Genomic DNA, 202,236 nt, shown 5'->3' on the forward strand with positions numbered 1-202,236 from the left:
TAGGTTGAGACTGTTATCATGGAGAGGTACCGTAATGTAATGAGATGACAAGCATGGCAATGGAAACTATTGATCGATTATTTGTCTGGTGATCATGGCCGTCTCTCTCTCTCACTCACACACACACACACACACACACGGATGGTGCCTGCGTTGGATACTCACACCGAGGCACACCTCGCCTAAGGGGTGGGTGATTTCTTTTGACAGGAAAGCAGCAAGCATAGCGTAGAAGACAGATGTGAGGCGCACACCGGTTTCATAGTTTTTCTTCTTTTGTTTCAAGTAACAACCTAGGCTGGGCATATCCACACTCACGCGGTGTTGTCATGAGTTTGCCTACCACGATCCCTAATCTCTCACTAGGTAGCTAGGATCGCTCATGGAGGTAGGCGTAAGTACACAGGCAAAAGAGTTGGGGAGGAGATGCGGTGATGGCTTTTTGCTTAGATCTGTGAATGGGTGGGGTTCAGCCTTGATGCATGTCAGTTACTGATCCCTTCTAACAGGGTGAGAGGATGTAGGCGGGTAGGTTGGCGATTGAGATTTCCAAGTTGATCTACTGCCAGGTTGACGCAACGGCAGCCAAGTGGAAAGCTTTCCAGGATGTGGGAGAGTTGAGAAACAATAACAGGGCGTTTGCCTGGAGGTAGTTGCTTGTTTTGGTATACTATGGGGGGACGGGGTAAAAGCATTTCTTTACTGCTTGGCTCTTTCGACAAAATGACATATCAGCCCTCCTACCTTGCTTTAGAGTGGAGGTAGATAGTTTGTGAGTTACAGGTAGGTACCTGTAGTATAGTAAAGAGCACGCGGGACATGGAGTCTGTCCACTGCCTACATGCCTCCGTGTACAAAGGGGGGTAGGCTAACCCCCTTCTTGCCCTCTTGAAGTGCTGATTTTGAAAACGGAAAGACGTTCCGAAAAAGATGCTGGCTGTTGCTACAGTATATATGTATCACACTTATCTTGCTTTGACTAGGAATGGAGGGGCTAAGTATCTTCTTAAACTTTGTGTGAACAAAAGTCCATTCCATTTCAAGCCATCACTAGTTGCTTTGTTGTTTATATCACTTATTCGCTGTGATTCATGGCGAAGAGGATTCAAAATACTTCGGCTTAGGCCCTTTGCCAACATACTCACCGACTCAAAAACAAAAAGTTGAGACTGCCGGTGGGAAATCAAGGCTTTTGGGAAATAGTTCAATGGGGGCTTTGGGAATGGTTGACAGAGAGCACTGTTGACATAAATCAATATACGGCCAGAAATAGTTCAATAGGCCTGCCTTTAAACACAGTTTACTACCTTCTTGCTATCATCACTGGGCCTGGCATCTTTTGATGGTTAAGGAACAAGGCAATGGTCTTGACGCTAACACTTACAGCAACTCGAGGCTGAGAAATCAGCATAGAAGTAGGGTAAGAAAAAAAGAACAAATCAAGCGAAAATCAGTAAGAAAGAATTGTCATTTCATTAGTCCATTTCATGCTTCGTTTCATGCCACCTTGCTGTGTGCTGTGCTGTGCTGTGCTATTCTAGAAAACTCTCTTGTTTGGTTGTCTAATGTTCGCAAAGCATGCCTGCCCATCATTCCTCTCCCCAGGTCTAGAATTGATCTGTTCATCTTGTTTTAGCAAACACAAGCCCTTCGTCACTTCGAAATCGAGGGAGAACATACCTAGCGTCATACTCATGCTGACATCCGTATTCTCCACCATCTTGGTAAACTCCTCAAAACTGATCTTCCCGTCCTTGTCCAGGTCGGCCTCCATGATGGTCTTGTCCACAATCTGCTGCAGCTGCTGGTCCTTGAGGTTGTTGCCCACCATCATCTTCAGGACGATGAACAGCTCGCCGTTGGAGATGTAGCCGTCACGGTCAATGTCGTAGACCTTGAAGGCGAACCGGAGCTTCTGCTCCTTGTTGCCCTTGGAGGAGAAGGCGGAAAGGCCAGAGACGAACTCTTGGAAGTCGACGTCGCCGCCGCCGTCTTCGTCGAAGATGGCAATCATTCTTTGGGATGGGTGTTAGTATTTGGGGGTTGGATGAGAGGAAGGGGGGGAGGTACCTACCTGGTGGCGAGTGGGTTGGAGGATATTTGAGGGAGTGAAAGGAACTCCTCGCGCTCGATAGTGCCGGAGTTATCCTGTTTGTGTTGAACAAGTCGTATTAGCCCCATATTCGTCATGTCTCTCCCATTCTCTCGGGACATTCCCATTCTCTTTCCTGTTCCTATTCCTCGTTGATCCTTGTTCTAACGAATATGAAATGAACATGCCTTATCCAACTTCATAAACCTCTTCCGCAGCCGGTCAACTTCATCCCTGTCGACTATTCATGGTGAAAAAACCACATGTCAATAACTTGTCCCCATCATTTCTCCTGAATGTCATGGTGAAAACCAACAGTTGGACCCCTGAACAATGTTGTCCAGCACGCTGCTGGTCTGGTTGCCCATTTTGACTGATAATTATCTTCCGCCGAGTATTATATTTCTGCCTGTATGCTCTCGTCTAGAGAATGTCTTCTTGAAGAAGAAGGGAAAAAAGTCGGTTGGAGCGGTTTGGTGCTGTCGCGAGTCGTCGATGGCGGTAAAGGTGCGGCGGAGGGTGTCGATCAAGTTAATGAAAGAATGCTGAGTGTTGAAAGGGTCAAGTTTGCGCAAGAAATCAAAATCAAACAGGAGCAGATATCAAAGAAGGTTGCTTAATAAAGCTGCCCGCTACTCTCTACTCGTGAGATATCGATATCGGCGCAGGCGGTCGGCGGTCGAGGCTGCAGGAGCAAGTAGTGTAATTCAGTACCCAAGTTCCAGGTTCGTCGTTCGTGATATTGCAGCGGAACAAGTCGATCCGTCCGTCTGGTAAGGCTGAGGTTCGTCTAGTTCAGGAGCTTTTCCCCAACTCCTATTTTCGATGAAGGTTTGCTTTGCGATCAACAACACACGGCTTCTGGACTCTCTCCTAAACCCAACTGGCGGCGGCGACTTGCGAAAAGCGGGGTGCGGCACAAGACAGAGGTTCCAAATCAGGCCCCCCAGCCCAGGGTCTGGCGGGGAGTGGGGGTGATCTCAAGCCACAAGCTGCCGCCACACACGGTCATCATGAATGACGCACGAGCCACGTTTATTCCAGGTTGCCTTGGCAAACGAAGCGAGGCAACAAACGGGCAGGGCCTCACCTTGATTTGTTCTCACCTCACCTTGCGCGTCACCCCCCCCCGACCGCGAAACAGCGTCGCGTTCAGGCGCCCATCCATGGCAAGCTGAGGAAGGCGAAAGAACGGAATGCACGTGCCAGACACACCACAAAGAGAGGAGAAGTTGTGTGAGAGATTGAATTGCAGTTCAATCACACTATAAAATATCGGTGGTTGATGATGATGATACTTTATGAGATTTCAAATAAAGTGGCTTTAAAATGTCGAATTTGAAGCTAAAAAAAGCCCATTCCCTTATTTGCAGTGAACTAACAATGAAAATAAAAAAAACTGACGTCAAGACATTGCGCGGCTGTGAATTGTTCCAAGCATCTCCTCTCCAAGATGAGGGATGCGCTCTTTCGCAGCAGCAGAGCCTGATTTTTAGGTGCAAAGAGGGGCAGATTGCTTGGTGTTTGTTGCTGCTGCTGCGCCCTTTGAACAATTTACTGGGCGTGCGCGCTCTCCCAATCGGCTAGGCAGGTAGGGAAGAGTGGGCACGTTCCCCCCCTTTCAAAGAGCCCAGCCAAAGTCAGCCAATCGCCAGAAGCGTCCTGGAACACGCCGCCAAAACAGCAAATTCTGCGCCAGAACTTCAACGACACTCCATCGCGATACGAGACTTTGGCCATCAAAATACCACCAACAACGCCATTTTTGCATCCAAAAAATCGATACACTCCTTTCGCAATTCCCGCTGAATGATTTAAAAAAATTTATTAGGGGTTTCCCCAGGCTTTTTGCCCCTCTCACCGCCCTTAGCAGCCATGGCGACCCGGAAGGTTAGGATCAAGAAGCTGGCTCCAAAAACGCCTCTATCCGTCCTCAGAGAAGACCAAATCGACCCTTCAGAATACGAACAACTCACCTCCGAAGCCCAAATCGCAACCGGTGTCGAACAGGCCGAGGAAAATGTATGTCAAAAACTCACCTTGATTGACGGCCACGTGTCACGTGCACCAGCACGTGCACGGACCATATCAAGTTGCTCTTACACCACAAGACTTACCCAACAGCACTTGATAGCATCTGATACTGACCTTGAAATGACAGGAGTACCATCTTCAGGCAGTCCTGCAGCATGCAGGTGTCGCTGCCGACAAGGAAATTCCCGTCCCACCACCACAGGAGAGCACACTCAACTATGACGAGCTCTACTCACAGCGGTGCTCCCAGCCATCAACATATATCCGCTTCTCTCAAACAGTAGAAGAATGCATAGGATGCATGTATGACATGACGGAGGAGGACGATGTTTTTCTCAAGGCATACAACTCAAAACGAGCCGCCTCTGCCCAGCTCTCAGAAGATGACTTTGAGAAGATCATGGAAGTGTATGAGGACACCGCCTTCATCAAAACCCCGTTTGCCTCAATAGACCAGACAATAGCCCCATATGAGGAGATGCTCCAAGGCCTTCAAAGCTTGGAGAGAGGAAAGGTCATGCCTCACGCCAAAGAGATCTATGAGTATTGGAAATCACGGCGGCAAGCTCTGAGCAACCGACCGTTACATCCCACTCTCAAGTTTGAGATCTCCCCTGACAGTGATGACATGGACCCCTATGTCTGTTTCCGTCGGCGAGAAGTACGTGCCACTCGCAAGACAAGAGCACGAGATGTGCTGTGCGCAGATAAGCTCAAGCGACTGCGGAGGGAGCTTGAGGATGCGCGCCAGTTGGCCATGGCTGCCCACCAAAGGGAGCTTTTCAAGGCCGAGATTCTCAAGACTGACCGCGCCATCTTTGAGACGCGCGGGACACTCAAAGAGCTCAAGGTCAGGTTGGGGATCAAGACCGACGACGAAGATCTCGTCAACCAAAAGGTCAGTCTATCATGCCCTCTCCTACTGCCACCCTCAACGGATACTGACCCGTCTCCAGCCCCAGAAACGAAAAGCGCCAGAGGCCCCTGCCGTCCAGCGACCCCCACCACCTGCCCAACTTCGTATGCCCGTACGACCAGATGGCCGTCCTGCCGAGGCAGATCTCTCGCAGCTGGCTGATCGCCTTGCTGAGAAGGAGAACGAGCTCCGGATTGATATCGAGAAGAAGGTGCTGACCCATAGCGAATGGAATCGCAACTATGTGGACTTGACTAGGGGTCCGTTGTCTCCGGTGCATGGGCCCCTTCAAGATCCCAATTTTAGGCCAGCCAAGACCCAATATCTGATGACACCACCAGCTTCGGCGTCGTCGGTATCCATGGAGGAACCCACCCCTATGGAGCTTGACAAGCCAGAAAAGCCACGAGACTTTGGCCCGCTCTTGAAATTTAGGGGAGTAGCTCCGGATGAGGAGTCGAGAGCAAACCCGCCATCGTACCGTCGGCGTATTGGTCGTCTCAATCGGCTGTGGATTGATCGTCGTGGCTTGGCTAGTCCTCCCCGTGAAGTCAGCGCAGAACAGTACGACCGCTGGAAGTATGACCAGTCGTCGGATGATGAGGACGAGCCCGAGGTGTACGAGGTTGATCCCTTTGATACCCGGGCACTGAAATTCCGCGCCTCTGTCCCGCCTCCAGTGTGGATGACACACCGAGTAGTTCCTAACTCAAGAACTATGATGCCAGCCGCGCAAACTGCGATGATGCAGCAACAACAGCATCAGCATCAACAGCAGCAACATCCAATACCACCAAACCAACCGGCGTCACTACCAGCACAACTACAGGCGACGAAATCGCCTGCACAAGTGAAGGGAGCAACATGAAGTTGTCCTTTGTGCTTTTGTGTATTTCGCCCTTATTTTTCCCCGTCGCCCGTTCGGGATGCGACGGGAACAGCAAGCCACAAAGGTGGTCTTGCTCTGTATATCCCCTCTCTCAACACTCCGATAGTGCATTAAGCGATGGGCTTGAAACAAGAGGAGCCCGTCGTGGCTGGCGAGGAGTTCGGTGCAGTTGGTTTTTGTGTAGCATATAATTGCGGAAGCGAGCGGGCGAGTGACGGATGATGTATAGACGACGGTGAAGACTATGCCATAGACATAGACGTCAGGGACAAGGGCCAAGGCGTGCCGGGCGGCTGAATAATAAAAAAAGAAAGCAGTGATATCTGCAAACACTAATTTGTCGTTCCAAACTTGCCGAAGTCGTGGTATTGGTGTGAGAATTTGCGCGCAGAATCGGAGGCGTTGTTTGGGTCCCAGTTATAGGTCCTGAGCGCCGATGGTAGCTCGACAAAGTTTATCCCACAACCAATTGTGGAACTCACTTCGCAACCGTTGAACATCGACATGGCCGAGGGCGGATGCAACGCATCAAGGCAGGTTGTGCCCAACGAGGCCGAGAGCATAACTCGAAGGGCTTTTCGCAGAATGCTGTGCAGAACGTTGGAAATCATCTTCCTGGCGAAAAGAAAGATGTCATCCCGCGAGGCAAATGGTAGCCGATGCGCCGGTGATTTTGCATCCCTGGGTGGAGTGATTGTTGGCGAGGGCTTTGTTCCACAGGAGAAGCACAAACCAGCAGCGGGCTCAGAAGCAATTCCCAGCTGACCACAGAAATGTGGGTCCACCTCTCATCCCAGCATGACGACCCTATCCGGGGGCGAACGGCAGGATGAAAAGGAGGAGCAATATGTGCAATACCGACGCCGGAATCGTCGCGAGCTCTGGACATCGGCGTGAACGGTTCCGCTGAAAACTCTTGCGTGCTCTGCTGCTGGCACCGGCCGAGACCAAGGCAGAGGCAGAGAGCCACATGCGCGGGAATTCCGGGTCTTGATATCTGTGCAAGACGGCCACCCCGTAGAGTAGAGGAGAGCGCAAGCTTGTCAGATGAAGGGAAAACCAAGCTGTGACAGATCTCGAACACCGTAGCGATCCTGAGCAGGAGCGAGGCCACGTAGGAGTGTGGTTCGCCGGGGACAGATCAATGGCGAGCAGGCAGCTCCCGTGAGGGAAACAAGGCGCCATTGGCAGCTCCCGCGGGCTGATGCCGGGTATTTTTGAAGCAGATAGATTTGGAAGACTGTGATAAGTTTCCTCGAGGACGACGGTGTTTTGTGCGCTGATCGTGCATCTCTGGGTAAAAGCAAAGTCAGTCTCGGAATCATAAGCGCCGGAAGAAAGCCTTCCGCCAGGATGGAGGACGCCGTGGCAGGCAAGCTTGAGGTTTCCGGAGAAGGAAAGCAGAAAATAGAACATACCTGAAGAATCGAGAGATCACGGAGGAGGAGATATACTCTTCGCCACCGGAGGTGCGGTCTTCAGGCTGGGAGGAGGGTGAAAGATCAGCATTGCTGGAGATAAGCACCAGAGCTCAGCTGGGACCCATGCGCTGGTCTTCAAGGGAGGAAATCGGGGTCAGAAAATGGAGGAGGGCAAAAGTTTTTGCAAGATGATGGTACAGACGAAGGAGGGAAGGCTCCCGGTGTGCCGGACATCATGGTAGGCAGTGTGTTGTGTGTGTGGAAGGATTGCTGATGTCGACAGCGATGGCTGCTAAAGAGAATTGGTACTTTCTCAGTGCAGTGGGGCCCACACTACCGAAGCCCCCAAAAGCCGTCGACTCCAGTCTTGCGGAGCCCTGCATCCTGATCCAATCGGGAAGTGCGCACGAGCCAAGATGGAAGCTTCGGTACGTACCCAGGCAGATCAACGTCCTGACCCCTCAGGGAAAACCTATGCCCCGCTGACGAAATATCCGTCCCGTCAAAAAGCTACCCCTCCTGCAGGCTATCGGCGGCCATCAAAGTTAATAACAACGTCTAAGAGACGAAGGCATTTTGTAGACTAACAGAGGCCTGATATTCACCTCGACTCTCTACGACCTATCAATTGAGTTTCTACACGTCAACCCGACTCCTCGTCCCAGCAAGCAACAACGCGCAACAACCCAGCGAAGTTCAGCCACCTCTCAACCCTCCACCACACCCCCACCATCCTCATCCCAACTCTGAATACTATCTAATCCGATCACGTCTCAACCTCACTCACCACCACCACCAGCACAACCACAACCCCGCAACATGACAGACCTCCTCAAAAACCCCCGCCGAATAGCCCTCGGCTGTGAGGGCTCAGCCAACAAACTGGGCATTGGCATCATCCTCCACGAAAACGACACCTCTACCGTCCTCTCCAACATCCGCCACACCTTCGTCTCCCCCCCCGGCACCGGCTTCCTCCCCAAAGACACCGCCGCCCACCACCGCTCCTTCTTCGTCCGCCTCGCCCTCCAAGCCCTCCGTGTCGCCAACATCACCATCCCAGATATAGACTGCATCTGCTACACCCGCGGCCCCGGCATGGGCGCCCCCCTCACCTCGGTCGCCATCGCCGCCCGAACCCTTTCTCTCTTGTGGAACAAACCCCTCGTCGGCGTCAACCACTGCATAGGCCACATCGAAATGGGCCGCGCCATCACCGGCGCCTCCCACCCCGTAGTATTGTACGTTTCCGGAGGCAACACCCAAGTCATAGCCTACGCCGAGCAACGCTACCGCATCTTTGGCGAAGCCCTCGACATAGCGGTAGGAAACTGCCTAGACAGATTCGCCCGAACACTAGAAATAAGCAACGACCCTGCCCCAGGGTATAATATCGAACAGCTCGCCAAACAAGGCGGGCGCATCCTCCTCGACCTCCCCTATGCAGTAAAAGGGATGGACTGCTCCTTCAGCGGGATCCTAACCCGGGCGGACGAGCTGGCGGCGCATATGAAGAGCGGGGGGAAAGGCCCAGACGGGGAAGCGTTTACACCCGCGGATCTGTGCTTTTCGCTTCAGGAAACGATTTTTGCCATGCTGGTCGAGATCACGGAACGGGCGATGGCGCACGTGGGGAGTTCCCAGGTTTTGATCGTGGGGGGTGTGGGCTGCAACGAAAGATTACAGGAAATGATGGGTGCCATGGCGGCGGAGAGGGGGGGGAGCGTCTATGCCACAGACGAGAGGTTCTGCATCGACAATGGAATCATGATTGCGCACGCTGGGCTGCTGGCATACGAGACTGGGTTCCAGACCCCCATTGAGGAAAGTACGTGTACCCAGCGGTTTAGGACGGATGAGGTGTTGGTGAAATGGAGAAAGTGATGAATAATACCAAAGAGAAGAAAAAACAAGGTTTCACACCGAACTAAACAAACAGTTTGGACCCCTTATGAAAAGGTAGTTGTATTTGTATCTGGTCGGGCTGGTGGCTGTTTGGATCAAACAGTCCATCACCCCACCCACTCGTCATTTCCCCCGTTTCCACAAAAGCTCCCATATACATGATATCGAGACACGCAATTCTCACATGAGCCCAAGTGATATCTCTTTCTCTTTCAGACCATCAAAAACGTAGCCCCCCCGGCATACACACACACCATCATCTTCTGATGGTGTTACCAAAGTCTGGCCACCAATTCATATTACTCCAAGAAACCCCGGCCTCTAAAAACACTGCCATGCATAAAAACAAAGCCCTGCCTCCCGCCACCACCAATCCATGATAGTAATAATTCTTGGAATTAGCGTTAAATCATGTAAGAAAAAGGAAATATCTAGATCCCTTCTGTCGTCGTGGGCTTGTACATGATCGTGGTCACATACTGGTTGGTACATGTCAGCTTACCATCAACAAAACTCTTATTACTACAAAATAAACATACCTTGCTCTTATATCTCGTCGTCGCTGAAACTGCCAAAATGTTATTCTTGATGCTGCTCGTCGCCAAGTGATTCAACACCGTATGGTTCGGCATGTTCAAGACGCTATTGTCGTCCTTGATCAGCGTCGCCGCGTTCAAAATCGGCTTGCCCAAGAAGCCGGGAAGTGCTGGTGGCATGGGGAGCTTCTCAATCGCCGAGCAGGCAGTATTGTACTGTGGCGCATCCTCCTGCAGATCAAAGTCGAGGAGATATCTTGGGATCTTGTGGGCAAACAGCTCGGCTGGCGGACAGTCCCTGAAGCTAGCTTTTGGCTGCTGCTGGTTCGACTCCTCTTCCGAGACGGGGTTCTGCGACCTCTCAGTCGTCTGCTGTCCGTCCTTGGCCGGAGCTCCAGCTGCCGCGGCACCACTACCACTTTCCGCGGCGGAGGGGAGGTCGTCTGGGTTGACTTCGATGTAGTTGACAAGGTTATTTCCAAAGTCGACAGTTGTTGGGAGGTCGGGGGATGTCTGCATTTGGCCATCTACCAAGAATCGAATGTGGTGGGTGCCGGGGAGAATGTTAATCGTGGTCGCAAATACACCTGGTCGTCCCTCGCTGTGTCGAGGAAAATCTTTGTTAGCCTCTTCTTCAGAACCGAAATTCTGCGCTGAACGGGGTCTTCAACAGCACTTACACCGGGTGTAACCTCGTCTTGCGATTCCACTGAAAGATGGTCCCTGTAACGTAGACCTTGTCACCTCCCCGCTTCCATTCTAACCTCGTGGGCACCGTCGGCCTATTCTTGTCCACCAAAAGTCCCTCTGGGTCATCGTCCTCCAACACCGAAGCATTGCTGACATTTGACGGGGGGCGCACTAGCCCTTGCGGATCCAACTCCTCGACATCCTCCAATGGCTGTCCAATATCGGCAGGCGAGATAATCGGCGACCCGGGCGTGTGGACCTCCTCCTCGATGGGGAGGGGCAGCCGCGGCGGGCGCGTCATATACGACATATCTTGCAAGCTACTATGCGGCATGACGACGGATTCGTATATGTCTTCGGACCTTGGTGAGCGGGGCGACCTCGGGGACGAAGGCGAGTTGTGAGAATAAGGGACAGCCACGGGCTTGGCGGGCTCATGCGAGGGGCCGGGTATGCCCTGCTTGACGTCGACGGGCTTCGCAACCGTCGTGGAGCGGTCAGCCGTCACCGAGGACAACGGGGTGGAATAACCCGGGGGGGATGCGGCGCGGGGTCGGTGCTGCAGTGATTTTGGCCGGTTGCTGCTGCTGGACGGTGGCTGGACGGCGGTGCCCTGGGCTTGGGTGAGGGAGGGTTCGGGCGGGGCGGCGACCCGGTGAGTCTGTACCGGAATCGGATGTTTGTTATCTCGCCTCACGGGCCGTGGAGACTCATTTTGGCTTCCTGGGGCGTTGGATTGGAAGGATGACGACTGGCTCGTGGGTTTTGATGTGGAGGGGCTGTTTCCCATTTTTAATCAACCTTTCTTCTCCGGGCGTGCCTGCTGTCCGATAGCAGCACACGCGAACCCGAAACAAAATCGGAGGGTGGGAGAGCAGTGAAGTTTGGGCTGGCGGGTACGGGGTGGTGCTGGGTGCTGGGTGCTAGGAGGTGCTGGGTCCTAGCGGAGTATTCGCTATGTAACAGAAAAACACAACAGATGGGAGTGCCGGAGAGCGATAACAAAGGGGAGACTGGCTCAACTTGACTCCGATACGGTTAAGAAAAGAAGCGGACGACAGAGAATTCAGCCAGTTTCAACCGCGGGTAAAGCCAATTCAGAAGGTAAATGGTTCAGCAGATGGAGGTGCTGAGGTCCACTGTCTGGGGGTTCAGTCGTTTTTGATGGATCGATGAAAGATCCCCCCCCAAGCAGGTTTCCCCTCGCTCCACCACCACAAGTCATATGTGGTCCGTGTCACCCATGTCACCCAGAGCCGGGGTCCCAGTCCCTGCCCAGCCAATTGCGCCCCCACTGGTGGACGTCTTCGTGCATCTTCACCAACTGGTTGCAACTCTCACTTACATACATCCTCTCACGCATCAAAGGCCTTACTTATTCAAAGCCCCCGCTCACTTCTACCACCCCCCACTTCACTTCACTTCACTTCACTTCACTTCACTTCACTCTTTCTCATCCCATCTCTCATCCCCTCTCATCCAAAATGTCTGAAAACTACGTCGCCCCCGGCCAACAGCGCTACCTTCGCGCCTGCATGGTCTGCAGCATAGTCATGACCCATCAGCGTTTCCGAGACGAAGGCTGCCCCAACTGCGAAGAGTTCCTCCACCTCCAAGGCTCCAGCGAGCAAATCGAGTCCTGCACCTCGTCCGTCTTCGAGGGCCTCATCGCCATCGCCGACCCGACCAAGTCCTGGATAGCCAAATACAACCGCCTCGACGGCTACGTCCGCGGCACCTACGCCAACAAGGTCCTCGGCCAGCTGCCAGACGAGATCCGCACCATGCTGGAGGAGGAGTATAGGATTCAGTATATCCCGTAAGTTTAGCGCGCTCTTTCGACTCATCACTACTATGTGCTAACTGTGCATGACAGGCGCGATGGTAGCGCTACAGAGGCGGACTGAGCAGAGTTATGGTGGCGTGAGGTGATGAGATGAAAAAATCTATCATAATTAATGTAGCTGTGTGCGATTGAAGCTTTTTTCTTGCATCAATAGCGGGTTGGGAATGGCGCAAAATTAATTAGGACTCGAAGACTTTTGAAATTTCAAGGACGTCTGTTTTGGGTACTTATGTTTTGGAAGCTGTTTCGAAGAGCCGCCAATATCTTGCACCTAAGGCAAGGTCACACTATCATCACGGTATAATCTGGATTCTTGGAGTCATCACCACTATCAACTCACACCAGTAATATATTTAGGTTACCACGCTTTCCCCCCTCCATGATGTTTTATTGTGCTGTTAACCGTCCGACGCCCCGCAGCCATCACAACCATCCATACGTGACAGAAAACGCCCACCCGAATCCCTCTTCTCCGCACTATAGAAACCAACCATCGCTAGCATGACACCATTAAGCAGGCTCCTGCCAAGCAACCACATCCATTACCTGTCCCGCCCCGGGGTGAGTATACCCAATCTTCAAGCGCAAGCGCAGAGGCTGTTCACAGGATTGTTAGCAAAGTACTTTTGTACCATGGAACGTACAATCACTTACCCCCTTGCAACCCGCTACCCTCATCATTTGTGTGGCCTCAGCACCATGCGCCACATCTGTCGATGAAATGCTGAGTAACTGCAACTTCTGTGATTTTGGCACAGCAGCCTGCAGCCCAACATTGGAGAGAGGGGCCCCAGACGTGTTCTTGAATCTGGCGATGGCCTGAACTGTGCCTTCCGCGTTTCTTTGTGTCTGGATAGTCACGTTCAGGCCGTTGTTGTCGTAACATGGGTATCCAACTGGGGCAGCAGGAGCAGCGGCCGCCTGTGGTGCTGGGACAGCATCCATGGAGAAGAGGGCAGCGCTGGGTGGAGGGGCGGCAGCAGCCGGGCCGGGAGGTGGCGTGGACGTTGGTCCTTGCGAAAAGAGATCCATGATCGAGGCCACATTGGACTGTGCCGGAGCTGGCGAAGAGCTGGTAGGAGCCGGGGCGCTGGCTCCTCCAAGAATATCCGCAAGCAAATCCGCGTTCTGAGTGCCATTGACTGGCGACGGGGCCGATGGTCCGCTATCGCCCATGAGGTCGAAAAGAAGATCCTCCTCTTTCGGCTTGAGAGACTTGGACTTCCTGTTGTCCGCCTTCTTCGTCTTCTTCGCCGCTTCGCCAAGTACTCGTGATGATTCCTTGATCTGAGGAGGCGGCATCTTCTCGAGCACACCACGGCGAATGTCGTCGTATGAAAACAGGTTGCTGAACTCAACCGCACGTTGTTGCACCTCGACGTCCAAACTTGTCTGGTGGTTTTGTAACAGGCGCCGTATCCGTTCGATCTGTGCTGGCTCGGAGAACCTGGTCGTGAGTTTGACCAAGGCTGTGATCACATACTCGGTGGTAACCTGAGTACCATAACTGCTGCTAAGAATGGTGGAGAACAGATCAACGATTTCGTGCTCCTTGACTTCCTTCACCAATTCCTCCTCCTCGTACTGACCACGGAGCAGAGCATCGCCATACTCACCAATACACCAAGCACCGGCTTGTGTCAAGCTCTCCTGTGTGATGTCCATTTTGAGATTCGCGTAAAGCTTTTGTACGGCATACGTCTGAAGCTCAGGGGTTGTGGCGATAAGACGAACGAAGGACGACAAGATCGGCTCCTTCACGTAATTGCCCGCCAAGCTCAGCACGCGCAACATGGTATCGAATTGCCACCTCTTGGTTGGTGCATAACGGTCCGCAGCGACGCCAATTTGGGTGGTCATGGTTGGCTTAAACTCGTTATCAGCCACCTCCAAGAATGCCAACAGTTCCCTAATGAGAACCCGAACATTGCTCTCGTTGATGAGGGTAAAGCTGAGGTCCAAGGCTCTTCTCCTGATGCTGATATCGGGATCCCTCAGACACTCCAAAATAGTGTTCCGATGTCTCTGTACGGCATTGGTATCGATGGCCACCACCTTGACCAAGGTGTTCAGCGCGACGTAGCGAATGTTGTTATCCTTGTTCGTCAAGAACTTGCCCAGAATATTCACACCCAGAACACGCAAGCCAGAGTCCGCCTCGATATCCAGAATCGTCCGTACCGCCTCGTAGAGAATCGAGTTTCCAACATTCTTGGAAGAGTCGGTGTTGGTCGCGACCTGCGCGAGAATATCGTTGATCTGTTCTGTTACCTGGGTATCATTGCGGGCCAAAACACGAAGCAACCGCAGAAGCTTGACCTGCAAGAAGGGGTCTGTAATTCCAGTGACGTCGTGCTCAGGGGCATATCCCGAGGATGCCAGCCCCTTCAGAATCCTCACGAGAGCAGGGACAAACTGCTTGAACTTGTCGACAATTCCCTCCTCACCGCCCTCGGCTTCGTCGGCCTCGCAAAGACTGTTGACCAAGGTCAGGCCGCAGAGCAGCACGCCGTGATTCCTATCGGACAGAAGCTGGCTCGCCTTTTCGATAAAGTGTTCTTGTAGGTCTGGTACTTTTCGACAAATCCGCATGGCGCAGAGGGCTGCTTTTCGTCGAATATAGGGGTTCGCGGTGGATATCAGGTTCTCGATCTGACTGAACAAATCTCTCGACATTTCGACCGAGGCGATGTTTCCGAGAGTACACAAGGCAAGACCGACCACGTATTGATTAGAATGTTGCAGGTCACTAGTACCATCGAGTCAGTTGGTTGTAGGATTCTCTGCCAGAGCAAATGGACGCACTTTTGGAGAGAGTTGGTGACCAAGGTGAGAACCTCCTGGTTCTCGTCCAGCAGCAAACTTGTTGCCAAATGCCCTAACCGCTTGTCGGCGAAACGAGGTGATGCGAGAAGCTTCAAGCACTCAATCTGGCCGAAATGAGTGCGCTCGCCAAGCGTGAAGAGGTAGAGTAGCTTGGCCACATTGTTCCGCCTGTACCGTTCCTACTATCAGCACACACACTGCCCAACCCAGACTGTCTGTCTCCAGGGGTCGATGATATATGTACCTGACACCGTGGTCTGCGCTCTCTTCCCTGAAGCTGGCACGGATGGATGCGCTTTCTTTCTGAATGACGGCTCTTTCGTCGGCGATGGTCTTCGCGGCGCGTACGTTGCGGATGAACTGCTTGACTGTGGGGTTGCAGGCACGTCAGTAACTCCCGATACGGCTGGCTGGCTGGCGATACATTGGCGCAGATGTAGGTAGGCAAAGGGAATGGCGGGCATTAAACTCACGGGAACTCATGTTGACTTTATTAGGGCCCTCGTAGGGGCCTAGGGGAGAATTCGGTCCAGAATTGAGAGCGGGAGGTTTGGAGGAGGTTGTTCGTGTGTTCGCTAGTTGCAGACCGTTGCCGCATTACCAGATGGTCTCTCACAGCGATGTGGCTCTGCGTGCTGTCCGCTGGAGGTTCAAGGTGGCAGCTGTCGACCCATGTCGCATTCGGTGCCTCAGGCAGCGTCCATTGCGATTGGCGTCTGTTCCAGACCCTGAGGGTTCAGAGTGGGTCACTTCCCCCTTTCAATAATCTCGACACTTGTCATTTGAAGAGGCCTGCAAAGCATAGGTGCAATGGAGGGTTTCAAGATGGAGAGATGAAATTCTGTAGAGAACCAAAAGTCCCCGTCAGAATTGCTGTCGTTGTGTGTGCTCGCTGAGGCTATCTCACCATGGCTTCAGGTCTCTCACTCTTCCAAGGAACCTGAAAAAGGGGTAAAATAGGGGCTCCAGGCAAGCACACCCTGACTGACCCTTTGTCAACTAATGGACTTTTTCGACTCTTGCAAGAGTCTAATTCATATCATACAGCTGATTGCGTAGACATCAAACTTTGAACGAGGTCTATGTAAGGTCAAGATAATCTTTTGGTCATTGTTTAGGCGCTCAGTTTTAGCCTTCGAGTCATGACCGAAAGAAGGGCTGAACCAGACAAACATTGAGTGTTGCTTTCAATTTCTCACGATACGTGGGTTGATATCTCAAACTCATTTCATAGGAAGAGCAACCGCTGCAACGTGCGGCTATCCAGAACAATAAACCATTACAACTGTTGCTCTCAATCGATTAATCCCTTCGCGGAACAATATCCAAGCGATTATGGAGTGCATACCAAATGCAAGGCCGTTGAATGTAGATAAACTCGACCCGACTGACCGTTTAACCTCTGACACAAGCCACGAACCAGCCAATATCAAACCCAAAATTCTCTTCACTTCATTTACATCTCTCGCCTCCCACAAATAAGAAAGCTCCTAGATATTCCCATCCCTCCGACCTCAATCTCACACCAACTCACCACATACATATTTCTCAACCATCCACCTCAACCTCCACCAAACCCACCCTAAAGCATCCTCTAGAGCCAACAACCAAAATGGAACCACCACAACCCCCCAAACCAATCCGATTGTAAGCCCATTTCCCCCCTCACCGTCCCCATGCTCCCCATCCATCTAACAACCTCTCAGCCCCCGCTCCAAAAGAATTCTCCTCCTCGCCTTCGCCGCAACAGCAGCCTTCCTCCCCCGACCCTCCTCCTTTGGCTCCGGCGGCGGCGGCGGCCCAACATGCGGCATGAACGCAGTCATGATCCCCACCGCCATCCGCCTCCGCGAGAGCATCAAAGAACGAGCTGGCGGGACTCGCAGCATCCCACGACCGCCCCTGTATCTCGCCCGATCGACAACAAAAGCTTAAGAAACCGATCATAAGCTTTCGACCAAAAGAGACTTTGCAACACTTGTTCAAAAGTCTCACCAACAAAAATGCCAGAGAGACACTGAACAAAAACAACGTGTTGCTTCCCTCTCGGAAAGGTCATCGAGTAAAAATCTGAAAAAGGAGGAATGGAGTTATTGCCTGGGCTTACACAACTAGCTGGTAATGGAGGAGGATGGGAAGAACTACACGTAAAGAAAGGAATCAATGGAAAAATCACACCTACTACAACACCCGACATAGAATAATTACACCCAACCCACCTCACCTCACCTCTCGCATCACATCGGGCATCATCTACACATCCTCCCCTTTGTTCCTCTAACTTAGCCAGCCCTATAGGGCTGAGCCTCGTTTTCGGCTTCCCTAGTACCTAGTATCGTCCAGCACTGCCACAATCATCATGCACGAGCGGGAGGAGGCGGATGCTTCCTTGGGGGACCAAGATTATTATATACTAGCGGCTGGCTCGGCAAAAATGACGTTAATGGTCAGCTTATTATTCCCCCCTCTCTTCATTGCTTGTGTCACTTGTCTTGTTCCTGTGTAACTTTGGGCAATTGGGTACACACACAAGTCTATTCCCTTCTAAAACAGGCTTCTCATTATCAACCCTACACTAAGAATATCCCGCTGGACAAAAAGAACATCGCGCTGAAGTCGAAAAGGCAAAGAGTCGTCAAGACAAACAACGAGGCGGTGGTCAGCTCCCGACCTTGAATAGCCAACAAAAACAGACTAACCCCCTCGACCCAGAAGGCAGGCTTAGAAGTCTTTTGTGTTTGCTGAATGATTCCCACCCCTTCAATCATCAATCACCACCTTCACTGTTTGATGCTTGGTGTTGGCGTACCCCACTGACCCCTGAAACCCCCCGGAAAAGGGGAGCATCCTTAGGGTGGAGATGGCGTCAAGCATGATGCCCAATAGAGAACAGGGGAATCCCTTGCGATTGATGTTTGATATCAAACCTCTGGCGATAAAACCCGACCCGACGCTGACCGGGGCAGACCCATCCAGAATGAAGTAGAAAGAAAAATCCGAAACATTAGACGCAGGTTTTCGTAAGACGTGACGTTAAATGCAAATTGGCTGCTTCGGAGTTTACTTCTGCATCATGAGCTGCACGAACTCGTTATCTGTAGATTGTCAGCATTTGCCGTGTATATATAATATGAAAAGGTGCTTACAGTCAATGCGACCATCACCGTCTTGATCAGCCTCCCTGATCATCTCATCAACCTCGTCGTCGGTGAGCTTCTCGCCAATGGAGGTCATGACGTGACGCAACTCGGCAGCCGAGATGAAGCCGTTATTATCGCGATCGAACACCTTCAAATCCTGATTAGAACCAATTGGAAGGTACCCTCTCTGAGAGTATACACACCTTGAAAGCTTCACGGATTTCCTCCTCGGAGTCTGTATCCTTCATCTTCCTAGCCATCATAGTAAGGAACTCTACACCTGGTCAGCCATGTGGTCGTGTATAGATGCGCATGCGCGCAATTGGCGGTGCCTACCTGGGAAATCGATGGTGCCGTTGTTGTCCGCATCGACCTCGTTGATCATATCCTGGAGCTCTGACTCGGAAGGGTTCTGTCCCAGCGAACGCATAACGGTGCCCAACTCCTTAGTAGTGATTTGTCCTGTTTACCGCTTTAGTGATTCGTCCATTGTATAAAAGGAAATAAGCCAGGCGGAAATCATCGTTATCGTCGTCGTATGAAACGTCGAACGTGCAAACGCGAGCCTCGTTGGGCGGGGTTGGAGAGATTTGGGAAACTCGGCTACAGGGGAATCACTAACCATCACCGTCCTTGTCCTGTTCAAGAGGTCAGCAAGTTTGCGCCAGGAGGAACCACTGATAGAAATAGAAAGGGGAACATACGAAGAGGGAGAAGGCCTCCTTGAACTCAGAAACCTGCTCCTCGGTTAGAGAGTCGGCCTGTAGCGAACAACGTCAGCTTGCGATGTTCTCCTGAATATGTGTTGCGAATGCCGCCTCATTGTCCCCTCAACCGCGGGGTTGCCAGGCAGTTGGTTCAAGGTCTCGGGCGCATCTGTTGACATGGAAGACTGACCATCTTGATGTGTTTGTAGTGAACGAAAGTTGGTTATGGATGCGTGGAAGCGATTCTGAAGGGATCTGATCTGGCAGCAGCGGTGTTTGCAGAAGGCCAAAGAACGAAGTGTAGTGTCTCGGCGAGCTGATGGAGTCGTCGTGAGGGTCAGATTAAATGAGACGCAAGCTTTCGAGAAGGGATGCGGGGCCCCCCCCTTCTGGAGAGGCGCCCGGGCCTCCAGCGGGCCTGCATTGCTGCCTTCTCCTGGGTGCGCGCAACTGCCAAGGCACCACGCCGCCTTCTGTTGGCGTTGGCAGCTCCACCGTCACTGTCAGCCATGTTCCATAAGACCCACAGGTGCTGGCAGCTGACGGCCGCCCTTCCCCCAAGGCTGTTCCAGCTCTCCAGCGCGCCAGCCAAGGGGTCCCAGCCGGACCTCTCACAGCGCCTCCTGCAATTGGCAATTGTGTCTGCTTCCAGTTGGCGTCATCATCCAGAGAGCGAGCGAGTAGCCGGAGCGCATTACGACGGTGATTTACGATGTAATGTCGCAACATCCACATTTGCGGCAACATACACCACAAGACGGCCCCTCACTCCTTTAGAACTTCCCATAGCGAATTGAAGGGACCACTTTACCCTTCCTGCGTCCGCCATGTGGCGAGACCGCACAAATCTGTAGGTGGCAGCTTACCAGTTCGTTCTGTTTGGAAAGACGTGAGCTAACGTGTTTGATCCAGCTACATTTCGTACCGGCAGTCCTACGCCCACCACCCGGCACAACGAAATCGATATGGGCCATCCACCGTGGGCGAGCGCTTCGGCGGAAGCAGCGGCGCAAGCACAGGAGTGCTCTTCTCGGCAGACGAGGACCGCAGGGGGCTGTTATCTGCTGGAGCGTACGATGTGGACGATGGCGATGCCGTGATCGAAATGGACTTGCTTCCCCCACGATGGGCCGACGTGTCAGACGAAGTCAGCGAGATCTTGGCCGATATTGCGCAAAAGAGCCAGAAGCTGGAACGGCTGCATCAGAAACATGTGCTGCCGGGGTTCAACGACGAGGACACCAAAAAGGCCGAGGAAAGAGAGATTGAGAAGTTGACGCAGGCCATCACGAAGGGATTTCACGACTGCCACGGATGCATACAACGGATAGAGCAGATGGTTCGTGAGGGCAAACAGACGGGCCAGATGAGCAAGGCCGACGAGACTATGGCCAAGAATATTCAGGTGAACTTGGCCACCAGGGTGCAGGAAGCGAGTTCGTTGTTTAGGAAGAAGCAGAGCAATTATCTGAAGAGTAAGAATGCACCCAAATTGTCAAGTATGGAGCTATGGCGGATGCTGACTTTCTTTGCAGAACTCAAGGGCATGTCTGGACTGATAAGCCCGATGGACCAAACGTCGACATCATTAACTGGGGGTGAACCATCTCTTATGGAATCTGATGCGGATAGAACTTATTCGCAAGCTACACTGCAGGCAGCTACACACCAGAAACTTCTCCACTCAAACGACGCTGCCATTGCGCAACGCGAGCGAGAGATTGAGGAGATCGCACAGGGCATTATCGACTTGGCGAATTTGTTCCGCGACTTACAAACGATGGTCATTGACCAGGGCACCATGCTGGACAGGATAGACTACAATGTCGAATCCATGTCGAGCGACGTGAAAGAAGCTGCCAAGGAGCTCAAAGTTGCTGAAGGATATCAGAAGAAGACGATCAAGCGGAAGATCATCTTACTTCTGTTGCTTCTAATCGCCGCGGTAATCATATTGCTGGTCATCAAGCCCAAGAACCACGGGGGCTCACCACCCAGCCCCCCACCAAGCGAGGACGATTAGAGGGATCACAATACACACTTGGCACGGCGCATATTTGGAGGGTTTGTTTGACTAGTGTAGAAGGGAGGCTTCCAAGGACTAGAAGAATGCTCCCAGACTGGAGCAAAGAGCGCAAATGCTTTTGTACCACCTAATTGAGATATGTATGGTATTTAATACCTATATGCCACTGCCTTTCTCCTTCTTAAAAAGTGGACCCGACAGGGTTGAAGCTTCACAAGCAAAAGGAGGAGCCCGGCTGGAGAAAACGACGTAGTCTCCTGTTGAAAATGACGCTAGCCATATAGAGCCAATATTGACTCAACATCAAAAAATGGTGAAAACGCACCAAAACACAGGGTGTTTTCGTGCAGGCCCATCCGACAAATATTTCAACGGCCTCCCACCACAACAGCGAGCACCTCACTGGCTTCGGCCCGCAATTGAATTATAAGACCGGTGTGGCCTTAGTTGGTTAAATTGGCCGGTTATTCAATTGGCTGGTCAACTGGGTGGTGGTGGTGAGTGGTGGTTTTAACTGGGTGCCGTCTAAGTTGCAACCGCACCAACGCGAGCCATTATTCAACACCTTCGATGGCCACGATGCATATCAAAACATCTGTGGCATTGAATTCCAGGTCAAAAGTCCACCAAAACGTGCCAAACCAGGTGCAGATTGGAGCTAAAGAGGCCTTGCAAATGTGTGTGGTTGTGCAGGCGGCCTGCTACTGGTATTTTTGTATGATTTTCAACATTGGTGCCAAATGTGGCTACGGCCGTTTTCAACAGGAGACTACGTCGTTTTCCCCAACCCGGGCTCGAAAAGGGGCTCGCAGCCAAACAATCTGCTTAGTAAACCCGGAGCACAGACCACACCTTCCCCGGTTGCAGCCCGCTTTGCTCCGTCATTCCGCTGCCCCAAGCTTTCGAACCTCTTGCTGACCACCCGAATCAATTGAACATCAGCTTTGTTTGTTGTCGCCGACGCCGAACCGCAAAAAAACACCAACCGCACTTTTATAAATCTCCGCTCACTTTTCTCACAATGGGGTAAGCAATTCCTCGGCTTAAGGGATAGGAGTTTGGAGGGGAGGGGAGGGGAGTGGAGGAAGCTTGCAATTCTCGCGCATGGGGGAAAATACCGACGACATTGGAGGGTCATACGATTGCGGTTGGAGAGGGGTTGAAAGCGACACCACAACAATCACGACGTGAACAGCGACGGGGAATAGAGTAGTGTGGTTGAGGGGAAAGAACCGAGGGAGAGGATATGGAGAGAAGGAACAGAAAAGGCTAATGGGTTGTCTGTAGTCTCGTCGACGCTCCCAACAAGGTCCCCCACCAGCAGCGGGTTTACCAGGCTGCCTACCGGGCTCACACTCGTATCTGGAGAATCGTGAGTGTTCCCCTTCCCCAGTCGCAAGGAAAACAGAGGTGGAGGGAATCTGTCCACTGGAAAGACTTGGCGGTCATTCAAAACCAGAATATGGACATGACAACACGAGGAATCAAACATGACGTACTAACCTACGATTCCCTCAAACAGAGCCCCCGCTCCGGCCTCATGCTCACCCCTTACTACGCCCTCATGTGGGGTACCTTCGGTGGTATGTATCACTCCTTGAGAGTACCAGCAAAGACAGTTAGTTTGGCTGACAGAATCAAAACAGCCTCCATGTACGCCATGGGCCGTCAGGTTTGCGGTTACAAGACCTGGTTCGGCAAGAACTAAGCCTACCGCATATCAGATGATGCAGTTTAGCCGTGGGAAGTGAGGGGAGATAGAACAAGGCGGGGATCGAACCTTGGACCACCGCTGGAAACTTGTACATGTGTGTAGCAAGAGGTTGCTGAGAAACAGCAATAGAACGGAGGTTGCCATTATTCACCATTGTGTTTCTTCCATGTGGTGTGTCCTAAGATGGCGCGGGATAACTAAGCTTATTCGGTATGTCCGCCGATTGCCGAGGCTGATATGTTTGATGAATTCTGGTTGGTCTTCTTTCACTCTAGCAGTTGTATTAAAGTCACTTTTTGTATGCTATATGTTCCTTTGGCAAAACAAAAAGCTGTGCTCCCCTTGATCTTTTGACGCCTTCACCCTTAAAACCCGAGAAGTCCTGTGCAGCAAATAAATAAAGCCCCATTTAAAAGTACATTAATGCGAACAGGCCATGGCTCCTCGTTGTAATTTATGATGGGTATCGTCACCACCCCTTTCAGCTCCCAACCTCCAACTCTCAACAGGTTTAATAACCCTCAGCACCGGGGGCCTTCTCGTCCTTGCGTAAGCTGACCAGCAACTCCCTGAATCGTTCCTTACCAGAGCCCGAAGCACCGCCCTTCGCGCCCTTGCCGCTCACATCGACGATCTTGGCGATGCGCTCCCAGCTGGTGCCGCCCGATGTGGTGTCCTCACGGCTGGCCAGGAACTGCTCAGCCTCCTTCCTTGACTGGGCAATGGTTTTCTCCTTCTTGTTGTTGTAGTTCTCGTAGAAGTCATCGATGTTCTGCTGGGCCTCCTTGACCGTCTCGGCGCGCTGCTGGGCGAACTGCTCTGCCCGCTTGGCGTTGCCGGCGTCCCGCTTCTCCCTCCACTCCTTAATCACTTGGGGCTCCTCCTCCTCTTGGGCGTAAGCGTTGTAGCCGGAGTTGTAGCTGACGGAGGGACCGGTGATGGTGGCGGTTCCGGCGGGGGGGGTGAGGCCCTGATAACTCGTCAACGTTGAAACTCTTTATACACAGACACAGCGGCATGTAATGTTGGGTGTTCTTCCATACCTCATTTGGGCTGGTGATGTCAGGGAATTGGCTATCAAACGCAGCACTGTTATTGCCGGTGGCAGAGATGCCGCCTCCTAGCAGGTCGTCGTCATCCTCGTCGAAGCCGGCGTCCTCGACTGTCGCGAACTGGTTGGCGTCGTCACCGAGAATGGCCTTCTCACGCTCTAGGAAGTTGCTGGTAGTGGGAACCTCGGAGGCATCCTGGACGCCGGTCTGGGCTGCATGCGAAAGTGTTAGAAGCGACCTGTTTCCATCCAAGGTACAGGGTATATAGGGGGCTGCAGTCGACTTACCGCCGGAGTCGAAGTCCTCCAACGATGGGAATCTGTCAGCCATGGTGATTGTGTCTGGTGGTGCCGAAGTTCAAGCGGGGTTATTCGAGGAATATGACAGAATGGAAGGTTTGGAGGATAGGTGGTGGTGTTTGTTCGAATAAATCCAGAAAGAGGTGCCTTTGATCGCGCCAGGTTGCTGCGCTTGCGCTGGGCTCCGGGGGCTCTGGCTGGCTGGCACCTAGAGCTTGCAGGAGTGATTGGCTGACAAGGGGGGGGCACCGGCATATGCTTCAATCGGGCACACTGCCACGACTATGCAATAATCAGGTACCGAAACAGTCTTTGATGCATTTGGAGCTGGGCAACAACTTCCCAGATCCATTTAAAGCTTCCACATCCCCATCTACTTTTCCCATTTCATCTCTGCAGCAAACAAACAAAAAACAAACTGCGCATTCACTCTGTCCCATCCTTCTTCTCTGCCTGGCCACTACGCCTGGACGTTTGGTAGGAAGTGTAGCTCCTGATAGTGCGATTACTCGTGGCAGAGCTCTTGCAAGCCAAAGCAAGCCGCGACGTCCGCTTTCTCAAAGTTCGGCCATCTGAACCGTGATTTGAGAGCAAGCTTCTGATTGGGGACCCATTCACAACCACCCCCATTATCATCAGATTTATTGCCCGTCTGCTTCAGTTTCGGCCATCTTGTGTTCAACCAACCCCCGCTGGCCATAGCAACACATCCACACATTTTATCTGTTTTTTCAGTCTGTATATTCAACAATGGCATATACCGATGATGCCGTGTTGTCGAAGCTCTCGGCTCTAAACGAGACGCACGAGAGCATCGCAACGACAGCTCAGTGGATCATGTTCCACAGGTACGTTTCGACCTCAATTTAAGCAGAGTCTCGATGAGACTTTTTCTCTGCTTTTTGTAGATGCTAACTGCGTCTGTAGGCGCCATGCAGCCCAGACAGTCAACCTGTGGCTTGGTAAACTGAAAGACCTACCACCGCCCAAGAGGCTCAACATGATTTATCTTGCCAATGGTGAGTGCCGTCCTCGACTAAGTCGCTGGCTTTGTTTTCACCTTGCTGACTGTTAATACAGAGGTGACTCAGCAGAGTAAGGCTCGCCACAAGGAGGATTTCATCATTGCCTTTGCCCCTATTATCGCCGAGGCCACGGCGTCGGCATATAAGGGTGCCAATTCCGAGGTTCAGAATAAGCTTCGCAGAGTTGTGGATGTCTGGAGGGATCGCAGCGTCTTTGACAGAGAGACTATCCAGGGCTTGTATGAGCGCATGGGAGGTTAGTAAAGTGATACGGCAAATTTGCGATTCCGTGGCTCCTTACTAACGAATTGTTGTTCTAGAACTTGACAAATCACGCCCTACTAACAATGGCGGTACCTTTGGCGGCTCTGGTTTCCACTCGTCAGGCCCACCTGTTCCCTCTGAGCTCATGCCGTTGGTTGCTCAACACCAGGCCGTCACTAAAAGTGCCACTCCCATGAAAGCCGCTCTCAGCAACGCCCAGACAGAGTACGAGAAGCTTTCCGACCCAGCCACCGCACAGGCGACGGTGCTGCCTCTTCAGGCGGCTCGTCTGAATGGGTTGCTCAAGAACCTGGCCAACGCCGAGGGTGCTGTTGCGGAGAGCCTGCGCACCCGAAAGGAGATGATTAGAAGCCTAGAGAAGCTTTTGGCCGAGAACCAGAACGCTCTCCAGCAGGAGGAGGCTCAGATGAAGCTGCTCAGCGGCCGTAGGACTGAGATTGAGCACAAGAAGAACCAGGTCGAGGCAACCATCCTTGGCGGCCAGGTCACCAAACAGGAGGATAGAACCTCTACCGAGCCCGAGCCTCCTCAGTTTGAGGCACTGACGCCACCTCCCCAGAGCGATGCCGACGATGAGCACGTTCGGAACGACCCTATCAAAACCGAGCAGAATGGCAACAATGGCGTGCCTCAGCAGACCCCCACATTTCCAGTAGTTGCCCCGGGGATTGAAATGCTGTCTAGCGTTGCTGCAAACTACCAAGCTGTACCTATCAACGGGTCCAATAAGAAGCGCAAGGTAGCGCCGTCGGATGACTTCCTGGATCTTGAAAACGATGGCATTGACGAGGATGTTAAGGAGATGTTGCGGAAGGATGGTCAGAGTGCCTGAGATTGCTGGGTTCCGACACTGGGTTAATCTAGGAAACACGTTTTCTGAAATCTGCATACTGGAGGTTTCATTGCATTTTGATTGTGTTTGTATATACTCCCCAGACCAGCCACCAACCTAAGAGTGTAGGTATAACGCTCTAAATCCTGTCTGTTCTGTTGTACAATAATATACTTTCGACTGAGCCAACCTCCCAGCCCATCCATTATGCAAAACCCCAACCAACCCAATTGGTATCCCAAAACGCCGTTATACCCAAACAAAGCAAATATTCATGTGTGTCGTGGTGGATGTGTGTGTGTTTCATCGAAGAGAGTGCCTCTTGATAGGGAGTTGTAGGTAGGTATGTTTTAAACACGACCATCAAGACCCGAAGCCGCAAGGTATGGCCACCCGAGGATCATGCCAATGGCAGGGAAGTAACTGTATCATCGCCGTCAAATGTTAGCCATCTCTTCTGTTGATTTGAATGGGGGGAGAGAAGAAAAAACATACACAGCACCCTGCTTTCCAACCCTCTTGATCTGTCTCCCCCAGTCGGCGGCGGCAGAGTTGGTCGAGACGGGCAGACGCTCAAAGGGGGCGTGCTCGAAGGAGCGGGCGAACTGCCGGAGGGACTTGTAGACGGAGAAGGTTCTCTGTTGCTGCTGAACACCGCGGAAGGCGACGTTGCGGGCGGCGAGGCGGGCAAGGATGGGAGACATTTTTGATGTTTTGTTGGTTGAAGTGGTGATGAATAGAGGTTTAGTTGAGATGTTGGTACTAAAAGTACACAGAGAGAGAGGAGATTGTTTGTTTTGTTGGTGTTGGTGATCTGAAAGATCGAGGAGCTGTGTTGATGAAGCTGTTGATGATGATGGTGATACAAAAAGGGAAAGATACAAACAGGATGATGGTCAAGAGTTATATATTACTATTTCCAGCAACAAAAGTCATTCCATCAAAGCCCAGAATGAACCACCTTGACCAACATCATCTCCCGAATCGATCCATCCGGCTGGTTGGTATCCAAGCTCGTGTACCGAAAGCCTAGAATGAACCTCCAGCTCCCAAGCTTCCGGCTCCTCTTCGTCGTTTACGCCGTCGCCAACACAAAATCAGGCGCTCCCACAGACAAAATCGCACCACCCTCACCCAGAAGCACCAGATCAGCCCTACGGCCGTCAGCAAAGTTGGGTAACAGCTCGGGCCACCGCAGTCTCGTTTCGCCTCACCATCTGGCCAGCTGGGTGTGGAAATCGTGCCATGGGCCCCTCGCCGTTGACGACGTTGGAGAGCTTGGCGCCGCCCGTGGTGTGATTGTCGGAGGTGGCCGGGGGTGGGCATTGGCAAGCTGGGCTGAATGGGGATGAATGGGAAGTTTGTGATTGGGCGGAGCTGGGGTTAGGAAGGTAAAGTGGATATGCCATCCCAAGTTTGGGCTCGGTTGGCATCTGACATCTGATTTTGGGGATTCTAGATTTTCCCCAGAAATCCCAAATGCGACCACTTTCGGTGTTGATGACTGCACAAACGTTAATCCGAGGTGAACTGAACAACGTGACGGTTTGATCTGGGCCAATCTCTCAGATCAGATCGGGTTATCAAGGGATGGGAAAATTGAACCTGGAATTCACAACGCGGTTTGCTCCGACATGGGAGTTTGGTTATGGGAAAGTTGGAGCGGGCAAAGCAAGTCGGCGGTTTGCGATCCTGATCTATCCGGTGCCTGGATCGAAATCTCATGATCCTGCCTAATTCTGGATAGGATCTGGAGCTGAGAGGTTTGGGTCTGGCACAACGGTTGATATTTGTCTTCCTGAACGACACTCTGAGAGCAAAAGCTCACAGTGATGGGAATCAGGCCGTCTCCGTCCATCATCCCCACGGTGACCATGATATCACATTTGTTGCTCCTGTATTGCCTATATGAGTATTCGTGTATGGCTGGGGCTTACCTCGTCCGTTCGTGTTGGTCTTTGCATCCGGTTTCTGCAATTGCTTTTTGTTTCGCGATGGCCCTCATCCAGCATACAGCTGATTGGAGCGAAGCTCCGTAAGGTTATGGGTGAAAAGCATGGCTGGGGTTTGCTTTACTTATTGTAACTGAAAGCTGATAAACGTAGGATTCTTGGCAACCAAGAGATTTCTGGATCCTTATTGACCCATTCTCATATCTGGAGCATTTCCTCCTTCGAGGAGACGACCGGGGAGGTTCGAGGCCCAATGTCGGCTTGCTCTGTAGACTTAGCCGCTTATCATGCGAAGTAGTCCCTGGCCATAATGAATGAGTGTTGAAAATGACACAACACCAGGGTGTCATGCCTACTGCCTGAGTGACAAGAGCGTGCTCAACCAAGTTTTGGTGACCACACGCTGGGTTTTCAATATACAGTAAATCGTCCACATATCCCACAAAAGTCACGAGTTAGTACAACCATTTTATTTTAGGTCGAACAAACCTCAGCTTCTTCCTGATCACCGTCCCACAAGTCCCACCAGCTTTGTCAGAATCCCGACGCCTTAAGAAACCACATGCCATCACTCATCGCCAATCCATCCGCTTCGGTAATCGTAGCGTCGTAGGGCAACCAAACTTTTGTGTACCCTCACAAACCTGGAATCCCTTGCTTTGTCATATTCTCGGACTCGGTATCCATCGACACCCGCCAGTCCCTCTTCCGCTCTTTTCCTCGTCCCCCCACCACCAGAAAGAACAGCTCTCTCTCAACACCACATCCAGCATCATCAGCTCTCCTCCTGCACATCCTATATCAAGCCACCCTGCCTTCCCTATTTCCACCGCTGATGCCCAACCCAGCCACCATTTCCCATGGTCTCCTATTTCGAGGAGTGTGTAACACACTCAATCGCCACCACATACGGGATAAAACCGCCCGTTCTGGCATCCCGGATGGCTCATCCCGACTCATTCTCATACGCACATTAACAGGATGCGCGGGTCCCAGAGACCACAAAAACGCCACGCCCTGCAGTCCCATCCCACCGGTCCCCCTTGGCCCCATTTCCTACACCCTCATGTTCCACATGCACTGAGAAACTCGGTGAGCAAGTACCACTCGAAAGTGAGGCGAGCCGGGAAGTTATCAAGAGATACCTTCCACAGTGCAAGTGAACTCCCCCCCCTTCCTCTCCCCCCTGTCCTTGAACCCTGGTGCTACCCTGTTGCATGTGCAGTGCAGCAAAGCAACCCGCCTTTCGAATAACGTCCCCCATTGACCACCGATGCTTTGCATGATGCCTCTTGTAGCGGCGTGTTGCTCAGATCCCATTCCTACCTATAGGAGCCCTCGTTTTCTCCTGTCGTTCTGACTGGCAGGCGAGATTTCCCAAGTAGGTCATTGACCGACCGAAAAAGCAAGTTCTCTCCCCTCCCATTGCTTCCCCCTACCCAAGTAAAAAGGCACAGAGCCCAGCCAGCAAGCATGTTCCCTGTCCGGTTCCTCAAGAACGCAGGATGTTGATTCTTGTTGCCTGTCTCAATGAGTGTCGTCCTGTGGTCCTCGAATCCTCAGTACCCTGATCCTGGTCCTGGTCTCTCCCTGCTGATATTGTTCGGATGCCTTGTCGTACCCTGCTATCTCCCACTCCTTCGCAAGCTTCACACAAGCTGAATACCTCCATCTCGTCGTATGCCGCTGGGTTGTTGCGTGTTTGGGTTATGTACCATGGAAGGGGCGGCTTCAATTGACCTACCAGACCAAGCATTCCCCCGCACCGAGACATGCAGGCTGTGTCCCCAGTTCTTGACTGGTCAGAATGTTGGTTGCGGTTCTAGACTTGTTGGCCACGCACTGAAACCTGCACCTCTGAGCACACTGGTAGAGAGGTAAGCATGCGTGTGCCTTGCTGTGAAAGTAGATCATGATGCTAGTTTTGAACCCAGCGTCATGGTGAAGAGCGGGGTTTACTAGAATGCGTGTCAGTAAAGATTACGATAGACCTGTATGTGTGTGTGCAACGCGCATAAGGGGCATGTATGCAGTCACACTCACATGGGCATAATGATAGCTCATATCTCACCGCCTAATGCGCGAGTAGAGACAGGCAAGAGAGACAACAACGTCTGCCGGATGAGCATGCCATAGGACATACATGACATGACATACCTGCTCCCGGCATGCCGTTCTGAGTTCTGGGGATCCTTCTCTTGTCCATCCCCATGATAGTGGCTTTCCAGAAATGGGACGATCTCGCTGCGGACACCTGCAAAGCCGAGATGGTCAGAAATGATAGATATTATCACATTTGAACGGTCTTGACTCCACCTTTACTGCCGGCTTCCGACCCTCCCCCCTACCCTAGGGTCAAGACTGCGAATCGGTGATTGTTGTCGAGATCTGGGGTCATTCTTTGTCTGCGACCGAGATTCAGTCGCCGATTTCTGAGCCGCTCGTTGTTGCTTTTTGGTGTTGGAGGAGCAAGCCACATTTGCTTGCCATCCAGTCCCCGTACGTTCCCGCCCTCCTGCCTCTCTCATCGAGACCCCTCAATCTGACCGGTGGGCAATAATCTCAGGTAGGCAGCCGACGAGTCTCTTGTGTTCTGTTTCGTTGCTCGGTAGATCAACAGGTATCGTCGATTTATCATGCTGCTGGAGATAACGGTCAAGGAATTTGAATTGTCGACATCCGTCACTCTGTCCAATACCGTTGCAGATGAGGGATGAATTGACCGAGCAACACCGAAAAGGTGTATCATGACCGCATCATAGACGCAATGCCAAAAAGCAATGGAAACGTAAGTCCCTGTGAAGATCCGGAGCAGCCTCTTCGCTTCACATGAAACGCCACGGTGCGCATCAATTGTTCCCTCCAGGGGCGGTAGTTTCGTTGATTCGACTGCAACACAGCCATTCAAAGGGAACCCGGTGGCCCAAATCCGCACATGAGCCCACATGACACCGTTCTAATGTTGAGCACCCAGGCTCGAACTGGATATATGATCGGGTCCTCCGTTCCGTAAAATATCTGAGGATAGCTAAACAGTCAGCAAGGTCGGTTTGAAGCCCTAGCTCTGTTACACAACCGCCCCAAGCAGCATGTTACCATGTGCAGAGCTAGGTAGGTCGTCAAGGATGTCTGCGGATAGGGCGTCGACGAAGATTTCCAATGCACAACATGGAAATAGAGGCTCCCCCCACCCCGGAAGCTGCCCTGGGAGGCCAAGGCGGAACGGAAGTGATCTCGGACGCAACAATGAGCCCGAGTCACTGACTGGCCATATCGGAACTTTTAAGCCGCTTCTTTGGTACCACCAGCTCCGGTACTCTTCGTAGAAATGAGCTGGAGGAATCTGGGACAGGCAGAAGAAAAAAAAGGGTGCCTGACCAGAACCCCGCCTCGACGACATGTCTCATTCGCTCGGAGTTCGTCACTGCAGGAATTATGTCTTTGTCTTTGAGGTGTCAAAATGCGCTTGCCGAGACATGCTCTCCAATGCAATGGCACGCTCCCAGGCCTTTGCATTAGAAACGGAAGCTCATATCCATAGGGAAAAGTAGCTCAACAGTCCGAACTCTGAAGTCACTTACTGTGTGACGACAATTGCTGACACTCGAGCATCAATGAAGCCTGATGCCACTAGTCGAGAAGTCATTTTGTAGGTCCTTCTAGCTTTGTAGCGCAGGACCGTATGCAGATAGCCGCACAAAGGGGTGTCTACCGGCCCATCGAAGGGTGTAGAGAACTTGACTCCGAAGAAGAAACGACGAATCATGGGCCTGGGGTCGCGGGTACTGGCAGGAGTTTCTTTGCATGATCTCGACTCTCGGTGAGGTGCCCGTTATCTTGATGCCTTGTCTACCACGACCAGCCCGATACAAGGCAACTCCAGGCTCCGGGAGATGTTTTTACGGAATTTCAAAAGGTGGTTCTCGTCGACATGGTTGATCCTTGGATACCCATTGACTACCCACGTCGGCGAGGCCAGTAACATGTCTCACTTGCTTGTCCCCGCGAAAGCCGCCGACCCTATTGATATGTAAACATGGTGCTATTTCCGCATTGTCACTCGAGCTCAGCGCTATTCTCGGCCGAGCTTTGTGATCAGCAGACCATCTTGAGAAGGTCATCCGGAGTTCAGCTTGCCATTGGTCTGTTGCAACATGATGATGCGATGTTGATGGCATCCGAAGCATTCCTAGCGGTGAGATGGTGTCCTCCAAGCAACATCATCACCTCGGGTGAACCGAAGTGGCGGGTCGTCGTTAGCATAAAAGCCGCAAACGTCCCCGTGTTCTGTATGCTTTGTTGTTTCCTAAGATATCCAGAGTCTTATCCTTCAAGCTGCTATCCCCCAAACCCCCACAAAGACACCACAAGAACCCAACAGCACCTTCTTAACAAGTCAATTAAAAAACACCATGAACTCATACAACAATCCTGAGTCCTGCGGATGCTGCGTGTGGTCTGATGGTCGTCTGTACCAACCGGCAACTTGCCACGTTTGCGGAGGCAATCTTCGATGGTAAGAGAAAAATTTGGGCTCGATGTCCGTTCTGTACACAGGCTAATTCAGTACAGGGGTTGTGGATCTTGCAAGAACACGGGACTGGAATGGGAACCATGCCCTCATTACCACCAGTCCAACGCGACGAGGCGTTCGGCTCAGCCAGCATATACTACCACTCAGCAGTAGCCTCTTAGCCATGTTGAGTGTTCTAAGTCATCATAACACATCGCCTTGGTTATGTCAGTGTGCGAGGAGTTCCCGAGTTGGCGGTCGGTTTTCCATTCGTTTACTTTGGCTTCCGCAGTTATGCCTTACTTGGTGTTACGGTATGGTCCCCAGGTAACAAGGGTCTTGGTGTTCTGGTATACTTTCTTCCGTATGGTTCGGGTCGCGCAGGAGTACGGCCTTTTGTAACGCTGGCTAGGATTCGAGGCGGTCGTTTGACTTTGATCAGGCTACAATGGGTTAGCATAGAGGAAACTTGAGCAAATAAGAACAGCACTTTCAGCTTACCCTGCCTCGCGTCATGGAGCCATGTCGTCGGTTGTCGACGACCCCTGAATGCGAAATCGTGCATGAACATCATCCCAACGCCACCAGAACGGCAACGTGCATCGGCGATAGCCACTTCAGAGCCGCTTGGGAACGACTATTCCACATTTGTAGCGCAAAGCAAGCTGTGTTTTCGTAATAGTGGAGTAGCCAGGCTTGGTTCTATCCAGGCAACGCGGAAGAACTTGGGGCTTGATTGGCGACGCCAGCCGTTATCCCGTTGTGGCCCCGGGACCGCTGATGCTTCTCGGGTATGGCTTTCTTTGTGATTCAGAGGCTCAGACAATCATTCATCTTGCAGCGATGGACTCGATCGATCCAGGTAGGCTCGGCTTCAATGTTTACTGCAGTGGCTTATTGTAGTCCGGTGAGCCGGATCCGGAAGGTTGGCCGCTGTTGCCTGTCTTGGATGCAGGAAATGCAGCAAGCATGGCCGTCCCGCACAGGCATCGGGTAGCTGAATGGAAGTAAGAGTCAAACGTCAACGTCTGTCCAACGTCGGAATGAACACTGTGTAGGCTAGCCACAAGCCCAGGGGCCCTAGCAAATGGTTTGTAATGAGGACCTGCTGCCCACAAGCTTGCCTCTCTTGGGACCCCAAAGATCCAAATTCATCATTCATGATACCATAGGTTGAGCGTGATTACTGACAAGGTCGAAGGGTAAATAATCTCGGTGGGTAAGGTATACATCAGGCGAGCCCGACGGATGTTGATATCTACGCTGCGCAGAAGGAGATGGGTTTTCGAGCTGCAGTTGAGCTGAGTTAGCAGGAATATTCTCATCTCTTGGACATGTGATGCAGGTTGTGTGGTGCTACTTCCTGTCGCCTCAACACGCTGCGTCTTCATGGGAAATGGCACGGCCCTCCCGATAAAAACCAACCCCAAGTCCGCCTGACCGCCTCTTTCCAAAGTTGAATGGAGCAGCAACCGACCTGGAGTTTGTGACACCACATCGTTTTGATCCGGACGCCCGTCACCAGCCACTTGGAGACGTTCAGGGGTAGAAAACCTGTCCATCCGGGCTGTGGAAGAGAATGCGGTTCCAAAGGAGCGTACAGACAGGGTAACACCGCTGGTCTATGTATCCAATCGTTGCTCAGACATCGAAAAGAGCCAAATGATCCCCTAGATCGTGGTGTGCCAATGTATAGGATACAGGTAGGTAGGGAGGGAGTGGTGAATCCGTAGTACGGGAAAAGCGGGTGGTGTATAATAAGGAGGCCAACTGAAGAAAACCATTTAGCATACCGTGCCCAATATAAATGTGGCTGGCCCTGAGAAAAGCCGCGTAAACTTTGTACGGAGCGTCAAAATAAAATTCTCGCTGTTGAAAACACAAGGAATGATTTTACTGCAATGAGAATGTTGATAAGATAGCATTCTGTGGATGTATTTCGAATTCTTTCGATTGGAAGAATATTGTCGTGCTCTTTTCTCAGCAAAATTCCACGTGATAAATGGTCTGGCTATTTCGTCTATACTGGAAGGCACGATTGCCCTGCCTTCCAAACACAGTGAAGTTATCCCCAACGTTGCTACTCTGGCAGATGTTACATAAGTGGAGACGACCGCAAACATGACCCCCACGATGGCGCAGCTGCCGATGGAATAGCCCCACTTTGCTGCCCTTCCAGCCCGATCAACTGTGGGGATATCGTCTCTACCCCCACAGTGACTTTAATTGGATACGCTCTTGCCTGCACGACGGCTTCTTTTTAAGCAGCTCAACGTCGTCAAGCCGAAGCTGTGCAGCTCACAGTTGCCGCAAAATCCTCCGCCTCTCCCGACTGTCCCATTCTATCATGGATTCATAGCAATAACGCGAACAAGATGTCCGTTATTCTATGCACCGGTGAGTTTTCCTCTCATGCTATGCGATGTTGCGACCCTTCTGAGAGATCCTATTTCGGTGCTGCTCGCTATTGACACGCCTGGCTGACATTGGGGTTCGATAATAGCGGGTTACGACCACACAATACGGTACGACAAGCCGGAATATCAAAATGCAGATTCTCTCGTATCAAGGGGCTAACACTCTTGCTCAGATTCTGGGAAGCTCTATCGGGCATCTGCTCCCGAACGATCCAACATCCTGATTCGCAGGTCAACCGACTCTGCATCTCACCAGACAAGCGCTACCTCGCTGCTGCCGGCCACCACACCGTAAAGCTTTTCGATATCCGATCGACCAACCCTGCGCCACTTCTCGTCTTCGAGGGCCACACGGGCAACATCACAGGTGTTGCATTCCACTGCGAGGGAAAATGGATGGTCACGAGCTCTGAGGATGGAACCGTCAAGATCTGGGAGACGAGGACTGGCACAATACAGCGCAGCTACAACCATGGATCCCCTGCGAATGACGTCGTAATTCATCCCAACCAGGGTGAAATCATCAGCTGTGACCGCGCTGGCAGCATCCGACTGTGGGATCTGGCCGAGAATACCTGCTCACACCAACTAATCCCAGAGGAAGATGTGTCTGTGACAAGTGTCACCGTGGCAACCGATGGGACCCTTCTCTGCGCCGCAAACACTGTTGTATGTGGATCTTTCATGATCTCTTTTGAAGCTCGTAATAATGAGATGTACTGACCTGCCGTTGAAGGGAAATGTCTTCGTCTGGCGACTCGAACAGCAATATGAGCGCACCACTCTTGTACCCCTAACCCAATTCTCAGCACACAGCAGTCACTACATCACCCGCATTCTCCTCTCGCCCGACGTCAAGAAATTGGCAACATGCAGCGCGGATCATACTGCAAAGATCTGGGAGGTCAAAGAGATGGAACCCCAGGGTCCAGATAGTGAACCACGACCGTTCCCTCTCGAAGCCACACTCACTGGCCACCAAAGATGGGTTTGGGACTGTGCTTTCAGCGCCGATAGTGCGTACCTCGTCACTGCATGCAGCGATCATTACGCTCGCCTTTGGGAGCTTCACAGTCAACAAATCATCAGACAGTACAACGGCCACCATCGTGGCGCCGTCTGCGTGGCCCTCAATGACTACTCGGAGGCCAGATAGGACGGGCCTTCGGAAGACTATTGCAAGGACGAATCACGCGGAGAACCCCGCAAAAGCAACTCGGGGTCAAGACAGCAAGACCAAGCTCAGAGGCGCCTCCAGCACCCCAAACAGAGACAACGGACAAAGTCTGGGACGAATTACAAGGCTGCGAGGAAAGCCAAGGATAAGTCGGGACCTTCATCAGCACCACCAACAGTACTAGCACCCGCGCCCGCTGGGCCACTGGTGACAGTAGAGGAAGCTACAGCTCGGGTTGGTGAGCTTGATGTCACTCCCCAGGAATCGTTGTCACTCCCCAGGAATCCGCTTCTCCCGACGATGCGAGCGACGTGACCCCCATCACCCCCATGGAGAGCAAGAGATCATCATTCGTTGAGGTTATCGAGGGGCAGGTGAAGCGATCAGTTGCAGGGGAGTTTTGGTGAACTGATAAGTTGGGGATACAACGACTATGGCTAGAAGTATCAGCATATGCAGTGATTTTTCTTTCTTCGCAATCCATCAGAACACGCTCTGTAGGAATATGTACCAACAATAGGGTTGATCAGTTGCGACTGCGTTTTGCAGAGAGGGAAAGGCTGGGGGCTGCATTTGATGATAGCGATTGCGAAGAGTTTGGTGCCTACGGGGCAACCGGCAAAATAATTATCTGATTTCTGCAACTAGCAAGTAGCGACCAGTCGAATACATTGTAATCCTGGGAACATTTTGCCAAAGATTTTGCGGCTTGCACCTCGCTTTCCCATTATTTGGTTTGTAAACTATCTACAGCACATTCAACAAGCCGCCCATCAATCGCAACTCCATTTCTCCTCGCATGCAAACCTAAAACACAACAAAAAAAAAAAAAACCCCTCCAAGTTTGCTTCCTATGCTTTTTCGATCGCCTCCACCAAACACCTGACCAAAACCGGTCTATATTATAAGTACCCGGTTTTTATATCGTCATACATAGGTCTCTCAAGCAGCGAAAATCACCACCCACCCCACCCATCGTCTCCATCATCATCCTTGGGCTTGGTATCAATTTTCTTCTTCACCACAACTGGCTTACTCTTCACCGGCACTGTCGTCTTCTTTGCTGTCGTCACAGTGGTAGTTTTACCCAACCCCTTCGGCAAAGCTTTACTCCCCCCCAACACTCCTCCCTTCTTCTTCTCCGCCTGCTGCGCCAACCACCCTGCGAAATCTGGCTCCGAGCCATCATCAAACGGTTTACTTGATGCCGTTGTCGTTACTGCAGATTTCTTCTTTGACGATGATGGCTCCGCAAACGGATTGTCGTTTGACTGATTGCTCGATATCGAGGCAGTCATCTTGTTCGAAGTGGATGGATCATCGTCGTCCATGTCGCCCATATCACCCCACGCGTCAAAGTCGGCACCATCATCGTTGTTGCCGTCCTCTGGGAAAAACAACTCGCCTGTTGTCGATGGGTTTCGGGTGAGGGGTGCTGATGGAGGAGGGGATTTGACTGCTTGCCGGTAGAGTGGCGAGGCCGAGGAGTTGGACGTGATGGGAGCTGCTGTTGATGGGCGCGAGGGAGGAGCAGACGAGGAAGCTGGGACAGAGGATGCCCCGTTGGAGGAAGTAATATCCCCTGCTGCAGCGGAGAGCTTGTTTGTAAAAGACGAAATGGCCCAGCCTGCCCAGCCGGCTGCTGCCTCTGCTTGGGGTGTGCCCATCCTGGGGTTCCCAGAGATCGCGCTTTCTGGTGGTAGAGCTGTCTCGGGCATGCTTTCGACTGCCTTCTTGATCCTTTGGACGTACACGTCCAGTGTCTTGACTGCTTGGTCTCGAATAAGCTTCTCCTTGTCGATGAGCGACGGGCAGATGGCTGGAAGAACGCGAGTCGCGCAGTCTTCGTCGGAGAAGTGCTCCGATGTGACAGACAGAGCCATCAGGGCAGCGTTTCGAGCGTGAATGAATGGATCGCGAAGTGAGCGACTAAAGGCCGCTATGAGAACCTTGGAACGGGAAGAAGTCCCCAGATACTTGGCAATTTTCCCAAGACAAATCGTAGTATTTGTGCGAATACCGGGCTGCTCGTCATTGGCTGTTTTGGCCAAGTACTTTAGCAATTCGCCGTTGATAGTTCTGTCGGAAAGTTTGGTGATGATTGTGAGGACAGACTTGAGTGTCTGTTCTCTGACAACTGGTGCTACATCTGTAAACCCCGTAACCTAGACTACGTCAACACCTGTTACCGCACCACTAGTTATGACTCTTAACTTACTATTTGTGGAAAGATCTTGTCATTGACTGTTTTTTGCGAGAGCCTGTCAATCATGAGGGGCAAATTGTCAAGTAAGCACACCCTGATAGCTCTGTCAGGGTTCCCAAACAGTCGAAGAAGCACGGGAAGGACCTTGGCGTCAAAATCCTCATTCGATAACTTCGTGGCGATTTTCATGACGAGTCCGAAGGCTTTGGGACCGCCGCCTCCAAATTCCACTGATTTCAATAGCTCTGGCAAGACTTTCATTTTGAAAAAGTCCTCCGGAAAATCATCGGTGAGCTGATCGAGATCACTGCATCGAGTCAGCAAACGCTCGTTTTATGACTTGAAAAATCAAACACTTACTCAAGAAACGCTTCTCTTTCCTCCTCCGTCTTCACCCCGAGATTTTCAACTCCCTCGGTTAGTTTGATTAGAGGCGTGTCGAAGAACGACCCATTTCGACGGCCTTGTTCAAGGAAGTGAGCCACTGTGAGTCGGGCCTTGGGATTTGGGTTGGCGAGACGCTTATAGCTTGGGTGAAGACTGGGCGGTATATTCTTCGTCTGCCCAGCCTGGTCACTGCTGAAACTGCCATTGAAAATCTCGAAGATCAGCGCACCGAAGTCGTACGCATCTACAGCAGAGTGAGGACTGCGCTTGATCGCATCCCATCCCGATTTTGCTAGCTCAGGCGGTGTATACCGTCCTGAGTCTGGGACAAGACTGCCATATGTCTACATTCATGTCAGTTAGTCGGTCGCTCATTGGAGAGGAATCTCCAACCTACATAGATCACAGCCTCGTCATCTTTAACATTACTCAAAACCTCAAAACCACCAAGCTTCCACTCGCCACTTTCTGTGGTGTAAACAGAAGCGACCTTCAAGTTGCCATGGACTGACGAGGCCTCATCATTGATGAATTTGACGGTTCGCTGGGTCATTATCAGCATTACAAAACCCTGCATAGAAACATCACGCAGTCGAATGAAACTAACCGCGATGCTGTAAAGACCCCATTTCGCCGTCTCAGGACTTAGACTCTTTCGTTTAACGTGCCATCGCAGAGGTACTAGGCGTTCCGTTGCGATGTATATATACGTCTCTGACTTTTTCAAACATTTCAGTATGAAGCAGTATCCGGGTTGTCGCGCAAGCTCGTACCTCCACCGTATCCAGCACCTTTATTACACCCGGGTGTCGTAGTGTTCGGAGCTTCTTCAGCGCATTTCTGGCGAGAAGGAGGGCGGATCGATTCGCGGCGATTTCGAATGAGAAGATACTGCAATCGGAACCATCTTCCTACTCCATAAATCTAGTCAGCTAAGGTGTGTTCTGCGGGTTTGTGCATACGGTAGAGAAAAGTTGGGTTGCGAAGCTTACCCGCCGAGTGCCATTGTACAGAGTCCATATAGAGGGGTCAAGGTCGACTTTATCGCCAAAATTATAGGGGAATGGCGGTCCCTTCGCTGCCATCGCCGAAGCGACGGCGGATTTGAGAAAGTCCATGCAGTTCTTCTGTATTCGGTGCAATGATTATTGCGATCGATTTCTTGGAGTATTGGAGGCTTGACAGAGATATTGCAGCTCGGGGATGGTGTAGTTGCTGAACAGCTGTCGGAAAAGGGGACTCCCTTCTGCATAATCGCAAACCGCAATCTGTTATCGCGGGCGCTCTGCTGCCTTGCCAATGTGCGCTAACCCTAATACAGCAGGCGGAGTCGAAGCTTGTTACAGTTCTGCCGGGACCCGTTGCGCACGGGCCCTCATAACTCCGTCTACTAGGCTGCTGACTGCTGTTTCTTCGACAATTCCAATTCAAACCTTCCCCACGTTTTCATTCCTCGATCCAAACTGGCCTCGCATCTGAGCTCATTTCAGCTCTGTCCTTCCCCGACTTTATTGGTTCAGCTTGCCATCCCTATTTTTCATGGCACATGGTGTCGCGACTTGGATTGCTGAGGGCTGTGGTCGCCGGTCGGACATAGAGGAACCACGAAGTCGCACTCAGACCTAAGCGGAGTGGGAGCAAGATACAGGTAGCCAAAAAGGAAGCGACAGGACGGGAGTGTCAGTCAACAAGCCTACCTATTTCCGCACTTGTCTCTCAGGTAAGCTTCACTTTCATTTCCACCTCTCTCTTCACCTCTTTTACGTGTCAATGATGAGCAATTGGTAAAAGGTTTGATAGCCGCGCGTGCTCTTCTGGTATTATGGTTCTGGGTGACCAGGCCTTGCGCCTTGGCGCGTCTGTTGCATGCTACTTCCTCCGCGCTACCTAGAAGATTGTTGGCAATGTGCGGTTCGCATGGTGGCAGGAACATCGATGCTGGAGACCATGGTTTTCGGCACCACCGCTACACGGAGTCTCGACTTCACTCATCTCTACGAACAAGGGGCCAAAGGCTGTGGTGGACATCTGGCGGATGAAGTTCTCCGAACCTTGTCTGCCCTGCCTCGTCGCCCAACATGGACCATAAAACCGCTGAGCTGGCTGTATGATGACCAAACATAAACTGAAAAGACCTGAGGCACATGTCTTGTTTGATTTTGGACCTCCCTGAAATCGTAGATAGTCTTTTTCTTGTATTGGCGCTAATCATCTCACATAGGTCATACTTAGGTCGACATCACAAACAAGCAGGACCCATGCCGCGGTGCAGGCGTTGCAAATTAGAAGCAACGCCCGACAAGGCTTTGTTTCGTTGTAGACTTTGCACTAGATGTTATCATTCTGCCTGTCATAGGCCACTACCGAAAGACCCAAGGTATGTTTTGCATCTTTATCTCCAAGCTTCCATCATTCCCTGGCATCTTTGGCAGCCTGCCACCTATTCGATACAACGCATAGCTAGCCGTCCTAGATGGTAACCAAACCCTCGCTCCTGGTTGGCTGTCCTCTCCAAGCCCCCCCCCCCCATGTTATATGGAGTAGTGCCCCACTGATAGCCTATTTTCCCGCGCCGCACAACTCACTCTATTGTTGTTTTACGTTCTTAATCTTTTGCCGTAGCCCATCCTATCTCTCAGCATGCTCACCTCACTCCTAACCTCCAACCCCATTGACTAACCACGCTCTCGGATAGTAATTGGGTCTGCAAAAACTGCAGTGGCCCGCCAGAGACCAAGAAACGCCAGTACTATGAGAAGTCGGCATTGTTACCCTCATCGTCTGCGCGGACCGTTTTGCGAGTCTCGGCCTCGACAGCCTCCCATGAAGAGGGCTCACGAGAGGCCACCGCCGCCATGTCTGATTCACAGTCGTCTGCGCCCCGTCGTCCTCTTGTAAGTGAACGCGATGGGCCGAGTGACGTGGACAGCTGCCCATGGCCAGAATGCAATGCTCAAATCAATGTGAAGGAAGAGCCCCTGTGCCCTGAGCACCTTCGACTTTTGAAAGGAAATAGCCGCCCTCGAGCGCCTGCCGGGCCCACGTCACTTCCCAGCGTGACCGCCAATTTGGCTCCGTCGTCAAAGCCAAACCCGAAAAAGACGCTGGAACGACCAGCTACTCTTATGCGTAAAACAGCCTCCTCCGGCTTTCCCCACTCCGACTCCAAGCACGGCACACCACCATTCCTCCCGCCAAAGACCAAAGGGAGCTCGTCATCTCTACCTCCAGAGCAAAGGCCAGTGATCAACACGATGGCTTCGACGACAGTGGCCTCTGCTCGGTCCCAACTTCCACCGGCGCCAGCCCGCGCCTATACCGCGCCCATAAGCCCTACTTTGTTGAAAGATATGGAGCCTCCAAAAAAGCGACAAAAGATTTCCCCAATCCTGTCGCAGTCAAATGAGTCTAGGCTCAACGGGGCAGGTGCGTCTGCAGACTCGCTCTCTGCTCCGGATTCCACAGAAAAGCGGCCAGAAAAGGAGCGGAGGACGGGTCTGAAGCAGAGTAAGCCAAGTGCGAAAGAACCTGTCAGAAAAATGGCGCCTATGAGGGCCCTTAAGTTCGCCGACGAGCTAGATAATGACCTTGCACGCCCATCTGTCAGTGGGACCACGGCAACGTCACCAATCAATGGCTCAGCGGAGGTTATTTCCCAGCGGAATCCTCCCTCTAGATCGGTCTCCTTGAATCTGGATCAAAGGGGTCACATTGACCAAAGGGAGATTGACTCTAGTCTCCCCCCTCATCCTAGCAAACCCACCTTGACATCTCGTCACGAGTCGCTGGAGATATTTGCCACTACGTCCAGTGTCGGGCCCAGTTCTCATCAACCGAGGACGGACTACTTTTTCCTGGAGAAGAGGCCCTCAACAAGTAAGCGTGACGATTCTTCAGAGTCCCCTCCAATACCTCCTACAGAGACAAACCACTCTACAGCAAACAGCGTAAGCACTCCACCGAGGGTGAAAAAAACCAAGAAACTCGTCATCACTACCAAGGCGCGACCGCCAGCCAAGGCGACTCGTCCGGTCACTCCAACAGATCTAGACTATTTCATATACTCTCAGCCAGGGGCATCCACCCCGCCTCCCGGCTTGGAGATTCCAGGCCTCAACAAACCCCCTCCGGCCTCGCCGTCTGCTGTCTCATCGACAGTCTCGCAGCAGCCACCAAAGGCAAAACCAGTAGAAGATGAGCCTCTCGCTCTGGACATCGATCCTAGAATACACTACCCGCGGGCTCATTCTCTAGCATGGCACGCGATGAAGGCCCAGGAGATCGAAGCTCGGGGGACGAGAAAGCAGCGGTTTGGCAAGGCAGCACAAAGTCTGAAAAAGCAGATGGAAGCGCAGGCTGAGTTGAATATACCTTGGGAGGAGACCTTACCTGATATTATTCAGGAAAACCTGGCTTGGGTGGGGGCGTTGAAGAGCCTGAGGGGCATAATGCCTACACCGGCAGTGGAAGCTGAGGGTGGAGGAGACCCGATGGATCTCTGCACGAATGAGGCGATTGCAAAATCTGCGAATGGGAGTGGGACGAGTGGTCCTGTGGTCAATGGAGTGGAGAGAAAGATACGAAAGATGAAGAGGACGGGGAGCGGACTGAGCGTTGTGAGTCGAGATGGGGTTTTGAGTTTTGGGGACCGGAACGGGCAAGGGAGCGGAAGTGTAAATGGGAGCTTTGAGCTGAGCGAGTATGGTATGAACTGACTGAGAGAAAACACGATTCGTGAATAAGGTTATTGGGCTAAGTTATCGGCGGGCTGCTGTACAAAGCTTGGTGTCGGGGAGGGAGGGATTCAGAGGGGACCAGTAAAGGAGTTGTAAGCATGTTTGGCATCACATTCACAGGCGAGAGGAGTGGCTGACGTGGTGTTTTCTCTACACAGTATACATTTTTTTTGTCGTCGAGGGAAGTCTAGCAAGACATGGGCTATTCTCATAGGAGTACGGGGGGGTAGTTTTCTATTTCTACGGTTTCGTCAAAGCATAGCTGCATCGGAGGGGCGTCTAGTTAATTGAGTTTATCTGGTTTTTATGTCGTTCTGTGGGTGATTTGGGTAGATAGCGTACATGGCTGAGAGGAGCATAGCGACTGCATTGTAGTGGAGCAGGTATAGGTGATAAGACACGAGATAGTCAAATCGATATGGGTGAGGGGAGAGGCTGAGGTGAGAGCTAGGTGCCTGTAATAGTCTTATCGCGACTACATGCGACTCTCTCCCAGCTCCATAGAAGAAGACTATGATTTCCCAGGCGTAAAAATAGCAATAGAATGGTCTCGCAGCGACCAACTAGCGCTCACCGAATTGAAATTTATCTAGCATAGCTCTCGAAGTTGCACAGTGTGGACGCGCAGAATGGAGCGAGCCATCGGTCTTGTAGGACACACGCACACTGTGCCGTAAGAAACACCTAGTCCCAATGACCTACATAGGTAAATTATGCTCGACAACGACCACCGACAGTACAATACAAAATATCATTTCTACTGCTTGTAGGTTAGGATATCCCCCGCCCCTCTCCCCAACGTCTATAACAAGGGCTGCAACAACGCACCTCATTTTCCGCCGGAAGTTCGTACCGCGACACCAACGACTAGAACTGACACCCGACTAAAAAAGCCCTCTACTTGCAGTGAGCTTTCCAAATGAGAGAGCATTGGAGCAACAGCCCGACAGTTAGTCAAACTTGTAAAACTCTAGATACATAGCTCTCAACACCCGACCAACCGTCACCAATCTAACCGGCTGTATATCGGTCACACAGAGAATAACTACCAAAAAAAAGGATGCGACCCAACACACAAGCAAACGCAAGCAAACCTTTCGATATGTACTTTCATTTCGATCTACAATGAGAACTTAGTATTATGTACAAAATAAAAATAAAACATCGAAAAACCCACAAACTTTATCAATCTCAAATTCCAGACCGTATATATCCATCCGCACACGCCTCCTCCAATTTGTGATGCCAACCAGCCAGAGAGCCCCCCTCACCAAACCGAATTTTTAGTTGACCCCCAGGTAGCCACCATGCAAAACAAACAAAAGGAAATGAATATCTCGTAAAGTCGCTCGCTTGCTTTCGTATAATGCACACCCACCCCCCTCTTAGACACCACCTCCCGTCTAAACAGAAGCACTCTTACTCAACAGATTCAACGCGCTCCCCGCCAAAATAAACCCAGCCTGGTCCTTGCTAACCTGGTGCTTGACAGGGACCAAAAACTCCTCACCGGTACCCTTCTTGGTAACCTTGAGCTGGACCTCGCCTTTTCCACCATTCTGGAGCATGTCATACAAGCCCACAGTAGCAACCTCGTCACCGGCAGCAATCTTATCATAATCCTGCTCGTTGGCTAGCGTCAGGGGGACAACACCCTGCTTCTTGAGGTTGGTTTCGTGAATGCGGGCGAATGACTTGCACACGATGATCCTGGCGCCGAGGTAGCGGGGCTGCAGAGCAGCATGCTCGCGGGCGGAACCCTCGCCGTAGTTGTGCTCGGCGACCACGAGCCAAGGCTGGTTGCGCTCCTTCCAGAGCTTGGCCAGCTCGGGGATGGTGTGCTTGGATCCGTCGAGATCGTAGGCGACGTTGACCTCACCCGTCTCAGCGTTGACGGCCGTGTTGAGGGTGTTGGCCGAGATGTTGGGGAGGTGGCCTTTGTACTTGAGCCAGGGCCCGGCGGCGGAGATGGTGTCGGTTGTGCACTTGCCCGATACCTTGACCAAGACCTTGAGACCGGAAAGGTCAGAGTTGGGGAAGGGCTCAAAGGGCTCCAGAAGGGCAAGACGCTCCGAGGTAGGAGAGATGGCGACCTTTTCGTTGGGGTTGGGGGGCTGGGAGGCGACCTTAAAGACATCCTTGCCAATGTCGAAGGGAGTCTTGGGTCCCTCGAGACCGTGGGGAGCAGGGAACTTGAACTCCTTGCCATCGGGGGTGGTAAGGGAGTCGGTTACGGGGTTGAAGGTGGTGGAACCGGCGTAGGCCATGGCGGTAACGATCTCGGGCGAGGCTAGGAAGTTCATGGTGTCTAGGTTACCGTCGTTACGGCCGCGGAAGTTGCGGTTGTAAGAGGTGAGAATGGCGTTGACTGTGCCCTTCTCGACACCATCCTGGCGCTTCCACTGACCAATGCAGGGACCGCAGGCGTTGGACAGCACAATGCCGCCGGCCTTTTCGAAGGTCTGAAGGGTGCCGTCTCTCTCGAGGGTGGCACGAATCTGCTCACTGCCAGGAGTGACGTAGAAATCAGCCTTAGGCTTCAGTCCAGCCTCCTCAGCAGCCCTCACAATGCTTTCGACACGGGTCATGTCCTCATACGAGCTGTTGGTGCAGCTACCAATGAGACCGGCCGAAAGCTTCTCGGGCCACTTCTGCTCCTGAACTGTGCTCTTGAATTGGGACAGGGGAGTGGAAAGATCGGGAGTATGGGGACCATTAATATGGGGCTCGAGCTTGGACAGGTCGATTTCGATGAGTTCGTCGTATTGCGCACCCTCGTCGGCCTTGAACCTGAAGTACGCATCCTCAGAGGCGCCCGCGCCTGGGAAGTTCTGAAAAGCGGCAGCATTCTTGACAGCCTGCTCTCTGCGAGTAGCCTCGAGGTATCTGGCTGAGGCCTCGGTGTAGGGGAAGATGGATGTGGTGGCACCAATCTCAGCGCCCATGTTGCAAATGGTAGCCATACCAGTGCAGCTCAGTGTCTCAACACCAGGACCCGAGTACTCGACAATGTAACCAGTACCGCCACGGACTGTCAAGAGGCCAGCCAGGTGCAGGATCAGATCCTTGGGAGAAGCCCAGTTGCTAAGCTTACCGGTGAGTCTGACACCAAGGACCTTGGGAGCCTTGAGTTCCCATGGAGCACCGACAAGAGCCTCGACGGCATCGGCACCACCAACACCAATGGTGATAGTAGACAAGCCACCGGCGTTGGGGCTGTGAGAATCGGTACCGAGCATCATCAAACCGGGGATGGCGTAGTTCTCCAAGACAGTCTGGTGAATGATACCAGCACCCGGAGCCCAGAAATCCAACCCGTACTTCTTGGCAGCCGACTCAAGGAAGTCAAAGACCTCGTGGTTGGTCTGAATACCAGCTTGCAAATCGTCATCGGCACCTTTGCTACCCACGATCAGGTGGTCGCAGTGAATACTCGCGGGAATGGCGGTCTGGGGGAGGTTGCACGACATGAACTGCAGGAGAGCCATCTGAGCCGAGGCGTCCTGCATGTTGACTCTGTCGGGCTTGAGCTTGAGGTTCGCCTTGCCTCTGATATCGCGGCCATTGTTGGTGTTGTTGAGGAGGGACTCCTCGGCATTGTCGAGATGGCTGTAGAGGATCTTCTCGGCCAGCGTAAGCCGCTGGGCGCCCAGCACTCTGCGGACCTCAGTGTACTTGCTGTGCAGCTTCTCATATGTTGGTGGGAGGGAGGTGATATTGGAGTATTGTCTCGAGCCCGCTGCTTGGCAAAGCTGCTGGGTTTGGAAGGCCCTCTGCGATTAGTCACATATGTTAGCGGCGAGTCTCTTTTCTCTCCCCCTGGAAGAGGAAACATACTCTCAGGGCAACGCCCGAGCGGCTGGCAAGGTCGATTGGCCTCATGATTTATGGTCTGGTTCGCCAAGTTCGTCCAGCTCGGCGGGGTGTGTCGAGGGGGAAGAAAAATATTTATGACTGTTCAAATCTTTGCCGGTTGCGCCATCCGCCACGGCAGTCTCTTGGTGGCCCGTTTCAGGGGTCTTCCGATAGCGGAACCGTGCTAAAATCCGGGGTAGTTTACAGGCTTGATTTGCAACTGTTGCCCTGGAATTCGATTCTGCCTGATGGGTATTCTCCTGTAACGCTGTTCCTATATACGCAAGATATGACGGCGTTTCTGAAAGATGTCTGTTGTTATACAATCTCTTGTCTAGAGAGGCATCGCACTTCATCTTTGAAGGTGCCCAAATCGACCCTAGTCCGTATCAGAGACCTACATCATGGCTCCACGCCAGGGTGATAGCAACAATTGACCAATCACATCGCAGAGAATGCTAATCTTCGAATTGACTGACACCAGGTGTGAAGGCTTCTGAAAGTTCACTTGTCGAGTGATAGTAAGCGAACTGTATAGATGGTAATATCCGTCTCCAGGTTCTTCAACCACTACCTCGCTTTGGCTAGTTACAATCGTAAAGCTCGAGCTTGTGTCCAGCTTAGGGGTTCTCCTCCTATTGTACCTTAAAAAAAGGTAGCACAGAGTCGATGGAGACATTGTGTGGTGGAGTCTGCAAAGGGAGAACTCTTTGACGGACAGTTTGGAAGTCGAAATTATTACCGTCACAGGCCTTATGCAAAACAAAGTGCAAGAATGAATGATTCCCTGGAAGGAAAAGGAAAAAGAAAAATAGATTGATGAGGGTGGGATTCGAACCCACGCCTCTTGCGAGACCAGGAGATTTGGACCCCCGAAAGGGTTCAAGCGGAATTCAGGTGAACCTGAACCTGGCGCCTTAGACCGCTCGGCCACCTCACCATCTGATGGTTTTGATATAAGACTGGGCTCAATTATGGGCTTTTGTACGGGGAAAGCCTCCTGCTAGTGGGTGCTCGTGAATAAGGCAGAGGCGGAAAAGCCAGTGGAGAATAAAATGTCGAGTAGATATGAAGTAAGACAACGAGGCGGTTACCAACGGGTCAGTTTTTTTTTTTGAAGTCACATCGCAGCTGAGAATGAAATTTGGGGCCCAAGAACAGCAAATCGATATTGCCATTGCTATAATCTGAGCCTCAATGCAACGCCCTAGATCGATACATGACATTGGACTTGGGTGTAGCTTGACAGAAAATACGAGGATATCAAAGATATGATAACAGCCAAGCATACCACTTGGAGAGTTCGGTGCAAGTTACACAGCAAGTCGGGCCGCAAGAAACCGTTCTGCCATGTCCGTGACGGAGCACTTTATATGTCTGATAAGGCCGGGATGCAGAAGCACATGCGAATGGACCTCCGATGAGATTAAGAAAATACCGCTCTGGCAGACGGGCACCACGTCGCCGGTCAGTCTAGCTGACGGGCCATTGTTCCGGCGGCATAACACAGGTCACAATGTCTGACGTTAGGTGTGGAGACTCCTACTTGGTATAAGGGCACTGAAGACAATGTGATAGGTCTTTTAAAGATAGCTGAGACCAATCTCCTCTGCAAAGAAACGAGCTCTGTACCGCGTAAAAGCCTCAGAAGCATCAAATCAGATCGTGATATCACAGAAACCTATATGCAGAGAAGATGCATAATAAGGCAGCCTCGAGCCGTGTTGAAGGTTGACGTGCTCATGAGCCATAGGATATTGAATGTGCCGAAGTATTGCTTTATGTTGGTACGGATATTGGCTTGTTTGTGACATCAAGAGGTGGTTTGGTTGTCTTGTGATGCGAGTACAAGGGTGACCGAGCTTCATCTTTGGCCGTCATTCTCGATGGGGACAATCGCGAATCGAGATGGCAGTTGTCAGTGGTCAGTGGTCAGTGTCAGGGAATATCAGCTCCTTGTGAGGTGATCAATGAGCTTCTGAAGCTCCACTATTTCGAGACGGAAAGACGGTCCCCAGCTGCTGACCTGTGTGCCAGTCAGAAGCATGAAAAAATTGGCAGCTTTGGCGGGCAGTCGCCTTGGCGCACGGACTGACATGGGGCAGTCAGCGACCAGGAGCCTGAGCCACCCTTTTCGACTTCCAGTTCCCAGATCCCCAATTCCAACTCCATCCCGTTCGAAGGAAGGAAAAAAAAAAGCGACGGCTCTCAGCTTCAGGCCTTCTTGTGCCTGCCCCCTTCCCCCTTCCCAAGTCCACCGGCCCTTTCCCACGCCACAGGGCTCCTGTCAAATCCACTCTGTCTGGTTGCTGTCTGCCAGAAGAGTGTCAGAGGAGTTAGCTCGCCTCTGTCTTGTCACCTGGCCGCTTTCGCTCCAGAGCAAAAGCAGCCTGCAACGAAACACCATACCAAATTTCACAGGAGCACGGTCACTTTTCTGGGTTTGCAAAGTTGAGACCTGGACAGCCCTGCTTGCTCAGGTTTAGACTTCCCCAGCCAGACCACGATCGACTTTGGGGATCCTGCCCTGCCGTTCCCTCTTGACAGGCCGCAGTTGCGCTTTGCTCCATCGCCCAACTGTGACGTACGGCCTTCGTCTCGGATCCAACTCGAGTTTGTTCCCATCGACTCTGCACCGCAGGACGGTTCCGGCTGCAGGTGTTCTGACTCTTTGCTCCCGACGACCCAACAACCCGGCATCACCAGCAAACAAACGCATGCCCTCGAAGCGGCCTGGGCGCTAATATCACGATCCCCTGCTCTCCCAGCTCCGGCTGTCGCCATCCTCCAAGATCTATCCCCGACCTCACACTCGGTCCCACACAATGGCTGCGGTAACCCGACGGAAAAAAACCATCGGTCAACGTCGTCGTATCGAGGATGACGGAGACGAAGAGGCCGGCCCTGGCCTTGACCTCGACGATGACTCCCTCACGGACCCATCGAGCGACGAGCACGACCCCGCCGACGATAGTGACACCAGCAACGTCGATGAAGTGTCGCCGAGGCTGTTGAGTGCTCGCAAGGCACTGGGTAACGGGTCCGCTAAACGTGTATATCGCCATAAACCAGATGTTGTTGTTAGCAAGGACAGCGCTACCAAGAAGCCTGAGCCCGTCATCGCCGGCGCGGATGTCATGCTGGAGGGCCTGACCTTGGGCGACAAGGAAAACAGAGCAGAGGAACTGGAGTTTGACGACATAAAGACAGATACGAAGCCTGCCACGGCCCCCTCTGTGAAGGATTCGGCGCCGGTCATAGTGAGCTCGACTTCGATTCCAGGTCAACAGCCGCGGACTTCGCTGCAAGAACAGAAGCGGCGGGAGCATGATGAATATAGGAAGAAAAGGGATGAGGATCCAACCTTTGTACCCAACAGGGGCAACTTCTTCTTGCACGACCATCGTCATGCCGGTCCAGCTGCCAATGGGTTCCGTCCATACTCCCGTCAGCAATTGCGTGGCCGGGGAGGAGGTCGTGCGGGGGCATTCGGTAGAGAGTTCATTCCTATGAAGTATGTTATATGGATTCGCACGATACCTTGACGCTCTACACGGATGCTAACAATGCTTTGCAGCCCTTTCCAAAACCCCTCTGATCCCACCACACGAGGACCTTGGCAGCATGATATGCATGAACAGGTTGCCGAGCACCCTCCGCCAGCGCCCTACCGGCCATCACGCTACCGTCCAGACCCTGAAGGGCCTGCCAATGGCAATGGTGTGATTCCATACGCGCCAGCGCCAGAGAGTCCTATCAACCGTAACATGTCATCAGAGAAAGTCTTGGGCACGGTAACTGTCCGGGTGTACCTCCCAAATGTTTTTGATGGGCCCAAGTTGTTTCCTGGTCTAGTGCTGAAGGCCTACACCAAGTTGCCCGACCACCGGCCCCCCCTTCGCCGAGACAAACCCGTTCGAATCTCGCTGCCGTACCATTCCGCGCCGGTTATGCCTCGCTATATATATCCAAACCCAGATCGATCCTTCATCTTCATCCCAAGGGCGCTGCGGCCTAACCAGCAGCGGACCCGGGGCAAAGGTCCTCGATCGATCATGGGATCTGGGCCATTTTCTCGGAGAACAAGTGTATGGGGAGGGAGCATATATGGAAGCATATACTCACCCAGCGTTGCGATGAGTCGTCGTTCTTCCATTGCGCATGATATGGGACGTGATTTCATGCTTTCGCCCACTGGATCTGCGATCTCGAGACCGCCTCTGCCTGCTGATGCCAACAAACCTGTTGTACGACTGCCACCCTTTGCTCAGGCTCAGGCCCCGGCCCCCATCATGCAAGCTCCAGCTCCAGCTCCAGCTCCAGCTCTAGCATCTCAGCCAGCACAACCGGATGGTGCTGAGAAGGTTGGTCCGTCTGCGGAGTCGTCTATCAACGCTCTGCCCCAGCCACAAACGCACCCTCTCCCCCAAAGGCCTGCTTTCCAAGAAAACAAGCCCAATTCGATCCCAATGCATCAGCCCCGTCCCCAGAAGGCAGTTTCTATCGACAACATCGAGTCTCCTGTTCGACAGAACGCCAATGCGCCTGCCCCGTATCAGCAAGCTTTCCTTCACCAGGTCCCGCCCCAGATACCTAATGGCTTTCCCCCGGACGTCCACGCCCGCCACCCTTCCTACCAGTCTCAGCTCTCGGCTACACCATTGTCACAAATCCCGGAGCGTGCGATTCATGCTGCTCCGTTCCAGCCAAACACGTTTGGCCAGCCCGGCTACTACGCTCAGCCATATCCTGGGATGCAGCCACAACAGGGTTACTACTACCCACAAGGCTATCCGCCCGCCAACATGGCGCCCAATGCCAACGCACCTAGTTTTGTGCCAGCAGGCCCACCAGCTCCGGCCCCCATGAACTACGCTGCATCGGCTCAGGGTGATGTTCCCAGTGCTCAGGCTCCTGGACAAGCACCGACCCCCAACCTGGTGACGCAGGAAGTCAATGGCACTGTTTATTACTTCAATGCCAACGACATTCCTTCTGTCCCCGGATATGCACCATTTCCTCCCGCTCAGCCGTTTGCTCCTGGCATGGTTCCTGGGCCTGACGCATATTATTACCAGCAGCCTACCCCCGGAATGGTCTACTATCCTCAGTAGGTAGGAGGAGGAGTGGCATTCACACCGGCTACCACAGGCCTTCTTGTTGGCACTGTCATAGTGCCCAACGCGATGGAGGCAACACAGCCACCACAGCAAATCGAAGTCCTGTAACAACCGGCAGGAGAGGCCAATGGCTGAAGGGAATAATTCTTTTCTGGACAGGAATAACAAGCCGACGCTTTACCAACTTCTTCTTTTTACCACGTCAGCTGTTTAACATGTTAGAAGTTGAACATCTTTTGCCGCCCTAATTACCTAGCAAATGTCGGCGGTCTATGCTATTCAGCTTTATCTTTTGAGTTTCTTTTTGTGTGGCGTTGTTGCCCTGCTTGTTTCGCCCAAGTGTTTGTTACCTTTTACCTTGGACGGGCTTGCATTTAGCTTTCTTGTTTGGCTTGTTGTAGCTTTGATCTGGAATTGCGGATTCTCCTATGGGGGCTTCTTGAGCTTTGCTTTTCTGGCGAGCTACACAATCTTCTACGCTGCTTGGGCGATTGTTTGTACAAGGCGGTGGTCTGACTTTTTTGGTGGATTTCTAGTGGACGAGCTGGAAAATCAACATGGAGGGAGGTATGGTAAGGCGGGATGGGATGGAAACTGAGTGGAGGAAGATGAGGGCTTATGACATGGAAGATATCACGGTGATGCGGGGTATAGGTTAGGATTTATCGACTTCGTGTGTGCGTATGGAAATGATATTAAATGAGGCGAGTGTTGGGAAACAAGGGGCCAAGATGGGTGGACAGATATAGGCTGGTAGTGGTTATTGAGGACAAAGAGGGAAAGGAGAAGGGAAAAGGTGCATTCGACGCATCAAAACATCCAACACATTTGCCCTTTTTTAACCACGGACATGTTAACCCGCTATCAGCTTAGTTGGAAGAAAGAACGGAACCCGTTGTTTGTTGGTGGTGTGTCGATCCTTGGTTATTCTGCGCTGCTATTCACTGTGCTTTTCCGAGTGTGTTTTGTGATTTGCTGTTGTTGCTTAAGGGACGCCGCGCGTTAGGGGCATTTTTGCAAGGCGTTTATAGGGAGTGAAGGGGGCAGTTATCTGTCTTTGCATAGCGCTTTGCCTTTCTCTGTGACTTGGTCATTATGCTATTGTGGTGCGGGAAAGATAAGAAAAAGAAGCAAATGTAGAACTCATTTCTTTGTAATCATTACATTGGGTGGCTGGCGGTTTTTCGACTTGGGATGGGAACAAAAGTTGAGACTGGGGTTTGGATTTTGGTTGAAGTCTCTCATGAGCTGAGAGAGAAGACGACCAGCACGCTCATTATTATTCTGATTATATATAAACATTTTCTGCACTTTTTTTCTCTTTACCTTTTGGCAGATGTATATAACACTTGTTCAAGTGATGTTGTTTGTGCCAAACAACAGTGTTTTTCCACACTGCGTTGAGCACAGCCTCAGGAGCTCATTTCGTGTAAGTGAAGCAGTGAGGTGATCCCTGTTGTGCTGTGTTATGTTGCGTGGCATTTCATTCCATCCGGTCGATGACTCTTTTCGCAAGCATATTTTTGGCAACTGCGGCCTTTTTGTGTGAAATTGCCACGGTTTCAAGAAGAAGAAAAAATACGAAGTTGACACGGTGGTTGATGATTTTTGAGCGAGGCGCAGTTGAGGTTGGTGAAGAAGCTGTGGTGGTGCTATAAAAGCTCGGTGTGTGGCCTGCCCTCTGCAATTTCAGGGGGGGAGCATTTCCGAGTCCACTTTTTGTGACGACACTTTGTCACTTTGTCACTTATACCACAACACACACTCCCTTTTTTTGGACTTGACGGTTCTTTGCACCTTGACAATTTACGCTCGGTTTTTTTTTTTTTTTGTTTTTTTTTTTAACCAAAGACAAATTCTGGTTCAAATGGCTTCTAAGGTGAGCTCGAATTTGCCGTCGCCTCCTGGGGAGACTGCCAATGGCGGCAACAGGAGGTTGGGGATCACGGTATTTTCGGGAGGTATGTTCAATTGTGGTTTTCAATATTATGAAGAAAATGTCTTTGAGGTTATAGTATCTTTTCAATGCCATCTCTGAGAGTAGCTGCCCCATAGGACTCGCTGTTTCCAAGCGGCGCGATGTATACGTCTTATACATTTAGCTCGAGGTTCACTTACACATTCCCTAAAAAGCATTGCATAGACAGTTATACATATCAATCACCACTTACCACTGAGTTCGCACAACACTCGCCCATCATTTACGCCACCTACCTTGTAGTATACTAACCCACCTCTCAGGCACAGCAGCCAACAATCTAGTCGACCTCTTCAACAGAATCGCCCGCCCATCATCCTCTTCCGGCACCCAGACCCCCACCTCCTCATCCGCCAGTAAAACTGGCTCCTCTAACGAAGTCAGCCGACAACGCCAGCTAAACTACATCATCCCCATCTCCGACAACGGCGGCTCATCCTCCGAACTCATCCGTTTTGTGGGGGGCCCCTCCGTAGGCGACATCCGCTCCCGCCTCGTCCGTCTCATTCCCACCACCCCCTCCAACCTCGCCTCCTCCTCCAAAGAAACCTCCTCCCTCCGCAACCTGTTTGAACACCGCCTCTCGCCCGACCCCATCGCCGCGAGGGGTCAGTGGGCCGATATCGTCGAGAGCCGCTCCCTACTATGGGCTTACATCCCAAACGAGAAAAAGGAGCTCATCCGTTCCGTGTTGAATATCCTGAATGCAGAAATCGTCAAGCGGGCAAGACCGCCAAATGTGTTCAACTTTGCCGGGGCGTCGGTGGGGAACATGTTCCTCACGGGAGCGAGGCTCTTGACGGGGAGTTTTGAGGCGGGGATTTACCTGCTGAGGATGATATGTGAGATTGGGGGGTGGGTGAGGGTGCTGCCGGCGGTGAACTCGAATCATACGCATCATATCAGTGCTGGGTGGGTTAACGGGGAGACGGGGGAGAGGGGGGTGTTGACCGGGCAGGTGGCTATTAGTCACCCTAGTGAGCCGACTAGCATTCCTGATGAGGGGTTGCCGCCGCATCATATGGAAGGAGGAGGGGGGATGGGGAGGTTGTTGGAGGTTGATGATGATGAGGGGAATATGCCGGGGAGTTTGCCTGTTTTGCGGAGGCAGAATTTGAAGTTTAGCAAGGAAGAGGAGGACGATTTACCGGGGGGACAGGGGACGAGGATCGAGAGGGTTTGGTATATTAATTTGTATGGGCATGAGATTATGCCAAAGGCTAACCCGGAGGTGGTGAGGGAGCTGAGGGAGGGGACCGAGGTGGTGGTGTATAGTGTGGGGAGTTTGTACACGAGCATTGTGCCGAGTTTGATATTGAGGGAGGTGGGGGAGGCGATTGAGAAGGTTGAAGGGATTAGGAAGAAGGTGTTGATTTTGAATAGCAAGTTGGACAGGGAGACGAGGGGGATGGATGCGAGTGGGTTTATCAAGGCGATTTGGAGGGCTTGTGTGGAGAGTCGGAGGCCGGAGGATGTGGAATTGTTGGAGTGGAGGAGGGTGGTAACGCATTTGGTGTTTATTGATCCGGAGATGGTGGAGGAGAGGGAGATGAGGAAGAATATGCCACAGGTTGGTGTGGAATTTTTGGAAAAGCTGGGGATTCACTGTGCTCCGGTTCAGGGGAGGGCAGTGGGAGAGGGTAAGGCGAGGATGATGAGGTATGATGAGGAGGAGTTGAGAGAGACGTTGGAGAGGATTATCAATATGTGAGCTGTGAAAGAGGTCTCACAATGGGCAAGTATTTTCTCAAGCGGTTATCTCTTTTGGAGGCACAACAGCCTGGAACGTGCACAGCGGTGCTTCTTTGTGGAATAGATTAGAGCGTTGATGTTGTACAAAGGTGGTCTGAGATAAATATATACATATAAATTACACAAACTACTCTGGCCAGGTCGTGTTGGTCTCGGAAAGTTACCTAACTGTGATCGCGGGAGATGTGCATGCAGAAACGCCCAGGCTTGTCCTCCGCCTTGCTTTTACGTGGTAGGGGAAGGCCTCGTGGCATATCGCCAGGCCTTGACCGAGTCGGCATCGAATCAAATCCAGATGACTAAAACGCCTGAGAGGGGCAACACAGCATCTGCGCCTCTGGCTAGCTGTTCATGTTGCGGCAACCCATATAAAACACGAATAAATAACAGGATCTGGAATTCAGGACACCGAGATCGGAACATTCTTCCCTGAATGATGTTCACTCGGTGGGAAATCAGTTTCGGCTGGTATATATCAGCCTCCTGTTTCTGCCTCTAACAGCACTTGAGAATGGGAAATCGAAATCTTTTCACAAACAAAACAGCCTCGGTCTACGAGAGGAGATACGAATAGCCAGACCGTCCGGTGGATGCCCCGCCGTCTGGAAGCGAGTTTCGGGTCAGATGATTGGTAACGGGAGCACAAGGCAGCTTGACTTTATATATACGACTCGGATGAGCTGTACACCGTCCTGCGCGGACCATGGGGCCTGTACCACTTACAGCCTGATCTCTTCATGCAGCCAGCATCCAGCCCGGTCTGGAATGCTTGAAATGTATGCGAGAAGTTAAGGGGCGTGACAGAGGGGGATCAGCCTCTCGGAGTAGGGATGCGAATTGGAGAAGGCATGGAAAAGGCAAAGACGTCGTCGGCCCTTTAAAACAGGTCGACGTAATCCTTGCCGCCGCTTACCATCACCCTTGCAAGACTTGCTTGAGCTGTCAGTGGCCAATAGAGGCTCGTGATCAGATGCAAAGTGCATTTCCAGTGCATCTCCAAAAGAGGTGCGTGGTAGGCTCCGAGTCGATCTGACAGGATGGGAAAGTGGGGAGCTTGACGTGCTGCATGGGACTGGGCGTTGTTCCGCTTGGCTGGGGGGCGGGTCCTGATTTGCCCCACCTAGGTCGCCCAGCACAGCAACCAACGCAACTCCACGTGAGGGGTCAGCTCCCAAGGTGCCGCCCAGATAGGCTTTCGAGGTTCCATTTTCCTTATCGCGCTCTAACAATGCTGCTGTATCGCGGGGATAACTCCCATGGGCCCATTCTGACCCCCATTTGACATGGACCGGACCGTGTTTGCCTGCTTTCCGAGTGCGTCAACAAAGTGTCGTCCTGTCCCCACAGAACTGCATGAGATATAAGAGCCATCATCCCGACACTCGCGTCCCGTCATCGTCGTCATCACCGCCATCCGCCAGCCAGCAGCCTCCACCCCTCAACCATCAACCAGCACATTCGACAGCCTTCTCAGATAGCTGACATATCGAATTGGAATTATTCAATCTAATCCAAGGCAAGTGGTGACAGCCTTGAGTGGCTCCCATACCCGCGCCCAGATCACTCCAAAAAGAGCCAACAGCCTGTCCCAGACAAAGAAGGGTGACGACACGACGGCCACCTGACAAACAATTAGTTTGACCAGACTACCATTGTGGGTTTGGTCTGCGCAGAACATAGGCAGCCCCAAAGGACGAGTCCCAGAGCCGTCAGATCACTCTGCTGTAAATACCGGCATGTTGTTAGCGGGCACGGTCTCTTGATGCACCCCAGTGTTTGGGCCAACCTTATCCATGAATAACACGGGAGAAGTATCGCTGACCGCCTCCTGTTAGTCGTCCCGTAGGTCTCACCCATTTGACCGCCCAAGCGCCAGCTGTTCGCCTCTTTACGACGGCCGTTTGCCTCCTGGAATTACGAGGCGCCCCATCTGCCTAGATAGCTAGCCTATCAACCACCAGGTACTCCGTACCTACCTTTGTTGGGCAACACCACCCCCTCTGTCCAATCCCCCCCAGCTTTCACTTGACTTCCTTACCTTACTGCCTGAGGCCCGTCTGTCTGTGGTCATTGCGTCGCTCCCCTCCAAAGCTTCCGACCGACCATCCCATTTTGTCCCCATCTCCCCCCCTTCCTTCCTTCCTTCCATCCATCCTCCTCGCAAGGGCATCCAGCTCTTTCAATCACCGGCCTCGACTTTCAACACCCAGTCCCCGCCGCTTACAATTGTACACCACAGCATACAAGTAATCCCCGATCTTCCGGACCGATACCTCCCAGTTGGACATCCAGTCCTGCCTCCCCAGACTTTGTCCGCTGCAATCAAGGGAGGGCAATCATTACGACACCTGTCTTGCTCACGAGCAGCATTTTAGGTCGTGAGTCGCTCCCGCTCTTTGGCTTTTGACACATGCAACCAAACACCCCCGCCTCACGTCCAGTCAGCATGTGGTCTGTGCCGCTGGGCCAGCCTCTCCGCTCTTTCTCTCACCTGCCCATCATCTCGACCATCAACACCGCCATTCACAACATTGCTGTTTCTTCAAAAGCATCAGTTTTCATCGCTTGCTAACTGATATCTGCCCCCAGGCAATCATGTCCGCCGCCACTATGGCCCCTAACATGGCGGCAGCTCCTCAGGTCACGCCAGCTACTCTTGTCACCCTCAAAGTCAACTATCATGGCTCAACCCGCCGATTCAAGCTCCCTCTGCGGGAAATGGTTCCTGCGTTTCTGGAAAACAGGGTGAGTTTGGCCGTTTCTCGACTTGACAACGATGATACTGATGGCTCTGGATAGATCCGAGGAGTTCTGAACATTCGCCCCGATGCCGATGTTGTGTTTGAAAGATACTCCGACTCTGCCACCTCTTACGTAGTGCTGGACAAGGCCAACACCTCAGTATACAAGCAGCTCTACCGTGCTGCTAAAGCTAAGCAGAAGCTCAGGCTTCGTGTGACAGTGAAGGAGACGCCAGCACAAGCATCCCTCGATTCGCTCATTCAAGCTGCCGAGCCCGCTGAAACCCCCGTGGAGAAGGTTGCCGAAGAGCCTGTCGAAAAGCCAACTCTGCCGATTCCGAAAGAGTTGATTGAGACCAGAATTACCGAAGCCAAGGCTGCCGTGGCCGCCAGGGAAGGACCTAAGCCTGCTTCGGTGGCCGATGAGGTTGAGGAAGAAGCACCTGCAGCAGTCTCGAGCCCTGCCGAAACTTCCGAGGAGATCGAGCAACCTACACCCGTCGAGCCAGTCCAACCTCTGAAGATCCCAGACGCCGTCCTCGCTGATTACGAAATGGCCATTTCGAAGTTGGAGCAACAGAGTCAGGCACGTTTCGCTGCCGAGATGAACCTCGTGCCCCCTGCTATCAGGTCAAACTATGCTGTTTGCTGTAACAGCTGCGACAAGAATGTTCCTGACATGCATTATCACTGCTCAAAGTGCGACGGCGGCGATTTCGATCTCTGCCCGGGGTGTGTGGATCAAGGTGTCGCTTGCTACGGCGCTGACCACTGGTTGATCAAGCGGTTCATCAAGAACGGCGTTATCATCAGCAGCACCACCGAGACGCTGCCTCCCAAGCAGGTCAAGCAAGCAGCTCCTCCCTCCCCTCCATCTCCCCCAAGCCCTGCGGCCGAGAAGCCATCCACCCCCTCAGCTTCAGAGCGCATCATTCCCATTTTTAACGGCCTCGCCTACTCCAGCATGCGCACTTGCAACTGCTGCGTCCGGGAGCTCCCCGAGGTGGACTTTGTCCACTGCTCGACCTGCGAGGATTATGACCTTTGCCGAAGTTGTTTCGCCAAGAACACCCATGGTCACCACCCCAAGCACACCTTCGTTGCCGCTGTTGAGGGTACACGCTTGGAGCCTGATGTGGTTCGCCGTCTCGGTGCTGGCCGTGGCCAAAAGCACAATGCCATTTGCGACGGTTGCGATACTAACATTCGCGGCATTCGTCACAAGTGCCTGAACTGTCCTGACTGGGATTATTGCAGCGAGTGCATGGCGAACGCCTCTTTTATTCACCCCGGTCATCGGTTCGTGCCCATCTACGAGCCACTCGAGTACGCCGGTATTTCCGACTTGTTCGCCCGCCCTACTCACCAGGGTATCTGCTGCGACGGTCCCCTCTGCTCAGCTAACCGCAACAACTACACCTACATCACGGGAGACCGTTACAAGTGCGCTGTTTGCAATGATACCGACTTTTGCGAGGCTTGCGAAGCCAGCCCTGCCAACACCCACAACAAAACTCATCCTCTCATCAAGTTCAAGACGCCCGTTAGACACGTCAGCGTCACCACCACAGGAGAAAATGAGAACGGCCGTGCCATCCCTACCATGGGAGATCGCCGTCCTCGTGTGACCACTTCTCGAGCTACCGAGACTGTCAACGCCCCTGTGCTGTCGTCTTCCAACGTGCAGACTGTCATTGACGTGAAGCCCGTGGAGCACGAGATCAACAAGGAGGTGGAGGAGAAGCCTGCTGAGAAGGTCGAGATCAAGACTGAGACGACCGAGGTGAGGCCTGTGGAGCAGGTTGCTCCTGCCACTCCAGCTGAGCTCGTCGCCGTGTTCATCAAGGACACCGTTGCTGATGGCACCGTCATGGAGCCCAACCACGTCTTTGAGCAGACCTGGATTCTTCGCAACGAGGGCAAGACAGCGTGGCCCGCTGGCTGCTCTGTCATGTTTGTTGGCGGCGACTATATGGGTCATGTTGACTCGACTCACCCGGCTGCTACCCAGGACCTCCGTGCGTCCAACGTCTCGACTGTCTGCTATTCCCCCATCCTCCCTGGAGAGGAATTCCCCTTCACTGTCTTGCTCAGAACTCCTCTACGCACCGGTAGAATTGTTTCCAACTGGCGTTTGACCACTCCCGATGGTCTCAAGTTCGGCCATCGCCTATGGTGCGACGTCAAGGTCGAGCAACCCAAGTCGGTCGCTCCTGTTGTTTCCGAGCCAGTGAAGGAGGAGCGCGAGGTCATCGCCAAGCCCGAGCCTGCGCTTGCACCCAAGGAAGAGGTTCAGCTTCACCAGAGCCAGATGATCTTCCCCAAGCTTGAGAAGGAATCGCCCGTCTCCAGCTTGCACGAGGATGACAAGTCTGAGTCGGCGGTTACGTACGAGCAGTACGAAGACTGCGAGGATGATGACTGGGATGCTGCCGAGTCGGAGGAGGGATTCATGACCGACGAAGAATACGACATCCTCGATGCTTCCGACGAGGAATACTCCGAGGCTCATTCTCGCAAATAAGTATTCAGCAACGGTATCTCGATGGATCATGACATGAACTCCTGTCTCCCGGCTGGACCCGCGAACACCACCCCGTGGTTTCTTAGGTAACCATAGCGGGATGTACACTAAATACTGTGTATCACGGGACAATGTGCGAACGCTGGTACACGGTGAGCAGCTAGGCACATGCCACTAGGCGCTGTATGGTGGAATAAGATGGCCGGTCTCTTTTGGGTTGATTTTGGTTTGCGGTTGGTTGGATGGCCATTCATTCTTTGCTGAGGAACTCAAAACAACCTTGATTAGGATTGCGGCTCGGTCAGGAGCACCAAAAACAAACCAGGCGGTCAACTCTTCTGGTTCGCACTGGCAGTTTTGAGGTGATCTCTTCTACCATTTTTCAAAGTGCGTGGGGCGAAACAGAATCTAGGAGCCCAACACGGGCAAAAAGGGGTGGTATCATTCAGGGCTTGTCTGCCTTGTTTTTTCCTTGTCTTTTTTCTACTTTTACTTTTGCTTTTACTGAAGATAACGTGGTCATGGGTTGAAATTAAGTCTTCTCTTTATTTTGCTTTGTCAAGTGCAACTTTTCGGGTCAGGCAACTCAATTTCAGATTGTTATTCTTAGTTTTCACGATAAGTCACTCCGCAGTTAGGGAAAGGTTAGCGAATAGGAACAAATGAACCAATCATGACGAAGTCTTCGTCCGCTTCTTGTGTTGACTGTGATTTTGAACACACAAATGGGTATACTATCTATTAGATATGAAAGTCTTTCCAATCCCAACCTGATCATTACATTCCTAGAAAGAAAGGTTGCATTCTACTCGAAAGTGGTCTTCTTGCCCGCCGGCGCAACAACCGCACCAGTAAGCCTAGCCACGTTGATATCCTGGTGGAACTTGGCCCCCTTGGCCTCCATCCTCCTCTCCTTCATCGGCACCCACACCTTCTTCTCCTTAACCTCTGCAACACCTTCACCACCAGCACCATTCTGCTCCCTCCTTTGGGCAGCGCCCTTCCCTCTGAACCTCTTTTGGTATCTCGTCTGGTCGTCCTCCGCCAGCTCAATCTTGAGCGTCCTGCCCAACAGCTGATTAACCCACCATTTCCTCGTCTTGACTCTGGGTTCCTCTTTTGGCACAGCCTTCTTTTTTGGCTTCTCCTCTTTCTCCTCATCATCATTGCCATCCTTTTCCTCCGCTTGCTTCTCCGTGCCGTCGTCGGCTTTGTCCTCCTCCTTCTCATCCACATCCATAAAATCCTCCACCGTGTCGATCGTCTCCTTGACCTTGACAAACCCCTTTACCGCCCACTGCGCCGCGTCCGCAGTCTCAAAATTCACCCACCCGTATCCCTTGCACTTGCCCGTATCCTCAAACGTAGCCACCTTCACCCATCTGATCGGCCCACACTTGTGGAAGTGTTCCCTCAGATCATCCTCCGTTACCTGGAAGGATAGATTCCCCACAAAGACCTTGGTTGATGTGCTCGCTGGAGTGGCGGTGGTAGCAGCGGTAGATGACTTAGCCCCATTGGTGAGGTCAACAGGCGCGGGCTCTTCCTTCTTTTCTGGACGGCCCTCGAAGGACTTGGCGTCTTTGATGAGGACTTTGCGGCGGTACCATTCCGTTTCTGAGAGGGCAATGGCCGCGACGTTGGCTTCAAAGGTGGCGAAATCGACGTAGGCAAAGCCACGGTTTTCGGTGGGGTTTTTCGGACCGGCGCCGGGGGCCGAGGTGGGTTTGGCGGTGGGGAGATGGACGCGGGTGATGTCGTCCAAAGTGATGGTGCCGCCCGAGTTGTCGACAAACCACTGTTTGAGTTCTGGCTTTGTGACTGTGAAGCGGAGGTTGCCGATCCAGATGCCGTAGGGGGAGCGTTCTTTCTTTTCCTTTTTGGTCTTATCGGTCTTGGGGGTGTCGGAGTCAGAGTTGGAGCCCCCGTCGTCAGATTTGGGCTTTGCCGGAAGGGATTTGCCTTTTTTGAGGAGACGTTTGGCCTTTTTGGAGGGGGGTTCGGGGAGGTTGACATCGACTTCGATTTCGGTGAGGTCGGTCTTGCGCTTTTTGGAGGAGATCTTGTCTTTCTTGACCTCGGGAGAGGATGGTGGAGAGGATGGATCGGATGCCATTGTTATTGTGGTGGCAGTGGGAGAAAACGAGTTGTCTGGGATGGTCGAGGTTAGGACCGGTGATGTTCTCCAGTGCGCAAGCAGGCAAGATGGGAATTTTGGGCAGTGTTGGAAATTTTACTTGAGCGATAAGCGATAAGGAAACAAGCATCCGTCGATTGCGCGGGGCTCGGCAGGTAGCCGCACTTCCACCGACTGCTCCACACCCCGCTAGATCGCAGTTCAGCTTCAATGGCGGCACCGGCCAGATACACACGAACGACGGTCGCTGAGCTAATTTGTCTCGTGTAACCAGTCGGTTTGGTTGTATGGTAAGCCCTCGAGGAAGCTACAGTATATCACTTGTATAGAATAGAGCACTAGGGGCTATAGAATCACGAGTTTGACACAGCAACACAACAAAGACTGGATCTTAATACATGCACATTTGCGTCGATGGAGTACACAACCATGGATGACCCTCAAACACCGAGGTTGTCCCGCGGCCACACGCATTGTCAGGTAACAAACATGTCGGGTAGGTACCTGAGGTGTGCGATAACAGGGATGTGGTATTCGTCATCAGGCGGTCATGGGGGAGGGTGTTTTGCGCCGCTCCCAAACATGCACCTCCTGAAGCTTCCGAAGAATGTAAGGGGCGGTTGCCAATCTTCTTCTTATGGCCTTCATGTAGAGCCCATGGATCTTGATCTGGAAACTGGTCTCGTGGGACTGAAGTCAGTTCTTCCAGCCGTCTGTGACGGGCAACAAGCAAGCTGGATCCAAAGCTGGTGGATCCATTGGTACCCGATCCGTTGCTAAGGTAAAGATCCCATTAAAACTCACGTGCTATTAATGGGGGTAGCTTGGCAGAGAACAAATGCAACAACAACAGGAACCTTTTCACGTTAGACCGCTTTTGTTCCTCTGGCTAAAGAAAGACGCAGATGCAACAAACACTGCGTGCGCTGTTCCATGAAAGACTGCATATGTGTGCAAGGCAGGAGACTGCCTCTTTGGGCTAGCACAGGCCCATCGCCAGCAAACCAGCAGCGGGCAAATTCCTCGTCGGCTCTCCACTCCGGCGCAGCCGTTGCTCCCCTAAACTTCCTTTGACCACCTCACACTTCACTTCCTGACTGGTCCGACCCAAGCCTGCGAGCCGGGGTCGCCTGGATGCTCTCTGGTCACTCTCCGCCGCACCTCCCTCAATTTTCCCATCCCACTCCACACAGACCGCCGCCTCTCATCTTCCTCCAATTCACCATCTGACATCTGGCAATCGGCGAGTCGTCCGCTCTGCTGCGCTGTCGCCCAAACCCAACCAGACAAACCCTCGCAGTCCACAAACCCGACGTCGCTAAGCTGCAGAGGGACCTGCTTTGCTGCACCCGCAACCGCACAATGAACGCTGTGTTGTCACCGCAACCACCGATTTTCCCTCATCAGCACGAAACCACCCGGATCTCGCCCTCTCGATCCAGTACGTTCGAGTCCTCCCCTCCCTGCTTTGAGCCTGCCGTCCATGATGATGCACACACGCAAGCGGATCTTCCGCAGCCCAGCAACTGGTCCCGGGGTCCAATTTACTGACCCTTTCTCAGTGTCACCATATAACAACATGGCATCCAGAAAGAGGAAGGCCGACGACGATAACGACGACATGTCGGTCTCGCCCCTGAGCTCACCAGCCCTTCCATCCAGACCGATTGTCAGGCCGTCAAAAAAGATCCGACAAGCCAACGACGACGTAGCCGCCCGCCCGCTGTCACTACCCCGTCTTCTCGAAACTCTCACCAACGACCAGCTCCGAACAGTCCTCCAAACCATTTGCGAACGACACCCCGATATTGGGCACGAGGTGGTCACTAGCGCGCCACGACCGACCGTCGCCTGTGCGCTCGATATATTGGCCGGGTACCAGGAGAAGCTACACGATGCAACTCCACTTGGCCATACGAACTCCGACTATGCCTATTTCCGAGTGAAGCAACAGCTGGGCGCCCTCCTCGATGCCATTTCCGATTTCACGTCACAATTCCTCCCGCCGTTGGAGCAGCAGACAAACATATCATTGCAGTTTTTGGACGGTGTCACCAAAGTCATTCACGAACTCCCCGACTGGGAAAACCAATCACATCGCCACCACAAGGATGCTGCGTACGATGAGATTTCGGCGGCATGGGCACTTGTCATCACGGAAGCTTCAAAAAGGGGCGGAGGTTTTATCGTTCATACCGGAGGCTGGGACCAGAGGCTAGTAAAGCACAATCAACAGTCAGGAGGCAAAATGGGACAGGCCATCAACGCCTTGGCGGTGGAAGTCGGATGGCAAGGACAGAACCCGATTACCGACACACCGGCTCCGTCAGGGAGGGACCCTAATTCGATCTTGAACCAGCTTATTAACGGTGCATACGGTTCACCCGTTCGTGTTGGACCTTGGTAAGTAGCAACAATCTAGGTTGCTACTTCACCGGTTCTTACATTTAAAGAAGGGGCGTAAATGTTTGTGACGAAGAGCCTTTGCGACAATTTTCTTTACTAGCTATTTCCACTCTCGGGAAACGAAGGATTCAGGGGCGACAAGGGCATAGACTTTGGTGTGCTGGTTATGGGGCGAGGGGTTCTGGCTTTTTATTATTTTTCTTTTTCTTCTGTTTGTTTACGCACACACACTCGGCGTTTTGCTATTGTACTCCTTTATTATCGATATCCAGACAACAAGATTTTTCCTTTTCCTTACTCATCACCATGTACAGGGCAGGACGCAAGCAGGACCGATAAGGGTTTATTCAGCGCTTTGAGCCATGGGAAACCTGCTTGCTGAGTTCTTTTCTTTTGTATTTAAGTATCCTTCTTATGTCTTTCGGTGTCTTTGGCTTGGAGTTATTGTTTGAGGGGAGGGTATGTACCGTGGCGTGGGTACAATGGGTGGATGGGAAGCAGCTCAGAAACTTTGTACAAAAACTGATGTTGCTTTGTTGTCTTTGCAGCCCCTTGCTTCTGGTGATTGTGGGCTGTGGTGTATGCAGAAGTACTTTTCTCCAGGCTGCTTCAATTTCATGGCGGTGGATCTGTTGATGTGGATTTGTTTTACCTTCAATGTCTGGTTTGGTCTCTCTGTGTTGGACTGGTCATGGTGGACATGAGTGATGGTCGGCATGCTGACCGACCAAGAAGGGATGGTCTGGAGTCTTGCTTTACATATATATATCTAAATAGAACATATCCGTTTAGTTTCGTTTAGTGAGTTGTGATCAATATAGTGATTCCTTATGGGGATATGACGGTTCAGACGGTTGGTTTGGGGAGTTTGAAACACGACTCCTGATCTACGGATGGAGAGAGAAACAGAGGATGGAAAATAGCTCAAAACTTGGCCGGCTGTGCGTTTCAGTTGTTGGGGTATTCGGGGGATCAACGGATAGAAGGTGCCTGGCTATGCTATGGAGGGTCTTTACCCGGTTCAGAGCTTGTGGGTGTTGAAACAAGATGTAAACCATCATGTTGTCAATAGAAAGTCACCAACTGCTTTGTTTGAAAGTGTCAAACAGGTTCTGAAAGATAGTAAGCCGCCCCATCCCAACTAATTTCTGTGGCTTATCTTCCCATTGCTTGCAGTGAACAAGGTCTGAGATATCAGTACCTCGGGGGTTGTTCTTGAGGGGCACCAGCCAGGCAGTGGTGGTGAGCCCCACGTGACAGCCTGTAGACTACGCGAATGCTCCACAAGGCTGCCTGGACCCACCCTCATCATTCCCCACGGGAACACAGCGCAAGCACGCGTCTGTTGCCTGAGCGCCGCCTGGAAGACGCCAAAAGGTTCCGCCAATTCCCACCACTGCCGAGCACACAAATTGGTCCTTCTAAGGAACAAACTCCTTCTTCGCATCGAACTTCCTAATATCCAGTTCATGCGATAGGAGATTTCCTCGGCTCAGCCAAAATGCCTGCGTATGTTGTTATTCTTGATCCGCATAACGCGTCTGAATGATCTGCACCTTGACGGCCAAGATTGACTAACAACTTGTACTCTCAGTCCCGGCGACCAGCACACAAGCATTATCAACCCCTTCGAGGACCAGAAGCCCGTGATCAATGAGTTTACAGCTCAGCAAATAGCTACTCTCCAAAGCCGGCTTGACAAGCAACTGGGTCCCGAGTACCTCTCCGTCCGCGCAGGCCCCGGCGGTTCAAAGCTCCACTACATTACCGCCGAAAAGGTCATTTCCCTCGCCAACGAAATCTTTGGCTTCAATGGGTGGTCGTCCAGCATTCAGAACTTTCAGATCGACTTTGTCGACGAGGATCCCAAGACCTTGAAAGTAAGCCTCGGGCTTTCGGTCATTGTACGAGTGACGCTCCGCGATGGGACCTACCATGAGGACTTGGGATATGGGCACATCGAGAACTGCAGAGGAAAGGCGGCTGCATTTGAGAAGGCAAAGAAGGAGGGGACGACTGATGCGCTCAAGCGGGCGTTGAGGCACTTTGGCAATGTGTTGGGGAACTGCATCTACGACAAGGAGTACCTGAAGAAAATCGGGAGTATAAGGGCAGCCCCGACAAAACTCAACCAAGACAACTTACATAGACACCCGGACTTTGTGAAGTCGACGACTGGGCCGGTTGCCGCACAAGTTGCTGCTCCTCCACAACCTCAGCCTGCCGCACCGGCGCCGGCACCCGCAACAGCCCCAACTCCCGCTCCGGCCGCCGCACCGGTGATTCCATCTTGTTAGTAGCTATCTCGTCTCAAAAGCTACTGTTGATCTGTGCTGACATGAACTAGCGGTTTCCGCCGAGTCGTTTGAGGATTTTCTTGGTGAGCTCGATGAGGCCGACTTTATGATTAGTGAAGAGGGTCACCCAGACGAGGTTCTTATCACCAACTCAGCATCCGATGCAAGTACTGTTAGTGTCAACGATAAGTCAGTAAGTAATGGCAGCACCGGGAATCAGATGCAACCTCCAGCAGCGAGGCCCCTTGCGAGAACTGGATCTGCTGGCACCAGTCAGTTCTCTCGGCCTCAACAGCAACCGCAGACGCCTAATCCGATGTCACGGACAAACGCCTTCGTTGGAGCGGGTAGCCAGATGAACAGCAACAACAATAATGGTCCACGGCCATCGACAGGGCAGTTCACTTCCGGGAACCAGTTCAACCAGAACCGGCCTTCCATCCAACAGAACAACAACTACAACCAACCACCTCGACCTCCTGTGGCCCAAAATGGTGCTCCCCAGACCAACGGTCAGAACAACAACACTGCCAACGGCAATAACAACAACAACAACAACAACAACAACAACAACAACAACAACAACAACAACAACAACAACAACAACAACAACAACAACAACAACGCCGCTCCAGCCGTGGCCCCAGCGGAGGTCGGTTTCTTCTCGGCTCGGGCAGTGAAAGACATACCGGAAGACGCCCTCGTCGCTGGCCAGGTTACTCCCCTCAAGGCAGGAATGGGCTTCAACCCCCGTGCCGAAAGCCCTTCGATTCGCAAGACCCCCGGCATCGACCACAGCACATCCAAGCCCCTGTCAAGAAGCGGGCAGCATGTTCCCCCAACTAAGACGGCCGAAACCAAACCAGCTAGCGGCCCTGTACCACGACCAGGAGGCACGGGTGTTGTCCCATATCAACGTCCAAGCATCGCCGGAGTTACGAATCCTCAGTTAGACTCTACAAGACGGATCGGGGTACCTGGTTCAGGACCGGGTAGCCCGCTAGCGAACAGGAACCAGTACCGGCCGCCTACGATCAAGAGACCTGCCCCTGATGCCGGGAATGGCAATGGGCAACAGCAGAATGGCACGAGGGAGCCGTTGGCGGATGGGAATAAGAACGCGCCGATTGCGCAGCAGGCGAATGGGGGGGTTCCGGGACCAGAGGCCAAGAGGCCGAGGGTTGCTTAGTTTTTGTTATTCTTTCATGATTTGAGACGAACCGGGGTTGGTCATCGGTTAGAGTGGGGAGCCGGGTTTGCTTTTTCTATTGCTGGTATCGTTGCTTTATACTTGCGGTGTCTTTCCTGGGAGGTATAAAACGCATCGTCCCGGATGGGATGGGATTGGGTGTCATGAGCGGGCGTTTGGGACATGGGAGGGTCGGTTCTGCACGTGTTATGAGGCACAAATAGGAAGGGAGTAGTTACACATGAAAGGGTTGACACCACTTGGTGGGGAAATTTGTCAATTCAACGCTTACTACCTCTCAATTCTTTTGTTCAGATACCTATTGGACATGGTCAAGTAAAACCCAACACTTCGCAACGGGGTCAAGTATATCGCAGCAACCAACCTTCCAGACCCGTCCCCTTTTCCTTTCCTCCCCATAGCCCAAAAGATTGCTCTTCTCCCCAAATTCTCTTTCATAACAAACACACACGTAGAGACACATCGCCATCTTTTTTTTTGCTCGCTTGCTCGCAGTTTGCAAGGGTATAATCGCAATGATAAAATGAAAAACCAGATTCCAACAGACAGCAAATAATCCAATCATGTGCCATGTGGTTCTCCCAACTTCAAAAAACATACACATCTACACACAAAAACTCGAGAAAAGTCCCATCCGGTTTCCATCCCCTTCCAACCCATTCGCAACACAAGATAAACAGATATGGTATCCCCAAATACAATCCCAACAAAAAAAAAAACATCCATAATCAAAACATCACATCAACGACACCAAGACAGAAGCCCGTCCTGTCTCCTCTTCCATCCCCTCGTCTTTATTATCTTTGTTTTTAACAGTTTAAAAAGTATCCGTATCCTGCGAGTTCATCGTCCCAAAGGTATCTAATATCCTGTCAGCTCCCATCCAACTTTTTCGTCCATCTGCAGTCATTACATACCTCTCTTCCTGCTCCTCTGCTGGCTCCCCTGCTGTCTCTCGTCATCCTCAAAATCACTCCCCAACGGGCTAGCGACACCCCCGCTCCGCCCAGTAGGCGTCATCGGTCTCGGCCCAGACGGCCGTCTGCCAACCTGCGTCTGCGCACCAGTCAAGTTCCTGTTCTCGGGCTTGGGGCTGCGCTGGCCCTCACTGATGTAGCTGGCAGTAGGCACGCCATGCGTCATGGTGCCGTACCCGCTCTCAACGCTGTGGTGAGGGAGGGGGCTCCCCTTTTGGAGCTTGCTGACCCTCTTGTTCTGGATGGGGGTGCCACCGCGGACCAGGCCGCCACCGCTGGGGCTGTTGGGAATGACGTCGTTAAGGGGCTCCTTGGGGGGGCGAGGGGGACCGCCAGAGGTGGCAGTCATGTTCTGGGCAGCGGGGGACTGCGACCACATTTGTTGGTATTCCTGGGTGGCTGAACCGTAGCTGTCCCGGTTGGGGTTGCGAGGGAAGCGGTTGAGGCTCGTGGCGGAGCCAGCCCAGTCGGCCGACTTGGGGGACATGGGAGTGTCATAGCCCAGGGCTTGGGACTCGAGGGCGGCCTTGAAGCGCTCAGTCTGTCCTTGACGAGGCTGAGGGTGCTGAAGGTTGAGCGAGTCGCGATGAGCCTTGTACTTAGGGTCCTCGGGCGTCCCGGGAACCATGGTGATCCAATTGGCAGTAGGGGGCCCGCCCGGAATGGGCTGGTTGTAGAGATCCTCATCGTGGTAGGTCTGCTGCTGTTGTTGCTGGAACCCACCCTCGCTCAAGTCCTGTGCGGAGAAGCCACTGTGGAGCTTGTCGGTTCGGGGGGCTTGTCCGGACGCAAGCTGGTAGTTCTCAGAGTAGTGATCCAGGGACCCCGAGCGAGATGGTCCAGTGGGAAGGTTGAGTTCCTCAGTCTTGGTGGACTGCTTGCTGAGGCGAGACTCGGCCACGCCGCTGGACGCGGTGGTTTCAGACCAGCGCGAAATCTTGGGGATACGGAACCAGCTGGACCGGGACTTCTTCTTGCCTTCCTCGGTCCGAGGCGTATTCTCGTTGCTCATGGAGGCTTGCGCCTGAGCTGGTGCCTGTGGCGGAGTAGCCATTGGCACAGACTCGGCACGCTGAATATTTGCTGGGGTCATGAGCATGTCATTGTTGTCGTAGTTGACGCTCTCATTCCCTCCACGAGCATCATACTCTTCCTCACTGTCCTCGGGAACGGTGCTAATTCTGTGTCCCGAAGTCATGCGGTCGTAGCCAGGCTTCACAGATGTTCCGCGAGATTGCAGCGAGAAGTGAGACTGTGATGGGTGGCTCGCTGTCGAAGTACCAGCGTGGCCCTCTGGCTCATAGCCGTGGTCCTGCTCATACTGGCCTTCTGGCTGGAGGTGGAAGGATGATCGGTCGTCCTGAATAGCTCGCTGTTGTCCAGGCACGGTTTGCGCCTTGAGAACGTCCACTTCGGTCAACAACTGGTTCAGCATATCCTCGATCCTGCCGAGGTCGTTGGTTCCCTTGGCTCCCAACCCCAACAGGGCACGGCGGAAGATGCTTCTCTTCTTGGCATTGATATCATCGCCATTAACCGAGCCACCTTGGATCGAGCGAGCCGCGGTGCTGCCGGGGTACGGTCGTGGGCCATTGATGGCGCGAGTGACGCTCTTGTCAGTGTTCTCTTTGACTTCGGTGATGATGACGTCTTCGGTATCTGCCAACAGCTTCTTGAGATCCTCAAAGTTGTTGCGCATCTCGGTAGCAGAGCGGACAAGAGTGACCAGAATCTCGGTATCCCTTGCGCTGCGCTGCGCGTCCCTAACCATCAAGTGCTGCATGAGAGCCATAATATCTCTTGATTCGATGTTGTCCATGCCCATCCCGGTGGCCGGATCGTACATTGGCGAAGCAATGCCCTGAGACATGCCGCTAAGGTGGCGTGGGTTGCCATGATTGTAGAATGGATCATCCAACGCCCCACCCGGTCCACGAGTGGCAACCCCGAAATCAACACCCTTTCCTTTGTCGTGGACGTCAGGTGTCTTGTTGGGGCCTTGGGAAATATAGCCCTCGTCGACCTTGAGCCCGAGTGGGCTACGGGTGCCATAGTCATCGTAAGCAGCGTCGAATCCATTGCCTTCGAGCCCAGGGAGGTTGGCGATGGGGCTGGTTCCCTCATAAGGATTTGTGACCAGGGTGTCACGCTTGCGATCTTCGGAGGTGCGATACCATTCGTCGTGCTCTTGGCTAGCCTGTCGGCTATGATTTTGGGCCATGGCCATGCCAGCAGCAGCACCGAGTGCAGCGGCGCCGGCAATAACGAGATTTCCTCCGTTGCCCTTTTGCTGCGCAGGCGAACCATCGAGGGGTTCGTAGTCGATGCCATCATCAGGTGGGTACTGAGCACGCTGCCGAGGCGTGGCTTCCTCAGACCACTGGCCTTCCTCGTTACGGCCGCCATCATCGTCAAGGAGAGATGGGTTAGTCAGAAGATCATCCTCATACCCCCAATCCAAAATTTCTGGCATGAGCTCGTTTTGATTCGGTATATAGCTCGAAGCCATTGTTGGTTTCTCATGCTCGCTGCCAAGCTTCTCGGTGCTGAATGATGGATCAAGTCCAGGACGTGGTCCGTTTTGTGTGCGCTCCTTGAAAGAGCGGTTGCGCTGGACACCAGCACCCTGCCATGCTTGCTCTTCCTGAGTCTCCTGCTGTCCCTTCCCGTTCTGCGCCCGGAGAGCAGCTGCAGCGGCATCCACCGCACGGCTGGCAATCGCAGCTTCTGATACTGTTGGGGACTGGCGGTAGGTAGTGTTCTGTGGAACCTTGTGCCCATACTCATCAAGCTCATACTGTACGAACTCGCGAGATCGCTGGCCTTCTGAAGCTTGGCTGACCACGGAGCGCTTGGTTGGGCTACCGAGCTGTCGGTCAATTTCCTCGTCAAGAGTCGCCATGGATTCACGGCCTTGGTAAAGCTTGTCCGAGTCCACCGTCAAAGCTGATCCTTCCAACATCGAGGCGTCGATGAGGGATGCGACATTGGACTCGATGCCGACAGGGTGCACAAAGGCTGGATTCAACGCAACAGCACGTACAGCCTGGCCCGAGGTTACGCGGTCGAGTTCGCTGCCGGCGGGGCTTGGTCCTTGGGTTTGGTCGACGTTGGAGCTCCTCACGCTTCGGTCGTCGTCGTCGTAGCCTGCAAAATTGCGATTCATTGCTCCTCCATCCTGGCGTGGAGACTTGTTGGCTGTGGAAATTTCCGAGTCGATAGTGCGGTGGGTAGCTCTCGAATCCCGGTTTGGCCCTACGTCGCTACCAGCTTCCGTATATCCCGAGACGCTGGGGATAGGGCTGAGGCCCCGACGTTCGGGTTGATAGGGGACGTATTTGAGGGGTGGAGGTACGTCTTGGGTGCTGTAATAATCGTATGGGTTGGGTGGATATTGTGGGGACGGCTCCTCGTCCTCGTCGTCGTACTCTTCGTCCTGAAATTGCCGCGCATGGCGAGAAGGGACTTTCTTGCCATTGTCATCAAGAACATACTGGTCAGGATCACCAGTGCGTTGACGGGGTAACGCCTTGAGGTCTCCGTGCGAGAGGTTAGCGTGTTGGGCTCCCAGGGTTTGTAGAGTGTTGACAGGGGTCCTGGTGGGAGTCGGCATTGACTCTGACGAAATCGGCCCTTGGGTCAAATCACGAACAGGGGTGAGCTCCTCGCTGGCCGAGTGGGGTCTGTCGGTATCGGCCGACAAAATGGATGCCCTTGTCACATCCGAGGCGTTGACATCACTCATCAGAGGCATCGGTGGGGCTGGAGGTGCAAGCAGGTCCGAGTCTTCGTACTGGTCGAACGCTTGTTGTTCAGAACTGCGATTTCGTCTCTCGTCCCTTCGTCGTCTCCTTGACCGTTGCTTGTCTTCTGAAGGGGAACCAAACGCCTCGTGTGCAGCAACGGCGGCAGCGCCCAAAGCGGCCCCGGCGGCTGCAACTTTCAGGGGCTCAATGCTGCGAACTGGTGTGTTATCGAGGTCATGGGAGTCTTCTACTGATTCGTGGCTGAGAGCGCTGCTGTCGTCGAAGTCGTTATTTCTTGCCTCTCGGTCTCGTCTCTCCTTGCTGGTCTTGAGGCTGTCGCGGGGTGTCAGCATCTTGTCGGTGCCATTGGACCGTCGTTTATCGCTCGCATAATCATCCCTCGACGCTGATGTAGCGCTGGATGTCGTGGAATCGCGTCGGCTTCCTCGCCGGCTCTGTTCTCGCTTGAGGGCGTTGAGTTCTGGTAGAATGAGGCGGCGAATGGCATCCTCCACTGTCTCCAAAAGTTTCGGATTATTGATGGACGATGTCTTTGAGGCGCCAGATCTAATGGAGTGCTGGTCCACGGACCGATGACTGGGGGCAAGAGCCGATGAAACCATGCTGGAGTCGGCCACTGACACCATGGACTCTGGGTGTCCTTTACTTGACCTCCTACTTGACCGATCCGCATACTTGTCATCCTTGCTGACACTGCTCGTCCGGCTCTTGCTAGACTTGTGTTTACTGCGGTCCCTCTCCTTGTCTCGAGACCTAGTAACAACCACCCTTTCGCGGCCCCCTTCTCGTGTCCGGGACTTTTCAGAGGTGGCTGTGGCGCTCGCGGCGGCACCCAAGCCGACGGCAGCAGCTGCTACATAATCCGGGCTCTTGGAGTCGGATGCTCTGAATGAGGTGGTCCCGCCAGATCCATCGAGGAAGCTGTCGGTTGGTATGGCCGAGATGTCACTCATGTTGCCGCCTGTGTAACTGGCCTTGCTACCATCAGCAGCCGGTATGAGAGGGCTCGCCGGGCGGCGGCGGCGAGCGCCTCGTTCAATTTCGATGTCAATGGGGTTTCGACTAACGTTGCTCTCCTCTGTGGCTGAAGCATATGAGCTGGCGTCTTCAAGATCGTTGCTGATGGCCGACAGCGTCTCGGCAGCAGAGCGGCGACCGCCGCTCGCTTTTCTCGATGATCTTGACTCGGTAATCCGAATGTGGTCTCCGTCGGAGCCCCTGCTGCTGCGACGTTTGCTGCTTGGTGTCAAGCGGACTCGAACACTGGGTTTGCGCGAGTCGGCCGACGCCGAGTTGCCGCTGGTGCTCTTCCCACCTTCGAAGTACTCGATCAGGAGAGATGTCTGCGATTTGCTTGCGCGATGCCCCGCTCGGATAGTCACGGGTGTACCATCATCTGGGATGGAATAAGAGGACTTCTCGTCTCCGGGGGCAGATACCTCGCTGCCAAGTTCGGTCCCCAGGTCAGTCCCGGTCGGCGCTGCAGTGTGGATGGTCGATTCGGTCTCTGTGGGCACTGGCAATGGCGGCGGCCGACTAGACTTCTTCGTGTCTGCACCCATGATGGCGTGGTAATGTGTGTTGTGAGCCCAAAGGGTGTTGGTGTGGTATTAGGTGTCAACAGTGGCCCCTGTGTTGTTGCCCAATTATTACTCCCAGGTTGGGGAACCCCCTTACGTGTGGAGGAGGACGGCCAGAGAGGGGGTGGGGGATGAAACACAGGAATAATCGCGGGAAAACGGCAACGATGTGTTGGCCAGCCAGAAAGCGTCGCCTGTTAACAGTCGCAGTCCAGAATCATCAGAATGCGAGAATGTCTGCAGGAAATGTGGAATATGTGAGCAATGAGGGATCACGTAGGCAGGAGGAGGCACGCACCCAAGGCACGAAATGCAGCTAGGTTCGCCGATGATAGGGCAGGAGGGAGGACAGTAGGGCAGAAAGAGACTCCTGACAGGCTGCACGAGGCAGTATCAGGATGTCGAAGTGTCGCTGGCTGCTGGGACGTACGAGCAGAGAAGCAGAACAGGTGCACAGAATCGATGGGGCCGAGTGGCGGGCGGCCTGTCGAAGGAGAAAAAGTGAGTGGCGGCGCAACGAGACGGACGGCTTTGTTGATAGGAGCAAGGCGGACAGGGATTCTCTCGGCAGCGGGGCAGTTTGCGTCGATAAACAGAACCTGGAAGTCAACTTCCTGTTCGTCGTTTTCGAAAATCAATTTTTTTTCTTCGTTTCGGCCGCAGTTGAATGTATGTACAGAGAAAGGGGTTGCTGCAGGCGATATGCAACCTCCTGCTGGTGTCGGCCGGAGAGGGCGGTGGGATGCGAGGCGATGGGAAGAAGATAGAAGGCGGCGGCGGGATAGGCGGTGGCCTCCTCGAAGCTAGCTTGTACAAAGTAGGTCCTCCAAGCTCGAATCCAACGCAGAGTTCGAGCGGTTTTGGGGGCGGATCCAGAGGACTGGTCGCAATGTGATGCGCACACCTGGCCTTCTTGGATTCTTCTCTGGCAGGAAGCGGACCTCGGACACAGGCTGGGTGACTGGCAGAGCCTATGGGAGACTTTGTTGTTGTCCAGGAGCGGCTGGGATTGCTCGAGGTGCTTGATGTGCTGGCGCTGCTTCAAGGGCCCAGCCAATTGCGCGTGGAGTCTGGGGTCAGTGGTGCAGCGAGGTGCAGACAAGCTTGCAACGGGACGGCGGAGCAGCGAGAGACAGACGAGACGAGGCTGCTGCTGCGGAGTCGAGGGGGGAGAAATCGAACAAAAACCGGCACACCAGCCGCCAACGGTGTCGGTTCCACCGTACTTTCTTGAGCAGCAGCGTACAAGATCGTTGGTGAGATGGAGATGTCTGCAATATGGTGAACGGGAGAGAAGCTTGGAGGGGGTTTGTTGACATTGACTTTGCTGCCAAGGACATCAGTAGGCCTGACCACCAAGTGAGCAAGGACCCGACTAGGTGCTAGGTGACAGGACGGGGGCTGGGGGATTTATCGGATGGGCTCCACAGTGACGGTTTACGGTAGCACGGAGGTACAGAACGGACAATTGCCCTGAGCGACCGGGGCAAGTGCCCCTTAGCCCAGAGGTCTGGCTCCTTCCACACCTAAGGCGTGGCCTCGCTTATCCTATTACTCAGCATTAAGCCGTCTTAGCCACCGTATAATTTACTATCGTCACTTTAAATTACCGGCTACTTATATAAACTATTAACTACTATATAAACTATTAGTTATTATATAAATTATTAATTATTTACTTACTATATTACTTACTATGTTACTTACTATGTTACTTATCCATTGGGTTTGGCGTATGGGTAAAGTGTGCGAAAAGGTGTAAAAGTGTAAATTACACTTGCGCAAAGGACCATTATCCGTTCTGTACCTCCGTGCCACCGTACGGTTGGGCGATCTCGTCTCACGCCCAGCTTCAACATTGTCCCAAACCTGGAACAGGAACACCGTCGCCGCCTATGTCACCCATATCACCAATAGTCTTGATAAAATATGTTTGTCTCTTGCTCTCCTGCTTCAAGTCTCTTCCGTTTGCCCGACCTCTGCCTCTCGAACTTCTTGTTGGATCGATCCAGCTGAGGCTACCCGGGCGTCCCGCCATTGCCGCCGTCCAATTGCGCCAATCTCGGCGCGGGGAATAGCTTAAGGTTTCACGGGACACGAGGATAGACCCGGTAGGGCTACTTTGTGTTAATTGGACTTGATTCTTCCATCACGAAAACTCGGAAGGCGATCTCAGCTGCGGTGTTTTGTCTACGAACTCGGTAGGGATATATGTGGTACTATGAAATGCCTTAGAGGTCCGGCCGCAATATTATGTACATCGTCAAACACCAGGTTAAAGTTGGGAATCGTTCAAAGAAAGGCCTTCGCAAGACTTTCGACTGTTCATCTTGAGCTCGACGGCCTTATTCCATGAACCAAGTCTCTGTGTTGTCTCTTGGAGACTAGCTGATTGTTTTGAGAGTGACATTTGATATTCCTCTCATGGTTACTGGCATCAATGTATCAAATGCTGCTGTTAAAAGGTCTCTGAATTGATAAGCTTGGAGCTTGATATCGATATCAGTATCGATAAGCTCATGGTCCGTGCATCAGCCACACGTCAACTCCAGACCACAGGAGCAAGACCCAACCAATGATGCGCCCTGCAGGAACCCCTTCATCTGAATATCGCGTCGTGTGTGTTTGGAGCTTCACTGTAAATTTCACAGGCCAGCACCAGACGACAACGGCGACCAGCAATCCGACTTCGACCACCCAAAACCCCACACGATTCCCAGAAACTTGGCTTCTGACCCCTCGGACTGGCGCTGGAGAGCTGTCTCGCCCGCCCCGTACTCCCAGACAGCAGCGACCTCAGTACAAACAAACCTCCCCTCTCCGATTTCGACGACCACCACGAGAAGCCCAATCCTACGATACTGAAATAGTCAAATAAAATACAGATCCATTTTCATGTTCTGAGAACCCCCACACACGAACCACAGCAACATGACAGACTCATTGCACAACGTGTCGGTAGTGCTCGACAACGGATCCGGAACTATCAGGGCTGGCTTCGCAGGAGACGACGTACCCAAGTGCCACTTCCCATCATGGGTAGGCAGACCAAAACATCTCCGCGTTCTGGCCGGTGCGCTGGAGGGAGAGGTGTTTATCGGCCAGAAAGCGGCCACAGAGCTGCGGGGCTTGCTCAAAATCCGATACCCTCTGGAGCATGGTATTGTAACGGACTGGGATGATATGGAGAAAATCTGGGCCTATGTGTATGACGAGGGGTTAAAGACACTGAGTGAGGAGGTAATGTTCCGGATCCTCAAGCGGAAAGGCGCAATGGCTGACAATCCCACATGGACATATAGCACCCTGTCCTTCTTACCGAACCACCACTCAACCCAAGGTCAAACCGTGACACGGCTGCTCAAATTTTATTCGAGACGTTCAACGTGCCAGCTCTCTACACATCAATCCAGGCCGTACTGTCTTTGTACGCCAGTGGAAGGACGACAGGTGTGGTGCTTGATGCTGGCGACGGTGTGTCCCATGCTGTACCAGTATACCAAGGGTTCACGGTGCCCAACAGTATCAGGAGAATCGATGTCGCCGGCCGCGACGTGACCGAACATCTACAGACGCTTCTCCGCAAGAGCGGTTACGTCTTCCATACCAGCGCAGAAAAGGAGGTCGTCAGGCTCATCAAGGAGGCCACGAGCTACGTCGCGAGGGATCCCAAGAAGGAAGAGAAGGAGTGGGCAGCTTCCAAGCAGGACCACAGCAAATTTGCCGAATATGTCTTGCCAGATGGCAACAAGCTCAAGGTATGCATAACTTGTGTGTTCACGATGTTCAGGGAGTAGCAAATCTAACGCTAAAACAGATTGGAGCGGAACGTTTCCGTGCCCCAGAGATCTTGTTCGACCCTGAGATCATCGGTCTTGAATATCCGGGCATTCACCAAATAGTAGTTGATTCGATCAACAGGACGGATCTCGACCTGCGCAAGGACCTGTACATGAACATCGTCCTGTCGGGAGGTAGTACACTCACAAAGGGATTCGGTGACAGACTTCTCAACGAAGTACAGCGGCTTGCTGTCAAGGATATGAGAATCAAGATTTTTGCGCCCCCGGAGCGGAAGTACTCTACCTGGATTGGTGGCAGTATTCTGGCTGGTCTGAGCACATTCAGAAAGGTAGGTTGACTCCCCTGATAGACAGGAATAGGGGATGGCAAAGATTAACACTCCAATCTAGATGTGGGTCAGCATTGACGACTGGCATGAGAACCCGGATATTATCCATACCAAGTTCGCCTAGTTGTAGTCTGTGCGACCGTAGATCGAGCAAGATTCATTTGATGTCGTCGACTGACAGCGCGGGCGACACTTTGCGGGTGAAGAAACGACACTTATCCGCATTCCCTATTCGTGTCGAGATTCGGTGATGTTATGAGTATGAAGTCTTGGAGGGGATCCCCGGCCCAGTACAGCGAAGGGAAGAGATACAGCACAACAAGTAAAGAAGGTGTACAAATTTATCTAGGGACTCTAGCAAAGCTTTGAACACAAGACGATTAGAACTATTGTAATATCTGGGGATAGATACTTCGTTGGAGGAGTCAGGAAGGGGAGTGGTTGGTGGCTGGTACTACAGCTTTTGTTGGTTGATAGGTTTTAGTGAACGTACATGTATCTTTAAAGGAGAGGAGAGAGGGGAGAAGGAGTGCGGTAGTAGGGTGTAGAAGGGTGGATGAAGGGAGTGATGGAAAAGAAAATGAATGATACCCTTTTTGCTAACCATCTCTGAACATGCAATTCTTCTCTTGTTGTGATTTAAAGACTTGTACATGCTGCTTCTGTCTTGGCTTTTGGCATCGGTGCTTTTATACAGGTCGATCACCGCTAGGTTGATACCTGTCTAAAGATGCCTAGCTGCTATGAACTTGACCACGTCTCCCTCTGAGGCGTTTGCGATGAGAAGACCGACGGGGCAATACCATCAGGATCCAACGTCATCAGTCCGGAGTGGAACTTCTGAGCTTTTTTCCAACCCGTACTGGCTACTTGTTTCTAATTCTTGTCCTCTATGCTTTGGAGCGTTCGTAGAAGAAAGCAAAGAAGATCATCGCGACACTTTCTTCCACCGCCTCAAGTAACATCTGGTAAGCAGAGATATTTCAATTTGATTCATATGTAGAGGTACGAAATCCCCATACCTACCATATTATAACCGTCGGGTCGATAAGGTCTCACGTGGGTCATCATACCACCCTTTTTTTGGGTCTATTATATACTTGGCAATCATGCTTCTGGCCGCGCAGCCTTTTGTATAAAATTGATCTTGTTTGTTTTTCTTGTTTTTCAAAAGACAAGTCAGTATTGGGGAGATTGTTTTTGTCTCGGGGATGTGTCGTGTGAGGAAGTGGCAACGACAAGAGCGTGGTTGTGTGGTGGAGCTTGAGGAAAGACTGGGAATGTTTTCTTGTCAACTTTTGGCAACAGCCCTCTCTTCTTGGAATACTGGCAGATTCCAAAGTAGAAGGCTTTGTAGAAGTCTATAGATTCTCGGCCTGGTACTCTCCTGGTATCTGTATAAGTTTGTGTACGGCAGACTTGTGTTTTGAGTATCTCTTTGACGACAAGTCCTTGCTGGAAGGATTCGTCATATTGAGGCTATGTACAAGGATAGAAAGCTTCTAGAATGGCTCAACATGTATTTACGAGAGAACGTTTCCAATTGGGCCATCTCCAGTTGATTTCGACAAGGCATGGCTACTTGGTTTGGACTACATACATTTGATGTTCCAAGGCTACGGTCTGTGTACTTACTCATTCGTATGCAGCACGAAAAACCACGGTGCCTTGGGAAATTCAGCGGTGGTGGTTACCCATGAGCTGCCCCTGATTTTAAAACCGATAAGGAACAGAAACGGCACGGTATGTTTTCCCCTTTGTTACTCAACGTTCACTCCAGCTCTTCGAGTTCCAGATTCTCAGAATGAACTCGGTTGACACCGTACCTAGGTCCCAAATTCCGCTCTCTCCGTTGAAGGCAAGCTTGAAAGTCCCTGCCAGGTACCTCAACCAAATTGCCCAAAGGGGATTCCGACAGTCCAGGTCAGGGTGAGCGGGAAGCAGCAAGCACGGAAGCGGGGGAAAAGATCTCCTTCTTTGTCCGTTGTGGTGGCGTGGTAAGAATCTTGCTGTACACGTGGGATTATTACACAAAAAGACTCGGCAACAGAGATCGTACGGGATTTTTAGAGTTTGTTTCGTAAAGGTCAAATTTGGAGAGGCAGGAGCGTTGAGGTGGGCAGGCAATCATGCAGGCAGAGAGTGATCACTCAACAGTGTCAAGACAAGAGAATTGGGCGGACATATCACATCACGCATTCTAACATCATTGCAAAACATGGCAGTAAAAGATTGCTCAGTTACTTTCCCATTTTACCGGGAGTGAACCAAATAAATAACAATAATCCTTCGCACACTATCCATCCTCCAAAATCGCACCAGGGGGGTATATTGATTTGCACTCCATCCCAAAAAACAAAACAGCCGTCAAATCAAAAAACCACTATTCACCAGAAAGAAAACCGCTTCTTTTTCTCCATTGTTCATAACTCTTTCCCCGTCCAATTCTCCTCCGCTCCTTTTCTTCAACCGAAACCCAAATTTCCCGACCGTTGGTACCGGTAGTTGAACTGCCGGTGAGATGGTGTGAGGTGAGGTGTTTGTTTTTGTTGGCGCCTCAGCTCGTGTGGAGTTGACTTTTTGAGTTGGAGACCGCTGGAGCCCCTTTTCCCAAGCCTTGCTCCACACATCCCAGCACACCAACAAACCATCCGGTCTCTCGCCAAGCCCACCAACAAAGGGGTACCGGTTCGTCTGATGACAGAATTCATCTTGTCGAGGTGAAAAAAAATTGCTGAGCTGAGAACTTTTCGGCAGCCGTTGCTTTGTTGTTGGTATCCTTCTGAGGCCCCTGCCCTCCGTGACAAAAAAAGATGAATAACTTTTTGATATCCCCTTCCCGATTCATAAAACCCTCCGGAACGCCGTGCTGTGTTGTTTGCAAAAGTTGGTGTGGTATAAATATAGACAAATGAACAGAAGCGCAGAGCAGATGAGTCGTCGAGTGTGTCGTCTCAACGACTCGTGACAGAGTCAGAGTCGACTTAGTGGCCGAGGCTGCTGATGCGGCCCCAGAAGCCAGACTTGGTGCTGCCGTTGGTGCTGTTGGAGTCTCTCCGGCTGAGCTCGGTCGAGTTCTTCTTGGTGGAGGAGGAGCTGGAGCTGAAGATGTTGCCGGCGCCACCGCGGCCTACGTGGCTGATGGTGGCAGCCTTCTCGCGGACCTCGGCGCGGGTGAACTCCTCGTCGAAGGAGAGGACAGGGCGCTCGGCTTTGGCGTGAGCGTTGCCGGCACCCCCCCGGCCGGAGTAGAAACGGCCGGTGCTGGAGGGTGTGGTAGCAGCGGGGGTAGGGACACCGGAGGGAGCGGTGGTCTGAGGAGCACGGAAGAAGTTGCCAGCACCGCCACGGCCAGAGTGGGTGTAGCTGTTCTTAGCAACGGTGGGGTGAGGCTCGGTGATGGTGTAGAGAGAAGGCATTTTGGCGGTTGAGTGTCTTGTTTGTTAAGGACAAGAGGTTGTTGTGTTGTGTTGTGTTGTGGTGGTACTCGGGTGTCAGAGACAGAGCAGAGAGAGCTTGAAGCTTTGGGCAGTGAACTTGCTTTTTGATGGTGTAGTCTGGTCGAGATATCCTTGTGTAAAAAAAAAAAAAGAGCAGACAAAGGAGAGCTATTATACCCAAGGCAAGGAAAGTGCCTTGTGTGTAAGTGAAATTGCCAAGCATGGACCAAGGGGCAGACAGATGGAGACGGGAAACGGGAAACGAAACTTTTCCCCAACAAGCCCCCCCCCTCCTGGATTCCAGCCAAACAAAGATCCAGCGCTGTAGCACGAGCTCTGGGCGGAAAGCCGCATGATCATGGCACCCTGGCGCTAAGCCGCCTGGAAGGACAGCGAAAAAGAGTACAAGCCCGGTACTTTGCCCTGTAGCCCTCTTTGTTCCAACGCCCGATTGGCGCCCTGGGAAAATTTTGCAGGGCAAAGTGCAAGAGCTTCACCAAGATGGCCTCTTTTGGCATGGCAGTGTCATCATGGGCATTCGCAAGATCTCGCCATTCGGACTGTTTGATAAGCTTACCTAGGCATGATACACTACATAGACATAGAGTCAGAAATGTGATAGATTACCCTATTCTGGTTCTTTTGGTACATGTTCTCAGTCATCCATCATCAAACACCTATGCGGAGAGTGACTCGGCCTTTTCATGGAGAATGCACAAAAATGATGAGCCCAGAGGCCTGGAATTGGCCATGTTAGCGATTGCGTCAGGTGCTACAGTGGGCCTGGCCAGGACAGGCTTACAGGCTGTGCCCCAGCACGACTGGGCTGAAAATTTGCTGCCGAGAGTCCACCCAAGCTTTCTGTTAGCTTATGAAAACTCACCTGGCCGTCACGAGGCACGCTAATGGTGCTATCTGTTACGAAATCATTACTCCATCGCAAGCTCCCCTGTCATGTACCTTTTGGCCGGACGCCCCGGCAAACGGTACTTGGTTGGACTGGGCAGCCCTGCAAGGGACAGTGACGACTTTGTTGTCGAACAACTGTGCGACCACCTGTTTTTCCCATCTCCGCTGCGACGAGAGAAGGAACTTGCAGTGACATGAGACGACAAATGGCCAGTATGACCAATATCCAAGGGCTTGCACCATCTCACGTCACCTTCTCATGAAAACGAACAATTCGTCATGAGGGCGACTCCGGCCCGGCCAGGGAGCGGTCAACACGGCGGCCACGATTCCCAAAAAAGACAGGTCGATGATGCTTCGTCAAGACAGAAAGAACAGAATTTTAAGGTCTCGTGGTTTACCCCGGACCTGGATGAAGCTTGGCTGCCAGAACAGGGGACCAAATTGGCACATCCACGCTGGGGGGTTTGTGGAGTCGTTGTTTAAAGGCTACCAAATGAGGCATCAGAAAAACAATTCGGCAAGTTGGCCGTGGCCAGGTTCCCCAGCAGAATCGGTCGGCCCCGGATTTTCAAGGATCTGAGAGCCTCTCCCGTTCGCTGGTTCCCGCGATCCCCGTAAAGACAGGTATCCCCGCATTTTCGACTCTGCGCTGGCTGTATGTCGTCTCGTTCCCCGCAGGGCATTGAATTCCCAAAGAACAATCTGACGAAGCTTCGATTACTCAACTACGCACGAGCTCACATCAGAAGGACAAAGATGCCCTCCTGATCACACCCGCAGCAACGCCTTCACAGACTCAATTCTCGACTCTCGTTCGGCTGCCGCCCGGTATACCTTTTCCTCCTCCAAGAAGTCAATCAAGCGGCAAGGGCGATGGCGAACTTGTGGCTTGGGCGCTGGGCGGTTAACGCCGGCCGGGCACGCAAGATGGCTTCTTTCGTTCAGCTCTCACAGCTGTCTCGCCCTGGCCAAGCGCCCGCCCCTGTACTGTGTGGCTGTCATCTGACGTACAGACATTTCAACATTGTTTCCAGAAGCTCGCCCGGCATTCTCATTGGCTGTGACTGTTGTAGCATTCCGTCATGTTACTCTGCGCATCGTAGGCTCCCAGGTACCGTGTGACGCTGGGTGAATCTTTGTGCAGGAGAATTGGTGACTGGAGGTATGGTAAGTTGTGTGAGAGTTGGCGGAACAAGATATGTAGACCATCTGGGCATTCGGGTTACCCAAGTAGGGAAGCCGAAGTCATAAAGTTATCCAGGGTTGAAGTGAAGATGGACAATCCGGGCCGAAGTTTCATGACTTCTTTACCGGGCCGAGCCTCAAAGTCTCACTGCGGCAATGTTTTGACACCAGCAAGTGGCTCTTGCTCTAAGTGGGAACTGAGTGTAGTAGCACAACATATTATCCTCGTATAGGAAAAACACTTTCATACATCTCGTGCTCAATTCTGAGTACTTTCGATTGTTGAGCTTTTCCTGTGATTTCTGTGGTACGAGGTGGCCACCCGCCAACTCGAAAAAAAGCCTACTTCAGCCCGGTTCAGTCATCAAACATTTTCATACACCCATCTCCATTCCTCTCAAGCCAATCAACCAACTCTTTTTGGGCATCGCCTTTTGTTATGAAGAGCGGTTGTCGTTCCCTTTGCAAAATCGATCCCACCCCTTTGGCTCCTGTCTCAACATGGATTGAAAGGTAGTTTGCGGCAGGACCAAACTCGCATGGCTGGAACAATCTCTAAGGAAGAGTGGACAAAATTATGGCAGAAATAGAGGGAAAACGGATGTCTTTGGGCACATCAAAAGCGGGTGCCTGTCGTGCCTATCGACGAGAACCTCCACTGTGGCGTTTAAGACACCACCCATGACAGACTCTGTAACCTAGTGTACAAGAGTTAAATAAACCTGAGAGAAAGGAAAATTCGGGATTGTCTTTCCAGACCCTGTCTTATTATCTTCCAGGCAGATCAAGGAACAACTTGACATACTCATATCGAACCCTCATCGAAACCAGCTCCAGGCTTCTGATACAATCATTTTGGAAAATCGTCAACCGTTTGCTGTGAAATATTCTCTTGGTCGTTTGCTGGCTGACCCTCTAGCAGTTGCAAGCGAGATCTTTCGTGTGCGCACCACGCCGTTGTTCGCCGGTAAGCCCTAGGCAGTGTTTGCACACGCTTCAGCAGACCAAAATGTGCAAGGGCCCGAGCAGATTCTATGCCAGCAGCGGCTATGGAAACAGCTTCACTCCCCATCACCACCACCGCCACCACCCCCTCCTGCAATCAGCACGTTGATGATCATTCCCCTCCTCATCGAGACCTCGGGACCTCACACCCTCTCCCCCTCTGAACCCCGCGACCATTCCCTCCCGATCGTGACGACGAAGGCAAGGGCAAATCCCCCGAGGTCTTCACCCCCGTCCCCCCCTTTAGCCCAGCCAAATCCGCCTTCGAGGTCATCCCCAAATGGAACCAACCACCCCCTTACCCCGGTTCCACCACCACCTACCCCCCCAGCTACAACTTCATCCTCTACCTCAAGATCCTCATAAACTGGTACAACACCTACCACCCAACCGGCCACCTCGGCACCTCCGGCTCAACAATCTGCTACCACATTTTCCACCGCACCAACCTCGCCCCCTTCCACCAAACCACCTCCGCGAGCACTGGTCACCCAACCCAGGGTATACAACTGCCCCTCCTGCCCCCTCCCCTACTCCTCCTGCCCACACCGGTGCTTCACCCCCACGCGGGCAAGTTCTTTGGTCTATCCGACGACCCTACCATCCTCGACGACCTGTTGACCTGCTTCGGACCGGAGAACCATGACCTCAACGACCGCAACTGGGGGAGGATCCCGAGGATAGAGTTTCAGTCGCTGGAGCAGCACGAGAGGTTTCTTTTGGGGGGTTTGTACACGATGGACAACAACCTGAGGAGGAATATGGAGACGCGGTTGTTTCAAATTCACGGTTTTTACGTCCATTTCGAAAAGATGGTGAGAGAGCTGGAAGGGGGGGTGGAAGGGTTGCTTGAGTTGTACAGGGGGGTTGTGGATTTGAGAAACGGGCAGGGGAGGGGAGGATTTTGGGGGGCGTACTCGAGGAGATTAGACGGCGGGAAAAGGAGGAGGTGATGAGGAAGAAGAGGAGGTGGGGGGATAGGGGGAGTATGAAGGAGGTGAGGGTGGGTTGTGATGGGGTGTCTACCGTATCTTCTGGCAGCAGTGAGGGGTGTGTTGGCAGTGACAAGGCTGCTGACAATGATAAGCGTGATGGTGGGTTTCCGTCCCCGACAAAGAAACGCAAGTCGGTTGGGACGACGGATGATGAAGAGGATGAGGACGCGCCTTGGGGGACCGATTGCTCAGAATATAACGCTCGCATGACGCAAGAGCTTTGCAGGCGGCTGGATGAGGAGAGCAACGAGGAGACCAAGAGGCGCCACGGCCTGACTGAATACGAGATGTGATTTTGGAGGGCTTGTCTTGGTTTTGATTGAAAAGCATTGGCTTTTGGAAGTTGGGGGACAGAAACGCTGTTGTCACTCGGGTATCTTGAACCGGATACCGCAGCTATGATACGATCTGGAGTTTGAAAAGGGACGGCGTCGTTTTTACCATCTTGAGTTGGAAACAAAACTGGTATATGGTTCCTATCGGAGTTTTACTTGGAGTTGAAGGACCCCAAAGGTTGGGCTGGGAAGGCAAATCTGTTTTTATTACCAACAGATACCCCTAGATTTGATACCCCATTGGATATGGTATGGCAAGGAGTCAGGGAAAGGGACAGCGTTGTCATTCAACTTGGTTATTCGGGAACTGGGAGTGGTTTCTGGAAAGTGTTCGGTTTACTGTCGTTATGGACACACATATGAGACACGAAATCCAAAGAGCATGTTTCATTAACCCAACCCAACATGCTCGCTGCATATGTGCGTGTATTGTACAAGTTTTGCCCGCCCTTCCTCATCATCATCACGATACCTGGCACTGCGAATTAGATCAACGCAGAAATGCTGAACTACGCCCTGAAAACAATCAAGACCTTCTTGTGGATAGTCAACAGGCCCTCAAAAATCGTTGATAAACTTCAAAAGATAGTCATTCGGCCTCAAAAGAGAGTTATTAAGCCTGAAGGATAATTACGATGCCTTAAAAGAACATGATAGGTCTTGAAAAAATAGACTAAACGCCTGTTTTCTTCTTGAAAAGGCCCAGTAGAAATCATCTCTCTATACGATACATAGGTACACACATACAAGTCTAGTCGTGATGGGATATCTCTTAAAAGCAGAGCCATAGCAAGGACTACTCAAAACACAACCACACCTCCGCAAATAATTCAGATCAAAAATGATTATATAAACAGGCTAACATTCATCAAAACAAAACTCTCAAGAAATATCCCCCCATCTCCCAAGGAGATAGACTCCAAAAAAGCTTTAAAAAAACCCGTTAGAAAAGAAAAACGCAACCAAGGTATCTCTAACCGCCCACATCCGTGGTATCCATCCCCCCTCATTTTCATCCCCTATGAAAGAGTTTCTCATGTCTTCGTTTCAAACAGATATTACCCTGGTATCACTTTAGACACCTCTAAACATCCTCACAATCAAGAACCACAACGCGCCAATAAACTTGAACGCACTCAAACCAGCCACACTCCACAACACCACCTGCAAGTAAATGTTGGCCTTATGGGCCTTGGACTCCTCCTCGGTTCTCCCCGAATCGTCCTCCACAACTCTGTCCAGACCGCCCGTGCTCAGCACGACAGCGACCAGGGCAAAGTTCATCAACATCCAAATCAACACGACCACCGTCCTGACGCCTCTGTAGTAATCCATCTGCTTCTCCTCGAGCTGAGCCGGTGTTGGGGCCTTGACCTCCTTGACGGGCTTGCGGCTAAAGACTTGCATTTCCCTCTCGTACTGCGCGTTGAGATCACCCTCATCAGGCAAATCAGTCTTACCCTGACCGTCCTTGGTGCTTACTGTGGGCAAAGCATCCGGCTTGTCGTCACCCTTGGTACCCCACGAGATGTCGTGCGTGTTGCAAAAGGCGTACACGTTCAGGACGTTGGTGTAGGTGGGAGAGAGCAACATATACTGAATCAACGAGGTGAACATGTGCCAGGGGTCGAACATCATGAGCGAGGCGATGAACCAAAGACCGTACGTCGACAGAACCGAGATGATCAACGTGTAGAAGACCTGGTTCTTGAACAAAGAATCGATGCTGAAGTTGTTAACTTGCAGATCTTGAATGATGGCGTCGACGGCGATGTATACGGCTGCAAACATGAGATAGATGAAGATGATGGCCCAGAAAATAACCATGGCCATGTAATATCTCCCGGAACCAGCTGGCCTGTTGCCCATCGCCAAGACGAAGCATGTCATGAGCGATACGCCGTACAGCCAGAGGAACACCACACCCAAGATTTCGCCCACTTTACCCAATAGTTTTTCGTCTCCCAAACTAGTCGTCAGGATCTTGAAAACCAAAAAGAAGTTGCCGATAGCGAACCAAGCGAAGATCATGTTGATGGTGTTGAAGATGAATTCGATAAAGAAGAAGAATTTGCGGAAAATAGAGTGATCGGACCGGAAGAACTGATGGAAGTGGACAATAGCGTAGATGGCAGCGAAGAAAGAACCGTTAAGCCAGCGACGACGCTGGAGAATCAACTCGGTAACCGTGTCTGGCACATCAGTCTCGCCCGTGGCCGACTTGACGTACTGAAGAATCCAGTGGCAGTTCCGCTTGGTGACAAGCTCGAAGCACAGAATACGATCTTCGGCGAGGTACATGTTGGCTGTGAAAATACCAGCATCACCGCCGTGCAGTTTCTCACCAGCAAAGTACTTCTCCAACGGCCCCTGACCGTTCTTGTCATTTTGCAGCGCAACGTACCGGTAAGCCGAGAAGGCACCGGGCAAGACGGAAATGAAACCAAAGGCAGATTCGAGAGGCTTGTCCAATATGTTACTCATCTTGTACTCGAAGTTTTGCGTGGCCACCAGTGGGTTGATCAAATTCTTTCCACCCTTGCCTACAAGCGATGGTTAGCTACTTATCATGGGAAAGGCATGCGTAAATTGATAGAACCCACCTAGCATAGCCTTGATCTCGCCGCAAGCACCACCGCACATGGGCTCAAGGTCGAAAGCCTTCCAAAGCTGATAAATCGAGCTGCCACCAGGCTTGGTACCAGCGTCGATCAACACGCAAATGTTGGGATCCAGCACCTTTCCAAAGGCGTCAAAGAACCAACGATGAGAGTTGATCTTCTTCTGGTTCTTTTCCTTGAGACAGAAAAGCATCTGAACGGGCTGCTGCTTGGGAATAAGCTGCACAACGTCGTTCTTGATGGCCATGCCGACCTGGGTGGTGTATTCGTAGATGTGTGCCGTGACGTCCTTATTGTTAACTTGCTGCTTGGCAATACCCTCTTGATACACACCCATACCAGCGAGCAAAGCTCTCGTCCTTGGGTTAATCTTGGCACGACCGTCACTAACGACGCACACCACAATCTTCTTCCACGCATCCTTGCCCCAGGTCTTGCTCTCAGTCCGTTTGCACATGTACTCGACGTTCTTGAACACACCAATCATGGTACGCGCAAACAGAATTTCGTCTTCGTTGTACATGGTGACCACAATGAACAGCTCGGTATGTCTGGGCTTGCTGAAGAGCTTTTGGCGGAGGGTGAAGTTCTCGTTGTAGAAATCCGAAGGATCGCAGGTGGCAGCCGTATATCTCATGTGGGTGAACTCATCGCGCTCTCCGTGGGGAAGCTGGTTCAGCAGCTTTGGAGGAATTGGGCAATCAAGAACCAAGTTCCCGCGGTACAACAGAACCTGCTTGACCGTCTTCCACCTCTTGATCGCATTTTGATTTTTTGGCGCCTGCTGCTTGTCGTGATAGGGGTCGTTTTGCCCAACTTGCGAGTCGTTGTGCGTCAACATCGGCCGTCTGTCGTCCTCGGGGAAATATCCTCCACCCCCGTCATACCCTTGGCCCTGCATGGGCGTTGGCTCATATGGTTGGTTGTAGTAGGCATCATGGTGTGCCTCCGGGTTCACTCCATACCCCCCCAAGTTGTCTACGGATTGCTATTCCACCAGAGTCAGTCTTCCGCCCTCAACATCCCCCCATTCCCAGAGATACTCACAGCGGTCTGCATTTGTAACGAATCACCAGGGCTGAATCTACCAGGACCAGCACTGGGCATATCCAGATGGGAGTGTCCGTAGGGCGCGTCGTCAAGTTGGTACCCAGATTGCATGGGATGGGCAGGAGAAGGACTCCTGCGTGGGTTACGCGTCTCCATGGGATGGCTCTCGTAATAATCGTCGTCTGTACGTCCAGAAAGTTAGCCTTGGTCCCCTTCCCCTGAGTAAACTTTCGCCCCTAGCGTAGGCCAGCTTTCCCACATATGCAGGCCAACGTAATACGGACCCTTAAGATAGGTAGAATTAAGAATAAACCAAGCTACTGCGCCGCGAGACCTGACACAGCTTCCACTCGTGCAGTAGGTCGAATGCTAAGCTGAGTAGGAGGTATGGTAGGGGTGAAAAGCCGACTTGCACCAGGCAAGACAGAGGAGGACGAGAAACAATGATGCGGCTCGGACAGAGGCCGCGGGCCAGAAAAGGAGGAACGAGGCACCCAGGGGAACCGGCCACTTGGGCTTTGAAGGAGTAAAGAATGTGATGTGAGGCTGGGATCGGCAAAGGTGTGGAGGAGCGAAAGGTACAAACGCGGAAGGGGTAGGGGGGGAGGAAGGGAAACCCAGAGGATTAAGGTCGGGCCTGCCCTTGTAGAGCGACCCACCGCCGCCTCGAATTCAGGGTCTCATGAGGATGGATCACGGGGAAATGTAAGACGAAGGGGGGGTTCTCATGACAACTGGATTGATTGTAACAAAAGAGTGTGTGACTTACTTAAACGATTATACGCCATGTTTGCTAATGTTGAGCCCCTTTTCGGGGGACTAGGACCGTATTTCTTTCCTGTCTACAAGTTGTAGATTTCTATGTATGTGTGGTATGTGGTGGTGGTGGAACAAGAAAAAAGGAGGTGGTTGTCGTCTGCTATCCCTCGGTTTCACAAGTTGCGCCCTCTGCTGGAATGTCGAACTTTCTTGCTTTCTCCTTGTTCCCCTCTCTCCCTTGAGCTGGCCGCAGTCTGGCGGTCACTATTGCTCGAACAGAAAAGGGTTGAATATTAGTTGGCCCTCTCCGGCCCTTTGCGCGGCGGCACCAAAAACGCGGCACGAACAGTCTCGCGGGTCGTCGTTCGTCTCGATTTTTTTTCTCTAGCGGCGGGAAGGGTTGCGGTTCGGTGCGGATAAGGTACAGATGCGCGTTGCTCAGGCGGTCGGTCGGTCGAAGCGCTCACGACAGAATAGAGTTTCTGCTGCCAAGCGAGCAGCAGTGTTTGGGTGCTTTGGGCTCTGTTGCAAAGAGTAGCAACGGGATCTCCTGGCGAGTGGAATTCTTCTCAAAAAAAGGCGGGAGTCGCAGTTTCGTGAAGGTCAAGCCTTAATGGACAGCTGACAGGGGTCTCGAGGGGCAACTGACGGGGGAGGCTCAGCGAACGGACGCGAATGAAGGGGCGTTGCATCCCAGGGAGATGCCCGGCAGAGCCACAAGCACTCCGCTGAACTGTCTTGCGTTTCAGCGCCTAACTTGGGAAGGTGTGACGTTGGGACCTGGGCGGGACTTGATAAGGCGCCTGCTGATTGGGTCAAGCGCACCGTTTAAGGGGTTGAAATGGAGGGGTGGAAAGCCTGTTTCTGTTTCTCTTGGATTGTGGGGTGCTTTTCTATCAACTATCCCGAAAGATCACCATCAACCTCACCTTGTAATCAAAATATCTTGAGATGGGCCGAGTTGTCCTTTGGCAGCCCAGGCTCCGCATTTGACAGAGATCACAGGCATTGCTTGGCCAGCCTCAGCTGAGCTGAGGGAACCCACGACTGAATCATTCACCCACATCCTCAACAAACACCAACAACAAGCAAGCAATCCGAGAGCCGCCCAGCGGCTGTGTAGCGCGGCAACCACAGAAACCGCCTCTTCCACACCTCACCCCTGCTCTGTATTCATCAACCTGAAGATGCACCCGCTGCGTTCCGCTCTCATTGCCGCTGCTGCACGCCCCCAAAAGAAGCATCCAATTCGACGACCGGTCTTCACTCTGCGTTTGCGTTTCTGCAGTGCAACCATATGAATCCAACTTCAACCCCAACCCTCCAGCCTACCTATCGATCAAGACTGAGCTTGTGACACTATAGCATCCATCCATCTTATCTTCATTTGATCACATAGTAGCAGTCAGGTCGACAATCATCAACCCGCCAGGCCAGGCCAGAACTCCAAACCCAACCTGGAACTTCCCATTCCTCTGCCTTTCCATCCTTTATCTTCACGTAAGAGTACACCTGACAACGGTCTCGACCATCCCAACGGTGACCCCCTTTAACCTCCCAACCCGCAGGTCAGCCCGGCCCCCAGGTCTAGGAAAATCCCGTGCTATTTTTACATTTTAACTTTTCCTTGTCTCGCACTCTTTGACATTGTGGAGGAACCAAAAGATCGGGCCGTCTTGTCTGATGTACTTGGGCCCCCAATTGAAAACGGTTCCTTGCCTTTGCATTGCTAGCAAAAAGTCAATCCAGGCTCGCCGCATTTCCTCGTCCATTCAGGTATCCCTATTAGTATAAGCCACTCGTGCCACGAACACAGTGGCAACCGTGACTATCAACACTCAGGCCAAGGCATTATAGCTTGACATTCTCCAACTCCAGAATTCGGTAGTGCGCAATAATTCTGCAGAAAAAAATGTCGAGATTGGAAACTACAACAACACCCTGCATTTTCTTAACCGCCAAGCATAGTGTTTTGAGCGTGTATTCGTACCCTCACCACGTAAGCCCTCCTTCAACGAATCCTAACTGGACAAAACACCCGCTCCAATCCTCAGCCATTACATTTAGCTTCCCCATGTTCAACTGTTCAACGGCTTGGATGCAAACCGCACATTCGACCAATTCACATGGTGATCCCGCCGGCTCGGATTCGGTACGACTCCCTCGCCTGGTTTCATATATGCTGCCGAAATATGCTCGTCACAAATTCCAATTTCCTCGCACGTTTTGAATATTCACAATGACCAAAAAAAAGAGCAACAATAATATTCCGTTTTGATAAACCCCTTGCCTGCTCTACATACTATAACTCAGTCATATTATCCCACGCAGCCAACCATTTTGAAGATTTCAGTTTGCTGCTAAGAAATCTCCTTCCCAAGCCTATTCAGCTCCTCGGTGATAAATTGCCCGGCATTAATCAGTTCACTTGCACCGTACAAAACTCTCTTCTTGACCTTATCACCGCTCGTGGCTCCTCTCGCAGCCCACTCCTGCAAGTTGCCATACTCATCCATGGACCCGCCGCCCACCATGAACACCAGCGCCTCCGAGAACCCCTGTCTCCGCTGTCCAAAACTTGCCCCCATTCCAGGAGCGCCTCCAGGACCGCCGGGTAGCCCACCGGGTGCCCCACCTTGAGTTGCCGCCCGGACCGGTTGTGGCATCGTCCCTCTTGCGTTTGCGCTCCGGGGATCAAAGTAGAGGTAGTGCTCCGTCTTGGCAATGGCCGATGAGCTGGCCGCCGAAGGGTCCATGATGGATTCGGTGATCTTGGTTACTGTAAGATCACGGTCCACGGGCAAGAAGTTCTTGATGCCGCCGAGGAGAGAGGCAACATTGGATGAAAGGGCGTTGGTCGGCACGCCAGTCTCCTTGAGTCTGTCAGTAAGACGGGTGGAGATCGCCGAGAAGCGGTTGAAAAGGTCTGAAGAGCCAGATTGCTGGCCAGTTGACTGCTGGTTGCTGATGGTAGTGAGCTGTGTCATTTTGGTGGTTGCTCGGACTCTGTGTCTGAAGTTAGAAGCTTGCTACGTGTGATGATAAGATCGGGAACTCCTTACTGTCTGATGTAAGCCAGGCATGTCTTGTCACAACCAGCATCGACCAAGGCCTCTTCGAACTGTTGCCATTCCGGCCTGGACACGTCCTGCTCCGTGCTGAGGAACCAGATAATAAACAGACGGAGCTTGTCTGTTGGTTGACCCTTGTCGTCTGTTCTGATCATTTCCAAGATCTGGGCCTTGGTCTGCTTGGCCACCTCCTCTTCTAGCTGGAAATAGTTGTCCAGCTTGCGGTTTTGAATTTCCTGCAAAATAGCGGCAAGAATGTTCATGTGCATATCCAACGTGGCCTTACGTTCTCGAAGCTCGGGAAGCAGCGTGATGGCTGCTTTGAGATGTTGCGCGCTGGCACTGGTATCATTTTGCAGATCTTCAAAGTCCGTGACTCCAGTCTTCTTGGTGATGGCTTCTGCCTCTTCCTTGTACTTGGTGAGCTCGGCATCAATGTCTTCGGCCACCTGAGGGAATGGGAGGCAGGCATTCTTGGCCCAGAAAAAGTCATTGGCGGCCAAATCGTAGCTTTTCTTGGTTGTGCCTTTGGCGGGGTTGTTGGAGTCCACGGGGGTCTCGATCGTAATGCGGTTCAGCTCAGACCTGAAGACGTCGAAACACAAGCTCTGGTAGGTCCAGGAGTGAGAAAGCATGGGGATCAAGTCCACGTTGCGATCAAGGATGATTAGTACAGGTCTTGACGTGGGTGTTCCCGCCGCCACGCCTGGTGTTCGTGATTGAGAAGAAAACAGGTTGTCTTTGGAGTTCAAAACGTGGTCCCGGAGCTTGCGGTCAAGTCTTTGAGCTATCACCTCAGCTGCAGCACCTTTTGGACAACGAATCTGTAAGAGCAAACGATTAGCATGCTTCCTCAGGCTTACTATTGTTTTCTTGGCGGTAGACTTGGTGTTGAAGAACCTACAACTGGGATTACACCTAGAGAAACTACAGTTAGCCAACCAGCGCAATAACACCACATCAAGGTTGGTGAAAACATACCTAATGTCACCACAACACTAAACAACCCACTGACAATGCGATCTACTACACGATCCAGCTCTTCGTCGTTTGTCTTGGCACTGTTCAAGGCCCAGTATGTGTGTTGCTTTTGCATCCCTAGACTGAAGAGATCTGGTTCTGTGACGATAAAGTTGAGATACTGGTCGTAGATCTGTGCGATCTGTTCTGATGTTTCCGTGACAGCTGTTTGCGCAGCGAAGTCTTCCAACAGCGGCCGTGGGATCGAGGAGAGGAAGTTGACATAGACAGAGCTGTAGAGCCCATTCTTGAGGTCCCTCGTGATCGCCTCGAGGTTTGCGGGTGTGGGCTCGACGAGATATATCGCTGGTACATCGGGAATTTTGGCTCTGTTGGCTGAAATGTGCCTACACCAACAGTTAGCTCCAGGTCGCCTTGGTTACTGGAAATGGTCCGCAACCCACATATGCATCGTCACACCCAGTGACCGCAGGTCCGACACTTGGAGTACTGGACTGATGACATCACGGCCAAGGTCCTGAAAGAGACAAAGCTGTTAGCCTCTTGCCAGAGTTATAAGCTTGAGGAGATGTGCCAGCTTACGTCAAACACAAGGACCTTCCAGATAGGCGTTCCGTCCTTCAGTATAGGGGCCACGGGCAGGCCATTGGCATTGACTTCGTCGCCTTCGCTGAGCTCGAGAGCTTCATTTAAGTTGAGGATCTTTCTGATCGAGACTAAGTTGCACAGGGCAAGTCAGACATGATGGTCAAGTCGAGCGCAGCCAATGATTACAACAGTGACCGAAAAAGAGGAATGAGCATACGGATCTGCTTATCGCGAAGCGCATTGCCCCGCGCCGCCGCCATGATTGTGACCTCCAACCTGTTGATACTGTGTACTGTATTCCAAGCTGCTGCTATCTCCCCTTTCCTGTCTTTTATTGGCTTCGGCCTCGAGTTCGAACGATTGGGACGGCGCAAGCTCCGGCTTCAAGCTGGCTGCGGGTGATGTGGATGTGCAAGGAGCTGTGCTATACTTGGTAGTCGTCGAGGATCAGCTGTGTTGTCCTGTTCTTGGTGAAGTGTAATCGAAGTTCATTCCTTTGCTAGGTTTACATGCTCAGGTGTCAGTGCCGGCGTCGGCCACATGTTCGAAGCTTGCCCCCACAATGAATTTCATGGACACCTTTACGTCCACTCCTGAAAACTTGGGGGCCACTGTCATAAGGCAGTACCGTACCTGCCTGCCTGGAGCACTGCAGTTCGGTGACGGTCCGGCTAGGGGGAAGATACAGTTGCCAGTTTTCTGCAGCCAGGTGCCGCCTCGGTGAGATGGTGACCGATTGAGGGGGTCGATCCGATTTAGATTGGCTGACATCCGCCACGTGCACGGACCAGCCGCCAGCCAGCCAGCCACGCCCAGCCCTTTAATGGCACCAGCAGCTGGCTTTGCGCGACGCAGAGCCAACTTTTCTCTTTCAACGACATCCCGTGGCTCTGTTCCCAAAACCTCTTCTCAACCCAAACGGAAATCCCCAACAATTCTCCTAACTGCCTTACTGGGTGTTGCGCGCTCAAGTCACGGCTTTTTCATACTCACTCCTCCATTCCAGCCCACTCGTATAGGCAATTCTGGGCCTGGACAGAGATTTGGAGCGTTGTTTAATTTCGGCGCCCGTCGATTCGCTCTCACTTCTTCATCACACTACAGACGCGTCGGCCTGCTTTTTAATCATTTGAAATTAGTCCAGCCCTGGGTTTTCTGTCTAGATATACGCGGAAATGTTGTAAGGCGCCGTGCAGGCTCTGCTAACGAGACGTACGTCGCCTGCGAAAGGACGGTGGTGATGACGTGTCTCTGCCACACAACACCGCGGAAGGGATTTGTGTTGCAAACACTGCTGGACACACAAGACACAGCTACAACAAAGGGTATGCATAAACTCATCCGTCCCCCCAAATTTCCACAAGAAGACTTGAGCAAGCAGCTGGATGTTGTATCTCCCTTATCGGCCATGAAAGAATACCTGGAAGTGCCTGTTCAATCACGCAGTCTGGATTCCGCAGCCGGCGATCTGCAGTGCGGACTCCGAAGGACTTGCGAAGAGCGACGGCAGCCAACGTGGAGCGGTGGCTACAGAGGAGGGCCGTTATCTGACTGCAAGTAACACTTAAACTCCTGTCATGGGACCAAGTGCAGAACACGCGATGGAGAGCAACCACAGCAGCAGAGCAGACGGGACAGCCACTGGCAATAATTCAATGTCACAGTCGTCGGCCCATCCATCCCTGGTTAATTGTCCCATGCACAAATCCAGATCTTCTCTGGCTTGCAGAAGAGCAGAAGCACCTGACGGCCGAGCTGCTGCGGGGCATCCTGAGGTGCGCTGAGCTCCCGGCCTTCTGGCTTCTGGGCGAGGGGCACTTTCAGGGGGGTCCCCGCCCAGCCCACCTCACACCCACACACACCTACAGACACACACAACACACACCATGGAATCATCTCTTCCCTTTGAGATCGGACTGATGAATGATGGCCACCAGAAAATGGGAGGAATCTGTTCTGCAAGACACTGCCTGTCTGAAATGCAGTCCATCCATCAAGGACATCATCTTCCGGTTTGCCCGGTTGGTTCCAGCCATTGGGAAAATTAAGCCCTGGGCGCAAATAGTCACCCGGCATTCCAAGATCAGTCACTCCTCAACACACCACAGCACCACGGCCCGGACAGAGAGGCCAGCATCGACGTCGCGGAACCACTGCCCGACACACTGGACACAGACAGGCCGGTTTCGAGAATCAGCTTAGCGACCCTCGGTTGCAACTGCGATAAAAATGACTATTGAATCAACACAGAACCGTCTCTGAGTCTCTCATAATACCGTGTTGTCCCTCGCCTTCTCTCGCCGTGGTCTGCTGGCTGCTGGCTGCTGGTGTGGTGGTGGTGGTGTTGTTCTCCGGTGTTGCAGGCTGCTCTCTGCTCTTCCTGGGTTGGATGGTGGCTCTCTTGGCTCGGAGGATGGAGATACTCTCCAGTCGTTGGCTGCTTTTTGCTCACGTCGCACAATGGCGCATTGGTTTTTTGCCGGGATCTTGTTGGTGCTGCAGGTTGGCTGACACTTTTCCGCTTTAGACACATCGCACTAGTCCGAATTCAGAAACGCCCACACACAACTCGCTGCATGCACTTAACCGATTTGTGAACCTCTCCTTTCGTTCGTTTTGTTGCAAAATACCCGATTCACGAATTCCGATTCTTCTATCCAAGTGCTTCACTTCCACCATCACCAGTTGTCCAACTACCGATATTACGACTGAGGTTTCAAAGAGTTTGAACGACTTTTTTTTCGATCGAAGCCGATATCACCATTGTTGGTGGCTATTTCACGATTTTCGCCAAGTCCCACCTCTCAAAATCGTTTAGTTGCATATAGGTTGCCGAGTCACGTGGCACCCCTTTTTGCCTCGCCAACCTGAAAGAGGACCATGGACCAAAGCCATGGCCACGACAGTGGCATGCCGGACTGGGACCCCAATGCCTTTATATCTAATGACACATGGGATCATCAGTTCATGAACCCGAATCTGGGCTTTGATCAACCTAACGGAGGCGACCACAGCTTCCAGAACACAGAGTACCTCGGTTCGGCACCAATACACCCGCAGCTCTCTGGTGCTGCTGAGTTTCGGGATTTTGATCCGTATCTATCACAACACAACCATGGCAACTTGTGGTCGAACTCCAGTCAGACGGAAGCCCAGTATGGACAGGATTCAGCGATCGACCCCTCATTCTATCAAGAACAACATCAGCATCATGCAAGAGAGCCAAACCCGACCACCAACAGCAGGTTCGCCCTCGACGTTCCCCAAAACAATGACTTTGGCTCTCATCTGCATGCCCCGAACAACCAGGAGGCGACTCACAGCCTTCTTAATACACCCGAACCCACACAAAATGCCTATGCTCAGAATTCCATGCCCCAATGGCATAATCAGGTAGCTGCAAGTTATGCCCCTGGCCACCAGTATGAGAACCCACTTGCTGTATCTCAGGCGGCAACTCTCACTCCGCCAGTTCAAAACGGCTCCCCTTCTCCGTTTGGCTCTGCCCGCAACACCGCTGTGCAATATCAGCCAGAGGTACCGCCGGTACACCGCCAACATCAGCAACACCACCCTCAAATTCAACAGCAACATCAAGCTGTCAATTCTAGGTCTGTTCATCCTCAGTTTGCTGCGGGCATTAATGGGCAACCACAACAGCAGCAGCAGCAGCATATGCCTGTTAGCCAGCTGCCTATGTCCGGTGTTGGCAGCCCTCATGTATCACCCCAGCCACAGCCTGCCCAGAAAGCCATGGGACATCAACTGGCGCAACAACCCCCGCGCTCCCAGCAAATGCCACAACAAATGGCCCAACATCTGTCTCCACAAGTACCGCACCAGCTATCGCCACATGTATCACAACCCCAGCAGGTGCCTCAGCAAGCGGTCCAACAAAATCCGTTCCCCAAGCAAATCGAGCGCGCTCAGCAGCATCAAAGCGCCTCCGTTCAATCTCCTCAGTCTGTTCCTGCTCAGCAGCCGATAAGTCAGCCTATCATCAGTCACTCACCACAGCCTCAACAGGGTTTGCCTCATCACCAGTTGCAGCAGCAGCAGCAACATCAGTTCGTAGTGCAACAAGCGGCGTCTCCGCAGGGTCAAAAGCGGCCGTCCGATGCCCAACTTGTGTCTGCCATTGCAGCCAAAAAGGCCAGAATAGTATCTGCGGGACCAGCCATCTCGAACTCGCCCTTGCCAGTGCAGTCCCAGCCAGTGTTGTTCCAACTACCAGTGCCAGCGCAACAACGACCGCGCAATCTTGAGCCTCCTCCGCCGGTTTGCACCATCAACTTTGAAGACACCAAGCTTCTGGAGTCTGTTCGGGATCAAGATACGCTTAGATTCCCTGGTGTTCCTAATATCGTGATCGGCGCGGAGCCGGTTAAGCTGAAGAAGAGCCCTCCAACAAAACGATATGTGACCCTCACTGCGAGACCTGGAAAGGCACCTCTCTTCCCTGAGATTGCTCGCGGCTGGATCATGGCTGAGAGTTTGGCTAACCACAACGAAGCCTACAAGAATGCAAAGACTGACGAGGAACGGTATCAGGCCGATACTCGACTTGATGTGGAGATGGCTAGGGCGGGCTGTGAAATGCCGGTGGAATGGATGAAGAAAGTGCTCAAAGAGCATTTGGGACCTAGGGTAAGGAAACCCTGTGTTAATCTGTTTTTCTCTATCGTTTGGACTGTGCTGACCTCAATATTTTGCGTAGGCTGCTCTTCCAGCTCCGCCACCCGAGCCAAAAAAGACGCTTATCAACGCGACTGAGAAAGTTCGGCTTCACCCCGCTCATCTGGTGAACAAGGGCTTGTTCGAAAAGGTCAATAACGAGTATTATCTATATGTGCTTGAAATTGCGTCTTCGTTGAGAGATTTACTCACTCGGCTCAAGAACCCCAACCAATCTGAGCCCAGAGACACCAGAGATCCAGCAGAGCTGAAGCTGAGGCTCGAGCAGGCAATTGTGGCGGGGATCACATACGGCCCTGATCAGGTGTTGGCAGAGTTGATCGTTGGGACTATCCCTGGGACTACTGAGAAGAAGCAACCAGTGAAGAAGCAACATTTGGCAGTGGTGTTGTGCAACTTGGTCATCAAGTTTTACAACGCCGGTGAACTAAACTCGTCGCTGACCAAGGCAATCTTGAAGCTCTTCACCAGGTTCACAACCATGACAATGAAGCTGCTGACCCTGGTAAAGATGAAGCAGATCAAAGGCGTGGTGGGGAAGAAGGGCGACGACGAGACAAAAGCACTGGTTGCTCGCATTTTCGAAATCGGAGAGAGCAACCCAAGCGAATCAAGCGACAGCGAGAGCGACGCCGACTCTGACGCGCGAGAACCTAGTGGAAAAGCTAGTGGGGCGTCAAAGCAGAAGGACAGCAAGAAACTGTCCAAGGAGGACTCAGCTTCAACCAGCTCCAAGTCAACAAACGCAATTTCTGGCAGCGACTCCAAAAAGTTGCCCCCCACAACGTTAGCTTCCAAAATGGCTAAACCAAACAGCGACACCAAAAAATTGCCTGCAACCTCGGTGCCCAAGACGATGGCGCCTAATAATAGTGAGGTGAAGAAGAAGGTATCATCGTCAGCCTCGCTGCCTGCTGGACTCAAACGTTCGCGTGAAGATGATGCTGCTGGCGAGTCGCGCTCTTCTAAGAAGGCGGCGACTGAAAGTAGCACTTCCTCCGCTGCTGGCATAAAACCTCTGCCGTCATTGTTGTCTGGTAGTAAACTGCCTGCTGCCAACAAGGCTGCCGCTGCCAAACCTGCCACTACTGGTGCTTCGTCTACAACAGCAACAAGCTCCCAACCTAAAGCCCGGTCTGCTCTCCTGCTTCCTGGAAAAACCCGCCCACTCACAAAGCCCGCACCCACCAAGCCTGAGCCTCCCAAGCCCATTGTCAAGCCTGTCGAGTCCAAGGCTCCAGTGGCAAAGGTTACCAAGCCTAGAGCTACCGAGACCCCCAAGGAGAGCTCGTCATCTAGATCTGCCTTCTCTGCTTTGATGGATGAAATTCACCAGCCCAAGAAGGTCAACACGCCAGTTCTGCCCACCAAGGCCACTCCAGAGGTTCCGTTGAACGAGACTCCTGAGGAGCGCAAGCGTCGTCTGCGGAAGGAAGAGCGACGTGCACTGAGACTCAAGGTTACTTTCAAGCCTGGCGATAGTCTGGTACAGATCCGCGAGTTTGCTCGTGAGCCCGAGGAAATCGAGAACAGTGCCAAGATGGCCGTTGGCGCCAACAAGTACGACGAAGCCGAGAGCTTCCGTAAGGTCAATAGCAAACTCGGCATCAGAGCCCACGAAATCGAGGACCGCGACTGGGAGACACCCGTTGCTATTGACTTTTCCCACATCCCTGCCGACAAACGTACCGAAACTTTTGAGACTCGCGGTGGGCTTAAGACCTTTGAGACGGACGAGCAGCGCTTCATTGCCGAGCATGACCGCAACGAGTTGGTCGTGATTTACAACCACCTCAACGACATACCTCCCACCCCACGTTCGCCACAATACGAGCCCAGCCTTAGCAGTTCCGGTTCCGAATTGCGCTTGCCTCTCGACACTCCTAACTACGACGAGATCAGAGTGCGCGCTGATGAGTGCAGAAAGTTCGGCACCCGCCAAGCTTCCCGCTTTGCGCAAGGCCGCCTCGAAAGCAAGACACAAGCTGAGAGAGTGCAGGCAAAAGCCAAATCGGTCCAACAAGATCCCAATACATTCTACAGCCCGACAACTGCTGTTAGTCGCGATCAAAGGACCTACGAGGTTATTGTTTCGGATCGTCTCAAGAATTGGAGAGATCCCAACCCACTTCCGGCTCCTGATCCAACCAAGACTTCAGAGGAAAGACTCGATGCCGTACTTAAGGCTTTGGATATGCTAGTGAGAATCAACGTTGCTTCTGTGTCTGCTCGGAGAGCGCAAGTGACATCAGTCGCCCCTGCTCAAGCTAGTGCTCCTATGAGTGTGATTCCAGCGCAGGTTGCGGTGTCTGCGCAGCCTTCAGCCCCAACGCCAGCAACTGCTCCTTCACAAACCGCAGCTGCTGCTCCCGATTATTCTGCGCAATGGGCTCAGTACTATCAACAGCAAGCTCAGCAACAGGCTTGGTACAATCAGCAACAACAAGGCTCGGCACAGGCACCGGCATTTGCTGCTCCCCATGCTCAACAGCAGGCACCTGATGTCGCTGCCCTTCTCGCTCAGTTAGGTGGTCAAGCTGCTGCTTCTCAGCCAGCAGTTCAACCCCAAAACGCCCAGCTCCAGGCTGTTGTCGCCGCACTCGCTGGTAGCAACCAAGCCCAGGGCCCCGAACTCCAGGCCATCATGGCTGCGCTCGCCGGAAACAACCAGCCTCAAAATGCTCAGTATGTCGCCAATCTAATGGAGTGGGCGCAGAGTCAATCTGGCGCCGCGAAGCCGACTTCAACAGCAGCCCCGACTGCCGCCTACAGTGCTGCCGCCCACCCTGCCTACCAAGCTCAGTCGAACTACGGCCAGCAACAGCAGCAGCACCAGGGCGGCTATGAGTCCCGCTCCTACAATCAGTCCAACCAAAGCCGTCCCGGCAACGACTTCTCCGCCTCCATGTACGACGACGAGGGATACGTCCCTCCTCCTGCGAACAACAACACTGGTGGCGGCAACTACGGCCGTGATCGTGATTGGGATAGTAATCGGGATGGTCCTGGCGGCGGCGGCGGTGGTGGCGGTGGTCGCCGTAACAAGAAGCACAAGAAGCACGGCGGTGGTCATCACGATAGGGACAGGGATAACAACAATAAGGACGACGTCCCTGAGCACCTCCGTAATATCAACACCCGGCTTATTGGCACGAAGCAATGCGCATTTTATGCCAAGGGGACCTGCGCTAAAGGGGACAAGTGCACTTTTAGGCACGATTAATGGGGACAAGAACATTGTTCCAACATAATTCTTTCCTCTGTTATCGGTTTTATTGAGAAGCGGTGTCTTGGCATGGACATTGCATTATTGCATTATCAACGACGACGAAAACTTGTACACGGTTTTTTCTGCTTCCATTGGGGCAGTTGCTATTATCATAAAACTTCAGCGAAGTATTGCATTTTCGGCGCCAAAGAAGGGGGGATGCGTAATATGGTTCAGTGGGAAGGGGTTTCATACTTGTGACTGGGAGGGAATTGTGAGCAATTGTATTTATATTAGGCTGGGGAACGGAGAGAGAAAGCGGAAAAGGAGGGTGGATTGTAGGTAACTAGGTTTACCTTACAGTATTTTAATCCATGAGTGATTACATTACTTTGCTTGTTTTATTTTCTCGTGCTGACACGTTGCGACATTTGAGAGATTGTTACCATTTCTGTATTTTGTTTTCGGAGCATCTCACAACAATTTCTGAGAGTTATGGTCAGATTCTATAATCAAACCAAACGACTTCATGCTGTGACCTCTGTTTCCACTACACCAGGCTTCCAGTTCCCCCAAGCTAAATATGTGCAATGAGAGTACCAACAGACAGACTCATTGATATCAATAAATGCCAGTCTTGCCAAAGCGCCAACATGCTTCCCCATGCTCAACCTCCTTCGCCTCAATGGGCATGCAGCCCTGTCAAGTTCATTCTGTGTACAATGACATCGCGGATTGTCTCAACCTTTGCCATGGCGCCTGTGAGAAGCGGATTAGTATCTGGCGGTTCTGTGTAGGTAGTTGAAAGACAACTCACCATCTCCTGTATCGCCGCAAGCGAGGGTCCTATTAATTCATTAGTCAGTTTCATAGTCAAAGCAGTGGTGATGTCAGTTCAAAAAGCGGCAAATCCTACTTGGAGATGGGCTGTGTCACGAAACGTTAGCATCACTCCCATAGCAGCATCAAGGGTATATGCTGACCGGGATAACTTGAAACCAACCATCGATCAGTCTCGCAGCTCCGTCTGGGTCGAGAAGTGTCTCTCTAACGCCCCAGTCCTCCCGTAAGGTGCGAATCTGCTTTGCTGTGATGGGGTGTCTCCACATGGCCTACGAACAAGTCAACTCTCGCTCCACGGTCTTGGGTAAGAAAGCTTACCGAGTTCATGGCTGGCGCAACGGCAATGTATTTCTTTTTGAGATCAATCGAACCGTCGGTATCCCAGGCTCGTATAACGGATGTGAGCTATATAGGAGTGAGCGACAGTCTCATAAAAAGAAGGGATGAGGAACATTACAAGGTTGTCAGACATGCCGTTGACGATCTCACACATCAGTTAGTACACATAACATGGCATCTTCTTAGAGAGAGAGTCCAACCTTGGCGAGGGTGTTTGCACTTAGAGCTACCAGATTATTAGCTGCCATGTAGGGAAGGGCGGACTTGGGTATAACACATACGAGCAATGACAAGCATATCAGCCCCTATTCCTACCGTCAGCACCCCGTCCCAATCCAACTGAATAAGATCACCCACATCTTCGGAGTCTGTTGAGAAACAGCAATTAGTGACGATTGTCAGCCAGCTGCCTAAAACAGACACAAGTCCAGGGGTAAAAGGTCACAAACTCGATATGCAATATACTCGCTCCCCTCTTCCAAGACTGCGGCCCCCACTCATCCTCGTCTCGATAGACTGCGTCGACATTGGGCAGATGAAGCAGGGACGAGACGGTAGGCTGCTCATCACTTTGGCCGTTGAGGAACTCGCTGGCGAATTTGGTCAGGATGATACGGATCGAAAGATTAGCTGCATATGGCGCGAGGGCTTCGACGATGACGGGGACTGGCAAAAAAGCATTAGGGTCACATATACAAGGCTGGTAGAGGTGAGAGAGGCGCACGTTTGATTGTGGCTACAGAACCCGACGCTCTATCATACACATTAGTCTCTAGCCTCACATCCAAAGAGTGCCAGGAAAATGGGCAGGCGCATACGCAAGAAGCAGATGCTTCTTCCCATCATGAAGAGCTCGCGCTAGTGAGGCGACGGAATTGGATTCAGAAGTCATGAAGTGGTTGTCGTGGGCGTTGCCGACTGCCTGCAGCATGGTGTTATTTTGCAAGAGCAAGTGTGCGAATACTCCGTGATTGGGGATGGTCGTCAGACTGGATGCCGAACGGGACGTTTGCAACAGCCGAGCTACTTCCTGCTGGTCAGTTTTTTTTGGCAAAAGATGTCGATTCTTCTTTGATGATACGGCCGATACTTCCCCACATTCAGTGAGTCAAATATATACGTTGAATCGTGATAGTTGCAAGCAGGAAGGTACGATAGAGCAGTTCAGGTAATGAAGCATGAAGATGCTATGACAAACCCGATTACGGAGGGGTGGTCTCATGGTATATCGGTAGGTATTCAGTTCTAGACCTGTCCACGTTTATACATTACTCACGTCGTATATCAAAGCAAATCTAACCTATTTGCAGCGGGATCGTGCTCTTCTTGCCATATCTCTGTTTGCTAGCATCCGTTAGAGCTCATGCGGTAGCTTACGATGAAGTGACGTTGGGACGACCACACGCCACCAAGCCTCAGTCAGGTGAGGGGTCTATCCGATGAGAACTGGCTACGTCATAACCCTAACCCGGCGTCTGCTGCCTCTCAAGCTTGAGAGCGTGCGTAACAGTGCAACAATGCCAGCCCATTCTGGAGTGTCCCTATGTAATGTGGCTCAGACAAACAAAGAGCTTCAAATAATACCCCATACACTTGAAATCAAGATATCTTAGCTCTCAGTGTCTCAGAAGCTTGGTTAAGGCCTGAGCTTGTCACCGCTTGGATCGTCCTGCAGGCTGTCCCACTAATAGCAGCACCCCGGATTGCGATTAAGCGTGCAATTAACCAATCAGACGCGTCTGGTGGGCTGACCCTCGCGCGTCACAAGCTTCGCATCACATCGCAGGTGCTGCGCAGCTCTCACAGCTCTGTCCCTTGAGACCGACATATCCAACCTGTCATTTAATCGCAACCAACCCCGCTAGTTCTTTCACACTTTTACCACCAATTAAACCAATTCTACCACTTCATCTCAAATTTACCACTTGAAAATCGTTAAATCACACGAATCACCAACAATGGCGACTCCCACAGCCGCCTCAACAGGCACTGCGACTCCCCTCGAGCTCGACCCTGAGCAAGCCCAGCAGAGCCTCAAAATCTCCCTCGCCGACCTCGCCGCCAAAGCCGCCGCCCTCTTCGCCCAGAAGAAATACGAAGATGCCGCCGAGCAGTACGCCCGCGCAGCCGAGATGCAAGCCGAGATGAACGGCGAGATGAGCCCCGAGAACGCAGAGATCCTCTACCTCTACGGGCGCACCCTCTTCAAAGTCGGCCAGAGCAAGTCGGACGTTTTGGGCGGCAGCGCGCCACAGGCTAAGAACCAGGCCAAGCCCAAAGCTCCCAAGAAGACCACTGCTGCCAATGGCGCTAAGAACGGCGAGGGCAGCTCCTCTTCTGCCGCCGCGAAGGCTGGGGAAAAGGTAGAGAAGGTGGTTGCTGAGGCTGCTGGGAAGGAGGCGGAGAAGGAGTCGGGTGCTGAGATCAAGAAGCCCATGTTTCACTTTGAGGGAGACGAGAATTTTGTTGATTCTGACGAGGAAGAGGAGGGAGAGGAAGGAGAGGGTGAGGAGGAAGAGGAGGATGACGATCTTGCGACTGCGTTTGAGATTCTTGACCTGGCGCGTGTGCTTTTCCTCAAGAAACTCGAGGCGCCACAGACCGAGAGCGAAGGAAAGGGCAAGGAAGCTGCCGAGGAAGGCAGCGATAACCCCAATATTCGTCACTTGAAGGAGCGTCTGGGTGATACCCACGATCTCCTCGCCGAGATCTCGCTCGAAAATGAAAAGTATGCACCCTCATCACCATCCCTCACCCAAGTTATCACCCGCTAATCTTAGTTGATCAGATACCACACCGCCATAAACGACGCCAAAGCCGCCCTCAAATACAAACAAGATCTCTACCCCTTCGAATCCGAAATCATCGCCGAAGCCCACTTCAAAGTCTCCCTCGCCCTCGAGTTCGCCTCGGTGACCAAGCAATCAGACGACGACACAGCCGAAAGTAAAGACACCTCCTCGGGAGAGGTCGACCAATCCCTCCGCGACGAGGCGGCCGCCTCTCTGGAGCAGGCCATCAACTCGACCAAACAGAAGCTCCAAAACAAGGAAGTCGAGCTTGCCACCCTCCACAACCCCGAGGAGAATGACTCGACTCGCGAAGAAATCTCCAACGTGAAGGAGATGATCAGCGACATGGAGCAGCGCCTCAAAGACTTGCGAGCTCCGCCCATCGACATCAATTCTGCGCTTGGGCTGCCGTCTCGATCGGAACAGGAAAAGCAAAAGGCGGATAATCTTGTGCTTGGGTCGGTGTCGGACGAGGTCAAGAAGAATGCGAATGATTTGACCGGACTGGTGAGAAAGAAGAGGAAGGCGGAGGAGAGTGTTGCTGTGGAGGAGGTGAAGGAACAGGAACAGCCTGAGGCGAAAAGGGCCAAGTCGGAGGATGTATTGGGGGCGGCTTCTGCGGCGCCGACTGCTAACTAGGAAGAGCAAAGGAGGGTGTGGGAGGAGGAGAATAGGATGTTGATGGAGAAGTACAAGGCTGTGTGGCCCTGTCGGGGGTGGTCTTGCGTCAATGGAATGTATGAACAGCAGTGATTTTCTTTTTGTCTTGTTTTATGGGCTTTTCTATATTTGGTACAGGCGCGCTTTTCTCTCTCTCTCTCTCTCTCTCCATCAAAAACTTGGATGGGTTATTCAAGGGGAGCTAAAGTTGGGAATGGGAAAGAGGAACAGATGTCAAGATGACATGGTCTAGTTGAGGTATATTAACCCTGGACAAACAAGGCTAGCAAGGTAGTCTTTGAATCAACACTCCAAAGAGGTTCAGAATCAAAAGCAATGTGTGCCACTCTTCAATCGAGCATTGATTAACTAGTCCTGTATGTTTGAATCCCGCACCAACTTGACAACCGCGCTTTGCTTGCTCCAGCAGTCCCGTTGCCCCTATCCTCATCTTATAATTTTGTTCAGTTTAATCTTCCCCATGCGTTACCCCGAAATTGTTCCAGCCATCTTTTCCTCCCAGATTATTACAACTTGCTATGCTGAAAATGTGACCCCAGCCCATAGCACCAAAAGAAAAGCTCGCTCGCCCTCATCTAGTCTTTCATCCCTCACAGAGTAAAGTTCATACTCGCACTCCTACTCCCCTCCCCACCCTGCCCTTTCAAATGGGCACTCGACCCCTTGAATAGACTCTGCCAGATATAGGCTTCGCTCAGCAGCAGCTCAATGTCCTTTTCCGTCCAGTCCCCCGTCGGCAACGACTGCAAAAACATCATGATTTCTTGAAAGTCCATCTTTACCAGCTTGTCTGACCACTTTACCAAAAAGGCGGCACAGACGTATAGGTGGAATTCCGAGAAGCCTTGTTCTTCCGCCTGTTGATTTGTTAGCTTGTTTCTCCCCAGGAATGCAAAGGGGGCCAGAAGGGCCTACCATGTATGTATCCCACATCCGTATCGTGTTCTTGACACTTATTTCTCTCATCAATAGGCAGTTCATCCACCTGAAACTAAACTGGATGAATTCCACCTGCTCCTTCTCCAAGTGCTTCGCCAGCCCGGCATCAATTCTCGCCGTCAGGTCCCGCAGTGCCGAAACCTGTCTCTGGATTCCTGGCTGCGCCACGATATAATGGTCCTGGATCCCGTCCAGCAATTTAGTCAGACACCAGAAGGAATCCGCTTCCACCGCGTCAAGAACCGCCTTAGGGAGCTGCCCCGGATCCATACCACTTTCGATATCTGGATCTGTGATGTATGTTCCCAAGAAAACTTGCCAAAATGGTGTCACTAGGTCGTTGATACCCTGGACATAGCCGCTGGCCGGGTGACGGACAGCCCAAACGTACAGAATGCGCTCAAGAGACCGCTGCGTAGCTTCGTAGCTGTAGAGTTCGATATGTGGGTTTGTGCGGGGAACATCGATACTGATTTGATGCCAGATGGCTTCGTCTAGGCCTCGGTTCGTTCCTCGGGGTGGTGCACTGCTTCCTGGCGCTGGTTGCCCGCCTCCTCCGAAGGCTTGGCGCACGCCGTCAAGGTATTCTTTTCTTTTTCGTTCGAGTGTGGCTACCCTTCTTTCCGAGCTGGTAGGGAGGTAGCTGAGAAGCAGTTGCCAGGTCATGGCGCGAACCTCTTCTGGGACGCCAGACCATGCCAGTGACCGGAGATCTGGTAGTGGGATAGTAGAGGCTTGGAGGAGCTTCTTGAACTTGTTTATTCTTGTTATCCTTGAATTTATGGCGTCAACTTCTTTCGGGGTGGCATTGGCGGGTATCGAGGGGTGGTTGATTAGGTGCAAAGCGTTTGCCGGATCGCGCAAGATCTCCTTATACTGTGGTCGTAGAATCTTTCCTTCACTCTTCTTCGGCATCGGGTAACTTGCTGCTGGCCTCTCGATCGCTATGTCTTCGCTGTTCGAGTAGCGTCTTTCTCGACCACCGCCATTGAGTCCGTCGTCGAGATGCGCCCTGCTTTGTTCCGCCTTTTTTCTTGTCCTCCTCTTCATGTTGGATAGACTGGGAAGCCCAAAATCGTCTCCGTCGTCCGACTCATAGTCATACATATCCTCTGCTTCGTCGGCGGTCCAGTCATCGTTGGTACTGGAAAGGAAGTTCATGTATTGCTTGAAAGGTGGTGATTTGCTGGTTCGTGTGGCCGGGGATTGTGTCGGGACTCGTTCAAGGGCCGACGTCGCTGATGGCGGGGTTCTTGGGCGCGATCCGGACCCAGATATATTTCTACCCCCTGATCAGTCCTGCACATGGAAATGTCCTGGGGGAAAACCCACAAGGAATCAAACTTGAGAATGTCGGCATGTGAATAGGCGGCGCCGACTACCAGACTCGAGTCGCGTGCTGGCTTCTTTAAAGGCGGGGTGTCCCGCTGAGGGGCCTTCCAGAACGGTGAAGCAGAGCTGTCGATGTCACTGTCAGTATCCCTGAGAATACACAGATAGGTTGCCCTAGAAGGTGTATTGCATACTCGGACCTCTCTACAATCCATCCAAGGGTATAGTAAGTATGCAGGTATTCTGGGAATCAAAGCGGGCGCGAACTACACATACCAACTTGCACCATCTCCTGCTGCAGAGCACAGTTCCGTCAGTCGCTGCCAGAGGTACATAGGATGGGCTGAGAACAGGCCGACGGAAGCTTACCTGGGGAGTGGCCTTCTTGCCGCCGGCGGAAGAAGAAAACATCATGAAGTACTGAAGAGGTCGTCTTGCAATGGCATGACCTTGGATCAGGAGACTGGTTGATTTATTGGTCTTGGTAGAGAGGCGCCAGTTCAATGTCTGGGCTTCAAGAGAGGCCAGCTGTTGCCAGCTTGGAGCCAGTTGATGGCCTTTTGATCGCTGGCTGGGCTAACACAAGGTGCATGGCTGACTGACCTGAGGTGGACTGCCTGGCCAGTGCGTCATTCCCCATTCCCCGCCCAAGCGCCCGCAGCTGCTCAGATTCCAGGGGCCCAGCCACTGGGTGAATGCCTGGCCAGGCTGGGAGACCCACTTTGACACAACAGGAACTGCGCCTTGACTTTTGGCAGCTTCGCAGTCGAACTCTGACTTCCAGTCAACAACTTTATCCGTCCTTCACCAACCAGGAACGCATTTTTGATTGCCGGTATCGATTTCTTCATTTCGGAGCAGTTGGTCGTTGGTCCTCTTTTCACTTCTCTTACCGACTTTTCGCTTCGTTTGTTTTATATTCGGCGCCCGTACTTAATTCCACTACTAGGCGCGGTACCGCGTTTGACATCTTGACCACCACCACGACCAAAGGCGCGTGGAGAACACCGACATCATGACAGAACCCGAGAATTTCGACGATGAGCTGTTTGCCGATCTGTAAGTCGCATCTTTTTATACTTCTTGATGGTCATGATGAGCAGGCGCTAACCAGCGACAGCTATAACGACGATGATGCGGTACCAGCGCCCAAGCCGGCTGCCGCAGCCCAGCCTGTTCAGTACGCAGCCGTGCAACCGACCATCGAGACCCGGCAGGAGGACAGCTACGACCCCAATCAGTACAACGACTACAGTGGTGGAGGTGAAAATGGCAACATGAACCAGGACGATGAAGAAGAAGAGGACGATGACGATGACATCGATTTCAACCTCGGAAACGGCCCTTCGACCACGCTGGCCCCCCATGACCAGCAAGACTACAATGACAGCCATAATAAAAACAACAACAACAACAGCAGCAACAGCAGCAGCAACAACAACAACTCTCACCATGAGGAGAGGCAGTCGTACAGTGCGCCCTCAGCGCCTCCTGCTCATACCAAAGGCCCCAATGCCAAAGAAGACGGGTAAGTCAAAATCTCTGTTTGTTGACATTTGACAAGTGTGCATTATGAATCATGTGAACCGCGCCACTTCTATCGGACCACTATGCTGGTAGAGCAAGGTGGGAAGGGCTGGGAAAGGGAGGAAGCTGGGCAAGGGCTACGGGATCACAGGCTGCGGCCTGGCATGGTTGAGGATATGGGAAACTGGGCCAGCAAGAGGCAGGTCTCGTGGTGGACAAAATCATGCAAGGATGATATTGCAGAGAGCGGTGCGACATGTGTGTTGCCAGGCAATGTGTAATGCCGTCAAGAGGAGGGCTGTGCTGTGAGGGTTGGCCTCCCAAAGACATACCGAAAACATGCGCCAAAATACGATAATGGATGAGGAGTCATGCTCCTGCCCTCTGTATCCCAGTCGCAGATAATCTTAGCTCTGAAGGCTAGAGAAAGATATCGCAGCGAATAGCGCAGCAACCAGGACAGACGTACCTAGCTTGACGATAGGCAAGAAGAGCTCGAGACAGGAAACAAGAAAGATTTCGACAAGACCTTTTGCTGGCACTCCTGCGCTGCACCTTCCTTCTCAGTTGTGGGAACCTGCTGTGCATCGCATCAGTTCTGAACAACGGCTTGAATTCTTCTGCTGCGACCGCCGCCACAATGGAGCATCACAACACGACTCGACCTCCGCCCTCTTCTCCCGAAGACTACATTTCTTTATCACCAAGCGATGCTTCTGGGGATGACGATGTACTCTGCCGAGACTACATTCCTCTTTCCTCCAGCGACTCCTCCCCGCCCATCTTTTCAACCTCATCGCCACTTTCATGCTCGGCCATCTCGCTAGGCACAGCAGAGGAACTAGGAGATCACAGCACCAGTAACGAGGATGGCGACTCGTGTGATGAACCCTCCCCGAGGATCATATACGCGAAGAAAGACAATAGGTGTGAACTTTAGGCAGCGGCGACCAAAAACACACACGGGAAGCAGCATTGGTTCAATGTTTGCTTTTCCCGCCCACCCTCCCATCTTACTCTTTTTTATTTCTCCCGAGCCCGTCTCTCTCTCTCTCTCTCTCTCTTTTTTCCATCCGAACCGGTGTAGTCAGCCGGGTTTGTTTGCCAGTCAACCCAGCGGACAAGCATTTTGATACACAAAAACACAATCCAAGCTTTCCGGAGGTCGGAGGAGAGCAGGAGGAGGGGAGAAGGGGGGAACTGAACGAATGATCTGGCTCTTCTTTTTTTTACTTGGCCGATAAGATGCTAACAAAAACAATGTTTCATGATTGTTATTTCATGAGATAAAAGAGAAAATGAAGCTAACTCTACGGCACGATGTGCCGCTGTATTTTAGAAAAATGTTCATCGGCGGTCTCAACTGGGAAACCACCGACCAGTCCCTCCGCGACTACTTTTCCACCTTTGGGGAGGTGGTCGAGTGCACCGTCATGAGAGATGGCGCGACGGGCCGGTCGCGCGGGTTTGGGTTTCTGACCTTCAAGGATCCCAAGACGGTGAATATCGTCATGGTGAAGGAGCATTATCTTGATGGGAAGATTGTACGTCTTTGTTCCCCCCTCTTCCTTCCCTGTTGGTCATTTGTGAGAGATATACTGACTGGAGATGGGGAAAAAAGATCGATCCCAAGCGCGCCATCCCCCGTGATGAGCAGGAAAAGACAAGCAAGATTTTCGTTGGAGGCGTTAGTCAGGAAACCACGGATCATGAGTTCAGGGAGTATTTTGCCCAGTTTGGCCGGGTGGTGGACGCCACGTTGATGATGGACAAGGACACCGGTCGTCCGCGCGGGTTCGGCTTTGTCACGTTCGAGTCTGAGGCCGGGGTGGAGGCTTGTCTCTCTGCCAACCTTGAGATCCACGGCAAACCCATCGAGGTCAAGAAGGCTCAACCGAGGGGCAACCTCAGGGAGGAAGAGGAGAATAACCGCCGTGGTGGGGGTGCGGGAGGCAAGTTTGGGAAGCGTGGTGGACAGGGTGGGAATGGAATGGACGATGGGGGTCAGATGGGCGGGATGGGCGGGATGGGTGGTGGTCAGGGGGCCGGGGGGATGACGCCGCAGGTGATGGCGCAGTATTTCCAGAGGATGCAGCAGGCGATGAGCATGATGCAGCAGCAGATGATGATGAACCGGAACATGAACCCGGCCATGATGCAGATGATGCAGATGCAGCAGATGCAACAGATGCAGGCCATGATGCAGCAGGCTCAGGGTGGGAGAGGGGGCGGAGGACAGAACCCCATGGCGGCGATGGGGCAGATGAACCCGGCCATGATGCAGCAGATGCAGGCCATGATGGCTCAGCAGGCGGCGCAGGGAGGTGGTCCTGGCGGTCCTGGGGGGCCGATGCCTCCTGCTGGTGGCCCTGGAAGTGTCGGTGGTCCTGGTAGTCCCATGGGCATGCACGACCAGGTTGGCAGTCCCATTGGTAGCTCTGGTCAGGGAGGCGGCGGCAAGGCTGGTTTCAACGCCTACGAGCAGCAGCAGTTTGAGCAGCAAAAGTACGAGCAGCAGCAGCAGCAGGGCCGGAGGGGTGGTAGCAGAGGCGCTCCCGACATGCAGGCTGCCTACAACCAGGGGGGGTATGGCGGCAGCGGCGGCGGCGGTAGCATGAGCTCGCAGGGCGGACAGGGCGCTCCGACCAGCTGGGAGGGCATGTATGATGATGTCCCTCAGCCGATCATGTCTACCGGCGGTGGTGGCGGCTACGGTGGTGGAGGCCGGAATTTCAAGAACCGCGGACACAACAACCAGCACCAAATGTCCATGTCGCCTGGCCCGTCTGACCCTATGAACGCCCCTCCTGCTAATGCCCCGACGGGACCCAAGAACGCTGGTAGACCTGGCGCCAACATGTACCGTGGTGGTGGAAGGGGAGGTGCCCGTGGGTACCATCCTTATGCCAGAGGCTAGGGATCTTCTGGCAGGGATAAACGGGAATACCATCATGAGGAATATTACTGTTGAGTTTGGGGGGCGAGTGGTAGTTATGGACATGACGAGTGATGTAGGAGATGGGGAACTGGGGCAACAGAGGTAATTAACTGGGGAAGGGTCAAGGACAAAAGCCAAAAAAAGCCAAAACATAGGGAGTGGTTAGGTAGAGGTGTGGTGCCAGTGGGCTTCTTTGTATTATAGCTAGTACCTTTGCGCAATGGTATTTGCTTTCATACCAGCGGTATTTGACCTTAGATCACTGATACAACCTCGTGAATCCCCCCTCCGGCGGCTGCAGCCAATTCCTCTCATCATACTTGTACCCCTCCCTCTGCTCAATAACATGAAAAGTGTAAATAATCCTCCCCTTTTTGCTCAAATTCCTCTCACTCTTGTGAAGCAAATTCCCATGAATCAGCACCAAATCACCCGCCTTCACCTCCCCCATGACGTACTCTTCTTCCTCTACCTTTTTATCCTCCCCATACTTCATCTCTCTCGTATCCCTCGGAAACTGTCTTCCCTCATTCTCCACCATCTCCGTCCCCGTCCTCCCCCCTCTGACCAACCTCTGCCTGATCCGACTCCAAAGATGGCTCCCAGGCAAAAAACTCAAACACCCATTCTCCCTCGTCGCATCCTCAAGCGCATACCAAAACCCAACCGCAGACGGAGGGTCGGTGTACAGAAACGTGCTATCCTGATGAGGCGGCACCGCTCCCCCTATCTCGGGCTGCTTGCAGATAACCATGCTCTGCAGACACCTTGGGTCCTCGAACCCGAGATCCTTTGCTACATCTTTTGGCAACGCCCTCTGCCCTGACACCCCCTTCAACAGTTCCGCAAACGGGGGGGAGAGGCCATGGAGAAAGTGACCGATCTTGTTGACGGCTAAATGTTTGGGTTTTGTGAGTTGACCGTCGGGGCCAAAGGCGTCTTGCTCGAAGAAGAAGCGGATTTTGTCGCCCGAGGAGAGGAAGTAGTCGTCGCCTACGTGGTCGGTGCCGTCTTTCCCGCCGGTGGAGAATTTTGTCAGGGGGTGCGTGGTGATGTCGAGGGAGGAGAGGAGGGAGTGGGTTTCGTTGAGGAGGTTGGTGACGGTGGTGGGGGGGAGGGCCGAGGGGATGATGAGGTAGCCGTTAGTGTGGAAGAAGGAGAGCTGTTCCGGGGTGAGGCCGGGTTTGGGTTCCGAGGAGGTGGACATTGTATATTGAAGGGTATATCCAAAGTCCGAGGTGATGAGGTGAGATGAGTGCGATGGTGGTACGTGAGATGTGAAGGTGAGGGTGAGATGGGCAAGCTGTGAGTGACGGGAGCTACCCCACTAGAGATACACCGATAACCGTTGATATCCGTGCCCCTCCTGATAACAAGGAGACATCACCACCATGGCAACACACAGGATCAAGTCAAGATGAAATCTTGAGGTAACAATGAGAAATGTATTCATATTCGCCAGGAAAAATCAAGCTTGCTTCAGGCCAGAAACTTCCATTCCTGACCCCCATCCCTAGCCCTTGTGATATCAACTCAAAAACCCTCAATGTACCTCGCCATAAAGAGAGAGCAATATACACAAAGCAATGTCCCAAATTTGCGATTCCCAAGCCAAGCGAAAAATTCAAAGCCCAAGTCCGTAGATATCAACCGGTTCAAGTAAATCAGCGCGCAAAAGAGTCAGGTATCCGAATAGAAGCATCGCACCGCAAATGACACCGCAACATCACAAGCCAAAAATCCAGTAACATCAGTCAGAAATCATCAAACCCCTGCCGCCATGGCCAACAACGCCATCCACCTTTTCCTTCTGCATCCGCTCACTTCCTCAAGACGGCATCATAGAAGCTCACCAGCCCACCGACTGCTGTGCCGACAAGCACACCCTTCCACCCCGAGTAAACAGCCCCGTTGATTCTCCCAACGTTCACTGGGTCAATCAGGCCGCCAAAGGTGACTCCCTGCGCATAGACCACATACGTCGCCAAGGCCTTGACGATGCTGAATGTCAACGGATCAACTGCGTACTCCTGTCCGACGTCCTTTCTTGGCCTGCCCCGTATGGCCACAGCCGGTCCAGAAGACGAGTGCGCGGCCGAGATATTGAAGAAATAGCCAAACAGACTGGGGAGGAGGAACGACGTCAAGAACCACGTAAGCGCCGGGCCCCAGAATGACGCCGTCACCAAAGCAAACATATCCGGGAGCTTGACGGGATGATCATGCGTGCCCAAAAGGTTGATTGCCGGAATAGTAAACGCATAGCGGTCTGGTAGGAGTTCTTGGCGGAGCTTGTAGAGCTCAAACAGGGCGATCGTCGACAGAACAGAGTGAACCGTCGAAAGCCATTCTCTCGTTTGATGCGTCGCCTCGGGGATCTTGGACTCGGAGTAAAGCGTGTTAAGCCTGGTCTTAACGAGAGCCGTGGAACGCTCCACCGATGCGGCAACGTCTGCTGGGGTGGCAGGAAGTTGGGGAAGGCGAGAGGCGAGGCTGAGGGCGCGGCCCGGGGTGCGAACGAGGGCGGTGGAGAGGGATTCAGATTCATCTTCAGGAGCCTCCGGAGAAGTAGCCGGCGATGGGGAAGCAGACTCGGCGGGACTGCGAGGGGTGGTTAGCTACACCAAAGACAGGAGTCAGACAAGGAGGAACATACTCGACCACAACCTCCTCCTTGACCGGCAAGGTCTGCCGCCTCTTGGTAACTGTCTTGGTCACAGTCGCATCCAAAGTCACAGGAGGAAACTCCCGCTTCACCGGCGAGTTCTCTGAACGCGCGCGACTGCTGAAGTACCCCTTCAACTTGGGGTTGGTCTGAAACCGCGCCGGGCTGGCGCTGACGAACTCGTCGATGGCCTGCTCGAGATCCGACTTGAGAAGCTTCTCATAGCTGTGAAGGACGGGGCGCGCGTGTTAGCCATGTCCCGTCATCGCGAGAGGGGGGAGTCAGATAAGTTAAAGTGGAATGCGCTCGGCCAGTGCATTACATGCGCGCACGCGCAAAGTGCCAGTGAGGATAAGATAGGGCAAGTCCATCCCTTACATGTGCATCTGAACAGTGTATATATGATGATAGAGAGAGTAAAACATACTTTGTGAGCCCGATCGCATCCGCCAGATCAACGAGATCCGACTTGCGCTGGCGCGACAGCCATCCGTTTCCGCTAGACATGTTTTTTCTTGTTCTCTCCGAGTCAAGCGATCAAAAGATATCGAGTTGGATCGCGCAAATGAAGCGATTGGGATAGGTTTCAACCTATTGGTACAAAAGCGGTGTAGGGCGAAAGACGGGGCGACAACAAGAGGGTTTACTTTTGAGTTGTTTTGTTTGTGTCGCGAAGTGGGCGGGTGGTTGTTGTTTGCAAGATTGGGGGAGGGGAGACCGGCAGAATAGGGCAGTGTGGGGAAATGAACTGGGATGATGCCGATGGGGGGAACCACAACAACGTTGGACGGAGCTCTCGAGGATTGTGCTCTTTTGGGCTGACGACCTCCCATACTGGCCAAAATTCGGGGGGCTGGGAGAGGATGGCCTCACTGAGGTCATCTGAGGAGGTGATGCGCTGGCCAATCAAGATTCTCTTGTTGTGACCTGTCAGCGATGGCCCTGCTTGTTGAGCTGTCAACCAGTTGGCCGGGCTATGTGCTGGTGAGTAAGTAACAACGGGGAGAGCTTTGATGAGAAATCTGGAATTATTCAGATACGTTTAAACTCTAGCTCTCTATGACAGCTCAACATCATTGACAAACCGCTCTTTCCCTCTCTTCACTATCCTCACGGGCACATGTTTGCCCCCGTGTAACTTGAGCGTCAGGACCGATGTTGCCTCATTCAGTGTCTTTTGCGCTTTTGCCTGAGCCTTCTTGTAGAGCTCTCTTCTGGCTACTGCATCCATATTCTCCACCTCCCCGTCGCTCGCCCACTCGTCCACCGCGAGCTCCACACTATACTTTTGAAAAATCACCGCCAGCACAGCATTCATCTCCACCATGGCGATTCGGCGTCCCAAGCATGACCGAGGTCCATCACTGAAGGGAATGTAGCTACCCCTGACCGGCCGATAGAACGAGGCGCTGGTGTCACTCCCCTGAAAGCCGCCATAATCCACCCCATCGCCTTCCTCGTCCTTCTCATCGTCCGTTCCTGTGTTCTGAGTTTGGTACCACCTGTCGGGCAGAAAATCGTCAAGATCCGTAGGGGCGCCAGTCTTCTCTGATGATTTGGTGGGCCAAAATCGCGGGTTGCGCTGTACGCTAACGGCCATCAGGTTACACGAAAGTCCTGAAGGTAAAACATGAGTCTTCCCCTGAGCTGTGATGGTCTGATCCGAGCTGGCCGAGACAACTTTGGGAATAAGCGTGACCGGTGGCATCAAACGGAGCGTCTCGTTGATGCAGGCACCAATGTGGCTGGCCGTCATGGCATTGATGTTCTTTTCATAGTCCCAGGTCGATGGGTCAGAGTCTCCAAACAAAGAATCGACATCCTTTTGCAGACGGCGTTGCGTGGCAGGGTTGATTGCGAGCTCGGCGATGGCGAAGTGAAGTGTGTTGGCGGTTGTTTCATGGCCGGCTACGATCATAATGAAAGCATTGCCGACGATTTCAGCGTCGTCAAGACCGGCCTGTTTAGCTTTTTCAGACGGGGAGAGGCCGTATTTCGATTGAACGAGCTGTCCCATGATGTCCATTCCCTCCTTGGTGGATTCGCCAGCCTGGGCCTCCTTCGCCTTGTCGCGCAAGAATTCATCCATGTACTGGAGATAGTTGGCCTTGGCCTCGTAAGTGTAGCTCGCAAATTTGAAGGGTAGATGTTCTAGGACAAGGTAAGTTTGTGATGATGATCAAGACCAAAAAATGGGCAACATACTAAGAAGAAAGTCGGGAAAAACAAGAATGGTGATAATCTTGTCCAAGGTCCGCTCAACTGATTTGGCAAAGGTGATGGAATGTCCGTCTGGAGGATCCAGACTGCCATACTTGACCAGCTTAGGGTCGGTGTCTTCAGGCATTTTCTGATTTGGCCACAATAAACGAAGGCCAAAGCCAACATAGCCGATGACATTCAGCGCCCAAGTCATGGTGTCATGCTCGAGTGTTGTGATGGTCTTGGTCGTGCCCTTGGTCTCTCCGCCCGCACCAAAGAGCTCGTCCAACATACCACGGGTCTGGTAGATGGCCTCGGAAAAGGTGTGGGCAGCATTCTTCTCGTTGAAACTGGCACTCGTAACCTTCCGGTGTAGCCTCCAGGTCTGAGCTTCGGTGGTGAGAACATTGTGACCAAACATGCTGAGAAGGCTGTATTTGTCAATGTCCTTGGGAAAGGCCTCACGACGCTGCGTGATTCTATGAATGACCTCGGCATCTTGAGTATACATCAAGATGTCATAAGGAGAAACAGTCAGGAATGTGTCAGTCCCAAGGTACTCGAAGACTTTCTGACCAGTTGAATAGGCCCAGTCAGGAGTCATAACCCTACATAGTGTTAGTTGAACAAACGCCTCACCCAAGACTGCTCAACTCACAGTAATCGGTACTCCCATATCCATTTTGGGAGGATCTTGATCATAGGTGACCAAATCTTGATTCCAAGCTGCCACCATAGTCCTATTGGTGAGGCATCTAGATATCTAGTGTGTGAGCGTTTAATCGTGGCACTCAAGATAAATGTCGATATCTTTCACTTACGAACCACAAAGTATTTAAGTCCCGTCTTTCGAGCAATGAGCACATTTCGCCGCCATGCCGCAAAATAAGAGAACACAGCATACGCCACTGCCGCGCTAAGCGCTGCCCATAATGTAAACAGCATTCTGGGGTACACCAATTTGGTATAACAGTGGTGTCTAACGGTTCTCAGTCAAATCAAGGCCGGTGGTGAGGAAAGGGGGCAAGGGGACAAAGGTGGTCGATGGTGGGAAAGCTAGCTGGTTATACAATGGGCCGGCCCTGGTCTAGGGAGGCGGATTTCTTCGTGTGGGCACCCCAATGGTGGTGAGTTGACGATAGGTAGGTGCTGTAAGAGAATCATGAGTAATTCGTGGCTCCTTTCTTGGTTCCAGTGAGACTCTGGGGTTGGCGTGACGCGTTTAGCCAATAGTTTGTGACACTGTGAAACTTGATCTGGTTCCGAGGGCTCGATGGCACGGTGGAAGGAGGTGCAAGAGGGCTCGTGGTTGGTGAGAGGATCGGGGAAAGTGTGGCAGGGCCCCCACTTTATCAGCTTGGGAACTTCAGGGCCGGGAAAGTTCCCGTCCGAAGCATTTTCTTTGGGAGATCGACAATGGAAGTGGGATGTTGGCGACTTCAAATATGAATAGCCCGCACCTTCATCAACCCTCCAATGGCTGGACCTCTCGGGTTCGGATTCGAAATTTGGGGGTCAACTGCCCTGAAACACATCTCTGCCGCTTGGACGCTTTCCAGTCCCCGTCATCGAGCCAACGGCTGCCGAGTGCATATGTCACTGATATCGGTTTGCGGTCTCGCATTCCAGAATCTTTCATGTCTCGGCAGTAAGCCAATTCACCTCAGCAAGCTCATCATCAGCTATTCTCGACACCCCGACGCTGTCGTGCCGTCGTGTTCATGAATGATTGATGAGACAAGCCCCGCCCCCTGACGAACCTGTCCACTGGAGAACGATCCACAGCGGGAATCTAGCGCCAGGGCTGTTTAAGTTGGTGCAAATCTTCAACAATATCGCCAAGACTGTCCATTTCTGGAACATCACATCTTCAACTGCACTTCAGAACTTGACTGCCTCCAGCTTCGATATTCAATATATGTACATCTCGAAGCTCCGACCAATGCGACATACAAATGCCCCGAGGCATGGCTACATTCTGCAAAACCATCCAGCACACGTGGGGAAAGAAGACTGCAATTGTTGTTCATGTCTGACCATAATATTCTTGTTCCAAGATACTGCACACACCTGTGCCGCCATCTGTCCCAAGATTGATGCAAACATCGGCTGCACCCGTCCCAGTTACACAAACACCATCTGATAATCTGCAAGCAACGCTGGGCACAATTCTCCATTGGGGCCCTGCCACACCTCCCATCGAGCAAATCTGCAAAGCTAAAATCAACCTCTATCGATATGGTCGAGCCGTGTCAGCCGTACCGCCGTGGTCCACAGTAAGCCACCACAAAACGGCCGAGCAGCCACCGAAACGGTCACCCTCTTTACAAAGGTAGTCAGAGCCTGGTCCCTACTTTCTAAAAGGCGTACCGGTACCTATGACTTCCCAGCCTAGAACCCTGCCCTTCCCCAGATTTGCGGCATATGAAGGACAGGCCAACCTTGTCAACCACCCCCACCATCTTTCCCTCTTCGCCAGGGCTCATCCCAACCCGGGCCCAGCTCACGACTCATCGATTGACTCCCCTTGGCAGTTGATGAGTGCTCATTTGGACTGAGGAGGATCTGTCCGGTGTTTGGAAACAAACGATTGGGGGGGGGGGCTGATCTCGAGTGGCAAGGCCCCGAGATCAGGCTTGCGGATGGGATGTCAGTTAGGCGCGAGTCAGGCTTCTCACTGGTGTGAGATGATAGTGGCCGACACTTCCAGCTTAGCTTGATGCTATCAAGGTTGACTGGCACTAATACCTCACACCTGCTGCTAATTTGCCAGATCCATACCTTGACTACAGACGTACCTGCATCCACACCTTGGCCCCCGCATCTAGATAACCGTCTCATGATGACGTCTCATATCAGCCAAAGCTTCCAGCCCAGACGGGATCATGCCCATCTCAGAAGTCAGAGCGGGATGGCAAGTGACCAGGAGCCCACACAGTGTCCAGCTTTCGGTGGGCCATCTCATGAAGGTGAGGGATGTCATCCAAGGAGCTGGCATCCGGAGAGGGCAGACGTGGATCTGAACTGGGGCCGTTGTTGAAGAGGGTTTGAAGTCATTCCTCTGCTACGTGAGCCCTTCTGGTTCCTACAGTTGGGCTTCATACACGGGGCTTACGTTTGTTGACGATATACTTAATGCGAGGGATCTTATGCTCATTGCTACACTGGAACCATCCAAGTATCTTGTGCAGGTTTGATATGCCCGCAGAGTCTGCTGCTAAGTATTGAATGATGTACGGCTGGATCTCTGGCACCAAACAACATACAAAGGCCTTTGTAACAGAATCTTCCAAAGCATCTCCCTCCGGCTCTCCCCTCTGCTCTTCCCATTTTGGTCTTCCGCCTGTTCACGGGAGATAAGTGGCTTATGGCGCAGGGGAGCGCCGGCGTATTCGTAACTCCAGTGATATTGAGCTGTCCTTTTGGGAATCCGTTAGGAGTAGACGCGGGGGTTGTACTCAGGTGTATCTGGGGGTTGGCAGTTGGTGCTGGAAGTAACAAGTGGAAGAGGTGAGGAGTTGGTAGGAGAATACCTGGTTTTAAAGGAGCAATATCATCATTGGATCCCCTCACCGTAAGTAATTTGGGCATATAGTCTTGTCAAATTTCTGGTCATTCGGCCACTCTTTTGCTGCTGAATTTGCCCCTTCAATACCCCAACTTTGGTGGCCTTGTGATATACGAGATAGGATCCTAACACCCGACCACTTCTCTCAAATCAAATCTGTAAGTCTATTATGAGAAGAGATTCATGCGGGCCAACAAGAAGCTGGGCTGGCCGCATAAAGATAGAAGCCTGTTCTGGGCCCGTCTTGGGATGACATTCACCGATGACATGGAGATTTACATTTCCCATAAGTCACAGCACTAGAAAAATCACTGGAATCAACACTTCAGTTCAAATTGTCACATATCCCACATCTCCACCCACCAAAATCACACAAAAGAAAAACAAGGATATCTCTAACATATATTACACGAACCTCCTCCTTTTTTATCTTGTTTCTCTGGACTACCGCCACCCTCACAGTCCATTTCGGAAAGGACAAGACCCCCTGACCCCCCATCCTATCCCAAAAGCAAATGACCGACCTCATTAACGTAATCTTCTCTTCCTGTCCCTACCCTTCTTTACTATTCGTCCCGTGTGTTTGTATCAAACACAACAGCCCATCCCATGAAAGCTTTAAACCTCCTCAGTTGAACTCCGACCCGTCACCTTCCAGTTCTGTGATCCCTATACCATGTTTGCCGAACTTTTTATGAGCGCGCTGAAAGACAAACTGAACTGGAAAAGACTGGCAAACGATGAACGAGATGTAGCGAGCCGATTGAAAAGACCGAGAAAAGAAAGGCAGAGAAAGGCATGGCGGGTATAATTGAGAGTGAGGGAAAAGAGAAATAGCCGAGAAATACCGATACCAAAACCGTCGCCGTGAAATGAAATAAAAAGACAAGGCAATGTGATGAAGGGAAGATGCGCGAAAATGCCAGTAACTCTTTGCGAGCCGGCACGCAGGGTACTGGCACTTCACGAAACCCCAGATAGTGTTGGTGCTTGTGACTATGCTTTGTATGACGATACTGCCGCACTAAGCATGATGCAATAAACCTGGATGTTGGAGGCGTGGATCATCACTGGTGTGAACTAGCGGATCCAGGGGCAGCATAAGCCCCTCCCTCCTGACTGCCATGCTGTGATGGAACCATGCTCGCACGGCGAGCAGGAGCCGGAGCCAGCTGGGATGAGCCAAACGGACTGCCCAAAACGTTCGCGGACGCACGGCGGGGATCGGGCAGCACGTTTACACCAGACATGGCTGGGATAGTGGGCGTTTGGTAACCCGACCAGCGAGGCTCATAGCCATACGTCTGGGCCGGAGCTGGGGCCGAAGCTGGGACCGTTTGGTTCACGCCTGAGGATGTGTACCCCGTGGTGCCATACACCGGACTGCTGTGGTTGCGAACATGCTTAATGTTGGAACCGTGGAAGGCCGAGCCGGGGTTGGAGTGCTGGTTTCGTTGATTGTAGCTATAGCTGCTGTAATCATTTGCACGGTACCCATTGTTGGAAGCGCGAAAGTCAGACCCGCTGGATGTAAAGTTATTCATCGGAGCAGGAGCGGGTTGGTAGCCCGAGAAGCTGTTGCTAGGATAACCAGACGCAGCAGGGTAGTTGGATGTTGCGACTGGGTAAGCAGGAGTTGAATACCCCTGGGAGAAGGTTGGAGTGGCCCACTGGTTGAAGCTAGCATCTGAAACAGATCGCTGGTGCCCAGAGCGGCGGCCAAAGTCCAATTCATAGATGCCGTTTCGATCGTAATTGGAAGCACTGCCGTATTGAGGAACTGTCCGGTTGGTCTGAGCATCATATCGCTGCGTATTGTATGTCGGCAGAGATTCTTGGTTGGAAGTGCCGGTGCCAGAGTCATACTGAGTGTTGCTTTGAGACAATGTTGGTTCCAGGGTGCGCGGGCTATCGTAAGTGCGTGCCGTCACATCTGTGTCCCTGGGTACTGGGGGATAAGTAGGGTTGGGATTTCGTTCGAATGTGAATTCAGACCGAGGTGGCCTGGAAAAGTCGTGCTCGGGCGAAATGGTGCTGGGTTGGCTAGCTCTACGAGGAGCTGCCGCAGCTCGGGGAGCAGAGGTCCTTAACGCGGCACCACTGGACTGTGTGCGTCTGTGAGCCGAGCTTGTCTTGGCCTTTGTCTTCTTCGCTGTGTGAGCGCCTTCAATGTTTGGGAGAAGCTCAATATCCGGGACAGCAGAAAGAAGGCCGGCGACCATGTCATTGTCAATGCGTCGGAGAATGTCAAGGACTTCAAGCGTGCTGTAGCCACCACGACACAAGCCCTGATACCAATCAGGGACAGGCACCGAGGATGCCTGATGGATAGCCGCATCAAGATCAGGTTCATCGGCGTCATCCATCTCATCTTCCTCTGCCTCGGCATCGACCCGGGTGCGCTTCTTGGACCCCTTTCTTTTCCCCTTGTCGGCGTCATCGATCCGTTTCGCCTCGCGGCGCCTGACAGCAACCGTCCAATCTTTCAAGATGCCGTCCTTGCCGCTCCTCTCATTGTCGTTACTCCAGACCTGAATACGCACAACCTGGATGATAATCCTTTGAAGTAAGGTTGATTGGTAGTTCATGTCAGATCGATATCTCGCTCGCTGATAGTGCTTGCGGCACACCATCAGCCAGACATGGTCAGGAACGGCACGGGTGCATGATTTGTTTCTGCCAAAAATATGGGACATGGACTTGCGCATGTTAATCTTGGCATCAGGGAGTGTGCAGGGCGTCATGACGGAGCATTCAGGAGGCTTGTCAATGTCGAGCATCCGAACACACTCGGTATGATCCTGGCAAACGTCAGGGACGAGGTAGTTGTATAGATCTGGTCCGATCCAGAACCGGCCGACGGTGCCAGGAGGCCCGACGGGCAGATTAGGTTCGGATGCCACTCGCCGGTGGGGAATGACTGTGTCTTCATTGTTTTCGTAGGAAAGAAGATCGTGAGCGCTGAAAAAGATCTTGTTAGCATTGGAGTATATCTAAGGAGGGTTGTGAGACGTGACGTCACTAGCCAATCAGAAATAAGGATCTTATCTCTGATTACTGGTGCACAGAAACCCACAAAATGACGAAAGGCCAAGAAATTGTGGCAGAAACCGGTGGGTCATTTTCCGCCATTTGCAGGGGCTAACCGCTGCGACGGTAACGGCCGTGCATATTGCCAAGCTCACTGAGCTCTGGCCGTTGAGATATTTGGGTGATAGGGTGTTTTCGATGATAATGTCGGCGTGGAAGATGATGTGGCAGGACTTGAGAGGAATTGGGAGGAATTGGGAGGAATTGGGAGGAATTGGGAGGAATTGGGAGGAATTGGGAGGAATTGAGGAAGAGATTAAACCATGTAGCAAGTCAACGTACCTATTCAAGCTCCCGTTTGAGTTTGACTGCCCGCGACGGGGGATGATAACGTCGCTGGGTGACTGAGCTCGAAGGGGCAATACCTGATTGTGACCGCGGGTTGTGTTGTTATTGTTGCCATTGAAACCGATAGCAGCGGAGCGGTAATTGTCGCTGTGGTTCTCGAGCTTGACACGAGGCGAAGTCTGAACATCTTCGTCCTCGTCAATATTGGTGAGGTCAACCTGTTCGGGTGCCATGTCCAGGTTCCGATGACTGGGACTTGTTCGAAGATCAGGTGGTTGATGAAATTGATACTGGGCCGATGACCAAGAATCTGATTTGTTCGGATGCCTGGAGAAAAGTGATGAAGTACGGGAAAAGTCCGAAGCTGTGGTTGTGGCAGAGGTGAAGGAAGAAAGGGAACTCCTCGACAGAGAGAATTTATGGCCTGGGGAGCTGGGGCTGGCAGGTGGTGACTGACAGGCGGGCCTTGGGCATTCACCACTAGTTGGGATAGACTTGGGATCAATACTCAAAGACAATGGTAATGAATAGCCTCCAGCGTCCCACGGCGTGCGATTCCTGTGATTGGTAACGGCCACGCTCTCGTTGGGAGAGTCGGACCCACTTCTTTGCGAAGTTGCTCTGCTACCGGGTGGTGACGGAGTGTTGGGAACTGCCGTAGAGGTTGCCGTGGTCTCGCCCGTGGCAGAAGGGGTTGAACTGTCGACAGAGTCCCTCCGGTGCGTTTCTCCTTGCTGTGTTCCGTGAAGCGCTCCTTCAAACCCTCCTTGTAGCCCAACTGGAAGACCTCCCTGGATTCCTCCTTGTAGTCTTCCTCCTACCCCACACGATACGTTCAATAGCGATGTGACGTCCATTTTGTAGATGGCTGAGACGGGCCTCAGGCAGCCATTCGAGGAAACCCTGTTCACCCGACACGCCCCAATGCTTCGTTCGACCAACCAGCTGGCCCTCCTTAATCTCTCAGGGACAAGATGGACGCTCCGTCTAAGCTCAGGTCTCCGCCCTGTGTGACCTTCAGTTCAGGATAGCGAGCTAGCGTGTTCCGAAAACGAACGAGACATCTGAATAACAACTGGAACCTTGACGGCTGGTGCGTGGTCCTGCCCTCGGCTGACTCTGCAAAATGCCACTCGATCCCCTCGGCTCAGCAATCGTCCGCAAGATCACCGGCTATTTCGGCTCCGATATCGTCGGGCACAGTTGTCGAGCGTGATCCCCGGGTCGGTCACGTAACCAAACAATGAACCACCCTTTCCCAAATGACGTTTCAAAATTCCACCAAGATAACTGACTTCAGCTTGAAGTCGTCCAAAGACCTGCGTTTCGATGTCGAGAGTCCCGCTTTGATGGCCTTCCCTGGCAGTTTCCTTTGGGCCTGTTTCCTTTACCGACACGCCGACCTGTGGATGATTGATCGAGTCCCAGACAAAGGCAGGACTCAGCCGATCGTGCTCAATAATAAGGCAAGGATACCCGACTGTTGCTGATGTTGCGTCGCTTTTCTTAACCCCGTCAGGTTGTGTTGCCACGCTCGCTCTTGTTCTCGCCACCGCTGTCGTCCTCGTCGATACGAAACTGTCACCACAGTAAAGACTGCTTCCGATGTGGTGATCTATAGGGCGAAGAAGGTTCGGAACCAGCAGCCAAGCGAGCTAGACGGGTGGTCCTCCACCTTATGTTCTCCAGACGGCTCGGCACAAGCGAATATCTGCCCCACGCCGCGGGCGCGGACAAGCTTATCGAAGGGATCGACGTTTGAGACTCGCACTGACAGTCCCACAGACAGTTTGATGGGACCCGAAACACCTTGGGTCCAGGCACTGGAGAAGAATGGAAGTCGGGTAGCTAGCTCAGGGTTGACAAGGAGGGGGGGGAGGAAACATTTGGCAGCCAACAGCCCCTCCAAGAAATCTGTAACAGGAATGAGTGGATCGAAACAAAATATAGCAACTTCGCGAGCTGACACTGACTTGGTAAACAGGGGGACACAAGAAAATAGCTCAAGAAGAACCCGCTCCGAGAAACCGGAAGAGCCAACCGGCGGCCGTCTGTCGTCCAGCTCGATCACGATCCGAAGCCAAGCGAACAGACGAGCGTCAAGAGAACAGCACCAGAGATGTCGCCGCGTCTCAAGAAAGAGGTCGACCAAGATCAGACGGACCGTATAATGTCGAAGTGGTGATGCCGGGTGTTGGATGGCACCAGTGGTTGCCGAGACAAGAGGGAGAAAAGGGAAGGAAGGAGCTGGTCGCAACAGCTTGGTTGAGCAAAAGGAAACAACAAGAACAAGTTGAGACGATTCCTTCGGCAGGACACCTCGAGCCAAAAAGAGGAATGGGGATCAGTGAGGGGATAAGGCTGGCACTTGGGTGCATGAGTCGAAGACACACAGTCCAAGGACAGTACGTGTTTGAGTGCGTGGTAGGGTACATCCGGGGACAGCGACCGGGAAGACCTTGAGGGCCGCCGAATGTCTTGCTGGGGTGCCAAAGGTGATGTCCTGTGCCCGACTGGGATCAACCAAGCAGCCATGGATCAGAGATCCGGGGCGGGCAGCACGACGCAGGCTGGCCGAAGCTCTCAGGAACGGGCAGATGACAGACCGTTGCACGGTCGGAGGGTCAGGACGGCAAGGGTTTTGCACAGAGTTTCCGTCTGCAGCGCCGCTCCCATGCCCTTGCGCTCCCTTTGCATTGAAGAAGGTGTTAGTCGACGTTTAGGGTTCCCCACACTAGACGCAGTGGTGTAGTGTAATGGTGGTGGTGGTGGTGTGGTCCTGTGGATGGGACCGGGCTCGCAGATATCCCCCGAGGGGGTGTGTACATGCTTAGCCAGCAGGTAGCTACCAGACTTTGTGGCTCCTGTCTTTCTGTGATGAATGTACAGGGCCATGGACCATGGTCCCTGATGTGGCCATCCTTGTGGAGTGCTTGGTGCGGATGCAACATGCCGCAGAGCCTTCTCAGTCATCCAGATCCCTGGTTACCCAAAGTCTTGGCTACATCCCATATGCCGACCGTTTTCAACATCGCAGAAGCCTACCCGCGCGTCAGATTGGTCCGTTCAACATCATGGCGTCCGATATTCGTCTGAAGCGCTACACAGAGGATCACCAGGCGAGAATCAAAACCAGTAGCTGAAGACCTCGTTGCATTCGTTGCCAACAGGCAGAGGAAAAAACCAACACCACTCACATCTTGTTTGGTCTCGCTTTCACAGAAGCACAAAAAGACACATGGGGTTGAGACAGACTCGGAGGCTCTAAATAGCACATGGCCCGTATCCGCATGCCCTTGATGGAGACTGCCATCTCAGAATTCGGTGTGGCGCAGCACTTTTTCCAGGATCGACAAGCTGAGACTCCGAGATGGGGCGTGAAACGTCTTGGGAAGCCATGTTTGCCAGGAGAGTGGAAGACTCGAATGAATCCAGGCACGGTTTCTCGGGTCTCTTCTTGTAACCGAATTCATCAGTTCCCAAGACTGAGAGCTGTCCACGGGCATAGGCGGTCGATCCCATTGCAACGGTGCTAGTGAGAACAACAAAGAAGCTAAAGGCGAGAAAGGGGTTGCCAGAAACCCGCCGAGGCTAACGGCACCAGAGGAAGGACAGGGTTCAGCAGCGCCGGATCGAAAACGGAGCCGTTGTCGCGGCTAATTTAGCAACCTTCTGCAGCCACACGATACCCGAAACGTCATGTTTGGGACGATGTAACCCTATCTTGAACTGGTGGAGGAGAAGGCGTGGGTGTTGATGTTGACGAACCCTCAGTAGAGTTATCAGTGTCGGTTTCTTTTTTCTACTGCTGGGTAGCTACACCACTCGGTATTCGTCACACCATTTCAGAAGATGGGAAGAATGCTCAAAGTGCTGCGAGCTATTCTCTTCATGTTTGCTATGTTGGCAAATGGCTTCGCGTTAGATCGCCTGTCACAAGAAAAAAGGAACCGGCAGGGGGGTGTATGAGAGGGGCTGCCGGGAGTTGTCCGATTTGAATCCGATCGAGCCTAGGCCCAGCCAGCCCAAGGGAAGTAGGTGAGCGTACCTTGAGCAGTATCACCAACAAGATTAGGACTACCCTCGTCGAAACAGCATCAGAAACCAAACACAAGTTTGTCGAACCAGTATAGGTTGTGGTGATATCCATTCATGACAGTAGTCTGAAGTGATGGTGGACAGAAAGCTTGTGTCCATGTCGAGTGGGCGAGTGGGCGGAAGATGGTCCGAGTTGCGATTGGCTCTTTTGGCTCCTGGAGGGGTGTTTCAGAAGAAGGAAGCTCACCACTGCCCAGCAACCACCTGAAGATGGAGAGCAGGCAATGCAGGGGACGAGATAGGGTGCGTCTACAGATGTTTCAGCGGGCTCCCCAGTTCATGCGAAGAGGAAGAAGCCAAAATCTGGGTCGCCAAGACTCCTTCCCGCAGCGGGCGGGAGGTCCACTCTTGATGACCCGGAGAGGGCCTACTAACCTTGAGTATAGGTGATTTGGATAGGGATAGGTAATAGTATTGGATACTGAAGAAAGTGATATCAACAGGCTACCTACGGTCACGGTACTAAATGGAACACTTCTCACCTACCTAGTTGCTCTGGCACACGTCGCTTCCCCTGCTAGGTTCTTACTCTTGACAGGCCGCTGGCGACCCCACCCACTAAACCTTCGTCCACCAGCTTTCCACTGCGGCAGCTGCGTCTTGGACAACCATTCATTCATGCTTTGCCATGCCTCTTCTGACGGCCCTTGGAACCCGGCGTGCCCGGAGACCCCTTTCTTGTTCTCGAAGCTTCAGATTCCCTTGTCGTCGATCAGGCTCTGGAAGCGCACCAACAAGCGAAGGTAACAACATTTCGACCCTGGACCGATTGAACCGGCTGGGCTGTCTTGACCTCGAAATAAGGTTGGTTCGTGTGTTTTTGGGAACCTGGGAATCTCTATCTGAATCCCTCGTTTGTGGGTGACACGAGAATACGGGTGCCTAATTGTTGATCCGGGACAGACAGTTCAAAAATAGCATACGGCATGTTTCTGGAATACTCAAGGAGCCCTCATGCGGAAGGGAGGCTCAGCTCCGTATCTTTGCCGGCCGCTCCCCTCTACATCCATCACCTCACCTCAGTCGGCCTCGGCCATGGTCCGAATCGTAGCCTCGGATGAGAAACGTTCAATCAACTACTGTCACCCGAGTGCAAAGCTTGTTTCTGGCCTTCGGACAATTCTCAACGTCTCGGGCATCACAACATGCCGACTCTGCACAAATCGTCCTAGCAAGATGCCACACAAGAAACATGCAACACGAGGCACAGGAATATCAAGCAGGTGGCCCCACCCGAACAAACTCTTCGCCGTGTTCCTCGTCTTCCGTGATACAAGCTCAACTACCAGCCAGCTCTCTTCAGGAAACAGAGACCGACCCAGTATTCACTCGGGCCATGGCTCCCAAACACATTTGGCATCTCCGATAGCGCTCCCAGTGCGGCACCTCAGTGGAGCGTTACTCTTTGGAAGCTAAACATAGTTTTTCTGGTATGTGACTAGGTAGACAGTCACATTGAGCATCCCTCCCCTAAGCATATCGATCCATCGCGCATTCCCAAGCATGTAACCTGGATCTGGAGAATGAGATATCTCTGAAAGTCCCGGCCGAATACAGCCAGTTGCAAGACCGGACGAGACGACTGTGCCACTCAAACCCCGGAATCAGTTCGGACTCTTGATCTAGGCATCTGGCAAAGTCGCCCTACGCCCCCTTTGCGCGGCTTGGAACCGAGACGGCACTGTGCTACCGATGGGGATGCCAAAGTCTAAGATTGACAAGTGTTGCGTGGTGTTGTGGTCTGGAAACGGTACACAAAACGGCAGAAAAAATCCTCCGATTTCACCTTCCTATAGGCCATACGAAAAGCTGATGAAAGCCACGTCCCAAGTCACAAACGGATGTTCGGGTAGGGATGCAAGTTTGGCTACTGACAAGGCGACCAGCGGCCAAGCATGGGAACTTCTCATCTGCTGGTCATATCGTCCCCGGCGATGACACTAACTGGACTCCTCCAAGTTCACCACCCACACACTCCGATGCACAACATTCAAGACACACAGGGGTTCATCTCGCGGGCTGGTGTCTGCGGAGAATTTCCTACCCGGTTGCGTGTCAGACGGGTGGCTGCTGTTGTAATGCATGCGGTCAACTTGGAAGTAACAAAGACAGGGCGGCTTTCCTGCCTGGGGAGAGAGCAACCGGGCCTCATGGCCAAGGGGAAGGGGGTGGATGATGTGGCAATGATCCGATGTGATGATGTGTAGTGCGGAAGACCGGATCGGGAGGTGCCTGCTCCTCAACCGATCGAATAAATGATATCGATGACAGTCTCTCTACATCAGACGACCGTCAGATGGAGACCCAAAGGGGGGTCACAACATTCCCCCCCTTTTCTCCCGCTTGCCGATTTACAACACCCGCATTCTGTTCCCTTCCCGGCAGAGTTTCTCTTCCAGTAAGAGACTTGGATTGTAACTGCTGCTCCCCGCCGACCCCGCGTCAAGCAGCGTGGCGTTATGTATCTGTACGATACTGCTGTTGCCCGCCACGCTTGCACCAAACTGGAAGGCAACACTTGATGGCTGCCCCTTGGTCTGGCCGGACGGACGGGGAATAGCAGCCGAATAATGATGATGGATACAATGGGTTCTGGAACCACGTTGCGATTTCCCATGTACGCATCGGAAGTCAGAAGCCACCCCCCAAACAGTAAGTAGGTATTCGGAGACGCGTCTAGGATTAGCTTGCCCCTTTTCTTGCTTCCCCTCTATCCACACGACCTGCAGACCATGACCTCACAATGAGCCGGAAGGGGTGCTCTGAAAGAGTGGAGAAGGGTGTGTACATATGTGAAGGTACAGTACCTTGATGTTGTGTAATCGCCTCCTTGCCATCCGAGTCAGGCCAACGTGGGAGGGTTGGCGGCTGACTGATTCTCTGTGTGTGTGAGGTGTTCGTGGATTTGTTGGGGATGTAACTGATCAGGCTGAAGACTGCTGGGCGGGTCGTATTGTTCAGATTGATGTGTAGAGCCGCATGGTGTTCGGATGCTTGTAGTTTGGGCCGCGTGCGCTTGTTGCCTCTTTGCACACTCCCTTCGAGAGATGGGTTGTCTCCCGTTTTTGCAGTGTCTTGTCCCCTGGATTTTTTTCCAAGAGTAGCAATCAGAGAGGAAAATGGCTCGGCCAAAGTCAGACTTGGTATTCGATTTGGTGTGTGGTTCTTAAACCGTCGGGTTGTCTTTCATGATACAGTAGGCGCGAGTGTTGGATAGACTTCGTGTTTCATGAAGGTGTGATTTCCCGTTAGTTTCCTCAGCCGCAGATTCATGATATTCCTAGAGATACGCTGGCCAGACAACGCCATTACTTGATCCAGATCTTGCCAGTGAGGGTATAGGCCATTATTTCGTTGTAAATAGCTGTGGTCAGCTTCCGTCATAATTGCCCGGTCAAAAGCCCAGACCTGTTGAAAGCTTTGTAGCTGGAAGACTGGTATAGACACAAAAGACTCTAGGCATACACGGCAGCAACAGGTGTACCATTTGGTCTGCGGGGTATCTGATATTTTTGACTTGGCATGATTAGATATAGGTGCCTTTATTTCATTGTTGATCTACCAGTTTCATTTTTTAATAGAGCCCTTGATTACCTGCCAGGTCTGCAAACCCCAGAAAGATTGCAAATAACCGTGGTACCTCATTCACCACAGCCTCAACTACTTCAAGATCCTATAGACACTTCTCTTTTCAACAGCCGCGTCTTCGTGCCATCTCGAATACGATGATCCAAATACCTCTAACCAGAAAGCAGATAAACTTCAAGGCTCAAACTGAAATCCCAAAACTCCACCGGGAAAACACCTAACAGCCGCCACAGTGTCTGTTACTGTTATCCCAACATTTCCCGCCCAGATTATTGAAGAGATCAAGGCTATTGCCGAACTCGAAACTGTCGAGCCTATGCCCGCCCCAGCAGCGCGAGTGAGCGCACCGGTAGACACTGTAGGCACTGAGCGAAGGAAACCTGTACTGTGTCATGAGGTAACATTCGGCCAAAGTCTCGGTTAGCCAAACCAGCGCTCGACTCCCAGGTCGATCACGCATGTTGTATTATTTGGAACGAGGGTGCTCGCATACGGCATCAGAAAGTTTGTGCCATATCTGATCTTGGACAGCAACCTTGAAACCGCGAGACTCTAACCATTCGGATTTTTCACGAAGAGGCTGTCAAAAAAAAAAAATCAGGAGTGAAAGTTACATTTGTCCAGCCAAACACACCAATAAATGTCTCCCAATAGCATACTCCTCTTTCAGTGAGCATTAAGCACCCCCTATCCCTAGTAACAAGTCAACAAGCTCCCCTACAGCTACCTGCCAAGCTTCACACCACTCAACTTCCTAATCACCACCCCTCAACTGATCTTTCAAAACTCCTTGAATGCTCCCTGAAGCCCTTGAATCCACACCCGATTAGAATCATCACCCAGTCTCCCAACACTTGCTGTAATTTTCCTCCTCCCAACAATAATCTACCGCCACAACACACAACTCCCCATCCCCATTGAATTTTCCATCCTCCAAACCAAACACATCCCGTTCCTTGATGATGATGTGCTTCTAAAGACAATGAACCATCAAGCCGTCTTGCGCCCCCTCATCCCTTCCACAGTCGCCACTTGGTATTTGTGTACAGTGATGGCGTATGGAATGGTAACCGGGATCCCGTGTACGCCATCAGTCCGGATGGATGGCATGGCCGGCTTGTCGAAAGCCTCGGCCAGGAAGCCCCAATGCGTATCGAGCACTAAACTTGCCGTGGCAGGGCAGCAGCCCGTTGGGGGACACGCGAAGTTGGTGTCAGCGGTGTCTGTATGTTCTCGTGGTGCGAGGTTCTCTCAGGCAAGGGAGAGAGAAAAGGTAGGTAGGAAGGTGGTTGTTGGGTAAGTAGGTGGGAGGCGTGCAAGAACTGGTTGGTGTGAGGTGGACGAGGTAAGGTAAGCTAAGATGGCCTTGATTCCCTGGGAAGGTCAGGAAAATTTTGTGGTTGTTTGAGTATATATAGAAGGGGGGAAACGAGTTCAAAGACAAACGCAAGGCTGAAAATGGAGAAATTATGAGTTCAAAAACAAACACATTGCTGAAAATGCAGAAGGAAAAGAATGGTGTTGGAGAAGAATGTCCAGGGGGTGATCGGATGGCCAGGAGTTGGATTATATGCTCTGGCCGGACAGGACAAACACTACCTAAGGTAGACTTGGGAAGAATATCCAGACAGAACCAGCCAGTTAGACCCTAGAAAAAGATAAACAGGAGAGTGTGAACAGCACCGACCCGGAAAGTCACCAAATCACAACACATATGCCTCAGACGGATAGGGTAAACAAATAGATTTGGGAATGCAGTCGAACAGAACCAGCCAGTCAACTCAAAGCAAGGAGGAAAGCAGACCGGCAAGAGAAAGACATCGCACAACCACATGTTTCAAAACCCGTTTACAAGCAGCGGTTAGCGACAACCTGCAAACATCACCGCCAGCACAGCATTCGAACAGCAAGATCATCTTCATCATCCAATCCATTCTTTCTCCGAATACTCTCAGAGTTATCTAATTATCCAAAAAAATAATGAACCACGCAAAAAGCTTTATCACAAAATCAGAAAGACAAGAAAACCCCTTTTCATGCGCCCCTTTAATGGAACTGATCCTCCGTCACACCCTTACCCATAGCAGCCGTACTGCTAATACCACCAGTCACCATCTTCTGCAGCTCGTCCACGTACGTGGCACCCGACCACTTCTGATGCTTGACCACATCCACACCGCCCTCCATCTCAGGCTCCTGCACCAGCTCGCCATACGCCCTCATGCCAATCTTGCTGTACGCGCTGGCAAACTTGTCGCTGATAAGGGCGGTGGTGTGAAGACCAGCGAGGGTAATGAACTGCCAGCAGTAACCCAGGCCAGCCAGGCGTCTGATGTAGGTCTCCTGCTCCTCTCTGGGCATGGCGGTCTTCCAGTTGAAAGAGGGAGATAGGTTGTAGGCGAGCTTCTGCTCGGGCCAGACGGCGTGGACGCCCTTGGCGAACTCCTCGGCCTGCTTGTAGTCGGGGAGCTTGGACTCCATCCAGATGGCGTCGCAGTAAGGGGCATAGGCGATGGCGCGGTTGATGGAGCAGTCGCAGCCGCCCTCGAGACGGTAGTAGCCCTCGCGGGTGCGGGGGGCGTCCCAGTTGAAGTAAATGTCCTTGCCGAGGATGCCGCGGGCGACGGCGCGGGCCTCTTTGTTGGAGAGCTGCTTGCCGTTGACGCTGTCGCGGTACTTTTGGGCGAGGGCCTTCTGGTTGGGGAGGTTGGAGGAGAGGATGGCGTCCACGACGTGGTCGTCGAAGCGCTTGAGGTTGGCCTTGGCGAGCCACTGGTCCTCGATGGCCTGGAGCTCGGCGCCGTTCTTGCCGGCCTTCTCACCAGCAATCATGAGCTCGTTGAGGTCGGGGAGGTCGGCGTTGTTGGTGCCGAGGATGAAGGCGTGGTCGCGGGGATCGATGGTGGTGGTGATGAGGGTGGCAGCCTCAGCATCAGTACGGGCAATGGCCAGGAGGTCAGAGCCCATGATGTCGGCCTGGGCACGGATGGCAATCAGACGGTTGATGTGCTCGGAGATGGGGACCAGAACCTTGCCGGCCATGTGGCCACACTTCTTGGTGCCAGGGGCCTGATCCTCGATGTGAATACCGGCAGCACCCTTCTCAATGAAGAGCTTGGTGAGCTTCATGACGGCGGTAAGACCACCGTGACCGGTATCGGCATCGGCGATGATGGGACGGAGGTAGTCGATGTTGGCGAGCTTGGCGCGCTGCGCCTTGGGAACTGAGAGACGCTCCTGACGCTGCTTGCGGTCGTGGAAAAGCTGGGCCATGAAGAGATGGCCGACCTTGTTGGGGACGGTAGTCTAGTTCAGTCAGTATTTTGCTGCTCTCGTCATATCCATGTCACCACACTCACATAAGGGTAATCAGCAAGATCCGGGCCGGGCTCGTCAGAGGCAGAGGCCGTTGATGATGATTGCCAGCCGGAAACGTAGACTGTGTCGAGGTACTTGGCCATTTGGGTCACCATTGTTGGCTCCAAGCAGCCGTATGTGTAACTGGCATCCTTGTTCTGTTTTCGAGTCAAGTCAGCGTAGGCTCTTCGGTCATCTTTGTTGACATGACAGTAAACATACCTGGAACCGCCCCTCAAGAATCTTCCACAGCTTCTTGGCCTGGGCATTGCTGGCATACTCGATCTTGAGGTTGCCTCTCTTGTTGACGATCTGCTCAGCGGTAAAAGGGCGCTTGGTGTACCGCCATCTTGGCTCGCTCCACCACTTCTTGACCTCGGCCACCTCCTTCGCGAAGAGCTCGTCCTCAATGTTGGGGTCCACGGCAGGATTGACCATGTTGTTGGCAGCCATGTTGGGCACGCGGTTTTTAGAATTGGTGATGGGCGGGTGTGGCGTATGTGAGACCGTTTACGGTTTCTTTGTTATGTATAATCCACCCGGTGATATCAGAGCCCTTGTGTATGGGATATGGTGGTGGGTGGGATGGCAGGAAAAAAAGGGGGTATAAGACAAACAACTGCAAAAAAAGTATAACCAGCCGAGGAAGAATTAGGAGGAGGCAGACGACTAATGTATCTCCCCGGTGGCTTCCAAGAAGGCTTATCGGAACAAGGGGCGCAAAGAAAGGGACGAGGGGTTACCGGGCTGAGGCAGCGGACATTGGTGTGGGCGTCGGGAGAGATCGGTCTAGCGGCTACTCAAAGTAGCCAGAAGGGGATGTAGTCATTGCCCCTGTTCCCCACGTTCGTTTCCATACCTTCAATCCGGGTCTGGGGACATGGTCGTCAACTGACTCTTGCTCGCGTGGCTGTTGCACGGATACAAGGAACGGACCGGTCACAAACGGTCGAGTCTGTATGCTTTCTTTTGTGTTAGTGTTCAGAGCATTGGCCATCATCACCACAAGTCATCAACTCGCTAACCTCTTCCCATTGTTTGCCGTGACGACAACGACGTACAAAACATGCCTGCATCGAGTGTCATGTCAGAATCCTTTGAGCCGAGCCATGTTCGCCGCAAGTCCCACTATTTCCCCAACAACGACCCCACACTCCACGAATGGATGCAAGCCGCACCGCCGTTGACCGAATTGCCGAACCGATGCCGGGGCCAATGCTGCTGAGCGCTGCCGGAATTCAGGCGTTGCGATTGGCCTGTTGCGCCCTTTCAGTGACCCCTCCCCCACAATTGAGCCAACTGTGAAATTCCATGGAAATGGCTGGAGATCTGCGTCTTGGAAAACGTCAGTCAAAGGCTGGGCGCAATCATCAATTCTGAAAAAAGTCTGGTTCCTTTATTATTTTGGGCTATTTCCCTCCCAGTGCCTCCCACTGGCACTGGTCGCGTGGCCAGACAGACGTGAATCAATTGACTTTCTGCTCGTTTTGTTGATGTGTCTTGCTGTTTTGCCTCTGGAAACCTCCCCCCGCTGTTTGCGTCCGACTGTTGCTGGTTGCTGGGCCCATCAATGGCATGTGAAGATGCGTCATAGGTACAAACGGACTCGTACCTGGCTGTAACACTTCGACTGCCCCACCTTTCGCGGCTCGCCAATATCTCCGTGATTGGCCATTCCCCTTTGGACCGCTTCGACCTCGGTCAACTTTATGTCAGCTGCCACTTCAGCCCGGCCCAGCGACAACGAGCTCCTCCGCTGTAGCCGTCTGGGACCGACGGGGCGCCGACCAGCTCCGTCTCGAAATGGTGCTCGGCCATCACATGCAGCAGTCAAGCCACGAGAAAGCACATGTCCAGTGCTGCTGGGTCCTGGCCGTTGAGGTTCACCCAAGGCACCTGAAACCGAATTGGAACAGTCTCAAACTTTCTGTCTGGACTTTGAACCAAGAACCATGCTCATGATTCGGGGGTATCTCAATCTCAAAGCTCATCATCCTCATCGTTGTCAGAAAGAAATATCGTCGGCCTCGGCGGGGCAGGAAGGGTATTCCCAGCGTCCTCATGGACAACGGGACCGTTGCCTTCTCCCTTTCTCATGACCCCCTCCAGCTGAGCACTATACTCCATGACAGCGTCATCTTCTATACTAACAATCGATGGCGATGGCTGCTCCTGTGCCTCAATGACCCTTAGCTCGTCCAGCTCCTTCTCCAAAAGCTTCGCCTCCCTCGACCGATAGAATGTCTCCAGGCAGTTTCGTCTCTGCTCCTGTGTCCAGCTCTCGACCACCAGCGCAAAACCAGTCGCATTCGCAAACCCAAACTCTTTTGCCATCGAACAAAACTGCCGTCTCATTGCAGCTGCCGGCGGGTTGAACTTGTAGTGGACTTTCCACACGCTGTCGGTATCGGGAACACTGTTGGCCTGGCTATTTGCAAATAATGCGCGGTCGCCTCCCAATTCCTGGCTGTCTTTGTTGGCGGCAAGCTCTGCTCTTCGTGATAGCTTTTCCTCCACGCGACTGGTGCCAACCACTTCCGAGTTCTCGTGCGTGTATTCAACCCCGGCAGAAGCCAAAATGGCGGCGACGGCATCGCTCTGTGGTTTCTGCGTCTTGCGGCTCTTGAGCATGTTCTCCTTGTTTTCAATCGTGATGAGCTTTGCCAACTGACTCATACCCGTCTCGTCGCTGTCGTCCTCCTGCTTGACGAGGTTGATCTCGTCATCTTTGTCCTTTGCCAACTTCTCCAGGTCAATATCGCTGAGCAGGACTCCTGCCTTGGCCTCGGCAACGTTGGTCTTGTTGACGATCTCTCGGAGAACGACCTGGTCGGGGTGGTAGCTAAGGAGGTTGCCGAGCCCGAATATCTCGCCCTTTCGAGTGCTGTCCTTTTGGACGCCTTTGAAATAACGCCTCTCGTTGGATGCGTTGTATCCAATGTTGGCTTGTTGTTGTTTGTAGATCTGGCGAGCGTAGACAATCTCCTCGATGGTTCCAGCTGATATCAGTCGGAACACGTCCACATCGCGGATCTGACCAATTCTGTAAGCTCGGTCTTGGGCCTGGAGATCGTAAGCAGGGTTCCAGTGCGGGTCAAAGATGACCACCTTGTTGGCTGAGGTGATGTTCAGGCCAACGCCACCAGCTTTAGTCGAAATAAGAAAGACAAACTGAGCAGGGTCTGTGTTGAACTCATCCACCACATTCTGGCGCTCCTCGTAGCTTAGTGAGCCGTCTAAGAAGCTGACGTTGTAGTTTGTATTGTTGAATAGGTGCCGGAGGATCCGCAGTAGCCTCACGCTGTGAGAAAAGACGAGGACCTTGTCGCCATTGCTATGCCAGAACTGAAGGAGCTTCTTCAAGACCTTCCACTTACCGCAGAATTCTGGGTTGGCAAGACTGAGCATCGATTCTCGCTCCTGCCAAAGTTTCTCCCATCCATCGGGGATGCAGGTGCGGAGAGTGCTGAGCTCCGTACTTTGCTTGTCGTTTGGGTCTGCTGAAGATGGTAAAAGGAGTGTAAGGTGGTTGGCAATTTTCTGAAGTGTCGTGAGGCATGGAAAGGTAAGACTCTTCCAAGGCCTCCCATCCTCGAGAGTCTTGTAGCAACACCACCCCTGTTTTCGTCCAGATGCACACGGGCAAGGTTCAGATGCGCATATGATGTACTGAACCTGATCACCGTCGATAAAGTTTTGATAGGCCTGGCTCTGAATATCTGTCAAGGGACAAAATACCACCTTATCCGACTTTTTTGGAAGCTGGTCAGCGATAAGTGTCTTTATCCGGCGGAGGAAGTAGTCGGGCAGCAGGTTGTGCACCAGCTTCTTTGCTGTTGTCCTGGCGAGACTAAGCTGTTTGAGAGTCGCCTCGTGAGATTGCCCGACAGTCAAAGGCTTGGTGATGGTGGTGGTCCACTCGGCCAAAGTTCCAAAACGGCCCGGGTTTGTCCAATTCAACAGCGTCCACAGCTCCTCGTACTTGTTTTGGATGGCCGTTCCTGTAAGGCCTATCCGGCACATCGCGTTAACGCGACCCATGGCCCTTGTCGTTTCAGACCGCCTGTCTTTCAACTGATGGCACTCGTCGGCAATCACGCAATCCCAGTCGATAGCATTGACAGCGTCGCAATTGTTCTTGTAGGTCATGTAGGTCGTGATCATAACCTCAAGCCGCCCAGCTTTGGCCGCACCTAGTACGTCTTCTTTCCCAACGCCATGAAATAGGTCGGTATGCCACCAGCCCCAGCGGTTCAACTCGTTCTTCCAGTTCTGGATCAGTGATCCAGGACAAACAATCAAGACTCTTGGGTACCAACAGCCACCTGCTCTTCGCATTTTTCTCATCCGCTTCGCATCACGCTCGTCTCCAGTTTTCCCAAATGCGGCTGTGAGAAATGCGGCCACTTGTACCGTTTTTCCCAGACCCATGTCATCGCCTAAAATGCAGCCTTTCTGGTAGACAAATCTCTGGTGAAGAAACCGTACGCCTTCGACTTGGTAGTCACGCAGGTACTGGGCGATCGAAGCTGGGATGATGCCGGCTGAATACTCCAACTTAATCTGCTTTTTAGGACGACATGGTTTGATTCCGCTCCTTTCGTCAAATTGTGGCCTTTCTGCATGCTGGAATTGGCGTTCGTCGTCCGAAAAATACAGTTCCGAATAATCCGGTGGTATCTTGAGTCCTCCGGCTTTTAGCTGTTCCCTGTCTCTGTCGAAGCGCCTCCTTCGCTGCTGTAAGTATGCGGGCACCTCTGCCTGTTCATATTCATGCTGTGTCCCCGGATTTTCGATTTTAATGGTCCTCTTCCTTTCAGACCTGACCCCTCCCCCTCGTCCTGCCCCCCTTGGCCCTCCCCTTCCCCTGCCGCCAGTGGTGGCAACAGTGGCACGACGCTTAGTTGTCCGTGGCTTGTTGAGCGCTGTCCCGTCATCGGAATCATCCGTCCAAACGACCCTTTCCTCTGGCTCAAGTGGGACTGGTGACTTGCGCTTCCCAAGAGAGTTTGTGGCGGCGGGCTGGTCTCCATCAACCGAAGAGGCTGTAAGGTCGTCATCGGAAATCTCAATCTCATCGCCATCCATTTGCGCGGCGATTTTGCATGTTGCCACTCGTTCTGCCTGCCCGTGGGAGAATATCCGGAATTGGACGCTGTAAGTGAGTTGGAGAGCCTGACGCGGTTTGAAAGGCAGCACAGACAAAAGGCTGCGCGACAATGGAACGGGAGCACGTGACCACTTCTGGGTTTTCAATGGACAGTGAGTGACACGGTCCAGAGTTGCTACCTGTAGATGGCCTTTTCTGCTACTATTTCGAAGCTTCATTTTGATACTATGCGTAAACTTAAGAGTATTTCCTGCCTTTTTCCGACATGAGAGTCATCACCACAACTGCTTTGTTGAACATCCAACACACAGCTACACAGCCGACCCCCAACCCTCTCCCCGTAACTTGCTCGTCCCCCGCAATCTTGGCACTCTTTGACAGCGGCCTCTTTCCGCCCATGAACCCACCATCCCCGGATTTACAGGGGCAGGATGGGACGGAATCCCGGTCAACCAACCACTGAGAAGACAGGAACAACATCCAGTTCAAGGCCGAGGCTCGTGGTCCGCCTGCTTTGACATAAATAGCGAATACGTTCTGCTGGTATTCAAAATGTGATTTCACATCATCTTCTGCAGTCTTTTTTATCCCAACGAACGCGTACCCACCGTTACAATGGAGCCTTCAAGTTCGAATACTGGTTTTATCCAGCAACAGCCGGTGATCAGCAACCAGTTCTATGATGATGTGAGCTACCAAAGAGTAGCCAGATGTATTCTTCCCTGTAGGAACTTTCATCACAAAATCACTAACAGCTGATAGTATTCCTGCCATCGGATATCCTTGACAAAATCACACCCGATGCTGCTCAGATCGGCCAAGAGGTCTTGTCTCAGCAAGTCTTCGATTGGGTAACTGACGCCGAGCATAACCAGCCATATCTGCGCGGAAATGGCCGGGATTTATTCGGCAAGCCCAAAAGCGAGCTGGTTGTTGGCGAGGGATGGCGAAAGCTTCAAGACTATGGCTTCAAAAAGGGGTAAACGTCTACAAGACCTACATGCCGGGTTGCCGTGCTAATGCCATCGCAGAGTCGTTGCTTTGAACTACGACACTGACCACGGCCCTTACACTCGCCTTGTCCAGTTTTTGCGGTGCCACCTCTGGGAAGCATCATGCGCCAATACCCTCTGCCCAGCGGCTATGCAAGATGGCGCGGCCCGTCTCCTTCAACGTCATCTGTTCACTTCCGCCGCGAAGAAACTCTCGCCGGTTGAACGTGAGGTCTTTCAGAATGCCTACAGCCACCTAACCTCCCGTGACCCAACCAAAACATGGACCAGCGGCCAATGGATGACGGAGCGAACTGGCGGTAGTGACGTATCTCAGACAGAAACCGTAGCCACTTACGACCCCTTTCCTTCCTCAGCCCCAGTCCCCTTGGCATCACAGTCCGAATCTATCCCCCTCGGCCCATGGTCCATCTCCGGCTTCAAGTGGTTTTCATCAGCCACCGACTCCCACATGACCATTCTCCTCGCCAGAACCCATCCCTCCAAGGGCGTATCCGCCTTCTTCGCCCCCATGCGCCGCCATAACCCTTCCCTAGTCTCCCACACGGGCGAAAGCGGAAACGGCACCGAACTCAACGGCATCACCATCCAGCGTCTCAAGCACAAATTCGGCACCCAATCCCTCCCTACAGCAGAGCTCGAGCTCAAGGGTATGCGAGGTTGGCTTATTGGCGTGGAGGGCAAAGGAATCCAGGAAATCAGCACCATCCTCAACATCACCCGCGTGCACACTACCGTCTCTTCCATGGGCTACCTCGGGCGTTCGCTCGGCATCGCCCGGTCCTTTGCCCTTGTCCGCCCCGTCGGAATGGGCAAAGGCAAGCGAATTGCCTTGTCGTCGCACCCTTTGCATATGAGAACACTGGCCAACATGACGACTGACTACCACGGTATGATGCTGCTGACGTTTTACACAATCCACGCTCTCGGTCTGGATGAGCGGTCTCTTCCCTCCAACCAAGCGGCGACAAAGGTCCCGACTCCACCTAAGGAGTTGGTCCAGCCTTTACTCAGGGTACTGTCCAGTCTTCACAAGTCCTATGTCTGCGAGACAACTGTCCCACTGGTGTACGGCTGCATGGAAGCGCTGGGAGGGGTAGGATACATGCAGAATGTCGAGTCTGAGCATCTTAATATCTCTAGACTATTCCGTGATTGCTGCGTTGGTGCTATTTGGGAAGGGACGACTGATGTCTTGGCTAGTGATACGCTTCGTGCTTTGAAGCACCCCCTGAGCGGGAAGCAGTCAGTTCAAGCTTTGGATTGGTTGATTCTGTCGTCGAAGAATGCAGGGTTGGTGGAGGAATGGCAAGTGTTGAAGAACAAGATTGATACGGGCAAGCAGGAGGAACTGTTGCCTGAGGCTAGGGGGTTGGTGTTTAGGATTGCGGAGATTATCATCTCGGTGCTGTACTTGGTTGATGCTGAGGCTGATCCGGGGGTGGAGATTGAGGCCATGTGTGCTAGGTTTATGGAGAAGAAGGGTTTCAGAGTTTATGAGGCGCCGGGGAAGAGGGCACGGGAAGGAGGGTTGAAGCTCGATCAGGCGATTGTTTATGGCGCTGGGAAGGACCTTGCTCAGGGGGCGAAGCTCTAAATGTTGACTATCGTAAACAACAATCGCAGCGTGCTTCAGCAGTACAGATGTGCTTCCAACCGCCCATAAGACGAGGGTCACTACACCAAGATTTGCTTGCATGTTTTAGTAACTGACACTGAAAAAGAAAGGAGCAAAAGTCATCCTAGCCTCAAGCTTCGGTTTCCATGCCCCCCAGCTTCATCGTCCGAGCATTCTCATATCAGCGTTCGCGAGCCTCGAGTGCTTCAGCCAAAATATCGAAGAAATGAGAACTGGCCCGTGGCATCGCAAGCAAGCGAGGCGCAACGGATCCGTGTGCGACGTGCCTGGTAGCCTGCTTCCGTCGATCAGATTTTCGAGTAGGGGGAGGAGAGGATGAAGGAACAGAAGGAGACAGCATGAATCCCAAGGAGGCTCACCAGAAGGTGAATAGGCGGGCAATCTTCTGTCTCTCTCTCTCTCTCTCTCTCTCGCTGGCGCTTCGCAACAGTTCAGCGTCGCCACATGTTGGCACAATTCTCGCCTGCGAGCGCGATCCGTCGGCAGACGAATTTCAGCCGAGCATCTTGTACTCTTCTTGTTCATCTGAAGTTGACGTTTGCGGACATTACACTTCTTTTTCGGTAGGTATTTTGAGCCTTTCTCAAACTGCCGCCTGAGCTTTTCCTGCTCGAAATGTTGGCTTTCCGAACAGCTTCTTCACTCCACACAAGCATTTGTCTAAGGTACGTACCCTTAGGCAGTGAGACGAGCAAAAGTATTGTTGCTTATTTATCAAATATATAGGTATATAACACACCCCGGTGACATCCGACTTTATCCCCATCTCCAACACCGTATTCCCACCGCAACCCCCCCTTCACTGCCAGTTCTCATCCGGCACCGGGCATCCAATCCTCTGCTGGCAGCCAAACCCAGGATCGGCCCCTCCACAGCAGGTCACAAAGGCCAAGGCGTGATCATGGTTCGTGCCGGGGCAAAGCTGAAGGTAAAGTGTTGGGACCTGCGAGACTGGGTGAGGCATGAAAGAGGTAAGACATACCTGCTGCCCATTCAGAGTGCTACCGATGGCAGCGCAGCACGTGGCCGATTTCGAAGGGTCAACATCACCGGAGCACCCACAGCTGTAGAAGCAATCACCTGTCATTGGAGCTGGTAGCGGGTTCGGGGATTTGATGGCGTTGGAGGAGGGAGCGGTGATGGCGGTGGCGGCGGTCAAAGCCAAGAGGAGAGTGGTGAAGGTGCGCATTGTGGGTAGATCTTTTGGCTTGAGTTGAGTTTTGATGATCTTTTTCCACCTACTTACTTACTTATGAGAGGGAAGGCAGAGCTGTTTGTCGACATATATCTCGATTTGTCTCTAAGCAGCGATGGAAACAATACCTCCGAAAGCTGTTGGTCTTTTACCCCTGCTTCAATATACTGTAAATTCCTACCTGTTTACTTGGCAGGTAGTAGTGGTGATGCGACTAGGTACTTTTGCAAACCCGGACAAAGGAAAAGAGACTATTGTGGCATCACATACAGCATAGGCATAAGCAATGCTCTCAGCGATCTCTCTAAGGGTTAGTAAGAGTGCTTTAAGACCCCGACTAAGATTCAGCAGCTCATTACAAACTCTTCAGGTTTTTGTTTCCGTCATCAATTCCCATTCATTATCCGAGAAACGGGCAGAAACATCACCAAGTGCATGCCTCTTGTGATGGCACTTGGCAGTTGGTGACGCGGCCTTTAGAGCGGAGCGAACAATCTGCAGAACCAAAGAGCATGCAAACCCTGCAGGTTTGAGTCCCATGATGCGAATCGTATGGAATTATCGATTGCATTCAGACGCTATCTTCTTTAAGCCCCCAGAACTTCATGTTGTTGGGACCAATTCAAGGCTCTCAGGTTGACCCTCAACCTACACCAACACCCTAACAGGAACGCTCTCCCCACCATTGCCGACAACTGCAGTCTCGACCATTGAAATGTCATACTTCATAACCGTACAACTCGACTGAGGGCCCCTGTCTACATAGCTATCGCCCCCATCAGGCCTAGGGCAACGCGTCTTCTGCGAACACCCATAGCCGTTCTTGCTCCCGCAGCATGTTGCGAACGTCGTAGCGCCAGTGAGGTTCATCTTGACGCATGTCTGCCTCAATGTCAGCAAGCCATCCACTCCTCATTCATGGTAGAAATACAGGGGTTGGATTCTCATCGAAGGTCCCATCAATGGAGGCACAGCACTGAGCAGAGAGATCATCCTCAGCACACCAGCAGTCGTACTGGCACCTGCGATCAATCTTGTCGATTATCGGCCAGCGGGAAGTCAGGGACATGAAGGGCGGTGGTGGTGCTGGCCAAACCGGCCAACGAGAAAAGTAAGGTAGCGGAGATGCGCATGTTGTATTCGTGGTAGTTAAGCTTGTGCGTTATGCCGGCATCCGTGATGGTAAAAGTATTCTGCAAGGAAGGAAAACGCACCTAGTGGACACTGTGGGCAGGTGATGAGATGTTAAGACCTACGAGGTAGTGTGCCGAGGAAGCGGATCAGCTTTTGATGACGTCTACAAAGCCAGAGTCTTTTTGTTTGACAAATGGTAAGACTGGGCCGAGATACAGAGACCAAAGTTATACTGCTGCCTATGAACTTGGCCTCATCACATTGGTTGGAGTGTTTGTTGCAAGGTTGAAAACATGGACCCTGCAGCAACACTTCCAACTACATAATCTTTGTGTAACGAGGAGTGTAAACATGGATGCTAATTGACAGCCTGACTACACGCCACGTTTGAAGACCAGCTTTACCTGTCTTATATTCCTCCTTTCTCGGTTCATTCGACGTCACAAGAGATAATCCTCTTGATTCCTATTTGTACCTAGGTAGGTGTGTACTGAAACGAAACATAGCTAGATATTCCCCGGGGGCCCCCAATTAACTCTTACCAACGAACCGGAATTTCCACCATCACCGTCTATCACCATCAGAACCTCACACTCCAAAGATCTCCCACCATGAGCTTCCATCACTGTCAATCTTATGACTATCACCAACTCCCTTCAGCTACCCCATATCAACTCCCTACCACTGACCAGGAGCCAGGCATCCAGAACCAAACCCACAACCGTAAAACCCCCCACAGCACTGGGTGTAATTCTGAGCAGTGGTAGTATTCATATCGACGCACCACTATCAGAAACATCACCTGTTAGTAACCGCCTGAGGCACCCTCGGCAGGAAAAATACATATGCCAATAGACTCATCAAACCTTCCCCCAGAAGCAACACAGCACTCCTTGCTCTGCTCAACAGAGTCGACGCAGGTGCAGAGGTAGAGGCATTCGTACTTGGCGAGAGCGTCCCTGACAAGAGGCGAGAGAGCAGAAGACGCAGGAGCGGCGATGGTGCTGCTTGCGAGGCTGAGAGCCATGATGAGGGTGGTGAAGGCGCGCATTTTGGATGCTCTTTAAGTAGCTTGATTGTGACAAAGGGAGCTGTGTTGTGAAAGCCTGTCTGGTGATGCTGGGGACAACTCTCTCCTTTGGGTGTTCCTCCTCTCAACTTATATACTCGGCGCCCAAACTCCCGGAAGGTTGGAATATCGGGATGACCCCATAGTATTTTGCTACACCAAGAGGTAGAAAAAGGGGGAAGGCCCAGATTATCGCCAACAACATACCTCTGGTGACGCGGCCATAACTACTGTGACGCAGCCATAGCTACTGTATACCAACACAAGTCCCCCTTCCTTTTATTCTCTCGGTTGGCCCCTGATTTCTAGTCCTCACCACACAGCATCACCACAAGTTAGGAACTTGTGTTTGCTCTGCCCCATAACGCATCACACCCTCAAGTCCGCCCCTTACGCAACACTCGCCCGGTTAGGTATGCGCTCGCCTCCCTAATAGGGCAAGCCTCCCTTATCACAATCGGCATCAAATATCACAAGCCAACTTGATGTAACATCTTGCTGATTCGCCACGAACAGCTCTATTACATGCTGCGGCGCGCTTTGGCCATATCCTGCTACCCAGTCAAAGCTGTGCCTTTCCCCTTAAACACCCAGCACAACAACACCCCCCCCTTTAATTCCCCCACCTCGTCACCAGAAAGTTCGCCCACTTCCCAATATCCTCCAACGCCTCCAACACCAACCCAATATCCTCCACCCTCCTCGTCCTCCCATTCTTCCCCATCATGTTCTCCTCATCCAGCACATTCTGCGCCTCCACATGGACATGCCCATTCTCCCTAATCTCAAGGAGGATGTTTGCCGTCTTGTTCTCACTGAACGGGAACACAATCTGAAGACGCGGAACCGGAAGGATGGTGAGAGTAACATCAATGTTCAAGTCCAGCTTCTTCCCGGTTTCATTCGCTCCCCGTTCGGTTTCGGCCGCGGCATCATCCTCTTGCCTGATGCCAGCAGACGAACCCCCGCTCAAGCCGGACTGCAGGAAGCCAGAAAACTCATCCATGTTAGTTTTGGTCATTATAGTTCCGTCCCCGGCAGTCGTTGGCGATACTTTCGTCGAGCTGAACGTGATATTTGTGCCGGCGTCCTCAAAGCTGTTCTCCAGCAGGATCGACAAAAAGACATATTGCCGAAGATGGGGCAACATCATCACCAGGTGTTGAGGGTGAGAAAAGGTGAGCTCGGTAAGAGTCTTGCCATAGACTGGCTCGTAGACGTAGAGAGTATTCGTATGGTTCATGATCTGCACCTCCTTGCTTTCGTTGGGGTGCGCAAAGTGGGGGATCTTCTTGTGGCATACTGTGGTCCTCGCTTCGGCGTTGGCTTGGTCGCTGCTCTTAAGATTGCCAGTGTTGGGCGCCTGGGGGAGTACCAAGTTGTCAAAGGTGGTCAGCTTTTCGGGGGCGCTGTCCACCACCCCAACGCCGAGTTGCCGTATCTTGTCCCAGAGATCGGCGGATATGTGAATGGGAGGGTCGAAGACGGCTTGAAACACGGCTTCAGGAAGACGTGGGGCGTGGAGCAGAACCCTTGGATCTGATTTCTCATCCTCGGGGGTTGGAAGATAGGTCGGGGGCGGGTCGAGCCAGTCAACGACAGGGCCCAACTCATCCGGCAATGGCATCCTCTCAACGTCCACACTGATCCATTTGTCAGAGATGCGTACCGGGCTGACGGGGTTGTTTGGATTTAGAGAGGTGCATCCGATGAGGAGACTCCATGTTTTGCTGTTGTCGATCATCTCGGCGGTTTGCTCTGGGGTTTCGCTCTTGAAATTTCTGCCCTGCTTCCAATAATCTAGGCTCAGACCTGTCTTGTGGCGCGAGTTCATCGTTGGTCTGCCACTTCTAGTGCAGAGCGCGAGACACTCGATCTCGAAATCTCGTTTGCCCGCAAAGGCCGGCTCTTCTCTCAGCTTTTGGATTTCCCAATGATGTAGGCGAAGTAAACTTTCGTAGACCCCAGCCACGGCCTCGTACAAATTAAGTCCAGGGTTCAGGCTGAGTTTGTCTAGCATGGCGAGCCTTTCGAAGTTGTCCGCAAATCCGGCGAGAGACTTGGTTAGGGGGAGCTGGCCGTCTTCCAACTGCAAATCCTTGAGAAGGATTTCACCGGCTGCCGCGGCGTGCTTGCTGACGATGTCGGCTGATTCGGGGAAGTTGAGACTGAGGGACAGAACGATGTCTTTTTGGAAGTCGATGGAGAGCTCCATGGCTGCTCCAGCTATAATCAGGCTCTTTTTCTTTTCGTTGCCGACAGGCGCGTCCCAGAATACTTCCAGGCCGAGTCTTTTGGCCAGTCGCTCCAGGCCGGCTTCGCTGACGAGGCCTTTTCTTTGCTATGCTGCAGGTCAGAAAAATAAGAATAGCAGAAAGAGGCATATGGGCCGTACACTTAGGATATCAATCATAGCATCCAGCCTTTTTGCTCGTTCATCCTCTGAAGTTCTGCCCAGGAAGCCTGAAAGGCCCGAGTCCAAGGAGCCCATGTTGAGTGCGCTGAGAGCAGCTGCAGCTGATGGACTGTCGAAGTTTACGGCTGGTACGGAAGGATGACCACCAAGAGTAGTCGCGGGTGATTTTTTGACTTGCTGTGGTGAGGATCGTGGACCGTGTGGTGAGAAGGCACTGGCAGCATGGGCGGCGGAGAATGGAGTCGAGACTGGGGGAGTCGCAACAGCGCCGTGTTGTGACTGGGAGGGAGTCTTGCCTTGCTGTGAAAGAGCATGTTTCATTGGAGTAGGAGTTGTCATTTTGAATTGTGGTTGGCTTTCACCACCTGAATCTTATAGGGAGCGAGGCGTAGTGTTCAGGATTGTGAGAAGAGCAACGTATTAATTGAACTTAGATCGCGGAGATTCAACTGGGTTAGTTGTAAATTATATCACGGTGAGTGATTGCAATATTATCAGAAATTGACTGGCCCGGCAGCAGTCATGAAAGATGATGTTGGTGAGAAGGGCAAATTGGAATGAAGCAGGAGAATGAGAGTGAGAGTGAGTGAGAACCACAACCTTGAACCTAGAGCTTGGACCGCGCCCCACTATCTGACCTAAAAGACAGACAGCCAACCCTAACCCGTGAAGCTGGCATGTATGTGTCTTGAAGTTTACAACTAGATTGAGGATTCAGGCCTTTGCGAGTTTTGGGCAATAATATGGCTCCTGAACTTGATATTTATGTCTGCATATCCAGGAGAGAGCCCGGCCAGAGGAATATGAAATCTGGATATGCTGCTGGTGTGCGGCTGTCTACCGACATATATGGATGTCTTTGAAGCGCACCCGCGTCAGGGCGTCCATGAACCCCTGCAGCCCGAGAAACGCAAACCGACATGCAAGAAACTTCTTTCTAAGAGGATCTGAATTTATCTTATTTTCACTTTCACCTCAACGAGGAAAAGAATGTCATTATCGCATGCACAGAAGAACTGCTTGAAGTCCATCCATCATAGCCACTGCTGGGCTAGGAACACCCCTGCCACCCACGCTAATCTAATTGCTGCAGTGGGCGCGCCCCCAGCTGTTTAGTGGATCAAATAAGTTGACAGCCAAGCGCCGCAACGCTCACCACCCACCATGGACTTTCCAGCTCCACCATCCCTCCTCCAGCAGTCGCAATACTCGCAGCATCACCACCAGCAACAACAACAACAGCAGCAGCAACAGCAACAGCAGCAGCAACAGCAGCAGCAACAGCAACAGCAACAGCAACAGCAACAGCATCAGCAGCTACAACTACAGCTACAGCTTCAATACCAGCAACAGATCCAATTCTACGAGCAGCCACAGCATCAACAGCAGCTCCTGGCCATGAACGGCATGAACGGCGCCAACATGCAGGGAGCCATGGTTGGCGTCCCCATACCAGCCGGCCAGGCATCCGAGTTGACCTTTATCTACAACATGGTCGACACTCTCAGCGGACAGCTCGCCCAAAACCAGCGCACTCTCGAGGAAGTCATCTCTTGCGTCGGCCGTATTCGCGCCCGGGCGAGATCACAGTCGCTAGGAAACGAAGAGCTGATCAACCTGTCAGCGGATGAAATCAAGGGTACATCTCCCCATTTTGTATTCCTTTACAAACTCAACCAACATGCTAACCCCTCCCTCTCCAGCCCAAGAAGCAGACCTCGACACCTACATATCAGTCCTCTCAGAAGCCTTCGAGAAAGCCAGATACTCGCGCGACCAAAACGCTTTCCTCCTCCACCAATTCGCCGAGAAAATGTCCTCCATGCTCCGAATCTTCCACGAATACAAAGCCAAGCACGTCAGCGACGTCTCGGCCTGGCACAAGTCCTACCGCAAACAACTAGCCGATGCCCGCGCGGAGAACTCCAGGCTCCGCGAACAAATTTGGGAGATGCAGGCCCACGCCGGCGCCGCGAACGAGAAGCTGAGGAATTTCCGGAAGAAATACGACGAGGACGAAAAGAGGTGGGAGAAGAGGGTCGAGATGAAGGCAATGAGGCAGGAGTTGAGGTTCTGGAAACGGATGGCGATGCCACACTTGGCAGATGACGATCCGTACTGGAGTGACGACGATGACCTAGTGGATGTGGCTGAGAAGCAGAGGCTGCTGGAGATGCAAAAGATAGCGGCTGAGAACCTGGCGGCAGAAGCGGCGCAGTTGGCGGCTGCACATGCCGAGCTGGGAGACATCACCGGCAACGACGAGGACGGCGGGGATCAAGAAGGGGATGGGGTTCCACCTCCTGCGCCGGCGCCGCCGTCTACAATGACGCCACATAACTTGGTGCGGTCGCTTGTGGGCGGGGTGCCGATGCAGAGGAGTGATGATGGGGATAATGCTGGGCCTGTTCCGCTGCCGAGGCCGTTGAGCGCGGCGAGTAGTACCGGGTCTTCGGGGCAGTGAGTGTTTGCAGTTGATGTTGGAGGGGAGTAAGGGGCGGATAGCATGTATAATTCCGTAAGATTGATCAGCGTGCCTTTTGATACCACCAAAACAGAGTTTATCGCACCATATATAATAGCAAGAAAAGCTGTTTAATGCTTACTTGCACTGCAACTTTTTTGTGCTTCAGAAACATCTTGACCGCCAGCAGAGAAGCAGGTCCTGGCCAGAATACAAATATGTTCACAGACTTGTCCAAGCTCCAAATATGTCTGAGAGAGGTATGCATTGCTACTTTTTATGCTTTGCACGGCCAGTTCTCAGTATCTTCGCACCGCATTACGAGAGAATATCTTTAAGAATACAGCATAACCATCCGTTAGAGTGAATTCGTGAAAGACTGGGACAAGGAAGCGTCAAAACAGATAGTTCTCACCCACTGGCTTTCATCCGAGTTGTTGGGTCAGAGGTAAGAGTCGACAGGGGCTTGTTTACTTTACCCCTGAGTGGGGCTAGCGCCTCTCGACGTTGGCTCGAACTTTTTGTTTTTGGATGGAGCTACATTTTTTGCATAGCCAGCAAGAGTCATGTATCGATTCAGAGTTTGTTGGTAGTATTTCGCATCGTTTCCTACATGCATCGAGGAACGGGTCGTATTTTGTCGTCTTACATATCCACAGACGGCACTGCAAGCACTTTGAAGTGCTCAATCGGCATCCGCAACCGAGTAATTGATAGCACATCAAATTTGTTCCTAAACGTGTCCAAAGAAAAATGGAAATACAAAATTGCCGGTACCGTTTTTTATACCTAGGTATCCCTCATAGAGAAAAAAGAATCAAGCCGTTATCGCAAACACCCCTCAAAATAAACGTATCCCACAGTTTACTCCTTCTTTTCCTCTTCCTTCTTCTCGTCTTCCTCCTTCTTCTCCAACTCCTCTTCCTTCTCCTCCTCGACCACCGCCGCCGCTGCCGCCGCCTCCTTCTTCTCTTCTGCCCTCTCCTCATCTTTCTTCCCCTCTTCTACCACTACCTCCTCCTCCTCCCCATTTCCCCCCTTCTTCTCCTCCCCATTCTCCCCCTTTTCTTCCCCATTCAACCCCTCGACAATCTCCCTCACAACCTTGACCGTCCCCTCGGGGCTCCCCGCCTGCGCAGCAAGCACCTTCCCCGCCTTATCAAGAACAAACACCCCCCTCGTCGTCCCCTTGGGCGCCTTCTTCAGCCCAATCGCCCCAATCAGCGTCGCGCCGGGGTCACAGAGCAGCTCATACGGCAGCTTTTGCTTCTCCTTGAACGTGGTGTTCGCCTTGGGCGAATCAGTCGACAAGCCATAAATGTCAAACCCGGACTCGGTCGCCAGGGCGGTGTACTCGTCGCGGAACATGCAGGCTTGGCGGGTGCCTTTATTTTTCGCATCGTTACATCAGCAATCCATCATTGATATTGGGAAGGGGGGTTTTGGGAACACAAGAAACTCACAGCCAGGAGTGGAAGCCTTGGGGTAAGTAAACAGCACGACTCCCTTCTTTGACTTTTCCGCCAGCGCGGCGAGGGTGGTGGAGTCGCCGGTTTGGAGGGCGATCTCCCCCCCGAAACCATCAAGAGTGATTACATCACCGACAGCAGGCTTCTCGGCAGAGGCGGCCGCAGCGCCATTGGTGAAAGTGGCCGCTTCGGCGACCTTGGTGACGGTTTCCTTCACCGCGTCTTTCACCTTTGCCGCGGCCGTCTTCTTGGGGGCAGCGGCCTTCTTGGTAGCGGTGGCCCTTTTGGCGGGAGGCTCAGGGGGAGGAGGGGGAGCTTTGCGCTTGCGGAGTTCGACGGGCATTTTTGATGGTTGTGTGATGAGATATCAATATTGATTGGGGGTTGGAGACTGGAGGTAGAGAGAAAGAGTTGGGGGTCGCGGAGGTTATGCGACTGGGATGGATTGCAGGTTACAATAGTAAGTGGTTTGGGGAAAGGAGAAAGCCAAAGAGAAAAAAGAAAAAAAGAAGGGGAGAAACCAGAGAAGAAAAAGAAGAGACGTCGTCGGGGGGAGGTTGCTGTTGCGCAAGCGTGCTGGCCAATCACGTTGCGCGGTGCAGCCCGGGTCAGGGGTGCGAGTGTCAAGGTCAAGGTGTGTGTGCGATATGCGATGGAGCATAGACAAAGGCGAGAAAATGGAGCTTGTTTTCTGCGCGCGCGCACGCTCTGGAGAATGCGCCCGCCGCCACACACGAGGGACAGGGCAATTCGGACGGGAGGAGCTTTGCTGCAAAACTCGGGGATGAATTGCCCGTCCCCGCGTTGCATGTAGAGGGGAGATGGGATGGGATGGAGGGTTCCAGTATGTTGCAGACGCAGACCGAGACCGGGAAGGAAAAGCAAAGGCAAACTATTATCTGAAAGATCAAGTTATTATGATGATGAATGAGTACTATGGCACGCCCGTCTGAGGCACGAGTCCCGTCTCTGCAACACACAGACAGAAAGGGAAAAGATCTCGATCGGACCGGCCCTACATACAAAATCCAGCGCACTCCTTGTGCAACGAGAGGGGGCTGGCTGGCTGTTACGTCGAGGGGAGCTTTTGAAATCAGGCGCAATATTCGGCACCCGCCTTTCTCTTCTTTCTCTCTCTTCAAGTTAGTGCCGTTAGCCATAAAAATTCAATAGGGTAACAGCATTGACTTTGAAAAAACCCAAGCAGTCAGGTGATGGAATGGTGCAATCTCGCTCCTCGTCGCAAAGGGTGATCGCGGAGTGGGTTGAGGTTTTGTGAGGAGCCAGGCCAGAGGAGTTCGGTGGTAGGAGGTGGTCCGTGAGATGGATGGATCGCTCCTCAGTCCGTTTCCCCAAGAACGTGGTTCTCCAAGTGCCAAGTGCTGGCCCAGGCCAACTTTGTCCGTTTGCGACCCAGCGCCAGTGGAGCTGCCCGGTCCAGATTCTCCAATTGAAGGCTCGGCATTCTTCACCTTCTTGAACCCGGCTAAACTGCGGGCTCTTTGACATGCTAAGAGCTAAGCAAGCCAACGCCAAGACCGCAGCAACTGGGAGCATCATCGTGTGTGTGTGAGAGGCAGGCTGGTTGTTGGCAGCAGCGAAGTCCCCATCTTTGAATCTCTGAATATCTTCAAGTGGTAAAACCCCACCACAGAACCCCCCAACCGCCAAAATGGCCTCCAAAGCGGTAGCAAAGGCTGCGGCCGGCACTGTCCAAAAGATCAGCACCGTATGTTTTCAATTGCTTACCTAGTCTCGTAGAATTGCCTCTTGTCGTACTGATACTTCCCCATCCAGAAATACACCGTCCAGTCCACCGGCCTCTGGGAGAAGCTCCGCGCCTCCCTCTCCCTCGACGCCAACCGCTCCAATGGCGTCCCCCTCAACCCCTACAACCGCTTCCCCGCCCCCGGCCAGAACGACCCCCTCAAGTACGACGACCCCGTCACCCTCCCGGCCGGCGACCTCGCCGACAACCCGTACTGGAAGCGCGACGCCCGCCGCAACTACCCCCGTCTCTCTGTCGTCTCCCAGGCCGAGCAGGTTGCTCTCCTGACCGTCGGCTCCGCTGCCGCCCCCCGTGTCGAGCTCATTGGCGAGGAGGGATCCAAGGCTCTGGTTGCCGCCCAGGAGCAGGGCAAGCAGGCTGGTCTGGCCAACTATATCGAGTCTGCCGGTGTCGAGGCTGCGAAGAGGGTGCTGGAGGCCACTGGTGGCCTGCCACCTCTGCCGAGCGGGACGACGATGAGCAATGCCGAGGGGAAGTGGGATGTGCACAAGTACAAGTTGGAAGAGGAGCAGAGCTATGGGGAGGAGTAGGTCTTTTCTCTTTTTATTTCTTTCTCCTATGAAAGAGATGTGCTAACGAATCACAGCTACCCCTGCAGAACCTTTGCCTAAGGTTGGTCGTTTAGAGAAAGGAGAAAGAAAGAGATCACCGAGAAGCTGTACATAAGACCTGCAAATAGAGGCGGTATAGACAGACGGGGCATGCTGGCTTTGAGACGCGTTTTTCATTTGTTGCTTTCATTCATGAGATTATGTGCGTGGATGAGTGTATACGTGGGTGTCTATCTACAGCTTCCCTTTCCTCACCACATTCAAACAGTGACCCCCTTACTTGCTGTTTCTGCCTCCTCCCCTCCGCTTGCTTTCTCCCCGACCATCCTCTCGATAATCTTCGCTTTCCCCTGGCCCCTCTTTATCCTATCATCAAAATCATTCACCGCCTCGTCTGTGTTCTCCATGGACAAGCTTTCCGTCTCAACCAGGGCATACAGTGTGGTGATGTGCTTCTCTAGCCTGGGGTTCTTGGATAGTGGTGGGAGGTCTTTCTTTTCTGTCTCGGTCTCTGTTGGCACAACTGGTTCTGATGACGCCGGTAGTGATTTTGACGGTGGCGAAGAAGAACGGTTGGGCAGTCGATTGGCCCAGACTAACGCCCTTCCGTACAACCTTCCCGCTTCGAGGAATTTCTGGTAGCCCTTTTCCAGACCCAGCTGTCTTCCCTCGGTGCGACCGGCGAGGACTCCATCGGCGGCGCCTTGGTTGTAACCTTCGGTGTAGAACTGGGTTTCGAGGTGGAGGAGGGAGTCGAAGGGGTCTTCTGCGGAGTTTATGGTTTGGTGATTTGACGCCATGGTTTTTATGTGTGAGTGGGAGGGTATAGAATTATGGGATAACTGTGTAAGATATGGTCAAGAATGACTGTGAGTGAGTGAGTGAGTGAGTGAGTGAGTGAGCGAGTGAGTGAGCGGCTTGATAGGCAAGTAACTATGGCGGGGTGAGCCGAGTTCAAAGAGCCGGCCGGAGCGAGCGAACGAGCGCGGGGCAAATTTTGGCCCCGCAGTGAGACGTTTTGGTTGTGTAAGCCGAGCTTCCAGGTTGAGAGCTCATCCTGGACGGTGTCAGCTTCATTTTTGTTTTTATGCTTTCTTTCTCCAAACCAGTTTCTCATATTGAAGTAAGAGTTTGGGCTGGAAGCATTTAGCATGAGCCACCTCGTTTTGCTGAGAACTCAGCTCACCATAGACAATAAATTCAGCTCAACTCGATAGCATCCGGGCTTGTCTCTAATGATACCTATATCATCTCTCAAATATACAAACCATGAACTCTATGTATGAGTGTCCCCCCTAATGAAGCATAACCATCCCTCCATTAGCACTAACAACCTGTCCCGTAATCCACCCCGCCTCCGTCCCACACAGCATCCCAACCACACCCGCAATCTCCCCCGTCCTCGCCGCCCTCGTCCCGTCCGGCAGACTCTCATCCTTCACATCCCCCTCCTGCGCTTTCATCAACGGAGTGTGCTTGATCCAACCCTCAATCCCCTCCAGGAAAACCTCTGCATTACTCGCGTACATCGGCCCCTCCACCGGACCAGGGTTCACTGCGTTCACCGTGGCATTCTGCGCCAACTCCCGCGACCACGTCCGTGTCATTGCTTCCAACGCAGCCTTGGTCCCGCCGTAGACAGACTGGGTGACGAACCCGGTAGAGGAGGAGACGGAAGAGATGTTGACTATCCTGCCTGATCTATCCTTGGGGAGGTAAGGCTGGGCGGCTTGGACGAGAAGGAGAGGACCCAAAACGTTGACGCGGTAAGTGGCTTCGAATTGGGGGATTGTGACGTCGGGGAGGAGGGCGTTTTGGGCTATGCCGGCGTTGTTGATGATGATGTCTATTTGGAAGGTGTTGTCTGAAGAGAAAGCAGATTTGACATCTTGAACAAGTTTGGCGGGACCTTCCGGGCTGCCAATGTCTGCTTGGATGGGAACGACTTTAATGTTGTGGGAGGAGGTGAGCTGGGCGGCGAGGTCGTTCGCGATGGAGGTAGAGGAGGGGGAGGTGTAGTTGAGGGCTATGTTGCAGCCTTTGGAGGCGAGGTTTTCGGCTATGGCTGCGCCAATGCCTCGTGATTGTTAGCATAGTGGTGAGAAGGGACGGTTAGGGACACATACCTCGCGATGAGCCGGTTATCATGGCGAGTTTGCCTTCGAGAGGGCGAGACATGTTCCTGGTGATATCAATGCTATACAAAACTAACACAGATGAGAGAGAGCTCTTTGGACGTGGACAGGGAAGAAAGTAAAATCAATTTGAGGAGATAGCTTCATATATACATAACAGAGCCGCGTAACCCCCCACGGAATGACAATGCCCTTGATGTATAAGTTGGACATGCCCCGCATCTGGCGATGTCGGTCGAGGTCCATCCGGGGAAGCTCTTTACCCTGGGAAGCTGCCCCGCTATTTGCGCGGCTACAGCGCCCACCCCACATGGCTTTCAGCGGGAAGTCCCACCCATTGGCGGCGTTGAATTTCACCTTGGCCGTCTTGTCAGAAGAGCCCCACCAAACGGCCGTCCCGTCCAGCGTTCAATTCACGCCGCCCGCATCACGCCGAAGCTTGCCGACTACGAAGCTTTCGATTATTTAGCTATACCGTACATACAAGGCCCGAACAAGTTCAGCTCAAGACACAATGGACATCCGCCTCCTCCGCCCCTCCGACATCCCCCTCATCCAGCACGCCAACCTCGAGAACCTCCCCGAGAACTACTTCCTCAAGTACTACCTCTACCATGCCCTCTCCTGGCCCCAGCTCTCCTTCGTGGCAGTCGACGTCTCCCGCCCCGCAAAGACCCCCTATGACTACCCCAAGATCGTCGGCTATGTCCTCGCCAAAATGGAAGAAGAGCCCACGGACGGCGTCCAGCACGGCCACATCACCTCCCTCAGCGTGATGCGCACCCACCGGAGGCTGGGTATCGCGGAAAAACTCATGAGACAGAGCCGTATGTTCCCCCCTTTTACCCCCCCATTCAAATTACAGTGTATTGATGGGTGAACAGAACAAGCAATGGTGGAAGCCTTCAACGCCCGTTACGTCTCCCTCCACGTCCGCGTCTCCAACCAAGCCGCCATCCACCTCTACCGCAACACGCTCAAGTTCGAGACGGAAAAGACGGAGCCAAAGTACTACGCCGACGGGGAGGACGCGTTCTGCATGAAGCTTGATCTGGACTTTATCAAGCAGCAGATTTTGGAGGCGGAGAAGGCCGAGGATGAGCAAGACAAGAAAAAGAACAATGGCTCGGAAGAGAAGACGAAAGAAGACCAGGACGAGGGCGAGCCGGTGGGGGATGTGGGTAGGGATCCGGAACAGGACAAGAAGGTCAAGGTCAAGGTTGGGAGGGGGTTAGGGGTAGGGGAGTTGGTGGAGAGGGACGAGAGTAAACATTAGTTTTGCAAATGTTTGTGGTGTTTTAAAAAGGGATGTTTAGATACGTGGGTTCTGTTTTGTCCTTGGTTGAGCGTTTAGAAACGTGGGCAAGGGTGGGGCGGGATACAAAAAGTCTACCGGTCAGGTGCGTTTTGATGTGATATGGGTGGGTGATGTTGGTTTGTGATTAGGCATGAGTGGAAAAGGGGCTTGAACAGGTAAACATTGTTTGTCGATATCAAAGCTAACACAAAGCGGACGGTATAAACAGGGGGTTATGGAGCTTACTAATGTCTCATTATTTAACGCTACCTACCGCAAATTCCAACACAAGACGGCCGCTAAGATCTGATGAAACCATGTTTTCGTGACTGTCATGAACTCACACAAACCCTCACCTCTCACCTTTCAGCCCTCATAAACAACCCATGTCTACTCTCTTCCTCCCTCGCCAGCTCCCTCGCAAACACCTCATCCGCCTCCGTCCTCAATCTCTCCATTTCCACCGCCAACTCCTCAATCTCCTTTTCCAGCCCGATCGCCGCCTTTTCGTCCTCCGCCTTAAGGAATCCCGGACCAGAGATCTTTTCTTGAAGGCTCAATAGATCCGAGTACTTGGCGGTGATCTCATCCTCAATCTCATCGGCTCGTTTGTATTTTGCTGCTGAGGGCTCTGGGGGTGTGGTGTTGTCACTTTCTTGGGGCCAGGCTCCAGGCGGTAGGGGTCCGGGACGGCCAAGGGGGAATCCAGTGGGTGTTGGGGGGCTATTGGCGGCGGCATCGAAGGAGAGACCGCGGTAGGAGGGGGGTGCTTCGGATTGGGGGGCGAGGGGAAGAGCTGGTGCGCCCAAGGGGTGTGTTTGAGGCATTGGGGGCATCGGGGGCATCGGGGGCATGTAAGGCGGAAAGCCCTGAGGAAAAAGATGAGACGGTCCATGGGGAGGCGGAGGGCCAGGCGGTGGTGGACCATGATGGGGAACAGGAAGAGGACCAGATCTATGACCGTGACGGTGAAAGTCCTTCTCTGCCCGGCGCATCTCCTTTTTGGTTTGACGCTTCTCCCGCTTCTCTTGCCTTCGGCGTTGACGCTTCTCCTTGCGGAGCTGGCGGCGCTGACGCTTTTGCTCCTTCTTCAGCTGCTTCCATTCTCGCATCAACTCCTTAACCTCACGGCGCAGGGCCTTGCGGTCCTGTGTCATGTTGACTGGCTCGTTGATCTCTGTGGCAGGGGCACGGCGAGCCTCACGGATCTGTTGCTTTGCTTGACGCACTCTTTCCCGTGTGATCTGTTGTTCGGGGTGATGGAGGGACTCCGAGAGGTACGTCTTCATGACGGGCAGCTGGGTGTCTTTCAGGTCGTCATAGTCGGGTAGAGAACCGATGGTGGACTCGGAACTGCTGGACGACCTTGATGATATGCTCGATACAGAGCTTGACCGGGAGCGACGGCGCTCTTTGGAAGGAGACTGGTGTGTCCTTCCACGGTCTTGGCCCTGAGCAGGTTGGTTGGCCGGTTGAACGCTGCCAACACCCTCCTCGCCTTCCCGTTCACGTTGTGCTGGCTGTTCTGGTTCTCTCGGACCTTGTCCCCAACGGCTGTTCCACCATCCTCCTCGTCCACCCCGACCAAAGTAGTGATGTTGTCCACGTTCGGGCCTCTGTCCGCCGCAAGCACCTCTCCCACCAGGACCACCCCAAGTCCATCGAGGCGGGCATGACATCCCCGGCATGATTGGTGGAGGTTGAAACCCATGGGCATCACCCGGAGGACGACACCAACCACCAGGTCCTCCTCCAAGACTATGGGGCCCCCCTCTGCCACCAAACATATTCCCAGGATTCCACCCATTGATGCTAATCCCATTAGTATCAGCCACTATGCCCCCGATCTTGAGATGGCCAGTCCGACCATCTACCACAAAATTATTCCCGATGCTAATCCTCTCCCCATCAACTTTGATTCCGCCAAAGTTGAACCCCTTGCCGTTATTGTTATTGTTAATGTTGCTAGGCGCAGCAGCACCATTCCCACCACCAAAAGGACTAAATCGTCCCATCCACCCCCCTTGCCCCCGCGCCTGCTGCTGTCCCTGCCCCGAAGGAGTATCAAACCTCTCCTCCCATCCCCCAGGCATCCTCTCCTCCCTCTCTCCCTCGCCCTCATACCTAACAACAACCCTCACCCCCCTCCTCTCCCAAAACCCCTCATTCCACTCCCTCACCATCCTCTCCACCCTCTCCACCCTCTCCCTCCTCGCCCCGACCCCCTCCCCATCACCATCCCTATTACCAACCCCCCTTATCCTCTCCAGCAAGAAAACCTCGGCCTGACTCCTAGTATCACTCTCCCCCTTCTCACTACCAGTCTCAACCCCCTCCGCCCTCAGTTTCCTATCCACCACCCGTTCATTCGTCCTATCCGCAAACCCAGGCAGCAGATAATTCAGAAACGTCATCCAATCCTCCCGCGTGATATCCCCATTCTCACCAGCACCACCACCGATAGTCAACCTGTCGATCCCAGCGATGGCCTCTACATCCGTCAGAGCTGGGTCAGCAGCGAGGGTGATCTCAACTGTTGTCGGGGCCCCGACGAAAACACCCGAATGCGACCGGCTGTCGAAGTATGCCTGCGCCTCTGGGATCCGCCGAGGACGAGAGGTAGCAACCGGCGATGAGGGGGCAGCGACAAGATCAGCAGCAGTGTTGGATTGTGCCGACTGGGGAGTTAGAGGAGGGGTGTAAATAATCTCGCCGTCGTAGGTGGTGGAGGTGTCGTCCGAGTTGGATGAGTTCCTTCGCAGGGTTGATGTGGTGGCGGGCGGTGTCGGGTGGGTCGGAGATGGGCCAGAGGACGTGCTGGAGTAGATGTCTGTTTCTGAGTAGGGAGGGGGAGGGATGTCTTCGAGGGGAGCACGCCGGGATGTCATGTTGCTGATGATTGGAAGGTGAGGTAAGATCAACAACCTAAGGTAATGGAATCAGAGGTTCAACGTCCAAAAGAGCCCTAAGGTGGGGTGGACACTGAGATAACTACGGATAGACACACTGGATTCGGGCAAAGAGAAAAACAGTCAAGGCACAGCAAAAAGGCGGGGCGATTAAGTATTTATTGGTATTTTTGCGGTGAATAGACAGCTCGCCAAAAGGATGATGAGAGTCAGATTCATCAAACCAGCCATCATGGGTTGAGGTAAAGGATGTGTAAGCCAGCTCGCTGAACAAACCTTAAAGTCCCCCCGAGTCTCCGCGCGCTTCGCTGCCATTTGCCACCGCAAGAGGCTTGGCTGACATAGCCCCATAGTTCGGCCCCCTATTCGCTCCCCGCAGTCCTTTGTTCTGTGGTCCCACGCTCACCACACCACCACTCGGCCTCGAAGCTTACGCGGCCCTACCAGGCGTCAACAGTCCACCTAGTCTAGGCCTGTCAAAGCTCCATTAGGTATAATAAAACGACATGTGAATGGCTCGATTAAGAGCCGCAGCCAGAGGCCACGAAGAGCTGTCGCGTTCTCTGCCCCTCTCAAGATCAAGAATGTGACGCACAGTACACAGTTTTCTTTAAACCTCACCGTCGTGGAGAGAATATCCTATATCTTCCACCTTGTAATGGTCGGCCAAAATACTAGCCAAATGATGGCGTGTCTGTGGTCCCCTATTGGAAAGTTAACGAATCGGCCCATCTCAACCGACCATGCATTACAGCAGGGCAACTTACAAGTTGGTGATGTACACTTCCACGAGTGATGGTGGGATGTAATCGGTCACGGTATTTTCGATATCCAGAGCCTCGACCTCGGGACCGTCTGCATAGCTCACAAAGCTGGATGGGTTGCCGAGTTCACTAATGACAGCCTCGTCCGATGGATCCTCCGGGCAAAACTTGTAGACGGCACCAAGAACAATGACAGGCTTCAAAAACTCTCTGGCAGCTTGAGCAGCAATGCAGGCACCGCTGTCTACAAGCAAGCCACCGTTTTGGTAAATCACCTTGGCACCAAAAATGACCTTGTTCACCCTGGGAATATAGGCCATCAACCCATTGCTGGCCAAGTTGATGGTGGTAACTCCGTGCGAGTTGAGCTTCTTCCTCAATGCCGCATAGGGCTTCTCACCACTTCCTGGCTCGATAGGGTCGATACTGGCAATGAAGACAGTAAACCGCCGCCTCGTGGCAGCCTTGATGAGAAACCTCTCAACCGTCTTGGTGGGCTGATAGGCAAGCACATACTCGCCAGGGTGAATCTGGATATCCGCAAAACTCGCAATCTGGTCATCGGCCTGCTGGATCTCGTCCATGATTTCCTCAATCCCATTGATAACCTCGGTTCGCAGGGCATGTACACTGGCAGGCTGCGCCTGAGAAAGTGGTGTTGAAGCTCCAGTCATGGGTGTGTCGGCAGCAGTGGCAGCTGAGAGAATGTTGAACATGGACTTGGACACCTGAAGGCCGCCTGGGGCAGCAGTGTTGGAGCGCATAAGGACTGGGGTCGGGGCAGGCCGTTGTGGTGGAGGGTTGGTAGGGGCAAGGCTCTGGATATCGGATGCCGAATCGCTGCCCAAGTCGTCGGCATTATTTCTGTCCTCGGTTGCCTCGTCGCGGATGAGGCCCAGCACTCGGCGCACAATATTTCCAATTACTGGCTCGTGAGGGGCAGCTCGTGCAAGTCTGGACCCAACACTCTGGACTCTGCCCAAGAGCTGGTCAACATCGTGCCATTTCGATCGCGCAACAACCTGGAGGAGAATGTGGGCTGTCGCAACGGCGCAGTCATCGCCCTTTACCTGGCGGCGCTTGAGGAGACTAACAAGAGAGGAACAAAAGTCAGAAGAGCTCAAAACACCGCAGCACAAGGCAGTCACCTACAAAATTAAAGCTTCGATTGAAGCCTCATAGGGCTGACTCTTGAGGGACTTGATCAGCTTGTCCAAGCTGGGGGCATAGTTTGCCTGTGATGGTGGCATGGCTTTGTGTGTGTGTGTGAATATAGACAGTATCAACCGTATAAGCCACTGAGGATCAAGGATATGTTTCTGAACAAGATGGGTGACCCCGCGGTTCGTGCTGGGAAATCGCGGAAGCTCGAAAACGGCAGGTATGATGTTTCTCGTTGTCTGTCTCTTTGCGGTGTAGAATATGGGCTGATCAATTGTCTTGCTGAAGTCTCTTTGTCAAATCACTTGTCTTAACTGACTGGGAATTTGGCTTTCGCTTCCAGAAGAACGGAATGAGTCAATGTGTCACTGCAAGCTTCAGCCCTGGGGAACGAACCGTGGAAAATTATGGTGGGGTACTTTCAGTGTCCCGCATTGAACACCCCACCCCGCCCACCTTTCGCTCAATCCGGCTCATCTTCGGCCCTTTGAGCTCCCCTCAACACCGACCTTTTTCTCATGATGATCCGAGCGCCTACACTGCTTGGCATCGGGGCACGGGCCTCGACACTGCCGCTAGTGCCAGAAATTCTTGGAGCTGGCGGAACGGGCATACAATTGGCCTACAAAATTTCTGGCTCGTCTTTGCATCTGAAAATCTGCAAGTCTCGACTCGTCTGGCGGAAAGGTGACAGCATTATATTTGTTGATTCCCCCCTCTTAATCGACTCAATTGCTTGTATTATCCGGACTATTCGGTAATCACAGCTCTTATTTCACCCCGCCCATCTTCGATTTTCACGCGCCGAGCTCAGAAAGTCGCCAAAATGACCACCAAGGAAGTCGTCGACATTGTTGACAAGAAGGAGAAGAAGGAGAAAAAGAGCAAGGACAAGTCTGAGAAGAAAAAGGAAAAGCGCTCTGATTCTGCCGGTGTCACTAAGGAGAAGAAGGACAAGAAAAAGGACAAGGCCAAGCAGGAGAAGCTTGCCCGCGCCGCTGAGGCACATCTTAATGCTGAGGCCGCTGCTGCGAAGGTGGACAGCGACGTCGAGGTCGATCGGGAGGATCTTATCAAGCCTGCCGAGGAGCTTGTCCCATTTGCCTTCCCCCTGGCCGATGACAAGACTCACAAGAAGATTTACAAGCTCATTAAGAAGGGTGCGTGTGCAGCAGTTGCCTCCAATCGACTCGCTTTTGCGCAGACCGATGCTAATCTGTTTTTTTCCTCTAGGCGCGAAAGTAAAGTCCATCCATCGCGGTGTTAAGGAGTGCGAGAAAGCTATCAAGAAGACACCTGCGAAGACTCCCGCGACTGCCCCTAGCGACGCCCCCGGCCTCGTCATCATTGCCGGCGACATCTCTCCTATGGATGTCATCATGCACTTCCCCCTCCTCTGCGAGGAGCACAACGTTCCCTACTTGTTCATCAAGTCCCGCGCCGACCTCGGTGTTGCCGCTTGCACCAAGCGCGCCACCAGTGTTGTCATGTTGAAGCCTTCAGGCAAGAAGGCTGGCAAAGACACCGAGATGACCGACGCTGATAAGAAGTCGTCGGCTGAGGAGTACCTCGAGTCCTACAAGGAGGTCCTGAGGATTGCTCAAAAGGAGTGGGATGCCCAGGTTCAGCCGTGGGTCAAGGGCACCCACTCTAAGCAAATCGCCTACCGCCAGGCCAACAAGCAGCAGTAAATCGGCGCTGCCTGAGCTCCCTGTTGCTGTTTGACTTCAAGGCAGCACGTTTTCTTGCTACATTCTCAGCAACCAGCATGATATACCCATACGGATACCCAGCTTCCCTTGCTTGTCACGCGACTCTACCTCGGCATCGTTTGTTGGGCATGTCATAAGCAGGGTTATCCTCCTCTCGATCTCTCCGTCTCTTCAGTCTTCCCTTTGCATCAAGTTTCTTCGACAACATGAGCAAACTGCGTATTCACACTATTAATATTGCAAGAGCTTATCGTTCAGTCTTTGGAACAGCATCAATGGGGGAATACCATGAGGGGTTTCAATGAGAGAATATCAGAACCAGAGGATATTTTCTTTCTTTCTCTGAACATCAATTTGAAGCATCTTGTCATTTTCTCGATGGCATGGTAGTCGTTGATTTGGCTTCCATTGGGTGTCAAACAAAAAAGGCCGGCGTTCAGGGGACATACTGGGGGGTTTTGTTCATTGTTTTCTTTTTTCGGCATTTGTTGAAGTACAAAACAAAAGGGAATGGGGGTTAGCGGTTAGCTTTCAGCCTTTTTGTAGGGTGTATAAAATATCACAAACACCGGATGGTGTTTTATATTCAATTTTGTTCATTTTGCCTTTGTGTGCTCTGACGAGAATGATAGACACCGTCGATAGAAGTACCCATCAACATTTGTCCACCTAGAATCCAACGCAGACTCCCGTCGTCCTATTCCGGAGCAACCTGCAACACGGCAGACCATCGCCAATCTATCAGCACAAGAGATATACCACCCATCCCAAACTTACAGACCACAACACGAGCAAGCCTGGCATCGGGTACTCACTCCCATCAACTTCATGAGCATTCAACTAATAACTCATGAACAGAAAAACAAAACAACGTCCCACACATCCCAATGTCACACCTTCACCTAAACCACCTACCACCTAACTCTCTATCAACTCCTCGTTACAGACAAACACAGCAACCCAACACCGTTCGGAAAAATTGCCCTCACTAAATCAACCCCACGCAGAGATGAACCCATGAGCCCCCTCATCAACAACACTTGACACAGACAGACTCAAGATTCAACCCGTCTGTTTCAACGACGATACCCCCTTGACAGCCCAGCTTGGCAGGTTGAAAAACACACCAACAACTACCGAGAACACCGTGACACTAGGATTTCTCACAGCAGCCCGTGCTGGGCCTCCTGTGCCAATAGAACCGCGAATATCCCCTGCCTTGTTCGCGTCCGCTCGGATAGGTGATAACGAGTACTGTCGATTCCACTTTCTAGAAACGAGGGTGCTCTCTCGTGTGTGTTTGGTGCTTTACTGAGATTCCAGCCATGTTTCAAGTTCGTCGGCTGAGAAAAGACTTACGTGTTTAGCATGGGGATGTTGTTGGGAGCCAGAGAATTAGTAATTTTCATGATCACCACGGCACCGAATAATTCACATCCTCTTCGCATATTCAGCAACGCGCACAACAGCAGTGAGTCTGCCTCAAATCCCATTCCATGGATGCAATTATCATAAAAATACACAAAAACAAAAGAAAAAAGCACCACACACTAAAGCGCCTTAATCTTTTGAATTTCCTCCTTTCCCTCCTCCAAGATCACTCTATCCCGAGTCGAGGTTCATTAATCATCTATCTTTCCTCCTCCCATTGCCCATCATCTCCATTTACTCCGCCCGGAAAGAGTTACGGCTCAATGGGGTGCCACCGGAGCCGAAGGGGATAGTGCGGGTGCCCCACCAAGAAAGGAAGACAGAAAGGCCGACAGTCTCGAAGAGCTTAGCGAGCACATTGAGGCCAACCTGGTCAAAGGCGCGGTGCTCGACGACAAGCTGGGAGATGAAGCCGGGGGCGCTGGTGGCGGCGAAGATGAGAGCACCGAGGTAGGCGGCGCCCTTGTAGGAGAGAGTGCCTGTGGCGTTGATCAGGGCACCGACACCGTAGGACTGGAGGGCAGAGCCGACGAGGGCGGAACCCCAGGCGGCGGCAGCAGAAGAGGCTTCCCGAGACTTGAGGAACTCCTCCTTGGTGTTGGCAGACTTGGCCTTTTGCCAGGTCTTGCCGAAGAGGGGGGAGAGGACGCCGAGCTCGAAGGTGTGGTTGAAGACGGTGCCGAGGGCGATGGCGGAAGGCTTAACAGCGGGGAGGTCTGTGATGGCATTGTTAGTTTTGGGGTTTCATTATTGACTATTTGAATCCTGATCCCTCGGTGTAACCATTGAAAATCCCTCTTCGTCCAGACTGACAGATACTCAATGGCTTTTTCCATTCCCAGCGTCTGGTCGAGAATCGGCCGAGTCGACGAGGAAGAAGTCGCAATGACACCGGGTCGGATACATGGACGACTAACGATGCGGGGAAATGGCGTCACTTACACTGAAGAGACATGTTTGCGGTTGTGAAGTGTGAGAGAGTTGTGTTAACTGTTTGGATAGTTTTGAGGAAGTGGTTGGTGTATCGTGAGAGGACTATTCGTCAAAGCTGGATGGATTGTTTGTTTGGTTTGATGAGGAAAGAAAGCAAAAAGTCAGGTCAGCAGACGGCGGGAAGGACGGTTTATTATAACACAAAACTTTGAAGAGTGGGCAGGAACCTGGATCGCCTTTGTGCGTCACGATTTCCCAGCCTGCAAGTGACCCAGTCTTCCAGTCCAGTCCCGTACCCGGGCCAGGTTAATTGGAAACGGACGGGGCCCTCCACTTCCCCAGTGACTGACCGGGGTACCAAGCTGTAAGGCGTACGTACCCCCTTTTGCTACCTCATACATCATCGCAGCGTAGCTCCCCGCCTTGAGAAGCGCTTCCCAAAGTCAGCAGTGGGAGAGCAGGCCTTTGATGCTGCTGTGCTATGACGTCACCACCTTTTGCGCCTGTCAAATTCCGATGCGACCCTTGGCTTGGGCCCCACTTTCCACAACCTCCCAGACCACATTCTCCGCTTTTGGACTCTTGATTCGGATAGCCCATGGCCTGGAAAGGTCATCTTCCATCAGCTCATTCTTCCTCTCAAACAGCAATTGGTGTTTGCCTCGGTGTCCACTTGTGATGCTAATATCAAGATTCAGCTGCTGGGGACTTCTACGCTTTACGAAACGTGTTGTCTGAACCAAGGCGGAAGAGCCGTTAGAGACATGGGCTATGTTAATAAGTGAGCACGCCAGTTCCTGTGTGACGTATGCAGCTCCCCCTCTTTGGATCTTCGATTATTTGATTCAATGCCGAAGAAAACAACGCATGTTCGATCTGCTTCCGTTCCTGAAACCCGAGACATCCTGGCTGCTCGCCATATAGCCAAAGCTGGGTGGGCTTGACGGCCTCGGCGAGGTGTGATACCCTGAGTTCGATAACATCTGGTCCAGACACTTTGGAATGACAGGACCCTGTGGTTGATCCAAGCTTACTATTATGGCTATAGCCTCTTCTCTATCTACACTGGGTCTCAAGTAAACAAAACATATCTTCAAGAGGACTCATCATGAAGTTGAAAGTATATTAATAAACCATGTATAAACAAGAGTTAAATGTAGTATATGTAATGCAATACAATGCAGCTGATGCCTTCATTTTGTCCTCTTATCCTCTTCCCCCTTCACCCAAGCCAGATTCGTTGAGCACTGCTTTTTTTCTCCCCTCCCATCATCATGCAAAACATTACCTTTCGCTCCCCTCTTTAATTTTATAAGAAGCCCCCTTCAACCCTCTCAAAATGAAAAGATGAGTACAAGATGAAACGAACCAAAAAAACAACAGAAAAAAAACTTTAAATAATTATCAAAACAATATTTCCCAGCCCCTATGACCGCTTCCCCTCCCCCCCCGGCCAACCCGACCTGACACCTCCCTTCATTTCATTCACGTCCTAAAAAAAACACGTCCAATGCATACTACACATAAAAGTTCCACAGACAGAAGCATCAAGCCATATGCTGCCCATCCTCTCCCCCTCTCAGCGCCAGCAACGCCCTCACGTCGCTCACGTATTGCATCCCCTCCAGAAATGGTATCAAATACATCAGGTCGGAATCCGTCGGGTCGCTGATCCAGCCTTGTATGGGGATTGCGTTGTCTAGTTTTGTCATGTCAGCACATCTCCTGATATCAAGTGTTTAGAAGGGGATATACTCACCCTGATGAAACATATAACTCAACGGGCTGTTGTCCAAAATCATCACCCGGCTCAAATCCGGCTCAACACTGCTCAGATCCTTGATAAACGCCCCATGCCTAAACGTGCAGTGCTGCCGGTAGTACCTCGCGCTGAAATACTTCCTGTCCGCCTCCAGCCAGTCAATCACTGGGTCGGCATATTCTTGAACCGAAGCGGTAAACACAACCAGGTTATACCACTTGCTCACTCTCCTCAAGAACTCGTCGCAGTGAGGGCGCTTGTGGACATAATACAGAATCGGGTGCTGGGGACCAATCGAGTTTTGGCCGCCGACTCCGACATACGTAGTGTTGAGCCGGACTTCGACCATATGACCAGACGACATGCGCCCGCCTTTGGACATGGAATGAATCAGAGTTTCGTCGAGGTCGAGGATGAGGGTCTTTTGGTGTTCGGTGCCGCCGGGGATGACGTCGCCGGTGTTGATATAGGATGGTTGCCGGCGGGGGATCAGGGGACGGGGAGGGCCGGGGGTCTTCGGGTACTTGGTGAAAGCAGCCACAGGCGAGGTGGGGGACTTGAGGTGCGCCGAGATATCTCCAGATCCGTCACCGCCTCCGGGCGCTGAACCTGCGCGTGCGACGCTGCTGGCGGATTGTCCTTTGCGGTGCTTGCGCTGTCGGAGGGACTCTTCGGCGTGGAGCTTGATTCGAATAGACCGTCGGGCCGGGGCGATCTCTTCGGTGTCTTGCAGTGATTTCGAGCGCAGGTGGTGTTTTCCACTCACACTGTCCCGCCGACTGCCGCCCTGCCTTTTACGCTCTGGGTCCGACTCGGACTCGGAAGATAAACCTGAAGATGACGAACTACTCGACCGCGGTATCCGCCCTGCCCTGCTTCCACCTCGACTTGCCCTACTGCCGCTGCTCTTTTCAATATTCTCGTGATAATCCATCGCTAGCGCCTTTGCATCTCCGCCGTAAATACTAAAGAGTTTCTTTAGTTGTTGTAAAGGCGCAAATTCACCGCTTTCGCTATAAAGACAGGCGATCAGGTACACGCCAGGTGCGGTGAGGGTGTGAAGTATCCATCGTAGCGAGTTCACAAAGGCGTTTGCAATGCGCTTTGGATAGAGGACCCAGGGCGAGCCTCTCGGGCTTATCACCTTGGGGGTTTCATATTTGGGTGGTATAAGGGGCGTCTTTTCGTCGATCGCATAGAGGTCTTCGCGCTCTTCGAGAGATCCTGGGTTTTCTACTGGGAATTCTTCGGGCTCGGCCGTCAAATTCTGCTTCTCGCCGAGATCGGCCAGCGCGTTCTCGGTCTGGCTGTCCCGTGATTTCGAGGCTTCGTCCGAGCCCAACGCCAGACCTATCGTGCTCAGGGAGTTGGATCTTGTCGGACCAGGACTCGGTGGTGGAGAGACTCGTGACGAGATGATGTTGAGAGAGTTCATCTTGCCGCCGACATGGAGAAGGCCATGAAGAAAGGAAGGGATGCGGAACCGCGCCAAGCTGGTGAGGCTTTGCGATTAAAGTTTTTGGGGATAGGGGTGTTGGTGTAGGTAATACGTAGTGTTCGCTCCAGAGGTCCAGCCGAAGGGAGGACAAGTTCTAGATGCGCGCGTGTGAAAGCGAGGCCGGTGACCGAATAGGTAACTCCAGTCAATGCGCTCAGCACAAGCCTTTGCGATTGTGGTCGGCCGTTGCTGGAGTCTTCGAGACCGATGTCTGGTGAGGGAGGAAACGAGTCGGGGAAGATGATGATATGCCGAGAAAAGGCTTGAACGACGGGACCTAGGGCGCGGGTTGTCGGGGTTGACGGACGGCAAAGACCGGGGCTGCTATGAATCGAAGGTCAAAAAGAACGGATGGTGCAGTCACCTAAGTTGGCCGCTGTCGACAGCCTCGGCACCGTGTCAGGACTTGTTGGAGCCCGATCGAGATGCTCTGGCAACCTTCTTCTCCCCAAAGCAACGCTGGAACCGGGAATTCAGAAAGAAACAAGAGTACGAGTTGACAAAGAGGTGCCGTGTCTTTTCGCATCACTGTTGATAGCCAACGGGACAAGAGGTCTCAGAGGTCGGCAATGTCATTCGGCGCTGCAGTGCACTGCTGCCACTAGCACATGGCGCTAGCGCGACCTTCAACTGCCTTTCAGCAAACGGGCCCAGGCGCGGGCTCAACAAAAAGCCCCTGTCATAAACGCAGACGCCTTCACGTGCCACTGCCACCGCCAGGTCAAGTCAAACCATGCATCATCGTATATGTACATAATATTGGCAGGGGAGCTGTAGTAGTTTCCCCAAAGTAGTGTCAGATGGCCAAGATGCATCGAGGTCCAAGTTTCTGGCTCAAGCAAGCTCTTGGTAGACAGCAAACTGTTTTTGGGGAATGTGTAAGGACAAGCTTGTCATCTCCACTGGTTCGCAGCCGAAGTGGGAACTCGAGTGCAACGGTTTCTTATCGAGAACCTATGAGGGCACTGTTGTTTCAGCATTTTCTAGACATTGCTGGCTTATGGTATTTGTTGAGGGCAGCATATTGAAGTGCGGTTGAATTCCACGTGGCTGGCTACTGTCTACATGTTGCCAGGCTTGTTCGTGGAGATGTTGACGGAAAGGAAGTAACAGCCACTTGTCAGCCATGTAGCTGAAAGAACCCGGGCCTCGAAGCTCTCAATGCAGTGATGTAAAACTGACAGTGCACTGAATTCCTTGGTACAGAACGCAAAGGAATGTCATCTCGAAACCAAAAGTGAGTTCTACCCTCGACTCCAATTCATGACCACCGGGTTAGTTGATATACAGGTTTCTCTATTCTATCACGCACTCTCCCCTGGCCCACTTCTTCATCCCATCCAATCTAATTTACTCTTCCTCAGAGGCGAACTCAGCACGGCCAGCCTTCGAGTTGAGGTACTCATTCCTGCACATCCGTTAGTCATTGTCGGCTCGAGTTGAAGCTGTCCGTGAAAGCCATACCGCTCGATAGCCCAGTTCATGATGTAGTATCCGGCAATCATAGGAGGGGCCCAGTAGACGACCTGGGTGCTGAACCGTCTCCAGGTGTTGAAGATGGCGTCGTGGAAAGCACCGGCGAGGGGCTTTTGGCGGTTAGGGGCGATACCGTAAGAGACAATGCCCTTCTGCTTCATGCCACCTGTTGAAAATACCGAGTCAGACCAGGTCCAAGCTGTTTCCAAAGTGTTCCGTTCACAGAGTGCCCCCAGTAATCGTTTGTCGTTTATTGCCGGCCATTCCATTTCCATATCATTATTTTCCGGCATCCCGAACATCCCAATCCGGATTCTCCAAGTTCCTCCGGGAATCGTATCGTCCCGGGTTCACTCACCAAAGTTACCCCAGTTACCGAGGAAGCTATAAACATGTCAGCAGCCGCTCCCAGAGGTGTTTGGCTGGCGCATCGAGGGTGGGCTCGGCGAGGGGTCGAGGGGGGAAAAGGCGCATCATGGCCTCGATTGCACCGGTTTGGGCGCACTCACTTGTTGTGGCGGCCGATGGGGGCATTGCTGCCACCGCCGAGACGGACCTGTGTAGGCTGCATTTTGAATTGAGGGTGTATCGAGACGGGCGCGTGGGCGGGAGTCAATCGAAATCGTAGTCGACGCAAGCGAAGTTCGGAATAGCACGCGGCAGCTTGAAGTTGAAATCAGTCGACAGAAGCCGAGAAGCAAATCCCCAAAGCGGCTTAGCGCCCAGTTGCGGTACGTAACCTGAAAAAAGCTCGCCCGTGCCGACCCCCCCGGATGCGCCCGGGCCATCTCTCAACGACGAACATTTGGAAAGTGGGCTGCCCGCAGAGCTTCATGTCCCCACTTCAGAAGAAGCTCCATCCATTCCCATCGCCATCACCATCGCAAAGGAATCCCACCGACACAGTCGAGGTCAACAGCGCCTCTCTACACACAATGGCCGCCAGAGGTCTCGGTTTCATTTATGCGGCTGCGCTCCCCGCAGTGGTCGGCGCAAGCTTTCTCCAGTCGGCCCTCTACGATGTCAAGGGCGGTACCAGAGCTGTTATTTTCGACAGGATGTCCGGTGTAAAGGAGCAGGTCGTTAGCGAAGGCACACATTTCCTCATTCCCTGGCTGCAAAAGGCCATCATCTTCGATGTACGGACAAAGCCTCGCATCATCGGCACCACCACCGGCTCCAAGGATTTGCAAATGGTCAGCTTGACGCTCAGAGTACTTCACAGGCCCGATGTTCAGGCTCTCCCCAAGATCTACCAGGTTCGTCTTTGCACATATATATCAGAGTACTTGTTGGGCTAGACGCTGACGTTTTTTCATGTAGCAACTCGGCCAAGATTACGATGAGCGTGTGCTCCCCTCCATCGGTAACGAAGTCCTCAAGTCTATCGTTGCCCAGTTCGATGCCGCCGAGCTCATCACCCAGCGTGAGGCTGTCTCCAACCGGATCCGGACCGACCTTATGAAGCGTGCCCGCGAGTTCAACATTGCTCTCGAAGATGTGTCCATCACTCACATGACGTTCGGCAAGGAGTTCACCAAGGCCGTCGAGCAGAAGCAGATTGCGCAGCAGGATGCCGAGAGGGCGCGCTTCATCGTTGAGCGGGCCGAGCAGGAGCGCCAGGCCAATGTTATTCGTGCCGAGGGTGAAGCCGAGAGTGCTGAGGCTATCAGCAAGGCGATTGCCAAGGCCGGCGATGGTCTTATCCAAGTGCGCAAAATCGAGGCCAGCAGAGAGATTGCGCAGACACTGGCTTCCAACCCCAATGTGGCCTATCTTCCAGGCGGTGGCAAGGGCACGAACCTGTTGATGAACGTTGGGCGGGCGTAGGGAAAGATTTAAAAGGGGGTGATCATGAAATGGCCGAGGATAATACAACAAAGGCTGTGTATACTATGTGGACTGTGTGGATTGTACGGATATATCCCCCTCTCGGAATGTCATGAGAATGAGCACTTGATTCAACCAAACTTGGTTACCTTGTGCATTCTCAACATGTCTAGACTTCAGTGCCCACTATCGCGCTGCTTGATGGATTATAAGAGAGTCAGTCCTGTTTAAAAATCAACCTCTCAAATCTAGGTAGGTAAACATTTGGATGTCTCGGTTACACAGCATGAACGATGATAGTGGTGGACTGGCAGTGGGTCTGCAGGGGGTTCTTACACTAGCACGCCAACGCGTGCTTCAGTTGGATCCAGCCTTACCATGTCTTGGCGCGCCCCATTCCAGGTTCACGACTGCCGAAACTTGGACCTGCGCCCTGGACTTGCCTGGGCTGTTCCGTGAACAAAGACATGATCAAAATTTGACCTTCTAATAATTTCTAGTTTGATTTTTCACTTCCATTTTGGTAATCAGTCTGTACTCTCGCTCTGCGATTTGCAGGATTGCGCATTCAATTGAGAATCCTACTTTTTTGGACACAGGTCACAACATCATACCAGTGGAAGCCATATCTTACCTGTCATCGAGTCTCATCTTGGAGATTCCTCATCACTTCGATCGCATCAATAGTCAAAGGCAATCTCGCATTCCCATGACAGCAAGGCCTTTCGTGAGCCCGTCATTCCGCTCCTGCCTGGGCGCAATCGGTTGCTCCTCTGGTGTTGCTCGTCCGCCGTTTCGGAAACCGGTCTCACTTGCGCCCGTCTATTCGATACGCCATCGACGAGGAGCAGCCACAGGACCACAACATTGACTCGAAGCTCCGATTGTGGGTACACCCACTCTTATTGTGACCACTTTTGCTGACGGTGAATAGATCTCTAGAGGTCGTCACCCATCTACTTACGTGCGCGAGACAGAGCCACCTGGAGCTATGGAGGCTATGGAGGCAGTCCTTCGCAACTTCAAGCAGATTCCCTGCCCCGACGGCGACCAGTGTACCACGCCTTCGTGTCAGTGGCAGCACAGTTGGGATAGGAATCCCCCAGCGGCCTCTTCATCGGCATCACCTGCGCCCATCACGAAGCAAGACGAGACTTTAGCTCAGGACCCGGATGGCCCGCGGAAACGACGTAGGACCTCGTCCGAAGCTGGGTCCGCGACTGCTATTACCACTGCTACAGGAGCTGTCTCTCCTCCCCCGCTCAAGCGCAAAGCACCTGAGCACTCGACTTTGCCCGCTCCGGCCAGCAAGGTACAAAGGCCGGTTGCCACTGCTCCCGCATCCTTGACAACTCCCTCCAGAGCAACTGCTCCGATCAGCGCTAGCCCCAGCACTGCATCGAAGCAAAGCGCCGCCAAACAGATCACAGCCCCAAAGCAACAAGCCACACCACGCAAACCAGAGACGCTCAACCCGCGCCATCTCACCTCGGCTGCCCCAGCCTCCCATGAGTTCCGGTTCAAGGCCCTCAAGATGCTTCATGAGCAGTTCAAGCGACTCAACGATGAAGTAAAAAAGGACGCCAAAGAAGACGAACAGAAACTTGTCCTCACAGAACAAGAACTCATCTGGTTGGCCCTGGATGTCGAGCAGAAGATGGCCACAGAGAAGCCCGTCATCTATACCAACGTCATCAAGAACGAGATCATGGCGTACAGGAAGAAAACCCCCGGTCGGTGGAGAGACGAGCGACTTGTCGAGTGGCAGAAGAAGAACGAGCCCAAGACCCCGGTCAAGAAGTTGAGACTTGGCCCGCCCAAGGAGGTCAAGACAGGTCTAACTCCCCAGGAAGAGGTCAGTTTCCTCGTCCACCTTCTCACCCCCATCACCGAGCTTGCCGAACATGGTTATGTCGTCAGGCCACCTACCTACGAGGAAATCAGAAGAGCCCGTGAGGGCGAAGAGGCGTCCTTGGGATGGGAGGTATGTGACCGCTGTACCACAAGATTCCAAGTGTTTCCTGGAAGACGAGAGGAAGATGGTGCCCTCACCTCAGGTGGGACCTGCACCCATCACAGCGGTCGAGCGTACTTCCCCGAGCGAGTCCCGGGCACCGTCGACCGACCGCCGAAGCGATATCGCTGTTGCCAGGAAACAGTGGGCGAATCCACTGGCTGCACCGTCGGAAGTACCCATGTCTTCAAAGCCTCTGCTCCGTCTCGACTGGCTGCGTTGATGCCCTTCATGGAAACACCGCCCAATCCGTCGGTACCCAAGGATCGCGCTGTTTGCTTTGACTGCGAGATGGGCTACACTGCCCGCGGACTGGAGCTGATCCGGCTGACAGCCACCAGTTGGCCAGATGGCAAGGAGCTGCTCGACGTGATTGTCCGCCCCATTGGTGAGGTTCTCGACCTCAACTCGCGCTACTCTGGTGTTTGGCCCGAGGACATTGCCAACGCGGAGGAGTGGTCGCCAGGCAAGCCTCTTACTACTGTTGTCGAGTCTTCGGATACCGGTCGTACCAAGAAGAAGCACATGAAAATTGTTCCTTCCCCCATGGTGGCACGTGACTTGCTCTTTTCGTTGATCTGCCCCGAGACTCCGCTTATTGGGCACGCTCTGGAGAACGACTTGAACGCGGTTCGCATTGTTCACCCTACCATCATCGACACGGCGCTCCTTTTTCCTCACAGGCGCGGCTTACCCATGCGATATAGTTTGAAGATGCTTATGGAGACAGAGCTCAACAAGGCCATCCAGGTGGACACCAAGGAGAACCGGGGTCACGACAGCGGCGAGGATGCCAGGGCCGCTGGAGAGCTCGTCAGGCTGAAGGTCATGGAGAAGTGGGACCAGATGAAGGGAGAGGGTTGGATGGTGGTTGATGGGGCTTTTGTGCCGCCTGGGTGGGGCAAGACAAATATCAAGGGAGGAGCTTTGAGTGAAAGATTCCTGGAGAAGAAGGAGGAAGGGGAGTTGGGGGAGGAAGACGAGGTAGAGCCGGCGGTGTTGGATGGCAGTGGCACAGGAGGCAAGCTTTACTCTCTTTAGGATTGGGGAAGGCCGTTGGTCTTGATCACAGTGGTCTTGATCGCAATCACAGGTCGCACGGGAGTGACATTTGTTCGGAGAGGTCGCAGCTTGGTTCAGAGCATTGCTGGTTTTATCAGGAGGCACTGGTGATAACAAGGACATGCTTTTTTCAGAGCGCTAGATGAGCAAGCGATTAATTCACATTGCTGTTTCTCGGCCTAGCCTTGGTGTATTGACTTTTTGTAGGATTCATCATTCATTGCCGTGTTCATCACCCGTTCTCCAAAAGCATGCTTGTTATTTTTAGGGTCCAGGGGTCCATTTTCTCCACGGTTTGATTCTCGAGATCGGACTTGGGTGACGTCAGGATCCATTCTCTCGGCACCTCAATGACGGAACAAAGGCGTGAAGTAACAAGTCGGGTGGTCTCGCGGGACGAAGGACGGCCCCGGATTCATCCTGAGCTTTGATATCGAGGAGGGAAGATTGCGATAGGGATTAGGTAAAATGTCGTCGGCTTGGGGTTCGGGGAAAGATGGAGTTGGGACAAGGTTGGGTTATCTTGGCGATCGGGGAAAGGAAGTGGATTCGGCTGGAGGGCGTCATGATATAAGTAGATGCGGCGATTCTAAGGTGGTGGGATGTCCGCTCATATCGATTTGAATCGAGGGTTTGTCTGTTATTTACGCTCTTGGTTTGCAAAGAAGCTATTCAGTGTTTGTATCCTCGGCCCCGAAGCGGTAAAAGGAGGCAAATATAAACTTTGAAGGCCGGCATACCTACTACCCAGAGAAGAGTCAAACAGGGAAGACCCAGATATTTGGGGCAACGGTCAGTGATATTTGAGATGAGGATCTGGGCTCGTGAACGGTATGCTTACCCTGTCTTTGTAGACTTGGTTCAAGGTGAAGCACCTTCTCAGTCACCGCAGTCCGAAGTCGTCAAACAAACCTCAACACAAATCACCCTCACAATGTCAGACGGAACAAAAGTCGTCGACTCAGACAGAGGTATTTTCCTTCCCAGGTACCCCTGGGTATCACTCACTCAGTCGCTAACGATGCCCTCAGTCTACACAACCCTCATAACCTCCCTCTCCTACCTCCCCGGCCTCCTCACCCTCCACCACTCCCTCGCCCACCGCTCCAAATCAAAATACCCCCTCATAGTCCTCTACACCTCTTCCTTCCCCCAGCCGGGCCTCGCCATCCTCCGCCGCCGCAACATCCCCTGTCAGCTCATAACCCCCTTATTCCCCTCTTCTTCTTCTTCCTCAAACACCCCCTCCTACTCCCACGACCCCCGATTTAGGGAATGCTTCACCAAGCTCATCCCCTTCTCCCTCGTGCAGTACAAAAAGATCATCCAGCTCGACTCGGACATGCTGGTCCTGCGAAACATCGACTCGCTATTCGACATTGAACTCGACAGCGACAAGAGGGTGTTTGCCGCGAGCCATGCGTGCTTGTGCAACCCCTGTCAGTTTGAGCACTACCCGGATTATTTCCGCCCCGAAAACTGCTATTACACCGACCCGACCAGCATGGGGAAGGACTACCTTAATGGAGGGCTGCAGGTTGTGAGGCCTGATTTGGGGGTGTATGAGGAGATTGTGGGGTATATGAACACGCCAGGGATTGATCTCAGTTTTGCTGACCAGAGCGTTCTTGCTGGATGTTTTAGAGACAGATGGGTGGGTTTGGGGTGGGAGTTTAACGCGCTCAAGACGATGAGGTGGAGGGGGGTGCACGATGATGTTTGGGGGGATGGGGAGGTGAGGAATGTGCATTACATCTTGACGCCGAAGCCGTGGGAGGAGGAGAGGGATGAGAAGGGTAGGGTGGTCATGGGGGAGGGGAAAAGGGGGGCGGAGGACAAGGTTACGAGTCAGTGGTGGGTTGATGTTGATGATGAGAGGAGGGAGCGGGAGGAGGAGAGGGGGATAATGGATGGGTGGTGAGGGGATAGATATCTGCTTTTGGGAGGCTTATATTGTTTCGTGTTTGGGGGTTGATAGGTGCTGGTAACGGGCTTGGTTGCCGTTTCGTAAGGCGTATGGAGCCTCATCAATGCTTTCTTCAACACTTAGTAACTATCAAGCATGGCAACTAGGAGTCAAACTGATGGTGATAATTCTCTTACTGCAGCCTTCACCATTTACCACCAGGGAATCTGCTGTCCAGACTGTCGTATCACGACGTAGCGGTAAAGATACCAATAGACCCCCTGACTAACACGACAGCTCAGGTCCCACAGTGGCTTGACTAGAGGCTTTTGCCCCTGCAACATTACAGTGAAGATCGAAATAGTCTCGTGCCACCGCTTCTCCGCCTCGAGCTAGACATGTCACATAAGCCACACGATCCTCTTTGTTGTTCTTCTAGTTTGTAGCAACTTTGAAAAATAACTCGGCACATAATTCTTTCTATACTTTTGAAATCCCGCTATGACACAGAGACTGAGCTTCATATTCTTGATATATGGATATCTTGTGAGGGAACACTCCATTTGAAAAGCATCGTGTCAAAGTGGGTTTTTCCATCCGAGTGTTAACTCCCAGAGCTGCAGCGTGAAAAGAGCAACTCAAAGCTTTCTACCCACCTGCCTTGAAATATTCAGCAGCTCGTCAAGTCTCACAAGGAAGGCGCCACGAAACCCACTTGTCTCGTGAGGCAAGAATCACGTCCAAACTGGAAAGAGCCACTCCAGGAGGAAAGAGCCACTCCAGGAGGAAAGAGCCACTCCAGGAGGAAAGAGCCACTCCAGGAGGAAAGAGCCACTCCAGGACAGGAGGAAGGAGCGACCCCAAACACATCGCCATCTTTATCACCCCAAGCCCCTATCCCGTTCAGCAGTCCCAAACATGCAGTCCATCTCTACGCTCCTCCTCATCTTGCTACCAGCAACCGCCCTTGCCTCCCCAATGGGTTGTCCACCCGAAATTGGCATCAACAATTGTCAATACGACTGCTTCTGTCACGCTGATCAGTCGCCGTTATGTTGTGCTGGTGTTGTTGGGGGTGTGACTGATGAGAGTGGTGTAAGCTCTTTCCTTTCCCCCGTTTATTCTCAGGCGTACCCAAAACAACTACTGACAAACAGGATGGTGGGTACAAAAGCACTGCACTGAAATGTCACTCGGCGCTGCTCAGAGCTTTGTTCAGTGCTGCGACACCACTTATTCGTGTCGGCAGAGGATGGGATGTCCTGAGTTTGGGGAGGTTGATGGTGGCTGGGGGAAAGGGGAGGTTGATGGTGGCTGGGGGAAAAGGGGGATGAATGGCGAGGTTGACTTGAGGTGAGGAGGGAGATGAAGAGGGGGTGGTAAAGGTGTAAAGTGGTAATGTGTTAATGTGGCAATGTGTTAAAGGGGTACAGTGGTAATGTGTTGAAGAGGTAAAGTGGGAATGTGTTAAAGGACACGAGCCTCAACATCAAGCAAACGGATCCACATATACCTACCTTCCCATTTGTGATTACCATGCTTAAAGTGATATATGCGTTTTTTCCAACCATGGCCACATTTGTCAAAAGAAAGAGATAGCTTGGAACACCGCACATTACGTACCTTGGTGGACGGAGGAGAGACAAACTACAAAGCTATCCGGACACAGAGGGCAGACCTTCTAATGATCATCTACTTAGGCAAGGATTCATCCCTCTGCCCCCTTTCAACACTCTCCCCTTTGCCCCCATGACGTCTATGCTGGCATGGAAGATAGGCTACCCGAGACTCACATGACATCCCATACGGATCTCAACAAGTCTCACAATTGCGAGAGTATGGTGTCATTTTCCCTGATACCCCTCTCTCGCTCGAGGCAGTCTCCGGTTCATTGTTCAAATTGCCACATTCCATCTACCGGAGCATGTCCGCAAACTCATTCTTGAGATGGGCCAGCCTCACTCGAAGACTGGGTTTCATGATGAGACTTTTACTTGTTGATTTTGCCCTCAGACTATTGTTCCTGTTGCAACATATGCTGTGGGTGAGGTATGTAGACGTATAGTAGCGTCAAACAGATTGGAAAAGGGGGTAAAGCCAACAAAGAAGTTGTCTACGCTGTAAACTCTTCTTCTACATTTCTGTTCCTGTAGCAGATTGAAACAACCTTGCCCATTTTTTTTGAGGCTGTGCCTTTGGTTCAACGTAAAAGTTTTCTTTTGGTTGGTGCGAGCAGTGCACTTCTCTTACTCCCGTGCTTCAACTGTAGCTCCCAGCTCGGCGTAACGCCCAGCAGGGTCCAAACATGTGCATGAAGACCTTTTTCTCTGGGTTTGCCTGCTCCCTTACTTTGAGGTCCATGCTAGTGTACCTACCTAGTGGATATGCTTCACTCCTCATGTCACAATCATAACAACTTCGGCATATAATCGGTCTTTATGCATGTGATGTAACAACTTGAATGCATGCGGATGTAGTGCCTCTGTGGACAATAGCTATGCCGTGAGACAATACCTGCATATGTCACCTTTCCATCATGTACGAGAAGGGGGGTGGTGTGTATCCACTTAGTGATCGCATTGAGTTGTGCCTCTGATGTGCCGTTAGGCATAAGAGCATGAGTTCATTCAATCTTACGCGATCATCAACACGGGTTGGTTGTTGTTGTGGTGGTGTCGTTGAAGGAGGCTGAGCGATGTTGCAGCGAGTTGAAGAAAGATTGATAAAGGATACCTGGCAGGAGAACCCAATGATCGTCCCTACCACAGCACTAGCGTGAGATGCCAGGACCGGGTTGGGTCCAATGGACAATGGGGAGATGCAACCGTGACCCTGAATGTCACTTACAACGGAACGGAGTTTTTTGGGGGGGATCGGACCATTCAAACCACTCGGACGAATTGACAGATCTCGGTCGGGTCGACCGGAATTGAGAGACAATTGTCAGAGCTCCTTTCCGGCCAGGGAATACAAAGAGCTTTTTACCAAAGCAGAGCTGCAGCGAGCTTGCCGCGGGAAAGGCAAGACAGACAGACAGACAGCGACATGGCTGCTTTTTCCACAGGTGGATTTGTGGGGGAAGGAGAGCCAATGATCGACGGAATATTAAACCATTCTTTCTTTTTGTTTTCGTTATTCATCACGAAGAGTTTTTATTTTCTTTTCTTATTTCTTTACGTTACTCTGTACAAGATCGCTATCGTATTGGTGAGGAGCCGAGAATAAAAGAAAACAAAGCCCGACCGTGAAGAAAAAGCGTTGCGGTTTTGGTGGGCAGGGGTTCAAGGGTTTGTTATTGAGCCTTTTGACAAGAACCAGTCGGATTTTTTCAGTTGATCAAAAGGAGAAAATGGCTCGTGCTGGCGCTGATGGAGTGCTGCGGTGAGAACTTGAAAAAGGCTTGACCGGTGGACTGGCAAGGGGCAGAAGCGACGGTGACGCGTGTTGAGGAGGGGAACCCTGAAGATCTCCCAATAAAAGTTGGCTTGTGCGCTTCAGACCAACCCCGAGGAAAAGAAAGACACACGGGAACGGGGCATAAACTGGTAATTTTTTTCTTTTTCGGATTACATGGTCATGTGCCGGTAATTCTGCTTCTTTGTCCTCAACAAGAGATGAGATGGGAGTGCGGACACGGAGATTGGCGGCGGTTTGTTTTGGGTTTATTTGAGCCACAAGAGAGAGGTAAACAAAACAAAGAACATACTGTGCAATCAATAATATACCCAACCCTGGGCCATGGCATAATGTTATGTTCCTGAATTATGTCAATCATGACAGTTTCGGCTTTTGGCAAAGGTGGCGAGAGTGGTGGCAGTGGCGGAGGCCGATCTGTCAGTTGGTGTATTGCAAAAGTCAATATTGACATCAGGGGTGTGTGTTGAGGCATGTAATGGCCCTCCCAACGTGGCCAGAAGAGTGAGAACCCTATCTTTTTTTGGGCTCTTTGGAGGCACAACAGAGGCTTTTGTCCTACCCAGTGGCTATGTTTGGCATGTGATGGCGGCAGACACAGAAGCTGCATTCTCGTTCAGCCAACTCTTTTCTTGCTGAGAGGGTGAAAGGCAAACTCCCCTTGCTCTCCCCTTGCTCTCCCCTTGCTCTCCCCTTGCTCTCCCCTTGCTCTCCCCTTGCTCTGCCCTTGCAGGCTGCATGGTGGTATCAAAACGGTCGGCTGCCCAAAGCGGTGTGAGTCTATCTGGCATAGCTATCTCCACACCATCTGTCATGGCCCCTGTCTGTTCAAGGGTAGATTTACAGACCATCGGACTCCTTCCGTTTCCAGGCACCTCTTTAAACAGGCCGTGTGTTTTTCTGTACCTGCTTGCAGGTTGTAAGCTATGTATGACCTTAGTCAGGCGCGACTCGGGGGTAGCGCTGGCGTGAGGCGGTTCGGGGTGGTGCAAGTTTGAAGTGACGTCTTTTGGCGAACGGGAAGAACCACGCCACCGTCTGGGCCGCCCGAGTGGGCCACAAAGGACGCTAAGGCCAGGCACGACCAGGGCCCCTGCCCAACGCGGCTGGCTTTCCAGACGCGAGAAAACACGTTCCTAGAGTCACTCCAAGTAAACAAAGTCCTATCTTTTATCGCCCCGTGATCAGCCTGTAGAGAAGCAGAAGGGGCAGAGAGGAAGAAGATCTCCTGTCTCTAGTTGACGCAAAATATTGGCCTCCGTGCCTCCCCAGATTCAAGCATATTGCGTCAAACCCCACCAAGCCAACACCCAACGCGTCCCGTCGCAAACCACCACCATTCACCACCACCCACCATCGCATCCTGGCTTGCCGCAACTTCTTCCCCGCCCACCGCGCTCCCCCCTACTTTGCGCAAAGCTGATCAACCTTTCCCGTCCCTGTGCCTGGAGTGATTTTGAAGCTTGAACCCAGAAAGAAAGAGCCATTCCCAAGAATCAAGAGGAAGAAGAGAAAAAAGAAGGAGGAATTGGACCCAAAGATGCCTAAGACTGGCGCCTGACCCATCTGACGTGTCTGGTGTCCACGCGCGCTTCGTTTTCCCATTTACTGACAGGTCCCACCACTCGCCTTTTGCTCCTAGAGAGCGAATACCCTCAACACAACATACACGCACATAACACGCACACACACGCACACACACGCACACACACACACGCACAATAGTAGCCAATCCGAATTTATTATTCTATCGTCGACCGGTTCCGCTTTCAACTCTCGATCCTCCCACCTCCGTCCGTCTCGCCGACGTCGTCGCCGATTGCCCACACCTCACACCTGGCACCTCTCGTCGTACATTTCGCCTAGTTAAATTTGAGTTTGCGCTTGCTGCGCCATCGCCCGGAAAGCTGCGCTGTTCTGAATCAGCAAACCTCTGCTCATCGGTGGTTCGCATCTCAGCTGTATCCCGACCATCTCGAGGTCTTTGATTTTTGCCAAAGCCTCCCGTCTTCACCACCCACTCCGTCCCTGTCCCGTCGCCGCAGCATCTGGTCTCTTGCCCAACTTCTACAGTACGTTGGAGGAAAATAACATAGTATCAAATTTGTTTGTGGGGGTTTTTAAAAACAAAGCTGTGTTGGAATTGCGGACCTAGTTCTTAGGGGTAGCTACAAGAAAGGCAGCGAGGCACACACCAAGGGCCGGTGATGTCGTTCACCAACGATTGCGGGGGGGCACTCACTCTGCCCTCTCCCACACATGTCCACCACGACGTCAGCTCCGCAGTTCGATCACTCCGCAGGTCGCTTTCCAGATCACCATCAAAATTCCGACTCTCTGGCGCTGTCTCTCCTTCTCCCACTCCCACACCAGCAGCTCCATCCAGGTCGGCGCATCTCGAGCATCCAGCTTCCACCCCAATCCCTGCGACACCAGCCGCTCTGGCGGGGCCTTCCTCACCCACTTCTTTTTCCGCACCCCAGCACGGTATTGCGGGTAACCCTTTTGTCAACAAACCAAACATCAAGCTCTCGGTGCGCTCCACGAGGTCGAAGCCGGTGACTCGGCCCCTCTCCAGATCTCGAGGCTCACCAAAGAGCCCTCTCAAGCGCGTTTTTGCCCCCTCCAGCGACTCCCTCAACCTGCTTCCCACCTCTTTCTCGGCGCCAGACACCCGTGGCCAAGAAAACAAGAGCTTCAGGGAGTTTGCGCTTGCGCTGAGCCCCACGTCGCGTCGCAATCTCGAGAAACCCACGCGTCACTCGGTGCACCTCGACATCTCGGGATCCGACAAAGTCTCTTTTCCTGCCATCTCAGTAAGCCCGCTCAAACGGAGCGACGCGACTATGAGTCTGGGCCAGACGGCATTTGGGAGTCCAGTCGCAAAGCGCCGCAGTCTACACGGCATCTCGAGCATGAACAACGAGCCCACCATCTTCGATCAAACCCCGACCGCGCGCGAGTCGCAACAACAGTCGGGCTTCGACATTCACGAGGACGCCAATCTCGAATACGAATTGACCGGCTCGAACGTGTCGCCTACCCCAGATCCATTGGCCTCGCCCACCCCGTCATCGCTGCAGCATCGGTCGAATTCGCTCCGAAGAAGTACCCTGCAACAGCGCCACGGAGATACTCGATCATCCTGGGGCCGGCGCGCCGGAGAAAAGGCACAGATGACGCTCGACGCCGGGTCGCCGATGGCGGCTCGTAGCAGACCTAGGCTATCTCTGGACCAGTATGTGCCTATTGCGACCGAGAGCCCCTTCACTCACCAAGGTCCTCTCCCACCTGCCTCGGCGCATTTCTTGGCGCACAAGGCTCGGGAGCAGTTCCAACCTCATCCTCTCTCGCGCTCGTTGACCCAGTCTTCTTCGAACTCGAGTCTGCCAGATGACTCTCCAACCCATGTTCCTGTCCAGTTTGGCGAGAAAGCTCGCGTTCCTCTCAACTTCTCAAAATCGCTTCCACCTGGTGCGCGACCACCCACAAAGGATTCAGGAGATGTTGCGACCCCCAACTACAAGCATGCCAAGCCGTTCCAAGCCGCCTTCATGTCGACAGGTTTGGTGTCCAAGATGAATCGCAACCCCGAACTTGGCCCACCAAAGCACCCCGGAGCGAAGGTCAACATAATGCCAGATACTCCCTGCAAGAAGCAGTACAGCTCCGCTACGTATCCACCCAACCTCAGCGCTGGTCGACGTCAATCGCGAAAGTCGGTTGGCAGCCCTACGACGCCGTTCGGCGCTTCCACCAACGCTCCCCCTACCAGTGGCAATTTGTTCTTCCAGCAGGTCCGTGCGGGGCATATGAGGAAGTCGAGCTTGTTGAGCCTGGATGGGGATGACCTCGCTGGATCCCAAGACGATTTCCCCCCGCCCACCCCGACGAAGAATATCTTCAAGAATGTCACATCCTCCGGGGCGAGCGTCCGGACGCCTTTGGGGACCCCCGGCTTTGCGAGCTTCGCGACGCCTGCAGTTCCCTTCAGTTTGAGCTCAGCAAGAACACCAGCGCAGTCCACCACCCCATCCTTCACCCCACCCGGAGCGCCTCAGAGCACCACTCCCTCCTTCACTCCCCCTGGTGCGCCATCGTTCACCCCTTCGGGTGCTCCTGAGAGCACCACTCCCCTGTGTGCTCGTCAGGATCAAGACAATGGTCAGCAGGTCACTGAGCCCATCTTTCGACCTTCCACCCCTTACTCGAGTGCCTCGCCGTTTGTATCCGTCAGCAACAGTGCTCCGGTTATCAACGAAAGCCATACCCCTGCCAGTTTATTCGCGACGCCCGCTCCGAGAAATAAGACGACGCCCGTATTCTTCGCAACAGGCAGCAAGTCATCGACCAACGAGTATCTCGTCCCCAACCAGGATGCCTCAGGGAGCCCTCTCGGGTCGAAAAAAGCTTCACCTCGCACCCCCGGTGACTCGTTGAAAAATTCCATGCCGCCTCCCGGAGGGAAATCAACCGGGCCTCCTGCCACCCCCTCTACTCACGAGCGGTCTTCACTCTTCGGCGGGGCTCCTGACCGTCGCATGAGCATCACCCCTCGCAACGGGCGTGGTCCGGGTGACGTTGACGAGTCTCTGGTCAGCCGGTTTGACAAATCCGAGGTCATCGGTAGTGGCGAGTTCTCGACGGTGTATCGGGTTACCAAGCTTGCCTCTCCCGCGTCGTCGTTCATGACAATGGGCATCTCTACAACCCCACAGACACCTTCGAGCCCCGAGTCTGGCAAAGTCTTTGCCGTCAAGAAGCTCCGTGTTCCCATCAGCGGTGGCAGGGAGAGGGAGAGGAAGTATCAAGAGGTGCATATCTTGAGATCTCTGAACCACTCGACCAAGGTTGTTCAGTATATTGACAGTTGGGAGTGGAACAACTATTTGTATATTCAAACCGAGTATTGCACCGAGGGCAGTTTGGATATCTTCCTCAAGGACATTGGTCAGACTGGCCGATTGGATGATTTCCGCATCTGGAAGATCTTGCTGGAGATAGCTCAGGTAAGAGAACTGCATCCTTTTTATGCTAGTCGTCTATAGGTCACTAACTTTGGTGTAGGGTTTGGCCGCTATTCATGAGGCCGGGTTCATTCACCTCGACATCAAGCCTGCCAACATCCTGGTCACGTTTGACGGCTATCTCAAGATTGCCGACTTCGGCATGGCCACAACGAGCCCAGCGCCGCCGGGAATCGAAGGCGAGGGCGATCGCGAGTACATCGGCCCAGAAATTCTTCGTGGTCGGTATGAGCAGCCTGCCGACATCTTTGCGCTCGGTCTCATCATTCTGGAGATCGCATGCAATGTCTTCCTTCCCGACAACGGCCCAACATGGCAAGCTCTTCGCATTGCCGACCTGTCTGCTGTTCCCAGTCTTACTTCCCCTGAAGCTGGCTCTGTCATTCGGGACGCAAACGGCGTGCCGATTGAGCATCTGTCACCTGTTCAGGAGGATCAACGAGACCCCAACTTCGCCTTTGAAGGCATGACCCACGACCCCAAGAACCTTTTCAGTCCAACAAAGCGGACTGAGTTGTCGGAGCCTCCCTCGTTCATGATGGACAGCGAAGACCCTCATTCTCTTGACAACATTGTCGCTTGGATGATCCAGCCAGAACCCAACAGTCGCCCTACTGCCCAGCAGATCCTTGCTTCGGAGCCCGTCTCTTGGGTAGAGAGCCGCCGCAGCGGGGGCGCCACTGTTTATGAAGGCAACTGGGGCCCCCAAGTCGGACCCTCCATCGAGGAGCTGATCGATGACGACACAGAGATGACCGACGTGTGAAAGTACTTGAAATTCTCACCGATCTTGGAGCCATCAATCTAAGCTCTCTGTCTCTATATCGCTCACCAGCTGGATACGGCGCCACCTTGACGTGGCATGGCCAGGAGCATATATGTGTGTAAACAATAACAGAATTGGTCAGCTAGGCAGAGCTGGATATCCGATCGATGATGGATGGGATATCGGAACCATTTGGACTCCGCTACTACAGAGCATGTACGCGTATTGTTGGGGATATCAGTTGCTTCGCTCAAGCGTTCGGCAATCGGGCGACATTCTTATCGCCACTTTTTTTTTATTTAACAACTACACCTTGCGCGGCCACTCGTTTAACGACAAACGTCAATTTTCCTTGTACACTCAAACAACAAGAAATCACAAAATCATCCAAAAAAAAAAAAAGATCGACAAGACTCATTCATCGGAGTTTTCTGGCTTTACCGGGAAAAAAGCATCACGGTAGCTGCGGATAGTTCAGCACCGATTAGGGGAGCGGCGTAGCACCATCATTTGGGTTCCTTTCGCATGGAAGGGTGTCATCTATACCTACTTGACTTTGGGGGCGTACCGGAGCGAGGAATAGGCGTTTGATTTGCTCACATGTGCATTATCTGGCGGACCTCATTGCTGGGAACACATTACATTTCTGGAGTTCTTGGTTTTGAAAGACAAGTTTCTTACGGGAAGACGGTCGAAGTCGTGGATGCGCTAGGAGTCACTTCTTTTTTTTGTTTTTTTTTTTGTTTTTTTTTTTTTTGTTTTTTTTTTGTTTTTTTTTGGCTGCAAAAGCATCGGCTCTGAGGGACCTGGCTTCATGACCGCTTCTTTTTCTTTTCCGAGGGACATGACGATTTATGTACGATGGGCGGACTCGGCAACAACGGGTTACACACACCACAACACATTACATGTTTAGAGATTATGTACTGCAAAGGTTCTTGGTGCATTGCTGGCCGGGTTGGTTTTTTTCACCAAAATATGGTCTGGTTTTCTTTTTCTCTTTCTCTTTCTTGGGTGGTCGGCGCGGTATTTTATACGCATTCATCGGGCTCTTCATGGAGAAGAGGGGCGCTAAGCGTGGGAAATCACGATGCTACGATATGGAAGAAGAAGAAGAAGAAGAAGAAGAAGAGAAGGGGAACGGAAACGATGAAACAGGCAACCAGCTCTGGGAATTTAAGAAGAGGAGGAGGAGGGAGAAGAGGGGGGCGACACCATACCTTTGTAGTTCTCTTGTTTGGACGACCTACTTAATAACATGTGTTTTTTCCTTTGTTGATAACATGTTTTTACATAGTCTAGGAGAAAGGGAGGAAGAGGCGGGATGTAAAACTTGGTGGTCTTGTAGCATATAGGCATCTTGGCATCTCGAGATTGAGAGAGGGGAGGGTGTATACTAGACATCGGGTGAATGGGATATTTCTGTACAACCTTTTTGAGTCTTGTGTGTGTGTTGAAGTTGATGTTTTGTAATATTATCCACTGTTCTCCTATGAATTTACCTAAGTATATCGGACCAATGGGTAGACTATGAAACTGATTGTGAGTGAGCAGGGGCGGCCGTCGGCGACACAGGTTTTGGATATATGAAGCCAGTGGCACAGGAGACCTACATTTCTCGCCCTGCCCCCAGATCAGAGAAGTGCAACCCACGAAGATATTCCAAGAAAGTACCAACATGTAGTCAATGTCTTCAGAACTACAGGGGTTCTACCTCACCGAAAATCACCAATCATAATGGTGTGGCTGACTGAACGCAGCCCGTTGATGTGAGGCAATATCAAAACACAAGAATAGTTGTTGCTTGCTGACTAGGTACGTAGATTGGCCCGCCTTTCCCCTGGCAACCATAGACGCAACCGTTCTAGGGCTGATTATGACGATGCCAAACATGGACGGCGGGGCGTATGCCTATGTGGAAACAGGTGGTCGAAACAGAGAAGAATATGGCATGCAAACAGAGAGCATGCCTCGAGTTTGTCATTGTCAACTAACTCTGTAGTCCAACACAATTGACAAAAGCAACGTACCTTTCAGACTCCCGAACAATTGACAACGGCATTTGTCAAAACCTGCCTTGTGAGGATAAGTATAAGAGATGCCGCATCACAAAGGAGCCAGGAGAATACTGGGTCAATTTCTATACGATCTTATGGAGCTCTATTGGCAGGAAGTGAAGAGAAAGCTGTCGTACATTACCAACGATACCAACGGGGGCGTGGAATGGGAAACCACTGGCATAACTCACGAAGAGTGTGCTGGGGAGCTGAATGAATGTTTTGAAGCAATCCGCCAGGAGCTGTCCAGGGGTGTCATCGACATAAAAGAAGCAGTGGATACCAATCAAAAAAATTGACGTGCCAAAGGAGGAAGATGTCAAAAAGTTGGAGAAGGAAGGATGATGCTGAAGATTCAGAGGAGGAGGGTATGGATGATCCAGAAGAGGGGGATATGGAAGATTCAGAGGAGGATTCAGGGGAGGATTCAGAGGAGGATTCAGAGGAGGAGGATATCAAAGATTTGGAAGAAGGCGATGTCGACAACACAGAGGACGAGCTATGGAAACGCGTTATTCCAAAGTACCCAAACGCTTTTACTAAGGGCGCCCTAGGCTTGGCGGAGGCGGCAACTGTGCACGAAGAAGGTGCCCAAAATCTGGCGAGGAACAACATTTGATCGTCCAATGTGAGAAGCCCGAGGAAGCAGTGGGAAATATCTCTCGCTGGGCAGTTCGAGGAAGCCCCCCTCCAGACAACCTATGAAAAGGCTAGAACGACCACAGTTTCCGAAACTCCCAAGTCTTCATCATCCCCTCGATGCTCTGGGCATCTCGACAGTTCTCAACCTCGCAGCAAATTCAGAGCCACCGAAGCTTTCTCAATTCCCAAAGGCGCTCAAATCTTTCGGACACTGTAGAACGACTTTTTCAGCTCCTAAAGGGGCAAATCACTCACGAGGTGACTGTAAGACTTCTTAGTTTTCGAAAACTAGCCAATATTGGAAGACTTTGACTTCTCACCCGCTCCTTTTTCCCCCGTCGTTACATTCTCTTTTTATGGGTTGTTTGATTGCTGAATAGAAGGTGACGGCGTTTTGGTGCTGCCGTTTGAACAGTTGCTGTTGATTTTTATTTGCTGCGATGTAGACACTAGATAATCAATTGGAAACACAGCTACTATTTCGATACGACCTTGCTTTTATCACAATTCTGAATTCCGAAAGCCGATTCTCACATATATATATACCCCTTGCAGCAAAACACAAACGCCATGGACCTTCTCCTTTTTTGACCCAAGTATGTCCCACCCATCATGACCCTATTAACCCCCCTACACAAAACCATGTCCAGTACAAATATCCCAAACATATCTATATCTCAACCCTATCCCTATCAAACGCCTGATAACCCCTTCAAAAATTTACAAAAACACTGCAGTCTGCAAAAAGAATTACTCAAACCTCCCGCCCCCAAACATCCCTCCCAAAGCCTTCTTCCTCTCCCCCACCATGGCCCCCTTGAACTTCTTGTCCTCCCTCCTCTTCTCCTTCTCCGCCAGTGCCGACAACCTCTCGTTGCCTCTGGCGAGGTAACTAACACCCGACTTCTTGGAGGCAGTCTGCTTGATCTTGATACCGCCGTCTTCAGCCCTGACTTGTTGCTGGTTGGATGTGGTGACGCCGGTAGAAGACATGCCCGCTGACGAGGCAGATAAAGTAGACGAATTGGTAGTGGCACGGCGGAGAAGGGGTGGGATCTTGAACGAGGACGACCGATCAGATGAACCGGCGAACGCGAGCCGGGTGGAGGAAGAGGTATTGGATGATGTGCGCTTGAGGGAGATGCGGTCCACGATTTGAGGCTTGCTGTTCTCTTTGTTGGAGGAGGCCGATGAGGGATGGGGGCCTTCACCCTCCGAGTCAGAGTGGAGAATCGTGGCGGAGATGACGGAGGAAGATTTGTAGTCAGGCCCGTCCTCGAGAAGGTTGGAGAGAGACTCCCTAATCTCGCCGATGTTGGAGGGCTTCTTCTTGTTGGTGAAGCCTGGCTTTGTGCGTCTTGGGTTGGTAGATTGCTGCTGCTGCTGCTGCTCTTGGGGTTGACTGTCGGGGATGGTGACTGCTTCATTAGAGGAGTCGCCAGTTGCAGAGTTCTGAGAGTCAAGACCTGGAGCAGGAGGAGGAGGCCCCCAGATGAAGTCCATTTCGTCGTCTGAACCACGGTCCTCGATGGTTTTGAGGAAGGCTTGGTTACGTGGGTTCTCGGCGACCTTGCTGATACGTTCATCGGCGAAGAGTGCACGCTGCATCTTGGCGAATTGGCGGCGCTTCATACGACGGAGGGCCTCCCCGCCGTCATCTTCATCATCGAGCTCATCCCAGTTGCCAGCGCGCTTGCGGCGCAGGAGACCAGTAGTGATGTCGTGGAAAAGCTTATTGACTTGCTTCTCGTCCGCAGCACGTTCACGGTCACTGAATACAAGTTAGTACCAAATTGACCCAAAGCCATGAGAAGAAACATACGCATAGAAAGCAGCCAACTTGCGCTCATCCTCCGCCTTGTCAGCCGTCTCATCATCAATCATCTCTTGCACAGACTTTGCGTCCTCCTCATCAGTGTCTTCGCCATCCGCACCACCCAAACCAGCATACTCATCCTCGGACTCCTCGGCTTGCTCCTCCACCATCTCACGGGCCTTGCTCTTCTTCTTGTCAAATGCTTCCTTCCTCTTGCGCTCCTTTTCTTTACGGGCGGCCTCCTTCATGGCAAAAAATGCATTGTTGGCAGAAGAAGCAGCGTCGGTCTCGATGTCGTCCTTCATAATCTCATCTTGATCCTCGTTTTCAGAAGCAGCAGCTTCAGCTCTCCGGCGAAGCTTACCAGTGCGCCGTACCAAGGGAGAGTCGGCTTGACTGTTTTGGTTCGCGGGAAGGGTCTCCACCGTAGAGGCAGGCTCCTCAATAAAGCTCCGCTGAAGAGGAGTAAAATTCTTGAAGCCAGAGTCTTGAGTTGGTTCGATCAGCTCTGATACCTGGGTAGCTTCAAACGTCTCATCCCGCAAGAACGAGTCAAAACCGTGGACCTGAGACTGCGAGAACTGGATTTGGATGCCCTGTGTCTCTGCGTCTTGCTCACCAGGGGCTGGCTGGCTGTTCAAGACGATACCGTCCGCTGGTTCCTGAACAGATTGTGAGAACTGCGAATCGGGGAAGGCGCCCATATCAAACGTAGGCCTGGGTTGGGAGGGAGAATCAGGAGGAGCCGAGCCCATCTGACTGTCGTCCATGGTGCCCTGGAAGATCTGGGTCAAACCCAGACCGGCAGGGCCAGCAACGGGAAGACCAGGAATGAACGTCTTGGTGGCTGAGCGCAAAACTGAGGTCGGGACGCTGGGGGAGGTATGTTGGCGGACAGAGGGTGACTTGACCAGAATCTTCTTAGGATTAGGCGTAGCCTTGACAACACCCTCATCGGCCTCGTCCTCGTCATCAGACAGAACAGCAGTCTGTTTCCACGCCCTGCGACGGGCCTGCTTGGAGCTGGCTGTAAAAAGACCATCCTCGTCATCTGAGTTGGGCGCGTCAACCTCCTCCGTCTCCTCATCGGTAGATTCCTCAGTAGCATCGTCGATTAAAACACCACCATCCTCCATCTCCGCCTCCTCGTCCTCATTTTCCTCCTCACTACCAGAGAGCTCAATCTCCGCCTCCTCCTCACCCTCACCAATCCAGCTCTCTCCATCATAATCACTGTCATCCCAATCAAGTGGATCCTCCCCATTCTCCAACCGCTTCTTTCTCCTCTCCTCCTTGGCATCCGCCCTTTCCTTGGCCATGATCTCCTCAGCCTCTCTCCTCGCCTTGGCGACAATGTCCTCAACTTCTTGCTCTTCCTTTTCTCTCTCCTCAGCAGTCATGACAACGATACCCTTGGCCCGGAGAGACTCAAGGTGCCTTTCCCGCTCAAGCTTGGCCTGCGCTTTGGCCCGCTGCATCAGAGTCATCTGCAGCTCGCCCACCGTCATGACAGGTTTCTGATTCTGCTGAAACTTTTGCTTGGTTGGTACCGGTCCCGCTTTCTTGTCCGGGTCATCCAGTTGAGCCAGACGGCGGAGGTTGAGAAGAGCTTTGGGCTCCTTGTTTTGGTTGGGGTTGACGCGAGAGAGAATCTGATCAATCTTGGAGGGCATTTGGACTTGGAGGTCGTCGTCCTCATCGTCGAGAGAAGTAGTTGCTGTGTTGGCTCGGACAGAGAACTGCGGAAACTTGACGCGGAGATTACGCTTTACGCGGGGCATCTGGTGCTGCTCTTTGGCCTTGTCTTCGGCCTTGTCTTCGGCCTCAAACTCGGCGGCAGTGGCTTTGCCTTTGCCCTTGTCGAGTTTCTTGGGGGCAGCAGCTGCTGAGGCGGCCATCTCTCCGACCGTGGGGAGCTCAACGTCACTGTTGTCCTGGAGTATCGTCTGTGGTGCTGGAGTCGCCTTCTCCTTCTCGCCCTCGGGAGGTGAGCTAGGAGGTGTGTCGTCCTCCTTGCGTTCAGCATCACTCTGCTGAACTGAAGCTGGGGTACCCGCCCGGCTAGAGCTGACTGGCGCAGCCTTCTCCTTTGGTAGTTCTGTTGAAGCAGCAGCGCCGGCAGGCTTGAAGTTGAACCTCTCGAACAGGGTGGATTTGGTTATCTTCTTCTTAATCTTGGCCTCGTGCGCAAGTTGCAAGGCTCTGGTCATCCGCTGCGTTTCTCTGTTCATCTCCTCCAATGCCTTCTTGCTAGCCTTGCGAGTGGAGGGCCGTGATTTGGCACCCTCTTGTGTGAGCTTGTGGCCACCCTCGTCGTCCGTAAAGTTCTCGGGATCCTCATCATCCATAATCATGGCATTCCTTTCGGCCTTCTTGCGAGCCTCCTCTGCTTCCCGAGTAAGTCTTTCCGCCCTCTTCTTGGCAACCAGTGCCTCGAATTTCGCATTCTTGGCCAGACGAGAGGGGCTAGGGAGGTCCTCATCATAAATGCCAGCTTCTCCGGCGGGTTTCGAAGGCGAGACAAAAATTTCTTGTGGCGCTGGACTGTGGTTCTGTTCTGGTGACGGGGATCGTGGCGCTGTTGCTGTTGGCTCTTGTTCTGGTGTTGCGCTCCGTTGGAGACGTGCCTTCAACTTTCTAGGCCGCGGGGCGATGATCTCGTATTCATCTTCGCCGTCATCCTCGGCTTCTTTTGTCGCAGCAGTCTTCTTGGGTGAAGAGGGTTTTGGGCTGTCCTTCTCAGATTCTGAATCGGCTGTGGGTTCTGTGTTTCCGCTCAACATTCTCGCGGCCAGTTTGCCCTTTGGTCGTAAAATTTCCGCGTCGTCTTCTCCTTCACTGGTACTGCTGTCTCCTCCATAGTTGAGGAATCTGTTATGGGTGCGAATACGCGTGGTGGTAGGGCTGGCGAGGGGTGTCGCGCTGCCACTTCGCCTTGAGAGGGCGGGAGAGGAAGGCATGGCGAAGTATATTGCGAAATAAAGGACGAATTCGGCCTAAGAATTATAAGTAAAATGCTGAACTCCAAAGCATAACCCGATAACTGCTCGACAAGAAGTTCAAAATGGGTGGAGAGGTGGTGTGGTGTTGTCGAGGAAGAGCACAGGGTAGGGCGGCATAATACCTACCTATGTTTAAGTGCCCCACCACGGCGCGTCGCGAATGCTGGGAAGCGCGTCAGAACGCGACCACTGTGAGCTGCAAACGGGAGTTCCGTTTCCACTTTTTGATGTGCGGCACCAGCCACCACCACCCCCATCAGGGGCTTAAAAACCACGTTAAATTTTGTAGAATTTTATGATTTAACTCTTTTACCACTAGAAAAGGTATCCAAATATAGATTTATATTTTTGATTTAACTGTAAAACTTCTTTTTAATAGTTATTATAGCTAAAGCTTAATACTTGTCATTATTTTCATACGTACTTTTTTAGACCTTATTTTTATATTGCTATAATGGTTTGGGGTGCGGCTACAGGCCTGAGGGTATGAGTAAGGAAGTGGGGCTCTCTGAAGATTCGGGGGTTCAGGAGTCATGTATATAAGCGGTCTGCTTCGGACATTCTATTTTAGACAGGACATCGACTTTTATTTTTTTTCGTATTTTGTGCCAGGCAGTTCTGGCCCTCTGATCAAGCCAATCCGGTGCTTATTGTGTGGCCTGCGAGCCCACAGAGTCTTGTCTTTGTCCTACGTGAAGTGCGGCCTGCGAGCGAGCTACTGACATGCAGGTATGTTCATTCAGAGACCTGCTGAGGGTATATTTGTAGTGTTGTAGTTGTTTTGTGTGTTGTCTCACCATTTCAATAATAATCTCTAATATTTATTTATATTATATAAAAATGTTTAACTTATTAATAAATAAACTGGGCTTTCAAATAAAATATAGAATTCATTTTATAAATTTTATTTAATATATATTTTTTATAATAATAAAAATATATAATTTTAAAAGTGAAAGTTAAAATAAAAAACGGTAGTTTATTGTCACAGTGTCGACCAAAAACAAAGGTAAGTGTCTTGTTATTGCGCGAGGAAAAAGAAAAAAAGAGTAAAGCTCTTTACGAAGCGGTGTCTAAATATAGCCGAAGCGCCGCTGCTCTTTTGTCACGGCTCGACACCTAGTGGGGCGCAGGCGCACCACTGACCAATCATTAGCACAGGATTACGGACCAATCAGAATAGGATCATCAGGATCGAGGGTCGATCCAGAGGAGTCAACCCCGGAGGGATAGTATCGATAGGATCGAGGGTCGAGTCTATCGATCCAGGACAACGCCAGGCTTGGCGTAGGATATATATATATACGGAGGAACTGGCTGGTGTAGATAGACAGTTCCGCAGTATGCAATTGCAAGTTGTATTCACGGTATCTAGTGTTTATATTGAGACATCTTATCGTACACTGTCTAGCTGTACCGAACCAGGATTATTCAGAAGTAGCCTTTAACCGGTATCCCTTTCAGAGGTTCTGGATAGGGGTTCGTTATACGTTATATACTCACTTTAACTCTATTACGGATAGTTAAAGGCATCTTTTCACTACCATGGCCGGACCTAAGAACGTTCAGATGGGAGGCGTCCCGCCTAGCCCGGGCAGCGAGAGACCCTCCACCACCACCAGCACTCGACCTACCGCAGAGCAGGTTATATAGCGTTTTAAGGAATTTAAAGACGAAGCTTAGTAGACTCGAGAGCAGATTATCGCTATATTAACCTTGCCTAAAGTAGTACCTAAGTTCCCGGCACCGGAGCGTTACGGAGGAGGAAAGGTAGAGCTTAGAGGGTTCTTAATCTAGCTTAAAACCTATTTTTATTAATATCTAAACTAGTTTATTAACGAAGAGTTAAAAGTAATTTTCGCGGCTACTAGACTTAAGGATAGGGCTCTCGCATAGTTCGAGCCTATCCTCGATAATTACTATAAGGAGGAGCCGTCCGATTAAGAGAAAATTACCGTAGAATACTTCGAGAGCTACCGTGTCTTTAAGACTAAGCTTAAAGAGGTGTTTAGGGAGTACGATAAAGCAAGGCGCGCATAGGAGAGGCTCGCAAACCTACGTTAAACGCGCTTAGCGGCTAATTACGCGGCTCTATTTAAGATCGATAGCTTACGTAATACTATTAACGATAAGGGATTAATGTAGCTCTTTTATAATAGCCTTAAAGAAAAAGTGAAGGATAAATTATATAAGGAGTCGAGGCCTAATACTATCGATAAGTATATTACTATAGTTATATAGATCGACGATCGGTAGTACTAGCGTCGTACGGAAAAGAAAGGTAATAATAGGGGTTACTACGGTAATAAGAGGCACTTTAGTAATAACCGCCCTAACGATAAATATAAGAAATAATACCCTAATATTAGCTACTCCGGTACTACGTATTTAAGATTAATAAATATCGATACTATATAGTAATAAAGGCTATAAAGCCGGGGCTAGGGTAGGGATAACTTTAAATATTTTAATTACGGTAAGGTAGGATATTTTAAGAAGGATTATAAGGTACCTAAGTAACTCGGTTAAAAAAAGGAGATCGTAGTTACTACTATATTAAAGGGACCGAGGGTTATAAAAAT

The 202,236-nt window shown here is 52.4% G+C and overlaps 66 protein-coding genes and 1 non-coding gene across 67 annotated transcripts; 31 read left to right on the forward strand and 36 right to left on the reverse strand.

Moving 5' to 3' along the window:
- Positions 1-1,537: 1,537 nt before the first annotated feature.
- On the reverse strand, positions 1,538-3,578 carry CNB1 (Calcineurin subunit B; the record flags this gene model as incomplete). Its single annotated transcript, XM_062876956.1, has 4 exons — positions 2,409-3,578; positions 2,281-2,333; positions 2,075-2,148; positions 1,538-2,015 (listed from the first exon to the last, which is right to left on the reverse strand). The coding sequence occupies exons 1-4, from the start codon at positions 2,458-2,460 to the stop codon at positions 1,538-1,540; spliced, it is 657 nt and encodes a 218-aa protein (XP_062735603.1). The 5' UTR covers positions 2,461-3,578.
- A 28-nt stretch (positions 3,579-3,606) lies between these two features.
- EPL1 (Enhancer of polycomb-like protein 1) lies at positions 3,607-6,152 on the forward strand. The gene is made up of 3 exons (XM_062876957.1): positions 3,607-4,114; positions 4,254-5,024; positions 5,083-6,152. The coding sequence occupies exons 1-3, from the start codon at positions 3,968-3,970 to the stop codon at positions 5,908-5,910; spliced, it is 1,746 nt and encodes a 581-aa protein (XP_062735604.1). The 5' UTR covers positions 3,607-3,967; the 3' UTR covers positions 5,911-6,152.
- Positions 6,153-8,171: 2,019 nt separating this feature from the next.
- Positions 8,172-9,236, forward strand: KAE1 (putative tRNA threonylcarbamoyladenosine biosynthesis protein kae1; the record flags this gene model as incomplete). The annotated part of the gene is made up of 1 exon (XM_062876958.1): positions 8,172-9,236. One exon carries the CDS (start codon positions 8,172-8,174, stop codon positions 9,234-9,236), a length of 1,065 nt encoding a protein of 354 aa, XP_062735605.1.
- Positions 9,237-9,285: 49 nt separating this feature from the next.
- GAL83 (galactose metabolism-related protein) lies at positions 9,286-11,659 on the reverse strand. Its single transcript, XM_062876959.1, has 3 exons — positions 10,474-11,659; positions 9,797-10,394; positions 9,286-9,736 (listed from the first exon to the last, which is right to left on the reverse strand). The coding sequence occupies exons 1-3, from the start codon at positions 11,271-11,273 to the stop codon at positions 9,689-9,691; spliced, it is 1,446 nt and encodes a 481-aa protein (XP_062735606.1). The 5' UTR covers positions 11,274-11,659; the 3' UTR covers positions 9,286-9,688.
- On the forward strand, positions 9,897-12,695 carry SPT4 (transcription elongation factor spt4). Its single transcript, XM_062876960.1, has 2 exons — positions 9,897-12,302; positions 12,360-12,695. The coding sequence occupies exons 1-2, from the start codon at positions 11,656-11,658 to the stop codon at positions 12,388-12,390; spliced, it is 678 nt and encodes a 225-aa protein (XP_062735607.1). The 5' UTR covers positions 9,897-11,655; the 3' UTR covers positions 12,391-12,695.
- On the reverse strand, positions 12,546-16,160 carry APL4 (clathrin associated protein complex large subunit). Its single transcript, XM_062876961.1, has 5 exons — positions 15,629-16,160; positions 15,400-15,523; positions 15,135-15,323; positions 12,984-15,078; positions 12,546-12,926 (listed from the first exon to the last, which is right to left on the reverse strand). Exons 1-5 carry the CDS (start codon positions 15,636-15,638, stop codon positions 12,840-12,842), a joined length of 2,505 nt encoding a protein of 834 aa, XP_062735608.1. The 5' UTR covers positions 15,639-16,160; the 3' UTR covers positions 12,546-12,839.
- A 414-nt stretch (positions 16,161-16,574) lies between these two features.
- Positions 16,575-17,435, forward strand: QC761_0044780 (uncharacterized protein). The gene is made up of 2 exons (XM_062872395.1): positions 16,575-16,802; positions 16,862-17,435. Exons 1-2 carry the CDS (start codon positions 16,768-16,770, stop codon positions 17,088-17,090), a joined length of 264 nt encoding a protein of 87 aa, XP_062735609.1. The 5' UTR covers positions 16,575-16,767; the 3' UTR covers positions 17,091-17,435.
- Positions 17,436-17,620: 185 nt separating this feature from the next.
- On the reverse strand, positions 17,621-19,428 carry CMD1 (calmodulin). The gene is made up of 7 exons (XM_062876962.1): positions 19,193-19,428; positions 19,000-19,056; positions 18,918-18,933; positions 18,632-18,757; positions 18,499-18,569; positions 18,302-18,443; positions 17,621-18,250 (listed from the first exon to the last, which is right to left on the reverse strand). The coding sequence occupies exons 1-7, from the start codon at positions 19,193-19,195 to the stop codon at positions 18,216-18,218; spliced, it is 450 nt and encodes a 149-aa protein (XP_062735610.1). The 5' UTR covers positions 19,196-19,428; the 3' UTR covers positions 17,621-18,215.
- A 125-nt stretch (positions 19,429-19,553) lies between these two features.
- On the forward strand, positions 19,554-21,216 carry tlg2 (t-SNARE affecting a late Golgi compartment protein 2). The gene is made up of 3 exons (XM_062876963.1): positions 19,554-19,852; positions 19,915-20,477; positions 20,538-21,216. Exons 1-3 carry the CDS (start codon positions 19,830-19,832, stop codon positions 21,023-21,025), a joined length of 1,074 nt encoding a protein of 357 aa, XP_062735611.1. The 5' UTR covers positions 19,554-19,829; the 3' UTR covers positions 21,026-21,216.
- Positions 21,217-21,752: 536 nt separating this feature from the next.
- QC761_212310 (uncharacterized protein) lies at positions 21,753-22,876 on the forward strand. The gene is made up of 4 exons (XM_062876964.1): positions 21,753-22,054; positions 22,316-22,400; positions 22,551-22,611; positions 22,675-22,876. Exons 1-4 carry the CDS (start codon positions 22,050-22,052, stop codon positions 22,734-22,736), a joined length of 213 nt encoding a protein of 70 aa, XP_062735612.1. The 5' UTR covers positions 21,753-22,049; the 3' UTR covers positions 22,737-22,876.
- Positions 22,877-23,017: 141 nt separating this feature from the next.
- Positions 23,018-24,295, reverse strand: clc1 (Clathrin light chain). The gene is made up of 3 exons (XM_062876965.1): positions 24,082-24,295; positions 23,786-24,006; positions 23,018-23,712 (listed from the first exon to the last, which is right to left on the reverse strand). The coding sequence occupies exons 1-3, from the start codon at positions 24,122-24,124 to the stop codon at positions 23,254-23,256; spliced, it is 723 nt and encodes a 240-aa protein (XP_062735613.1). The 5' UTR covers positions 24,125-24,295; the 3' UTR covers positions 23,018-23,253.
- A 133-nt stretch (positions 24,296-24,428) lies between these two features.
- QC761_212330 (uncharacterized protein) lies at positions 24,429-26,483 on the forward strand. The gene is made up of 4 exons (XM_062876966.1): positions 24,429-24,941; positions 25,021-25,112; positions 25,174-25,374; positions 25,439-26,483. Exons 1-4 carry the CDS (start codon positions 24,844-24,846, stop codon positions 26,233-26,235), a joined length of 1,188 nt encoding a protein of 395 aa, XP_062735614.1. The 5' UTR covers positions 24,429-24,843; the 3' UTR covers positions 26,236-26,483.
- Positions 26,286-26,939, reverse strand: QC761_212340 (uncharacterized protein; the record flags this gene model as incomplete). Its single annotated transcript, XM_062876967.1, has 2 exons — positions 26,286-26,658; positions 26,731-26,939. The coding sequence occupies 2 exons, from the start codon at positions 26,937-26,939 to the stop codon at positions 26,586-26,588; spliced, it is 282 nt and encodes a 93-aa protein (XP_062735615.1). The 3' UTR covers positions 26,286-26,585.
- Positions 26,940-29,927: 2,988 nt separating this feature from the next.
- On the reverse strand, positions 29,928-34,634 carry QC761_0044850 (uncharacterized protein; the record flags this gene model as incomplete). The annotated part of the gene is made up of 7 exons (XM_062872396.1): positions 34,178-34,634; positions 33,825-33,990; positions 33,202-33,697; positions 31,769-33,143; positions 30,504-31,632; positions 30,345-30,441; positions 29,928-30,145 (listed from the first exon to the last, which is right to left on the reverse strand). Exons 6-7 carry the CDS (start codon positions 30,397-30,399, stop codon positions 29,928-29,930), a joined length of 273 nt encoding a protein of 90 aa, XP_062735616.1. The 5' UTR covers positions 30,400-30,441; positions 30,504-31,632; positions 31,769-33,143; positions 33,202-33,697; positions 33,825-33,990; positions 34,178-34,634.
- Positions 32,600-33,180, forward strand: QC761_212350 (uncharacterized protein; the record flags this gene model as incomplete). Its single annotated transcript, XM_062876968.1, has 2 exons — positions 32,600-32,703; positions 32,760-33,180. 2 exons carry the CDS (start codon positions 32,600-32,602, stop codon positions 32,872-32,874), a joined length of 219 nt encoding a protein of 72 aa, XP_062735617.1. The 3' UTR covers positions 32,875-33,180.
- A 323-nt stretch (positions 34,635-34,957) lies between the features above and the next one.
- LST8 (TOR complex subunit lst8) lies at positions 34,958-37,003 on the forward strand. The gene is made up of 4 exons (XM_062876969.1): positions 34,958-35,097; positions 35,204-35,225; positions 35,291-35,786; positions 35,854-37,003. The coding sequence occupies exons 1-4, from the start codon at positions 35,076-35,078 to the stop codon at positions 36,271-36,273; spliced, it is 960 nt and encodes a 319-aa protein (XP_062735618.1). The 5' UTR covers positions 34,958-35,075; the 3' UTR covers positions 36,274-37,003.
- Positions 37,004-37,008: 5 nt separating this feature from the next.
- Positions 37,009-40,347, reverse strand: CEX1 (Nuclear aminoacylation-dependent tRNA export pathway component). The gene is made up of 7 exons (XM_062876970.1): positions 39,880-40,347; positions 39,661-39,798; positions 39,495-39,605; positions 39,285-39,431; positions 38,861-39,231; positions 38,513-38,807; positions 37,009-38,459 (listed from the first exon to the last, which is right to left on the reverse strand). Exons 1-7 carry the CDS (start codon positions 40,003-40,005, stop codon positions 37,251-37,253), a joined length of 2,397 nt encoding a protein of 798 aa, XP_062735619.1. The 5' UTR covers positions 40,006-40,347; the 3' UTR covers positions 37,009-37,250.
- Positions 40,348-40,965: 618 nt separating this feature from the next.
- Positions 40,966-44,197, forward strand: QC761_212380 (uncharacterized protein; the record flags this gene model as incomplete). Its single annotated transcript, XM_062876971.1, has 4 exons — positions 40,966-40,992; positions 41,244-41,264; positions 41,620-41,781; positions 41,857-44,197. The coding sequence occupies 4 exons, from the start codon at positions 40,966-40,968 to the stop codon at positions 43,600-43,602; spliced, it is 1,956 nt and encodes a 651-aa protein (XP_062735620.1). The 3' UTR covers positions 43,603-44,197.
- Positions 44,198-44,717: 520 nt separating this feature from the next.
- On the reverse strand, positions 44,718-48,481 carry ACO2 (aconitate hydratase). The gene is made up of 2 exons (XM_062876972.1): positions 47,461-48,481; positions 44,718-47,396 (listed from the first exon to the last, which is right to left on the reverse strand). The coding sequence occupies exons 1-2, from the start codon at positions 47,503-47,505 to the stop codon at positions 45,027-45,029; spliced, it is 2,415 nt and encodes an 804-aa protein (XP_062735621.1). The 5' UTR covers positions 47,506-48,481; the 3' UTR covers positions 44,718-45,026.
- On the forward strand, positions 48,296-48,418 carry QC761_0044910. Its single transcript has one exon. It is a non-coding gene; the product is annotated as a tRNA-Leu (tRNA).
- Positions 48,482-49,514: 1,033 nt separating the features above from the next.
- Positions 49,515-53,993, forward strand: QC761_212400 (uncharacterized protein). The gene is made up of 2 exons (XM_062876973.1): positions 49,515-50,992; positions 51,056-53,993. The coding sequence occupies exons 1-2, from the start codon at positions 50,304-50,306 to the stop codon at positions 52,590-52,592; spliced, it is 2,226 nt and encodes a 741-aa protein (XP_062735622.1). The 5' UTR covers positions 49,515-50,303; the 3' UTR covers positions 52,593-53,993.
- Positions 53,994-54,232: 239 nt separating this feature from the next.
- Positions 54,233-56,950, forward strand: QC761_212410 (uncharacterized protein). Its single transcript, XM_062876974.1, has 2 exons — positions 54,233-54,559; positions 54,840-56,950. The coding sequence occupies exons 1-2, from the start codon at positions 54,466-54,468 to the stop codon at positions 56,285-56,287; spliced, it is 1,542 nt and encodes a 513-aa protein (XP_062735623.1). The 5' UTR covers positions 54,233-54,465; the 3' UTR covers positions 56,288-56,950.
- Positions 56,951-58,325: 1,375 nt separating this feature from the next.
- Positions 58,326-63,362, forward strand: QC761_212420 (uncharacterized protein). Its single transcript, XM_062876975.1, has 2 exons — positions 58,326-59,073; positions 59,128-63,362. The coding sequence occupies exons 1-2, from the start codon at positions 58,924-58,926 to the stop codon at positions 61,591-61,593; spliced, it is 2,616 nt and encodes an 871-aa protein (XP_062735624.1). The 5' UTR covers positions 58,326-58,923; the 3' UTR covers positions 61,594-63,362.
- NOP13 (Nucleolar protein 13) lies at positions 62,399-63,709 on the reverse strand (the record flags this gene model as incomplete). The annotated part of the gene is made up of 1 exon (XM_062876976.1): positions 62,399-63,709. One exon carries the CDS (start codon positions 63,707-63,709, stop codon positions 62,399-62,401), a length of 1,311 nt encoding a protein of 436 aa, XP_062735625.1.
- A 649-nt stretch (positions 63,710-64,358) lies between these two features.
- Positions 64,359-67,222, forward strand: STS1 (Tethering factor for nuclear proteasome sts1). The gene is made up of 3 exons (XM_062876977.1): positions 64,359-64,511; positions 64,636-65,171; positions 65,293-67,222. The coding sequence occupies exons 2-3, from the start codon at positions 65,093-65,095 to the stop codon at positions 66,135-66,137; spliced, it is 924 nt and encodes a 307-aa protein (XP_062735626.1). The 5' UTR covers positions 64,359-64,511; positions 64,636-65,092; the 3' UTR covers positions 66,138-67,222.
- Positions 67,223-67,637: 415 nt separating this feature from the next.
- On the forward strand, positions 67,638-69,622 carry RAD52 (DNA repair protein rad52; the record flags this gene model as incomplete). Its single annotated transcript, XM_062876978.1, has 3 exons — positions 67,638-67,645; positions 67,731-68,415; positions 68,498-69,622. The coding sequence occupies 3 exons, from the start codon at positions 67,638-67,640 to the stop codon at positions 69,620-69,622; spliced, it is 1,818 nt and encodes a 605-aa protein (XP_062735627.1).
- Positions 69,623-69,883: 261 nt separating this feature from the next.
- On the reverse strand, positions 69,884-75,949 carry QC761_212460 (uncharacterized protein; the record flags this gene model as incomplete). Its single annotated transcript, XM_062876979.1, has 2 exons — positions 69,884-70,504; positions 70,561-75,949. The coding sequence occupies 2 exons, from the start codon at positions 75,947-75,949 to the stop codon at positions 70,461-70,463; spliced, it is 5,433 nt and encodes a 1,810-aa protein (XP_062735628.1). The 3' UTR covers positions 69,884-70,460.
- A 111-nt stretch (positions 75,950-76,060) lies between these two features.
- QC761_0044990 (uncharacterized protein) lies at positions 76,061-77,286 on the reverse strand (the record flags this gene model as incomplete). Its single annotated transcript, XM_062872397.1, has 4 exons — positions 76,061-76,161; positions 76,398-76,581; positions 76,677-77,120; positions 77,194-77,286. The coding sequence occupies 4 exons, from the start codon at positions 77,284-77,286 to the stop codon at positions 76,061-76,063; spliced, it is 822 nt and encodes a 273-aa protein (XP_062735629.1).
- Positions 77,287-77,773: 487 nt separating this feature from the next.
- Positions 77,774-82,557, forward strand: ARP1 (Centractin). The gene is made up of 4 exons (XM_062876980.1): positions 77,774-79,207; positions 79,270-79,725; positions 79,785-80,099; positions 80,161-82,557. Exons 1-4 carry the CDS (start codon positions 78,899-78,901, stop codon positions 80,221-80,223), a joined length of 1,143 nt encoding a protein of 380 aa, XP_062735630.1. The 5' UTR covers positions 77,774-78,898; the 3' UTR covers positions 80,224-82,557.
- Positions 82,558-83,083: 526 nt separating this feature from the next.
- QC761_212480 (uncharacterized protein) lies at positions 83,084-83,518 on the reverse strand (the record flags this gene model as incomplete). The annotated part of the gene is made up of 1 exon (XM_062876981.1): positions 83,084-83,518. The coding sequence occupies one exon, from the start codon at positions 83,516-83,518 to the stop codon at positions 83,084-83,086; it is 435 nt and encodes a 144-aa protein (XP_062735631.1).
- A 5,308-nt stretch (positions 83,519-88,826) lies between these two features.
- CHS2_2 (Chitin synthase, class 2) lies at positions 88,827-93,320 on the reverse strand. Its single transcript, XM_062876982.1, has 4 exons — positions 93,051-93,320; positions 92,412-92,951; positions 90,575-91,824; positions 88,827-90,514 (listed from the first exon to the last, which is right to left on the reverse strand). The coding sequence occupies exons 3-4, from the start codon at positions 91,491-91,493 to the stop codon at positions 89,046-89,048; spliced, it is 2,388 nt and encodes a 795-aa protein (XP_062735632.1). The 5' UTR covers positions 91,494-91,824; positions 92,412-92,951; positions 93,051-93,320; the 3' UTR covers positions 88,827-89,045.
- Positions 93,321-94,561: 1,241 nt separating this feature from the next.
- Positions 94,562-97,699, reverse strand: SLY1 (Vesicle trafficking between the ER and Golgi). The gene is made up of 7 exons (XM_062876983.1): positions 97,259-97,699; positions 97,036-97,169; positions 96,897-96,970; positions 96,454-96,839; positions 96,377-96,390; positions 95,464-96,296; positions 94,562-95,407 (listed from the first exon to the last, which is right to left on the reverse strand). The coding sequence occupies exons 1-7, from the start codon at positions 97,299-97,301 to the stop codon at positions 94,762-94,764; spliced, it is 2,130 nt and encodes a 709-aa protein (XP_062735633.1). The 5' UTR covers positions 97,302-97,699; the 3' UTR covers positions 94,562-94,761.
- Positions 97,700-97,906: 207 nt separating this feature from the next.
- QC761_212510 (uncharacterized protein) lies at positions 97,907-105,277 on the forward strand. Its single transcript, XM_062876984.1, has 2 exons — positions 97,907-101,688; positions 101,759-105,277. The coding sequence occupies exons 1-2, from the start codon at positions 99,922-99,924 to the stop codon at positions 104,957-104,959; spliced, it is 4,968 nt and encodes a 1,655-aa protein (XP_062735634.1). The 5' UTR covers positions 97,907-99,921; the 3' UTR covers positions 104,960-105,277.
- Positions 105,278-105,384: 107 nt separating this feature from the next.
- On the reverse strand, positions 105,385-107,703 carry QC761_212520 (uncharacterized protein). The gene is made up of 11 exons (XM_062876985.1): positions 106,945-107,703; positions 106,851-106,879; positions 106,592-106,792; positions 106,408-106,494; positions 106,327-106,352; positions 106,245-106,271; positions 106,106-106,192; positions 105,928-106,056; positions 105,861-105,871; positions 105,762-105,790; positions 105,385-105,703 (listed from the first exon to the last, which is right to left on the reverse strand). The coding sequence occupies exons 1-11, from the start codon at positions 107,055-107,057 to the stop codon at positions 105,627-105,629; spliced, it is 816 nt and encodes a 271-aa protein (XP_062735635.1). The 5' UTR covers positions 107,058-107,703; the 3' UTR covers positions 105,385-105,626.
- On the forward strand, positions 106,731-109,751 carry QC761_212530 (uncharacterized protein). The gene is made up of 2 exons (XM_062876986.1): positions 106,731-108,854; positions 108,915-109,751. The coding sequence occupies exons 1-2, from the start codon at positions 108,085-108,087 to the stop codon at positions 109,555-109,557; spliced, it is 1,413 nt and encodes a 470-aa protein (XP_062735636.1). The 5' UTR covers positions 106,731-108,084; the 3' UTR covers positions 109,558-109,751.
- Positions 109,660-112,585, reverse strand: GYP1 (GTPase-activating protein). Its single transcript, XM_062876987.1, has 5 exons — positions 112,240-112,585; positions 112,065-112,165; positions 111,871-111,996; positions 110,515-111,820; positions 109,660-110,456 (listed from the first exon to the last, which is right to left on the reverse strand). The coding sequence occupies exons 4-5, from the start codon at positions 111,697-111,699 to the stop codon at positions 110,190-110,192; spliced, it is 1,452 nt and encodes a 483-aa protein (XP_062735637.1). The 5' UTR covers positions 111,700-111,820; positions 111,871-111,996; positions 112,065-112,165; positions 112,240-112,585; the 3' UTR covers positions 109,660-110,189.
- Position 112,586: 1 nt separating this feature from the next.
- QC761_212550 (uncharacterized protein) lies at positions 112,587-113,402 on the forward strand (the record flags this gene model as incomplete). Its single annotated transcript, XM_062876988.1, has 2 exons — positions 112,587-112,929; positions 112,991-113,402. Exons 1-2 carry the CDS (start codon positions 112,886-112,888, stop codon positions 113,400-113,402), a joined length of 456 nt encoding a protein of 151 aa, XP_062735638.1. The 5' UTR covers positions 112,587-112,885.
- Positions 113,403-114,037: 635 nt separating this feature from the next.
- Positions 114,038-116,314, forward strand: QC761_212560 (uncharacterized protein; the record flags this gene model as incomplete). The annotated part of the gene is made up of 3 exons (XM_062876989.1): positions 114,038-114,324; positions 114,737-114,941; positions 115,019-116,314. 3 exons carry the CDS (start codon positions 114,038-114,040, stop codon positions 116,312-116,314), a joined length of 1,788 nt encoding a protein of 595 aa, XP_062735639.1.
- A 280-nt stretch (positions 116,315-116,594) lies between these two features.
- Positions 116,595-117,542, reverse strand: QC761_212570 (uncharacterized protein; the record flags this gene model as incomplete). The annotated part of the gene is made up of 1 exon (XM_062876990.1): positions 116,595-117,542. One exon carries the CDS (start codon positions 117,540-117,542, stop codon positions 116,595-116,597), a length of 948 nt encoding a protein of 315 aa, XP_062735640.1.
- Positions 117,543-118,155: 613 nt separating this feature from the next.
- On the reverse strand, positions 118,156-119,507 carry QC761_212580 (uncharacterized protein; the record flags this gene model as incomplete). The annotated part of the gene is made up of 3 exons (XM_062876991.1): positions 118,156-118,936; positions 118,992-119,225; positions 119,428-119,507. The coding sequence occupies 3 exons, from the start codon at positions 119,505-119,507 to the stop codon at positions 118,156-118,158; spliced, it is 1,095 nt and encodes a 364-aa protein (XP_062735641.1).
- A 550-nt stretch (positions 119,508-120,057) lies between these two features.
- Positions 120,058-122,625, reverse strand: QC761_212590 (uncharacterized protein; the record flags this gene model as incomplete). The annotated part of the gene is made up of 4 exons (XM_062876992.1): positions 122,024-122,625; positions 121,861-121,942; positions 121,206-121,810; positions 120,058-121,151 (listed from the first exon to the last, which is right to left on the reverse strand). Exons 1-4 carry the CDS (start codon positions 122,145-122,147, stop codon positions 120,058-120,060), a joined length of 1,905 nt encoding a protein of 634 aa, XP_062735642.1. The 5' UTR covers positions 122,148-122,625.
- A 2,455-nt stretch (positions 122,626-125,080) lies between these two features.
- On the reverse strand, positions 125,081-129,005 carry QC761_212600 (uncharacterized protein; the record flags this gene model as incomplete). Its single annotated transcript, XM_062876993.1, has 2 exons — positions 125,081-127,731; positions 128,143-129,005. 2 exons carry the CDS (start codon positions 129,003-129,005, stop codon positions 125,838-125,840), a joined length of 2,757 nt encoding a protein of 918 aa, XP_062735643.1. The 3' UTR covers positions 125,081-125,837.
- A 1,726-nt stretch (positions 129,006-130,731) lies between these two features.
- QC761_0045140 (uncharacterized protein) lies at positions 130,732-133,193 on the reverse strand (the record flags this gene model as incomplete). Its single annotated transcript, XM_062872398.1, has 4 exons — positions 132,622-133,193; positions 132,197-132,495; positions 131,346-132,046; positions 130,732-130,837 (listed from the first exon to the last, which is right to left on the reverse strand). The coding sequence occupies exons 3-4, from the start codon at positions 131,459-131,461 to the stop codon at positions 130,732-130,734; spliced, it is 222 nt and encodes a 73-aa protein (XP_062735644.1). The 5' UTR covers positions 131,462-132,046; positions 132,197-132,495; positions 132,622-133,193.
- A 3,687-nt stretch (positions 133,194-136,880) lies between these two features.
- ICL1 (isocitrate lyase 1) lies at positions 136,881-139,644 on the reverse strand (the record flags this gene model as incomplete). The annotated part of the gene is made up of 4 exons (XM_062876994.1): positions 136,881-137,208; positions 137,522-139,140; positions 139,194-139,349; positions 139,414-139,644. The coding sequence occupies 3 exons, from the start codon at positions 139,642-139,644 to the stop codon at positions 137,881-137,883; spliced, it is 1,647 nt and encodes a 548-aa protein (XP_062735645.1). The 3' UTR covers positions 136,881-137,208; positions 137,522-137,880.
- A 1,527-nt stretch (positions 139,645-141,171) lies between these two features.
- Positions 141,172-144,519, reverse strand: QC761_212620 (uncharacterized protein; the record flags this gene model as incomplete). The annotated part of the gene is made up of 1 exon (XM_062876995.1): positions 141,172-144,519. One exon carries the CDS (start codon positions 144,517-144,519, stop codon positions 141,172-141,174), a length of 3,348 nt encoding a protein of 1,115 aa, XP_062735646.1.
- On the forward strand, positions 144,490-146,911 carry QC761_212630 (uncharacterized protein; the record flags this gene model as incomplete). The annotated part of the gene is made up of 3 exons (XM_062876996.1): positions 144,490-145,013; positions 145,064-145,280; positions 145,333-146,911. The coding sequence occupies exons 1-3, from the start codon at positions 144,917-144,919 to the stop codon at positions 146,909-146,911; spliced, it is 1,893 nt and encodes a 630-aa protein (XP_062735647.1). The 5' UTR covers positions 144,490-144,916.
- Positions 146,912-147,568: 657 nt separating this feature from the next.
- QC761_0045180 (uncharacterized protein) lies at positions 147,569-147,919 on the forward strand (the record flags this gene model as incomplete). The annotated part of the gene is made up of 2 exons (XM_062872399.1): positions 147,569-147,618; positions 147,763-147,919. The coding sequence occupies 2 exons, from the start codon at positions 147,569-147,571 to the stop codon at positions 147,917-147,919; spliced, it is 207 nt and encodes a 68-aa protein (XP_062735648.1).
- A 782-nt stretch (positions 147,920-148,701) lies between these two features.
- QC761_0045190 (uncharacterized protein) lies at positions 148,702-149,553 on the reverse strand. Its single transcript, XM_062872400.1, has 2 exons — positions 149,080-149,553; positions 148,702-149,030 (listed from the first exon to the last, which is right to left on the reverse strand). The coding sequence occupies exons 1-2, from the start codon at positions 149,215-149,217 to the stop codon at positions 148,797-148,799; spliced, it is 372 nt and encodes a 123-aa protein (XP_062735649.1). The 5' UTR covers positions 149,218-149,553; the 3' UTR covers positions 148,702-148,796.
- Positions 149,554-149,960: 407 nt separating this feature from the next.
- On the reverse strand, positions 149,961-150,333 carry QC761_212635 (uncharacterized protein; the record flags this gene model as incomplete). Its single annotated transcript, XM_062876997.1, has 2 exons — positions 149,961-150,068; positions 150,130-150,333. 2 exons carry the CDS (start codon positions 150,331-150,333, stop codon positions 149,961-149,963), a joined length of 312 nt encoding a protein of 103 aa, XP_062735650.1.
- A 157-nt stretch (positions 150,334-150,490) lies between these two features.
- On the reverse strand, positions 150,491-153,436 carry QC761_212640 (uncharacterized protein). The gene is made up of 2 exons (XM_062876998.1): positions 152,747-153,436; positions 150,491-152,692 (listed from the first exon to the last, which is right to left on the reverse strand). The coding sequence occupies exons 1-2, from the start codon at positions 153,104-153,106 to the stop codon at positions 150,965-150,967; spliced, it is 2,088 nt and encodes a 695-aa protein (XP_062735651.1). The 5' UTR covers positions 153,107-153,436; the 3' UTR covers positions 150,491-150,964.
- A 461-nt stretch (positions 153,437-153,897) lies between these two features.
- Positions 153,898-155,353, forward strand: QC761_212650 (uncharacterized protein). Its single transcript, XM_062876999.1, has 2 exons — positions 153,898-154,406; positions 154,471-155,353. The coding sequence occupies exons 1-2, from the start codon at positions 153,932-153,934 to the stop codon at positions 155,229-155,231; spliced, it is 1,236 nt and encodes a 411-aa protein (XP_062735652.1). The 5' UTR covers positions 153,898-153,931; the 3' UTR covers positions 155,232-155,353.
- A 256-nt stretch (positions 155,354-155,609) lies between these two features.
- Positions 155,610-158,009, reverse strand: DOT5 (thioredoxin peroxidase dot5). The gene is made up of 2 exons (XM_062877000.1): positions 156,695-158,009; positions 155,610-156,616 (listed from the first exon to the last, which is right to left on the reverse strand). The coding sequence occupies exons 1-2, from the start codon at positions 157,041-157,043 to the stop codon at positions 156,096-156,098; spliced, it is 870 nt and encodes a 289-aa protein (XP_062735653.1). The 5' UTR covers positions 157,044-158,009; the 3' UTR covers positions 155,610-156,095.
- Positions 157,780-159,224, forward strand: QC761_212660 (uncharacterized protein). Its single transcript, XM_062877001.1, has 3 exons — positions 157,780-158,429; positions 158,498-159,015; positions 159,076-159,224. Exons 1-3 carry the CDS (start codon positions 158,373-158,375, stop codon positions 159,098-159,100), a joined length of 600 nt encoding a protein of 199 aa, XP_062735654.1. The 5' UTR covers positions 157,780-158,372; the 3' UTR covers positions 159,101-159,224.
- Positions 159,225-159,300: 76 nt separating this feature from the next.
- On the reverse strand, positions 159,301-159,840 carry QC761_212665 (uncharacterized protein; the record flags this gene model as incomplete). Its single annotated transcript, XM_062877002.1, has 1 exon — positions 159,301-159,840. One exon carries the CDS (start codon positions 159,838-159,840, stop codon positions 159,301-159,303), a length of 540 nt encoding a protein of 179 aa, XP_062735655.1.
- Positions 159,841-160,335: 495 nt separating this feature from the next.
- QC761_212670 (uncharacterized protein) lies at positions 160,336-161,386 on the reverse strand (the record flags this gene model as incomplete). Its single annotated transcript, XM_062877003.1, has 2 exons — positions 161,167-161,386; positions 160,336-161,117 (listed from the first exon to the last, which is right to left on the reverse strand). Exons 1-2 carry the CDS (start codon positions 161,216-161,218, stop codon positions 160,336-160,338), a joined length of 834 nt encoding a protein of 277 aa, XP_062735656.1. The 5' UTR covers positions 161,219-161,386.
- A 36-nt stretch (positions 161,387-161,422) lies between these two features.
- ARD1 (N-terminal acetyltransferase A complex catalytic subunit ard1) lies at positions 161,423-162,785 on the forward strand. Its single transcript, XM_062877004.1, has 2 exons — positions 161,423-162,002; positions 162,060-162,785. Exons 1-2 carry the CDS (start codon positions 161,690-161,692, stop codon positions 162,449-162,451), a joined length of 705 nt encoding a protein of 234 aa, XP_062735657.1. The 5' UTR covers positions 161,423-161,689; the 3' UTR covers positions 162,452-162,785.
- A 46-nt stretch (positions 162,786-162,831) lies between these two features.
- QC761_212700 (uncharacterized protein) lies at positions 162,832-165,360 on the reverse strand (the record flags this gene model as incomplete). Its single annotated transcript, XM_062877005.1, has 1 exon — positions 162,832-165,360. One exon carries the CDS (start codon positions 165,358-165,360, stop codon positions 162,832-162,834), a length of 2,529 nt encoding a protein of 842 aa, XP_062735658.1.
- Positions 165,361-165,698: 338 nt separating this feature from the next.
- On the forward strand, positions 165,699-169,622 carry NHP2 (snoRNA-binding protein). The gene is made up of 2 exons (XM_062877007.1): positions 165,699-168,466; positions 168,540-169,622. Exons 1-2 carry the CDS (start codon positions 168,133-168,135, stop codon positions 168,995-168,997), a joined length of 792 nt encoding a protein of 263 aa, XP_062735659.1. The 5' UTR covers positions 165,699-168,132; the 3' UTR covers positions 168,998-169,622.
- On the reverse strand, positions 165,992-167,695 carry GCD7 (GCD complex subunit gcd7; the record flags this gene model as incomplete). Its single annotated transcript, XM_062877006.1, has 3 exons — positions 167,298-167,695; positions 166,149-167,234; positions 165,992-166,085 (listed from the first exon to the last, which is right to left on the reverse strand). Exons 1-3 carry the CDS (start codon positions 167,393-167,395, stop codon positions 165,992-165,994), a joined length of 1,278 nt encoding a protein of 425 aa, XP_062735660.1. The 5' UTR covers positions 167,396-167,695.
- An 813-nt stretch (positions 169,623-170,435) lies between the features above and the next one.
- Positions 170,436-171,779, reverse strand: QC761_212730 (uncharacterized protein). Its single transcript, XM_062877008.1, has 2 exons — positions 171,392-171,779; positions 170,436-171,165 (listed from the first exon to the last, which is right to left on the reverse strand). The coding sequence occupies exons 1-2, from the start codon at positions 171,402-171,404 to the stop codon at positions 170,684-170,686; spliced, it is 495 nt and encodes a 164-aa protein (XP_062735661.1). The 5' UTR covers positions 171,405-171,779; the 3' UTR covers positions 170,436-170,683.
- Positions 171,780-172,493: 714 nt separating this feature from the next.
- On the reverse strand, positions 172,494-175,308 carry NEM1 (Nuclear envelope morphology protein 1). Its single transcript, XM_062877009.1, has 3 exons — positions 173,142-175,308; positions 172,886-173,081; positions 172,494-172,681 (listed from the first exon to the last, which is right to left on the reverse strand). Exons 1-2 carry the CDS (start codon positions 174,577-174,579, stop codon positions 172,930-172,932), a joined length of 1,590 nt encoding a protein of 529 aa, XP_062735662.1. The 5' UTR covers positions 174,580-175,308; the 3' UTR covers positions 172,494-172,681; positions 172,886-172,929.
- Positions 175,309-175,713: 405 nt separating this feature from the next.
- Positions 175,714-178,007, reverse strand: QCR8 (Cytochrome b-c1 complex subunit 8, mitochondrial). Its single transcript, XM_062877010.1, has 5 exons — positions 177,922-178,007; positions 176,628-177,778; positions 176,477-176,502; positions 176,107-176,284; positions 175,714-176,050 (listed from the first exon to the last, which is right to left on the reverse strand). The coding sequence occupies exons 2-5, from the start codon at positions 176,687-176,689 to the stop codon at positions 175,993-175,995; spliced, it is 324 nt and encodes a 107-aa protein (XP_062735663.1). The 5' UTR covers positions 176,690-177,778; positions 177,922-178,007; the 3' UTR covers positions 175,714-175,992.
- Positions 176,448-177,948, forward strand: PHB1 (Prohibitin-1, subunit of the prohibitin complex (Phb1p-Phb2p); the record flags this gene model as incomplete). The annotated part of the gene is made up of 2 exons (XM_062877011.1): positions 176,448-177,377; positions 177,442-177,948. Exons 1-2 carry the CDS (start codon positions 176,892-176,894, stop codon positions 177,946-177,948), a joined length of 993 nt encoding a protein of 330 aa, XP_062735664.1. The 5' UTR covers positions 176,448-176,891.
- Positions 178,008-178,939: 932 nt separating the features above from the next.
- REX3 (RNA exonuclease 3) lies at positions 178,940-181,003 on the forward strand (the record flags this gene model as incomplete). The annotated part of the gene is made up of 1 exon (XM_062877012.1): positions 178,940-181,003. One exon carries the CDS (start codon positions 178,940-178,942, stop codon positions 181,001-181,003), a length of 2,064 nt encoding a protein of 687 aa, XP_062735665.1.
- An 829-nt stretch (positions 181,004-181,832) lies between these two features.
- QC761_212780 (uncharacterized protein) lies at positions 181,833-182,945 on the forward strand (the record flags this gene model as incomplete). The annotated part of the gene is made up of 2 exons (XM_062877013.1): positions 181,833-181,995; positions 182,056-182,945. The coding sequence occupies 2 exons, from the start codon at positions 181,833-181,835 to the stop codon at positions 182,943-182,945; spliced, it is 1,053 nt and encodes a 350-aa protein (XP_062735666.1).
- Positions 182,946-188,551: 5,606 nt separating this feature from the next.
- On the forward strand, positions 188,552-192,137 carry SWE1 (mitosis inhibitor protein kinase swe1; the record flags this gene model as incomplete). The annotated part of the gene is made up of 2 exons (XM_062877014.1): positions 188,552-191,353; positions 191,412-192,137. 2 exons carry the CDS (start codon positions 188,552-188,554, stop codon positions 192,135-192,137), a joined length of 3,528 nt encoding a protein of 1,175 aa, XP_062735667.1.
- Positions 192,138-195,586: 3,449 nt separating this feature from the next.
- Positions 195,587-199,612, reverse strand: QC761_212800 (uncharacterized protein; the record flags this gene model as incomplete). The annotated part of the gene is given in 3 exon segments (XM_062877015.1): positions 195,587-196,607; positions 196,659-198,456; positions 198,469-199,612. 3 exon segments carry the CDS (start codon positions 199,610-199,612, stop codon positions 195,587-195,589), a joined length of 3,963 nt encoding a protein of 1,320 aa, XP_062735668.1.
- Positions 199,613-202,236: the final 2,624 nt, after the last annotated feature.

The sequence above is a fragment of the Podospora bellae-mahoneyi genome, chromosome 2 (assembly GCF_035222275.1).
Source record: "Podospora bellae-mahoneyi strain CBS 112042 chromosome 2, whole genome shotgun sequence".
In the NCBI taxonomy this organism is placed as follows: domain Eukaryota; kingdom Fungi; phylum Ascomycota; class Sordariomycetes; order Sordariales; family Podosporaceae; genus Podospora; species Podospora bellae-mahoneyi.

Coding starts and splice junctions, on each gene's coding strand:
- EPL1 (XM_062876957.1), top strand. CDS start 3,968: ATGGCGACCCGGAAGGTTAGGATCAAGAAGCTGGCTCCAAAAACGCCT. Junction 4,115..4,253: donor TCGAACAGGCCGAGGAAAAT/GTATGTCAAAAA, acceptor TTGAAATGACAG/GAGTACCATCTTCAGGCAGT. Junction 5,025..5,082: donor AAGATCTCGTCAACCAAAAG/GTCAGTCTATCA, acceptor ACCCGTCTCCAG/CCCCAGAAACGAAAAGCGCC.
- GAL83 (XM_062876959.1), bottom strand. CDS start 11,273: ATGGGAAACAGCCCCTCCACATCAAAACCCACGAGCCAGTCGTCATCC. Junction 10,395..10,473: donor AAGACGAGGTTACACCCGGT/GTAAGTGCTGTT, acceptor TCCTCGACACAG/CGAGGGACGACCAGGTGTAT. Junction 9,737..9,796: donor CGACGAGATATAAGAGCAAG/GTATGTTTATTT, acceptor TGTACCAACCAG/TATGTGACCACGATCATGTA.
- SPT4 (XM_062876960.1), top strand. CDS start 11,656: ATGAAAGATCCCCCCCCAAGCAGGTTTCCCCTCGCTCCACCACCACAA. Junction 12,303..12,359: donor TATAGGATTCAGTATATCCC/GTAAGTTTAGCG, acceptor TGTGCATGACAG/GCGCGATGGTAGCGCTACAG.
- APL4 (XM_062876961.1), bottom strand. Junction 15,324..15,399: donor AGCGCAGACCACGGTGTCAG/GTACATATATCA, acceptor GGAACGGTACAG/GCGGAACAATGTGGCCAAGC. Junction 15,079..15,134: donor GTCACCAACTCTCTCCAAAA/GTGCGTCCATTT, acceptor CGATGGTACTAG/TGACCTGCAACATTCTAATC.
- QC761_0044780 (XM_062872395.1), top strand. CDS start 16,768: ATGGAACCACCACAACCCCCCAAACCAATCCGATT. Junction 16,803..16,861: donor CCCCCCAAACCAATCCGATT/GTAAGCCCATTT, acceptor ACAACCTCTCAG/CCCCCGCTCCAAAAGAATTC.
- CMD1 (XM_062876962.1), bottom strand. Junction 18,570..18,631: donor CGGCACCATCGATTTCCCAG/GTAGGCACCGCC, acceptor GACCAGGTGTAG/AGTTCCTTACTATGATGGCT. Junction 18,251..18,301: donor CGGTGATGGTCGCATTGACT/GTAAGCACCTTT, acceptor GACAATCTACAG/ATAACGAGTTCGTGCAGCTC.
- tlg2 (XM_062876963.1), top strand. CDS start 19,830: ATGTGGCGAGACCGCACAAATCT. Junction 19,853..19,914: donor TGGCGAGACCGCACAAATCT/GTAGGTGGCAGC, acceptor TGTTTGATCCAG/CTACATTTCGTACCGGCAGT. Junction 20,478..20,537: donor GCAGAGCAATTATCTGAAGA/GTAAGAATGCAC, acceptor CTTTCTTTGCAG/AACTCAAGGGCATGTCTGGA.
- QC761_212310 (XM_062876964.1), top strand. Junction 22,401..22,550: donor ACACTCGTATCTGGAGAATC/GTGAGTGTTCCC, acceptor TCCCTCAAACAG/AGCCCCCGCTCCGGCCTCAT. Junction 22,612..22,674: donor CATGTGGGGTACCTTCGGTG/GTATGTATCACT, acceptor GAATCAAAACAG/CCTCCATGTACGCCATGGGC.
- clc1 (XM_062876965.1), bottom strand. CDS start 24,124: ATGGCTGACAGATTCCCATCGTTGGAGGACTTCGACTCCGGCG. Junction 24,007..24,081: donor GGAGGACTTCGACTCCGGCG/GTAAGTCGACTG, acceptor TTTCGCATGCAG/CCCAGACCGGCGTCCAGGAT. Junction 23,713..23,785: donor ACATCACCAGCCCAAATGAG/GTATGGAAGAAC, acceptor ACGAGTTATCAG/GGCCTCACCCCCCCCGCCGG.
- QC761_212330 (XM_062876966.1), top strand. CDS start 24,844: ATGGCATATACCGATGATGCCGTGTTGTCGAAGCTCTCGGCTCTAAAC. Junction 25,113..25,173: donor CATGATTTATCTTGCCAATG/GTGAGTGCCGTC, acceptor CTGTTAATACAG/AGGTGACTCAGCAGAGTAAG. Junction 25,375..25,438: donor CTTGTATGAGCGCATGGGAG/GTTAGTAAAGTG, acceptor TTGTTGTTCTAG/AACTTGACAAATCACGCCCT.
- LST8 (XM_062876969.1), top strand. CDS start 35,076: ATGTCCGTTATTCTATGCACCG. Junction 35,226..35,290: donor GGTTACGACCACACAATACG/GTACGACAAGCC, acceptor ACTCTTGCTCAG/ATTCTGGGAAGCTCTATCGG. Junction 35,787..35,853: donor TCTGCGCCGCAAACACTGTT/GTATGTGGATCT, acceptor CTGCCGTTGAAG/GGAAATGTCTTCGTCTGGCG.
- CEX1 (XM_062876970.1), bottom strand. CDS start 40,005: ATGGACTTTCTCAAATCCGCCGTCGCTTCGGCGATGGCAGCGAAGGGA. Junction 39,232..39,284: donor ATGACGAGGCTGTGATCTAT/GTAGGTTGGAGA, acceptor ACATGAATGTAG/ACATATGGCAGTCTTGTCCC. Junction 38,460..38,512: donor ACAAGATCTTTCCACAAATA/GTAAGTTAAGAG, acceptor GACGTAGTCTAG/GTTACGGGGTTTACAGATGT.
- ACO2 (XM_062876972.1), bottom strand. CDS start 47,505: ATGAGGCCAATCGACCTTGCCAGCCGCTCGGGCGTTGCCCTGAGA. Junction 47,397..47,460: donor GCTCGGGCGTTGCCCTGAGA/GTATGTTTCCTC, acceptor GACTAATCGCAG/AGGGCCTTCCAAACCCAGCA.
- QC761_212400 (XM_062876973.1), top strand. CDS start 50,304: ATGGCTGCGGTAACCCGACGGAAAAAAACCATCGGTCAACGTCGTCGT. Junction 50,993..51,055: donor AGAGAGTTCATTCCTATGAA/GTATGTTATATG, acceptor AATGCTTTGCAG/CCCTTTCCAAAACCCCTCTG.
- QC761_212410 (XM_062876974.1), top strand. CDS start 54,466: ATGGCTTCTAAGGTGAGCTCGAATTTGCCGTCGCCTCCTGGGGAGACT. Junction 54,560..54,839: donor GATCACGGTATTTTCGGGAG/GTATGTTCAATT, acceptor CCCACCTCTCAG/GCACAGCAGCCAACAATCTA.
- QC761_212420 (XM_062876975.1), top strand. CDS start 58,924: ATGTCCGCCGCCACTATGGCCCCTAACATGGCGGCAGCTCCTCAGGTC. Junction 59,074..59,127: donor CTGCGTTTCTGGAAAACAGG/GTGAGTTTGGCC, acceptor GGCTCTGGATAG/ATCCGAGGAGTTCTGAACAT.
- STS1 (XM_062876977.1), top strand. CDS start 65,093: ATGAACGCTGTGTTGTCACCGCAACCACCGATTTTCCCTCATCAGCAC. Junction 65,172..65,292: donor GATCTCGCCCTCTCGATCCA/GTACGTTCGAGT, acceptor ACCCTTTCTCAG/TGTCACCATATAACAACATG.
- ARP1 (XM_062876980.1), top strand. CDS start 78,899: ATGACAGACTCATTGCACAACGTGTCGGTAGTGCTCGACAACGGATCC. Junction 79,726..79,784: donor CAGATGGCAACAAGCTCAAG/GTATGCATAACT, acceptor ACGCTAAAACAG/ATTGGAGCGGAACGTTTCCG. Junction 80,100..80,160: donor GTCTGAGCACATTCAGAAAG/GTAGGTTGACTC, acceptor ACTCCAATCTAG/ATGTGGGTCAGCATTGACGA.
- CHS2_2 (XM_062876982.1), bottom strand. CDS start 91,493: ATGCAGGGCCAAGGGTATGACGGGGGTGGAGGATATTTCCCCGAGGAC. Junction 90,515..90,574: donor CGAGATCAAGGCTATGCTAG/GTGGGTTCTATC, acceptor CATCGCTTGTAG/GCAAGGGTGGAAAGAATTTG.
- SLY1 (XM_062876983.1), bottom strand. CDS start 97,301: ATGGCGGCGGCGCGGGGCAATGCGCTTCGCGATAAGCAGATCC. Junction 97,170..97,258: donor GCTTCGCGATAAGCAGATCC/GTATGCTCATTC, acceptor TGTGCAACTTAG/TCTCGATCAGAAAGATCCTC. Junction 96,971..97,035: donor GGAAGGTCCTTGTGTTTGAC/GTAAGCTGGCAC, acceptor TGTCTCTTTCAG/GACCTTGGCCGTGATGTCAT.
- QC761_212510 (XM_062876984.1), top strand. CDS start 99,922: ATGGACCAAAGCCATGGCCACGACAGTGGCATGCCGGACTGGGACCCC. Junction 101,689..101,758: donor AAGAGCATTTGGGACCTAGG/GTAAGGAAACCC, acceptor TATTTTGCGTAG/GCTGCTCTTCCAGCTCCGCC.
- QC761_212520 (XM_062876985.1), bottom strand. CDS start 107,057: ATGCTGCAGGCAGTCGGCAACGCCCACGACAACCACTTCATGACTTCT. Junction 106,353..106,407: donor TGATATGCTTGTCATTGCTC/GTATGTGTTATA, acceptor ATAATCTGGTAG/CTCTAAGTGCAAACACCCTC. Junction 106,057..106,105: donor TTGCGCCAGCCATGAACTCG/GTAAGCTTTCTT, acceptor ACTTGTTCGTAG/GCCATGTGGAGACACCCCAT.
- QC761_212530 (XM_062876986.1), top strand. CDS start 108,085: ATGGCGACTCCCACAGCCGCCTCAACAGGCACTGCGACTCCCCTCGAG. Junction 108,855..108,914: donor ATCTCGCTCGAAAATGAAAA/GTATGCACCCTC, acceptor TTAGTTGATCAG/ATACCACACCGCCATAAACG.
- GYP1 (XM_062876987.1), bottom strand. CDS start 111,699: ATGAACTTCCTTTCCAGTACCAACGATGACTGGACCGCCGACGAAGCA. Junction 110,457..110,514: donor GGATGTGGGATACATACATG/GTAGGCCCTTCT, acceptor ACAAATCAACAG/GCGGAAGAACAAGGCTTCTC.
- QC761_0045190 (XM_062872400.1), bottom strand. CDS start 149,217: ATGTCCCTGACTTCCCGCTGGCCGATAATCGACAAGATTGATCGCAGG. Junction 149,031..149,079: donor TCGATGAGAATCCAACCCCT/GTATTTCTACCA, acceptor ACATTGAGGCAG/ACATGCGTCAAGATGAACCT.
- QC761_212640 (XM_062876998.1), bottom strand. CDS start 153,106: ATGACAACTCCTACTCCAATGAAACATGCTCTTTCACAGCAAGGCAAG. Junction 152,693..152,746: donor CTATGATTGATATCCTAAGT/GTACGGCCCATA, acceptor CCTGCAGCATAG/CAAAGAAAAGGCCTCGTCAG.
- QC761_212650 (XM_062876999.1), top strand. CDS start 153,932: ATGGACTTTCCAGCTCCACCATCCCTCCTCCAGCAGTCGCAATACTCG. Junction 154,407..154,470: donor GTCAGCGGATGAAATCAAGG/GTACATCTCCCC, acceptor CTCCCTCTCCAG/CCCAAGAAGCAGACCTCGAC.
- DOT5 (XM_062877000.1), bottom strand. CDS start 157,043: ATGCCCGTCGAACTCCGCAAGCGCAAAGCTCCCCCTCCTCCCCCTGAG. Junction 156,617..156,694: donor CAAGGCTTCCACTCCTGGCT/GTGAGTTTCTTG, acceptor CGAAAAATAAAG/GCACCCGCCAAGCCTGCATG.
- QC761_212660 (XM_062877001.1), top strand. CDS start 158,373: ATGGCCTCCAAAGCGGTAGCAAAGGCTGCGGCCGGCACTGTCCAAAAG. Junction 158,430..158,497: donor CTGTCCAAAAGATCAGCACC/GTATGTTTTCAA, acceptor TTCCCCATCCAG/AAATACACCGTCCAGTCCAC. Junction 159,016..159,075: donor GAGCAGAGCTATGGGGAGGA/GTAGGTCTTTTC, acceptor AACGAATCACAG/CTACCCCTGCAGAACCTTTG.
- ARD1 (XM_062877004.1), top strand. CDS start 161,690: ATGGACATCCGCCTCCTCCGCCCCTCCGACATCCCCCTCATCCAGCAC. Junction 162,003..162,059: donor AAAACTCATGAGACAGAGCC/GTATGTTCCCCC, acceptor ATGGGTGAACAG/AACAAGCAATGGTGGAAGCC.
- NHP2 (XM_062877007.1), top strand. CDS start 168,133: ATGACCACCAAGGAAGTCGTCGACATTGTTGACAAGAAGGAGAAGAAG. Junction 168,467..168,539: donor TTACAAGCTCATTAAGAAGG/GTGCGTGTGCAG, acceptor TTTTTCCTCTAG/GCGCGAAAGTAAAGTCCATC.
- NEM1 (XM_062877009.1), bottom strand. CDS start 174,579: ATGAACTCTCTCAACATCATCTCGTCACGAGTCTCTCCACCACCGAGT. Junction 173,082..173,141: donor GAGTTATATGTTTCATCAGG/GTGAGTATATCC, acceptor TGACAAAACTAG/ACAACGCAATCCCCATACAA.
- QCR8 (XM_062877010.1), bottom strand. CDS start 176,689: ATGCAGCCTACACAGGTCCGTCTCGGCGGTGGCAGCAATGCCCCCATC. Junction 176,503..176,627: donor CCCATCGGCCGCCACAACAA/GTGAGTGCGCCC, acceptor ACATGTTTATAG/CTTCCTCGGTAACTGGGGTA. Junction 176,285..176,476: donor CGGTAACTGGGGTAACTTTG/GTGAGTGAACCC, acceptor TATTTTCAACAG/GTGGCATGAAGCAGAAGGGC.